This window comes from Podarcis liolepis, assembly GCF_965112155.1.
Source record: "Podarcis liolepis genome assembly, chromosome: 13".
Classification (NCBI taxonomy): Eukaryota; Metazoa; Chordata; class Lepidosauria; order Squamata; family Lacertidae; genus Podarcis; species Podarcis liolepis.
The window spans coordinates 45,770,804-46,059,161 of record NC_139573.1 but is presented as its reverse complement, the minus strand read 5'-3'; positions in this window follow the sequence as shown (position 1 = coordinate 46,059,161).

Sequence of the window (288,358 nt, the reverse complement as noted above, 5' to 3'; positions counted from 1 at the left end):
TCATCTTGGTTTTGGAAGTTATACTAAACAGGATAAGAGAAACATCGGAAATAAGAGGGATTAGAATAGGCACAAAAGAGTATAAAGTTAAGGCTTATGCCGACGACCTAGTAGTCTCAATAGAAGATCCCGCAAAAGGGATTAATACAGTGATTGAGCTAATGGAAGTGTTTGGTAGACTATCTGGTTTTAAATTGAACAGAACTAAAACGAAGATGCTGATAAAAAACGTAGACGAACAATTAAAAAATAAAATCGAGTTGGAATCCGGGATAATGGTATTGAAAAAGGTTAAATACCTGGGTATTTGGATCACCCCAAAAAATATAAACCTGGTGGAAGACAATTATAATAGAACTTGGAGAGAGCGTAAAAGAGACCTGGATAGCTGGAGTAGATTACAACTTTCTTGGGAGGGGAGAATGGCTGCCATCAAAATGAGTATCCTTCCAAAAATGATATTCCTATTCCAAAATATCCCAGTAGTCAGGGGCACGACAATGTTTAAAGACTGGCAGAGGACCCTTTCCAGATTTATCTGGCAGGGTAAAAGGGCCAGAATTAAGTATAAGCTGCTCACTGACAGAAGGGAAAGAGGAGGGTTTGCAGTCCCAAACCTACAACTATATTACGAGGCCTCGTGCCTCTGCTGGACCAAGGAATGGATAGTTTTGGACAATACTGACCTACTGGATTTGGAGGGTTTTGATGCTAGACATGGGTGGCATGCGTACCTGTGGCAGGATAAGGGGAAAGTACACAAAGGATTTTCCAACCACATTATAAGAGGAGCGCTGTTGGAGGTGTGGAATAGGTGCAAAAAATTAGTAGAAAAAGATACCCCTTGGTGGCTGTCACCCGTTGACATTCTAGTAATTAAGAAACTAAACATGGAAGGTAAAAGGTGGACATATGCTGACCTCCTAAGAAGATCAGACAAAGGATGGGAAATTAGACCATACGAAGAATTAAAAGATAAATTAACGGGGTGGATACAATACCACCAAATTAATGCTGTCTGGAGGGAACATAAAAAAGCCGGAATGAGTAATAACAAATCTAAATTCCAATTAGAAATAATAGAAGGTAAGTCAAAACTCCTAACTAAAATGTACAATCAACTTTTAGATTGGGATACAATGGATGAGGAAATCAAAGACGTTATGATTAAGTGGGCCATAGATTTAGGACACCCCCTAGAATATGAAAGATGGACAAAACTATGGATTAAAGACATGAAATTTTCAGCCTGCGTCAGACTCCGAGAAAATATGGGAAAGATGATGTACAGGTGGTACATCACCCCAATAAAATTAGCTAAAATGTATAAAACCGGGGAAAAGACGTGCTGGAAGTGTAAGAAGAAAGAGGGAGACTTCTTTCATATGTGGTGGTCCTGTGAAGAAGTAAAAAGGTTTTGGGGGTTGGTTTATGATGAGTTAAAAAAGGTCCTAAAGTATACATTCCCTAAAAAGCCCGAGGCATTCCTCTTAGGAATGGTGGGAGAAGAAATTAAAAAAGACGACCAAACCTTTTTTCAGTACGCAACAGTATCCGCAAGGATACTGTTAGCACAAAGTTGGAGAACATCTAATATCCCAACGATCAGCGATTGGCAGAACAAATTAATTGAATACATGGATATAGCAATGATGACTCAGAAGATCAGGCAGCAGAGAAATAATAAATTTATTAATGATTGGAATAAATTTCTCTCATACATGGAGTCGATTTTAGGAAATGCTAAAATCACAGTTGGTATAATATAAAAACCGCGAGGTAGGAACAGCGATCAGACGAAGACACTGCTGAATATATTGTTAAGTTATGGCTCTAGACGTGGTGGTGGGAAGTCAAATAATGTAATGGATCTGTATAAGGTTTGAGTGTTTAAGCAGTAAGGAACTCAAATTTGGTTTTGTATATTTTCATTTTTTCTTTATATTTTTTCTGTTTTTGTTTTTATGGATGATGTATATATGTTTTTAACTGTTGGAATATAATAAAGGTTTTTTTTTAAATTTTTTTTAAAAAATCTGACTTTTGGCAATTCACTCAAAAATGGTGCCAAAAGCTTGAAAATGCTCTACTGAAAGGTTTGGCACTCGAAACAGAAGGCTTTTTATCCCAGGACAAGAAATCCGCCCTCAAAAACTTAACCGGCAGAAAATATTTTTTTGAAAAAATCCCTAAGCCCCGGGGTCACAATTTCCGCAAAAATCTGACTTTTGGCAATTCACTCAAAAATAGTGCCAAAAGCTTGAAAATGCTCTCCTGAAAGGTTTGGCACTCGAAACAGAAGGCTTTTTATCCCAGGACAAGAAATCAGCCCTCAAAAACTTAACCGGCAGAAAATATTTTTTTGAAAAAATCCCTAAGCCCCGGGGTCACAATTTCCGCAAAAATCTGACTTTTGGCAATTCACTCAAAAATGGTGCCAAAAGCTTGAAAATGCTCCCCTGAAAGCTTTGGCGATGGAAACAGAAGGCTTTTTATCCCAGGACAAGAAATCAGCCCTCAAAAACTTAACCGGCAGAAAATATTTTTTTGAAAAAATCCCTAAGCCCCGGGGTCACAATTTCCGCAAAAATCTGACTTTTGGCAATTCACTCAAAAATAGTGCCAAAAGCTTGAAAATGCTCTCCTGAAAGGTTTGGCACTCGAAACAGAAGGCTTTTTATCCCAGGACAAGAAATCAGCCCTCAAAAACTTAACCGGCAGAAAATATTTTTTTGAAAAATTCCCTAAGCCCCGGGGTCACAATTTCCGCAAAAATCTGACTTTTGGCAATTCACTCAAAAATAGTGCCAAAAGCTTGAAAATGCTCTCCTGAAAGGTTTGGCACTCGAAACAGAAGGCTTTTTATCCCAGGACAAGAAATCAGCCCTCAAAAACTTAACCGGCAGAAAATATTTTTTTGAAAAAATCCCTAAGCCCCGGGGTCACAATTTCCGCAAAAATCTGACTTTTGGCAATACACTCAAAAATAGTGCCAAAAGCTTGAAAATGCTCTCCTGAAAGGTTTGGCACTCGAAACAGAAGGCTTTTTATCCCAGGACAAGAAATCAGCCCTCAAAAACTTAACCGGCAGAAAATATTTTTTTCAAAAAATCCCTAAGCCCCGGGGTCACAATTTCCGCAAAAATCTGACTTTTGGCAATTCACTCAAAAATGGTGTCAAAAGCTTGAAAATGCTCTCCTGAAAGGTTTGGCACTCGAAACAGAAGGCTTTTTATCCCAGGACAAGAAAATAGCCCTCAAAAACTTCCAGGACAAGAAATCAGCCCTCAAAAACTTAACCGGCAGAAAATATTTTTTTGAAAAATTCCCTAAGCCCCGGGGTCACAATTTCCGCAAAAATCTGACTTTTGGCAATTCACTCAAAAATGGTGCCAAAAGCTTGAAAATGCTCTACTGAAAGGTTTGGCACTCGAAACAGAAGGCTTTTTATCCCGGGACAAGAAATCAGCCCTCAAAAACTTAACCGGCAGAAAATATTTTTTTGAAAAAATCCCTAAGCCCCGGGGTCACAATTTCCGCAAAAATCTGACTTTTGGCAATTCACTCAAAAATGGTGCCAAAAGCTTGAAAATGCTCCCCTGAAAGCTTTGGCGATGGGAACAGAAGGCTTTTTATCCCAGGACAAGAAATCAGCCCTCAAAAAACTTAACCGGCAGAAAATATTTTTTTGAAAAAATCCCTAAGCCCCGGGGTCACAATTTCAGCAAAAATCTGACTTTTGGCAATTCACTCAAAAATGGTGCCAAAAGCTTGAAAATGCTCCCCTGAAAGCTTTGGCGATGGAAACAGAAGGCTTTTTATCACAGGAGAAGAAATCAGCCCTCAAAAACTTAACCGGCAGAAAATATTTTTTTGAAAAAATCCCTAAGCCCCGGGGTCACAATTTCCGCAAAAATCTGACTTTTGGCAATTCACTCAAAAATGGTGCCAAAAGCTTGAAAATGCTCTACTGAAAGGTTTGCCACTCGAAACAGAAGGCTTTTTATCCCAGGACAAGAAATCAGCCCTCAAAAACTTAACCGGCAGAAAATATTTTTTTGAAAAAATCCCTAAGCCCCGGGGTCACAATTTCCGCAAAAATCTGACTTTTGGCAATTCACTCAAAAATGGTGCCAAAAGCTTGAAAATGCTCCCCTGAAAGCTTTGGCGATGGAAACAGAAGGCTTTTTATCCCAGGACAAGAAATCAGCCCTCAAAAACTTAACCGGCAGAAAATATTTTTTTGAAAAAATCCCTAAGCCCCGGGGTCACAATTTCCGCAAAAATCTGACTTTTGGCAATTCACTCAAAAATAGTGCCAAAAGCTTGAAAATGCTCTCCTGAAAGGTTTGGCACTCGAAACAGAAGGCTTTTTATCCCAGGACAAGAAATCAGCCCTCAAAAACTTAACCGGCAGAAAATATTTTTTTGAAAAATTCCCTAAGCCCCGGGGTCACAATTTCCGCAAAAATCTGACTTTTGGCAATTCACTCAAAAATAGTGCCAAAAGCTTGAAAATGCTCTCCTGAAAGGTTTGGCACTCGAAACAGAAGGCTTTTTATCCCAGGACAAGAAATCAGCCCTCAAAAACTTAACCGGCAGAAAATATTTTTTTGAAAAAATCCCTAAGCCCCGGGGTCACAATTTCCGCAAAAATCTGACTTTTGGCAATTCACTCAAAAATAGTGCCAAAAGCTTGAAAATGCTCTCCTGAAAGGTTTGGCACTCGAAACAGAAGGCTTTTTATCCCAGGACAAGAAATCAGCCCTCAAAAACTTAAACGGCAGAAAATATTTTTTTCAAAAAATCCCTAAGCCACGGGGTCACAATTTCCGCAAAAATCTGACTTTTGGCAATTCACTCAAAAATGGTGCCAAAAGCTTGAAAATGCTCTACTGAAAGGTTTGGCACTCGAAACAGAAGGCTTTTTATCCCGGGACAAGAAATCAGCCCTCAAAAACTTAACCGGCAGAAAATATTTTTTTGAAAAATTCCCTAAGCCCCGGGGTCACAATTTCCGCAAAAATCTGACTTTTGGCAATTCACTCAAAAATGGTGCCAAAAGCTTGAAAATGCTCTACTGAAAGGTTTGGCACTCGAAACAGAAGGCTTTTTATCCCGGGACAAGAAATCAGCCCTCAAAAACTTAACCGGCAGAAAATATTTTTTTGAAAAAATCCCTAAGCCCCGGGGTCACAATTTCCGCAAAAATCTGACTTTTGGCAATTCACTCAAAAATGGTGCCAAAAGCTTGAAAATGCTCCCCTGAAAGCTTTGGCGATGGAAACAGAAGGCTTTTTATCACAGGAGAAGAAATCAGCCCTCAAAAACTTAACCGGCAGAAAATATTTTTTTGAAAAATTCCCTAAGCCCCGGGGTCACAATTTCAGCAAAAATCTGACTTTTGGCAATTCACTCAAAAATGGTGCCAAAAGCTTGAAAATGCTCCCCTGAAAGCTTTGGCGATGGAAACAGAAGGCTTTTTATCACAGGAGAAGAAATCAGCCCTCAAAAACTTAACCGGCAGAAAAAATTTTTTTGAAAAATTCCCTAAGCCCCGGGGTCACAATTTCCGCAAAAATCTGACTTTTGGCAATTCACTCAAAAATAGTGCCAAAAGCTTGAAAATGCTCTCCTGAAAGGTTTGGCACTCGAAACAGAAGGCTTTTTATCCCAGGATAAGAAAACAGCCCTCAAAAACGTAACCGGCAGAAAATATTTTTTTGAAAAAATCCCTAAGCCCCGGGGTCACAATTTCAGCAAAAATCTGACTTTTGGCAATTCACTCAAAAATAGTGCCAAAAGCTTGAAAATGCTCTCCTGAAAGGTTTGGCACTCGAAACAGAAGGCTTTTTATCCCGGGACAAGAAATCAGCCCTCAAAAACTTAACCGGCAGAAAATATTTTTTTCAAAAAATCCCTAAGCCCCGGGGTCACAATTTCCGCAAAAATCTGACTTTTGGCAATTCACTCAAAAATAGTGCCAAAAGCTTGAAAATGCTCTCCTGAAAGGTTTGGCCCTCGAAACAGAAGGCTTTTTATCCCAGGACAAGAAATCAGCCCTCAAAAACGTAACCGGCAGAAAATATTTTTTTGAAAAAATCCCTAAGCCCCGGGGTCACAATTTCCGCAAAAATCTGACTTTTGGCAATTCACTCAAAAATGGTGCCAAAAGCTTGAAAATGCTCCCCTGAAAGCTTTGGCGATGGAAACAGAAGGCTTTTTATCCCAGGACAAGAAATCAGCCCTCAAAAACGTAACCGGCAGAAAATATTTTTTTGAAAAAATCCCTAAGCCCCGGGGTCACAATTTCAGCAAAAATCTGACTTTTGGCAATTCACTCAAAAATGGTGCCAAAAGCTTGAAAATGCTCTCCTGAAAGGTTTGGCACTCGAAACAGAAGGCTTTTTATCCCAGGACAAGAAATCAGCCCTCAAAAACTTAACCGGCAGAAAATATTTTTTTGAAAAAATCCCTAAGCCCCGGGGTCACAATTTCCGCAAAAATCTGACTTTTGGCAATTCACTCAAAAATGGTGCCAAAAGATTGAAAATGCTCTCCTGAAAGGTTTGGCACTCGAAACAGAAGGCTTTTTATCCCAGGACAAGAAATCAGCCCTCAAAAACTTAACCGGCAGAAAATATTTTTTTCAAAAAATCCCTAAGCCCCGGGGTCACAATTTCCGCAAAAATCTGACTTTTGGCAATTCACTCAAAAATAGTGCCAAAAGCTTGAAAATGCTCTCCTGAAAGGTTTGGAACTCGAAACAGAAGGCTTTTTATCCCAGGACAAGAAATCAGCCCTCAAAAACGTAACCGGCAGAAAATATTTTTTTGAAAAAATCCCAAAGCCCCGGGGTCACAATTTCCGCAAAAATCTGACTTTTGGCAATTCACTCAAAAATAGTGCCAAAAGCTTGAAAATGCTCTCCTGAAAGGTTTGGCACTCGAAACAGAAGGCTTTTTATCCCAGGAGAAGAAAATAGCCCTCAAAAACTTCCAGGACAAGAAATCAGCCCTCAAAAACTTAACCGGCAGAAAATATTTTTTTGAAAAAATCCCTAAGCCCCGGGGTCACAATTTCCGCAAAAATCTGACTTTTGGCAATTCACTTAAAAATGGTGCCAAAAGCTTGAAAATGCTCCCCTGAAAGCTTTGGCGATGGAAACAGAAGGCTTTTTATCCCAGGACAAGAAATCAGCCCTCAAAAACTTAACCGGCAGAAAATATTTTTTTGAAAAAATCCCTAAGCCCCGGGGTCACAATTTCCGCAAAAATCTGACTTTTGGCAATTCACTCAAAAATAGTGCCAAAAGCTTGAAAATGCTCTCCTGAAAGGTTTGGCACTCGAAACAGAAGGCTTTTTATCCCAGGATAAGAAATCAGCCCTCAAAAACGTAACCGGCAGAAAATATTTTTTTGAAAAAATCCCTAAGCCCTGGGGTCACAATTTCAGCAAAAATCTGACTTTTGGCAATTCACTCAAAAATAGTGCCAAAAGCTTGAAAATGCTCTCCTGAAAGGTTTGGCACTCAAAACAGAAGGCTTTTTATCCCGGGACAAGAAATCAGCCCTCAAAAACTTAACCGGCAGAAAATATTTTTTTCAAAAAATCCCTAAGCCCCGGGGTCACAATTTCCGCAAAAATCTGACTTTTGGCAATTCACTCAAAAATAGTGCCAAAAGCTTGAAAATGCTCTCCTGAAAGGTTTGGCACTCGAAACAGAAGGCTTTTTATCCCAGGACAAGAAATCAGCCCTCAAAAACGTAACCGGCAGAAAATATTTTTTTGAAAAAATCCCTAAGCCCCGGGGTCACAATTTCCGCAAAAATCTGACTTTTGGCAATTCACTCAAAAATGGTGCCAAAAGCTTGAAAATGCTCCCCTGAAAGCTTTGGCGATGGAAACAGAAGGCTTTTTATCCCAGGACAAGAAATCAGCCCTCAAAAACGTAACCGGCAGAAAATATTTTTTTGAAAAAATCCCTAAGCCCCGGGGTCACAATTTCAGCAAAAATCTGACTTTTGGCAATTCACTCAAAAATGGTGCCAAAAGCTTGAAAATGCTCTCCTGAAAGGTTTGGCACTCGAAACAGAAGGCTTTTTATCCCAGGACAAGAAATCAGCCCTCAAAAACTTAACCGGCAGAAAATATTTTTTTGAAAAAATCCCTAAGCCCCGGGGTCACAATTTCCGCAAAAATCTGACTTTTGGCAATTCACTCAAAAATGGTGCCAAAAGATTGAAAATGCTCTCCTGAAAGGTTTGGCACTCGAAACAGAAGGCTTTTTATCCCAGGACAAGAAATCAGCCCTCAAAAACTTAACCGGCAGAAAATATTTTTTTCAAAAAATCCCTAAGCCCCGGGGTCACAATTTCCGCAAAAATCTGACTTTTGGCAATTCACTCAAAAATAGTGCCAAAAGCTTGAAAATGCTCTACTGAAAGGTTTGCCACTCGAAACAGAAGGCTTTTTATCCCAGGACAAGAAATCAGCCCTCAAAAACTTAACCGGCAAAAAATATTTTTTTGAAAATATCCCTAAGCCCCGGGGTCACAATTTCCGCAAAAATCTGACTTTTGGCAATTCACTCAAAAATGGTGCCAAAAGCTTGAAAATGCTCCCCTGAAAGCTTTGGCGATGGAAACAGAAGGCTTTTTATCCCAGGACAAGAAATCAGCCCTCAAAAACGTAACCGGCAGAAAATATTTTTTTGAAAAAATCCCAAAGCCCCGGGGTCACAATTTCCGCAAAAATCTGACTTTTGGCAATTCACTCAAAAATAGTGCCAAAAGCTTGAAAATGCTCTCCTGAAAGGTTTGGCACTCGAAACAGAAGGCTTTTTATCCCAGGAGAAGAAAATAGCCCTCAAAAACTTCCAGGACAAGAAATCAGCCCTCAAAAACTTAACCGGCAGAAAATATTTTTTTGAAAAAATCCCTAAGCCCCGGGGTCACAATTTCCGCAAAAATCTGACTTTTGGCAATTCACTCAAAAATGGTGCCAAAAGCTTGAAAATGCTCCCCTGAAAGCTTTGGCGATGGGAACAGAAGGCTTTTTATCCCAGGACAAGAAATCAGCCCTCAAAAAACATAACCGGCAGAAAATATTTTTTTGAAAAAATCCTTAAGCCCCGGGGTCACAATTTCAGCAAAAATCTGACTTTTGGCAATTCACTCAAAAATGGTGCCAAAAGCTTGAAAATGCTCCCCTGAAAGCTTTGGCGATGGAAACAGAAGGCTTTTTATCACAGGAGAAGAAATCAGCCCTCAAAAACTTAACCGGCAGAAAATATTTTTTTGAAAAATTCCCTAAGCCCCGGGGTCACAATTTCCGCAAAAATCTGACTTTTGGCAATTCACTCAAAAATAGTGCCAAAAGCTTGAAAATGCTCTCCTGAAAGGTTTGGCACTCGAAACAGAAGGCTTTTTATCCCAGGATAAGAAAACAGCCCTCAAAAACGTAACCGGCAGAAAATATTTTTTTGAAAAAATCCCTAAGCCCCGGGGTCACAATTTCAGCAAAAATCTGACTTTTGGCAATTCACTCAAAAATAGTGCCAAAAGCTTGAAAATGCTCTCCTGAAAGGTTTGGCACTCGAAACAGAAGGCTTTTTATCCCGGGACAAGAAATCAGCCCTCAAAAACTTAACCGGCAGAAAATATTTTTTTCAAAAAATCCCTAAGCCCCGGGGTCACAATTTCCGCAAAAATCTGACTTTTGGCAATTCACTCAAAAATAGTGCCAAAAGCTTGAAAATGCTCTCCTGAAAGGTTTGGCCCTCGAAACAGAAGGCTTTTTATCCCAGGACAAGAAATCAGCCCTCAAAAACGTAACCGGCAGAAAATATTTTTTTGAAAAAATCCCTAAGCCCCGGGGTCACAATTTCCGCAAAAATCTGACTTTTGGCAATTCACTCAAAAATGGTGCCAAAAGCTTGAAAATGCTCCCCTGAAAGCTTTGGCGATGGAAACAGAAGGCTTTTTATCCCAGGACAAGAAATCAGCCCTCAAAAACGTAACCGGCAGAAAATATTTTTTTGAAAAAATCCCTAAGCCCCGGGGTCACAATTTCAGCAAAAATCTGACTTTTGGCAATTCACTCAAAAATGGTGCCAAAAGCTTGAAAATGCTCCCCTGAAAGCTTTGGCGATGGAAACAGAAGGCTTTTTATCACAGGAGAAGAAATCAGCCCTCAAAAACTTAACCGGCAGAAAATATTTTTTTGAAAAAATCCCTAAGCCCCGGGGTCACAATTTCCGCAAAAATCTGACTTTTGGCAATTCACTCAAAAATGGTGCCAAAAGCTTGAAAATGCTCTACTGAAAGGTTTGCCACTCGAAACAGAAGGCTTTTTATCCCAGGACAAGAAATCAGCCCTCAAAAACTTAACCGGCAGAAAATATTTTTTTGAAAAAATCCCTAAGCCCCGGGGTCACAATTTCCGCAAAAATCTGACTTTTGGCAATTCACTCAAAAATGGTGCCAAAAGCTTGAAAATGCTCCCCTGAAAGCTTTGGCGATGGAAACAGAAGGCTTTTTATCCCAGGACAAGAAATCAGCCCTCAAAAACTTAACCGGCAGAAAATATTTTTTTGAAAAAATCCCTAAGCCCCGGGGTCACAATTTCCGCAAAAATCTGACTTTTGGCAATTCACTCAAAAATAGTGCCAAAAGCTTGAAAATGCTCTCCTGAAAGGTTTGGCACTCGAAACAGAAGGCTTTTTATCCCAGGAGAAGAAAATAGCCCTCAAAAACTTCCAGGACAAGAAATCAGCCCTCAAAAACTTAACCGGCAGAAAATATTTTTTTGAAAAAATCCCTAAGCCCCGGGGTCACAATTTCCGCAAAAATCTGACTTTTGGCAATTCACTTAAAAATGGTGCCAAAAGCTTGAAAATGCTCCCCTGAAAGCTTTGGCGATGGAAACAGAAGGCTTTTTATCCCAGGACAAGAAATCAGCCCTCAAAAACTTAACCGGCAGAAAATATTTTTTTGAAAAAATCCCTAAGCCCCGGGGTCACAATTTCCGCAAAAATCTGACTTTTGGCAATTCACTCAAAAATAGTGCCAAAAGCTTGAAAATGCTCTCCTGAAAGGTTTGGCACTCGAAACAGAAGGCTTTTTATCCCAGGATAAGAAATCAGCCCTCAAAAACGTAACCGGCAGAAAATATTTTTTTGAAAAAATCCCTAAGCCCTGGGGTCACAATTTCAGCAAAAATCTGACTTTTGGCAATTCACTCAAAAATAGTGCCAAAAGCTTGAAAATGCTCTCCTGAAAGGTTTGGCACTCGAAACAGAAGGCTTTTTATCCCGGGACAAGAAATCAGCCCTCAAAAACTTAACCGGCAGAAAATATTTTTTTCAAAAAATCCCTAAGCCCCGGGGTCACAATTTCCGCAAAAATCTGACTTTTGGCAATTCACTCAAAAATAGTGCCAAAAGCTTGAAAATGCTCTCCTGAAAGGTTTGGCACTCGAAACAGAAGGCTTTTTATCCCAGGACAAGAAATCAGCCCTCAAAAACGTAACCGGCAGAAAATATTTTTTTGAAAAAATCCCTAAGCCCCGGGGTCACAATTTCCGCAAAAATCTGACTTTTGGCAATTCACTCAAAAATGGTGCCAAAAGCTTGAAAATGCTCCCCTGAAAGCTTTGGCGATGGAAACAGAAGGCTTTTTATCCCAGGACAAGAAATCAGCCCTCAAAAACGTAACCGGCAGACAATATTTTTTTGAAAAAATCCCTAAGCCCCGGGGTCACAATTTCAGCAAAAATCTGACTTTTGGCAATTCACTCAAAAATGGTGCCAAAAGCTTGAAAATGCTCTCCTGAAAGGTTTGGCACTCGAAACAGAAGGCTTTTTATCCCAGGACAAGAAATCAGCCCTCAAAAACTTAACCGGCAGAAAATATTTTTTTGAAAAAATCCCTAAGCCCCGGGGTCACAATTTCCGCAAAAATCTGACTTTTGGCAATTCACTCAAAAATGGTGCCAAAAGATTGAAAATGCTCTCCTGAAAGGTTTGGCACTCGAAACAGAAGGCTTTTTATCCCAGGACAAGAAATCAGCCCTCAAAAACTTAACCGGCAGAAAATATTTTTTTCAAAAAATCCCTAAGCCCCGGGGTCACAATTTCCGCAAAAATCTGACTTTTGGCAATTTACTCAAAAATAGTGCCAAAAGCTTGAAAATGCTCTACTGAAAGGTTTGCCACTCGAAACAGAAGGCTTTTTATCCCAGGACAAGAAATCAGCCCTCAAAAACTTAACCGGCAAAAAATATTTTTTTGAAAATATCCCTAAGCCCCGGGGTCACAATTTCCGCAAAAATCTGACTTTTGGCAATTCACTCAAAAATGGTGCCAAAAGCTTGAAAATGCTCCCCTGAAAGCTTTGGCGATGGAAACAGAAGGCTTTTTATCCCAGGACAAGAAATCAGCCCTCAAAAACTTAACCGGCAGAAAATATTTTTTTGAAAAAATCCCTAAGCCCCGGGGTCACAATTTCCGCAAAAATCTGACTTTTGGCAATTCACTCAAAAATAGTGCCAAAAGCTTGAAAATGCTCTCCTGAAAGGTTTGGCACTCGAAACAGAAGGCTTTTTATCCCAGGACAAGAAATCAGCCCTCAAAAACGTAACCGGCAGAAAATATTTTTTTGAAAAAATCCCAAAGCCCCGGGGTCACAATTTCCGCAAAAATCTGACTTTTGGCAATTCACTCAAAAATAGTGCCAAAAGCTTGAAAATGCTCTCCTGAAAGGTTTGGCACTCGAAACAGAAGGCTTTTTATCCCAGGAGAAGAAAATAGCCCTCAAAAACTTCCAGGACAAGAAATCAGCCCTCAAAAACTTAACCGGCAGAAAATATTTTTTTGAAAAAATCCCTAAGCCCCGGGGTCACAATTTCCGCAAAAATCTGACTTTTGGCAATTCACTCAAAAATGGTGCCAAAAGCTTGAAAATGCTCCCCTGAAAGCTTTGGCGATGGAAACAGAAGGCTTTTTATCCCAGGACAAGAAATCAGCCCTCAAAAACTTAACCGGCAGAAAATATTTTTTTGAAAAAATCCCTAAGCCCCGGGGTCACAATTTCAGCAAAAATCTGACTTTTGGCAATTCACTCAAAAATTGTGCCAAAAGCTTGAAAATGCTCCCCTGAAAGCTTTGGCGATGGAAACAGAAGGCTTTTTATCCCAGGACAAGAAATCAGCCCTCAAAAACTTAACCGGCAGAAAATATTTTTTTGAAAAAATCCCTAAGCCCCGGGGTCACAATTTCCGCAAAAATCTGACTTTTGGCAATTCACTCAAAAATGGTGCCAAAAGCTTGAAAATGCTCTACTGAAAGGTTTGCCACTCGAAACAGAAGGCTTTTTATCCCAGGACAAGAAATCAGCCCTCAAAAACGTAACAGGCAGAAAATATTTTTTTGAAAAAATCCCTAAGCCCCGGGGTCACAATTTCAGCAAAAATCTGACTTTTGGCAATTCACTCAAAAATGGTGCCAAAAGCTTGAAAATACTCCCCTGAAAGCTTTGGCGATGGAAACAGAAGGCTTTTTATCACAGGAGAAGAAATCAGCCCTCAAAAACTTAACCGGCAGAAAATATTTTTTTGAAAAATTCCCTAAGCCCCGGGGTCACAATTTCCGCAAAAATCTGACTTTTGGCAATTCACTCAAAAATGGTGCCAAAAGCTTGAAAATGCTCTACTGAAAGGTTTGGCACTCGAAACAGAAGGCTTTTTATCCCAGGACAAGAAATCAGCCCTCAAAAACTTAACCGGCAGAAAATATTTTTTTGAAAAAATCCCTAAGCCCCGGGGTCACAATTTCCGCAAAAATCAGACTTTTGGCAATTCACTCAAAAATAGTGCCAAAAGCTTGAAAATGCTCTCCTGAAAGGTTTGGCACTCAAAACAGAAGGCTTTTTATCCCAGGACAAGAAATCAGCCCTCAAAAACTTAACCGGCAGAAAATATTTTTTTGAAAAAATCCCTAAGCCCCGGGGTCACAATTTCCGCAAAAATCTGACTTTTGGCAATTCACTCAAAAATAGTGCCAAAAGCTTGAAAATGCTCTCCTGAAAGGTTTGGCACTCGAAACAGAAGGCTTTTTATCCCAGGACAAGAAATCAGCCCTCAAAAACTTAACCGGCAGAAAATATTTTTTTGAAAAAATCCCTAAGCCCCGGGGTCACAATTTCCGCAAAAATCTGACTTTTGGCAATTCACTCAAAAATGGTGCCAAAAGCTTGAAAATGCTCCCCTGAAAGGTTTGGCACTCGAAACAGAAGGCTTTTTATCCCAGGACAAGAAATCAGCCCTCAAAAACTTAACCGGCAGAAAATATTTTTTTGAAAAAATCCCTAAGCCCCGGGGTCACAATTTCCGCAAAAATCTGACTTTTGGCAATTCACTCAAAAATAGTGCCAAAAGCTTGAAAATGCTCTCCTGAAAGGTTTGGCACTCGAAACAGAAGGCTTTTTATCCCAGGACAAGAAATCAGCCCTCAAAAACTTAACCGGCAGAAAATATTTTTTTGAAAAAATCCCCAAGCCCCGGGGTCACAATTTCCGCAAAAATCTGACTTTTGGCAATTCACTCAAAAATAGTGCCAAAAGCTTGAAAATGCTCTCCTGAAAGGTTTGGCACTCGAAACAGAAGGCTTTTTCTCCCAGGACAAGAAAATAGCCCTCAAAAACTTCCAGGACAAGAAATCAGCCCTCAAAAACTTAACCGGCAGAAAATATTTTTTTGAAAAATTCCCTAAGCCCCGGGGTCACAATTTCCGCAAAAATCTGACTTTTGGCAATTCACTCAAAAATGGTGCCAAAAGCTTGAAAATGCTCTACTGAAAGGTTTGGCACTCGAAACAGAAGGCTTTTTATCCCGGGACAAGAAATCAGCCCTCAAAAACTTAACCGGCAGAAAATATTTTTTTGAAAAAATCCCTAAGCCCCGGGGTCACAATTTCCGCAAAAATCTGACTTTTCGCAATTCACTCAAAAATGGTACCAAAAGCTTGAAAATGCTCCCCTGAAAGGTTTGGCACTCGAAACAGAAGGCTTTTTATCCCAGGACAAGAAATCAGCCCTCAAAAACTTAACCGGCAGAAAATATTTTTTTCAAAAAATCCCTAAGCCCCGGGGTCACAATTTCCGCAAAAATCTGACTTTTGGCAATTCACTCAAAAATAGTGCCAAAAGCTTGAAAATGCTCTCCTGAAAGGTTTGGCACTCGAAACAGAAGGCTTTTTATCCCAGGACAAGAAATCAGCCCTCAAAAACTTAACCGGCAGAAAATATTTTTTTGAAAAATTCCCTAAGCCCCGGGGTCACAATTTCCGCAAAAATCTGACTTTTGGCAATTCACTCAAAAATGGTGCTAAAAGCTTGAAAATGCTCCCCTGAAAGGTTTGGCACTCGAAACAGAAGGCTTTTTATCCCAGGACAAAAAATCAGCCCTCAAAAACTTAACCGGCAGAAAATATTTTTTTCAAAAAATCCCTAAGCCCCGGGGTCACAATTTCCGCAAAAATCTGACTTTTGGCAATTCACTCAAAAATAGTGCCAAAAGCTTGAAAATGATCTCCTGAAAGGTTTGGCACTCGAAACAGAAGGCTTTTTATCCCAGGACAAGAAATCAGCCCGCAAAAACTTAACCGGCAGAAAATATTTTTTTGAAAAAATCCCTAAGCCCCGGGGTCACAATTTCCGCAAAAATCTGACTTTTGGCAATTCACTCAAAAATGGTGCCAAAAGCTTGAAAATGCTCCCCTGAAAGGTTTGGCACTCGAAACAGAAGGCTTTTTATCCCAGGACAAGAAATCAGCCCTCAAAAACTTAACCGGCAGAAAATATTTTTTTGAAAAAATCCACAAGCCCCGGGGTCACAATTTCCGCAAAAATCTGACTTTTGGCAATTCACTCAAAAATAGTGCCAAAAGCTTGAAAATGCTCTCCTGAAAGGTTTGGCACTCGAAACAGAAGGCTTTTTATCCCAGGACAAGAAAATAGCCCTCAAAAACTTCCAGGACAATAAATCAGCCCTCAAAAACTTAACCGGCAGAAAATATTTTTTTGAAAAATTCCCTAAGCCCCGGGGTCACAATTTCCGCAAAAATCTGACTTTTGGCAATTCACTCAAAAATGGTGCCAAAAGCTTGAAAATGCTCTACTGAAAGGTTTGGCACTCGAAACAGAAGGCTTTTTATCCCAGGACAAGAAATCAGCCCTCAAAAACGTAACCGGCAGAAAATATTTTTTTGAAAAAATCCCAAAGCCCCGGGGTCACAATTTCCGCAAAAATCTGACTTTTGGCAATTCACTCAAAAATAGTGCCAAAAGCTTGAAAATGCTCTCCTGAAAGGTTTGGCACTCGAAACAGAAGGCTTTTTATCCCAGGACAAGAAAATAGCCCTCAAAAACTTCCAGGACAAGAAATCAGCCCTCAAAAACTTAACCGGCAGAAAATATTTTTTTGAAAAATTCCCTAAGCCCCGGGGTCACAATTTCCGCAAAAATCTGACTTTTGGCAATTCACTCAAAAATGGTGCCAAAAGCTTGAAAATGCTCTACTGAAAGGTTTGGCACTCGAAACAGAAGGCTTTTTATCCCGGGACAAGAAATCAGCCCTCAAAAACTTAACCGGCAGAAAATATTTTTTTGAAAAAATCCCTAAGCCCCGGGGTCACAATTTCCGCAAAAATCTGACTTTTGGCAATTCACTCAAAAATGGTGCCAAAAGCTTGAAAATGCTCCCCTGAAAGCTTTGGCGATGGAAACAGAAGGCTTTTTATCCCAGGACAAGAAATCAGCCCTCAAAAACTTAACCGGCAGAAAATATTTTTTTGAAAAAATCCCTAAGCCCCGGGGTCACAATTTCAGCAAAAATCTGACTTTTGGCAATTCACTCAAAAATGGTGCCAAAAGCTTGAAAATGCTCCCCTGAAAGCTTTGGCAATGGAAACAGAAGGCTTTTTATCCCAGGACAAGAAATCAGCCCTCAAAAACTTAACCGGCAGAAAATATTTTTTTGAAAAAATCCCTAAGCCCCGGGGTCACAATTTCAGCAAAAATCTGACTTTTGGCAATTCACTCAAAAATGGTGCCAAAAGCTTGAAAATGCTCCCCTGAAAGGTTTGGCACTCGAAACAGAAGGCTTTTTATCCCAGGACAAGAAATCAGCCCTCAAAAACGTAACCGGCAGAAAATATTTTTTTTAAAAAAACCCTAAGCCCCGGGATCACAATTTCAGCAAAAATCTGACTTTTGGCAATTCACTCAAAAATGGTGCCAAAAGCTTGAAAATACTCCCCTGAAAGCTTTGGCGATGGAAACAGAAGGCTTTTTATCACAGGAGAAGAAATCAGCCCTCAAAAACTTAACCGGCAGAAAATATTTTTTTGAAAAATTCCCTAAGCCCCGGGGTCACAATTTCCGCAAAAATCAGACTTTTGGCAATTCACTCAAAAATAGTGCCAAAAGCTTGAAAATGCTCTCCTGAAAGGTTTGGCACTCGAAACAGAAGGCTTTTTATCCCAGGACAAGAAATCAGCCCTCAAAAACTTAACCGGCAGAAAATATTTTTTTGAAAAAATCCCTAAGCCCCGGCGCAAAAATCTGACTTTTGGCAATTCACTCAAAAATGGTGCCAAAAGCTTGAAAATGCTCTCCTGAAAGGTTTGGCACTCGAAACAGAAGGCTTTTTATCCCAGGACAAGAAATCAGCCCTCAAAAACTTAACCGGCAGAAAATATTTTTTTGAAAAAATCCCTAAGCCCCGGGGTCACAATTTCCGCAAAAATCTGACTTTTCGCAATTCACTCAAAAATGGTGCCAAAAGCTTGAAAATGCTCTCCTGAAAGGTTTGGCACTCGAAACAGAAGGCTTTTTATCCCAGGACAAGAAATCAGCCCTCAAAAACGTAACCGGCAGAAAATATTTTTTTGAAAAAATCCCTAAGCCCCGGGGTCACAATTTCAGCAAAAATCTGACTTTTGGCAATTCACTCAAAAATAGTGCCAAAAGCTTGAAAATGCTCTCCTGAAAGGTTTGGCACTCGAAACAGAAGGCTTTTTATCCCGGGACAAGAAATCAGCCCTCAAAAACTTAACCGGCAGAAAATATTTTTTTCAAAAAATCCCTAAGCCCCGGGGTCACAATTTCCGCAAAAATCTGACTTTTGGCAATTCACTCAAAAATAGTGCCAAAAGCTTGAAAATGCTCTCCTGAAAGGTTTGGCACTCGAAACAGAAGGCTTTTTATCCCAGGACAAGAAATCAGCCCTCAAAAACGTAACCGGCAGAAAATATTTTTTTGAAAAAATCCCTAAGCCCCGGGGTCACAATTTCCGCAAAAATCTGACTTTTGGCAATTCACTCAAAAATGGTGCCAAAAGCTTGAAAATGCTCTACTGAAAGGTTTGCCACTCGAAACAGAAGGCTTTTTATCCCAGGACAAGAAATCAGCCCTCAAAAACTTAACCGGCAGAAAATATTTTTTTGAAAAAATCCCTAAGCCCCGGGGTCACAATTTCCGCAAAAATCTGACTTTTGGCAATTCACTCAAAAATGGTGCCAAAAGCTTGAAAATGCTCCCCTGAAAGCTTTGGCGATGGAAACAGAAGGCTTTTTATCCCAGGACAAGAAATCAGCCCTCAAAAACGTAACCGGCAGAAAATATTTTTTTGAAAAAATCCCTAAGCCCCGGGGTCACAATTTCAGCAAAAATCTGACTTTTGGCAATTCACTCAAAAATAGTGCCAAAAGCTTGAAAATGCTCTCCTGAAAGGTTTGGCACTCGAAACAGAAGCCTTTTATCCCAGGACAAGAAATCAGCCCTCAAAAACTTAACCGGCAGAAAATATTTTTTTGCAAAAATCCCTAAGCCCCGGGGTCCCAATTTCCGCAAAAATCTGACTTTTGGCAATTCAATCAAAAATAGTGCCAAAAGCTTGAAAATGCTCTCCTGAAAGGTTTGGCACTCGAAACAGAAGGCTTTTTATCCCAGGACAAGAAATCAGCCCTCAAAAACTTAACCGGCAGAAAATATTTTTTTGAAAAAATCCCTAAGCCCCGGGGTCACAATTTCCGCAAAAATCTGACTTTTGGCAATTCACTCAAAAATGGTGCCAAAAGCTTGAAAATGCTCTCCTGAAAGGTTTGGCACTCGAAACAGAAGGCTTTTTATCCCAGGACAAGAAATCAGCCCTCAAAAACTTAACCGGCAGAAAATATTTTTTTCAAAAAATCCCTAAGCCCCGGGGTCACAATTTCCGCAAAAATCTGACTTTTGGCAATTCACTCAAAAATAGTGCCAAAAGCTTGAAAATGCTCTACTGAAAGGTTTGCCACTCGAAACAGAAGGCTTTTTATCCCAGGACAAGAAATCAGCCCTCAAAAACTTAACCGGCAAAAAATATTTTTTTGAAAAAATCCCTAAGCCCCGGGGTCACAATTTCCGCAAAAATCTGACTTTTGGCAATTCACTCAAAAATGGTGCCAAAAGCTTGAAAATGCTCCCCTGAAAGCTTTGGCGATGGAAACAGAAGGCTTTTTATCCCAGGACAAGAAATCAGCCCTCAAAAACTTAACCGGCAGAAAATATTTTTTTGAAAAAATCCCTAAGCCCCGGGGTCACAATTTCCGCAAAAATCTGACTTTTGGCAATTTACTCAAAAATGGTGCCAAAAGCTTGAAAATGCTCCCCTGAAAGGTTTGGCACTCGAAACAGAAGGCTTTTTATCCCAGGACAAGAAATCAGCCCTCAAAAACTTAACCGGCAGAAAATATTTTTTTGAAAAAATCCCTAAGCCCCGGGGTCACAATTTCCGCAAAAATCTGACTTTTGGCAATTCACTCAAAAATAGTGCCAAAAGCTTGAAAATGCTCTCCTGAAAGGTTTGGCACTCGAAACAGAAGGCTTTTTATCCCAGGACAAGAAATCAGCCCTCAAAAACTTAACCGGCAGAAAATATTTTTTTGAAAAAATCCCTAAGCCCCGGGGTCACAATTTCCGCAAAAATCTGACTTTTGGCAATTTACTCAAAAATGGTGCCAAAAGCTTGAAAATGCTCCCCTGAAAGCTTTGGCGATGGAAACAGAAGGCTTTTTATCCCAGGACAAGAAATCAGCCCTAAAAACTTAAACGGCAGAAAATATTTTTTTGAAAAAATCCCTAAGCCCCGGGGTCACAATTTCCGCAAAAATCTGACTTTTGGCAATTCACTCAAAAATGGTGCCAAAAGCTTGAAAATGCTCCCCTGAAAGGTTTGGCACTCGAAACAGAAGGCTTTTTATCCCAGGACAAGAAATCAGCCCTCAAAAACTTAACATGCAGAAAATATTTTTTTGAAAAAATCCCTAAGCCCCGGGGTCACAATTTCCGCAAAAATCTGACTTTTGGCAATTCACTCAAAAATAGTGCCAAAAGCTTGAAAATGCTCTCCTGAAAGGTTTGGCACTCGAAACAGAAGGCTTTTTATCCCAGGACAAGAAATCAGCCCTCAAAAACTTAACCGGCAGAAAATATTTTTTTGAAAAAATCCCTAAGCCCCGGGGTCACAATTTCCGCAAAAATCTGACTTTTGGCAATTCACTCAAAAATGGTGCCAAAAGCTTGAAAATGCTCTACTGAAAGGTTTGCCACTCGAAACAGAAGGCTTTTTATCCCAGGACAAGAAATCAGCCCTCAAAAACTTAACCGGCAAAAAATATTTTTTTGAAAAAATCCCTAAGCCCCGGGGTCACAATTTCCGCAAAAATCTGACTTTTGGCAATTCACTCAAAAATGGTGCCAAAAGCTTGAAAATGCTCCCCTGAAAGCTTTGGCGGTGGAAACAGAAGGCTTTTTATCCCAGGACAAGAAATCAGCCCTCAAAAACTTAACCGGCAGAAAATATTTTTTTGAAAAAATCCCTAAGCCCCGGGGTCACAATTTCCGCAAAAATCTGACTTTTGGCAATTTACTCAAAAATAGTGCCAAAAGCTTGAAAATGCTCCCCTGAAAGCTTTGGCGATGGAAACAGAAGGCTTTTTATCCCAGGACAAGAAATCAGCCCTAAAAACTTAAACGGCAGAAAATATTTTTTTGAAAAAATCCCTAAGCCCCGGGGTCCCAATTTCCGCAAAAATCTGACTTTTGGCAATTTACTCAAAAATGGTGCCAAAAGCTTGAAAATGCTCCCCTGAAAGGTTTGGCACTCGAAACAGAAGGCTTTTTATCCCAGGACAAGAAATCAGCCCTCAAAAACTTAACCGGCGGAAAATATTTTTTTGAAAAAATCCCTGAGCCCCGGGGTCACAATTTCCGCAAAAATCTGACTTTTGGCAATTCACTCAAAAATGGTGCCAAAAGCTTGAAAATGCTCTACTGAAAGGTTTGCCACTCGAAACAGAAGGCTTTTTATCCCAGGACAAGAAATCAGCCCTCAAAAACTTAACCGGCAGAAAATATTTTTTTGAAAAAATCCCTAAGCCCCGGGGTCACAATTTCCGCAAAAATCTGACTTTTGGCAATTTACTCAAAAATGGTGCCAAAAGCTTGAAAATGCTCCCCTGAAAGCTTTGGCGATGGAAACAGAAGGCTTTTTATCCCAGGACAAGAAATCAGCCCTAAAAACTTAAACGGCAGAAAATATTTTTTTGAAAAAATCCCTAAGCCCCGGGGTCACAATTTCCGCAAAAATCTGACTTTTGGCAATTCACTCAAAAATGGTGCCAAAAGCTTGAAAATGCTCTCATGAAAGGTTTGGCACTCGAAACAGAAGGCTTTTTATCCCAGGACAATAAATCAGCCCTCAAAAACTTAACCGGCAGAAAATATTTTTTTCAAAAAATCCCTAAGCCCCGGGGTCACAATTTCCGCAAAAATCTGACTTTTGGCAATTTACTCAAAAATGGTGCCAAAAGCTTGAAAATGCTCCCCTGAAAGCTTTGGCGATGGAAACAGAAGGCTTTTTATCCCAGGACAAGAAATCAGCCCTCAAAAACTTAACCGGCAGAAAATATTTTTTTCAAAAAATCCCTAAGCCCCGGGGTCACAATTTCCGCAAAAATCTGACTTTTGGCAATTTACTCAAAAATGGTGCCAAAAGCTTGAAAATGCTCCCCTGAAAGCTTTGGCGATGGAAACAGAAGGCTTTTTATCCCAGGACAAGAAATCAGCCCTAAAAACTTAAACGGCAGAAAATATTTTTTTGAAAAAATCCCTAAGCCCCGGGGTCCACAATTTCCGCAAAAATCTGACTTTTGGCAATTCACTCAAAAATAGTGCCAAAAGCTTGAAAATGCTCTCCTGAAAGGTTTGGCACTCGAAACAGAAGGCTTTTTATCCCAGGACAAGAAATCAGCCCTCAAAAACTTAACCGGCAGAAAATATTTTTTTGAAAAAATCCCTAAGCCCCGGGGTCACAATTTCCGCAAAAATCTGACTTTTGGCAATTCACTCAAAAATGGTGCCAAAAGCTTGAAAATGCTCTCATGAAAGGTTTGGCACTCGAAACAGAAGGCTTTTTATCCCAGGACAAGAAATCAGCCCTCAAAAACTTAACAGGCAGAAAATATTTTTTTGAAAAAATCCCTAAGCCCCGAGGTCACAATTTCCGCAAAAATCTGACTTTTGGCAATTCACTCAAAAATAGTGCCAAAAGCTTGAAAATGCTCTCCTGAAAGGTTTGGCACTCGAAACAGAAGGCTTTTTATCCCAGGACAAGAAATCAGCCCTCAAAAACTTAACCGGCAGAAAATATTTTTTTGAAAAAATCCCTAAGCCCCGGGGTCACAATTTCCGCAAAAATCTGACTTTTGGCAATTCACTCAAAAATGGTGCCAAAAGCTTGAAAATGCTCCCCTGAAAGCTTTGACGATGGAAACAGAAGGCTTTTTATCCCAGGACAAGAAATCAGCCCTCAAAAACTTAACCGGCAGAAAATATTTTTTTGAAAAAATCCCTAAGCCCCGGGGTCACAATTTCCGCAAAAATCTGACTTTTGGCAATTCACTCAAAAATGGTGCCAAAAGCTTGAAAATGCTCTCCTGAAAGGTTTGGCACTCGAAACAGAAGGCTTTTTATCCCAGGACAAGAAATCAGCCCTCAAAAACTTAACCGGCAGAAAATATTTTTTTGAAAAAATCCCTAAGCCCCGGGGTCACAATTTCCGCAAAAATCTGACTTTTGGCAATTCACTCAAAAATGGTGCCAAAAGCTTGAAAATGCTCTCATGAAAGGTTTGGCACTCGAAACAGAAGGCTTTTTATCCCAGGACAAGAAATCAGCCCTCAAAAACTTAACCGGCAGAAAATATTTTTTTGAAAAAATCCCTAAGCCCCGGGGTCACAATTTCCGCAAAAATCTGACTTTTGGCAATTCACTCAAAAATGGTGCCAAAAGCTTGAAAATGCTCTCATGAAAGGTTTGGCACTCGAAACAGAAGGCTTTTTATCCCAGGACAAGAAATCAGCCCTCAAAAACTTAACAGGCAGAAAATATTTTTTTGAAAAAATCCCTAAGCCCCGAGGTCACAATTTCCGCAAAAATCTGACTTTTGGCAATTCACTCAAAAATAGTGCCAAAAGCTTGAAAATGCTCTCCTGAAAGGTTTGGCACTCGAAACAGAAGGCTTTTTATCCCAGGACAAGAAATCAGCCCTCAAAAACTTAACCGGCAGAAAATATTTTTTTGAAAAAATCCCTAAGCCCCGGGGTCACAATTTCCGCAAAAATCTGACTTTTGGCAATTCACTCAAAAATGGTGCCAAAAGCTTGAAAATGCTCCCCTGAAAGCTTTGACGATGGAAACAGAAGGCTTTTTATCCCAGGACAAGAAATCAGCCCTCAAAAACTTAACCGGCAGAAAATATTTTTTTGAAAAAATCCCTAAGCCCCGGGGTCACAATTTCCGCAAAAATCTGACTTTTGGCAATTCACTCAAAAATGGTGCCAAAAGCTTGAAAATGCTCTCATGAAAGGTTTGGCACTCGAAACAGAAGGCTTTTTATCCCAGGACAATAAATCAGCCCTCAAAAACTTAACCGGCAGAAAATATTTTTTTCAAAAAATCCCTAAGCCCCGGGGTCACAATTTCCGCAAAAATCTGACTTTTGGCAATTTACTCAAAAATGGTGCCAAAAGCTTGAAAATGCTCCCCTGAAAGCTTTGGCGATGGAAACAGAAGGCTTTTTATCCCAGGACAAGAAATCAGCCCTCAAAAACTTAACCGGCAGAAAATATTTTTTTCAAAAAATCCCTAAGCCCCGGGGTCACAATTTCCGCAAAAATCTGACTTTTGGCAATTTACTCAAAAATGGTGCCAAAAGCTTGAAAATGCTCCCCTGAAAGCTTTGGCGATGGAAACAGAAGGCTTTTTATCCCAGGACAAGAAATCAGCCCTAAAAACTTAAACGGCAGAAAATATTTTTTTGAAAAAATCCCTAAGCCCCGGGGTCCACAATTTCCGCAAAAATCTGACTTTTGGCAATTCACTCAAAAATAGTGCCAAAAGCTTGAAAATGCTCTCCTGAAAGGTTTGGCACTCGAAACAGAAGGCTTTTTATCCCAGGACAAGAAATCAGCCCTCAAAAACTTAACCGGCAGAAAATATTTTTTTGAAAAAATCCCTAAGCCCCGGGGTCACAATTTCCGCAAAAATCTGACTTTTGGCAATTCACTCAAAAATGGTGCCAAAAGCTTGAAAATGCTCTCATGAAAGGTTTGGCACTCGAAACAGAAGGCTTTTTATCCCAGGACAAGAAATCAGCCCTCAAAAACTTAACAGGCAGAAAATATTTTTTTGAAAAAATCCCTAAGCCCCGAGGTCACAATTTCCGCAAAAATCTGACTTTTGGCAATTCACTCAAAAATAGTGCCAAAAGCTTGAAAATGCTCTCCTGAAAGGTTTGGCACTCGAAACAGAAGGCTTTTTATCCCAGGACAAGAAATCAGCCCTCAAAAACTTAACCGGCAGAAAATATTTTTTTGAAAAAATCCCTAAGCCCCGGGGTCACAATTTCCGCAAAAATCTGACTTTTGGCAATTCACTCAAAAATGGTGCCAAAAGCTTGAAAATGCTCCCCTGAAAGCTTTGACGATGGAAACAGAAGGCTTTTTTTCCCAGGACAAGAAATCAGCCCTCAAAAACTTAACCGGCAGAAAATATTTTTTTGAAAAAATCCCTAAGCCCCGGGGTCACAATTTCCGCAAAAATCTGACTTTTGGCAATTCACTCAAAAATAGTGCCAAAAGCTTGAAAATGCTCTACTGAAAGGTTTGGCACTCGAAACAGAAGGCTTTTTATCCCAGGACAAGAAATCAGCCCTCAAAAACGTAACCGGCAGAAAATATTATTTTGAAAAAATCCCTAAGCCCCGGGGTCACAATTTCCGCAAAAATCTGACTTTTGGCAATTCACTCAAAAATAGTGCCAAAAGCTTGAAAATGCTCTCCTGAAAGGTTTGGCACTCGAAACAGAAGGCTTTTTATCCCAGGAAAAGAAATCAGCCCTCAAAAACTTAACCGGCAGAAAATATTTTTTTGAAAAAATCCCTAAGCCCCGGGGTCACAATTTCCGCAAAAATCTGACTTTTGGCAATTCACTCAAAAATGGTGCCAAAAGCTTGAAAATGCTCCCCTGAAAGCTTTGGCGATGGAAACAGAAGGCTTTTTATCCCAGGACAAGAAATCAGCCCTCAAAAACTTAACCGGCAGAAAATATTTTTTTGAAAAAATCCCTAAGCCCCGGGGTCACAATTTCCGCAAAAATCTGACTTTTGGCAATTCACTCAAAAATGGTGCCAAAAGCTTGAAAATGCTCCCCTGAAAGGTTTGGCACTCGAAACAGAAGGCTTTTTATCCCTGGACAAGAAATCAGCCCTCAAAAACGTAACCGGCAGAAAATATTTTTTTGAAAAAATCCCTAAGCCCCGGGGTCACAATTTCAGCAAAAATCTGACTTTTGGCAATTCACTCAAAAATGGTGCCAAAAGCTTGAAAATGCTCTCCTGAAAGGTTTGGCACTCGAAACAGAAGGCTTTTTATCCCAGGACAAGAAATCAGCCCTCAAAAACGTAACCAGCAGAAAATATTTTTTTGAAAAAATCCCTAAGCCCCGGGGTCACAATTTCCGCAAAAATCTGACTTTTGGCAATTCACTCAAAAATGGTGCCAAAAGCTTGAAAATGCTCCCCTGAAAGCTTTGGCGATGGAAACAGAAGGCTTTTTATCCCAGGATAAGAAATCAGCCCTCAAAAACGTAACCGGCAGAAAATATTTTTTTCAAAAAATCCCTAAGCCCCGGGGTCACAATTTCCGCAAAAATCTGACTTTTGGCAATTCACTCAAAAATAGTGCCAAAAGCTTGAAAATGCTCTCCTGAAAGGTTTGGCACTCGAAACAGAAGGCTTTTTATCCCAGGACAAGAAATCAGCCCTCAAAAACGTAACCGGCAGAAAATATTTTTTTGAAAAAATCCCTAAGCCCCGGGGTCACAATTTCCGCAAAAATCTGACTTTTGGCAATTCACTCAAAAATGGTGCCAAAAGCTTGAAAATGCTCCCCTGAAAGCTTTGGCGATGGAAACAGAAGGCTTTTTCTCCCAGGACAAGAAATCAGCCCTCAAAAACGTAACCGGCAGAAAATATTTTTTTGAAAAAATCCCTAAGCCCCGGGGTCACAATTTCAGCAAAAATCTGACTTTTGGCAATTCACTCAAAAATAGTGCCAAAAGCTTGAAAATGCTCTCCTGAAAGGTTTGGCACTCGAAACAGAAGGCTTTTTAACCCAGGACAAGAAATCAGCCCTCAAAAACTTAACCGGCAGAAAATATTTTTTTGAAAAAATCCCTAAGCCCCGGGGTCACAATTTCCGCAAAAATCTGACTTTTGGCAATTCACTCAAAAATGGTGCCAAAAGCTTGAAAATGCTCCCCTGAAAGCTTTGGCGATGGAAACAGAAGGCTTTTTATCCCAGGATAAGAAATCAGCCCTCAAAAACGTAACCGGCAGAAAATATTTTTTTCAAAAAATCCCTAAGCCCCGGGGTCACAATTTCCGCAAAAATCTGACTTTTGGCAATTCACTCAAAAATAGTGCCAAAAGCTTGAAAATGCTCTCCTGAAAGGTTTGGCACTCGAAACAGAAGGCTTTTTATCCCAGGACAAGAAATCAGCCCTCAAAAACGTAACCGGCAGAAAATATTTTTTTGAAAAAATCCCTAAGCCCCGGGGTCACAATTTCCGCAAAAATCTGACTTTTGGCAATTCACTCAAAAATGGTGCCAAAAGCTTGAAAATGCTCCCCTGAAAGCTTTGGCGATGGAAACAGAAGGCTTTTTATCCCAGGACAAGAAATCAGCCCTCAAAAACGTAACCGGCAGAAAATATTTTTTTGAAAAAATCCCTAAGCTCCGGGGTCACAATTTCCGCAAAAATCTGACTTTTGGCAATTCACTCAAAAATAGTGCCAAAAGCTTGAAAATGCTCTCCTGAAAGGTTTGGCACTCGAAACAGAAGGCTTTTTATCCCAGGACAAGAAATCAGCCCTCAAAAACTTAACCGTCAGAAAATGTTTTTTTCTAAAAATCCCTAAGCCCCGGGGTCACAATTTCCGCAAAAATCTGACTTTTGGCAATTTACTCAAAAATGGTGCCAAAAGCTTGAAAATGCTCCCCTGAAAGGTTTGGCACTCGAAACAGAAGGCTTTTTATCCCAGGACAAGAAATCAGCCCTCAAAAACTTAACCGGCGGAAAATATTTTTTTGAAAAAATCCCTGAGCCCCGGGGTCACAATTTCCGCAAAAATCTGACTTTTGGCAATTCACTCAAAAATGGTGCCAAAAGATTGAAAATGCTCCCCTGAAAGCTTTGGCGATGGAAACAGAAGGCTTTTTATCCCAGGATAAGAAATCAGCCCTCAAAAACGTAACCGGCAGAAAATATTTTTTTCAAAAAATCCCTAAGCCCCGGGGTCACAATTTCCGCAAAAATCTGACTTTTGGCAATTCACTCAAAAATAGTGCCAAAAGCTTGAAAATGCTCTCCTGAAAGGTTTGGCACTCGAAACAGAAGGCTTTTTATCCCAGGACAAGAAATCAGCCCTCAAAAACGTAACCGGCAGAAAATATTTTTTTGAAAAAATCCCTAAGCCCCGGGGTCACAATTTCCGCAAAAATCTGACTTTTGGCAATTCACTCAAAAATGGTGCCAAAAGCTTGAAAATGCTCCCCTGAAAGCTTTGGCGATGGAAACAGAAGGCTTTTTATCCCAGGACAAGAAATCAGCCCTCAAAAACGTAACCGGCAGAAAATATTTTTTTGAAAAAATCCCTAAGCCCCGGGGTCACAATTTCAGCAAAAATCTGACTTTTGGCAATTCACTCAAAAATAGTGCCAAAAGCTTGAAAATGCTCTCCTGAAAGGTTTGGCACTCGAAACAGAAGGCTTTTTAACCCAGGACAAGAAATCAGCCCTCAAAAACTTAACCGGCAGAAAATATTTTTTTGAAAAAATCCCTAAGCCCCGGGGTCACAATTTCCGCAAAAATCTGACTTTTGGCAATTCACTCAAAAATGGTGCCAAAAGCTTGAAAATGCTCCCCTGAAAGCTTTGGCGATGGAAACAGAAGGCTTTTTATCCCAGGATAAGAAATCAGCCCTCAAAAACGTAACCGGCAGAAAATATTTTTTTCAAAAAATCCCTAAGCCCCGGGGTCACAATTTCCGCAAAAATCTGACTTTTGGCAATTCACTCAAAAATAGTGCCAAAAGCTTGAAAATGCTCTCCTGAAAGGTTTGGCACTCGAAACAGAAGGCTTTTTATCCCAGGACAAGAAATCAGCCCTCAAAAACGTAACCGGCAGAAAATATTTTTTTGAAAAAATCCCTAAGCCCCGGGGTCACAATTTCCGCAAAAATCTGACTTTTGGCAATTCACTCAAAAATGGTGCCAAAAGCTTGAAAATGCTCCCCTGAAAGCTTTGGCGATGGAAACAGAAGGCTTTTTATCCCAGGACAAGAAATCAGCCCTCAAAAACGTAACCGGCAGAAAATATTTTTTTGAAAAAATCCCTAAGCCCCGGGGTCACAATTTCCGCAAAAATCTGACTTTTGGCAATTCACTCAAAAATAGTGCCAAAAGCTTGAAAATGCTCTCCTGAAAGGTTTGGCACTCGAAACAGAAGGCTTTTTATCCCAGGACAAGAAATCAGCCCTCAAAAACTTAACCGGCAGAAAATGTTTTTTTCTAAAAATCCCTAAGCCCCGGGGTCACAATTTCCGCAAAAATCTGACTTTTGGCAATTTACTCAAAAATGGTGCCAAAAGCTTGAAAATGCTCCCCTGAAAGGTTTGGCACTCGAAACAGAAGGCTTTTTATCCCAGGACAAGAAATCAGCCCTCAAAAACTTAACCGGCGGAAAATATTTTTTTGAAAAAATCCCTGAGCCCCGGGGTCACAATTTCCGCAAAAATCTGACTTTTGGCAATTCACTCAAAAATGGTGCCAAAAGATTGAAAATGCTCTACTGAAAGGTTTGCCACTCGAAACAGAAGGCTTTTTATCCCAGGACAAGAAATCAGCCCTCAAAAACTTAACCGGGAGAAAATATTTTTTTGAAAAAATCCCTAAGCCCCGGGGTCACAATTTCCGCAAAAATCTGACTTTTGGCAATTCACTCAAAAATGGTGCCAAAAGGTTGAAAATGCTCCCCTGAAAGCTTTGGCGATGGAAACAGAAGGCTTTTTATCCCAGGACAAGAAATCAGCCCTCAAAAACTTAACCGGCAGAAAATATTTTTTTCAAAAAATCCCTAAGCCCCGGGGTCACAATTTCCGCAAAAATCTGACTTTTGGCAATTCACTCAAAAATAGTGCCAAAAGCTTGAAAATGCTCTCCTGAAAGGTTTGGCACTCGAAACAGAAGGCTTTTTATCCCAGGACAAGAAATCAGCCCTCAAAAACTTAACCGGCAGAAAATATTTTTTTGAAAAAATCCCTAAGCCCCGGGGTCACAATTTCCGCAAAAATCTGACTTTTGGCAATTCACTCAAAAATAGTGCCAAAAGCTTGAAAATGCTCTCCTGAAAGGTTTGGCACTCGAAACAGAAGGCTTTTTATCCCAGGACAAGAAATCAGCCCTCAAAAACTTAACCGGCAGAAAATATTTTTTTGAAAAAATCCCTAAGCCCCGGGGTCACAATTTCCGCAAAAATCTGACTTTTGGCAATTCACTCAAAAATGGTGCCAAAAGCTTGAAAATGCTCTACTGAAAGGTTTGCCACTCGAAACAGAAGGCTTTTTATCCCAGGACAAGAAATCAGCCCTCAAAAACTTAACCGGCAAAAAATATTTTTTTGAAAAAATCCCTAAGCCCCGGGGTCACAATTTCCGCAAAAATCTGACTTTTGGCAATTCACTCAAAAATGGTGCCAAAAGCTTGAAAATGCTCCCCTGAAAGCTTTGGCGATGGAAACAGAAGGCTTTTTATCCCAGGACAAGAAATCAGCCCTCAAAAACTTAACCGGCAGAAAATATTTTTTTGAAAAAATCCCTAAGCCCCGGGGTCACAATTTCCGCAAAAATCTGACTTTTGGCAATTCACTCAAAAATAGTGCCAAAAGCTTGAAAATGCTCTCCTGAAAGGTTTGGCACTCGAAACAGAAGGCTTTTTATCCCAGGACAAGAAATTAGCCCTCAAAAACTTAACCGGCAGAAAATATTTTTTTGAAAAAATCCCTAAGCCCCGGGGTCACAATTTCCGCAAAAATCTGACTTTTGGCAATTCACTCAAAAATGGTGCCAAAAGCTTGAAAATGCTCCCCTGAAAGCTTTGGCGATGGAAACAGAAGGCTTTTTATCCCAGGACAAGAAATCAGCCCTCAAAAACTTAACCGGCAGAAAATATTTTTTTGAAAAAATCCCTAAGCCCCGGGGTCACAATTTCCGCAAAAATCTGACTTTTGGCAATTCACTCAAAAATGGTGCCAAAAGCTTGAAAATGCTCCCCTGAAAGGTTTGGCACTCGAAACAGAAGGCTTTTTATCCCTGGACAAGAAATCAGCCCTCAAAAACGTAACCGGCAGAAAATATTTTTTTGAAAAAATCCCTAAGCCCCGGGGTCACAATTTCAGCAAAAATCTGACTTTTGGCAATTCACTCAAAATGGTGCCAAAAGCTTGAAAATGCTCCCCTGAAAGCTTTGGCGATGGAAACAGAAGGCTTTTTATCCCAGGATAAGAAATCAGCCCTCAAAAACGTAACCGGCAGAAAATATTTTTTTGAAAAAATCCCTAAGCCCCGGGGTCACAATTTCAGCAAAAATCTGACTTTTGGCAATTCACTCAAAAATAGTGCCAAAAGCTTGAAAATGCTCTCCTGAAAGATTTGGCACTCGAAACAGAAGGCTTTTTATCCCAGGACAAGAAATCAGCCCTCAAAAACTTAACCGGCAGAAAATATTTTTTTCAAAAAATCCCTAAGCCCCGGGGTCACAATTTCCGCAAAAATCTGACTTTTGGCAATTCACTCAAAAATAGTGCCAAAAGCTTGAAAATCCTCTCCTGAAAGGTTTGGCACTCGAAACAGAAGGCTTTTTATCCCAGGACAAGAAATCAGCCCTCAAAAACGTAACCGGCAGAAAATATTTTTTTGAAAAAATCCCTAAGCCCCGGGGTCACAATTTCCGCAAAAATCTGACTTTTGGCAATTCACTCAAAAATGGTGCCAAAAGCTTGCAAATGCTCCCCTGAAAGCTTTGGCGATGGAAACAGAAGGCTTTTTATCCCAGGACAAGAAATCAGCCCTCAAAAACTTAACCGGCAGAAAATATTTTTTTGCAAAAATCCCTAAGCCCCGGGGTCGCAATTTCCGCAAAAATCTGACTTTTGGCAATTCACTCAAAAATAGTGCCAAAAGCTTGAAAATGCTCTCCTGAAAGGTTTGGCACTCGAAACAGAAGGCTTTTTAACCCAGGACAAGAAATCAGCCCTCAAAAACTTAACCGGCAGAAAATATTTTTTTGAAAAAATCCCTAAGCCCCGGGGTCACAATTTCCGCAAAAATCTGACTTTTGGCAATTCACTCAAAAATGGTGCCAAAAGCTTGAAAATGCTCCCCTGAAAGCTTTGGCGATGGAAACAGAAGGCTTTTTATCCCAGGATAAGAAATCAGCCCTCAAAAACTTAACCGGCAGAAAATATTTTTTTGGAAAAATCCCTAAGCCCCGGGGTCACAATTTCAGCAAAAATCTGACTTTTGGCAATTCACTCAAAAATAGTGTCAAAAGCTTGAAAATGCTCTCCTGAAAGGTTTGGCACTCGAAACAGAAGGCTTTTTATCCCAGGACAAGAAATCAGCCCTCAAAAACTTAACCGGCAGAAAATATTTTTTTGCAAAAATCCCTAAGCCCCGGGGTCACAATTTCCGCAAAAATCTGACTTTTGGCAATTCACTCAAAAATAGTGCCAAAAGCTTGAAAATGCTCTCCTGAAAGGTTTGGCACTCGAAACAGAAGGCTTTTTAACCCAGGACAAGAAATCAGCCCTCAAAAACTTAACCGGCAGAAAATATTTTTTTGAAAAAATCCCTAAGCCCCGGGGTCACAATTTCCGCAAAAATCTGACTTTTGGCAATTCACTCAAAAATGGTGCCAAAAGCTTGAAAATGCTCTCCTGAAAGGTTTGGCACTCAAAACAGAAGGCTTTTTATCCCAGGACAAGAAATCAGCCCTCAAAAACTTAACCGGCAGCAAATATTTTTTTGAAAAAATCCCTAAGCCCCGGGGTCACAATTTCCGCAAAAATCTGACTTTTGGCAATTCACTCAAAAATAGTGCCAAAAGCTTGAAAATGCTCTCCTGAAAGGTTTGGCACTCGAAACAGAAGGCTTTTTATCCCAGGACAAGAAATCAGCCCTCAAAAACTTAACCGGCAGAAAATATTTTTTTGAAAAAATCCCTAAGCCCCGGGGTCACAATTTCCGCAAAAATCTGACTTTTGGCAATTCACTCAAAAATAGTGCCAAAAGCTTGAAAATGCTCTCCTGAAAGGTTTGGCACTCGAAACAGAAGGCTTTTTATCCCAGGACAAGAAATCAGTCCTCAAAAACTTAACCGGCAGAAAATATTTTTTTGAAAAAATCCCTAAGCCCCGGGGTCACAATTTCCGCAAAAATCTGACTTTTGGCAATTCACTCAAAAATGGTGCCAAAAGCTTGAAAATGCTCTCCTGAAAGGTTTGGCACTCGAAACAGAAGACTTTTTATCCCAGGACAAGAAATCAACCCTCAAAAACTTAACCGGCAGAAAATATTTTTTTCAAAAAATCCCTAAGCCCCGGGGTCACAATTTCCGCAAAAATCTGACTTTTGGCAATTCACTCAAAAATAGTGCCAAAAGCTTGAAAATGCTCTCCTGAAAGGTTTGGCACTCGAAACAGAAGGCTTTTTATCCCAGGACAAGAAATCAGCCCTCAAAAACTTAACCGGCAGAAAATATTTTTTTGAAAAAATCCCTAAGCCCCGGGGTCACAATTTCCGCAAAAATCTGACTTTTGGCAATTCACTCAAAAATGGTGCCAAAAGCTTGAAAATGCTCTCCTGAAAGGTTTGGCACTCGAAACAGAAGGCTTTTTATCCCAGGACAAGAAATCAGCCCTCAAAAACTTAACCAGCAGAAAATATTTTTTTCAAAAAATCCCTAAGCCCCGGGGTCACAATTTCCGCAAAAATCTGACTTTTGGCAATTCACTCAAAAATAGTGCCAAAAGCTTGAAAATGCTCTCCTGAAAGGTTTGTCACTCGAAACAGAAGGCTTTTTATCCCAGGACAAGAAATCAGCCCTCAAAAACTTAACCGGCAGAAAATATTTTTTTGAAAAAATCCCTAATCCCCGGGGTCACAATTTCCGCAAAAATCTGACTTTTGGCAATTCACTCAAAAATGGTGCCAAAAGCTTGAAAATGCTCTCCTGAAAGGTTTGGCACTCGAAACAGAAGGCTTTTTATCCCAGGACAAGAAATCAGCCCTCAAAAACTTAACCGGCAGAAAATATTTTTTTGAAAAAATCCCTAAGCCCCGGGGTCACAATTTCCGCAAAAATCTGACTTTTGGCAATTCACTCAAAAATGGTGCCAAAAGCTTTAAAATGCTCCCCTGAAAGCTTTGGCACTCGAAACAGAAGGCTTTTTATCCCAGGACAAGAAATCAGCCCTCAAAAACTTAACCGGCAGAAAATATTTTTTTGAAAAAATCCCTAAGCCCCGGGGTCACAATTTCCGCAAAAATCTGACTTTTGGCAATTCACTCAAAAATAGTGCCAAAAGCTTGAAAATGCTCTCCTGAAAGGTTTGGCACTCGAAACAGAAGGCTTTTTATCCCAGGACAAGAAATCAGCCCTCAAAAACTTAACCGGCAGAAAATATTTTTTTGAAAAAATCCCTAAGCCCCGGGGTCACAATTTCCGCAAAAATCTGACTTTTGGCAATTCACTCAAAAATGGTGCCAAAAGCTTGAAAATGCTCCCCTGAAAGCTTTGGCGATGGAAACAGAAGGCTTTTTATCCCAGGACAAGAAATCAGCCCTCAAAAACTTAACCGGCAGAAAATATTTTTTTGAAAAAATTCCTAAGCCCCGGGGTCACAATTTCCGCAAAAATCTGACTTTTGGCAATTCACTCAAAAATGGTGCCAAAAGCTTGAAAATGCTCTGCTGAAAGGTTTGCCACTCGAAACAGAAGGCTTTTTATCCCAGGACAAGAAATCAGCCCTCAAAAACGTAACCGGCAGAAAATATTTTTTTGAAAAAATCCCTAAGCCCCGGGGTCACAATTTCCGCAAAAATCTGACTTTTGGCAATTCACTCAAAAATAGTGCCAAAAGCTTGAAAATGCTCTCCTGAAAGGTTTGGCACTCGAAACAGAAGGCTTTTTATCCCAGGACAAGAAATCAACCCTCAAAAACTTAACCGGCAGAAAATATTTTTTTCAAAAAATCCCTAAGCCCCGGGGTCACAATTTCCGCAAAAATCTGACTTTTGGCAATTCACTCAAAAATAGTGCCAAAAGCTTGAAAATGCTCTCCTGAAAGGTTTGGCACTCGAAACAGAAGGCTTTTTATCCCAGGACAAGAAATCAGCCCTCAAAAACTTAACCGGCAGAAAATATTTTTTTGAAAAAATCCCTAAGCCCCGGGGTCACAATTTCCGCAAAAATCTGACTTTTGGCAATTCACTCAAAAATGGTGCCAAAAGCTTGAAAATGCTCTACTGAAAGGTTTGCCACTCGAAACAGAAGGCTTTTTATCCCAGGACAAGAAATCAGCCCTCAAAAACTTAACCGGCAAAAAATATTTTTTTGAAAAAATCCCTAAGCCCCGGGGTCACAATTTCCGCAAAAATCTGACTTTTGGCAATTCACTCAAAAATAGTGCCAAAAGCTTGAAAATGCTCTCCTGAAAGGTTTGTCACTCGAAACAGAAGGCTTTTTATCCCAGGACAAGAAATCAGCCCTCAAAAACTTAACCGGCAGAAAATATTTTTTTGAAAAAATCCCTAATCCCCGGGGTCACAATTTCCGCAAAAATCTGACTTTTGGCAATTCACTCAAAAATGGTGCCAAAAGCTTGAAAATGCTCTCCTGAAAGGTTTGGCACTCGAAACAGAAGGCTTTTTATCCCAGGACAAGAAATCAGCCCTCAAAAACTTAACCGGCAGAAAATATTTTTTTGAAAAAATCCCTAAGCCCCGGGGTCACAATTTCCGCAAAAATCTGACTTTTGGCAATTCACTCAAAAATGGTGCCAAAAGCTTTAAAATGCTCCCCTGAAAGCTTTGGCACTCGAAACAGAAGGCTTTTTATCCCAGGACAAGAAATCAGCCCTCAAAAACTTAACCGGCAGAAAATATTTTTTTGAAAAAATCCCTAAGCCCCGGGGTCACAATTTCCGCAAAAATCTGACTTTTGGCAATTCACTCAAAAATAGTGCCAAAAGCTTGAAAATGCTCTCCTGAAAGGTTTGGCACTCGAAACAGAAGGCTTTTTATCCCAGGACAAGAAATCAGCCCTCAAAAACTTAACCGGCAGAAAATATTTTTTTGAAAAAATCCCTAAGCCCCGGGGTCACAATTTCCGCAAAAATCTGACTTTTGGCAATTCACTCAAAAATGGTGCCAAAAGCTTGAAAATGCTCCCCTGAAAGGTTTGGCACTCGAAACAGAAGGCTTTTTATCCCAGGACAAGAAATCAGCCCTCAAAAACTTAACCGGCAGAAAATATTTTTTTGAAAAAATTCCTAAGCCCCGGGGTCACAATTTCCGCAAAAATCTGACTTTTGGCAATTCACTCAAAAATGGTGCCAAAAGCTTGAAAATGCTCTGCTGAAAGGTTTGCCACTCGAAACAGAAGGCTTTTTATCCCAGGACAAGAAATCAGCCCTCAAAAACGTAACCGGCAGAAAATATTTTTTTGAAAAAATCCCTAAGCCCCGGGGTCACAATTTCCGCAAAAATCTGACTTTTGGCAATTCACTCAAAAATAGTGCCAAAAGCTTGAAAATGCTCTCCTGAAAGGTTTGGCACTCGAAACAGAAGGCTTTTTATCCCAGGACAAGAAATCAGCCCTCAAAAACTTAACCGGCAGAAAATATTTTTTTGAAAAAATCCCTAAGCCCCGGGGTCACAATTTCCGCAAAAATCTGACTTTTGGCAATTCACTCAAAAATGGTGCCAAAAGCTTGAAAATGCTCTACTGAAAGGTTTGCCACTCGAAACAGAAGGCTTTTTATCCCAGGACAAGAAATCAGCCCTCAAAAACGTAACCGGCAGAAAATATTTTTTTGAAAAAATCCCTAAGCCCCGGGGTCACAATTTCGGCAAAAATCTGACTTTTGGCAATTCACTCAAAAATGGTGCCAAAAGCTTGAAAATGCTCTACTGAAAGGTTTGCCACTCGAAACAGAAGGCTTTTTATCCCAGGACAAGAAATCAGCCCTCAAAAACTTAACCGGCAAAAAATATTTTTTTGAAAAAATCCCTAAGCCCCGGGGTCACAATTTCCGCAAAAATCTGACTTTTGGCAATTCACTCAAAAATGGTGCCAAAAGCTTGAAAATGCTCCCCTGAAAGCTTTGGCGATGGAAACAGAAGGCTTTTTATCCCAGGACAAGAAATCAGCCCTCAAAAACTTAACCGGCAGAAAATATTTTTTTGAAAAAATCCCTAAGCCCCGGGGTCACAATTTCCGCAAAAATCTGACTTTTGGCAATTCACTCAAAAATGGTGCCAAAAGCTTGAAAATGCTCTACTGAAAGGTTTGCCACTCGAAACAGAAGGCTTTTTATCCCAGGACAAGAAATCAGCCCTCAAAAACGTAACCGGCAGAAAATATTTTTTTGAAAAAATCCCTAAGCCCCGGGGTCACAATTTCGGCAAAAATCTGACTTTCGGCAATTCACTCAAAAATGGTGCCAAAAGCTTGAAAATGCTTTGGCGATGGAAACAGAAGGCTTTTTATCCCAGGACAAGAAATCAGCCCTCAAAAGCTTAACCGGCAGAAAATATTTTTTTGAAAAAATCCCTAAGCCCCGGGGTCACAATTTCCGCAAAAATCTGACTTTTGGCAATTCACTCAAAAATGGTGCCAAAAGCTTGAAAATGCTTTGGCGATGGGAACAGAAGGCTTTTTATCCCAGGACAAGAAATCAGCCCTCAAAAGCTTAACCGGCAGAAAATATTTTTTTGAAAAAATCCCTAAGCCCCGGGGTCACAATTTCCGCAAAAATCTGACTTTTGGCAATTCACTCAAAAATAGTGCCAAAAGCTTGAAAATGCTCCCCTGAAAGGTTTGGCACTCGAAACAGAAGGCTTTTTATCCCAGGACAAGAAATCAGCCCTCAAAAACTTAACCGGCAGAAAATATTTTTTTGAAAAAATCCCTAAGCCCCGGGGTCACAATTTCCGCAAAAATCTGACTTTTGGCAATTCACTCAAAAATAGTGCCAAAAGCTTGAAAATGCTCTCCTGAAAGGTTTGGCACTCGAAACAGAAGGCTTTTTATCCCAGGACAAGAAATCAGCCCTCAAAAACTTAACCGGCAGAAAATATTTTTTTTGAAAAAATCCCTAAGCCCCGGGGTCACAATTTCCGCAAAAATCTGACTTTTGGAAATTCACTCAAAAATAGTGCCAAAAACTTGAAAATGCTCTCCTGAAAGGTTTGGCACTCGAAACAGAAGGCTTTTTATCCCAGGACAAGAAATCAGCCCTCAAAAACTTAACCGGCAGAAAATATTTTTTTGAAAAAATCCCTAAGGCCCAGGGTCACAATTTCCGCAAAAATCTGACTTTTGGCAATTCACTCAAAAATGGTGCCAAAAGCTTGAAAATGCTCCCCTGAAAGGTTTGGCACTCGAAACAGAAGGCTTTTTATCCCAGGACAAGAAATCAGCCCTCAAAAACTTAACCGGCAGAAAATATTTTTTTGAAAAAATCCCTAAGCCCCGGGGTCACAATTTCAGCAAAAATCTGACTTTTGGCAATTCACTCAAAAATGGTGCCAAAAGCTTTAAAATGCTCCCCTGAAAGGTTTGGCGATGGAAACAGAAGGCTTTTTATCCCAGGACAAGAAATCAGCCCTCAAAAACTTAACCGGCAGAAAATATTTTTTTGAAAAAATCCCTAAGCCCCGGGGTCACAATTTCCGCAAAAATCTGACTTTTGGCAATTCACTCAAAAATAGTGCCAAAAGCTTGAAAATGCTCTCCTGAAAGGTTTGGCACTCGAAACAGAAGGCTTTTTATCCCAGGACAAGAAATCAGCCCTCAAAAACTTAACCGGCAGAAAATATTTTTTTGAAAAAATCCCTAAGCCCCGGGGTCACAATTTCCGCAAAAATCTGACTTTTGGCAATTCACTCAAAAATGGTGCCAAAAGCTTGAAAATGCTCCCCTGAAAGCTTTGGCGATGGAAACAGAAGGCTTTTTATCCCAGGACAAGAAATCAGCCCTCAAAAACTTAACCGGCAGAAAATATTTTTTTGAAAAAATCCCTAAGCCCCGGGGTCACAATTTCCGCAAAAATCTGACTTTTGGCAATTCACTCAAAAATGGTGCCAAAAGCTTGAAAATGCTCTACTGAAAGGTTTGCCACTCGAAACAGAAGGCTTTTTATCCCAGGACAAGAAATCAGCCCTCAAAAACGTAACCGGCAGAAAATATTTTTTTGAAAAAATCCCTAAGCCCCGGGGTCACAATTTCCGCAAAAATCTGACTTTTGGCAATTCACTCAAAAATAGTGCCAAAAGCTTGAAAATGCTCTCCTGAAAGGTTTGGCACTCGAAACAGAAGGCTTTTTATCCCAGGACAAGAAATCAGCCCTCAAAAACTTAACCGGCAGAAAATATTTTTTTGAAAAAATCCCTAAGCCCCGGGGTCACAATTTCCGCAAAAATCTGACTTTTGGCAATTCACTCAAAAATGGTGCCAAAAGCTTGAAAATGCTCTACTGAAAGGTTTGCCACTCGAAACAGAAGGCTTTTTATCCCAGGACAAGAAATCAGCCCTCAAAAACGTAACCGGCAGAAAATATTTTTTTGAAAAAATCCCTAAGCCCCGGGGTCACAATTTCGGCAAAAATCTGACTTTTGGCAATTCACTCAAAAATGGTGCCAAAAGCTTGAAAATGCTTTGGCGATGGAAACAGAAGGCTTTTTATCCCAGGACAAGAAATCAGCCCTCAAAAGCTTAACCGGCAGAAAATATTTTTTTGAAAAAATCCCTAAGCCCCGGGGTCACAATTTCCGCAAAAATCTGACTTTTGGCAATTCACTCAAAAATCGTGCCAAAAGCTTAAAAATGCTCTCCTGAAAGGTTTGGCACTCGAAACAGAAGGCTTTTTATCCCAGGACAAGAAATCAGCCCTCAAAAACTTAACCGGCAGAAAATATTTTTTTTGAAAAAATCCCTAAGCCCCGGGGTCACAATTTCCGCAAAAATCTGACTTTTGGCAATTCACTCAAAAATAGTGCCAAAAGCTTGAAAATGCTCTCCTGAAAGGTTTGTCACTCGAAACAGAAGGCTTTTTATCCCAGGACAAGAAATCAGCCCTCAAAAACTTAACCGGCAGAAAATATTTTTTTGAAAAAATCCCTAATCCCCGGGGTCACAATTTCCGCAAAAATCTGACTTTTGGCAATTCACTCAAAAATGGTGCCAAAAGCTTGAAAATGCTCTCCTGAAAGGTTTGGCACTCGAAACAGAAGGCTTTTTATCCCAGGACAAGAAATCAGCCCTCAAAAACTTAACCGGCAGAAAATATTTTTTTGAAAAAATCCCTAAGCCCCGGGGTCACAATTTCCGCAAAAATCTGACTTTTGGCAATTCACTCAAAAATGGTGCCAAAAGCTTTAAAATGCTCCCCTGAAAGCTTTGGCACTCGAAACAGAAGGCTTTTTATCCCAGGACAAGAAATCAGCCCTCAAAAACTTAACCGGCAGAAAATATTTTTTTGAAAAAATCCCTAAGCCCCGGGGTCACAATTTCCGCAAAAATCTGACTTTTGGCAATTCACTCAAAAATAGTGCCAAAAGCTTGAAAATGCTCTCCTGAAAGGTTTGGCACTCGAAACAGAAGGCTTTTTATCCCAGGACAAGAAATCAGCCCTCAAAAACTTAACCGGCAGAAAATATTTTTTTGAAAAAATCCCTAAGCCCCGGGGTCACAATTTCCGCAAAAATCTGACTTTTGGCAATTCACTCAAAAATGGTGCCAAAAGCTTGAAAATGCTCCCCTGAAAGGTTTGGCACTCGAAACAGAAGGCTTTTTATCCCAGGACAAGAAATCAGCCCTCAAAAACTTAACCGGCAGAAAATATTTTTTTGAAAAAATTCCTAAGCCCCGGGGTCACAATTTCCGCAAAAATCTGACTTTTGGCAATTCACTCAAAAATGGTGCCAAAAGCTTGAAAATGCTCTGCTGAAAGGTTTGCCACTCGAAACAGAAGGCTTTTTATCCCAGGACAAGAAATCAGCCCTCAAAAACGTAACCGGCAGAAAATATTTTTTTGAAAAAATCCCTAAGCCCCGGGGTCACAATTTCCGCAAAAATCTGACTTTTGGCAATTCACTCAAAAATAGTGCCAAAAGCTTGAAAATGCTCTCCTGAAAGGTTTGGCACTCGAAACAGAAGGCTTTTTATCCCAGGACAAGAAATCAGCCCTCAAAAACTTAACCGGCAGAAAATATTTTTTTGAAAAAATCCCTAAGCCCCGGGGTCACAATTTCCGCAAAAATCTGACTTTTGGCAATTCACTCAAAAATGGTGCCAAAAGCTTGAAAATGCTCTACTGAAAGGTTTGCCACTCGAAACAGAAGGCTTTTTATCCCAGGACAAGAAATCAGCCCTCAAAAACGTAACCGGCAGAAAATATTTTTTTGAAAAAATCCCTAAGCCCCGGGGTCACAATTTCGGCAAAAATCTGACTTTTGGCAATTCACTCAAAAATGGTGCCAAAAGCTTGAAAATGCTCTACTGAAAGGTTTGCCACTCGAAACAGAAGGCTTTTTATCCCAGGACAAGAAATCAGCCCTCAAAAACTTAACCGGCAAAAAATATTTTTTTGAAAAAATCCCTAAGCCCCGGGGTCACAATTTCCGCAAAAATCTGACTTTTGGCAATTCACTCAAAAATGGTGCCAAAAGCTTGAAAATGCTCCCCTGAAAGCTTTGGCGATGGAAACAGAAGGCTTTTTATCCCAGGACAAGAAATCAGCCCTCAAAAACTTAACCGGCAGAAAATATTTTTTTGAAAAAATCCCTAAGCCCCGGGGTCACAATTTCCGCAAAAATCTGACTTTTGGCAATTCACTCAAAAATGGTGCCAAAAGCTTGAAAATGCTCTACTGAAAGGTTTGCCACTCGAAACAGAAGGCTTTTTATCCCAGGACAAGAAATCAGCCCTCAAAAACGTAACCGGCAGAAAATATTTTTTTGAAAAAATCCCTAAGCCCCGGGGTCACAATTTCGGCAAAAATCTGACTTTCGGCAATTCACTCAAAAATGGTGCCAAAAGCTTGAAAATGCTTTGGCGATGGAAACAGAAGGCTTTTTATCCCAGGACAAGAAATCAGCCCTCAAAAGCTTAACCGGCAGAAAATATTTTTTTGAAAAAATCCCTAAGCCCCGGGGTCACAATTTCCGCAAAAATCTGACTTTTGGCAATTCACTCAAAAATGGTGCCAAAAGCTTGAAAATGCTTTGGCGATGGGAACAGAAGGCTTTTTATCCCAGGACAAGAAATCAGCCCTCAAAAGCTTAACCGGCAGAAAATATTTTTTTGAAAAAATCCCTAAGCCCCGGGGTCACAATTTCCGCAAAAATCTGACTTTTGGCAATTCACTCAAAAATAGTGCCAAAAGCTTGAAAATGCTCCCCTGAAAGGTTTGGCACTCGAAACAGAAGGCTTTTTATCCCAGGACAAGAAATCAGCCCTCAAAAACTTAACCGGCAGAAAATATTTTTTTGAAAAAATCCCTAAGCCCCGGGGTCACAATTTCCGCAAAAATCTGACTTTTGGCAATTCACTCAAAAATAGTGCCAAAAGCTTGAAAATGCTCTCCTGAAAGGTTTGGCACTCGAAACAGAAGGCTTTTTATCCCAGGACAAGAAATCAGCCCTCAAAAACTTAACCGGCAGAAAATATTTTTTTTGAAAAAATCCCTAAGCCCCGGGGTCACAATTTCCGCAAAAATCTGACTTTTGGCAATTCACTCAAAAATAGTGCCAAAAACTTGAAAATGCTCTCCTGAAAGGTTTGGCACTCGAAACAGAAGGCTTTTTATCCCAGGACAAGAAATCAGCCCTCAAAAACTTAACCGGCAGAAAATATTTTTTTGAAAAAATCCCTAAGGCCCAGGGTCACAATTTCCGCAAAAATCTGACTTTTGGCAATTCACTCAAAAATGGTGCCAAAAGCTTGAAAATGCTCCCCTGAAAGGTTTGGCACTCGAAACAGAAGGCTTTTTATCCCAGGACAAGAAATCAGCCCTCAAAAACTTAACCGGCAGAAAATATTTTTTTGAAAAAATCCCTAAGCCCCGGGGTCACAATTTCAGCAAAAATCTGACTTTTGGCAATTCACTCAAAAATGGTGCCAAAAGCTTTAAAATGCTCCCCTGAAAGGTTTGGCGATGGAAACAGAAGGCTTTTTATCCCAGGACAAGAAATCAGCCCTCAAAAACTTAACCGGCAGAAAATATTTTTTTGAAAAAATCCCTAAGCCCCGGGGTCACAATTTCCGCAAAAATCTGACTTTTGGCAATTCACTCAAAAATAGTGCCAAAAGCTTGAAAATGCTCTCCTGAAAGGTTTGGCACTCGAAACAGAAGGCTTTTTATCCCAGGACAAGAAATCAGCCCTCAAAAACTTAACCGGCAGAAAATATTTTTTTGAAAAAATCCCTAAGCCCCGGGGTCACAATTTCCGCAAAAATCTGACTTTTGGCAATTCACTCAAAAATGGTGCCAAAAGCTTGAAAATGCTCCCCTGAAAGCTTTGGCGATGGAAACAGAAGGCTTTTTATCCCAGGACAAGAAATCAGCCCTCAAAAACTTAACCGGCAGAAAATATTTTTTTGAAAAAATCCCTAAGCCCCGGGGTCACAATTTCCGCAAAAATCTGACTTTTGGCAATTCACTCAAAAATGGTGCCAAAAGCTTGAAAATGCTCTACTGAAAGGTTTGCCACTCGAAACAGAAGGCTTTTTATCCCAGGACAAGAAATCAGCCCTCAAAAACGTAACCGGCAGAAAATATTTTTTTGAAAAAATCCCTAAGCCCCGGGGTCACAATTTCCGCAAAAATCTGACTTTTGGCAATTCACTCAAAAATAGTGCCAAAAGCTTGAAAATGCTCTCCTGAAAGGTTTGGCACTCGAAACAGAAGGCTTTTTATCCCAGGACAAGAAATCAGCCCTCAAAAACTTAACCGGCAGAAAATATTTTTTTGAAAAAATCCCTAAGCCCCGGGGTCACAATTTCCGCAAAAATCTGACTTTTGGCAATTCACTCAAAAATGGTGCCAAAAGCTTGAAAATGCTCTACTGAAAGGTTTGCCACTCGAAACAGAAGGCTTTTTATCCCAGGACAAGAAATCAGCCCTCAAAAACGTAACCGGCAGAAAATATTTTTTTGAAAAAATCCCTAAGCCCCGGGGTCACAATTTCGGCAAAAATCTGACTTTTGGCAATTCACTCAAAAATGGTGCCAAAAGCTTGAAAATGCTTTGGCGATGGAAACAGAAGGCTTTTTATCCCAGGACAAGAAATCAGCCCTCAAAAGCTTAACCGGCAGAAAATATTTTTTTGAAAAAATCCCTAAGCCCCGGGGTCACAATTTCCGCAAAAATCTGACTTTTGGCAATTCACTCAAAAATAGTGCCAAAAGCTTAAAAATGCTCTCCTGAAAGGTTTGGCACTCGAAACAGAAGGCTTTTTATCCCAGGACAAGAAATCAGCCCTCAAAAACTTAACCGGCAGAAAATATTTTTTTGAAAAAATCCCTAAGCCTCGGGGTCACAATTTCCGCAAAAATCTGACTTTTGGCAATTCACTCAAAAATAGTGCCAAAAACTTGAAAATGCTCTCCTGAAAGGTTTGGCATTCGAAACAGAAGGCTTTTTATCCCAGGACAAGAAATCAGCCCTCAAAAACGTAACCGGCAGAAAATATTTTTTTGAAAAAATCCCTAAGCCCCGGGGTCACAATTTCCGCAAAAATCTGACTTTTGGCAATTCACTCAAAAATGGTGCCAAAAGCTTGAAAATGCTCCCCTGAAAGGTTTGGCACTCGAAACAGAAGGCTTTTTATCCCAGGACAAGAAATCAGCCCTCAAAAACTTAACCGGCAGAAAATATTTTTTTGAAAAAATCCCTAAGCCCCGGGGTCACAATTTCCGCAAAAATCTGACTTTTGGCAATTCACTCAAAAATGGTGCCAAAAGCTTTAAAATGCTCCCCTGAAAGGTTTGCCACTCGAAACAGAAGGCTTTTTATCCCAGGACAAGAAATCAGCCCTCAAAAACGTAACCGGCAGAAAATATTTTTTTGAAAAAATCTCTAAGCCCCGGGGTCACAATTTCGGCAAAAATCTGACTTTTGGCAATTCACTCAAAAATGGTGCCAAAAGCTTGAAAATGCTTTGGCGATGGAAACAGAAGGCTTTTTATCCCAGGACAAGAAATCAGCCCTCAAAAGCTTAACCGGCAGAAAATATTTTTTTGAAAAAATCCCTAAGCCCCGGGGTCACAATTTCCGCAAAAATCTGACTTTTGGCAATTCACTCAAAAATGGTGCCAAAAGCTTGAAAATGCTTTGGCGATGGAAACAGAAGGCTTTTTATCCCAGGACAAGAAATCAGCCCTCAAAAGCTTAACCGGCAGAAAATATTTTTTTGAAAAAATCCCTAAGCCCCGGGGTCACAATTTCCGCAAAAATCTGACTTTTGGCAATTCACTCAAAAATAGTGCCAAAAGCTTGAAAATGCTCCCCTGAAAGGTTTGGCACTCGAAACAGAAGGCTTTTTATCCCAGGACAAGAAATCAGCCCTCAAAAACTTAACCGGCAGAAAATATTTTTTTGAAAAAATCCCTAAGCCCCGGGGTCACAATTTCCGCAAAAATCTGACTTTTGGCAATTCACTCAAAAATAGTGCCAAAAGCTTGAAAATGCTCTCCTGAAAGGTTTGGCACTCGAAACAGAAGGCTTTTTATCCCAGGACAAGAAATCAGCCCTCAAAAACTTAACCGGCAGAAAATATTTTTTTTGAAAAAATCCCTAAGCCCCGGGGTCACAATTTCCGCAAAAATCTGACTTTTGGCAATTCACTCAAAAATAGTGCCAAAAACTTGAAAATGCTCTCCTGAAAGGTTTGGCACTCGAAACAGAAGGCTTTTTATCCCAGGACAAGAAATCAGCCCTCAAAAACTTAACCGGCAGAAAATATTTTTTTGAAAAAATCCCTAAGCCCCGGGGTCACAATTTCCGCAAAAATCTGACTTTTGGCAATTCACTCAAAAATAGTGCCAAAAGCTTGAAAATGCTCTCCTGAAAGGTTTGGCACTCGAAACAGAAGGCTTTTTATCCCAGGACAAGAAATCAGCCCTCAAAAACTTAACCGGCAGAAAATATTTTTTTTAAAAAAATCCCTAAGCCCCGGGGTCACAATTTCCACAAAAATCTGACTTTTGGCAATTCACTCAAAAATAGTGCCAAAAACTTGAAAATGCTCTCCTGAAAGGTTTGGCACTCGAAACAGAAGGCTTTTTATCCCTGGACAAGCAATCAGCCCTCAAAAACGTAACCGGCAGAAAATATTTTTTTGAAAAAATCCCTAAGCCCCGGGGTCACAATTTCCGCAAAAATCTGACTTTTGGCAATTCACTCAAAAATGGTGCCAAAAGCTTGAAAATGCTCCCCTGAAAGGTTTGGCACTCGAAACAGAAGGCTTTTTATCCCAGGACAAGAAATCAGCCCTCAAAAACTTAACCGGCAGAAAATATTTTTTTGAAAAAATCCCTAAGCCCCGGGGTCACAATTTCCGCAAAAATCTGACTTTTGGCAATTCACTCAAAAATGGTGCCAAAAGCTTTAAAATGCTCCCCTGAAAGCTTTGGCGATGGAAACAGAAGGCTTTTTATCCCAGGACAAGAAATCAGCCCTCAAAAACTTAACCGGCAGAAAATATTTTTTTGAAAAAATCCCTAAGCCCCGGGGTCACAATTTCCGCAAAAATCTGACTTTTGGCAATTCACTCAAAAATGGTGCCAAAAGCTTGAAAATGCTCTACTGAAAGGTTTGCCACTCGAAACAGAAGGCTTTTTATCCCAGGACAAGAAATCAGCCCTCAAAAACGTAACCGGCAGAAAATATTTTTTTGAAAAAATCCCTAAGCCCCGGGGTCACAATTTCGGCAAAAATCTGACTTTTGGCAATTCACTCAAAAATGGTGCCAAAAGCTTGAAAATGCTTTGGCGATGGAAACAGAAGGCTTTTTATCCCAGGACAAGAAATCAGCCCTCAAAAGCTTAACCGGCAGAAAATATTTTTTTGAAAAAATCCCTAAGCCCCGGGGTCACAATTTCGGCAAAAATCTGACTTTTGGCAATTCACTCAAAAATGGTGCCAAAAGCTTGAAAATGTTTTGGCGATGGAAACAGAAGGCTTTTTATCCCAGGACAAGAAATCAGCCCTCAAAAGCTTAACCGGCAGAAAATATTTTTTTGAAAAAATCCCTAAGCCCCGGGGTCACAATTTCCGCAAAAATCTGACTTTTGGCAATTCACTCAAAAATAGTGCCAAAAGCTTGAAAATGCTCCCCTGAAAGGTTTGGCACTCGAAACAGAAGGCTTTTTATCCCAGGACAAGAAATCAGCCCTCAAAAACTTAACCGGCAGAAAATATTTTTTTGAAAAAATCCCTAAGCCCCGGGGTCACAATTTCCGCAAAAATCTGACTTTTGGCAATTCACTCAAAAATAGTGCCAAAAGCTTGAAAATGCTCTCCTGAAAGGTTTGGCACTCGAAACAGAAGGCTTTTTATCCCAGGACAAGAAATCAGCCCTCAAAAACTTAACCGGCAGAAAATATTTTTTTTGAAAAAATCCCTAAGCCCCGGGGTCACAATTTCCGCAAAAATCTGACTTTTGGCAATTCACTCAAAAATGGTGCCAAAAGCTTGAAAATGCTCCCCTGAAAGGTTTGGCACTCGAAACAGAAGGCTTTTTATCCCAGGACAAGAAATCAGCCCTCAAAAACTTAACCGGCAGAAAATATTTTTTTGAAAAAATCCCTAAGCCCCGGGGTCACAATTTCCGCAAAAATCTGACTTTTGGCAATTCACTCAAAAATGGTGCCAAAAGCTTTAAAATGCTCCCCTGAAAGCTTTGGCGATGGAAACAGAAGGCTTTTTATCCCAGGACAAGAAATCAGCCCTCAAAAACTTAACCGGCAGAAAATATTTTTTTGAAAAAATCCCTAAGCCCCGGGGTCACAATTTCCGCAAAAATCTGACTTTTGGCAATTCACTCAAAAATAGTGCCAAAAACTTGAAAATGCTCTCCTGAAAGGTTTGGCACTCGAAACAGAAGGCTTTTTATCCCTGGACAAGCAATCAGCCCTCAAAAACGTAACCGGCAGAAAATATTTTTTTGAAAAAATCCCTAAGCCCCGGGGTCACAATTTCCGCAAAAATCTGACTTTTGGCAATTCACTCAAAAATGGTGCCAAAAGCTTGAAAATGCTCCCCTGAAAGGTTTGGCACTCGAAACAGAAGGCTTTTTATCCCAGGACAAGAAATCAGCCCTCAAAAACTTAACCGGCAGAAAATATTTTTTTGAAAAAATCCCTAAGCCCCGGGGTCACAATTTCCGCAAAAATCTGACTTTTGGCAATTCACTCAAAAATGGTGCCAAAAGCTTTAAAATGCTCCCCTGAAAGCTTTGGCGATGGAAACAGAAGGCTTTTTATCCCAGGACAAGAAATCAGCCCTCAAAAACTTAACCGGCAGAAAATATTTTTTTGAAAAAATCCCTAAGCCCCGGGGTCACAATTTCGGCAAAAATCTGACTTTTGGCAATTCACTCAAAAATGGTGCCAAAAGCTTGAAAATGCTCTACTGAAAGGTTTGCCACTCGAAACAGAAGGCTTTTTATCCCAGGACAAGAAATCAGCCCTCAAAAACGTAACCGGCAGAAAATATTTTTTTGAAAAAATCCCTAAGCCCCGGGGTCACAATTTCGGCAAAAATCTGACTTTTGGCAATTCACTCAAAAATGGTGCCAAAAGCTTGAAAATGCTTTGGCGATGGAAACAGAAGGCTTTTTATCCCAGGACAAGAAATCAGCCCTCAAAAGCTTAACCGGCAGAAAATATTTTTTTGAAAAAATCCCTAAGCCCCGGGGTCACAATTTCGGCAAAAATCTGACTTTTGGCAATTCACTCAAAAATGGTGCCAAAAGCTTGAAAATGTTTTGGCGATGGAAACAGAAGGCTTTTTATCCCAGGACAAGAAATCAGCCCTCAAAAGCTTAACCGGCAGAAAATATTTTTTTGAAAAAATCCCTAAGCCCCGGGGTCACAATTTCCGCAAAAATCTGACTTTTGGCAATTCACTCAAAAATAGTGCCAAAAGCTTGAAAATGCTCCCCTGAAAGGTTTGGCACTCGAAACAGAAGGCTTTTTATCCCAGGACAAGAAATCAGCCCTCAAAAACTTAACCGGCAGAAAATATTTTTTTGAAAAAATCCCTAAGCCCCGGGGTCACAATTTCCGCAAAAATCTGACTTTTGGCAATTCACTCAAAAATAGTGCCAAAAGCTTGAAAATGCTCTCCTGAAAGGTTTGGCACTCGAAACAGAAGGCTTTTTATCCCAGGACAAGAAATCAGCCCTCAAAAACTTAACCGGCAGAAAATATTTTTTTTGAAAAAATCCCTAAGCCCCGGGGTCACAATTTCCGCAAAAATCTGACTTTTGGCAATTCACTCAAAAATAGTGCCAAAAACTTGAAAATGCTCTCCTGAAAGGTTTGGCACTCGAAACAGAAGGCTTTTTATCCCAGGACAAGAAATCAGCCCTCAAAAGCTTAACCGGCAGAAAATATTTTTTTGAAAAAATCCCTAAGCCCCGGGGTCACAATTTCCGCAAAAATCTGACTTTTGGCAATTCACTCAAAAATAGTGCCAAAAGCTTGAAAATGCTCCCCTGAAAGGTTTGGCACTCGAAACAGAAGGCTTTTTATCCCAGGACAAGAAATCAGCCCTCAAAAACTTAACCGGCAGAAAATATTTTTTTGAAAAAATCCCTAAGCCCCGGGGTCACAATTTCCGCAAAAATCTGACTTTTGGCAATTCACTCAAAAATAGTGCCAAAAGCTTGAAAATGCTCTCCTGAAAGGTTTGGCACTCGAAACAGAAGGCTTTTTATCCCAGGACAAGAAATCAGCCCTCAAAAACTTAACCGGCAGAAAATATTTTTTTTGAAAAAATCCCTAAGCCCCGGGGTCACAATTTCCGCAAAAATCTGACTTTTGGCAATTCACTCAAAAATAGTGCCAAAAACTTGAAAATGCTCTCCTGAAAGGTTTGGCACTCGAAACAGAAGGCTTTTTATCCCAGGACAAGAAATCAGCCCTCAAAAACTTAACCGGCAGAAAATATTTTTTTGAAAAAATCCCTAAGCCCCGGGGTCACAATTTCCGCAAAAATCTGACTTTTGGCAATTCACTCAAAAATGGTGCCAAAAGCTTGAAAATGCTCCCCTGAAAGGTTTGGCACTCGAAACAGAAGGCTTTTTATCCCAGGACAAGAAATCAGCCCTCAAAAACTTAACCGGCAGAAAATATTTTTTTAAAAAAAATCCCTAAGCCCCGGGGTCACAATTTCCGCAAAAATCTGACTTTTGGCAATTCACTCAAAAATGGTGTCAAAAGCTTGAAAATGCTCCCCTGAAAGGTTTGGCACTCGAAACAGAAGGCTTTTTATCCCAGGACAAGAAATCAGCCCTCAAAAACTTAACCGGCAGAAAATATTTTTTTGAAAAAATCCCTAAGCCCCGGGGTCACAATTTCCGCAAAAATCTGACTTTTGGCAATTCACTCAAAAATGGTGCCAAAAGCTTGAAAATGCTCCCCTGAAAGGTTTGGCGATGGAAACAGAAGGCTTTTTATCCCAGGACAAGAAATCAGCCCTCAAAAACTTAACCGGCAGAAAATATTTTTTTGAAAAAATCCCTAAGCCCCGGGGTCACAATTTCCGCAAAAATCTGACTTTTGGCAATTCATTCAAAAATGGTGCCAAAAGCTTGAAAATGCTCTACTGAAAGGTTTGCCACTCGAAACAGAAGGCTTTTTATCCCAGGACAAGAAATCAGCCCTCAAAAACGTAACCGGCAGAAAATATTTTTTTGAAAAAATCCCTAAGCCCCGGGGTCACAATTTCGGCAAAAATCTGACTTTTGGCAATTCACTCAAAAATGGTGCCAAAAGCTTGAAAATGCTTTGGCGATGGAAACAGAAGGCTTTTTATCCCAGGACAAGAAATCAGCCCTCAAAAGCTTAACCGGCAGAAAATATTTTTTTGAAAAAATCCCTAAGCCCCGGGGTCACAATTTCCGCAAAAATCTGACTTTTGGCAATTCACTCAAAAATAGTGCCAAAAGCTTAAAAATGCTCTCCTGAAAGGTTTGGCACTCGAAACAGAAGGCTTTTTATCCCAGGACAAGAAATCAGCCCTCAAAAACTTAACCGGCAGAAAATATTTTTTTGAAAAAATCCCTAAGCCCCGGGGTCACAATTTCCGCAAAAATCTGACTTTTGGCAATTCACTCAAAAATGGTGCCAAAAGCTTTAAAATGCTCCCCTGAAAGGTTTGCCACTCGAAACAGAAGGCTTTTTATCCCAGGACAAGAAATCAGCCCTCAAAAACGTAACCGGCAGAAAATATTTTTTTGAAAAAATCTCTAAGCCCCGGGGTCACAATTTCGGCAAAAATCTGACTTTTGGCAATTCACTCAAAAATGGTGCCAAAAGCTTGAAAATGCTTTGGCGATGGAAACAGAAGGCTTTTTATCCCAGGACAAGAAATCAGCCCTCAAAAGCTTAACCGGCAGAAAATATTTTTTTGAAAAAATCCCTAAGCCCCGGGGTCACAATTTCCGCAAAAATCTGACTTTTGGCAATTCACTCAAAAATGGTGCCAAAAGCTTGAAAATGCTTTGGCGATGGAAACAGAAGGCTTTTTATCCCAGGACAAGAAATCAGCCCTCAAAAGCTTAACCGGCAGAAAATATTTTTTTGAAAAAATCCCTAAGCCCCGGGGTCACAATTTCCGCAAAAATCTGACTTTTGGCAATTCACTCAAAAATAGTGCCAAAAGCTTGAAAATGCTCCCCTGAAAGGTTTGGCACTCGAAACAGAAGGCTTTTTATCCCAGGACAAGAAATCAGCCCTCAAAAACTTAACCGGCAGAAAATATTTTTTTGAAAAAATCCCTAAGCCCCGGGGTCACAATTTCCGCAAAAATCTGACTTTTGGCAATTCACTCAAAAATAGTGCCAAAAGCTTGAAAATGCTCTCCTGAAAGGTTTGGCACTCGAAACAGAAGGCTTTTTATCCCAGGACAAGAAATCAGCCCTCAAAAACTTAACCGGCAGAAAATATTTTTTTTGAAAAAATCCCTAAGCCCCGGGGTCACAATTTCCGCAAAAATCTGACTTTTGGCAATTCACTCAAAAATAGTGCCAAAAACTTGAAAATGCTCTCCTGAAAGGTTTGGCACTCGAAACAGAAGGCTTTTTATCCCAGGACAAGAAATCAGCCCTCAAAAACTTAACCGGCAGAAAATATTTTTTTGAAAAAATCCCTAAGCCCCGGGGTCACAATTTCCGCAAAAATCTGACTTTTGGCAATTCACTCAAAAATAGTGCCAAAAGCTTGAAAATGCTCTCCTGAAAGGTTTGGCACTCGAAACAGAAGGCTTTTTATCCCAGGACAAGAAATCAGCCCTCAAAAACTTAACCGGCAGAAAATATTTTTTTTAAAAAAATCCCTAAGCCCCGGGGTCACAATTTCCACAAAAATCTGACTTTTGGCAATTCACTCAAAAATAGTGCCAAAAACTTGAAAATGCTCTCCTGAAAGGTTTGGCACTCGAAACAGAAGGCTTTTTATCCCTGGACAAGCAATCAGCCCTCAAAAACGTAACCGGCAGAAAATATTTTTTTGAAAAAATCCCTAAGCCCCGGGGTCACAATTTCCGCAAAAATCTGACTTTTGGCAATTCACTCAAAAATGGTGCCAAAAGCTTGAAAATGCTCCCCTGAAAGGTTTGGCACTCGAAACAGAAGGCTTTTTATCCCAGGACAAGAAATCAGCCCTCAAAAACTTAACCGGCAGAAAATATTTTTTTGAAAAAATCCCTAAGCCCCGGGGTCACAATTTCCGCAAAAATCTGACTTTTGGCAATTCACTCAAAAATGGTGCCAAAAGCTTTAAAATGCTCCCCTGAAAGCTTTGGCGATGGAAACAGAAGGCATTTTATCCCAGGACAAGAAATCAGCCCTCAAAAACTTAACCGGCAGAAAATATTTTTTTGAAAAAATCCCTAAGCCCCGGGGTCACAATTTCCGCAAAAATCTGACTTTTGGCAATTCACTCAAAAATAGTGCCAAAAGCTTGAAAATGCTCTCCTGAAAGGTTTGGCACTCGAAACAGAAGGCTTTTTATCCCAGGACAAGAAATCAGCCCTCAAAAACTTAACCGGCAGAAAATATTTTTTTTAAAAAAATCCCTAAGCCCCGGGGTCACAATTTCCGCAAAAATCTGACTTTTGGCAATTCACTCAAAAATGGTGCCAAAAGCTTGAAAATGCTCCCCTGAAAGGTTTGGCACTCGAAACAGAAGGCTTTTTATCCCAGGACAAGAAATCAGCCCTCAAAAACTTAACCGGCAGAAAATATTTTTTTGAAAAAATCCCTAAGCCCCGGGGTCACAATTTCCGCAAAAATCTGACTTTTGGCAATTCACTCAAAAATGGTGCCAAAAGCTTGAAAATGCTCCCCTGAAAGCTTTGGCGATGGAAACAGAAGGCTTTTTATCCCAGGACAAGAAATCAGCCCTCAAAAACTTCCAGGACAAGAAATCAGCCCTCAAAAACTTAACCGGCAGAAAATATTTTTTTGAAAAATTCCCTAAGCCCCGGGGTCACAATTTCCGCAAAAATCTGACTTTTGGCAATTCACTCAAAAATGGTGCCAAAAGCTTGAAAATGCTCTACTGAAAGGTTTGGCACTCGAAACAGAAGGCTTTTTATCCCAGGACAAGAAATCAGCCCTCAAAAACTTAACCGGCAGAAAATATTTTTTTGAAAAAATCCCTAAGCCCCGGGGTCACAATTTCCGCAAAAATCTGACTTTTGGCAATTCACTCAAAAATGGTGCCAAAAGCTTGAAAATGCTCTCCTGAAAGGTTTGGCACTCGAAACAGAAGGCTTTTTATCCCAGGACAAGAAATCAGCCCTCAAAAACTTAACCGGCAGAAAATATTTTTTTGAAAAAATCCCTAAGCCCCGGGGTCACAATTTCCGCAAAAATCTGACTTTTGGCAATTCACTCAAAAATGGTGCCAAAAGCTTGAAAATGCTCTACTGAAAGGTTTGCCACTCGAAACAGAAGGCTTTTTATCCCAGGACAAGAAATCAGCCCTCAAAAACGTAACCGGCAGAAAATATTTTTTTGAAAAAATCCCTAAGCCCCGGGGTCACAATTTCGGCAAAAATCTGACTTTTGGCAATTCACTCAAAAATGGTGCCAAAAGCTTGAAAATGCTTTGGCGATGGAAACAGAAGGCTTTTTATCCCAGGACAAGAAATCAGCCCTCAAAAGCTTAACCGGCAGAAAATATTTTTTTGAAAAAATCCCTAAGCCCCGGGGTCACAATTTCCGCAAAAATCTGACTTTTGGCAATTCACTCAAAAATAGTGCCAAAAGCTTGAAAATGCTCTCCTGAAAGGTTTGGCACTCGAAACAGAAGGCTTTTTATCCCAGGACAAGAAATCAGCCCTCAAAAACTTAACCGGCAGAAAATATTTTTTTGAAAAAATCCCTAAGCCCCGGGGTCACAATTTCCGCAAAAATCTGACTTTTGGCAATTCACTCAAAAATAGTGCCAAAAACTTGAAAATGCTCTCCTGAAAGGTTTGGCACTCGAAACAGAAGGCTTTTTATCCCAGGACAAGAAATCAGCCCTCAAAAACGTAACCGGCAGAAAATATTTTTTTGAAAAAATCCCTAAGCCCCGGGGTCACAATTTCCGCAAAAATCTGACTTTTGGCAATTCACTCAAAAATGGTGCCAAAAGCTTGAAAATGCTCCCCTGAAAGGTTTGGCACTCGAAACAGAAGGCTTTTTATCCCAGGACAAGAAATCAGCCCTCAAAAACTTAACCGGCAGAAAATATTTTTTTGAAAAAATCCCTAAGCCCCGGGGTCACAATTTCCGCAAAAATCTGACTTTTGGCAATTCACTCAAAAATGGTGCCAAAAGCTTTAAAATGCTCCCCTGAAAGCTTTGGCGATGGAAACAGAAGGCTTTTTATCCCAGGACAAGAAATCAGCCCTCAAAAACTTAACCGGCAGAAAATATTTTTTTGAAAAAATCCCTAAGCCCCGGGGTCACAATTTCCGCAAAAATCTGACTTTTGGCAATTCACTCAAAAATGGTGCCAAAAGCTTGAAAATGCTCTCCTGAAAGGTTTGGCACTCGAAACAGAAGGCTTTTTATCCCAGGACAAGAAATCAGCCCTCAAAAACTTAACCGGCAGAAAATATTTTTTTGAAAAAATCCCTAAGCCCCGGGGTCACAATTTCCGCAAAAATCTGACTTTTGGCAATTCACTCAAAAATGGTGCCAAAAGCTTGAAAATGCTCCCCTGAAAGCTTTGGCGATGGAAACAGAAGGCTTTTTATCCCAGGACAAGAAATCAGCCCTCAAAAACTTAACCGGCAGAAAATATTTTTTTGAAAAAAATCCCTAAGCCCCGGGGTCACAATTTCCGCAAAAATCTGACTTTTGGCAATTCACTCAAAAATGGTGCCAAAAGCTTGAAAATGCTCCCCTGAAAGGTTGGCACTCGAAACAGAAGGCTTTTTATCCCAGGACAAGAAATCAGCCCTCAAAAACTTAACCGGCAGAAAATATTTTTTTGAAAAAATCCCTAAGCCCTGGGGTCACAATTTCCGCAAAAATCTGACTTTTGGCAATTCACTCAAAAATGGTGCCAAAAGCTTGAAAATGCTCTACTGAAAGGTTTGCCACTCGAAACAGAAGGCTTTTTATCCCAGGACAAGAAATCAGCCCTCAAAAACGTAACCGGCAGAAAATATTTTTTTGAAAAAATCCCTAAGCCCCGGGGTCACAATTTCGGCAAAAATCTGACTTTTGGCAATTCACTCAAAAATGGTGCCAAAAGCTTGAAAATGCTTTGGCGATGGAAACAGAAGGCTTTTTATCCGAGGACAAGAAATCAGCCATCAAAAACTTAACCGGCAGAAAATATTTTTTTGAAAATATCCCTAAGCCCCGGGGTCACAATTTCCGCAAAAATCTGACTTTTGGCAATTCACTCAAAAATAGTGCCAAAAGCTTGAAAATGCTCTCCTGAAAGGTTTGGCACTCGAAACAGAAGGCTTTTTATCCCAGGACAAAAAATCAGCCCTCAAAAACTTAACCGGCAGAAAATATTTTTTTGAAAAAATCCCTAAGCCCCGGGGTCACAATTTCCGCAAAAATCTGAATTTTGGCAATTCACTCAAAAATAGTGCCAAAAACTTGAAAATGCTCCCCTGAAAGGTTTGGCACTCGAAACAGAAGGCTTTTTATCCCAGGACAAGAAATCAGCCCTCAAAAACTTAACCGGCAGAAAATATTTTTTTGAAAAAATCCCTAAGCCCCGGGGTCACAATTTCCGCAAAAATCTGACTTTTGGCAATTCACTCAAAAATAGTGCCAAAAGCTTGAAAATGCTCTCCTGAAAGGTTTGGCACTCGAAACAGAAGGCTTTTTATCCCAGGACAAGAAATCAGCCCTCAAAAACTTAACCGGCAGAAAATATTTTTTTGAAAAAATCCCTAAGCCCCGGGGTCACAATTTCCGCAAAAATCTGACTTTTGGCAATTCACTCAAAAATGGTGCCAAAAGCTTGAAAATGCTCTCCTGAAAGGTTTGCCACTCGAAACAGAAGGCTTTTTATCCCAGGACAAGAAAACAGCCCTCAAAAACGTAACCGGCAGAAAATATTTTTTTGAAAACATCCCTAAGCCCCGGGGTCACAATTTCTGCAAAAATCTGACTTTTGGCAATTCACTCAAAAATGGTGCCAAAAGCTTGAAAATGCTCTCCTGAAAGGTTTGCCACTCGAAACAGAAGGCTTTTTATCCCAGGACAAGAAAACAGCCCTCAAAAACGTAACCGGCAGAAAATATTTTTTTGAAAACATCCCTAAGCCCCGGGGTCACAATTTCTGCAAAAATCTGACTTTTGGCAATTCACTCAAAAATAGTGCCAAAAGCTTGAAAATGCTCTCCTGAAAGGTTTGGCACTCGAAACAGAAGGCTTTTTATCCCAGGACAAGAAATCAGCCCTCAAAAACGTAACCGGCAGAAAATATTTTTTTGAAAAAATCCCTAAGCCCCGGGGTCACAATTTCCGCAAAAATCTGACTTTTGGCAATTCACTCAAAAATGGTGCCAAAAGCTTGAAAATGCTCTACTGAAAGGTTTGCCACTCGAAACAGAAGGCTTTTTATCCCAGGACAAGAAATCAGCCCTCAAAAACTTAACCGGCAGAAAATATTTTTTTGAAAAAATCCCTAAGCCCCGGGGTCACAATTTCCGCAAAAATCTGACTTTTGGCAATTCACTCAAAAATAGTGCCAAAAGCTTGAAAATGCTCTCCTGAAAGGTTTGGCACTCGAAACAGAAGGCTTTTTATCCCAGGACAAGAAATCAGCCCTCAAAAACTTAACCGGCAGAAAATATTTTTTTGAAAAAAATCCCTAAGCCCCGGGGTCACAATTTCCGCAAAAATCTGACTTTTGGCAATTCACTCAAAAATGGTGCCAAAAGCTTGAAAATGCTCTACTGAAAGGTTTTCCACTCGAAACAGAAGGCTTTTTATCCCAGGAGAAGAAATCAGCCCTCAAAAACGTAACCGGCAGAAATTTTTTTTTGAAAAAATCCCTAAGCCCCGGGGTCACAATTTCCGCAAAAATCTGACTTTTGGCAATTCACTCAAAAATGGTGCCAAAAGCTTGAAAATGCTCCCCTGAAAGGTTGGGCACTCGAAACAGAAGGCTTTTTATCCCAGGACAAGAAATCAGCCCTCAAAAACTTAACCGGCAGAATTTTTTTTTTGAAAAAAATCCCTAAGCCCCGGGGTCACAATTTCCGCAAAAATCTGACTTTTGGCAATTCACTCAAAAATAGTGCCAAAAGCTTGAAAATGCTCTCCTGAAAGGTTTGGCACTCGAAACAGAAGGCTTTTTATCCCAGGACAAGAAAATAGCCCTCAAAAACTTCCAGGACAAGAAATCAGCCCTCAAAAACTTAACCGGTAGAAAATAATTTTTTGAAAAATTCCCTAAGCCCCGGGGTCACAATTTCCGCAAAAATCTGAGTTTTGGCAATTCACTCAAAAATGGTGCCAAAAGCTTGAAAATGCTCTCCTGAAAAGTTTGGCACTCGAAACAGAAGGCTTTTTATCCCAGGACAAGAAATCAGCCCTCAAAAACGTAACCGGCAGAAAATATTTTTTTGAAAAAATCCCTAAGCCCCGGGGTCACAATTTCCGCAAAAATCTGACTTTTGGCAATTCACTCAAAAATAGTGCCAAAAGCTTGAAAATGCTCTCCTGAAAGGTTTGGCACTCGAAACAGAAGGCTTTTTATCCCAGGACAAGAAATCAGCCCTCAAAAACTTAACCGGCCGAAAATATTTTTTTGAAAAAATCCCTAAGCCCCGGGGTCACAATTTCCGCAAAAATCTGACTTTTGGCAATTCACTCAAAAATGGTGCCAAAAGCTTGAAAATGCTCCCCTGAAAGGTTTGGCACTCGAAACAGAAGGCTTTTTATCCCAGGACAAGAAATCAGCCCTCAAAAACTTAACCGGCAGAAATTTTTTTTTGAAAAAATCCCTAAGCCCCGGGGTCACAATTTCCGCAAAAATCTGACTTTTGGCAATTCACTCAAAAATGGTGCCAAAAGCTTGAAAATGCTCCCCTGAAAGGTTTGGCACTCGAAACAGAAGGCTTTTTATCCCAGGACAAGAAATCAGCCCTCAAAAACGTAACCGGCAGAAAATATTTTTTTGAAAAAATCCCTAAGCCCCGGGGTCACAATTTCCGCAAAAATCTGACTTTTGGCAATTCACTCAAAAATAGTGCCAAAAGCTTGAAAATGCTCTCCTGAAAGGTTTGGCACTCGAAACAGAAGGCTTTTTATCCCAGGACAAGAAATCAGCCCTCAAAAACTTAACCGGCAGAAAATATTCTTTTGAAAAAATCCCTAAGCCCCGGGGTCACAATTTAAGCAAAAATCTGACTTTTGGCAATTCACTCAAAAATAGTTCCAAAAGCTTGAAAATGCTCTCCTGAAAGGTTTGGCACTCGAAACAGAAGGCTTTTTATCCCAGGACAAGAAATCAGCCCTCAAAAACTTAACCGGCAGAAAATATTTTTTTCAAAAAATCCCTAAGCCCCGGGGTCACAATTTCCGCAAAAATCTGACTTTTGGCAATTCACTCAAAAATAGTGCCAAAAGCTTGAAAATGCTCTCCTGAAAGGTTTGGCACTCGAAACAGAAGGCTTTTTATCCCAGGACAGGAAAATAGCCCTCAAAAACTTCCAGGACAAGAAATCAGCCCTCAAAAACTTAACCGGCAGAAAATATTTTTTTGAAAAAATCCCTAAGCCCCGGGGTCACAATTTCCGCAAAAATCTGACTTTTGGCAATTCACTCAAAAATGGTGCCAACCGGTTGCAAATGCTCTACTGAAAGGTTTGGCACTCGAAAAAGAAGGCTTTTTATCCCAGGACAAGAAATCAGCCCTCAAAAACTTAACCGGCAGAATTTTTTTTTTGAAAAAATCCCTAAGCCCCGGGGTCACAATTTCCGCAAAAATCTGACTTTTGGCAATTCACTCAAAAATGGTGCCAAAAGCTGGAAAATGCTCCCCTGAAAGGTTTGGCACTCGAAAAAGAAGGCTTTTTATCCCAGGACAAGAAATCAGCCCTCAAAAACTTAACCGGCAGAAAATATTTTTTTCAAAAAATCCCTAAGCCCCGGGGTCACAATTTCCGCAAAAATCTGACTTTTGGCAATTCACTCAAAAATGGTGCCAAAAGCTTGAAAATGCTCAGCCCTCAAAAACTTAACCGGCAGAAAATATTTTTTTGAAAAAATCCCTAAGCCCCGGGGTCACAGTTTCCGCAAAAATCTGACTTTTGGCAATTCACTCAAAAATGGTGCCAAAAGCTTGAAAATGCTCTACTGAAAGGTTTGCCACTCGAAACAGAAGGCTTTTTATCCCAGGACAAGAAATCAGCCCTCAAAAACATAACCAGCAGAAAATATTTTTTTGAAAACATCCCTAAGCCGCCGGGGTCACAATTTCCGCAAAAATCTGACTTTTGGCAATTCACTCAAAAATAGTGCCAAAAGCTTGAAAATGCTCTCCTGAAAGGTTTGGCACTCGAAACAGAAGGCTTTTTATCCCAGGACAAGAAATCAGCCCTCAAAAACTTAACCGGCAGAATTTTTTTTTTGAAAAAATCCCTAAGCCCCGGGGTCACAATTTCCGCAAAAATCTGACTTTTGGCAATTCACTCAAAAATGGTGCCAAAAGCTTGAAAATGCTCCCCTGAAAGGTTTGGCACTCGAAAAAGAAGGCTTTTTATCCCAGGACAAGAAATCAGCCCTCAAAAACTTAACCGGCAGAAAATATTTTTTTCAAAAAATCCCTAAGCCCCGGGGTCACAATTTCCGCAAAAATCTGACTTTTGGCAATTCACTCAAAAATAGTGCCAAAAGCTTGAAAATGCTCTCCTGAAAGGTTTGGCACTCGAAACAGAAGGCTTTTTATCCCAGGACAAGAAATCAGCCCTCAAAAACTTAACCGGCAGAAAATATTTTTTTGAAAAAATCCCTAAGCCCCGGGGTCACAATTTCCGCAAAAATCTGACTTTTGGCAATTCACTCAAAAATAGTTCCAAAAGCTTGAAAATGCTCTCCTGAAAGGTTTGACACTCGAAACAGAAGGCTTTTTATCCCAGGACAAGAAATCAGCCCTCAAAAACTTAACCGGCAGAATTTTTTTTTTGAAAAAATCCCTAAGCCGCGGGGTCACAATTTCCGCAAAAATCTGACTTTTGGCAATTCACTCAAAAATGGTGCCAAAACCTTTAAATGCTCTACTGAAAGGTTTGCCACTCGAAACAGAAGGCTTTTTATCCCAGGACAAGAAATCAGCCCTTAAAAACGTAACCGGCAGAATTTTTTTTTTTGAAAAAATCCCTAAGCCCCGGGGTCACAATTTCCGCAAAAATCTGACTTTTGGCAATTCACTCAAAAATAGTTCCAAAAGCTTGAAAATGCTCTCCTGAAAGGTTTGGCACTCGAAACAGAAGGCTTTTTATCCCAGGACAAGAAATCAGCCCTCAAAAACTTAACCGGCAGAAAATATTTTTTTCAAAAAATCCCTAAGCCCCGGGGTCACAATTTCCGCAAAAATCTGACTTTTGGCAATTCACTCAAAAATAGTGCCAAAAGCTTGAAAATGCTCTCCTGAAAGGTTTGGCACTCGAAACAGAAGGCTTTTTATCCCAGGACAAGAAAATAGCCCTCAAAAACTTCCAGGACAAGAAATCAGCCCTCAAAAACTTAACCGGCAGAAAATATTTTTTTGAAAAAATCCCTAAGCCCCGGGGTCACAATTTCCGCAAAAATCTGACTTTTGGCAATTCACTCAAAAACGGTGCCAAAAGCTTGAAAATGCTCTACTGAAAGGTTTGGCACGCGAAACAGTAGGCTTTTTATCCCAGGACAAGAAATCAGCCCTCAAAAACTTAACCGGCAGAAAATATTTTTTTGAAAAAATCCCTAAGCCCCGGGGTCACAATTTCCGCAAAAATCTGACTTTTGGCAATTCACTCAAAAATGGTGCCAAAAGCTTGAAAATGCTCCCCTGAAAGGTTTGGCACTCGAAACAGAAGGCTTTTTATCCCAGGACAAGAAATCAGCCCTCAAAAATGTAACCGGCAGAAAATATTTTTTTCAAAAAATCCCTAAGCCCCGGGGTCACAATTTCCGCAAAAATCTGACTTTTGGCAATTCACTCAAAAATGGTGCCAAAAGCTTTAAAATGCTCCCCTGAAAGGTTTGGCACTCGAAACAGAAGGCTTTCTATCCCAGGACAAGAAATCAGCCCTCAAAAACTTAACCGGCAGAAAATATTTTTTTGAAAAAATCCTTAAGCCCCGGGGTCACAATTTCCGCAAAAATCTGACTTTTGGCAATTCACTCAAAAATAGTGCCAAAAGCTTGAAAATGCTCTCCTGAAAGGTTTGGCACTCGAAACAGAAGGCTTTTTATCCCAGGACAAGAAATCAGCCCTCAAAAACTTAACCGGCAGAAAATATTTTTTTGAAAAAATCCCTAAGCCCCGGGGTCACAATTTCCGCAAAAATCTGACTTTTGGCAATTCACTCAAAAATGGTGCCAAAAGCTTGAAAATGCTCCACTGAAAGGTTTGCCACTCGAAACAGAAGGCTTTTTATCCCAGGACAAGAAATCAGCCCTCACAAACTTAACCGGCAGAATTTTTTTTTTGAAAAAATCCCTAAGCCCCGGGGTCACAATTTCCGCAAAAATCTGACTTTTGGCAATTCACTCAAAAATGGTGCCAAAAGCTTGAAAATGCTCCCCTGAAAGGTTTGGCACTCGAAAAAGAAGGCTTTTTATCCCAGGACAAGAAATCAGCCCTCAAAAACTTAACCGGCAGAAAATATTTTTTTCAAAAAATCCCTAAGCCCCGGGGTCACAATTTCCGCAAAAATCTGACTTTTGGCAATTCACTCAAAAATGGTGCCAAAAGCTTGAAAATGCTCAGCCCTCAAAAACTTAACCGGCAGAAAATATTTTTTTGAAAAAATCCCTAAGCCCCGGGGTCACAGTTTCCGCAAAAATCTGACTTTTGGCAATTCACTCAAAAATGGTGCCAAAAGCTTGAAAATGCTCTACTGAAAGGTTTGCCACTCGAAACAGAAGGCTTTTTATCCCAGGACAAGAAATCAGCCCTCAAAAACATAACCAGCAGAAAATATTTTTTTGAAAACATCCCTAAGCCCCGGGGTCACAATTTCCGCAAAAATCTGACTTTTGGCAATTCACTCAAAAATGGTGCCAAAAGCTTGAAAATGCTCCCCTGAAAGGTTTGGCACTCGAAAAAGAAGGCTTTTTATCCCAGGACAAGAAATCAGCCCTCAAAAACTTAACCGGCAGAAATTTTTTTTTGAAAAAGTCCCTAAGCCCCGGGGTCACAATTTCCGCAAAAATCTGACTTTTGGCAATTTACTCAAAAATTGTGCCAAAACCTTTAAATGCTCTACTGAAAGGTTTGCCACTCGAAACAGAAGGCTTTTTATCCCAGGACAAGAAATCAGCCCTTAAAAACGTAACCGGCAGAAAATATTTTTTTGAAAAAATCCCTAAGCCCCGGGGTTACAATTTCCGCAAAAATCTGACTTTTGGCAATTCACTCAAAAATGGTGCCAAAAGCTTGAAAATGCTCCCCTGATAGCTTTGGCGATGGAAACAGAAGGCTTTTTATCCCAGGACAAGAAATCAGCCCTCAAAAACTTAACCGGCAGAAAATACTTTTTTTGAAAAAATCCCAAAGCCCCGGGGTCACAATATCCGCAAAAATCAGACTTTTGGCAATTCACTCAAAAATAGTGCCAAAAGCTTGAAAATACTCTCCTGAAAGGTTTGGTACTCGAAACAGAAGGCTTTTTATCCCAGGACAAGAAAATAGCCCTCAAAAACTTCCAGGACAAGAAATCAGCCCTCAAAAACTTAACCGGCAGAAAATATTTTTTTGAAAAATTCCCTAAGCCCCGGGGTCACAATTTCCGCAAAAATCTGACTTTTGGCAATTCACTCAAAAATGGTGCCAAAAGCTTGAAAATGCTCTACTGAAAGGTTTGGCACTCGAAACAGAAGGCTTTTTATCCCAGGACAAGAAATCCGCCCTCAAAAACTTAACCGACAGAAAATATTTTTATGAAAAAATCCCTAAGACCCGGGGTCACAATTTCTGCAAAAATCTGACTTTTGGCAATTCACTCAAAAATAGTGCCAAAAGCTTGAAAATGCTCTCCTGAAAGGTTTGGCACTCGAAACAGAAGACTTTTTATCCCAGGACAAGAAATCAGCCCTCAAAAACTTAACCGGCCGAAAATATTTTTTTGAAAATATCCCTAAGCCCCGGGGTCACAATTTCCGCAAAAATCTGACTTTTGGCAATTCACTCAAAAATGGTGCCAAAAGCTTGAAAATGCTCCCCTGAAAGGTTTGGCACTCGAAACAGAAGGCTTTTTATCCCAGGACAAGAAATCAGCCCTCAAAAACTTAACCGGCAGAAAATATTTTTTTGAAAAAATCCCTAAGCCCCGGGGTCACAATTTCAGCAAAAAACTGACTTTTGGCAATTCACTCAAAAATAGTGCCAAAAGCTTGAAAATGTTCTCCTGAAAGGTTTGGCACTCGAAACAGAAGGCTTTTTATCCCAGGGCAAGAAATCAGCCCTCAAAAACTTAACCGGCAGAAAATATTTTTTTGAAAAAATCCCTAAGCCCCGGGGTCACAATTTCCGCAAAAATCTGACTTTTGGCAATTTACTCAAAAATGGTGCCAAAAGCTTGAAAATGCTCTCCTGAAAGGTTTGGCACTCGAAACAGAAGGCTTTTTATCCCAGGACAAGAAATCAGCCCTCAAAAACGTAACCGGGAGAAAATATTTTTTTGAAAAAATCCCTAAGCCCCGGGGTCACAATTTCCGCAAAAATCTGACTTTTGGCAATTCACTCAAAAATGGTGCCAAAAGCTTGAAAATGCTCCCCTGAAAGGTTTGGCACTCGAAACAGAAGGCTTTTTATCCCAGGACAAGAAATCAGCCCTCAAAAACTTAACCGGCAGAAAATATTTTTTTGAAAAAATCCCTAAGCCCCGGGGTCACAATTTCCGCAAAAATCTGACTTTTGGCAATTCACTCATAAATGGTGCCAAAAGCTTGAAAATGCTCTCCTGAAAGGTTTGGCACTCGAAACAGAAGGCTTTTTATCCCAGGGCAAGAAATCAGCCCTCAAAGACTTAACCGGCAGAAAATATTTTTTTGAAAAAATCCCTAAGCCCCGGGGTCACAATTTCCGCAAAAATCTGACTTTTGGCAATTTACTCAAAAATGGTGCCAAAAGCTTGAAAATGCTCTCCTGAAAGGTTTGGCACTCGAAACAGAAGGCTTTTTATCCCAGGACAAGAAATCAGCCCTCAAAAACTTAACCGGCAGAAAATATTTTTTTGAAAAAATCCCTAAGCCCCGGGGTCACAATTTCCGCAAAAATCTGACTTTTGGCAATTCACTCAAAAATAGTGCCAAAACCTTTAAATGCTCCCCTGAAAGGTTTGCCACTCGAAACAGAAGGCTTTTTATCCCAGGACAAGAAATCAGCCCTCAAAAACTTAACCGGCAGAAAATATTTTTTTGCAAAAATCCCTAAACCCCGGGGTCACAATTTCCGCAAAAATCTGACTTTTGGCAATTCACTCAAAAATGGTGCCAAAAGCTTGAAAATGCTCCCCTTAAAGGTTTGGCACTCGAAACAGAAGGCTTTTTATCCCAGGACAAGAAATCAGCCCTCAAAAACTTAACCGGCAGAAAATATTTTTTTGAAAAAATCCCTAAGCCCCGGGGTCACAATTTCCGCAAAAATCTGACTTTTGGCAATTTACTCAAAAATGGTGCCAAAAACTTGAAAATGCTCTCCTGAAAGGTTTGGCACTCGAAACAGAAGGCTTTTTATCCCAGGACAAGAAATCAGCCCTCAAAAACTTAACCGGCAGAAAATATTTTTTTCAAAAAATCCCTAAGCCCCGGGGTCACAATTTCCGCAAAAATCTGACTTTTGGCAATTTACTCAAAAATGGTGCCAAAAGCTTGAAAATGCTCTCCTGAAAGGTTTGGCACTCGAAACAGAAGGCTTTTTATCCCAGGACAAGAAATCAGCCCTCAAAAACTTAACCGGCAGAAAATATTTTTTTGAAAAAATCCCTAAGCCCCGGGGTCACAATTTCCGCAAAAATCTGACATTTGGCAATTCACTCAAAAATGGTGCCAAAACCTTTAAATGCTCCCCTGAAAGGTTTGCCACTCGAAACAGAAGGCTTTTTATCCCAGGACAAGAAATCAGCCCTCAAAAACGTAACCGGCAGAAAATATTTTTTTGAAAAAATCCCTAAGGCCCGGGGTCACAATTTCCGCAAAAATCTGACTTTTGGCAATTCACTCAAAAATGGTGCCAAAAGCTTGAAAATGCTCCCCTGAAAGGTTTGGCACTCGAAACAGAAGGCTTTTTATCCCAGGACAAGAAATCAGCCCTCAAAAACTTAACCGGCAGAAAATATTTTTTTGAAAAAATCCCTAAGCCCCGGGGTCACAATTTCCGCAAAAATCTGACTTTTGGCAATTCACTCATAAATGGTGCCAAAAGCTTGAAAATGCTCTCCTGAAAGGTTTGGCACTCGAAACAGAAGGCTTTTTATCCCAGGGCAAGAAATCAGCCCTCAAAAACTTAACCGGCAGAAAATATTTTTTTGAAAAAATCCCTAAGCCCCGGGGTCACAATTTCCGCAAAAATCTGACTTTTGGCAATTCACTCAAAAATAGTGCCAAAACCTTTAAATGCTCCCCTGAAAGGTTTGCCACTCGAAACAGAAGGCTTTTTATCCCAGGACAAGAAATCAGCCCTCAAAAACGTAACCGGCAGAAAATATTTTTTTGAAAAAATCCCTAAGCCCCGGGGTCACAATTTCAGCAAAAAACTGACTTTTGGCAATTCACTCAAAAATAGTGCCAAAAGCTTGAAAATGTTCTCCTGAAAGGTTTGGCACTCGAAACAGAAGGCTTTTTATCCCAGGACAAGAAATCAGCCCTCAAAAACTTAACCGGCAGAAAATATTTTTTTCAAAAAATCCCTAAGCCCCGGGGTCACAATTTCCGCAAAAATCTGACTTTTGGCAATTCACTCAAAAATGGTGCCAAAAGCTTGAAAATGCTCCCCTGAAAGCTTTGGCGATGGAAACAGAAGGCTTTTTATCCCAGGACAAGAAATCAGCCCTCAAAAACTTAACCGGCAGAAAATATTTTTTTGAAAAAATCCCTAAGCCCCGGGGTCACAATTTCCGCAAAAATCTGACTTTTGGCAATTCACTCAAAAATAGTGCCAAAAGCTTGAAAATGCTCTCCTGAAAGGTTTGGCACTCGAAACAGAAGGCTTTTTATCCCAGGACAAGAAATCAGCCCTCAAAAACTTAACCGGCAGAAAATATTTTTTTGCAAAAATCCCTAAGCCCCGGGGTCACAATTTCCGCAAAAATCTGACTTTTGGCAATTCACTCAAAAATGGTGCCAAAAGCTTGAAAATGCTCCCCTGAAAGCTTTGGCGATGGAAACAGAAGGCTTTTTATCCCAGGACAAGAAATCAGCCCTCAAAAACTTAACCGGCAGAAAATATTTTTTTGCAAAAATCCCTAAGCCCCGGGGTCACAATTTCCGCAAAAATCTGACTTTTGGCAATTCACTCAAAAATAGTGCCAAAACCTTTAAATGCTCCCCTGAAAGGTTTGCCACTCGAAACAGAAGGCTTTTTATCCCAGGACAAGAAATCAGCCCTCAAAAACGTAACCGGCAGAAAATATTTTTTTGAAAAAATCCCTAAGCCCCGGGGTCACAATTTCCGCAAAAATCTGACTTTTGGCAATTCACACAAAAATAGTGCCAAAAGCTTGAAAATGCTATCCTGAAAGGTTTGGCACTCGAAACAGAAGGCTTTTTATCCCAGGACAAGAAATCAGCCCTCAAAAACTTAACCGGCAGAAAATATTTTTTTGAAAAAATCCCTAAGCCACGGGGTCACAATTTCCGCAAAAATCTGACTTTTGGCAATTCACTCAAAAATGGTGCCAAAATGTTGAAAATGCTCCCCTGAAAGGTTTGGCACTCGAAACAGAAGGCTTTTTATCCCAGGACAAGAAATCAGCCCTCAAAAACTTAACCGGCAGAAAATATTTTTTTGAAAAAATCCCTAAGCCCCGGGGTCACAATTTCCGCAAAAATCTGACTTTTGGCAATTCACTCAAAAATCCTGCCAAAAGCTTGAAAATGCTCTCCTGAAAGGTTTGGCACTCGAAACAGAAGGCTTTTTATCCCAGGACAAGAAATCAGCCCTCAAAAACTTAACCGGCAGAAAATATTTTTTTGCAAAAATCCCTAAGCCCCGGGGTCACAATTTCCGCAAAAATCTGACTTTTGGCAATTCACTCAAAAATAGTGCCAAAACCTTTAAATGCTCCCCTGAAAGGTTTGCCACTCGAAACAGAAGGCTTTTTATCCCAGGACAAGAAATCAGCCCTCAAAAACGTAACCGGCAGAAAATATTTTTTTGAAAAAATCCCTAAGCCCCGGGGTCACAATTTCCGCAAAAATCTGACTTTTGGCAATTCACTCAAAAATAGTGCCAAAAGCTTGAAAATGCTCTCCTGAAAGGTTTGGCACTCGAAACAGAAGGCTTTTTATCCCAGGACAAGAAATCAGCCCTCAAAAACTTAACCGGCAGAAAATATTTTTTTGCAAAAATCCCTAAGCCCCGGGGTCACAATTTCCGCAAAAATCTGACTTTTGGCAATTCACTCAAAAATGGTGCCAAAAGCTTGAAAATGCTCCCCTGAAAGGTTTGGCACTCGAAACAGAAGGCTTTTTATCCCAGGACAAGAAATCAGCCCTCAAAAACTTAACCGGCAGAAAATATTTTTTTGAAAAAATCCCTAAGCCCCGGGGTCACAATTTCCGCAAAAATCTGACTTTTGGCAATTTAGTCAAAAATGGTGCCAAAAGCTTGAAAATGCTCTCCTGAAAGGTTTGGCACTCGAAACAGAAGGCTTTTTATCCCAGGACAAGAAATCAGCCCTCAAAAACTTAACCGGCAGAAAATATTTTTTTGAAAAAATCCCTAAGCCCCGGGGTCACAATTTCCGCAAAAATCTGACTTTTGGCAATTCACTCAAAAATGGTGCCAAAACCTTTAAATGCTCCCCTGAAAGGTTTGCCACTCGAAACAGAAGGCTTTTTATCCCAGGACAAGAAATCAGCCCTCAAAAACGTAACCGGCAGAAAATATTTTTTTGAAAAAATCCCTAAGCCCCGGGGTCACAATTTCCGCAAAAATCTGACTTTTGGCAATTCACTCAAAAATAGTGCCAAAAGCTTGAAAATGCTCTCCTGAAAGGTTTGGCACTCGAAACAGAAGGCTTTTTATCCCAGGACAAGAAATCAGCCCTCAAAAACTTAACCGGCAGAAAATATTTTTTTGAAAAAATCCCTAAGCCCCGGGGTCACAATTTCCGCAAAAATCTGACTTTTGGCAATTCACTCAAAAATAGTGCCAAAAGCTTGAAAATGCTCTCCTGAAAGGTTTGGCACTCGAAACAGAAGGCTTTTTATCCCAGGACAAGAAATCAGCCCTCAAAAACTTAACCGGCAGAAAATATTTTTTTGAAAAAATCCCTAAGCCCCGGGGTCACAATTTCCGCAAAAATCTGACTTTTGGCAATTCACTCAAAAATGGTGCCAAAAGCTTGAAAATGCTCCCCTGAAAGGTTTGGCACTCGAAACAGAAGGCTTTTTATCCCAGGACAAGAAATCAGCCCTCAAAAACTTAACCGGCAGAAAATATTTTTTTGAAAAAATCCCTAAGGCCCAGGGTCACAATTTCCGCAAAAATCTGACTTTTGGCAATTCACTCAAAAATGATGCCAAAAGCTTGAAAATGCTCTACTGAAAGGTTTACCACTCGAAACAGAAGGCTTTTTATCCCAGGACAGGAAATCAGCCCTCAAAAACTTAACCGGCAGAAAATATTTTTTTGAAAAAATCCCTAAGCCCCGGGGTCACAATTTCCGCAAAAATCTGACTTTTGGCAATTCACTCAAAAATGGTGCCAAAAGCTTGAAAATGCTCCCCTGAAAGCTTTGGCGATGGAAACAGAAGGCTTTTTATCCCAGGACAAGAAATCAGCCCTCAAAAACTTAACCGGCAGAAAATATTTTTTTGAAAAAATCCCTAAGCCCCGGGGTCACAATTTCCGCAAAAATCTGACTTTTGGCAATTCACTCAAAAATAGTGCCAAAAGCTTGAAAATGCTCTCCTGAAAGGTTTGGCACTCGAAACAGAAGGCTTTTTATCCCAGGACAAGAAATCAGCCCTCAAAAACTTAACCGGCAGAAAATATTTTTTTGCAAAAATCCCTAAGCCCCGGGGTCACAATTTCCGCAAAAATCTGACTTTTGGCAATTCACTCAAAAATGGTGCCAAAAGCTTGAAAATGCTCCCCTGAAAGCTTTGGCGATGGAAACAGAAGGCTTTTTATCCCAGGACAAGAAATCAGCCCTCAAAAACTTAACCGGCAGAAAATATTTTTTTCAAAAAATCCCTAAGCCCCGGGGTCACAATTTCCGCAAAAATCTGACTTTTGGCAATTCACTCAAAAATGGTGCCAAAAGCTTGAAAATGCTCTACTGAAAGGTTTGCCACTCGAAACAGAAGGCTTTTTATCCCAGGACAAGAAATCAGACCTCAAAAACTTAACCGGCAGAAAATATTTTTTTGAAAAAATCCCTAAGCCCCGGGGTCACAATTTCCGCAAAAATCTGACTTTTGGCAATTCACTCAAAAATAGTGCCAAAAGCTTGAAAATGCTCTCCTGAAAGGTTTGGCACTCGAAACAGAAGGCTTTTTATCCCAGGACAAGAAATCAGCCCTCAAAAACTTAACCGGCAGAAAATATTTTTTTGAAAAAATCCCTAAGCCCCGGGGTCACAATTTCCGCAAAAATCTGACTTTTGGCAATTCACTCAAAAATGGTGCCAAAATGTTGAAAATGCTCCCCTGAAAGGTTTGGCACTCGAAACAGAAGGCTTTTTATCCCAGGACAAGAAATCAGCCCTCAAAAACTTAACCGGCAGAAAATATTTTTTTGAAAAAATCCCTAAGCCCCGGGGTCACAATTTCCGCAAAAATCTGACTTTTGGCAATTCACTCAAAAATAGTGCCAAAAGCTTGAAAATGCTCTCCTGAAAGGTTTGGCACTCGAAACAGAAGGCTTTTTATCCCAGGACAAGAAATCAGCCCTCAAAAACTTAACCGGCAGAAAATATTTTTTTGAAAAAATCCCTAAGCCCCGGGGTCACAATTTCCGCAAAAATCTGACTTTTGGCAATTCACTCAAAAATAGTGCCAAAAGCTTGAAAATGCTCTCCTGAAAGGTTTGGCACTCGAAACAGAAGGCTTTTTATCCCAGGACAAGAAATCAGCCCTCAAAAACGTAACCGGCAGAAAATATTTTTTTGAAAAAATCCCTAAGCCCCGGGGTCACAATTTCCGCAAAAATCTGACTTTTGGCAATTTACTCAAAAATAGTGCCAAAAGCTTGAAAATGCTCTCCTGAAAGGTTTGGCAATCGAAACAGAAGGCTTTTTATCCCAGGACAAGAAATCAGCCCTCAAAAACTTAACCGGCAGAAAATATTTTTTTGAAAAAATCCCTAAGCCCCGGGGTCACAATTTCCGCAAAAATCTGACTTTTGGCAATTCACTCAAAAATGGTGCCAAAAGGTTGAAAATGCTCCCCTGAAAGCTTTGGCGATGGAAACAGAAGGCTTTTTATCCCAGGACAAGAAATCAGCCCTCAAAAACTTAACCGGCAGAAAATATTTTTTTGAAAAAATCCCTAAGCCCCGGGGTCACAATTTCCGCAAAAATCTGACTTTTGGCAATTCACTCAAAAATGGTGCCAAAAGGTTGAAAATGCTCCCCTGAAAGCTTTGGCGATGGAAACAGAAGGCTTTTTATCCCAGGACAAGAAATCAGCCCTCAAAAACTTAACCGGCAGAAAATATTTTTTTGAAAAAATCCCTAAGCCCCGGGGTCACAATTTCCGCAAAAATCTGACTTTTGGCAATTCACTCAAAAATGGTGCCAAAACCTTTAAATGCTCCCCTGAAAGGTTTGCCACTCGAAACAGAAGGCTTTTTATCCCAGGACAAGAAATCAGCCCTCAAAAACGTAACCGGCAGAAAATATTTTTTTGAAAAAATCCCTAAGCCCCGGGGTCACAATTTCCGCAAAAATCTGACTTTTGGCAATTCACTCAAAAATAGTGCCAAAAGCTTGAAAATGCTCTCCTGAAAGGTTTGGCACTCGAAACAGAAGGCTTTTTATCCCAGGACAAGAAATCAGCCCTCAAAAACTTAACCGGCAGAAAATATTTTTTTGAAAAAATCCCTAAGCCCCGGGGTCACAATTTCCGCAAAAATCTGACTTTTGGCAATTCACTCAAAAATCCTGCCAAAAGCTTGAAAATGCTCTTCTGAAAGGTTTGGCACTCGAAACAGAAGGCTTTTTATCCCAGGACAAGAAATCAGCCCTCAAAAACGTAACCGGCAGAAAATATTTTTTTGAAAAAATCCCTAAGCCCCGGGGTCACAATTTCCGCAAAAATCTGACTTTTGGCAATTTACTCAAAAATAGTGCCAAAAGCTTGAAAATGCTCTCCTGAAAGGTTTGGCACTCGAAACAGAGGGCTTTTTATCCCAGGACAAGAAATCAGCCCTCAAAAACTTAACCGGCAGAAAATAATTTTTTGAAAAAATCCCTAAGCCCCGGGATCACAATTTCCGCAAAAATCTGACTTTTGGCAATTCACTCAAAAATGGTGCCAAAAGGTTGAAAATGCTCCCCTGAAAGCTTTGGCGATGGAAACAGAAGGCTTTTTATCCCAGGACAAGAAATCAGCCCTCAAAAACTTAACCGGCAGAAAATATTTTTTTGAAAAAATCCCTAAGCCCCGGGGTCACAATTTCCGCAAAAATCTGACTTTTGGCAATTCACTCAAAAATGGTGCCAAAACCTTTAAATGCTCCCCTGAAAGGTTTGCCACTCGAAACAGAAGGCTTTTTATCCCAGGACAAGAAATCAGCCCTCAAAAACGTAACCGGCAGAAAATATTTTTTTGAAAAAATCCCTAAGCCCCGGGGTCACAATTTCCGCAAAAATCTGACTTTTGGCAATTCACTCAAAAATAGTGCCAAAAGCTTGAAAATGCTCTCCTGAAAGGTTTGGCACTCGAAACAGAAGGCTTTTTATCCCAGGACAAGAAATCAGCCCTCAAAAACTTAACCGGCAGAAAATATTTTTTTGCAAAAATCCCTAAGCCCCGGGGTCACAATTTCCGCAAAAATCTGACTTTTGGCAATTCACTCAAAAATAGTGCCAAAAGCTTGAAAATGCTCTCCTGAAAGGTTTGGCACTCGAAACAGAAGGCTTTTTATCCCAGGACAAGAAATCAGCCCTCAAAAACTTAACTGGCAGAAAATATTTTTTTGCAAAAATCCCTAAGCCCCGGGGTCACAATTTCCGCAAAAATCTGACTTTTGGCAATTCACTCAAAAATGGTGCCAAAAGCTTGAAAATGCTCTCCTGAAAGGTTTGGCACTCGAAACAGAAGGCTTTTTATCCCAGGACAAGAAATCAGCCCTCAAAAACTTAACCGGCAGAAAATATTTTTTTGAAAAAATCCCTAAGCCCCAGGGTCACAATTTCCGCAAAAATCTGACTTTTGGCAATTCACTCAAAAATAGTGCCAAAAGCTTGAAAATGCTCCCCTGAAAGGTTTGGCACTCGAAACAGAAGGCTTTTTATCCCAGGACAAGAAATCAGCCCTCAAAAACTTAACCGGCAGAAAATATTTTTTTGAAAAAATCCCTAAGCTCCGGGGTCACAATTTCCGCAAAAATCTGACTTTTGGCAATTCACTCAAAAATGGTGCCAAAAGCTTGAAAATGCTCACATGAAAGGTTTGGCACTCGAAACAGAAGGCTTTTTATCCCAGGACAAGAAATCAGCCCTCAAAAACTTAACCGGCAGAAAATATTTTTTTGAAAAAATCCCTAAGCCCCGGGGTCACAATTTCCGCAAAAATCTGACTTTTGGCAATTTACTCAAAAATGGTGCCAAAAGCTTGAAAATGCTCTCCTGAAAGGTTTGGCACTCGAAACAGAAGGCTTTTTATCCCAGGACAAGAAATCAGCCCTCAAAAACTTAACCGGCAGAAAATAATTTTTTGAAAAAATCCCTAAGCCCCGGGGTCACAATTTCCGCAAAAATCTGACTTTTGGCAATTCACTCAAAAATGGTGCCAAAACCTTTAAATGCTCCCCTGAAAGGTTTGCCACTCGAAACAGAAGGCTTTTTATCCCAGGACAAGAAATCAGCCCTCAAAAACGTAACCGGCAGAAAATATTTTTTTGAAAAAATCCCTAAGCCCCGGGGTCACAATTTCCGCAAAAATCTGACTTTTGGCAATTCACTCAAAAATGGTGCCAAAAGCTTGAAAATGCTCTCCTGAAAGGTTTGGCACTCGAAACAGAAGGCTTTTTATCCCAGGACAAGAAATCAGCCCTCAAAAACTTAACCGGCAGAAAATATTTTTTTGAAAAAATCCCTAAGCCCCAGGGTCACAATTTCCGCAAAAATCTGACTTTTGGCAATTCACTCAAAAATAGTGCCAAAAGCTTGAAAATGCTCTCCTGAAAGGTTTGGCACTCGAAACAGAAGGCTTTTTATCCCAGGACAAGAAATCAGCCCTCAAAAACTTAACCGGCAGAAAATATTTTTTTGCAAAAATCCCTAAGCCCCGGGGTCACAATTTCCGCAAAAATCTGACTTTTGGCAATTTACTCAAAAATGGTGCCAAAAGCTTGAAAATGCTCTCCTGAAAGGTTTGGCACTCGAAACAGAAGGCTTTTTATCCCAGGACAAGAAATCAGCCCTCAAAAACTTAACCGGCAGAAAATAATTTTTTGAAAAAATCCCTAAGCCCCGGGGTCACAATTTCCGCAAAAATCTGACTTTTGGCAATTCACTCAAAAATGGTGCCAAAAGGTTGAAAATGCTCCCCTGAAAGCTTTGGCGATGGAAACAGAAGGCTTTTTATCCCAGGACAAGAAATCAGCCCTCAAAAACTTAACCGGCAGAAAATATTTTTTTGAAAAAATCCCTAAGCCCCGGGGTCACAATTTCCGCAAAAATCTGACTTTTGGCAATTCACTCAAAAATGGTGCCAAAACCTTTAAATGCTCCCCTGAAAGGTTTGCCACTCGAAACAGAAGGCTTTTTATCCCAGGACAAGAAATCAGCCCTCAAAAACGTAACCGGCAGAAAATATTTTTTTGAAAAAATCCCTAAGCCCCGGGGTCACAATTTCCGCAAAAATCTGACTTTTGGCAATTCACTCAAAAATAGTGCCAAAAGCTTGAAAATGCTCTCCTGAAAGGTTTGGCACTCGAAACAGAAGGCTTTTTATCCCAGGACAAGAAATCAGCCCTCAAAAACTTAACCGGCAGAAAATATTTTTTTGCAAAAATCCCTAAGCCCCGGGGTCACAATTTCCGCAAAAATCTGACTTTTGGCAATTCACTCAAAAATAGTGCCAAAAGCTTGAAAATGCTCTCCTGAAAGGTTTGGCACTCGAAACAGAAGGCTTTTTATCCCAGGACAAGAAATCAGCCCTCAAAAACTTAACTGGCAGAAAATATTTTTTTGCAAAAATCCCTAAGCCCCGGGGTCACAATTTCCGCAAAAATCTGACTTTTGGCAATTCACTCAAAAATGGTGCCAAAAGCTTGAAAATGCTCTCCTGAAAGGTTTGGCACTCGAAACAGAAGGCTTTTTATCCCAGGACAAGAAATCAGCCCTCAAAAACTTAACCGGCAGAAAATATTTTTTTGAAAAAATCCCTAAGCCCCAGGGTCACAATTTCCGCAAAAATCTGACTTTTGGCAATTCACTCAAAAATAGTGCCAAAAGCTTGAAAATGCTCCCCTGAAAGGTTTGGCACTCGAAACAGAAGGCTTTTTATCCCAGGACAAGAAATCAGCCCTCAAAAACTTAACCGGCAGAAAATATTTTTTTGAAAAAATCCCTAAGCTCCGGGGTCACAATTTCCGCAAAAATCTGACTTTTGGCAATTCACTCAAAAATGGTGCCAAAAGCTTGAAAATGCTCTCCTGAAAGGTTTGGCACTCGAAACAGAAGGCTTTTTATCCCAGGACAAGAAATCAGCCCTCAAAAACTTAACCGGCAGAAAATATTTTTTTGAAAAAATCCCTAAGCCCCGGGGTCACAATTTCCGCAAAAATCTGACTTTTGGCAATTCACTCAAAAATGGTGCCAAAACCTTTAAATGCTCCCCTGAAAGGTTTGCCACTCGAAACAGAAGGCTTTTTATCCCAGGACAAGAAATCAGCCCTCAAAAACGTAACCGGCAGAAAATATTTTTTTGAAAAAATCCCTAAGCCCCGGGGTCACAATTTCCGCAAAAATCTGACTTTTGGCAATTCACTCAAAAATAGTGCCAAAAGCTTGAAAATGCTCTCCTGAAAGGTTTGGCACTCGAAACAGAAGGCTTTTTATCCCAGGACAAGAAATCAGCCCTCAAAAACTTAACCGGCAGAAAATATTTTTTTGAAAAAATCCCTAAGCCCCGGGGTCACAATTTCCGCAAAAATCTGACTTTTGGCAATTCACTCAAAAATGGTGCCAAAAGCTTGAAAATGCTCTCCTGAAAGGTTTGGCACTCGAAACAGAAGGCTTTTTATCCCAGGACAAGAAATCAGCCCTCAAAAACTTAACCGGCAGAAAATATTTTTTTGAAAAAATCCCTAAGGCCCAGGGTCACAATTTCCGCAAAAATCTGACTTTTGGCAATTCACTCAAAAATGATGCCAAAAGCTTGAAAATGCTCTACTGAAAGGTTTGCCACTCGAAACAGAAGGTTTTTTATCCCAGGACAGGAAATCAGCCCTCAAAAACTTAACCGGCAGAAAATATTTTTTTGAAAAAATCCCTAAGCCCCGGGGTCACAATTTCCGCAAAAATCTGACTTTTGGCAATTCACTCAAAAATGGTGCCAAAAGCTTGAAAATGCTCCCCTGAAAGCTTTGGCGATGGAAACAGAAGGCTTTTTATCCCAGGACAAGAAATCAGCCCTCAAAAACTTAACCGGCAGAAAATATTTTTTTGAAAAAATCCCTAAGCCCCGGGGTCACAATTTCCGCAAAAATCTGACTTTTGGCAATTCACTCAAAAATGGTGCCAAAAGCTTTAAAATGCTCCCCTGAAAGGTTTGGCACTCGAAACAGAAGGCTTTTTATCCCAGGACAAGAAATCAGCCCTCAAAAACTTAACCGGCAGAAAATATTTTTTTGAAAAAATCCCTAAGCCCCGGGGTCACAATTTCCGCAAAAATCTGACTTTTGGCAATTCACTCAAAAATAGTGCCAAAAGCTTGAAAATGCTCTCCTGAAAGGTTTGGCACTCGAAACAGAAGGCTTTTTATCCCAGGACAAGAAATCAGCCCTCAAAAACTTAACCGGCAGAAAATATTTTTTTGAAAAAATCCCTAAGCCCCGGGGTCACAATTTCCGCAAAAATCTGACTTTTGGCAATTCACTCAAAAATCCTGCCAAAAGCTTGAAAATGCTCCCCTGAAAGGTTTGGCACTCGAAACAGAAGGCTTTTTATCCCAGGACAAGAAATCAGCCCTCAAAAACGTAACCGGCAGAAAATATTTTTTTGAAAAAATCCCTAAGCCCCGGGGTCACAATTTCCGCAAAAATCTGACTTTTGGCAATTTACTCAAAAATAGTGCCAAAAGCTTGAAAATGCTCTCCTGAAAGGTTTGGCACTCGAAACAGAAGGCTTTTTATCCCAGGACAAGAAATCAGCCCTCAAAAACTTAACCGGCAGAAAATATTTTTTTGAAAAAATCCCTAAGCCCCGGGGTCACAATTTCCGCAAAAATCTGACTTTTGGCAATTCACTCAAAAATGGTGCCAAAAGGTTGAAAATGCTCCCCTGAAAGCTTTGGCGATGGAAACAGAAGGCTTTTTATCCCAGGACAAGAAATCAGCCCTCAAAAACTTAACCGGCAGAAAATATTTTTTTGAAAAAATCCCTAAGCCCCGGGGTCACAATTTCCGCAAAAATCTGACTTTTGGCAATTCACTCAAAAATGGTGCCAAAAGGTTGAAAATGCTCCCCTGAAAGCTTTGGCGATGGAAACAGAAGGCTTTTTATCCCAGGACAAGAAATCAGCCCTCAAAAACTTAACCGGCAGAAAATATTTTTTTGAAAAAATCCCTAAACCCCGGGGTCACAATTTCCGCAAAAATCTGACTTTTGGCAATTCACTCAAAAATGGTGCCAAAACCTTTAAATGCTCCCCTGAAAGGTTTGCCACTCGAAACAGAAGGCTTTTTATCCCAGGACAAGAAATCAGCCCTCAAAAACGTAACCGCAGAAAATATTTTTTTGAAAAAATCCCTAAGCCTCGGGGTCACAATTTCCGCAAAAATCTGACTTTTGGCAATTCACTCAAAAATAGTGCCAAAAGCTTGAAAATGCTCTCCTGAAAGGTTTGGCACTCGAAACAGAAGGCTTTTTATCCCAGGACAAGAAATCAGCCCTCAAAAACTTAACCGGCAGAAAATATTTTTTTGAAAAAATCCCTAAGCCCCGGGGTCACAATTTCCGCAAAAATCTGACTTTTGGCAATTCACTCAAAAATCCTGCCAAAAGCTTGAAAATGCTCACCTGAAAGGTTTGGCACTCGAAACAGAAGGCTTTTTATCCCAGGACAAGAAATCAGCCCTCAAAAACTTAACCGGCAGAAAATATTTTTTTGAAAAAATCCCTAAGCCCCGGGGTCACAATTTCCGCAAAAATCTGACTTTTGGCAATTTACTCAAAAATGGTGCCAAAAGCTTGAAAATGCTCTCCTGAAAGGTTTGGCACTCGAAACAGAAGGCTTTTTATCCCAGGACAAGAAATCAGCCCTCAAAAACTTAACCGGCAGAAAATATTTTTTTGAAAAAATCCCTAAGCCCCGGGGTCACAATTTCCGCAAAAATCTGACTTTTGGCAATTCACTCAAAAATGGTGCCAAAAGCTTGAAAATGCTCCCCTGAAAGCTTTGGCGATGGAAACAGAAGGCTTTTTATTCCAGGACAAGAAATCAGCCCTCAAAAACTTAACCGGCAGAAAATATTTTTTTGAAAAAATCCCTAAGCCCCGGGGTCACAATTTCCGCAAAAATCTGACTTTTGGCAATTCACTCAAAAATAGTGCCAAAAGCTTGAAAATGCTCTCCTGAAAGGTTTGGCACTCGAAACAGAAGGCTTTTTATCCCAGGACAAGAAATCAGCCCTCAAAAACTTAACCGGCAGAAAATATTTTTTTGCAAAAATCCCTAACCCCGGGGTCACAATTTCCGCAAAAATCTGACTTTTGGCAATTCACTCAAAAATGGTGCCAAAAGCTTGAAAATGCTCTACTGAAAGGTTTGCCACTCGAAACAGAAGGCTTTTTATCCCAGGACAAGAAATCAGCCCTCAAAAACTTAACCGGCAGAAAATATTTTTTTGAAAAAATCCCTAAGCCCCGGGGTCACAATTTCCGCAAAAATCTGACTTTTGGCAATTCACTCAAAAATGGTGCCAAAAGCTTGAAAATGCTCCCCTGAAAGCTTTGGCGATGGAAACAGAAGGCTTTTTATCCCAGGACAAGAAATCAGCCCTCAAAAACTTAACCGGCAGAAAATATTTTTTTGAAAAAATCCCTAAGCCCCGGGGTCACAATTTCCGCAAAAATCTGACTTTTGGCAATTCACTCAAAAATGGTGCCAAAAGCTTGAAAATGCTCTACTGAAAGGTTTGCCACTCGAAACAGAAGGCTTTTTATCCCAGGACAAGAAATCAGCCCTCAAAAACTTAACCGGCAGAAAATATTTTTTTGAAAAAATCCCTAAGCCCCGGGGTCACAATTTCCGCAAAAATCTGACTTTTGGCAATTCACTCAAAAATGGTGCCAAAAGCTTGAAAATGCTCCCCTGAAAGGTTTGGCACTCGAAACAGAAGGCTTTTTATCCCAGGACAAGAAATCAGCCCTCAAAAACTTAACCGGCAGAAAATATTTTTTTGAAAAAATCCCTAAGCCCCGGGGTCACAATTTCCGCAAAAATCTGACTTTTGGCAATTCACTCAAAAATAGTGCCAAAAGCTTGAAAATGCTCTCCTGAAAGGTTTGGCACTCGAAACAGAAGGCTTTTTATCCCAGGACAAGAAATCAGCCCTCAAAAACTTAACCGGCAGAAAATATTTTTTTGAAAAAATCCCTAAGCCCCGGGGTCACAATTTCCGCAAAAATCTGACTTTTGGCAATTCACTCAAAAATGGTGCCAAAAGGTTGAAAATGCTCCCCTGAAAGGTTTGGCACTCGAAACAGAAGGCTTTTTATCCCAGGACAAGAAATCAGCCCTCAAAAACTTAACCGGCAGAAAATATTTTTTTGAAAAAATCCCTAAGCCCCGGGGTCACAATTTCCGCAAAAATCTGACTTTTGGCAATTCACTCAAAAATAGTGCCAAAAGCTTGAAAATGCTCTCCTGAAAGGTTTGCCACTCGAAACAGAAGGCTTTTTATCCCAGGACAAGAAATCAGCCCTCAAAAACTTAACCGGCAGAAAATATTTTTTTGAAAAAATCCCTAAGCCCCGGTGTCATAATTTCCGCAAAAATCTGACTTTTGGCAATTCACTCAAAAATCCTGCCAAAAGCTTGAAAATGCTCCCCTGAAAGCTTTGGCGATGGAAACAGAAGGCTTTTTATCCCAGGACAAGAAATCAGCCCTCAAAAACTTAACCGGCAGAAAATATTTTTTTGAAAAAATCCCTAAGCCCCGGGGTCACAATTTCCGCAAAAAACTGACTTTTGGCAATTCACTCAAAAATAGTGCCAAAAGCTTGAAATTGCTCTCCTGAAAGGTTTGGCACTCGAAACAGAAGGCTTTTTATCCCAGGACAAGAAATCAGCCCTCAAAAACTTAACCGGCAGAAAATATTTTTTTGAAAAAATCCCTAAGCGCCGGGGTCACAATTTCCGCAAAAATCTGACTTTTGGCAATTCACTCAAAAATGGTGCCAAAAGCTTGAAAATGCTCCCCTGAAAGGTTTGGCACTCGAAACAGAAGGCTTTTTATCCCAGGACAAGAAATCAGCCCTCAAAAACTTAACCGGCAGAAAATATTTTTTTGAAAAAATCCCTAAGCCCCGGGGTCACAATTTCCGCAAAAATCTGACTTTTGGCAATTCACTCAAAAATGGTGCCAAAAGCTTGAAAATGCTCCCCTGAAAGCTTTGGCGATGGAAACAGAAGGCTTTTTATCCCAGGACAAGAAATCAGCCCTTAAAAACTTAACCGGCAGAAAATATTTTTTTCAAAAAATCCCTAAGCCCCGGGGTCACAATTTCCGCAAAAATCTGACTTTTGGCAATTCACTCAAAAATAGTGCCAAAAGCTTGAAATTGCTCTCCTGAAAGGTTTGGCACTCGAAACAGAAGGCTTTTAATCCCAGGACAAGAAATCAGCCCTCAAAAACTTAACCGGCAGAAAATATTTTTTTGAAAAAATCCCCAAGCCCCGGGGTCACAATTTCCGCAAAAATCTGACTTTTGGCAATTCACTCAAAAATGGTGCCAAAAGCTTGAAAATGCTCTACTGAAAGGTTTGCCCCTCGAAACAGAAGGCTTTTTATCCCAGGACAAGAAATCAGCCCTCAAAAACTTAACCGGCAGAAAATATTTTTTTGAAAAAATCCCTAAGCCTCGGGGTCACAATTTCCGCAAAAATCTGACTTTTGGCAATTCACTCAAAAATGGTGCCAAAAGCTTGAAAATGCTCCCCTGAAAGCTTTGGCGATGGAAACAGAAGGCTTTTTATCCCAGGACAAGAAATCAGCCCTCTAAAACTTAACCGGCAGAAAATATTTTTTTGAAAAAATCCCTAAGCCCCGGGGTCACAATTTCCGCAAAAATCTGACTTTTGGCAATTCACTCAAAAATGGTGCCAAAAGCTTGAAAATGCTCCCCTGAAAGGTTTGGCACTCGAAACAGAAGGCTTTTTATCCCAGGACAAGAAATCAGCCCTCAAAAACTTAACCGGCAGAAAATATTTTTTTGAAAAAATCCCTAAGCCCCGGGGTCACAATTTCCGCAAAAATCTGACTTTTGGCAATTCACTCAAAAATGGTGCCAAAAGCTTGAAAATGCTGTACTGAAAGGTTTGCCACTCGAAACAGAAGGCTTTTTATCCCAGGACAAGAAATCAGCCCTCAAAAACTTAACCGGCAGAAAATATTTTTTTGAAAAAATCCCTAAGCCCCGGGGTCACAATTTCCGCAAAAATCTGACTTTTGGCAATTCACTCAAAAATAGTGCCAAAAGCTTGAAAATGCTCTCCTGAAAGGTTTGGCACTCGAAACAGAAGGCTTTTTATCCCAGGACAAGAAATCAGCCCTCAAAAACTTAACCGGCAGAAAATATTTTTTTGAAAAAATCCCTAAGCCCCGGGGTCACAATTTCCGCAAAAATCTGACTTTTGGCAATTCACTCAAAAATGGTGCCAAAAGCTTGAAAATGCTCTACTGAAAGGTTTGCCACTCGAAACAGAAGGCTTTTTATCCCAGGACAAGAAATCAGCCCTCAAAAACTTAACCGGCAGAAAATATTTTTTTGAAAAAATCCCTAAGCCCCGGGGTCACAATTTCCGCAAAAATCTGACTTTTGGCAATTCACTCAAAAATGGTGCCAAAAGCTTGAAAATGCTCCCCTGAAAGGTTTGGCACTCGAAACAGAAGGCTTTTTATCCCAGGACAAGAAATCAGCCCTCAAAAACTTAACCGGCAGAAAATATTTTTTTGAAAAAATCCCTAAGCCCCGGGGTCACAATTTCCGCAAACATCTGACTTTTGGCAATTCACTCAAAAATGGTGCCAAAAGCTTGAAAATGCTCCCCTGAAAGGTTTGGCACTCGAAACAGAAGGCTTTTTATCCCAGGACAAGAAATCAGCCCTCAAAAACTTAACCGGCAGAAAATATTTTTTTGAAAAAATCCCTAAGCCCCGGGGTCACAATTTCCGCAAAAATCTGACTTTTGGCAATTCACTCAAAAATAGTGCCAAAAGCTTGAAAATGCTCTCCTGAAAGGTTTGGCACTCGAAACAGAAGGCTTTTTATCCCAGGACAAGAAATCAGCCCTCAAAAACTTAACCGGCAGAAAATATTTTTTTGAAAAAATCCCTAAGCCCCGGGGTCACAATTTCCGCAAAAATCTGACTTTTGGCAATTCACTCAAAAATGGTGCCAAAAGCTTGAAAATGCTCCCCTGAAAGGTTTGGCACTCGAAACAGAAGGCTTTTTATCCCAGGACAAGAAATCAGCCCTCAAAAACTTAACCGGCAGAAAATATTTTTTTGAAAAAATCCCTAAGCCCCGGGGTCACAATTTCCGCAAACATCTGACTTTTGGCAATTCACTCAAAAATGGTGCCAAAAGCTTGAAAATGCTCCCCTGAAAGGTTTGGCACTCGAAACAGAAGGCTTTTTATCCCAGGACAAGAAATCAGCCCTCAAAAACTTAACCGGCAGAAAATATTTTTTTGAAAAAATCCCTAAGCCCCGGGGTCACAATTTCCGCAAAAATCTGACTTTTGGCAATTCACTCAAAAATGGTGCCAAAAGCTTGAAAATGCTCCCCTGAAAGCTTTGGCGATGGAAACAGAAGGCTTTTTATCCCAGGACAAGAAATCAGCCCTCAAAAACTTAACCGGCAGAAAATATTTTTTTGAAAAAATCCCTAAGCCCCGGGGTCACAATTTCCGCAAAAATCTGACTTTTGGCAATTCACTCAAAAATAGTGCCAAAAGCTTGAAATTGCTCTTCTGAAAGGTTTGGCACTCGAAACAGAAGGCTTTTTATCCCAGGACAAGAAATCAGCCCTCAAAAACTTAACCGGCAGAAAATATTTTTTTGAAAAAATCCCCAAGCCCCGGGGTCACAATTTCCGCAAAAATCTGACTTTTGGCAATTCACTCCAAATGGTGCCAAAAGCTTGAAAATGCTCCCCTGAAAGGTTTGGCACTCGAAACAGAAGGCTTTTTATCCCAGGACAAGAAATCAGCCCTCAAAAACTTAACCGGCAGAAAATATTTTTTTGAAAAAATCCCTAAGCCCCGGGGTCACAATTTCAGCAAAAATCTGACTTTTGGCAATTCACTCAAAAATAGTGCCAAAAGCTTGAAAATGCTCTCCTGAAAGGTTTGGCACTCGAAACAGAAGGCTTTTTATCCCAGGACAAGAAATCAGCCCTCAAAAACTTAACCGGCAGAAAATATTTTTTTGAAAAAATCCCTAAGCCCCGGGGTCACAATTTCCGCAAAAATCTGACTTTTGGCAATTCACTCAAAAATAGTGCCAAAAGCTTGAAAATGCTCTCCTGAAAGGTTTGGCACTCGAAACAGAAGGCTTTTTATCCCAGGACAAGAAATCAGCCCTCAAAAACTTAACCGGCAGAAAATATTTTTTTGCAAAAATCCCTAACCCCGGGGTCACAATTTCCGCAAAAATCTGACTTTTGGCAATTCACTCAAAAATGGTGCCAAAAGCTTGAAAATGCTCTACTGAAAGGTTTGCCACTCGAAACAGAAGGCTTTTTATCCCAGGACAAGAAATCAGCCCTCAAAAACTTAACCGGCAGAAAATATTTTTTTGAAAAAATCCCTAAGCCCCGGGGTCACAATTTCCGCAAAAATCTGACTTTTGGCAATTCACTCAAAAATGGTGCCAAAAGCTTGAAAATGCTCCCCTGAAAGCTTTGGCGATGGAAACAGAAGGCTTTTTATCCCAGGACAAGAAATCAGCCCTCAAAAACTTAACCGGCAGAAAATATTTTTTTGAAAAAATCCCTAAGCCCCGGGGTCACAATTTCCGCAAAAATCTGACTTTTGGCAATTCACTCAAAAATGGTGCCAAAAGCTTGAAAATGCTCTACTGAAAGGTTTGCCACTCGAAACAGAAGGCTTTTTATCCCAGGACAAGAAATCAGCCCTCAAAAACTTAACCGGCAGAAAATATTTTTTTGAAAAAATCCCTAAGCCCCGGGGTCACAATTTCCGCAAAAATCTGACTTTTGGCAATTCACTCAAAAATGGTGCCAAAAGCTTGAAAATGCTCCCCTGAAAGCTTTGGCGATGGAAACAGAAGGCTTTTTATCCCAGGACAAGAAATCAGCCCTCAAAAACTTAACCGGCAGAAAATATTTTTTTGAAAAAATCCCTAAGCCCCGGGGTCACAATTTCCGCAAAAATCTGACTTTTGGCAATTCACTCAAAAATAGTGCCAAAAGCTTGAAAATGCTCTCCTGAAAGGTTTGCCACTCGAAACAGAAGGCTTTTTATCCCAGGACAAGAAATCAGCCCTCAAAAACCTAACCGGCAGAAAATATTTTTTTGAAAAAATCCCTAAGCCCCGGGGTCACAATTTCCGCAAAAATCTGACTTTTGGCAATTCACTCAAAAATGGTGCCAAAAGCTTGAAAATGCTCCCCTGAAAGGTTTGGCACTCGAAACAGAAGGCTTTTTATCCCAGGACAAGAAATCAGCCCTCAAAAACTTAACCGGCAGAAAATATTTTTTTGAAAAAATCCCTAAGCCCCGGGGTCACAATTTCCGCAAAAATCTGACTTTTGGCAATTCACTCAAAAATAGTGCCAAAAGCTTGAAAATGCTCTCCTGAAAGGTTTGGCACTCGAAACAGAAGGCTTTTTATCCCAGGACAAGAAATCAGCCCTCAAAAACTTAACCGGCAGAAAATATTTTTTTGAAAAAATCCCTAAGCCCCGGGGTCACAATTTCCGCAAAAATCTGACTTTTGGCAATTCACTCAAAAATGGTGCCAAAAGCTTGAAAATGCTCCCCTGAAAGCTTTGGCGATGGAAACAGAAGGCTTTTTATCCCAGGACAAGAAATCAGCCCTCAAAAACTTAACCGGCAGAAAATATTTTTTTGAAAAAATCCCTAAGCCCCGGGGTCACAATTTCCGCAAAAATCTGACTTTTGGCAATTCACTCAAAAATGGTGCCAAAAGCTTGAAAATGCTCTACTGAAAGGTTTGCCACTCGAAACAGAAGGCTTTTTATCCCAGGACAAGAAATCAGCCCTCAAAAACTTAACCGGCAGAAAATATTTTTTTGAAAAAATCCCTAAGCCCCGGGGTCACAATTTCCGCAAAAATCTGACTTTTGGCAATTCACTCAAAAATGGTGCCAAAAGCTTGAAAATGCTCCCCTGAAAGCTTTGGCGATGGAAACAGAAGGCTTTTTATCCCAGGACAAGAAATCAGCCCTCAAAAACTTAACCGGCAGAAAATATTTTTTTGAAAAAATCCCTAAGCCCCGGGGTCACAATTTCCGCAAAAATCTGACTTTTGGCAATTCACTCAAAAATAGTGCCAAAAGCTTGAAATTGCTCTCCTGAAAGGTTTGGCACTCGAAACAGAAGGCTTTTTATCCCAGGACAAGAAATCAGCCCTCAAAAACTTAACCGGCAGAAAATATTTTTTTGAAAAAATCCCTAAGCGCCGGGGTCACAATTTCCGCAAAAATCTGACTTTTGGCAATTCACTCAAAAATGGTGCCAAAAGCTTGAAAATGCTCCCCTGAAAGGTTTGGCACTCGAAACAGAAGGCTTTTTATCCCAGGACAAGAAATCAGCCCTCAAAAACTTAACCGGCAGAAAATATTTTTTTGAAAAAATCCCTAAGCCCCGGGGTCACAATTTCCGCAAAAATCTGACTTTTGGCAATTCACTCAAAAATAGTGCCAAAAGCTTGAAAATGCTCTCCTGAAAGGTTTGGCACTCGAAACAGAAGGCTTTTTATCCCAGGACAAGAAATCAGCCCTCAAAAACTTAACCGGCAGAAAATATTTTTTTGAAAAAATCCCTAAGCCCCGGGGTCACAATTTCCGCAAAAATCTGACTTTTGGCAATTCACTCAAAAATGGTGCCAAAAGCTTGAAAATGCTCCCCTGAAAGCTTTGGCGATGGAAACAGAAGGCTTTTTATCCCAGGACAAGAAATCAGCCCTTAAAAACTTAACCGGCAGAAAATATTTTTTTGAAAAAATCCCTAAGCCCCGGGGTCACAATTTCCGCAAAAATCTGACTTTTGGCAATTCACTCAAAAATAGTGCCAAAAGCTTGAAATTGCTCTCCTGAAAGGTTTGGCACTCGAAACAGAAGGCTTTTTATCCCAGGACAAGAAATCAGCCCTCAAAAACTTAACCGGCAGAAAATATTTTTTTGAAAAAATCCCCAAGCCCCGGGGTCACAATTTCCGCACAAATCTGACTTTTGGCAATTCACTCAAAAATGGTGCCAAAAGCTTGAAAATGCTCTACTGAAAGGTTTGCCCCTCGAAACAGAAGGCTTTTTATCCCAGGACAAGAAATCAGCCCTCAAAAACTTAACCGGCAGAAAATATTTTTTTGAAAAAATCCCTAAGCCTCGGGGTCACAATTTCCGCAAAAATCTGACTTTTGGCAATTCACTCAAAAATGGTGCCAAAAGCTTGAAAATGCTCCCCTGAAAGCTTTGGCGATGGAAACAGAAGGCTTTTTATCCCAGGACAAGAAATCAGCCCTCTAAAACTTAACCGGCAGAAAATATTTTTTTGAAAAAATCCCTAAGCCCCGGGGTCACAATTTCCGCAAAAATCTGACTTTTGGCAATTCACTCAAAAATAGTGCCAAAAGCTTGAAAATGCTCTCCTGAAAGGTTTGGCACTCGAAACAGAAGGCTTTTTATCCCAGGACAAGAAATCAGCCCTCAAAAACTTAACCGGCAGAAAATATTTTTTTGAAAAAATCCCTAAGCCCCGGGGTCACAATTTCCGCAAAAATCTGACTTTTGGCAATTCACTCAAAAATGGTGCCAAAAGCTTGAAAATGCTCCCCTGAAAGGTTTGGCACTCGAAACAGAAGGCTTTTTATCCCAGGACAAGAAATCAGCCCTCAAAAAGTTAACCGGCAGAAAATATTTTTTTGAAAAAATCCCTAAGCCCCGGGGTCACAATTTCCGCAAAAATCTGACTTTTGGCAATTCACTCAAAAATGGTGCCAAAAGCTTGAAAATGCTCCCCTGAAAGCTTTGGCACTCGAAACAGAAGGCTTTTTATCCCAGGACAAGAAATCAGCCCTCAAAAACTTAACCGGCAGAAAATATTTTTTTGAAAAAATCCCTAAGCCCCGGGGTCACAATTTCCGCAAAAATCTGACTTTTGGCAATTCACTCAAAAATAGTGCCAAAAGCTTGAAAATGCTCTCCTGAAAGGTTTGGCACTCGAAACAGAAGGCTTTTTATCCCAGGACAAGAAATCAGCCCTCAAAAACTTAACCGGCAGAAAATATTTTTTTGAAAAAATCCCTAAGCCCCGGGGTCACAATTTCCGCAAAAATCTGACTTTTGGCAATTCACTCAAAAATGGTGCCAAAAGCTTGAAAATGCTCCCCTGAAAGCTTTGGCGATGGAAACAGAAGGCTTTTTATCCCAGGACAAGAAATCAGCCCTTAAAAACTTAACCGGCAGAAAATATTTTTTTGAAAAAATCCCTAAGCCCCGGGGTCACAATTTCCGCAAAAATCTGACTTTTGGCAATTCACTCAAAAATAGTGCCAAAAGCTTGAAATTGCTCTCCTGAAAGGTTTGGCACTCGAAACAGAAGGCTTTTTATCCCAGGACAAGAAATCAGCCCTCAAAAACTTAACCGGCAGAAAATATTTTTTTGAAAAAATCCCCAAGCCCCGGGGTCACAATTTCCGCAAAAATCTGACTTTTGGCAATTCACTCAAAAATGGTGCCAAAAGCTTGAAAATGCTCTACTGAAAGGTTTGCCCCTCGAAACAGAAGGCTTTTTATCCCAGGACAAGAAATCAGCCCTCAAAAACTTAACCGGCAGAAAATATTTTTTTGAAAAAATCCCTAAGCCTCGGGGTCACAATTTCCGCAAAAATCTGACTTTTGGCAATTCACTCAAAAATGGTGCCAAAAGCTTGAAAATGCTCCCCTGAAAGCTTTGGCGATGGAAACAGAAGGCTTTTTATCCCAGGACAAGAAATCAGCCCTCTAAAACTTAACCGGCAGAAAATATTTTTTTGAAAAAATCCCTAAGCCCCGGGGTCACAATTTCCGCAAAAATCTGACTTTTGGCAATTCACTCAAAAATAGTGCCAAAAGCTTGAAAATGCTCTCCTGAAAGGTTTGGCACTCGAAACAGAAGGCTTTTTATCCCAGGACAAGAAATCAGCCCTCAAAAACTTAACCGGCAGAAAATATTTTTTTGAAAAAATCCCTAAGCCCCGGGGTCACAATTTCCGCAAAAATCTGACTTTTGGCAATTCACTCAAAAATGGTGCCAAAAGCTTGAAAATGCTCCCCTGAAAGGTTTGGCACTCGAAACAGAAGGCTTTTTATCCCAGGACAAGAAATCAGCCCTCAAAAACTTAACCGGCAGAAAATATTTTTTTCAAAAAATCCCTAAGCCCCGGGGTCACAATTTCCGCAAAAATCTGACTTTTGGCAATTCACTCAAAAATGGTGCCAAAAGCTTGAAAATGCTCCCCTGAAAGGTTTGGCACTCGAAACAGAAGGCTTTTTATCCCAGGACAAGAAATCAGCCCTCAAAAACTTAACCGGCAGAAAATATTTTTTTGAAAAAATCCCTAAGCCCCGGGGTCACAATTTCCGCAAAAATCTGACTTTTGGCAATTCACTCAAAAATAGTGCCAAAAGCTTGAAAATGCTCTCCTGAAAGGTTTGGCACTCGAAACAGAAGGCTTTTTATCCCAGGACAAGAAATCAGCCCTCAAAAACTTAACCGGCAGAAAATATTTTTTTGAAAAAATCCCTAAGCCCCGGGGTCACAATTTCGGCAAAAATCTGACTTTTGGCAATTCACTCAAAAATGGTGCCAAAAGCTTGAAAATGCTCTACTGAAAGGTTTGCCACTCGAAACAGAAGGCTTTTTATCCCAGGACAAGAAATCAGCCCTCAAAAACTTAACCGGCAGAAAATATTTTTTTGAAAAAATCCCTAAGCCCCGGGGTCACAATTTCCGCAAAAATCTGACTTTTGGCAATTCACTCAAAAATGGTGCCAAAAGCTTGAAAATGCTCCCCTGAAAGGTTTGGCACTCGAAACAGAAGGCTTTTTATCCCAGGACAAGAAATCAGCCCTCAAAAACTTAACCGGCAGAAAATATTTTTTTGAAAAAATCCCTAAGCCCCGGGGTCACAATTTCCGCAAACATCTGACTTTTGGCAATTCACTCAAAAATGGTGCCAAAAGCTTGAAAATGCTCCCCTGAAAGGTTTGGCACTCGAAACAGAAGGCTTTTTATCCCAGGACAAGAAATCAGCCCTCAAAAACATAACCGGCAGAAAATATTTTTTTGAAAAAATCCCTAAGCCCCGGGGTCACAATTTCCGCAAAAATCTGACTTTTGGCAATTCACTCAAAAATAGTGCCAAAAGCTTGAAAATGCTCTCCTGAAAGGTTTGGCACTCGAAACAGAAGGCTTTTTATCCCAGGACAAGAAATCAGCCCTCAAAAACTTAACCGGCAGAAAATATTTTTTTAAAAAAATCCCTAAGCCCCGGGGTCACAATTTCCGCAAAAATCTGACTTTTGGCAATTCACTCAAAAATGGTGCCAAAAGCTTGAAAATGCTCCCCTGAAAGGTTTGGCACTCGAAACAGAAGGCTTTTTATCCCAGGACAAGAAATCAGCCCTCAAAAACTTAACCGGCAGAAAATATTTTTTTCAAAAAAATCCCTAAGCCCCGGGGTCACAATTTCCGCAAAAATCTGACCTTTGGCAATTTACTCAAAAATGGTGCCAAAAGCTTGAAAATGCTCTCCTGAAAGGTTTGGCACTCGAAACAGAAGGCTTTTTATGCCAGGACAAGAAATCGGCCCTCAAAAACTTAACCGGCAGAAAATATTTTTTTGCAAAAATCCCTAAGCCCCGGGGTCACAATTTCCGCAAAAATCTGACTTTTGGCAATTCACTCAAAAATAGTGCCAAAAGCTTGAAAATGCTCTCCTGAAAGGTTTGGCACTCGAAACAGAAGGCTTTTTATCCCAGGACAAGAAATCAGCCCTCAAAAACTTAACCGGCAGAAAATATTTTTTTGAAAAAATCCCTAAGCCCCGGGGTCACAATTTCCGCAAAAATCTGACTTTTGGCAATTCACTCAAAAATGGTGCCAAAAGCTTGAAAATGCTCCCCTGAAAGCTTTGGCGATGGAAACAGAAGGCTTTTTATCCCAGGACAAGAAATCAGCCCTCAGAAACGTAACCGGCAGAAAATATTTTTTTGAAAAAATCCCTAAGCCCCGGGGTCACAATTTCCGCAAAAATCTGACTTTTGGCAATTCACTCAAAAATGGTGCCAAAAGCTTGAAAATGCTCCCCTGAAAGCTTTGGCGATGGAAACAGAAGGCTTTTTATCCCAGGACAAGAAATCAGCCCTCAAAAACGTAACCGGCAGAAAATATTTTTTTGAAAAAATCCCTAAGCCCCGGGGTCACAATTTCCGCAAAAATCTGACTTTTGGCAATTCACTCAAAAATAGTGCCAAAAACTTGAAAATGCTCTCCTGAAAGGTTTGGCACTCGAAACAGAAGGCTTTTTATCCCAGGACAAGAAATCAGCCCTCAAAAACTTAACCGGCAGAAAATATTTTTTTCAAAAAATCCCTAAGCCCCGGGGTCACAATTTCCGCAAAAATCTGACTTTTGGCAATTTACTCAAAAATGGTGCCAAAAGCTTGAAAATGCTCTCCTGAAAGGTTTGGCACTCGAAGCAGAAGGCTTTTTATCCCAGGACAAGAAATCAGCCCTCAAAAACTTAACCGGCAGAAAATATTTTTTTGAAAAAATCCCTAAGCCCCGGGGTCACAATTTCCGCAAAAATCTGACTTTTGGCAATTCACTCAAAAATGGTGCCAAAACCTTTAAATGCTCCCCTGAAAGGTTTGCCACTCGAAACAGAAGGCTTTTTATCCCAGGACAAGAAATCAGCCCTCAAAAACTTAACCGGCAGAAAATATTTTTTTGAAAAAATCCCTAAGCCCCGGGGTCACAATTTCCGCAAAAATCTGACTTTTGGCAATTCACTCAAAAATAGTGCCAAAAGCTTGAAAATGCTCTCCTGAAAGGTTTGGCACTCGAAACAGAAGGCTTTTTATCCCAGGACAAGAAATCAGCCCTCAAAAACTTAACCGGCAGAAAATATTTTTTTGCAAAAATCCCTAAGCCCCGGGGTCACAATTTCCGCAAAAATCTGACTTTTGGCAATTCACTCAAAAATGGTGCCAAAAGCTTGAAAATGCTCTCCTGAAAGGTTTGGCACTCGGAACAGAAGGCTTTTTATCCCAGGACAAGAAATCAGCCCTCAAAAACTTAACCGGCAGAAAATATTTTTTTGAAAAAATCCCTAAGGCCCAGGGTCACAATTTCCGCAAAAATCTGACTTTTGGCAATTCACTCAAAAATGGTGCCAAAAGCTTGAAAATGCTCTACTGAAAGGTTTGCCACTCGAAACAGAAGGCTTTTTATCCCAGGACAAGAAATCAGCCCTCAAAAACTTAACCGGCAGAAAATATTTTTTTGAAAAAATCCCTAAGCCCCGGGGTGACAATTTCCGCAAAAATCTGACTTTTGGCAATTCACTCAAAAATGGTGCCAAAAGCTTGAAAATGCTCCCCTGAAAGCTTTGGCGATGGAAACAGAAGGCTTTTTATCCCAGGACAAGAAATCAGCCCTCAAAAACTTAACCGGCAGAAAATTTTTTTTTGAAAAAATCCCTAAGCCCCGGGGTCACAATTTCCGCAAAAATCTGACTTTTGGCAATTCACTCAAAAATGGTGCCAAAAGCTTGAAAATGCTCTACTGAAAGGTTTGCCACTCGAAACAGAAGGCTTTTTATCCCAGGACAAGAAATCAGCCCTCAAAAACTTAACCGGCAGAAAATATTTTTTTGAAAAAATCCCTAAGCCCCGGGGTCACAATTTCCGCAAAAATCTGACTTTTGGCAATTCACTCAAAAATGGTGCCAAAAGCTTGAAAATGCTCCCCTGAAAGCTTTGGCGATGGAAACAGAAGGCTTTTTATCCCAGGACAAGAAATCAGCCCTCAAAAACTTAACCGGCAGAAAATATTTTTTTGAAAAAATCCCTAAGCCCCGGGGTCACAATTTCAGCAAAAATCTGACTTTTGGCAATTCACTCAAAAATAGTGCCAAAAGCTTGAAAATGCTCTCCTGAAAGGTTTGGCACTCGAAACAGAAGGCTTTTTATCCCAGGACAAGAAATCAGCCCTCAAAAACTTAACCGGCAGAAAATATTTTTTTGAAAAAATCCCTAAGCCCCGGGGTCACAATTTCCGCAAAAATCTGACTTTTGGCAATTCACTCAAAAATGGTGCCAAAAGCTTGAAAATGCTCCCCTGAAAGCTTTGGCGATGGAAACAGAAGGCTTTTTATCCCAGGACAAGAAATCAGCCCTCAAAAACTTAACCGGCAGAAAATATTTTTTTGAAAAAATCCCTAAGCCCCGGGGTCACAATTTCCGCAAAAATCTGACTTTTGGCAATTCACTCAAAAATGGTGCCAAAAGCTTGAAATTGCTCTCCTGAAAGGTTTGGCACTCGAAACAGAAGGCTTTTTATCCCAGGACAAGAAATCAGCCCTCAAAAACTTAACCGGCAGAAAATATTTTTTTGAAAAAATCCCTAAGCGCCGGGGTCACAATTTCCGCAAAAATCTGACTTTTGGCAATTCACTCAAAAATGGTGCCAAAAGCTTGAAAATGCTCCCCTGAAAGGTTTGGCACTCGAAACAGAAGGCTTTTTATCCCAGGACAAGAAATCAGCCCTCAAAAACTTAACCGGCAGAAAATATTTTTTTGAAAAAATCCCTAAGCCCCGGGGTCACAATTTCCACAAAAATCTGACTTTTGGCAATTCACTCAAAAATGGTGCCAAAAGCTTGAAAATGCTCCCCTGAAAGCTTTGGCGATGGAAACAGAAGGCTTTTTATCCCAGGACAAGAAATCAGCCCTCAAAAACTTAACCGGCAGAAAATATTTTTTTGAAAAAATCCCTAAGCCCCGGGGTCACAATTTCCGCAAAAATCTGACTTTTGGCAATTCACTCAAAAATAGTGCCAAAAGCTTGAAATTGCTCTCCTGAAAGGTTTGGCACTCGAAACAGAAGGCTTTTTATCCCAGGACAAGAAATCAGCCCTCAAAAACTTAACCGGCAGAAAATATTTTTTTGAAAAAATCCCTAAGCCCCGGGGTCACAATTTCAGCAAAAATCTGACTTTTGGCAATTCACTCAAAAATAGTGCCAAAAGCTTGAAAATGCTCTCCTGAAAGGTTTGGCACTCGAAACAGAAGGCTTTTTATCCCAGGACAAGAAATCAGCCCTCAAAAACTTAACCGGCAGAAAATATTTTTTTGAAAAAATCCCTAAGCCCCGGGGTCACAATTTCCGCAAAAATCTGACTTTTGGCAATTCACTCAAAAATGGTGCCAAAAGCTTGAAAATGCTCTACTGAAAGGTTTGGCACTCGAAACAGAAGGCTTTTTATCCCAGGACAAGAAATCAGCCCTCAAAAACTTAACCGGCAGAAAATATTTTTTTAAAAAAATCCCTAAGCCCCGGGGTCACAATTTCCGCAAAAATCTGACTTTTGGCAATTCACTCAAAAATAGTGCCAAAAGCTTGAAATTGCTCTCCTGAAAGGTTTGGCACTCGAAACAGAAGGCTTTTTATCCCAGGACAAGAAATCAGCCCTCAAAAACTTAACCGGCAGAAAATATTTTTTTGAAAAAATCCCTAAGCCCCGGGGTCACAATTTCAGCAAAAATCTGACTTTTGGCAATTCACTCAAAAATAGTGCCAAAAGCTTGAAAATGCTCTCCTGAAAGGTTTGGCACTCGAAACAGAAGGCTTTTTATCCCAGGACAAGAAATCAGCCCTCAAAAACTTAACCGGCAGAAAATATTTTTTTAAAAAAATCCCTAAGCCCCGGGGTCACAATTTCCGCAAAAATCTGACTTTTGGCAATTCACTCAAAAATGGTGCCAAAAGCTTGAAAATGCTCCCCTGAAAGGTTTGGCACTCGAAACAGAAGGCTTTTTATCCCAGGACAAGAAATCAGCCCTCAAAAACTTAACCGGCAGAAAATATTTTTTTGAAAAAATCCCTAAGCCCCGGGGTCACAATTTCCGCAAAAATCTGACTTTTGGCAATTCACTCAAAAATGGTGCCAAAAGCTTGAAAATGCTCCCCTGAAAGCTTTGGCGATGGAAACAGAAGGCTTTTTATCCCAGGACAAGAAATCAGCCCTCAAAAACTTAACCGGCAGAAAATATTTTTTTGAAAAAATCCCTAAGCCCCGGGGTCACAATTTCCGCAAAAATCTGACTTTTGGCAATTCACTCAAAAATGGTGCCAAAAGCTTGAAAATGCTCTACTGAAAGGTTTGCCACTCGAAACAGAAGGCTTTTTATCCCAGGACAAGAAATCAGCCCTCAAAAACTTAACCGGCAGAAAATATTTTTTTGAAAAAATCCCTAAGCCCCGGGGTCACAATTTCCGCAAAAATCTGACTTTTGGCAATTCACTCAAAAATGGTGCCAAAAGCTTGAAAATGCTCCCCTGAAAGCTTTGGCGATGGAAACAGAAGGCTTTTTATCCCAGGACAAGAAATCAGCCCTCAAAAACTTAACCGGCAGAAAATATTTTTTTGAAAAAATCCCTAAGCCCCGGGGTCACAATTTCCGCAAAAATCTGACTTTTGGCAATTCACTCAAAAATGGTGCCAAAAGCTTGAAATTGCTCTCCTGAAAGGTTTGGCACTCGAAACAGAAGGCTTTTTATCCCAGGACAAGAAATCAGCCCTCAAAAACTTAACCGGCAGAAAATATTTTTTTGAAAAAATCCCTAAGCGCCGGGGTCACAATTTCCGCAAAAATCTGACTTTTGGCAATTCACTCAAAAATGGTGCCAAAAGCTTGAAAATGCTCCCCTGAAAGGTTTGGCACTCGAAACAGAAGGCTTTTTATCCCAGGACAAGAAATCAGCCCTCAAAAACTTAACCGGCAGAAAACATTTTTTTGAAAAAATCCCTAAGCCCCGGGGTCACAATTTCCACAAAAATCTGACTTTTGGCAATTCACTCAAAAATGGTGCCAAAAGCTTGAAAATGCTCCCCTGAAAGCTTTGGCGATGGAAACAGAAGGCTTTTTATCCCAGGACAAGAAATCAGCCCTCAAAAACTTAACCGGCAGAAAATATTTTTTTGAAAAAATCCCTAAGCCCCGGGGTCACAATTTCCGCAAAAATCTGACTTTTGGCAATTCACTCAAAAATAGTGCCAAAAGCTTGAAATTGCTCTCCTGAAAGGTTTGGCACTCGAAACAGAAGGCTTTTTATCCCAGGACAAGAAATCAGCCCTCAAAAACTTAACCGGCAGAAAATATTTTTTTGAAAAAATCCCTAAGCCCCGGGGTCACAATTTCAGCAAAAATCTGACTTTTGGCAATTCACTCAAAAATAGTGCCAAAAGCTTGAAAATGCTCTCCTGAAAGGTTTGGCACTCGAAACAGAAGGCTTTTTATCCCAGGACAAGAAATCAGCCCTCAAAAACTTAACCGGCAGAAAATATTTTTTTAAAAAAATCCCTAAGCCCCGGGGTCACAATTTCCGCAAAAATCTGACTTTTGGCAATTCACTCAAAAATGGTGCCAAAAGCTTGAAAATGCTCCCCTGAAAGGTTTGGCACTCGAAACAGAAGGCTTTTTATCCCAGGACAAGAAATCAGCCCTCAAAAACTTAACCGGCAGAAAATATTTTTTTGAAAAAATCCCTAAGCGCCGGGGTCACAATTTCCGCAAAAATCTGACCTTTGGCAATTCACTCAAAAATGGTGCAAAAAGCTTGAAAATGCTCTCCTGAAAGGTTTGGCACTCGAAACAGAAGGCTTTTTATCCCAGGACAAGAAATCAGCCCTCAAAAACTTAACCGGCAGAAAATATTTTTTTGAAAAAATCCCTAAGCCCCGGGGTCACAATTTCCGCAAAAATCTGACTTTTGGCAATTCACTCAAAAATAGTGCCAAAAGCTTGAAAATGCTCTCCTGAAAGGTTTGGCACTCGAAACAGAAGGCTTTTTATCCCAGGACAAGAAATCAGCCCTCAAAAACTTAACCGGCAGAAAATATTTTTTTGCAAAAATCCCTAACCCCGGGGTCACAATTTCCGCAAAAATCTGACTTTTGGCAATTCACTCAAAAATGGTGCCAAAAGCTTGAAAATGCTCTACTGAAAGGTTTGCCACTCGAAACAGAAGGCTTTTTATCCCAGGACAAGAAATCAGCCCTCAAAAACTTAACCGGCAGAAAATATTTTTTTGAAAAAATCCCTAAGCCCCGGGGTCACAATTTCCGCAAAAATCTGACTTTTGGCAATTCACTCAAAAATGGTGCCAAAAGCTTGAAAATGCTCCCCTGAAAGCTTTGGCGATGGAAACAGAAGGCTTTTTATCCCAGGACAAGAAATCAGCCCTCAAAAACTTAACCGGCAGAAAATATTTTTTTGAAAAAATCCCTAAGCCCCGGGGTCACAATTTCCGCAAAAATCTGACTTTTGGCAATTCACTCAAAAATGGTGCCAAAAGCTTGAAAATGCTCTACTGAAAGGTTTGCCACTCGAAACAGAAGGCTTTTTATCCCAGGACAAGAAATCAGCCCTCAAAAACTTAACCGGCAGAAAATATTTTTTTGAAAAAATCCCTAAGCCCCGGGGTCACAATTTCCGCAAAAATCTGACTTTTGGCAATTCACTCAAAAATGGTGCCAAAAGCTTGAAAATGCTCCCCTGAAAGCTTTGGCGATGGAAACAGAAGGCTTTTTATCCCAGGACAAGAAATCAGCCCTCAAAAACTTAACCGGCAGAAAATATTTTTTTGAAAAAATCCCTAAGCCCCGGGGTCACAATTTCAGCAAAAATCTGACTTTTGGCAATTCACTCAAAAATAGTGCCAAAAGCTTGAAAATGCTCTCCTGAAAGGTTTGCCACTCGAAACAGAAGGCTTTTTATCCCAGGACAAGAAATCAGCCCTCAAAAACTTAACCGGCAGAAAATATTTTTTTGAAAAAATCCCTAAGCCCCGGGGTCACAATTTCCGCAAAAATCTGACTTTTGGCAATTCACTCAAAAATGGTGCCAAAAGCTTGAAAATGCTCCCCTGAAAGCTTTGGCGATGGAAACAGAAGGCTTTTTATCCCAGGACAAGAAATCAGCCCTCAAAAACTTAACCGGCAGAAAATATTTTTTTGAAAAAATCCCTAAGCCCCGGGGTCACAATTTCCGCAAAAATCTGACTTTTGGCAATTCACTCCAAATGGTGCCAAAAGCTTGAAAATGCTCCCCTGAAAGGTTTGGCACTCGAAACAGAAGGCTTTTTATCCCAGGACAAGAAATCAGCCCTCAAAAACTTAACCGGCAGAAAATAATTTTTTGAAAAAATCCCTAAGCCCCGGGGTCACATTTTCAGCAAAAATCTGACTTTTGGCAATTCACTCAAAAATAGTGCCAAAAGCTTGAAAATGCTCTCCTGAAAGGTTTGGCACTCGAAACAGAAGGCTTTTTATCCCAGGACAAGAAATCAGCCCTCAAAAACTTAACCGGCAGAAAATATTTTTTTTAAAAAATCCCTAAGCCCCGGGGTCACAATTTCCGCAAAAATCTGACTTTTGGCAATTCACTCAAAAATGGTGCCAAAAGCTTGAAAATGCTCCCCTGAAAGGTTTGGCACTCGAAACAGAAGGCTTTTTATCCCAGGACAAGAAATCAGCCCTCAAAAACTTAACCGGCAGAAAATATTTTTTTCAAAAAAATCCCTAAGCCCCGGGGTCACAATTTCCGCAAAAATCTGACCTTTGGCAATTTACTCAAAAATGGTGCCAAAAGCTTGAAAATGCTCTCCTGAAAGGTTTGGCACTCGAAACAGAAGGCTTTTTATGCCAGGACAAGAAATCAGCCCTCAAAAACTTAACCGGCAGAAAATATTTTTTTGAAAAAATCCCTAAGCCCCGGGGTCACAATTTCCGCAAAAATCTGACTTTTGGCAATTCACTCAAAAATAGTGCCAAAAGCTTGAAAATGCTCTCCTGAAAGGTTTGGCACTCGAAACAGAAGGCTTTTTATCCCAGGACAAGAAATCAGCCCTCAAAAACTTAACCGGCAGAAAATATTTTTTTGAAAAAATCCCTAAGCCCCGGGGTCACAATTTCCGCAAAAATCTGACTTTTGGCAATTCACTCAAAAATGGTGCCAAAAGCTTGAAAATGCTCCCCTGAAAGCTTTGGCGATGGAAACAGAAGGCTTTTTATCCCAGGACAAGAAATCAGCCCTTAAAAACTTAACCGGCAGAAAATATTTTTTTGAAAAAATCCCTAAGCATCGGGGTCACAATTTCCGCAAAAATCTGACTTTTGGCAATTCACTCAAAAATGCTGCCAAAAGCTTGAAAATGCTCCCCTGAAAGCTTTGGCGATGGAAACAGAAGGCTTTTTATCCCAGGACAAGAAATCAGCCCTCAAAAACTTAACCGGCAGAAAATATTTTTTTGAAAAAATCCCTAAGCCCCGGGGTCACAATTTCCGCAAAAATCTGACTTTTGGCAATTCACTCAAAAATAGTGCCAAAAGCTTGAAAATGCTCTCCTGAAAGGTTTGGCACTCGAAACAGAAGGCTTTGTATCCCAGGACAAGAAATCAGCCCTCAAAAACTTAACCGGCAGAAAATATTTTTTTGAAAAAATCCCTAAGCCCCGGGGTCACAATTTCCGCAAAAATCTGACTTTTGGCAATTCACTCAAAAATGGTGCCAAAAGCTTGAAAATGCTCCCCTGAAAGGTTTGGCACTCGAAACAGAAGGCTTTTTATCCCAGGACAAGAAATCAGCCCTCAAAAACTTAACCGGCAGAAAATATTTTTTTGAAAAAATCCCTAAGCCCCGGGGTCACAATTTCCGCAAAAATCTGACTTTTGGCAATTCACTCAAAAATGGTGCCAAAAGCTTGAAAATGCTCTACTGAAAGGTTTGCCACTCGAAACAGAAGGCTTTTTATCCCAGGACAAGAAATCAGCCCTCAAAAACTTAAACGGCAGAAAATATTTTTTTGAAAAAATCCCTAAGCCCCGGGGTCACAATTTCCGCAAAAATCTGACTTTTGGCAATTCACTCAAAAATAGTGCCAAAAGCTTGAAAATGCTCTCCTGAAAGGTTTGGCACTCGAAACAGAAGGCTTTTTATCCCAGGACAAGAAATCAGCCCTCAAAAACTTAACCGGCAGAAAATATTTTTTTGAAAAAATCCCTAAGCCCCGGGGTCACAATTTCCACAAAAATCTGACTTTTGGCAATTCACTCAAAAATGGTGCCAAAAGCTTGAAAATGCTCCCCTGAAAGGTTTGGCACTCGAAACAGAAGGCTTTTTATCCCAGGACAAGAAATCATCCCTCAAAAACTTAACCGGCAGAAAATATTTTTTTGAAAAAATCCCTAAGCCCCGGGGTCACAATTTCCGCAAAAATCTGACTTTTGGCAATTCACTCAAAAATAGTGCCAAAAGCTTGAAAATGCTCTCCTGAAAGGTTTGGCACTCCAAACAGAAGGCTTTTTATCCCAGGACAAGAAATCAGCCCTCAAAAACTTAACCGGCAGAAAATATTTTTTTGAAAATAGCCCTAAGCCCCGGGGTCACAATTTCCGCAAAAATCTGACTTTTGGCAATTCACTCAAAAATAATGCCAAAAGCTTGAAAATGCTCTCCTGAAAGGTTTGCCACTCGAAACAGAAGGCTTTTTATCCCAGGACAAGAAATCAGCCCTCAAAAACTTAACCGGCAGAAAATATTTTTTTGAAAATAGCCCTAAGCCCCGGGGTCACAATTTCCGCAAAAATCTGACTTTTGGCAATTCACTCAAAAATGGTGCCAAAAGCTTGAAAATGCTCTACTGAAAGGTTTGCCACTCGAAACAGAAGGCTTTTTATCCCAGGACAAGAAATCAGCCCTCAAAAACTTAACCGGCAGAAAATATTTTTTTGAAAAAATCCCTAAGCCCCGGGGTCACAATTTCCGCAAAAATCTGACTTTTGGCAATTCACTCAAAAATGGTGCCAAAAGCTTGAAAATGCTCCCCTGAAAGCTTTGGCGATGGAAACAGAAGGCTTTTTATCCCAGGACAAGAAATCAGCCCTCAAAAACTTAACCGGCAGAAAATATTTTTTTGAAAAAATCCCTAAGCCCCGGGGTCACAATTTCCGCAAAAATCTGACTTTTGGCAATTCACTCAAAAATGGTGCCAAAAGCTTGAAATTGCTCTCCTGAAAGGTTTGGCACTCGAAACAGAAGGCTTTTTATCCCAGGACAAGAAATCAGCCCTCAAAAACTTAACCGGCAGAAAATATTTTTTTGAAAAAATCCCTAAGCGCCGGGGTCACAATTTCCGCAAAAATCTGACTTTTGGCAATTCACTCAAAAATGGTGCCAAAAGCTTGAAAATGCTCCCCTGAAAGGTTTGGCACTCGAAACAGAAGGCTTTTTATCCCAGGACAAGAAATCAGCCCTCAAAAACTTAACCGGCAGAAAATATTTTTTTGAAAAAATCCCTAAGCCCCGGGGTCACAATTTCCACAAAAATCTGACTTTTGGCAATTCACTCAAAAATGGTGCCAAAAGCTTGAAAATGCTCCCCTGAAAGCTTTGGCGATGGAAACAGAAGGCTTTTTATCCCAGGACAAGAAATCAGCCCTCAAAAACTTAACCGGCAGAAAATATTTTTTTGAAAAAATCCCTAAGCCCCGGGGTCACAATTTCCGCAAAAATCTGACTTTTGGCAATTCACTCAAAAATAGTGCCAAAAGCTTGAAATTGCTCTCCTGAAAGGTTTGGCACTCGAAACAGAAGGCTTTTTATCCCAGGACAAGAAATCAGCCCTCAAAAACTTAACCGGCAGAAAATATTTTTTTGAAAAAATCCCCAAGCCCCGGGGTCACAATTTCCGCAAAAATCTGACTTTTGGCAATTCACTCCAAATGGTGCCAAAAGCTTGAAAATGCTCCCCTGAAAGGTTTGGCACTCGAAACAGAAGGCTTTTTATCCCAGGACAAGAAATCAGCCCTCAAAAACTTAACCGGCAGAAAATATTTTTTTGAAAAAATCCCTAAGCCCCGGGGTCACAATTTCAGCAAAAATCTGACTTTTGGCAATTCACTCAAAAATAGTGCCAAAAGCTTGAAAATGCTCTCCTGAAAGGTTTGGCACTCGAAACAGAAGGCTTTTTATCCCAGGACAAGAAATCAGCCCTCAAAAACTTAACCGGCAGAAAATATTTTTTTGAAAAAATCCCTAAGCCCCGGGGTCACAATTTCCGCAAAAATCTGACTTTTGGCAATTCACTCAAAAATGGTGCCATAACCTTTAAATGCTCCCCTGAAAGGTTTGCCACTCGAAACAGAAGGCTTTTTATCCCAGGACAAGAAATCAGCCCTCAAAAACTTAACCGGCAGAAAATATTTTTTTGAAAAAATCCCTAAGCCCCGGGGTCACAATTTCCGCAAAAATCTGACTTTTGGCAATTCACTCAAAAATAGTGCCAAAAGCTTGAAAATGCTCTCCTGAAAGGTTTGGCACTCGAAACAGAAGGCTTTTTATCCCAGGACAAGAAATCAGCCCTCAAAAACTTAACCGGCAGAAAATATTTTTTTGCAAAAATCCCTAAGCCCCGGGGTCACAATTTCCGCAAAAATCTGACTTTTGGCAATTCACTCAAAAATGGTGCCAAAAGCTTGAAAATGCTCTCCTGAAAGGTTTGGCACTCGAAACAGAAGGCTTTTTATCCCAGGACAAGAAATCAGCCCTCAAAAACTTAACCGGCAGAAAATATTTTTTTGAAAAAATCCCTAAGGCCCAGGGTCACAATTTCCGCAAAAATCTGACTTTTGGCAATTCACTCAAAAATAGTGCCAAAAGCTTGAAAATGCTCTCCTGAAAGGTTTGGCACTCGAAACAGAAGGCTTTTTATCCCAGGACAAGAAATCAGCCCTCAAAAACTTAACCGGCAGAAAATATTTTTTTGAAAAAATCCCTAAGCCCCGGGGTCACAATTTCCACAAAAATCTGACTTTTGGCAATTCACTCAAAAATGGTGCCAAAAGCTTGAAAATGCTCCCCTGAAAGGTTTGGCACTCGAAACAGAAGGCTTTTTATCCCAGGACAAGAAATCAGCCCTCAAAAACTTAACCGGCAGAAAATATTTTTTTGAAAAAATCCCTAAGCCCCGGGGTCACAATTTCCGCAAAAATCTGACTTTTGGCAATTCACTCAAAAATAGTGCCAAAAGCTTGAAAATGCTCTCCTGAAAGGTTTGGCACTCCAAACAGAAGGCTTTTTATCCCAGGACAAGAAATCAGCCCTCAAAAACTTACCCGGCAGAAAATATTTTTTTGAAAATAGCCCTAAGCCCCGGGGTCACAATTTCCGCAAAAATCTGACTTTTGGCAATTCACTCAAAAATAGTGCCAAAAGCTTGAAAATGCTCTCCTGAAAGGTTTGGCACTCGAAACAGAAGGCTTTTTATCCCAGGACAAGAAATCAGCCCTCAAAAACTTAACCGGCAGAAAATATTTTTTTGCAAAAATCCCTAACCCCGGGGTAACAATTTCCGCAAAAATCTGACTTTTGGCAATTCACTCAAAAATGGTGCCAAAAGCTTGAAAATGCTCTACTGAAAGGTTTGCCACTCGAAACAGAAGGCTTTTTATCCCAGGACAAGAAATCAGCCCTCAAAAACTTAACCGGCAGAAAATATTTTTTTGAAAAAATCCCTAAGCCCCGGGGTCACAATTTCCGCAAAAATCTGACTTTTGGCAATTCACTCAAAAATGGTGCCAAAAGCTTGAAAATGCTCCCCTGAAAGCTTTGGCGATGGAAACAGAAGGCTTTTTATCCCAGGACAAGAAATCAGCCCTCAAAAACTTAACCGGCAGAAAATATTTTTTTGAAAAAATCCCTAAGCCCCGGGGTCACAATTTCCGCAAAAATCTGACTTTTGGCAATTCACTCAAAAATGGTGCCAAAAGCTTGAAAATGCTCTACTGAAAGGTTTGCCACTCGAAACAGAAGGCTTTTTATCCCAGGACAAGAAATCAGCCCTCAAAAACTTAACCGGCAGAAAATATTTTTTTGAAAAAATCCCTAAGCCCCGGGGTCACAATTTCCGCAAAAATCTGACTTTTGGCAATTCACTCAAAAATGGTGCCAAAAGCTTGAAAATGCTCCCCTGAAAGCTTTGGCGATGGAAACAGAAGGCTTTTTATCCCAGGACAAGAAATCAGCCCTCAAAAACTTAACCGGCAGAAAATATTTTTTTGAAAAAATCCCTAAGCCCCGGGGTCACAATTTCAGCAAAAATCTGACTTTTGGCAATTCACTCAAAAATAGTGCCAAAAGCTTGAAAATGCTCTCCTGAAAGGTTTGCCACTCGAAACAGAAGGCTTTTTATCCCAGGACAAGAAATCAGCCCTCAAAAACTTAACCGGCAGAAAATATTTTTTTGAAAAAATCCCTAAGCCCCGGGGTCACAATTTCCGCAAAAATCTGACTTTTGGCAATTCACTCAAAAATGGTGCCAAAAGCTTGAAAATGCTCCCCTGAAAGCTTTGGCGATGGAAACAGAAGGCTTTTTATCCCAGGACAAGAAATCAGCCCTCAAAAACTTAACCGGCAGAAAATATTTTTTTGAAAAAATCCCTAAGCCCCGGGGTCACAATTTCCGCAAAAATCTGACTTTTGGCAATTCACTCCAAATGGTGCCAAAAGCTTGAAAATGCTCCCCTGAAAGGTTTGGCACTCGAAACAGAAGGCTTTTTATCCCAGGACAAGAAATCAGCCCTCAAAAACTTAACCGGCAGAAAATATTTTTTTGAAAAAATCCCTAAGCCCCGGGGTCACATTTTCAGCAAAAATCTGACTTTTGGCAATTCACTCAAAAATAGTGCCAAAAGCTTGAAAATGCTCTCCTGAAAGGTTTGGCACTCCAAACAGAAGGCTTTTTATCCCAGGACAAGAAATCAGCCCTCAAAAACTTACCCGGCAGAAAATATTTTTTTGAAAATAGCCCTAAGCCCCGGGGTCACAATTTCCGCAAAAATCTGACTTTTGGCAATTCACTCAAAAATAGTGCCAAAAGCTTGAAAATGCTCTCCTGAAAGGTTTGGCACTCGAAACAGAAGGCTTTTTATCCCAGGACAAGAAATCAGCCCTCAAAAACTTAACCGGCAGAAAATATTTTTTTGCAAAAATCCCTAAGCCCCGGGGTCACAATTTCCGCAAAAATCTGACTTTTGGCAATTCACTCAAAAATGGTGCCAAAAGCTTGAAAATGCTCTCCTGAAAGGTTTGGCACTCGAAACAGAAGGCTTTTTATCCCAGGACAAGAAATCAGCCCTCAAAAACTTAACCGGCAGAAAATATTTTTTTGAAAAAATCCCTAAGGCCCAGGGTCACAATTTCCGCAAAAATCTGACTTTTGGCAATTCACTCAAAAATAGTGCCAAAAGCTTGAAAATGCTCTCCTGAAAGGTTTGGCACTCGAAACAGAAGGCTTTTTATCCCGGGACAAGAAATCAGCCCTCAAAAACTTAACCGGCAGAAAATATTTTTTTGAAAAAATCCCTAAGCCCCGGGGTCACAATTTCCACAAAAATCTGACTTTTGGCAATTCACTCAAAAATGGTGCCAAAAGCTTGAAAATGCTCCCCTGAAAGGTTTGGCACTCGAAACAGAAGGCTTTTTATCCCAGGACAAGAAATCAGCCCTCAAAAACTTAACCGGCAGAAAATATTTTTTTGAAAAAATCCCTAAGCCCCGGGGTCACAATTTCCGCAAAAATCTGACTTTTGGCAATTCACTCAAAAATAGTGCCAAAAGCTTGAAAATGCTCTCCTGAAAGGTTTGGCACTCCAAACAGAAGGCTTTTTATCCCAGGACAAGAAATCAGCCCTCAAAAACTTACCCGGCAGAAAATATTTTTTTGAAAATAGCCCTAAGCCCCGGGGTCACAATTTCCGCAAAAATCTGACTTTTGGCAATTCACTCAAAAATAGTGCCAAAAGCTTGAAAATGCTCTCCTGAAAGGTTTGGCACTCGAAACAGAAGGCTTTTTATCCCAGGACAAGAAATCAGCCCTCAAAAACTTAACCGGCAGAAAATATTTTTTTGCAAAAATCCCTAACCCCGGGGTCACAATTTCCGCAAAAATCTGACTTTTGGCAATTCACTCAAAAATGGTGCCAAAAGCTTGAAAATGCTCTACTGAAAGGTTTGCCACTCGAAACAGAAGGCTTTTTATCCCAGGACAAGAAATCAGCCCTCAAAAACTTAACCGGCAGAAAATATTTTTTTGAAAAAATCCCTAAGCCCCGGGGTCACAATTTCCGCAAAAATCTGACTTTTGGCAATTCACTCAAAAATGGTGCCAAAAGCTTGAAAATGCTCCCCTGAAAGCTTTGGCGATGGAAACAGAAGGCTTTTTATCCCAGGACAAGAAATCAGCCCTCAAAAACTTAACCGGCAGAAAATATTTTTTTGAAAAAATCCCTAAGCCCCGGGGTCACAATTTCCGCAAAAATCTGACTTTTGGCAATTCACTCAAAAATGGTGCCAAAAGCTTGAAAATGCTCTACTGAAAGGTTTGCCACTCGAAACAGAAGGCTTTTTATCCCAGGACAAGAAATCAGCCCTCAAAAACTTAACCGGCAGAAAATATTTTTTTGAAAAAATCCCTAAGCCCCGGGGTCACAATTTCCGCAAAAATCTGACTTTTGGCAATTCACTCAAAAATGGTGCCAAAAGCTTGAAAATGCTCCCCTGAAAGCTTTGGCGATGGAAACAGAAGGCTTTTTATCCCAGGACAAGAAATCAGCCCTCAAAAACTTAACCGGCAGAAAATATTTTTTTGAAAAAATCCCTAAGCCCCGGGGTCACAATTTCAGCAAAAATCTGACTTTTGGCAATTCACTCAAAAATAGTGCCAAAAGCTTGAAAATGCTCTCCTGAAAGGTTTGCCACTCGAAACAGAAGGCTTTTTATCCCAGGACAAGAAATCAGCCCTCAAAAACTTAACCGGCAGAAAATATTTTTTTGAAAAAATCCCTAAGCCCCGGGGTCACAATTTCCGCAAAAATCTGACTTTTGGCAATTCACTCAAAAATGGTGCCAAAAGCTTGAAAATGCTCCCCTGAAAGCTTTGGCGATGGAAACAGAAGGCTTTTTATCCCAGGACAAGAAATCAGCCCTCAAAAACTTAACCGGCAGAAAATATTTTTTTGAAAAAATCCCTAAGCCCCGGGGTCACAATTTCCGCAAAAATCTGACTTTTGGCAATTCACTCCAAATGGTGCCAAAAGCTTGAAAATGCTCCCCTGAAAGGTTTGGCACTCGAAACAGAAGGCTTTTTATCCCAGGACAAGAAATCAGCCCTCAAAAACTTAACCGGCAGAAAATATTTTTTTGAAAAAATCCCTAAGCCCCGGGGTCACATTTTCAGCAAAAATCTGACTTTTGGCAATTCACTCAAAAATAGTGCCAAAAGCTTGAAAATGCTCTCCTGAAAGGTTTGGCACTCCAAACAGAAGGCTTTTTATCCCAGGACAAGAAATCAGCCCTCAAAAACTTACCCGGCAGAAAATATTTTTTTGAAAATAGCCCTAAGCCCCGGGGTCACAATTTCCGCAAAAATCTGACTTTTGGCAATTCACTCAAAAATAGTGCCAAAAGCTTGAAAATGCTCTCCTGAAAGGTTTGGCACTCGAAACAGAAGGCTTTTTATCCCAGGACAAGAAATCAGCCCTCAAAAACTTAACCGGCAGAAAATATTTTTTTGAAAAAATCCCTAAGGCCCAGGGTCACAATTTCCGCAAAAATCTGACTTTTGGCAATTCACTCAAAAATAGTGCCAAAAGCTTGAAAATGCTCTCCTGAAAGGTTTGGCACTCGAAACAGAAGGCTTTTTATCCCAGGACAAGAAATCAGCCCTCAAAAACTTAACCGGCAGAAAATATTTTTTTGAAAAAATCCCTAAGCCCCGGGGTCACAATTTCCACAAAAATCTGACTTTTGGCAATTCACTCAAAAATGGTGCCAAAAGCTTGAAAATGCTCCCCTGAAAGGTTTGGCACTCGAAACAGAAGGCTTTTTATCCCAGGACAAGAAATCAGCCCTCAAAAACTTAACCGGCAGAAAATATTTTTTTGAAAAAATCCCTAAGCCCCGGGGTCACAATTTCCGCAAAAATCTGACTTTTGGCAATTCACTCAAAAATAGTGCCAAAAGCTTGAAAATGCTCTCCTGAAAGGTTTGGCACTCCAAACAGAAGGCTTTTTATCCCAGGACAAGAAATCAGCCCTCAAAAACTTACCCGGCAGAAAATATTTTTTTGAAAATAGCCCTAAGCCCCGGGGTCACAATTTCCGCAAAAATCTGACTTTTGGCAATTCACTCAAAAATAGTGCCAAAAGCTTGAAAATGCTCTCCTGAAAGGTTTGGCACTCGAAACAGAAGGCTTTTTATCCCAGGACAAGAAATCAGCCCTCAAAAACTTAACCGGCAGAAAATATTTTTTTGCAAAAATCCCTAACCCCGGGGTCACAATTTCCGCAAAAATCTGACTTTTGGCAATTCACTCAAAAATGGTGCCAAAAGCTTGAAAATGCTCTCCTGAAAGGTTTGCCACTCGAAACAGAAGGCTTTTTATCCCAGGACAAGAAATCAGCCCTCAAAAACTTAACCGGCAGAAAATATTTTTTTGAAAAAATCCCTAAGCCCCGGGGTCACAATTTCCGCAAAAATCTGACTTTTGGCAATTCACTCAAAAATGGTGCCAAAAGCTTGAAAATGCTCCCCTGAAAGCTTTGGCGATGGAAACAGAAGGCTTTTTATCCCAGGACAAGAAATCAGCCCTCAAAAACTTAACCGGCAGAAAATATTTTTTTGAAAAAATCCCTAAGCCCCGGGGTCACAATTTCCGCAAAAATCTGACTTTTGGCAATTCACTCCAAATGGTGCCAAAAGCTTGAAAATGCTCCCCTGAAAGGTTTGGCACTCGAAACAGAAGGCTTTTTATCCCAGGACAAGAAATCAGCCCTCAAAAACTTAACCGGCAGAAAATATTTTTTTGAAAAAATCCCTAAGCCCCGGGGTCACATTTTCAGCAAAAATCTGACTTTTGGCAATTCACTCAAAAATAGTGCCAAAAGCTTGAAAATGCTCTCCTGAAAGGTTTGGCACTCCAAACAGAAGGCTTTTTATCCCAGGACAAGAAATCAGCCCTCAAAAACTTACCCGGCAGAAAATATTTTTTTGAAAATAGCCCTAAGCCCCGGGGTCACAATTTCCGCAAAAATCTGACTTTTGGCAATTCACTCAAAAATAGTGCCAAAAGCTTGAAAATGCTCTCCTGAAAGGTTTGGCACTCGAAACAGAAGGCTTTTTATCCCAGGACAAGAAATCAGCCCTCAAAAACTTAACCGGCAGAAAATATTTTTTTGAAAAAATCCCTAAGGCCCAGGGTCACAATTTCCGCAAAAATCTGACTTTTGGCAATTCACTCAAAAATAGTGCCAAAAGCTTGAAAATGCTCTCCTGAAAGGTTTGGCACTCGAAACAGAAGGCTTTTTATCCCAGGACAAGAAATCAGCCCTCAAAAACTTAACCGGCAGAAAATATTTTTTTGAAAAAATCCCTAAGCCCCGGGGTCACAATTTCCGCAAAAATCTGACTTTTGGCAATTCACTCAAAAATGGTGCCAAAAGCTTGAAAATGCTCCCCTGAAAGGTTTGGCACTCGAAACAGAAGGCTTTTTATCCCAGGACAAGAAATCAGCCCTCAAAAACTTAACCGGCAGAAAATATTTTTTTGAAAAAATCCCTAAGCCCCGGGGTCACAATTTCCGCAAAAATCTGACTTTTGGCAATTCACTCAAAAATAGTGCCAAAAGCTTGAAAATGCTCTCCTGAAAGGTTTGGCACTCCAAACAGAAGGCTTTTTATCCCAGGACAAGAAATCAGCCCTCAAAAACTTACCCGGCAGAAAATATTTTTTTGAAAATAGCCCTAAGCCCCGGGGTCACAATTTCCGCAAAAATCTGACTTTTGGCAATTCACTCAAAAATAGTGCCAAAAGCTTGAAAATGCTCTCCTGAAAGGTTTGGCACTCGAAACAGAAGGCTTTTTATCCCAGGACAAGAAATCAGCCCTCAAAAACTTAACCGGCAGAAAATATTTTTTTGCAAAAATCCCTAACCCCGGGGTCACAATTTCCGCAAAAATCTGACTTTTGGCAATTCACTCAAAAATGGTGCCAAAAGCTTGAAAATGCTCTACTGAAAGGTTTGCCACTCGAAACAGAAGGCTTTTTATCCCAGGACAAGAAATCAGCCCTCAAAAACTTAACCGGCAGAAAATATTTTTTTGAAAAAATCCCTAAGCCCCGGGGTCACAATTTCCGCAAAAATCTGACTTTTGGCAATTCACTCAAAAATGGTGCCAAAAGCTTGAAAATGCTCCCCTGAAAGCTTTGGCGATGGAAACAGAAGTCTTTTTATCCCAGGACAAGAAATCAGCCCTCAAAAACTTAACCGGCAGAAAATATTTTTTTGAAAAAATCCCTAACCCCGGGGTCACAATTTCCGCAAAAATCTGACTTTTGGCAATTCACTCAAAAATGGTGCCAAAAGCTTGAAAATGCTCTCCTGAAAGGTTTGCCAGTCGAAACAGAAGGCTTTTTATCCCAGGACAAGAAATCAGCCCTCAAAAACTTAACCGGCAGAAAATATTTTTTTGAAAAAATCCCTAAGCCCCGGGGTCACAATTTCCGCAAAAATCTGACTTTTGGCAATTCACTCAAAAATGGTGCCAAAAGCTTGAAAATGCTCCCCTGAAAGCTTTGGCGATGGAAACAGAAGGCTTTTTATCCCAGGACAAGAAATCAGCCCTCAAAAACTTAACCGGCAGAAAATATTTTTTTGAAAAAATCCCTAAGCCCCGGGGTCACAATTTCAGCAAAAATCTGACTTTTGGCAATTCACTCAAAAATAGTGCCAAAAGCTTGAAAATGCTCTCCTGAAAGGTTTGCCACTCGAAACAGAAGGCTTTTTATCCCAGGACAAGAAATCAGCCCTCAAAAACTTAACCGGCAGAAAATATTTTTTTGAAAAAATCCCTAAGCCCCGGGGTCACAATTTCCGCAAAAATCTGACTTTTGGCAATTCACTCAAAAATGGTGCCAAAAGCTTGAAAATGCTCCCCTGAAAGCTTTGGCGATGGAAACAGAAGGCTTTTTATCCCAGGACAAGAAATCAGCCCTCAAAAACTTAACCGGCAGAAAATATTTTTTTGAAAAAATCCCTAAGCCCCGGGGTCACAATTTCCGCAAAAATCTGACTTTTGGCAATTCACTCCAAATGGTGCCAAAAGCTTGAAAATGCTCCCCTGAAAGGTTTGGCACTCGAAACAGAAGGCTTTTTATCCCAGGACAAGAAATCAGCCCTCAAAAACTTAACCGGCAGAAAATATTTTTTTGAAAAAATCCCTAAGCCCCGGGGTCACATTTTCAGCAAAAATCTGACTTTTGGCAATTCACTCAAAAATAGTGCCAAAAGCTTGAAAATGCTCTCCTGAAAGGTTTGGCACTCGAAACAGAAGGCTTTTTATCCCAGGACAAGAAATCAGCCCTCAAAAACTTAACCGGCAGAAAATATTTTTTTAAAAAAATCCCTAAGCCCCGGGGTCACAATTTCCGCAAAAATCTGACTTTTGGCAATTCACTCAAAAATGGTGCCAAAAGCTTGAAAATGCTCCCCTGAAAGGTTTGGCACTCGAAACAGAAGGCTTTTTATCCCAGGACAAGAAATCAGCCCTCAAAAACTTAACCGGCAGAAAATATTTTTTTCAAAAAAATCCCTAAGCCCCGGGGTCACAATTTCCGCAAAAATCTGACCTTTGGCAATTTACTCAAAAATGGTGCCAAAAGCTTGAAAATGCTCCCCTGAAAGGTTTGGCACTCGAAACAGAAGGCTTTTTATCCCAGGACAAGAAATCAGCCCTCAAAAACTTAACCGGCAGAAAATATTTTTTTGAAAAAATCCCTAAGCCCCGGGGTCACAATTTCCGCAAAAATCTGACTTTTGGCAATTCACTCAAAAATAGTGCCAAAAGCTTGAAAATGCTCTCCTGAAAGGTTTGGCACTCCAAACAGAAGGCTTTTTATCCCAGGACAAGAAATCAGCCCTCAAAAACTTACCCGGCAGAAAATATTTTTTTGAAAATAGCCCTAAGCCCCGGGGTCACAATTTCCGCAAAAATCTGACTTTTGGCAATTCACTCAAAAATAGTGCCAAAAGCTTGAAAATGCTCTCCTGAAAGGTTTGGCACTCGAAACAGAAGGCTTTTTATCCCAGGACAAGAAATCAGCCCTCAAAAACTTAACCGGCAGAAAATATTTTTTTGCAAAAATCCCTAACCCCGGGGTCACAATTTCCGCAAAAATCTGACTTTTGGCAATTCACTCAAAAATGGTGCCAAAAGCTTGAAAATGCTCTACTGAAAGGTTTGCCACTCGAAACAGAAGGCTTTTTATCCCAGGACAAGAAATCAGCCCTCAAAAACTTAACCGGCAGAAAATATTTTTTTGAAAAAATCCCTAAGCCCCGGGGTCACAATTTCCGCAAAAATCTGACTTTTGGCAATTCACTCAAAAATGGTGCCAAAAGCTTGAAAATGCTCCCCTGAAAGCTTTGGCGATGGAAACAGAAGGCTTTTTATCCCAGGACAAGAAATCAGCCCTCAAAAACTTAACCGGCAGAAAATATTTTTTTGAAAAAATCCCTAAGCCCCGGGGTCACAATTTCCGCAAAAATCTGACTTTTGGCAATTCACTCAAAAATGGTGCCAAAAGCTTGAAAATGCTCTACTGAAAGGTTTGCCACTCGAAACAGAAGGCTTTTTATCCCAGGACAAGAAATCAGCCCTCAAAAACTTAACCGGCAGAAAATATTTTTTTGAAAAAATCCCTAAGCCCCGGGGTCACAATTTCCGCAAAAATCTGACTTTTGGCAATTCACTCAAAAATGGTGCCAAAAGCTTGAAAATGCTCCCCTGAAAGCTTTGGCGATGGAAACAGAAGGCTTTTTATCCCAGGACAAGAAATCAGCCCTCAAAAACTTAACCGGCAGAAAATATTTTTTTGAAAAAATCCCTAAGCCCCGGGGTCACAATTTCAGCAAAAATCTGACTTTTGGCAATTCACTCAAAAATAGTGCCAAAAGCTTGAAAATGCTCTCCTGAAAGGTTTGCCACTCGAAACAGAAGGCTTTTTATCCCAGGACAAGAAATCAGCCCTCAAAAACTTAACCGGCAGAAAATATTTTTTTGAAAAAATCCCTAAGCCCCGGGGTCACAATTTCCGCAAAAATCTGACTTTTGGCAATTCACTCAAAAATGGTGCCAAAAGCTTGAAAATGCTCCCCTGAAAGCTTTGGCGATGGAAACAGAAGGCTTTTTATCCCAGGACAAGAAATCAGCCCTCAAAAACTTAACCGGCAGAAAATATTTTTTTGAAAAAATCCCTAAGCCCCGGGGTCACAATTTCCGCAAAAATCTGACTTTTGGCAATTCACTCCAAATGGTGCCAAAAGCTTGAAAATGCTCCCCTGAAAGGTTTGGCACTCGAAACAGAAGGCTTTTTATCCCAGGACAAGAAATCAGCCCTCAAAAACTTAACCGGCAGAAAATATTTTTTTGAAAAAATCCCTAAGCCCCGGGGTCACATTTTCAGCAAAAATCTGACTTTTGGCAATTCACTCAAAAATAGTGCCAAAAGCTTGAAAATGCTCTCCTGAAAGGTTTGGCACTCGAAACAGAAGGCTTTTTATCCCAGGACAAGAAATCAGCCCTCAAAAACTTAACCGGCAGAAAATATTTTTTTAAAAAAATCCCTAAGCCCCGGGGTCACAATTTCCGCAAAAATCTGACTTTTGGCAATTCACTCAAAAATGGTGCCAAAAGCTTGAAAATGCTCCCCTGAAAGGTTTGGCACTCGAAACAGAAGGCTTTTTATCCCAGGACAAGAAATCAGCCCTCAAAAACTTAACCGGCAGAAAATATTTTTTTCAAAAAAATCCCTAAGCCCCGGGGTCACAATTTCCGCAAAAATCTGACCTTTGGCAATTTACTCAAAAATGGTGCCAAAAGCTTGAAAATGCTCTCCTGAAAGGTTTGGCACTCGAAACAGAAGGCTTTTTATGCCAGGACAAGAAATCAGCCCTCAAAAACTTAACCGGCAGAAAATATTTTTTTGAAAAAATCCCTAAGCCCCGGGGTCACAATTTCCGCAAAAATCTGACTTTTGGCAATTCACTCAAAAATAGTGCCAAAAGCTTGAAAATGCTCTCCTGAAAGGTTTGGCACTCGAAACAGAAGGCTTTTTATCCCAGGACAAGAAATCAGCCCTCAAAAACTTAACCGGCAGAAAATATTTTTTTGAAAAAATCCCTAAGCCCCGGGGTCACAATTTCCGCAAAAATCTGACTTTTGGCAATTCACTCAAAAATGGTGCCAAAAGCTTGAAAATGCTCCCCTGAAAGCTTTGGCGATGGAAACAGAAGGCTTTTTATCCCAGGACAAGAAATCAGCCCTTAAAAACTTAACCGGCAGAAAATATTTTTTTGAAAAAATCCCTAAGCATCGGGGTCACAATTTCCGCAAAAATCTGACTTTTGGCAATTCACTCAAAAATGCTGCCAAAAGCTTGAAAATGCTCCCCTGAAAGCTTTGGCGATGGAAACAGAAGGCTTTTTATCCCAGGACAAGAAATCAGCCCTCAAAAACTTAACCGGCAGAAAATATTTTTTTGAAAAAATCCCTAAGCCCCGGGGTCACAATTTCCGCAAAAATCTGACTTTTGGCAATTCACTCAAAAATAGTGCCAAAAGCTTGAAAATGCTCTCCTGAAAGGTTTGGCACTCGAAACAGAAGGCTTTGTATCCCAGGACAAGAAATCAGCCCTCAAAAACTTAACCGGCAGAAAATATTTTTTTGAAAAAATCCCTAAGCCCCGGGGTCACAATTTCCGCAAAAATCTGACTTTTGGCAATTCACTCAAAAATGGTGCCAAAAGCTTGAAAATGCTCCCCTGAAAGGTTTGGCACTCGAAACAGAAGGCTTTTTATCCCAGGACAAGAAATCAGCCCTCAAAAACTTAACCGGCAGAAAATATTTTTTTGAAAAAATCCCTAAGCCCCGGGGTCACAATTTCCGCAAAAATCTGACTTTTGGCAATTCACTCAAAAATGGTGCCAAAAGCTTGAAAATGCTCTACTGAAAGGTTTGCCACTCGAAACAGAAGGCTTTTTATCCCAGGACAAGAAATCAGCCCTCAAAAACTTAAACGGCAGAAAATATTTTTTTGAAAAAATCCCTAAGCCCCGGGGTCACAATTTCCGCAAAAATCTGACTTTTGGCAATTCACTCAAAAATAGTGCCAAAAGCTTGAAAATGCTCTCCTGAAAGGTTTGGCACTCGAAACAGAAGGCTTTTTATCCCAGGACAAGAAATCAGCCCTCAAAAACTTAACCGGCAGAAAATATTTTTTTGAAAAAATCCCTAAGCCCCGGGGTCACAATTTCCACAAAAATCTGACTTTTGGCAATTCACTCAAAAATGGTGCCAAAAGCTTGAAAATGCTCCCCTGAAAGGTTTGGCACTCGAAACAGAAGGCTTTTTATCCCAGGACAAGAAATCATCCCTCAAAAACTTAACCGGCAGAAAATATTTTTTTGAAAAAATCCCTAAGCCCCGGGGTCACAATTTCCGCAAAAATCTGACTTTTGGCAATTCACTCAAAAATAGTGCCAAAAGCTTGAAAATGCTCTCCTGAAAGGTTTGGCACTCCAAACAGAAGGCTTTTTATCCCAGGACAAGAAATCAGCCCTCAAAAACTTAACCGGCAGAAAATATTTTTTTGAAAATAGCCCTAAGCCCCGGGGTCACAATTTCCGCAAAAATCTGACTTTTGGCAATTCACTCAAAAATAATGCCAAAAGCTTGAAAATGCTCTCCTGAAAGGTTTGCCACTCGAAACAGAAGGCTTTTTATCCCAGGACAAGAAATCAGCCCTCAAAAACTTAACCGGCAGAAAATATTTTTTTGAAAATAGCCCTAAGCCCCGGGGTCACAATTTCCGCAAAAATCTGACTTTTGGCAATTCACTCAAAAATGGTGCCAAAAGCTTGAAAATGCTCTACTGAAAGGTTTGCCACTCGAAACAGAAGGCTTTTTATCCCAGGACAAGAAATCAGCCCTCAAAAACTTAACCGGCAGAAAATATTTTTTTGAAAAAATCCCTAAGCCCCGGGGTCACAATTTCCGCAAAAATCTGACTTTTGGCAATTCACTCAAAAATGGTGCCAAAAGCTTGAAAATGCTCCCCTGAAAGCTTTGGCGATGGAAACAGAAGGCTTTTTATCCCAGGACAAGAAATCAGCCCTCAAAAACTTAACCGGCAGAAAATATTTTTTTGAAAAAATCCCTAAGCCCCGGGGTCACAATTTCCGCAAAAATCTGACTTTTGGCAATTCACTCAAAAATGGTGCCAAAAGCTTGAAATTGCTCTCCTGAAAGGTTTGGCACTCGAAACAGAAGGCTTTTTATCCCAGGACAAGAAATCAGCCCTCAAAAACTTAACCGGCAGAAAATATTTTTTTGAAAAAATCCCTAAGCGCCGGGGTCACAATTTCCGCAAAAATCTGACTTTTGGCAATTCACTCAAAAATGGTGCCAAAAGCTTGAAAATGCTCCCCTGAAAGGTTTGGCACTCGAAACAGAAGGCTTTTTATCCCAGGACAAGAAATCAGCCCTCAAAAACTTAACCGGCAGAAAATATTTTTTTGAAAAAATCCCTAAGCCCCGGGGTCACAATTTCCACAAAAATCTGACTTTTGGCAATTCACTCAAAAATGGTGCCAAAAGCTTGAAAATGCTCCCCTGAAAGCTTTGGCGATGGAAACAGAAGGCTTTTTATCCCAGGACAAGAAATCAGCCCTCAAAAACTTAACCGGCAGAAAATATTTTTTTGAAAAAATCCCTAAGCCCCGGGGTCACAATTTCCGCAAAAATCTGACTTTTGGCAATTCACTCAAAAATAGTGCCAAAAGCTTGAAATTGCTCTCCTGAAAGGTTTGGCACTCGAAACAGAAGGCTTTTTATCCCAGGACAAGAAATCAGCCCTCAAAAACTTAACCGGCAGAAAATATTTTTTTGAAAAAATCCCCAAGCCCCGGGGTCACAATTTCCGCAAAAATCTGACTTTTGGCAATTCACTCCAAATGGTGCCAAAAGCTTGAAAATGCTCCCCTGAAAGGTTTGGCACTCGAAACAGAAGGCTTTTTATCCCAGGACAAGAAATCAGCCCTCAAAAACTTAACCGGCAGAAAATATTTTTTTGAAAAAATCCCTAAGCCCCGGGGTCACAATTTCAGCAAAAATCTGACTTTTGGCAATTCACTCAAAAATAGTGCCAAAAGCTTGAAAATGCTCTCCTGAAAGGTTTGGCACTCGAAACAGAAGGCTTTTTATCCCAGGACAAGAAATCAGCCCTCAAAAACTTAACCGGCAGAAAATATTTTTTTGAAAAAATCCCTAAGCCCCGGGGTCACAATTTCCGCAAAAATCTGACTTTTGGCAATTCACTCAAAAATGGTGCCAAAACCTTTAAATGCTCCCCTGAAAGGTTTGCCACTCGAAACAGAAGGCTTTTTATCCCAGGACAAGAAATCAGCCCTCAAAAACTTAACCGGCAGAAAATATTTTTTTGAAAAAATCCCTAAGCCCCGGGGTCACAATTTCCGCAAAAATCTGACTTTTGGCAATTCACTCAAAAATAGTGCCAAAAGCTTGAAAATGCTCTCCTGAAAGGTTTGGCACTCGAAACAGAAGGCTTTTTATCCCAGGACAAGAAATCAGCCCTCAAAAACTTAACCGGCAGAAAATATTTTTTTGCAAAAATCCCTAAGCCCCGGGGTCACAATTTCCGCAAAAATCTGACTTTTGGCAATTCACTCAAAAATGGTGCCAAAAGCTTGAAAATGCTCTCCTGAAAGGTTTGGCACTCGAAACAGAAGGCTTTTTATCCCAGGACAAGAAATCAGCCCTCAAAAACTTAACCGGCAGAAAATATTTTTTTGAAAAAATCCCTAAGGCCCAGGGTCACAATTTCCGCAAAAATCTGACTTTTGGCAATTCACTCAAAAATAGTGCCAAAAGCTTGAAAATGCTCTCCTGAAAGGTTTGGCACTCCAAACAGAAGGCTTTTTATCCCAGGACAAGAAATCAGCCCTCAAAAACTTAACCGGCAGAAAATATTTTTTTGAAAAAATCCCTAAGCCCCGGGGTCACAATTTCCACAAAAATCTGACTTTTGGCAATTCACTCAAAAATGGTGCCAAAAGCTTGAAAATGCTCCCCTGAAAGGTTTGGCACTCGAAACAGAAGGCTTTTTATCCCAGGACAAGAAATCAGCCCTCAAAAACTTAACCGGCAGAAAATATTTTTTTGAAAAAATCCCTAAGCCCCGGGGTCACAATTTCCGCAAAAATCTGACTTTTGGCAATTCACTCAAAAATAGTGCCAAAAGCTTGAAAATGCTCTCCTGAAAGGTTTGGCACTCCAAACAGAAGGCTTTTTATCCCAGGACAAGAAATCAGCCCTCAAAAACTTACCCGGCAGAAAATATTTTTTTGAAAATAGCCCTAAGCCCCGGGGTCACAATTTCCGCAAAAATCTGACTTTTGGCAATTCACTCAAAAATAATGCCAAAAGCTTGAAAATGCTCTCCTGAAAAGTTTGGCACTCGAAACAGAAGGCTTTTTATCCCAGGACAAGAAATCAGCCCTCAAAAACGTAACCGGCAGAAAATATTTTTTTGAAAAAATCCCTAAGCCCCGGGGTCACAATTTCCGCAAAAATCTGACTTTTGGCAATTCACTCAAAAATAGTGCCAAAAGCTTGAAAATGCTCTCCTGAAAGGTTTTGCACTCGAAACAGAAGGCTTTTTATCCCAGGACAAGAAATCAGCCCTCAAAAACTTAACCGGCAGAAAATATTTTTTTGAAAAAATCCCTAAGCCCCGGGGGCACAATTTCCGCAAAAATCTGACTTTTGGCAATTCACTCAAAAATGGTGCCAAAAGCTTGAAAATGCTCCCCTGAAAGGTTTGGCACTCGAAACAGAAGGCTTTTTATCCCAGGACAAGAAATCAGCCCTCAAAAACTTAACCGGCAGAAAATATTTTTTTGAAAAAATCCCTAAGCCCCGGGGTCACAATTTCCGCAAAAATCTGACTTTTGGCAATTCACTCAAAAATGGTGCCAAAAGCTTGAAAATGCTCCCCTGAAAGCTTTGGCGATGGAAACAGAAGGCTTTTTATCCCAGGACAAGAAATCAGCCCTCAAAAACTTAACCGGCAGAAAATATTTTTTTGAAAAAATCCCTAAGCCCCGGGGTCACAATTTCCGCAAAAATCTGACTTTTGGCAATTCACTCAAAAATGGTGCCAAAAGCTTGAAAATGCTCCCCTGAAAGCTTTGGCGATGGAAACAGAAGGCTTTTTATCCCAGGACAAGAAATCAGCCCTCAAAAACGTAACCGGCAGAAAATATTTTTTTGAAAAAATCCCTAAGCCCCGGGGTCACAATTTCCGCAAAAATCTGACTTTTGGCAATTCACTCAAAAATAGTGCCAAAAACTTGAAAATGCTCTCCTGAAAGGTTTGGCACTCGAAACAGAAGGCTTTTTATCCCAGGACAAGAAATCAGCCCTCAAAAACTTAACCGGCAGAAAATATTTTTTTGCAAAAATCCCTAAGCCCCGGGGTCACAATTTCCGCAAAAATCTGACTTTTGGCAATTCACTCAAAAATGGTGCCAAAAGCTTGAAAATGCTCCGCTGAAAGGTTTGGCACTCGAAACAGAAGGCTTTTTATCCCAGGACAAGAAATCAGCCCTCAAAAACTTAACCGGCAGAAAATATTTTTTTGAAAAAATCCCTAAGCCCCGGGGTCACAATTTCCGCAAAAATCTGACTTTTGGCAATTTACTCAAAAATGGTGCCAAAAGCTTGAAAATGCTCTCCTGAAAGGTTTGGCACTCGAAACAGAAGGCTTTTTATCCCAGGACAAGAAATCAGCCCTCAAAAACTTAACCGGCAGAAAATATTTTTTTCAAAAAATCCCTAAGCCCCGGGGTTACAATTTCCGCAAAAATCTGACTTTTGGCAATTTACTCAAAAATGGTGCCAAAAGCTTGAAAATGCTCTCCTGAAAGGTTTGGCACTCGAAACAGAAGGCTTTTTATCCCAGGACAAGAAATCCGCCCTCAAAAACTTAACCGGCAGAAAATATTTTTTTGAAAAAATCCCTAAGCCCCGGGGTCACAATTTCCGCAAAAATCTGACTTTTGGCAATTTACTCAAAAATGGTGCCAAAAGCTTGAAAATGCTCTCCTGAAAGGTTTGGCACTCGAAACAGAAGGCTTTTTATCCCAGGACAAGAAATCAGCCCTCAAAAACTTAACCGGCAGAAAATATTTTTTTGAAAAAATCCCTAAGCCCCGGGGTCACAATTTCCGCAAAAATCTGACTTTTGGCAATTCACTCAAAAATAGTGCCAAAAGCTTGAAAATGCTCTCCTGAAAGGTTTGGCACTCGAAACAGAAGGCTTTTTATCCCAGGACAAGAAATCAGCCCTCAAAAACTTAACCGGCAGAAAATATTTTTTTGCAAAAATCCCTAAGCCCCGGGGTCACAATTTCCGCAAAAATCTGACTTTTGGCAATTCACTCAAAAATGGTGCCAAAAGCTTGAAAATGCTCTCCTGAAAGGTTTGGCACTCGAAACAGAAGGCTTTTTATCCCAGGACAAGAAATCAGCCCTCAAAAACTTAACCGGCAGAAAATATTTTTTTGAAAAAATCCCTAAGGCCCAGGGTCACAATTTCCGCAAAAATCTGACTTTTGGCAATTCACTCAAAAATAGTGCCAAAAGCTTGAAAATGCTCTCCTGAAAGGTTTTGCACTCGAAACAGAAGGCTTTTTATCCCAGGACAAGAAATCAGCCCTCAAAAACTTAACCGGCAGAAAATATTTTTTTGAAAATAGCCCTAAGCCCCGGGGTCACAATTTCCGCAAAAATCTGACTTTTGGCAATTCACTCAAAAATGGTGCCAAAAGCTTGAAAATGCTCCCCTGAAAGGTTTGGCACTCGAAACAGAAGGCTTTTTATCCCAGGACAAGAAATCAGCCCTCAAAAACGTAATCGGCAGAAAATATTTTTTTGAAAAAATCCCTAAGCCCCGGGGTCACAATTTCCGCAAAAATCTGACTTTTGGCAATTCACTCAAAAATGGTGCCAAAAGCTTGAAAATGCTCTCCTGAAAGCTTTGGCGATGGAAACAGAAGGCTTTTTATCCCAGGACAAGAAATCAGCCCTCAGAAACGTAACCGGCAGAAAATATTTTTTTGAAAAAATCCCTAAGCCCCGGGGTCACAATTTCCGCAAAAATCTGACTTTTGGCAATTCACTCAAAAATAGTGCCAAAAGCTTGAAAATGCTCTCCTGAAAGGTTTGGCACTCGAAACAGAAGGCTTTTTATCCCAGGACAAGAAATCAGCCCTCAAAAACTTAACCGGCAGAAAATATTTTTTTGAAAAAATCCCTAAGCCCCGGGGGCACAATTTCCGCAAAAATCTGACTTTTGGCAATTCACTCAAAAATGGTGCCAAAAGCTTGAAAATGCTCCCCTGAAAGCTTTGGCGATGGAAACAGAAGGCTTTTTATCCCAGGACAAGAAATCAGCCCTCAAAAACTTAACCGGCAGAAAATATTTTTTTGAAAAAATCCCTAAGCCCCGGGGTCACAATTTCCGCAAAAATCTGACTTTTGGCAATTCACTCAAAAATGGTGCCAAAAGCTTGAAAATGCTCCCCTGAAAGCTTTGGCGATGGAAACAGAAGGCTTTTTATCCCAGGACAAGAAATCAGCCCTCAGAAACGTAACCGGCAGAAAATATTTTTTTGAAAAAATCCCTAAGCCCCGGGGTCACAATTTCCGCAAAAATCTGACTTTTGGCAATTCACTCAAAAATAGTGCCAAAAGCTTGAAAATGCTCTCCTGAAAGGTTTGGCACTCGAAACAGAAGGCTTTTTATCCCAGGACAAGAAATCAGCCCTCAAAAACTTAACCGGCAGAAAATATTTTTTTGCAAAAATCCCTAAGCCCCGGGGTCACAATTTCCGCAAAAATCTGACTTTTGGCAATTCACTCAAAAATGGTGCCAAAAGCTTGAAAATGCTCTCCTGAAAGGTTTGGCACTCGAAACAGAAGGCTTTTTATCCCAGGACAAGAAATCAGCCCTCAAAAACTTAACCGGCAGAAAATATTTTTTTGAAAAAATCCCTAAGGCCCAGGGTCACAATTTCCGCAAAAATCTGACTTTTGGCAATTCACTCAAAAATAGTGCCAAAAGCTTGAAAATGCTCTCCTGAAAGGTTTGGCACTCGAAACAGAAGGCTTTTTATCCCAGGACAAGAAATCAGCCCTCAAAAACTTAACCGGCAGAAAATATTTTTTTGAAAATAGCCCTAAGCCCCGGGGTCACAATTTCCGCAAAAATCTGACTTTTGGCAATTCACTCAAAAATAATGCCAAAAGCTTGAAAATGCTCTCCTGAAAGGTTTGGCACTCGAAACAGAAGGCTTTTTATCCCAGGACAAGAAATCAGCCCTCAAAAACGTAACCGGCAGAAAATATTTTTTTGAAAAAATCCCTAAGCCCCGGGGTCACAATTTCCGCAAAAATCTGACTTTTGGCAATTCACTCAAAAATAGTGCCAAAAGCTTGAAAATGCTCTCCTGAAAGGTTTTGCACTCGAAACAGAAGGCTTTTTATCCCAGGACAAGAAATCAGCCCTCAAAAACTTAACCGGCAGAAAATATTTTTTTGAAAAAATCCCTAAGCCCCGGGGGCACAATTTCCGCAAAAATCTGACTTTTGGCAATTCACTCAAAAATGGTGCCAAAAGCTTGAAAATGCTCCCCTGAAAGGTTTGGCACTCGAAACAGAAGGCTTTTTATCCCAGGACAAGAAATCAGCCCTCAAAAACTTAACCGGCAGAAAATATTTTTTTGAAAAAATCCCTAAGCCCCGGGGTCACAATTTCCGCAAAAATCTGACTTTTGGCAATTCACTCAAAAATGGTGCCAAAAGCTTGAAAATGCTCCCCTGAAAGCTTTGGCGATGGAAACAGAAGGCTTTTTATCCCAGGACAAGAAATCAGCCCTCAGAAACGTAACCGGCAGAAAATATTTTTTTGAAAAAATCCCTAAGCCCCGGGGTCACAATTTCCGCAAAAATCTGACTTTTGGCAATTCACTCAAAAATAGTGCCAAAAGCTTGAAAATGCTCTCCTGAAAGGTTTGGCACTCGAAACAGAAGGCTTTTTATCCCAGGACAAGAAATCAGCCCTCAAAAACTTAACCGGCAGAAAATATTTTTTTGCAAAAATCCCTAAGCCCCGGGGTCACAATTTCCGCAAAAATCTGACTTTTGGCAATTCACTCAAAAATGGTGCCAAAAGCTTGAAAATGCTCTCCTGAAAGGTTTGGCACTCGAAACAGAAGGCTTTTTATCCCAGGACAAGAAATCAGCCCTCAAAAACTTAACCGGCAGAAAATATTTTTTTGAAAAAATCCCTAAGGCCCAGGGTCACAATTTCCGCAAAAATCTGACTTTTGGCAATTCACTCAAAAATAGTGCCAAAAGCTTGAAAATGCTCCCCTGAAAGGTTTGGCACTCGAAACAGAAGGCTTTTTATCCCAGGACAAGAAATCAGCCCTCAAAAACTTAACCGGCAGAAAATATTTTTTTGAAAAAATCCCTAAGCCCCGGGGTCACAATTTCCGCAAAAATCTGACTTTTGGCAATTCACTCAAAAATAGTGCCAAAAGCTTGAAAATGCTCTCCTGAAAGGTTTGGCACTCGAAACAGAAGGCTTTTTATCCCAGGACAAGAAATCAGCCCTCAAAAACTTAACCGGCAGAAAATATTTTTTTGCAAAAATCCCTAAGCCCCGGGGTCACAATTTCCGCAAAAATCTGACTTTTGGCAATTCACTCAAAAATGGTGCCAAAAGCTTGAAAATGCTCTCCTGAAAGGTTTGGCACTCGAAACAGAAGGCTTTTTATCCCAGGACAAGAAATCAGCCCTCAAAAACTTAACCGGCAGAAAATATTTTTTTGAAAAAATCCCTAAGGCCCAGGGTCACAATTTCCGCAAAAATCTGACTTTTGGCAATTCACTCAAAAATAGTGCCAAAAGCTTGAAAATGCTCTCCTGAAAGGTTTGGCACTCGAAACAGAAGGCTTTTTATCCCAGGACAAGAAATCAGCCCTCAAAAACTTAACCGGCAGAAAATATTTTTTTGAAAAAATCCCTAAGCCCCGGGGTCACAATTTCCACAAAAATCTGACTTTTGGCAATTCACTCAAAAATGGTGCCAAAATCTTGAAAATGCTCCCCTGAAAGGTTTGGCACTCGAAACAGAAGGCTTTTTATCCCAGGACAAGAAATCAGCCCTCAAAAACTTAACCGGCAGAAAATATTTTTTTGAAAAAATCCCTAAGCCCCGGGGTCACAATTTCCGCAAAAATCTGACTTTTGGCAATTCACTCAAAAATAGTGCCAAAAGCTTGAAAATGCTCTCCTGTAAGGTTTGGCAATCCAAACAGAAGGCTTTTTATCCCAGGACAAGAAATCAGCCCTCAAAAACTTAACCGGCAGAAAATATTTTTTTGAAAATAGCCCTAAGCCCCGGGGTCACAATTTCCACAAAAATCTGACTTTTGGCAATTCACTCAAAAATGGTGCCAAAATCTTGAAAATGCTCCCCTGAAAGGTTTGGCACTCGAAACAGAAGGCTTTTTATCCCAGGACAAGAAATCAGCCCTCAAAAACTTAACCGGCAGAAAATATTTTTTTGAAAAAATCCCTAAGCCCCGGGGTCACAATTTCCGCAAAAATCTGACTTTTGGCAATTCACTCAAAAATAGTGCCAAAAGCTTGAAAATGCTCTCCTGTAAGGTTTGGCAATCCAAACAGAAGGCTTTTTATCCCAGGACAAGAAATCAGCCCTCAAAAACTTAACCGGCAGAAAATATTTTTTTGAAAATAGCCCTAAGCCCCGGGGTCACAATTTCCGCAAAAATCTGACTTTTGGCAATTCACTCAAAAATAATGCCAAAAGCTTGAAAATGCTCTCCTGAAAGGTTTGGCACTCGAAACAGAAGGCTTTTTATCCCAGGACAAGAAATCAGCCCTCAAAAACGTAACCGGCAGAAAATATTTTTTTGAAAAAATCCCTAAGCCCCGGGGTCACAATTTCCGCAAAAATCTGACTTTTGGCAATTCACTCAAAAATAGTGCCAAAAGCTTGAAAATGCTCTCCTGAAAGGTTTTGCACTCGAAACAGAAGGCTTTTTATCCCAGGACAAGAAATCAGCCCTCAAAAACTTAACCGGCAGAAAATATTTTTTTGAAAAAATCCCTAAGCCCCGGGGGCACAATTTCCGCAAAAATCTGACTTTTGGCAATTCACTCAAAAATGGTGCCAAAAGCTTGAAAATGCTCCCCTGAAAGGTTTGGCACTCGAAACAGAAGGCTTTTTATCCCAGGACAAGAAATCAGCCCTCAAAAACTTAACCGGCAGAAAATATTTTTTTGAAAAAATCCCTAAGCCCCGGGGTCACAATTTCCGCAAAAATCTGACTTTTGGCAATTCACTCAAAAATGGTGCCAAAAGCTTGAAAATGCTCCCCTGAAAGCTTTGGCGATGGAAACAGAAGGCTTTTTATCCCAGGACAAGAAATCAGCCCTCAGAAACGTAACCGGCAGAAAATATTTTTTTGAAAAAATCCCTAAGCCCCGGGGTCACAATTTCCGCAAAAATCTGACTTTTGGCAATTCACTCAAAAATGGTGCCAAAAGCTTGAAAATGCTCCCCTGAAAGCTTTGGCGATGGAAACAGAAGGCTTTTTATCCCAGGATAAGAAATCAGCCCTCAAAAACGTAACCGGCAGAAAATATTTTTTTGAAAAAATCCCTAAGCCCCGGGGTCACAATTTCCGCAAAAATCTGACTTTTGGCAATTCACTCAAAAATAGTGCCAAAAACTTGAAAATGCTCTCCTGAAAGGTTTGGCACTCGAAACAGAAGGCTTTTTATCCCAGGACAAGAAATCAGCCCTCAAAAACTTAACCGGCAGAAAATATTTTTTTAAAAAAATCCCTAAGCCCCGGGGTCACAATTTCCGCAAAAATCTGACTTTTGGCAATTCACTCAAAAATGGTGCCAAAAGCTTGAAAATGCTCCCCTGAAAGGTTTGGCACTCGAAACAGAAGGCTTTTTATCCCAGGACAAGAAATCAGCCCTCAAAAACTTAACCGGCAGAAAATATTTTTTTGAAAAAATCCCTAAGCCCCGGGGTCACAATTTCCGCAAAAATCTGACTTTTGGCAATTTACTCAAAAATGGTGCCAAAAGCTTGAAAATGCTCTCCTGAAAGGTTTGGCACTCGAAACAGAAGGCTTTTTATCCCAGGACAAGAAATCAGCCCTCAAAAACTTAACCGGCAGAAAATATTTTTTTCAAAAAATCCCTAAGCCCCGGGGTCACAATTTCCGCAAAAATCTGACTTTTGGCAATTTACTCAAAAATGGTGCCAAAAGCTTGAAAATGCTCTCCTGAAAGGTTTGGCACTCGAAACAGAAGGCTTTTTATCCCAGGACAAGAAATCAGCCCTCAAAAACTTAACCGGCAGAAAATATTTTTTTGAAAAAATCCCTAAGCCCCGGGGTCACAATTTCCGCAAAAATCTGACTTTTGGCAATTCACTCAAAAATGGTGCCAAAACCTTTAAATGCTCCCCTGAAAGGTTTGCCACTCGAAACAGAAGGCTTTTTATCCCAGGACAAGAAATCAGCCCTCAAAAACTTAACCGGCAGAAAATATTTTTTTGAAAAAATCCCTAAGCCCCGGGGTCACAATTTCCGCAAAAATCTGACTTTTGGCAATTCACTCAAAAATAGTGCCAAAAGCTTGAAAATGCTCTCCTGAAAGGTTTGGCACTCGAAACAGAAGGCTTTTTATCCCAGGACAAGAAATCAGCCCTCAAAAACTTAACCGGCAGAAAATATTTTTTTGCAAAAATCCCTAAGCCCCGGGGTCACAATTTCCGCAAAAATCTGACTTTTGGCAATTCACTCAAAAATGGTGCCAAAAGCTTGAAAATGCTCTCCTGAAAGGTTTGGCACTCGAAACAGAAGGCTTTTTATCCCAGGACAAGAAATCAGCCCTCAAAAACTTAACCGGCAGAAAATATTTTTTTGAAAAAATCCCTAAGGCCCAGGGTCACAATTTCCGCAAAAATCTGACTTTTGGCAATTCACTCAAAAATGATGCCAAAAGCTTGAAAATGCTCTACTGAAAGGTTTGCCACTCGAAACAGAAGGCTTTTTATCCCAGGACAGGAAATCAGCCCTCAAAAACTTAACCGGCAGAAAATATTTTTTTGAAAAAATCCCTAAGCCCCGGGGTCACAATTTCCGCAAAAATCTGACTTTTGGCAATTCACTTTAAAATGGTGCCAAAAGCTTGAAAATGCTCCCCTGAAAGCTTTGGCGATGGAAACAGAAGGCTTTTTATCCCAGGACAAGAAATCAGCCCTCAAAAACTTAACCGGCAGAAAATATTTTTTTGAAAAAATCCCTAAGCCCCGGGGTCACAATTTCCGCAAAAATCTGACTTTTGGCAATTCACTCAAAAATAGTGCCAAAAGCTTGAAAATGCTCTCCTGAAAGGTTTGGCACTCGAAACAGAAGGCTTTTTATCCCAGGACAAGAAATCAGCCCTCAAAAACTTAACCGGCAGAAAATATTTTTTTGAAAAAATCCATAAGCCCCGGGGTCACAATTTCCGCAAAAATCTGACTTTTGGCAATTTACTCAAAAATGGTGCCAAAAGCTTGAAAATGCTCCCCTGAAAGCTTTGGCGATGGAAACAGAAGGCTTTTTATCCCAGGACAAGAAATCAGCCCTCAAAAACTTAACCGGCAGAAAATATTTTTTTCAAAAAATCCCTAAGCCCCGGGGTCACAATTTCCGCAAAAATCTGACTTTTGGCAATTCACTCAAAAATGGTGCCAAAAGCTTGAAAATGCTCTACTGAAAGGTTTGCCACTCGAAACAGAAGGCTTTTTATCCCAGGACAAGAAATCAGACCTCAAAAACTTAACCGGCAGAAAATAATTTTTTGAAAAAATCCCTAAGCCCCGGGGTCACAATTTCCGCAAAAATCTGACTTTTGGCAATTCACTCAAAAATGGTGCCAAAAGCTTGAAAATGCTCCCCTGAAAGCTTTGGCGATGGAAACAGAAGGCTTTTTATCCCAGGACAAGAAATCAGCCCTCAAAAACGTAACCGGCAGAAAATATTTTTTTGAAAAAATCCCTAAGCCCCGGGGTCACAATTTCCGCAAAAATCTGACTTTTGGCAATTCACTCAAAAATAGTGCCAAAAACTTGAAAATGCTCTCCTGAAAGGTTTGGCACTCGAAACAGAAGGCTTTTTATCCCAGGACAAGAAATCAGCCCTCAAAAACTTAACCGGCAGAAAATATTTTTTTAAAAAAATCCCTAAGCCCCGGGGTCACAATTTCCGCAAAAATCTGACTTTTGGCAATTCACTCAAAAATGGTGCCAAAAGCTTGAAAATGCTCCCCTGAAAGGTTTGGCACTCGAAACAGAAGGCTTTTTATCCCAGGACAAGAAATCAGCCCTCAAAAACTTAACCGGCAGAAAATATTTTTTTGAAAAAATCCCTAAGCCCCGGGGTCACAATTTCCGCAGAAATCTGACTTTTGGCAATTTACTCAAAAATGGTGCCAAAAGCTTGAAAATGCTCTCCTGAAAGGTTTGGCACTCGAAACAGAAGGCTTTTTATCCCAGGACAAGAAATCAGCCCTCAAAAACTTAACCGGCAGAAAATATTTTTTTCAAAAAATCCCTAAGCCCCGGGGTCACAATTTCCGCAAAAATCTGACTTTTGGCAATTTACTCAAAAATGGTGCCAAAAGCTTGAAAATGCTCTCCTGAAAGGTTTGGCACTCGAAACAGAAGGCTTTTTATCCCAGGACAAGAAATCAGCCCTCAAAAACTTAACCGGCAGAAAATATTTTTTTGAAAAAATCCCTAAGCCCCGGGGTCACAATTTCCGCAAAAATCTGACTTTTGGCAATTCACTCAAAAATGGTGCCAAAACCTTTAAATGCTCCCCTGAAAGGTTTGCCACTCGAAACAGAAGGCTTTTTATCCCAGGACAAGAAATCAGCCCTCAAAAACTTAACCGGCAGAAAATATTTTTTTGAAAAAATCCCTAAGCCCCGGGGTCACAATTTCCGCAAAAATCTGACTTTTGGCAATTCACTCAAAAATAGTGCCAAAAGCTTGAAAATGCTCTCCTGAAAGGTTTGGCACTCGAAACAGAAGGCTTTTTATCCCAGGACAAGAAATCAGCCCTCAAAAACTTAACCGGCAGAAAATATTTTTTTGCAAAAATCCCTAAGCCCCGGGGTCACAATTTCCGCAAAAATCTGACTTTTGGCAATTCACTCAAAAATGGTGCCAAAAGCTTGAAAATGCTCTCCTGAAAGGTTTGGCACTCGAAACAGAAGGCTTTTTATCCCAGGACAAGAAATCAGCCCTCAAAAACTTAACCGGCAGAAAATATTTTTTTGAAAAAATCCCTAAGCCCCGGGGTCACAATTTCCGCAGAAATCTGACTTTTGGCAATTTACTCAAAAATGGTGCCAAAAGCTTGAAAATGCTCTCCTGAAAGGTTTGGCACTCGAAACAGAAGGCTTTTTATCCCAGGACAAGAAATCAGCCCTCAAAAACTTAACCGGCAGAAAATATTTTTTTCAAAAAATCCCTAAGCCCCGGGGTCACAATTTCCGCAAAAATCTGACTTTTGGCAATTTACTCAAAAATGGTGCCAAAAGCTTGAAAATGCTCTCCTGAAAGGTTTGGCACTCGAAACAGAAGGCTTTTTATCCCAGGACAAGAAATCAGCCCTCAAAAACTTAACCGGCAGAAAATATTTTTTTGAAAAAATCCCTAAGCCCCGGGGTCACAATTTCCGCAAAAATCTGACTTTTGGCAATTCACTCAAAAATGGTGCCAAAACCTTTAAATGCTCCCCTGAAAGGTTTGCCACTCGAAACAGAAGGCTTTTTATCCCAGGACAAGAAATCAGCCCTCAAAAACTTAACCGGCAGAAAATATTTTTTTGAAAAAATCCCTAAGCCCCGGGGTCACAATTTCCGCAAAAATCTGACTTTTGGCAATTCACTCAAAAATAGTGCCAAAAGCTTGAAAATGCTCTCCTGAAAGGTTTGGCACTCGAAACAGAAGGCTTTTTATCCCAGGACAAGAAATCAGCCCTCAAAAACTTAACCGGCAGAAAATATTTTTTTGCAAAAATCCCTAAGCCCCGGGGTCACAATTTCCGCAAAAATCTGACTTTTGGCAATTCACTCAAAAATGGTGCCAAAAGCTTGAAAATGCTCTCCTGAAAGGTTTGGCACTCGAAACAGAAGGCTTTTTATCCCAGGACAAGAAATCAGCCCTCAAAAACTTAACCGGCAGAAAATATTTTTTTGAAAAAATCCCTAAGGCCCAGGGTCACAATTTCCGCAAAAATCTGACTTTTGGCAATTCACTCAAAAATGATGCCAAAAGCTTGAAAATGCTCTACTGAAAGGTTTGCCACTCGAAACAGAAGGCTTTTTATCCCAGGACAGGAAATCAGCCCTCAAAAACTTAACCGGCAGAAAATATTTTTTTGAAAAAATCCCTAAGCCCCGGGGTCACAATTTCCGCAAAAATCTGACTTTTGGCAATTCACTCAAAAATGGTGCCAAAAGCTTGAAAATGCTCCCCTGAAAGCTTTGGCGATGGAAACAGAAGGCTTTTTATCCCAGGACAAGAAATCAGCCCTCAAAAACTTAACCGGCAGAAAATATTTTTTTGAAAAAATCCCTAAGCCCCGGGGTCACAATTTCCGCAAAAATCTGACTTTTGGCAATTCACTCAAAAATAGTGCCAAAAGCTTGAAAATGCTCTCCTGAAAGGTTTGGCACTCGAAACAGAAGGCTTTTTATCCCAGGACAAGAAATCAGCCCTCAAAAACTTAACCGGCAGAAAATATTTTTTTGAAAAAATCCATAAGCCCCGGGGTCACAATTTCCGCAAAAATCTGACTTTTGGCAATTCACTCAAAAATGGTGCCAAAAGCTTGAAAATGCTCCCCTGAAAGCTTTGGCGATGGAAACAGAAGGCTTTTTATCCCAGGACAAGAAATCAGCCCTCAAAAACTTAACCGGCAGAAAATATTTTTTTCAAAAAATCCCTAAGCCCCGGGGTCACAATTTCCGCAAAAATCTGACTTTTGGCAATTCACTCAAAAATGGTGCCAAAAGCTTGAAAATGCTCTACTGAAAGGTTTGCCACTCGAAACAGAAGGCTTTTTATCCCAGGACAAGAAATCAGACCTCAAAAACTTAACCGGCAGAAAATAATTTTTTGAAAAAATCCCTAAGCCCCGGGGTCACAATTTCCGCAAAAATCTGACTTTTGGCAATTCACTCAAAAATGGTGCCAAAAGCTTGAAAATGCTCCCCTGAAAGCTTTGGCGATGGAAACAGAAGGCTTTTTATCCCAGGACAAGAAATCAGCCCTCAAAAACGTAACCGGCAGAAAATATTTTTTTGAAAAAATCCCTAAGCCCCGGGGTCACAATTTCCGCAAAAATCTGACTTTTGGCAATTCACTCAAAAATAGTGCCAAAAACTTGAAAATGCTCTCCTGAAAGGTTTGGCACTCGAAACAGAAGGCTTTTTATCCCAGGACAAGAAATCAGCCCTCAAAAACTTAACCGGCAGAAAATATTTTTTTAAAAAAATCCCTAAGCCCCGGGGTCACAATTTCCGCAAAAATCTGACTTTTGGCAATTCACTCAAAAATGGTGCCAAAAGCTTGAAAATGCTCCCCTGAAAGGTTTGGCACTCGAAACAGAAGGCTTTTTATCCCAGGACAAGAAATCAGCCCTCAAAAACTTAACCGGCAGAAAATATTTTTTTGAAAAAATCCCTAAGCCCCGGGGTCACAATTTCCGCAGAAATCTGACTTTTGGCAATTTACTCAAAAATGGTGCCAAAAGCTTGAAAATGCTCTCCTGAAAGGTTTGGCACTCGAAACAGAAGGCTTTTTATCCCAGGACAAGAAATCAGCCCTCAAAAACTTAACCGGCAGAAAATATTTTTTTCAAAAAATCCCTAAGCCCCGGGGTCACAATTTCCGCAAAAATCTGACTTTTGGCAATTTACTCAAAAATGGTGCCAAAAGCTTGAAAATGCTCTCCTGAAAGGTTTGGCACTCGAAACAGAAGGCTTTTTATCCCAGGACAAGAAATCAGCCCTCAAAAACTTAACCGGCAGAAAATATTTTTTTGAAAAAATCCCTAAGCCCCGGGGTCACAATTTCCGCAAAAATCTGACTTTTGGCAATTCACTCAAAAATGGTGCCAAAACCTTTAAATGCTCCCCTGAAAGGTTTGCCACTCGAAACAGAAGGCTTTTTATCCCAGGACAAGAAATCAGCCCTCAAAAACTTAACCGGCAGAAAATATTTTTTTGAAAAAATCCCTAAGCCCCGGGGTCACAATTTCCGCAAAAATCTGACTTTTGGCAATTCACTCAAAAATAGTGCCAAAAGCTTGAAAATGCTCTCCTGAAAGGTTTGGCACTCGAAACAGAAGGCTTTTTATCCCAGGACAAGAAATCAGCCCTCAAAAACTTAACCGGCAGAAAATATTTTTTTGCAAAAATCCCTAAGCCCCGGGGTCACAATTTCCGCAAAAATCTGACTTTTGGCAATTCACTCAAAAATGGTGCCAAAAGCTTGAAAATGCTCTCCTGAAAGGTTTGGCACTCGAAACAGAAGGCTTTTTATCCCAGGACAAGAAATCAGCCCTCAAAAACTTAACCGGCAGAAAATATTTTTTTGAAAAAATCCCTAAGGCCCAGGGTCACAATTTCCGCAAAAATCTGACTTTTGGCAATTCACTCAAAAATGATGCCAAAAGCTTGAAAATGCTCTACTGAAAGGTTTGCCACTCGAAACAGAAGGCTTTTTATCCCAGGACAGGAAATCAGCCCTCAAAAACTTAACCGGCAGAAAATATTTTTTTGAAAAAATCCCTAAGCCCCGGGGTCACAATTTCCGCAAAAATCTGACTTTTGGCAATTCACTCAAAAATGGTGCCAAAAGCTTGAAAATGCTCCCCTGAAAGCTTTGGCGATGGAAACAGAAGGCTTTTTATCCCAGGACAAGAAATCAGCCCTCAAAAACTTAACCGGCAGAAAATATTTTTTTGAAAAAATCCCTAAGCCCCGGGGTCACAATTTCCGCAAAAATCTGACTTTTGGCAATTCACTCAAAAATAGTGCCAAAAGCTTGAAAATGCTCTCCTGAAAGGTTTGGCACTCGAAACAGAAGCCTTTTTATCCCAGGACAAGAAATCAGCCCTCAAAAACTTAACCGGCAGAAAATATTTTTTTGAAAAAATCCATAAGCCCCGGGGTCACAATTTCCGCAAAAATCTGACTTTTGGCAATTCACTCAAAAATGGTGCCAAAAGCTTGAAAATGCTCCCCTGAAAGCTTTGGCGATGGAAACAGAAGGCTTTTTATCCCAGGACAAGAAATCAGCCCTCAAAAACTTAACCGGCAGAAAATATTTTTTTCAAAAAATCCCTAAGCCCCGGGGTCACAATTTCCGCAAAAATCTGACTTTTGGCAATTCACTCAAAAATGGTGCCAAAAGCTTGAAAATGCTCTACTGAAAGGTTTGCCACTCGAAACAGAAGGCTTTTTATCCCAGGACAAGAAATCAGACCTCAAAAACTTAACCGGCAGAAAATAATTTTTTGAAAAAATCCCTAAGCCCCGGGGTCACAATTTCCGCAAAAATCTGACTTTTGGCAATTCACTCAAAAATAGTGCCAAAAGCTTGAAAATGCTCTCCTGAAAGGTTTGGCACTCCAAACAGAAGGCTTTTTATCCCAGGACAAGAAATCAGCCCTCAAAAACTTAACCGGCAGAAAATATTTTTTTGAAAATAGCCCTAAGCCCCGGGGTCACAATTTCCGCAAAAATCTGACTTTTGGCAATTCACTCAAAAATAATGCCAAAAGGTTGAAAATGCTCTCCTGAAAGGTTTGGCACTCGAAACAGAAGGCTTTTTATCCCAGGACAAGAAATCAGCCCTCAAAAACGTAACCGGCAGAAAATATTTTTTTGAAAAAATCCCTAAGCCCCGGGGTCACAATTTCCGCAAAAATCTGACTTTTGGCAATTCACTCAAAAATAGTGCCAAAAGCTTGAAAATGCTCTCCTGAAAGGTTTGGCACTCGAAACAGAAGGCTTTTTATCCCAGGACAAGAAATCAGCCCTCAAAAACTTAACCGGCAGAAAATATTTTTTTGAAAAAATCCCTAAGCCCCGGGGGCACAATTTCCGCAAAAATCTGACTTTTGGCAATTCACTCAAAAATGGTGCCAAAAGCTTGAAAATGCTCCCCTGAAAGGTTTGGCACTCGAAACAGATGGCTTTTTATCCCAGGACAAGAAATCAGCCCTCAAAAACTTAACCGGCAGAAAATATTTTTTTGAAAAAATCCCTAAGCCCCGGGGTCAAAATTTCCGCAAAAATCTGACTTTTGGCAATTCACTCAAAAATGGTGCCAAAAGCTTGAAAATGCTCCCCTGAAAGCTTTGGCGATGGAAACAGAAGGCTTTTTATCCCAGGACAAGAAATCAGCCCTCAGAAACGTAACCGGCAGAAAATATTTTTTTGAAAAAATCCCTAAGCCCCGGGGTCACAATTTCCGCAAAAATCTGACTTTTGGCAATTCACTCAAAAATGGTGCCAAAAGCTTGAAAATGCTCCCCTGAAAGCTTTGGCGATGGAAACAGAAGGCTTTTTATCCCAGGACAAGAAATCAGCCCTCAAAAACGTAACCGGCAGAAAATATTTTTTTGAAAAAATCCCTAAGCCCCGGGGTCACAATTTCCGCAAAAATCTGACTTTTGGCAATTCACTCAAAAATAGTGCCAAAAACTTGAAAATGCTCTCCTGAAAGGTTTGGCACTCGAAACAGAAGGCTTTTTATCCCAGGACAAGAAATCAGCCCTCAAAAACTTAACCGGCAGAAAATATTTTTTTGCAAAAATCCCTAAGCCCCGGGGTCACAATTTCCGCAAAAATCTGACTTTTGGCAATTCACTCAAAAATGGTGCCAAAAGCTTGAAAATGCTCCCCTGAAAGGTTTGGCACTCGAAACAGAAGGCTTTTTATCCCAGGACAAGAAATCAGCCCTCAAAAACTTAACCGGCAGAAAATATTTTTTTGAAAAAATCCCTAAGCCCCGGGGTCACAATTTCCGCAAAAATCTGACTTTTGGCAATTTACTCAAAAATGGTGCCAAAAGCTTGAAAATGCTCTCCTGAAAGGTTTGGCACTCGAAACAGAAGGCTTTTTATCCCAGGACAAGAAATCAGCCCTCAAAAACTTAACCGGCAGAAAATATTTTTTTGAAAAAATCCCTAAGCCCCGGGGTCACAATTTCCGCAAAAATCTGACTTTTGGCAATTTACTCAAAAATGGTGCCAAAAGCTTGAAAATGCTCTCCTGAAAGGTTTGGCACTCGAAACAGAAGGCTTTTTATCCCAGGACAAGAAATCAGCCCTCAAAAACTTAACCGGCAGAAAATATTTTTTTGAAAAAATCCCTAAGCCCCGGGGTCACAATTTCCGCAAAAATCTGACTTTTGGCAATTCACTCAAAAATGGTGCCAAAACCTTTAAATGCTCCCCTGAAAGGTTTGCCACTCGAAACAGAAGGCTTTTTATCCCAGGACAAGAAATCAGCCCTCAAAAACTTAACCGGCAGAAAATATTTTTTTGAAAAAATCCCTAAGCCCCGGGGTCACAATTTCCGCAAAAATCTGACTTTTGGCAATTCACTCAAAAATAGTGCCAAAAGCTTGAAAATGCTCTCCTGAAAGGTTTGGCACTCGAAACAGAAGGCTTTTTATCCCAGGACAAGAAATCAGCCCTCAAAAACTTAACCGGCAGAAAATATTTTTTTGCAAAAATCCCTAAGCCCCGGGGTCACAATTTCCGCAAAAATCTGACTTTTGGCAATTCACTCAAAAATGGTGCCAAAAGCTTGAAAATGCTCTCCTGAAAGGTTTGGCACTCGAAATAGAAGGCTTTTTATCCCAGGACAAGAAATCAGCCCTCAAAAACTTACCCGGCAGAAAATATTTTTTTGAAAAAATCCCTAAGGCCCAGGGTCACAATTTCCGCAAAAATCTGACTTTTGGCAATTCACTCAAAAATAGTGCCAAAAGCTTGAAAATGCTCTCCTGAAAGGTTTGGCACTCGAAACAGAAGGCTTTTTATCCCAGGACAAGAAATCAGCCCTCAAAAACTTAACCGGCAGAAAATATTTTTTTGAAAAAATCCCTAAGCCCCGGGGTCACAATTTCCACAAAAATCTGACTTTTGGCAATTCACTCAAAAATGGTGCCAAAAGCTTGAAAATGCTCCCCTGAAAGGTTTGGCACTCGAAACAGAAGGCTTTTTATCCCAGGACAAGAAATCAGCCCTCAAAAACTTAACCGGCAGAAAATATTTTTTTGAAAAAATCCCTAAGCCCCGGGGTCACAATTTCCGCAAAAATCTGACTTTTGGCAATTCACTCAAAAATAGTGCCAAAAACTTGAAAATGCTCTCCTGAAAGGTTTGGCACTCCAAACAGAAGGCTTTTTATCCCAGGACAAGAAATCAGCCCTCAAAAACTTAACCGGCAGAAAATATTTTTTTGAAAATAGCCCTAAGCCCCGGGGTCACAATTTCCGCAAAAATCTGACTTTTGGCAATTCACTCAAAAATAATGCCAAAAGCTTGAAAATGCTCTCCTGAAAGGTTTGGCACTCGAAACAGAAGGCTTTTTATCCCAGGACAAGAAATCAGCCCTCAAAAACATAACCGGCAGAAAATATTTTTTTGAAAAAATCCCTAAGCCCCGGGGTCACAATTTCCGCAAAAATCTGACTTTTGGCAATTCACTCAAAAATAGTGCCAAAAGCTTGAAAATGCTCTCCTGAAAGGTTTTGCACTCGAAACAGAAGGCTTTTTATCCCAGGACAAGAAATCAGCCCTCAAAAACTTAACCGGCAGAAAATATTTTTTTGAAAAAATCCCTAAGCCCCGGGGGCACAATTTCCGCAAAAATCTGACTTTTGGCAATTCACTCAAAAATGGTGCCAAAAGCTTGAAAATGCTCCCCTGAAAGGTTTGGCACTCGAAACAGAAGGCTTTTTATCCCAGGACAAGAAATCAGCCCTCAAAAACTTAACCGGCAGAAAATATTTTTTTGAAAAAATCCCTAAGCCCCGGGGTCACAATTTCCGCAAAAATCTGACTTTTGGCAATTCACTCAAAAATGGTGCCAAAAGCTTGAAAATGCTCCCCTGAAAGCTTTGGCGATGGAAACAGAAGGCTTTTTATCCCAGGACAAGAAAGCAGCCCTCAGAAACGTAACCGGCAGAGAATATTTTTTTGAAAAAATCCCTAAGCCCCGGGGTCACAATTTCCGCAAAAATCTGACTTTTGGCAATTCACTCAAAAATGGTGCCAAAAGCTTGAAAATGCTCCCCTGAAAGCTTTGGCGATGGAAACAGAAGGCTTTTTATCCCAGGACAAGAAATCAGCCCTCAAAAACGTAACCGGCAGAAAATATTTTTTTGAAAAAATCCCTAAGCCCCGGGGTCACAATTTCCGCAAAAATCTGACTTTTGGCAATTCACTCAAAAATAGTGCCAAAAACTTGAAAATGCTCTCCTGAAAGGTTTGGCACTCGAAACAGAAGGCTTTTTATCCCAGGACAAGAAATCAGCCCTCAAAAACTTAACCGGCAGAAAATATTTTTTTAAAAAAATCCCTAAGCCCCGGGGTCACAATTTCCGCAAAAATCTGACTTTTGGCAATTCACTCAAAAATGGTGCCAAAAGCTTGAAAATGCTCCCCTGAAAGGTTTGGCACTCGAAACAGAAGGCTTTTTATCCCAGGACAAGAAATCAGCCCTCAAAAACTTAACCGGCAGAAAATATTTTTTTGAAAAAATCCCTAAGCCCCGGGGTCACAATTTCCGCAAAAATCTGACTTTTGGCAATTTACTCAAAAATGGTGCCAAAAGCTTGAAAATGCTCTCCTGAAAGGTTTGGCACTCGAAACAGAAGGCTTTTTATCCCAGGACAAGAAATCAGCCCTCAAAAACTTAACCGGCAGAAAATATTTTTTTCAAAAAATCCCTAAGCCCCGGGGTCACAATTTCCGCAAAAATCTGACTTTTGGCAATTTACTCAAAAATGGTGCCAAAAGCTTGAAAATGCTCTCCTGAAAGGTTTGCCACTCGAAACAGAAGGCTTTTTATCCCAGGACAAGAAATCAGCCCTCAAAAACTTAACCGGCAGAAAATATTTTTTTGAAAAAATCCCTAAGCCCCGGGGTCACAATTTCCGCAAAAATCTGACTTTTGGCAATTCACTCAAAAATAGTGCCAAAAGCTTGAAAATGCTCTCCTTAAAGGTTTGGCACTCGAAACAGAAGGCTTTTTATCCCAGGACAAGAAATCAGCCCTCAAAAACTTAACCGGCAGAAAATATTTTTTTGCAAAAATCCCTAAGCCCCGGGGTCACAATTTCCGCAAAAATCTGACTTTTGGCAATTCACTCAAAAATGGTGCCAAAAGCTTGAAAATGCTCTCCTGAAAGGTTTGGCACTCGAAACAGAAGGCTTTTTATCCCAGGACAAGAAATCAGCCCTCAAAAACTTAACCGGCAGAAAATATTTTTTTGAAAAAATCCCTAAGGCCCAGGGTCACAATTTCCGCAAAAATCTGACTTTTGGCAATTCACTCAAAAATGATGCCAAAAGCTTGAAAATGCTCTACTGAAAGGTTTGCCACTCGAAACAGAAGGCTTTTTATCCCAGGACAGGAAATCAGCCCTCAAAAACTTAACCGGCAGAAAATATTTTTTTGAAAAAATCCCTAAGCCCCGGGGTCACAATTTCCGCAAAAATCTGACTTTTTTTCAATTCACTCAAAAATGGTGCCAAAAGCTTGAAAATGCTCCCCTGAAAGCTTTGGCGATGGAAACAGAAGGCTTTTTATCCCAGGACAAGAAATCAGCCCTCAAAAACTTAACCGGCAGAAAATATTTTTTTGTAAAAATCCCTAAGCCCCGGGGTCACAATTTCCGCAAAAATCTGACTTTTGGCAATTCACTCAAAAATAGTGCCAAAAGCTTGAAAATGCTCTCCTGAAAGGTTTGGCACTCGAAACAGAAGGCTTTTTATCCCAGGACAAGAAATCAGCCCTCAAAAACTTAACCGGCAGAAAATATTTTTTTGAAAAAATCCATAAGCCCCGGGGTCACAATTTCCGCAAAAATCTGACTTTTGGCAATTCACTCAAAAATGGTGCCAAAAGCTTGAAAATGCTCCCCTGAAAGCTTTGGCGATGGAAACAGAAGGCTTTTTATCCCAGGACAAGAAATCAGCCCTCAAAAACTTAACCGGCAGAAAATATTTTTTTCAAAAAATCCCTAAGCCCCGGGGTCACAATTTCCGCAAAAATCTGACTTTTGGCAATTCACTCAAAAATGGTGCCAAAAGCTTGAAAATGCTCTACTGAAAGGTTTGCCACTCGAAACAGAAGGCTTTTTATCCCAGGACAAGAAATCAGACCTCAAAAACTTAACCGGCAGAAAATAATTTTTTGAAAAAATCCCTAAGCCCCGGGGTCACAATTTCCGCAAAAATCTGACTTTTGGCAATTCACTCAAAAATAGTGCCAAAAGCTTGAAAATGCTCTCCTGAAAGGTTTGGCACTCGAAACAGAAGGCTTTTTATCCCAGGACAAGAAATCTGCCCTCAAAAACTTAACCGGCAGAAAATATTTTTTTGAAAAAATCCCTAAGCCCCGGGGTCACAATTTCCGCAAAAATCTGACTTTTGGCAATTCACTCAAAAATGGTGCCAAAAGGTTGAAAATGCTCCCCTGAAAGGTTTGGCACTCGAAACAGAAGGCTTTTTATCCCAGGACAAGAAATCAGCCCTCAAAAACTTAACCGGCAGAAAATATTTTTTTGAAAAAATCCCTAAGCCCCGGGGTCACAATTTCCGCAAAAATCTGACTTTTGGCAATTCACTCAAAAATAGTGCCAAAAGCTTGAAAATGCTCTCCTGAAAGGTTTGGCACTCGAAACAGAAGGCTTTTTATCCCAGGACAAGAAATCAGCCCTCAAAAACTTAACCGGCAGAAAATATTTTTTTGAAAAAATCCCTAAGCCCCGGGGTCACAATTTCCGCAAAAATCTGACTTTTGGCAATTCACTCAAAAATCCTGCCAAAAGCTTGAAAATGCTCTTCTGAAAGGTTTGGCACTCGAAACAGAAGGCTTTTTATCCCAGGACAAGAAATCAGCCCTCAAAAACGTAACCGGCAGAAAATATTTTTTTGAAAAAATCCCTAAGCCCCGGGGTCACAATTTCCGCAAAAATCTGACTTTTGGCAATTTACTCAAAAATAGTGCCAAAAGCTTGAAAATGCTCTCCTGAAAGGTTTGGCACTCGAAACAGAAGGCTTTTTATCCCAGGACAAGAAATCAGCCCTCAAAAACTTAACCGGCAGAAAATATTTTTTTGAAAAAATCCCTAAGCCCCGGGGTCACAATTTCCGCAAAAATCTGACTTTTGGCAATTCACTCAAAAATGGTGCCAAAAGGTTGAAAATGCTCCCCTGAAAGCTTTGGCGATGGAAACAGAAGGCTTTTTATCCCAGGACAAGAAATCAGCCCTCAAAAACTTAACCGGCAGAAAATATTTTTTTGAAAAAATCCCTAAGCCCCGGGGTCACAATTTCCGCAAAAATCTGACTTTTGGCAATTCACTCAAAAATGGTGCCAAAAGCTTGAAAATGCTCCCCTGAAAGGTTTGGCACTCGAAACAGAAGGCTTTTTATCCCAGGACAAGAAATCAGCCCTCAAAAACTTAACCGGCAGAAAATATTTTTTTGAAAAAATCCCTAAGCCCCGGGGTCACAATTTCCGCAAAAATCTGACTTTTGGCAATTCACTCAAAAATAGTGCCAAAAGCTTGAAATTGCTCTCCTGAAAGGTTTGGCACTCGAAACAGAAGGCTTTTTATCCCAGGACAAGAAATCAGCCCTCAAAAACTTAACCGGCAGAAAATATTTTTTTGAAAAAATCCCCAAGCCCCGGGGTCACAATTTCCGCAAAAATCTGACTTTTGGCAATTCACTCCAAATGGTGCCAAAAGCTTGAAAATGCTCCCCTGAAAGGTTTGGCACTCGAAACAGAAGGCTTTTTATCCCAGGACAAGAAATCAGCCCTCAAAAACTTAACCGGCAGAAAATATTTTTTTGAAAAAATCCCTAAGCCCCGGGGTCACAATTTCCGCAAAAATCTGACTTTTGGCAATTCACTCAAAAATAGTGCCAAAAGCTTGAAAATGCTCTCCTGAAAGGTTTGGCACTCGAAACAGAAGGCTTTTTATCCCAGGACAAGAAATCAGCCCTCAAAAACTTAACCGGCAGAAAATATTTTTTTAAAAAAATCCCTAAGCCCCGGGGTCACAATTTCCGCAAAAATCTGACTTTTGGCAATTCACTCAAAAATGGTGCCAAAAGCTTGAAAATGCTCCCCTGAAAGGTTTGGCACTCGAAACAGAAGGCTTTTTATCCAAGGACAAGAAATCAGCCCTCAAAAACTTAACCGGCAGAAAATATTTTTTTGAAAAAATCCCTAAGCCCCGGGGTCACAATTTCCGCAAAAATCTGACCTTTGGCAATTTACTCAAAAATGGTGCCAAAAGCTTGAAAATGCTCTCCTGAAAGGTTTGGCACTCGAAACAGAAGGCTTTTTATCCCAGGACAAGAAATCAGCCCTCAAAAACTTAACCGGCAGAAAATATTTTTTTGCAAAAATCCCTAAGCCCCGGGGTCACAATTTCCGCAAAAATCTGACTTTTGGCAATTCACTCAAAAATAGTGCCAAAAGCTTGAAAATGCTCTCCTGAAAGGTTTGGCACTCGAAACAGAAGGCTTTTTATCCCAGGACAAGAAATCAGCCCTCAAAAACTTAACCGGCAGAAAATATTTTTTTGAAAAAATCCCTAAGCCCCGGGGTCACAATTTCCGCAAAAATCTGACTTTTGGCAATTCACTCAAAAATGGTGCCAAAAGCTTGAAAATGTTCTACTGAAAGTTTTGCCACTCGAAACAGAAGGCTTTTTATCCCAGGACAAGAAATCAGCCCTCAAAAACTTAACCGGCAGAAAATATTTTTTTGAAAAAATCCCTAAGCATCGGGGTCACAATTTCCGCAAAAATCTGACTTTTGGCAATTCACTCAAAAATGGTGCCAAAAGCTTGAAAATGCTCCCATGAAAGGTTTGGCAGTCGAAACAGAAGGCTTTTTCTCCCAGGACAAGAAATCAGCCCTCAAAAACTTAACCGGCAGAAAATATTTTTTTGAAAAAATCCCTAAGCCCCGGGGTCACAATTTCCGCAAAAATCTGACCTTTGGCAATTTACTCAAAAATGGTGCCAAAAGCTTGAAAATGCTCTCCTGAAAGGTTTGGCACTCGAAACAGAAGGCTTTTTATCCCAGGACAAGAAATCAGCCCTCAAAAACTTAACCGGCAGAAAATATTTTTTTGAAAAAATCCCTAAGCCCCGGGGTCACAATTTCCGCAAAAATCTGACTTTTGGCAATTCACTCAAAAATAGTGCCAAAAGCTTGAAATTGCTCTCCTGAAAGGTTTGGCACTCGAAACAGAAGGCTTTTTATCCCAGGACAAGAAATCAGCCCTCAAAAACTTAACCGGCAGAAAATATTTTTTTGAAAAAATCCCCAAGCCCCGGGGTCACAATTTCCGCAAAAATCTGACTTTTGGCAATTCACTCCAAATGGTGCCAAAAGCTTGAAAATGCTCCCCTGAAAGGTTTGGCACTCGAAACAGAAGGCTTTTTATCCCAGGACAAGAAATCAGCCCTCAAAAACTTAACCGGCAGAAAATATTTTTTTGAAAAAATCCCTAAGCCCCGGGGTCACAATTTCAGCAAAAATCTGACTTTTGGCAATTCACTCAAAAATAGTGCCAAAAGCTTGAAAATGCTCTCCTGAAAGGTTTGGCACTCGAAACAGAAGGCTTTTTATCCCAGGACAAGAAATCAGCCCTCAAAAACTTAACCGGCAGAAAATATTTTTTTAAAAAAATCCCTAAGCCCCGGGGTCACAATTTCCGCAAAAATCTGACTTTTGGCAATTCACTCAAAAATGGTGCCAAAAGCTTGAAAATGCTCCCCTGAAAGGTTTGGCACTCGAAACAGAAGGCTTTTTATCCAAGGACAAGAAATCAGCCCTCAAAAACTTAACCGGCAGAAAATATTTTTTTGAAAAAATCCCTAAGCCCCGGGGTCACAATTTCCGCAAAAATCTGACCTTTGGCAATTTACTCAAAAATGGTGCCAAAAGCTTGAAAATGCTCTCCTGAAAGGTTTGGCACTCGAAACAGAAGGCTTTTTATCCCAGGACAAGAAATCAGCCCTCAAAAACTTAACCGGCAGAAAATATTTTTTTGCAAAAATCCCTAAGCCCCGGGGTCACAATTTCCGCAAAAATCTGACTTTTGGCAATTCACTCAAAAATAGTGCCAAAAGCTTGAAAATGCTCTCCTGAAAGGTTTGGCACTCGAAACAGAAGGCTTTTTATCCCAGGACAAGAAATCAGCCCTCAAAAACTTAACCGGCAGAAAATATTTTTTTGAAAAAATCCCTAAGCCCCGGGGTCACAATTTCCGCAAAAATCTGACTTTTGGCAATTCACTCAAAAATGGTGCCAAAAGCTTGAAAATGTTCTACTGAAAGTTTTGCCACTCGAAACAGAAGGCTTTTTATCCCAGGACAAGAAATCAGCCCTCAAAAACTTAACCGGCAGAAAATATTTTTTTGAAAAAATCCCTAAGCATCGGGGTCACAATTTCCGCAAAAATCTGACTTTTGGCAATTCACTCAAAAATGGTGCCAAAAGCTTGAAAATGCTCCCCTGAAAGGTTTGGCACTGGAAACAGAAGGCTTTTTATCCCAGGACAAGAAATCAGCCCTCAAAAACTTAACCGGCAGAAAATATTTTTTTGAAAAAATCCCTAAGCCCCGGGGTCACAATTTCCGCAAAAATCTGACCTTTGGCAATTTACTCAAAAATGGTGCCAAAAGCTTGAAAATGCTCTCCTGAAAGGTTTGGCACTCGAAACAGAAGGCTTTTTATCCCAGGACAAGAAATCAGCCCTCAAAAACTTAACCGGCAGAAAATATTTTTTTGCAAAAATCCCTAAGCCCCGGGGTCACAATTTCCGCAAAAATCTGACTTTTGGCAATTCACTCAAAAATAGTGCCAAAAGCTTGAAAATGCTCTCCTGAAAGGTTTGGCACTCGAAACAGAAGGCTTTTTATCCCAGGACAAGAAATCAGCCCTCAAAAACTTAACCGGCAGAAAATATTTTTTTGAAAAAATCCCTAAGCCCCGGGGTCACAATTTCCGCAAAAATCTGACTTTTGGCAATTCACTCAAAAATGGTGCCAAAAGCTTGAAAATGCTCCCCTGAAAGGTTTGGCACTCGAAACAGAAGGCTTTTTATCCCAGGACAAGAAATCAGCCCTCAAAAACTTAACCGGCAGAAAATATTTTTTTGAAAAAATCCCTAAGCCCCGGGGTCACAATTTCCGCAAAAATCTGACTTTTGGCAATTCACTCAAAAATGGTGCCAAAAGCTTGAAAATGCTCTACTGAAAGGTTTGGCACTCGAAACAGAAGGCTTTTTATCCCAGGACAAGAAATCAGCCCTCAAAAACTTAACCGGCAGAAAATATTTTTTTGAAAAAATCCCTAAGCCCCGGGGTCACAATTTCCGCAAAAATCTGACTTTTGGCAATTCACTCAAAAATAGTGCCAAAAGCTTGAAAATGCTCTCCTGAAAGGTTTGGCACTCGAAACAGAAGGCTTTTTATCCCAGGACAAGAAATCAGCCCTCAAAAACTTAACCGGCAGAAAATATTTTTTTGAAAAAATCCCTAAGCCCCGGGGTCACAATTTCCACAAAAATCTGACTTTTGGCAATTCACTCAAAAATGGTGCCAAAAGCTTGAAAATGCTCCCCTGAAAGGTTTGGCACTCGAAACAGAAGGCTTTTTATCCCAGGACAAGAAATCAGCCCTCAAAAACTTAACCGGCAGAAAATATTTTTTTGAAAAAATCCCTAAGCCCCGGGGTCACAATTTCCGCAAAAATCTGACTTTTGGCAATTCACTCAAAAATAGTGCCAAAAGCTTGAAAATGCTCTCCTGAAAGGTTTGGCACTCGAAACAGAAGGCTTTTTATCCCAGGACAAGAAATCAGCCCTCAAAAACGTAACAGGCAGAAAATATTTTTTTGAAAATAGCCCTAAGCCCCGGGGTCACAATTTCCGCAAAAATCTGACTTTTGGCAATTCACTCAAAAATAATGCCAAAAGCTTGAAAATGCTCTCCTGAAAGGTTTGGCACTCGAAACAGAAGGCTTTTTATCCCAGGACAAGAAATCAGCCCTCAAAAACGTAACCGGCAGAAAATATTTTTTTGAAAAAATCCCTAAGCCCCGGGGTCACAAGTTCCGCAAAAATCTGACTTTTGGCAATTCACTCAAAAATAGTGCCAAAAACTTGAAAATGCTCTCCTGAAAGGTTTTGCACTCGAAACAGAAGGCTTTTTATCCCAGGACAAGAAATCAGCCCTCAAAAACTTAACCGGCAGAAAATATTTTTTTGAAAAAATCCCTAAGCCCCGGGGTCACAATTTCCGCAAAAATCTGACATTTGGCAATTCACTCAAAAATGGTGCCAAAAGCTTGAAAATGCTCCCCTGAAAGGTTTGGCACTCGAAACAGAAGGCTTTTTATCCCAGGACAAGAAATCAGCCCTCAAAAACTTAACCGGCAGAAAATATTTTTTTGAAAAAATCCCTAAGCCCCGGGGTCACAATTTCCGCAAAAATCTGACTTTTGGCAATTCACTCAAAAATGGTGCCAAAAGCTTGAAAATGCTCCCCTGAAAGCTTTGGCGATGGAAACAGAAGGCTTTTTATCCCAGGACAAGAAATCAGCCCTCAGAAACGTAACCGGCAGAAAATATTTTTTTGAAAAAATCCCTAAGCCCCGGGGTCACAATTTCCGCAAAAATCTGACTTTTGGCAATTCACTCAAAAATGGTGCCAAAAGCTTGAAAATGCTCCCCTGAAAGCTTTGGCGATGGAAACAGAAGGCTTTTTATCCCAGGACAAGAAATCAGCCCTCAAAAACTTAACCGGCAGAAAATATTTTTTTGAAAAAAGCCCTAAGCCCCGGGGTCACAATTTCCGCAAAAATCTGACTTTTGGCAATTCACTCAAAAATAATGCCAAAAGCTTGTAAATGCTCTCCTGAAAGGTTTGGCACTCGAAACAGAAGGCTTTTTATCCCAGGACAAGAAATCAGCCCTCAAAAACTTAACCGGCAGAAAATATTTTTTTGAAAAAATCCCTAAGCCCCGGTGTCACAATTTCCGCAAAAATCTGACTTTTGGCAATTCACTCAAAAATGGTGCCAAAACCTTGAAAATGCTCCCCTGAAAGGTTTGGCACTCGAAACAGAAGGCTTTTTATCCCAGGACAAGAAATCAGCCCTCAAAAACTTAACCGGCAGAAAATATTTTTTTGAAAAAATCCCTAAGCCCCGGGGTCACAATTTCCGCAAAAATCTGACTTTTGGCAATTCACTCAAAAATAGTGCCAAAAGCTTGAAAATGCTCTCCTGAAAGGTTTGGCACTCGAAACAGAAGGCTTTTTATCCCAGGACAAGAAATCAGCCCTCAAAAACTTAACCGGCAGAAAATATTTTTTTGAAAAAATCCCTAAGCCCCGGGGTCACAATTTCCGCAAAAATCTGACTTTTGGCAATTCACTCAAAAATGGTGCCAAAAGCCTGAAAATGCTCTTCTGAAAGGTTTGGCACTCGAAACAGAAGGCTTTTTATCCCAGGACAAGAAATCAGCCCTCAAAAACTTAACCGGCAGAAAATATTTTTTTGAAAAAATCCCTAAGCCCCGGGGTCACAATTTCCGCAAAAATCTGACTTTTGGCAATTCACTCAAAAATGGTGCCAAAAGCTTGAAAATGCTCCCCTGAAAGCTTTGGCGATGGAAACAGAAGGCTTTTTATCCCAGGACAAGAAATCAGCCCTCAAAAACTTAACCGGCAGAAAATATTTTTTTGAAAAAATCCCTAAGCCCCGGGGTCACAATTTCCGCAAAAATCTGACTCAATTCACTCAAAAATGGTGCCAAAAGCTTGAAAATGCTCCCCTGAAAGGTTTGGCGATGGAAACAGAAGGCTTTTTATCCCAGGACAAGAAATCAGCCCTCAAAAACGTAACCGGCAGAAAATATTTTTTTGAAAAAATCCCTAAGCCCCGGGGTCACAATTTCCGCAAAAATCTGACTTTTGGCAATTCACTCAAAAATAGTGCCAAAAGCTTGAAAATGCTCTCCTGAAAGGTTTGGCACTCGAAACAGAAGGCTTTTTATCCCAGGAGAAGAAATCAGCCCTCAAAAACTTAACCGGCAGAAAATATTTTTTTGAAAAAATCCCTAAGCCCCGGGGTCACAATTTCCGCAAAAATCTGACTTTTGGCAATTCACTCAAAAATGGTGCCAAAAGCTTGAAAATGCTCTCCTGAAAGGTTTGTCACTCGAAACAGAAGGCTTTTTATCCCAGGACAAGAAATCAGCCCTCAAAAACTTAACCGGCAGAAAATATTTTTTTGAAAAAATCCCTAACCCCCGGGGTCACAATTTCCGCAAAAATCTGACTTTTGGCAATTCACTCAAAAATAGTGCCAAAAGCTTGAAAATGCTCTCCTGAAAGGTTTGGCACTCGAAACAGAAGGCTTTTTATCCCAGGACAAGAAATCAGCCCTCAAAAACTTAACCGGCAGAAAATATTTTTTTGAAAAAAGCCCTAAGCCCCGGGGTCACAATTTCCGCAAAAATCTGACTTTTGGCAATTCACTCAAAAATAATGCCAAAAGCTTGAAAATGCTCTCCTGAAAGGTTTGGCACTCGAAACAGAAGGCTTTTTATCCCAGGACAAGAAATCAGCCCTCAAAAACTTAACCGGCAGAAAATATTTTTTTGAAAAAATCCCTAAGCCCCGGGGTCACAATTTCCGCAAAAATCTGACTTTTGGCAATTCACTCAAAAATAGTGCCAAAAACTTGAAAATGCTCTTCTAAAAGGTTTTGCACTCGAAACAGAAGGCTTTTTATCCCAGGACAAGAAATCAGCCCTCAAAAACTTAACCGGCAGAAAATATTTTTTTGAAAAAATCCCTAAGCCCCGGGGTCACAATTTCCGCAAAAATCTGACTTTTGGCAATTCACTCAAAAATGGTGCCAAAAGCTTGAAAATGCTCTCCTGAAAGGTTTGGCACTCGAAACAGAAGGCTTTTTATCCCAGGACAAGAAATCAGCCCTCAAAAACTTAACCGGCAGAAAATATTTTTTTGAAAACAGCCCTAAGCCCCGGGGTCAAAATTTCCGCAAAAATCTGACTTTTGGCAATTCACTCAAAAATGGTGCCAAAAGCTTGAAAATGCTCTTCTGAAAGGTTTGGCACTCGAAACAGAAGGCTTTTTATCCCAGGACAAGAAATCAGCCCTCAAAAACGTAACCGGCAGAAAATATTTTTTTGAAAAAATACCTAAGCCCCGGGGTCACAATTTCCGCAAAAATCTGACTTTTGGCAATTTACTCAAAAATAGTGCCAAAAGCTTGAAAATGCTCTCCTGAAAGGTTTGGCACTCGAAACAGAAGGCTTTTTATCCCAGGACAAGAAATCAGCCCTCAAAAACTTAACCGGCAGAAAATATTTTTTTGAAAATATCCCTAAGCCCCGGGGTCACAATTTCCGCAAAAATCTGACTTTTGGCATTTCACTCAAAAATGGTGCCAAAAGGTTGAAAATGCTCCCCTGAAAGCTTTGGCGATGGAAACAGAAGGCTTTTTATCCCAGGACAAGAAATCAGCCCTCAAAAACGTAACCGGCAGAAAATATTTTTTTGAAAAAATCCCTAAGCCCCGGGGTCACAATTTCCGCAAAAATCTGACTTTTGGCAATTCACTCAAAAATGGTGCCAAAAGCTTGAAAATGCTCTCCTGAAAGGTTTGGCACTCGAAACAGAAGGCTTTTTATCCCAGGACAAGAAATCAGCCCTCAAAAACTTAACCGGCAGAAAATATTTTTTTGAAAAAATCCCTAACCCCCGGGGTCACAATTTCCGCAAAAATCTGACTTTTGGCACTTCACTCAAAAATAGTGCCAAAAGCTTGAAAATGCTCCCCTGAAAGCTTTGGCGATGGAAACAGAAGGCTTTTTATCCCAGGACAAGAAATCAGCCCTCAAAAACTTAACCGGCAGAAAATATTTTTTTGAAAAAAGCCCTAAGCCCCGGGGTCACAATTTCTGCAAAAATCTGACTTTTGGCAATTCACTCAAAAATAATGCCAAAAGCTTGTAAATGCTCTCCTGAAAGGTTTGGCACTCGAAACAGAAGGCTTTTTATCCCAGGACAAGAAATCAGCCCTCAAAAACTTAACCGGCAGAAAATATTTTTTTGAAAAAATCCCTAAGCCCCGGTGTCACAATTTCCGCAAAAATCTGACTTTTGGCAATTCAAACAAAAATGGTGCCAAAACCTTGAAAATGCTCCCCTGAAAGGTTTGGCACTCGAAACAGAAGGCTTTTTATCCCAGGACAAGAAATCAGCCCTCAAAAACTTAACCGGCAGAAAATATTTTTTTGAAAAAATCCCTAAGCCCCGGGGTCACAATTTCCGCAAAAATCTGACTTTTGGCAATTCACTCAAAAATGGTGCCAAAAGCTTGAAAATGCTCTTCTGAAAGGTTTGGCACTCGAAACAGAAGGCTTTTTATCCCAGGACAAGAAATCAGCCCTCAAAAACTTAACCGGCAGAAAATATTTTTTTGAAAAAATCCCTAAGCCCCGGGGTCACAATTTCCGCAAAAATCTGACTTTTGGCAATTCACTCAAAAATGGTGCCAAAAGGTTGAAAATGCTCCCCTGAAAGCTTTGGCGATGGAAACAGAAGGCTTTTTATCCCAGGACAAGAAATCAGCCCTCAAAAACTTAACCGGCAGAAAATATTTTTTTGAAAAAATCCCTAAGCCCCGGGGTCACAATTTCCGCAAAAATCTGACTCAATTCACTCAAAAATGGTGCCAAAAGCTTGAAAATGCTCCCCTGAAAGGTTTGGCGATGGAAACAGAAGGCTTTTTATCCCAGGACAAGAAATCAGCCCTCAAAAACGTAACCGGCAGAAAATATTTTTTTGAAAAAATCCCTAAGCCCCGGGGTCACAATTTCCGCAAAAATCTGACTTTTGGCAATTCACTCAAAAATAGTGCCAAAAGCTTGAAAATGCTCTCCTGAAAGGTTTGGCACTCGAAACAGAAGGCTTTTTATCCCAGGAGAAGAAATCAGCCCTCAAAAACTTAACCGGCAGAAAATATTTTTTTGAAAAAATCCCTAAGCCCCGGGGTCACAATTTCCGCAAAAATCTGACTTTTGGCAATTCACTCAAAAATAGTGCCAAAAACTTGAAAATGCTCTCCTGAAAGGTTTGGCACTCGAAACAGAAGGCTTTTTATCCCAGGACAAGAAATCAGCCCTCAAAAACTTAACCGGCAGAAAATATTTTTTTGAAAAAATCCCTAAGCCCCGGGGTCACAATTTCCGCAAAAATCTGACTTTTGGCAATTCACTCAAAAATAGTGCCAAAAGCTTGAAAATGCTCTCCTGAAAGGTTTGGCACTCGAAACAGAAGGCTTTTTATCCCAGGACAAGAAATCAGCCCTCAAAAACTTAACCGGCAGAAAATATTTTTTTGAAAAAATCCCTAAGCCCCGGGGTCACAATTTCCGCAAAAATCTGACTTTTGGCAATTCACTCAAAAATGGTGCCAAAAGCCTGAAAATGCTCTTCTGAAAGGTTTGGCACTCGAAACAGAAGGCTTTTTATCCCAGGACAAGAAATCAGCCCTCAAAAACTTAACCGGCAGAAAATATTTTTTTGAAAAAATCCCTAAGCCCCGGGGTCACAATTTCCGCAAAAATCTGACTTTTGGCAATTCACTCAAAAATGGTGCCAAAAGCTTGAAAATGCTCCCCTGAAAGCTTTGGCGATGGAAACAGAAGGCTTTTTATCCCAGGACAAGAAATCAGCCCTCAAAAACTTAACCGGCAGAAAATATTTTTTTGAAAAAATCCCTAAGCCCCGGGGTCACAATTTCCGCAAAAATCTGACTCAATTCACTCAAAAATGGTGCCAAAAGCTTGAAAATGCTCCCCTGAAAGGTTTGGCGATGGAAACAGAAGGCTTTTTATCCCAGGACAAGAAATCAGCCCTCAAAAACGTAACCGGCAGAAAATATTTTTTTGAAAAAATCCCTAAGCCCCGGGGTCACAATTTCCGCAAAAATCTGACTTTTGGCAATTCACTCAAAAATAGTGCCAAAAGCTTGAAAATGCTCTCCTGAAAGGTTTGGCACTCGAAACAGAAGGCTTTTTATCCCAGGACAAGAAATCAGCCCTCAAAAACTTAACCGGCAGAAAATATTTTTTTGAAAAAATCCCTAAGCCCCGGGGTCACAATTTCCGCAAAAATCTGACTTTTGGCAATTCACTCAAAAATGGTGCCAAAAGCTTGAAAATGCTCTCCTGAAAGGTTTGTCACTCGAAACAGAAGGCTTTTTATCCCAGGACAAGAAATCAGCCCTCAAAAACTTAACCGGCAGAAAATATTTTTTTGAAAAAATCCCTAACCCCCGGGGTCACAATTTCCGCAAAAATCTGACTTTTGGCACTTCACTCAAAAATAGTGCCAAAAGCTTGAAAATGCTCTCCTGAAAGGTTTGGCACTCGAAACAGAAGGCTTTTTATCCCAGGACAAGAAATCAGCCCTCAAAAACTTAACCGGCAGAAAATATTTTTTTGAAAAAAGCCCTAAGCCCCGGGGTCACAATTTCCGCAAAAATCTGACTTTTGGCAATTCACTCAAAAATAATGCCAAAAGCTTGAAAATGCTCTCCTGAAAGGTTTGGCACTCGAAACAGAAGGCTTTTTATCCCAGGACAAGAAATCAGCCCTCAAAAACTTAACCGGCAGAAAATATTTTTTTGAAAAAATCCCTAAGCCCCGGGGTCACAATTTCCGCAAAAATCTGACTTTTGGCAATTCACTCAAAAATAGTGCCAAAAACTTGAAAATGCTCTTCTAAAAGGTTTTGCACTCGAAACAGAAGGCTTTTTATCCCAGGACAAGAAATCAGCCCTCAAAAACTTAACCGGCAGAAAATATTTTTTTGAAAAAATCCCTAAGCCCCGGGGTCACAATTTCCGCAAAAATCTGACTTTTGGCAATTCACTCAAAAATGGTGCCAAAAGCTTGAAAATGCTCTCCTGAAAGGTTTGGCACTCGAAACAGAAGGCTTTTTATCCCAGGACAAGAAATCAGCCCTCAAAAACTTAACCGGCAGAAAATATTTTTTTGAAAACAGCCCTAAGCCCCGGGGTCAAAATTTCCGCAAAAATCTGACTTTTGGCAATTCACTCAAAAATGGTGCCAAAAGCTTGAAAATGCTCTTCTGAAAGGTTTGGCACTCGAAACAGAAGGCTTTTTATCCCAGGACAAGAAATCAGCCCTCAAAAACGTAACCGGCAGAAAATATTTTTTTGAAAAAATACCTAAGCCCCGGGGTCACAATTTCCGCAAAAATCTGACTTTTGGCAATTTACTCAAAAATAGTGCCAAAAGCTTGAAAATGCTCTCCTGAAAGGTTTGGCACTCGAAACAGAAGGCTTTTTATCCCAGGACAAGAAATCAGCCCTCAAAAACTTAACCGGCAGAAAATATTTTTTTGAAAATATCCCTAAGCCCCGGGGTCACAATTTCCGCAAAAATCTGACTTTTGGCATTTCACTCAAAAATGGTGCCAAAAGGTTGAAAATGCTCCCCTGAAAGCTTTGGCGATGGAAACAGAAGGCTTTTTATCCCAGGACAAGAAATCAGCCCTCAAAAACGTAACCGGCAGAAAATATTTTTTTGAAAAAATCCCTAAGCCCCGGGGTCACAATTTCCGCAAAAATCTGACTTTTGGCAATTCACTCAAAAATGGTGCCAAAAGCTTGAAAATGCTCTCCTGAAAGGTTTGGCACTCGAAACAGAAGGCTTTTTATCCCAGGACAAGAAATCAGCCCTCAAAAACTTAACCGGCAGAAAATATTTTTTTGAAAAAATCCCTAACCCCCGGGGTCACAATTTCCGCAAAAATCTGACTTTTGGCACTTCACTCAAAAATAGTGCCAAAAGCTTGAAAATGCTCCCCTGAAAGCTTTGGCGATGGAAACAGAAGGCTTTTTATCCCAGGACAAGAAATCAGCCCTCAAAAACTTAACCGGCAGAAAATATTTTTTTGAAAAAATCCCTAAGCCCCGGGGTCACAATTTCCGCAAAAATCTGACTTTTGGCAATTCACTCAAAAATGGTGCCAAAAGCCTGAAAATGCTCTTCTGAAAGGTTTGGCACTCGAAACAGAAGGCTTTTTATCCCAGGACAAGAAATCAGCCCTCAAAAACTTAACCGGCAGAAAATATTTTTTTGAAAAAATCCCTAAGCCCCGGGGTCACAATTTCCGCAAAAATCTGACTTTTGGCAATTCACTCAAAAATGGTGCCAAAAGCTTGAAAATGCTCCCCTGAAAGCTTTGGCGATGGAAACAGAAGGCTTTTTATCCCAGGACAAGAAATCAGCCCTCAAAAACTTAACCGGCAGAAAATATTTTTTTGAAAAAATCCCTAAGCCCCGGGGTCACAATTTCCGCAAAAATCTGACTCAATTCACTCAAAAATGGTGCCAAAAGCTTGAAAATGCTCCCCTGAAAGGTTTGGCGATGGAAACAGAAGGCTTTTTATCCCAGGACAAGAAATCAGCCCTCAAAAACGTAACCGGCAGAAAATATTTTTTTGAAAAAATCCCTAAGCCCCGGGGTCACAATTTCCGCAAAAATCTGACTTTTGGCAATTCACTCAAAAATAGTGCCAAAAGCTTGAAAATGCTCTCCTGAAAGGTTTGGCACTCGAAACAGAAGGCTTTTTATCCCAGGAGAAGAAATCAGCCCTCAAAAACTTAACCGGCAGAAAATATTTTTTTGAAAAAATCCCTAAGCCCCGGGGTCACAATTTCCGCAAAAATCTGACTTTTGGCAATTCACTCAAAAATGGTGCCAAAAGCTTGAAAATGCTCTCCTGAAAGGTTTGTCACTCGAAACAGAAGGCTTTTTATCCCAGGACAAGAAATCAGCCCTCAAAAACTTAACCGGCAGAAAATATTTTTTTGAAAAAATCCCTAACCCCCGGGGTCACAATTTCCGCAAAAATCTGACTTTTGGCACTTCACTCAAAAATAGTGCCAAAAGCTTGAAAATGCTCTCCTGAAAGGTTTGGCACTCGAAACAGAAGGCTTTTTATCCCAGGACAAGAAATCAGCCCTCAAAAACTTAACCGGCAGAAAATATTTTTTTGAAAAAAGCCCTAAGCCCCGGGGTCACAATTTCCGCAAAAATCTGACTTTTGGCAATTCACTCAAAAATAATGCCAAAAGCTTGAAAATGCTCTCCTGAAAGGTTTGGCACTCGAAACAGAAGGCTTTTTATCCCAGGACAAGAAATCAGCCCTCAAAAACTTAACCGGCAGAAAATATTTTTTTGAAAAAATCCCTAAGCCCCGGGGTCACAATTTCCGCAAAAATCTGACTTTTGGCAATTCACTCAAAAATAGTGCCAAAAACTTGAAAATGCTCTTCTAAAAGGTTTTGCACTCGAAACAGAAGGCTTTTTATCCCAGGACAAGAAATCAGCCCTCAAAAACTTAACCGGCAGAAAATATTTTTTTGAAAAAATCCCTAAGCCCCGGGGTCACAATTTCCGCAAAAATCTGACTTTTGGCAATTCACTCAAAAATGGTGCCAAAAGCTTGAAAATGCTCTCCTGAAAGGTTTGGCACTCGAAACAGAAGGCTTTTTATCCCAGGACAAGAAATCAGCCCTCAAAAACTTAACCGGCAGAAAATATTTTTTTGAAAACAGCCCTAAGCCCCGGGGTCAAAATTTCCGCAAAAATCTGACTTTTGGCAATTCACTCAAAAATGGTGCCAAAAGCTTGAAAATGCTCTTCTGAAAGGTTTGGCACTCGAAACAGAAGGCTTTTTATCCCAGGACAAGAAATCAGCCCTCAAAAACGTAACCGGCAGAAAATATTTTTTTGAAAAAATACCTAAGCCCCGGGGTCACAATTTCCGCAAAAATCTGACTTTTGGCAATTTACTCAAAAATAGTGCCAAAAGCTTGAAAATGCTCTCCTGAAAGGTTTGGCACTCGAAACAGAAGGCTTTTTATCCCAGGACAAGAAATCAGCCCTCAAAAACTTAACCGGCAGAAAATATTTTTTTGAAAATATCCCTAAGCCCCGGGGTCACAATTTCCGCAAAAATCTGACTTTTGGCATTTCACTCAAAAATGGTGCCAAAAGGTTGAAAATGCTCCCCTGAAAGCTTTGGCGATGGAAACAGAAGGCTTTTTATCCCAGGACAAGAAATCAGCCCTCAAAAACGTAACCGGCAGAAAATATTTTTTTGAAAAAATCCCTAAGCCCCGGGGTCACAATTTCCGCAAAAATCTGACTTTTGGCAATTCACTCAAAAATGGTGCCAAAAGCTTGAAAATGCTCTCCTGAAAGGTTTGGCACTCGAAACAGAAGGCTTTTTATCCCAGGACAAGAAATCAGCCCTCAAAAACTTAACCGGCAGAAAATATTTTTTTGAAAAAATCCCTAACCCCCGGGGTCACAATTTCCGCAAAAATCTGACTTTTGGCACTTCACTCAAAAATAGTGCCAAAAGCTTGAAAATGCTCCCCTGAAAGCTTTGGCGATGGAAACAGAAGGCTTTTTATCCCAGGACAAGAAATCAGCCCTCAAAAACTTAACCGGCAGAAAATATTTTTTTGAAAAAAGCCCTAAGCCCCGGGGTCACAATTTCTGCAAAAATCTGACTTTTGGCAATTCACTCAAAAATAATGCCAAAAGCTTGTAAATGCTCTCCTGAAAGGTTTGGCACTCGAAACAGAAGGCTTTTTATCCCAGGACAAGAAATCAGCCCTCAAAAACTTAACCGGCAGAAAATATTTTTTTGAAAAAATCCCTAAGCCCCGGTGTCACAATTTCCGCAAAAATCTGACTTTTGGCAATTCAAACAAAAATGGTGCCAAAACCTTGAAAATGCTCCCCTGAAAGGTTTGGCACTCGAAACAGAAGGCTTTTTATCCCAGGACAAGAAATCAGCCCTCAAAAACTTAACCGGCAGAAAATATTTTTTTGAAAAAATCCCTAAGCCCCGGGGTCACAATTTCCGCAAAAATCTGACTTTTGGCAATTCACTCAAAAATGGTGCCAAAAGCTTGAAAATGCTCTTCTGAAAGGTTTGGCACTCGAAACAGAAGGCTTTTTATCCCAGGACAAGAAATCAGCCCTCAAAAACTTAACCGGCAGAAAATATTTTTTTGAAAAAATCCCTAAGCCCCGGGGTCACAATTTCCGCAAAAATCTGACTTTTGGCAATTCACTCAAAAATGGTGCCAAAAGGTTGAAAATGCTCCCCTGAAAGCTTTGGCGATGGAAACAGAAGGCTTTTTATCCCAGGACAAGAAATCAGCCCTCAAAAACTTAACCGGCAGAAAATATTTTTTTGAAAAAATCCCTAAGCCCCGGGGTCACAATTTCCGCAAAAATCTGACTCAATTCACTCAAAAATGGTGCCAAAAGCTTGAAAATGCTCCCCTGAAAGGTTTGGCGATGGAAACAGAAGGCTTTTTATCCCAGGACAAGAAATCAGCCCTCAAAAACGTAACCGGCAGAAAATATTTTTTTGAAAAAATCCCTAAGCCCCGGGGTCACAATTTCCGCAAAAATCTGACTTTTGGCAATTCACTCAAAAATAGTGCCAAAAGCTTGAAAATGCTCTCCTGAAAGGTTTGGCACTCGAAACAGAAGGCTTTTTATCCCAGGAGAAGAAATCAGCCCTCAAAAACTTAACCGGCAGAAAATATTTTTTTGAAAAAATCCCTAAGCCCCGGGGTCACAATTTCCGCAAAAATCTGACTTTTGGCAATTCACTCAAAAATAGTGCCAAAAACTTGAAAATGCTCTCCTGAAAGGTTTGGCACTCGAAACAGAAGGCTTTTTATCCCAGGACAAGAAATCAGCCCTCAAAAACGTAACCGGCAGAAAATATTTTTTTGAAAAAAACCCTAAGCCCCGGGGTCACAATTTCCGCAAAAATCTGACTTTTGGCAATTCACTCAAAAATAGTGCCAAAAACTTGAAAATGCTCTCCTGAAAGGTTTGGCACTCGAAACAGAAGGCTTTTTATCCCAGGACAAGAAATCAGCCCTCAAAAACGTAACCGGCAGAAAATATTTTTTTGAAAAAATCCCTAAGCCCCGGGGTCACAATTTCCGCAAAAATCTGACTTTTGGCAATTCACTCAAAAATGGTGCCAAAAGCTTGAAAATGCTCCCCTGAAAGCTTTGGCGATGGAAACAGAAGGCTTTTTATCCCAGGACAAGAAATCAGCCCTCAAAAACGTAACCGGCAGAAAATATTTTTTTGAAAAAATCCCTAAGCCCCGGGGTCACAATTTCCGCAAAAATCTGACTTTTGGCAATTCACTCAAAAATAGTGCCAAAAACTTGAAAATGCTCTCCTGAAAGGTTTGGCACTCGAAACAGAAGGCTTTTTATCCCAGGACAAGAAATCAGCCCTCAAAAACTTAACTGGCAGAAAATATTTTTCGAAAAAATCCCTAAGCCCCGGGGTCACAATTTCCGCAAAAATCTGACTTTTGGCAATTCACTCAAAAATGGTGCCAAAAGCTTGAAAATGCTCCCCTGAAAGGTTTGGCACTCGAAACAGAAGGCTTTTTATCCCAGGACAAGAAATCAGCCCTCAAAAACTTAACCGGCAGAAAATATTTTTTTGAAAAAATCCCTAAGCCCCGGGGTCACAATTTCCGCAAAAATCTGACTTTTGGCAATTCACTCAAAAATAGTGCCAAAAGCTTGAAAATGCTCTCCTGAAAGGTTTGGCACTCGAAACAGAAGGCTTTTTATCCCAGGACAAGAAATCAGCCCTCAAAAACTTAACCGGCAGAAAATATTTTTTTGAAAAAATCCCTAAGCCCCGGGGTCACAATTTCCGCAAAAATCTGACTTTTGGCAATTCACTCAAAAATCGTGCCAAAAGCTTGAAAATGCTCTACTGAAAGGTTTGCCACTCGAAACAGAAGGCTTTTTATCCCAGGACAAGAAATCAGCCCTCAAAAACGTAACCGGCAGAAAATATTTTTTTGAAAAAATCCCAAAGCCCCGGGGTCACAATTTCCGCAAAAATCTGACTTTTGGCAATTCACTCAAAAATGGTGCCAAAAGCTTGAAAATGCTCTCCTGAAAGGTTTGGAACTCGAAACAGAAGGCTTTTTATCCCAGGACAAGAAATCAGCCCTCAAAAACTTCGAGGACAAGAAATCCGCCCTCAAAAACTTAACCGGCAGAAAATATTTTTTTGAAAAAATCCCTAAGCCCCGGGGTCACAATTTCCGCAAAAATCTGACTTTTGGCAATTCACTCAAAAATAGTGCCAAAAACTTGAAAATGCTCTCCTGAAAGGTTTGGCACTCGAAACAGAAGGCTTTTTATCCCAGGACAAGAAATCAGCCCTCAAAAACTTAACCGGCAGAAAATATTTTTTTGAAAAAATCCCTAAGCCCCGGGGTCACAATTTCCGCAAAAATCTGACTTTTGGCAATTCACTCAAAAATGGTGCCAAAAGCTTGAAAATGCTCCCCTGAAAGGTTTGGCACTCTAAAAAGAAGGCTTTTTATCCCAGGACAAAAAATCAGCCCTCAAAAACTTAACCGGCAGAAAATATTTTTTTGAAAAAATCCCTAAGCCCCGGGGTCACAATTTCCGCAAAAATCTGACTTTTGGCAATTCACTCAAAAATGGTGCCAAAAGCTTGAAAATGCTCCCCTGAAAGCTTTGGCGATGGAAACAGAAGGCTTTTTATCCCAGGACAAGAAATCAGCTCTCAAAAACGTAACCGGCAGAAAATATTTTTTTGAAAAAATCCCAAAGCCCCGGGGTCACAATTTCCGCAAAAATCTGACTTTTGGCAATTCACTCAAAAATAGTGCCAAAAGCTTGAAAATGCTCTCCTGAAAGGTTTGGCACTCGAAACAGAAGGCTTTTTATCCCAGGACAAGAAATCAGCCCTCAAAAACTTCCAGGACAAGAAATCAGCCCTCAAAAAGTTAACCGGCAGAAAGTATTTTTTTGAAAAAATTCCTAAGCCCAAGGGGTCACAATTTCCGCAAATATCTGACTTTTGGCAATTCACTCAAAAATGGTGCCAAAAGCTTGAAAATGCTCTACTGAAAGGTTTGGCACTCGAAACAGAAGGCTTTTTATCCCAGGACAAGAAATCAGCCCTCAAAAACTTAACCGGCAGAAAATATTTTTTTGAAAAAATCCCTAAGCCCCGGGGTCACAATTTCCGCAAAAATCTGACTTTTGGCAATTCACTCAAAAATAGTGCCAAAAGCTTGAAAATGTTCTCCTGAAAGCTTTGGCGATGGAAACAGAAGGCTTTTTATCCCAGGACAAGAAATCAGCCCTCAAAAACTTCCAGGACAAGAAATCAGCCCTCAAAAACTTAACTGGCAGAAAATATTTTTTTGAAAAAATCCCTAAGCCCCGGGGTCACAATTTCCGCAAAAATCTGACTTTTGGCAATTCACTCAAAAATAGTGCCAAAAGCTTGAAAATGCTCTCCTGAAAGGTTTGGCACTCGAAACAGAAGGCTTTTTATCCCAGGACAAGAAATCAGCCCTCAAAAACTTAACCGGCAGAAAATGTTTTTTTGAAAAAATCCCTAAGCCCCGGGGTCACAATTTCCGCAAAAATCTGACTTTTGGCAATTCACTCAAAAATGGTGCCAAAAGCTTGAAAATGCTCCCCTGAAAGCTTTGGCGATGGAAACAGAAGGCTTTTTATCCCAGGACAAGAAATCAGCCCTCAAAAACGTAACCGGCAGAAAATATTTTTTTGAAAAAATCCCTAAGCCCCGGGGTCACAATTTCCGCAAAAATCTGACTTTTGGCAATTCACTCAAAAATAGTGCCAAAAACTTGAAAATGTTCTCCTGAAAGGTTTGGCACTCGAAACAGAAGGCTTTTTATCACAGGAGAAGAAATCAGCCCTCAAAAACTTAACCGGCAGAAAATGTTTTTTTGAAAAAATCCCTAAGCCCCGGGGTCACAATTTCCGCAAAAATCTGACTTTTGGCAATTCACTCAAAAATGGTGCCAAAAGCTTGAAAATGCTCCCCTGAAAGCTTTGGTGATGGAAACAGAAGGCTTTTTATCCCAGGACAAGAAATCAGCCCTCAAAAACGTAACCGGCAGAAAATATTTTTTTGAAAAAAACCCTAAGCCCCGGGGTCACAATTTCCGCAAAAATCTGACTTTTGGCAATTCACTCAAAAATGGTGCCAAAAGCTTGAAAATGCTCCCCTGAAAGCTTTGGCGATGGAAACAGAAGGCTTTTTATCCCAGGACAAGAAATCAGCCCTCAAAAACGTAACCGGCAGAAAATATTTTTTTGAAAAAATCCCTAAGCCCCGGGGTCACAATTTCCGCAAAAATCTGACTTTTGGCAATTCACTCAAAAATAGTGCCAAAAACTTGAAAATGCTCTCCTGAAAGGTTTGGCACTCGAAACAGAAGGCTTTTTATCCCAGGACCAGAAATCAGCCCTCAAAAACTTAACTGGCAGAAAATATTTTTCGAAAAAATCCCTAAGCCCCGGGGTCACAATTTCCGCAAAAATCTGACTTTTGGCAATTCACTCAAAAATGGTGCCAAAAGCTTGAAAATGCTCCCCTGAAAGGTTTGGCACTCGAAACAGAAGGCTTTTTATCCCAGGACAAGAAATCAGCCCTCAAAAACTTAACCGGCAGAAAATATTTTTTTGAAAAAATCCCTAAGCCCCGGGGTCACAATTTCCGCAAAAATCTGACTTTTGGCAATTCACTCAAAAATAGTGCCAAAAGCTTGAAAATGCTCTCCTGAAAGGTTTGGCACTCGAAACAGAAGGCTTTTTATCCCAGAAATCAGCCCTCAAAAACTTAACCGGCAGAAAATATTTTTTTGAAAAAATCCCTAAGCCCCGGGGTCACAATTTCCGCAAAAATCTGACTTTTGGCAATTCACTCAAAAATCGTGCCAAAAGCTTGAAAATGCTCTACTGAAAGGTTTGCCACTCGAAACAGAAGGCTTTTTATCCCAGGACAAGAAATCAGCCCTCAAAAACGTAACCGGCAGAAAATATTTTTTTGAAAAAATCCCTAAGCCCCGGGGTCACAATTTCCGCAAAAATCTGACTTTTGGCAATTCACTCAAAAATGGTGCCAAAAGCTTGAAAATGCTCTCCTGAAAGGTTTGGAACTCGAAACAGAAGGCTTTTTATCCCAGGACAAGAAATCAGCCCTCAAAAACTTCGAGGACAAGAAATCCGCCCTCAAAAACTTAACCGGCAGAAAATATTTTTTTGAAAAAATCCCTAAGCCCCGGGGTCACAATTTCCGCAAAAATCTGACTTTTGGCAATTCACTCAAAAATAGTGCCAAAAACTTGAAAATGCTCTCCTGAAAGGTTTGGCACTCGAAACAGAAGGCTTTTTATCCCAGGACAAGAAATCAGCCCTCAAAAACTTAACCGGCAGAAAATATTTTTTTGAAAAAATCCCTAAGCCCCGGGGTCACAATTTCCGCAAAAATCTGACTTTTGGCAATTCACTCAAAAATGGTGCCAAAAGCTTGAAAATGCTCCCCTGAAAGGTTTGGCACTCGAAAAAGAAGGCTTTTTATCCCAGGACAAAAAATCAGCCCTCAAAAACTTAACCGGCAGAAAATATTTTTTTGAAAAAATCCCTAAGCCCCGGGGTCACAATTTCCGCAAAAATCTGACTTTTGGCAATTCACTCAAAAATGGTGCCAAAAGCTTGAAAATGCTCCCCTGAAAGCTTTGGCGATGGAAACAGAAGGCTTTTTATCCCAGGACAAGAAATCAGCTCTCAAAAACGTAACCGGCAGAAAATATTTTTTTGAAAAAATCCCAAAGCCCCGGGGTCACAATTTCCGCAAAAATCTGACTTTTGGCAATTCACTCAAAAATTGTGCCAAAAGCTTGAAAATGCTCTCCTGAAAGGTTTGGCACTCGAAACAGAAGGCTTTTTATCCCAGGACAAGAAATCAGCCCTCAAAAACTTCCAGGACAAGAAATCAGCCCTCAAAAACTTAACCGGCAGAAAATATTTTTTTGAAAAAATTCCTAAGCCCAAGGGGTCACAATTTCCGCAAAAATCTGACTTTTGGCAATTCACTCAAAAATGGTGCCAAAAGCTTGAAAATGCTCTACTGAAAGGTTTGGCACTCGAAACAGAAGGCTTTTTATCCCAGGACAAGAAATCAGCCCTCAAAAACTTAACCGGCAGAAAATATTTTTTTGAAAAAATCCCTAAGCCACGGGGTCACAATTTCCGCAAAAATCTGACTTTTGGCAATTCACTCAAAAATAGTGCCAAAAGCTTGAAAATGTTCTCCTGAAAGCTTTGGCGATGGAAACAGAAGGCTTTTTATCCCAGGACAAGAAATCAGCCCTCAAAAACTTCCAGGACAAGAAATCAGCCCTCAAAAACTTAACTGGCAGAAAATATTTTTTTGAAAAGATCCCTAAGCCCCGGGGTCACAATTTCCGCAAAAATCTGACTTTTGGCAATTCACTCAAAAATAGTGCCAAAAGCTTGAAAATGCTCTCCTGAAAGGTTTGGCACTCGAAACAGAAGGCTTTTTATCCCAGGACAAGAAATCAGCCCTCAAAAACTTAACCGGCAGAAAATGTTTTTTTGAAAAAATCCCTAAGCCCCGGGGTCACAATTTCCGCAAAAATCTGACTTTTGGCAATTCACTCAAAAATGGTGCCAAAAGCTTGAAAATGCTCCCCTGAAAGCTTTGGCGATGGAAACAGAAGGCTTTTTATCCCAGGACAAGAAATCAGCCCTCAAAAACGTAACCGGCAGAAAATATTTTTTTGAAAAAATCCCTAAGCCCCGGGGTCACAATTTCCGCAAAAATCTGATTTTTGGCAATTCACTCAAAAATGGTGCCAAAAGCTTGAAAATGCTCCCCTGAAAGCTTTGGCGATGGAAACAGAAGGCTTTTTATCCCAGGACAAGAAGTCAGCCCTCAAAAACGTAACCGGCAGAAAATATTTTTTTGAAAAAATCCCTAAGCCCCGGGGTCACAATTTCCGCAAAAATCTGACTTTTGGCAATTCACTCAAAAATAGTGCCAAAAACTTGAAAATGCTCTCCTGAAAGGTTTGGCACTCGAAATAGAAGGCTTTTTATCCCAGGACAAGAAATCAGCCCTCAAAAACTTAACCGGCAGAAAATATTTTTCGAAAAAATCCCTAAGCCCCGGGGTCACAATTTCCGCAAAAATCTGACTTTTGGCAATTCACTCAAAAATGGTGCCAAAAGCTTGAAAATGCTCCCCTGAAAGGTTTGGCACTCGAAACAGAAGGCTTTTTATCCCAGGACAAGAAATCAGCCCTCAAAAACTTAACCGGCAGAAAATATTTTTTTGAAAAAATCCCTAAGCCCCGGGGTCACATTTTCCGCAAAAATCTGACTTTTGGCAATTCACTCAAAAATAGTGCCAAAAGCTTGAAAATGCTCTCCTGAAAGGTTTGGCACTCGAAACAGAAGGCTTTTTATCCCAGGACAAGAAATCAGCCCTCAAAAACTTAACCGGCAGAAAATATTTTTTTGAAAAAATCCCTAAGCCCCGGGGTCACAATTTCCGCAAAAATCTGACTTTTGGCAATTCACTCAAAAATGGTGCCAAAAGCTTGAAAATGCTCCCCTGAAAGGTTTGGCGATGGAAACAGAAGGCTTTTTATCCCAGGACAAGAAATCAGCCCTCAAAAACTTAACCGGCAAAAAATATTTTTTTGAAAAAATCCTTAAGCCCCGGGGTCACATTTTCCGCAAAAATCTGACTTTTGGCAATTCACTGAAAAATAGTGCCAAAAGCTTGAAAATGCTCTCCTGAAAGGTTTGGCACTCGAAACAGAAGTCTTTTTATCCCAGGACAAGAAATCAGCCCTCAAAAACTTAACCGGCAGAAAATCTTTTTTTGAAAGAATCCCTAAGCCCCGGGGTCACAATTTCCGCAAAAATCTGACTTTTGGCAATTCACTCAAAAACGGTGCCAAAAGCTTGAAAATGCTCCCCTGAAAGGTTTGGTGATGGAAACAGAAGGCTTTTTATCCCAGGACAAGAAATCAGCCCTCAAAAACTTAACCGGCAAAAAATATTTTTTTGAAAAAATCCTTAAGCCCCGGGGTCACAATTTCCGCAAAAATCTGACTTTTGGCAATTCACTCAAAAATAGTGCCAAAAGCTTGAAAATGCTCTCCTGAAAGGTTTGGCACTCGAAACAGAAGGCTTTTTATCCCAGGACAAAAAATCAGCCCTCAAAAACTTAACCGGCAGAAAATATTTTTTTGAAAAAATCCCTAAGCCCCGGGGTCACAATTTCCGCAAAAATCTGACTTTTGGCAATTCACTCAAAAATGGTGCCAAAAGCTTGAAAATGCTCCCCTGAAAGGTTTGGCACTCGAAACAGAAGGCTTTTTATCCCAGGACAAGAAATCAGCCCTCAAAAACTTAACCGGCAGAAAATATTTTTTTGAAAAAATCCCTAAGCCCCGGGGTCACAATTTCCGCAAAAATCTGACTTTTGGCAATTCACTCAAAAATGGTGCCAAAAGCTTGAAAATGCTCCCCTGAAAGGTTTGGCACTCGAAACAGAAGGCTTTTTATCCCAGGACAAGAAATCAGCCCTCAAAAACTTAACCGGCAGAAAATATTTTTTTCAAAAAATCCCTAAGCCCCGGGGTCACAATTTCCGCAAAAATCTGACTTTTGGCAATTCACTCAAAAATGGTGCCAAAAGCTTGAAAATGCTCCCCTGAAAGGTTTGGCACTCGAAACAGAAGGCTTTTTATCCCAGGACAAGAAATCAGCCCTCAAAAACTTAACCGGCAGAAAATATTTTTTTCAAAAAATCCCTAAGCCCCGGGGTCACAATTTCCGCAAAAATCTGACTTTTGGCAATTCACTCAAAAACAGTGCCAAAAGCTTGAAAATGCTCTCCTGAAAGGTTTGGCACTCGAAACAGAAGGCTTTTTATCCCAGGACAAGAAATCAGCCCTCAAAAACTTAACCGGCAGAAAATATTTTTTTGAAAAAATCCCTAAGCCCCGGGGTCACAATTTCCGCAAAAATCTGACTTTTGGCAATTCACTCAAAAATCGTGCCAAAAGCTTGAAAATGCTCTACTGAAAGGTTTGGCACTCGAAACAGAAGGCTTTTTACTACTTATCAAACCTTTATTAGGCATTGTGCAAATAAAACCATAAAAGAGGAAATAACATATAAAAGCCTTGAAATATATATAAAAGGCAGCAGTTGGCTACATACATATATATATATATACATATAAAATCAGTGGTTTTCGTTGTTAACCTGCTCCTTGGAGGACTGCTACCAAAAACTCGGCTACCCCCGCCGTTACCCTTTGGTCGACGTCGGATAGGCAGAATCCCACACATTCACCTTGCTGGGGTTCCAGACCACCCAAAAGAGGGGACAGCACGCGTTGACGTGGGATACTGTACAATGGGCAATGAAAGAGAATATGCTCTACAGTGTCCGGGACATTCATAGAACATCTGCAGAATCTCTTGTTTCTAGGAATGTTTTGATATCTTCCCCTGACAAATGCTGAGGGAAAAACATTCAAACGGGCCAGCATAAAAGCCCTACGTTGGGCTGGGATTATTAATTTAGTGACGTAATTGGCTCTGCTATCTAAGATATTTAAATCATAGAATATGGGGGAGCAAATTTTGTTTACAGCTGCCATAATATTTTGTCTCTCGACATCCTTTAGTCTAGTTAGGATATTATGGAAAATGTATTGCTCATTAGAATTGTACAGGGGCTCCAGCTCGATGCCTAAAGATTCAATCTTTTTTTCGAGGTACTGATACCATCTTGATTTATAGGAGTCTTTGAGCAAATCAGCGAGCAGACTTGATGGAGGGCAGCGAAAATGGCAGCGTAACCAGTACTTTATTGAGGTGGACCATGCCCAATATTCCATTGTGTGTATGCCTATTTCTGCACACATTGTTTCATATTTGATCACAGCTGGGAGTCCAAGAATACGTCTCAGAAAGCTGGAGTGAATCTTTTTTAAATCACTGTTATATGCTTGGACCCATAGCATCCATTCCATAGAATATCTGGGATTGCACTTTTGTTTGAAATATCTGATTGGCCGCAGGAATAAATTGATTACCTTTCTGATAATAAAAACGGGCAACTGCTGATGAGGTACACTTTGCCTGTTTTATGGCATTTGTGCGATGATTTGCCCACCCTAAATTGCTCTGGAATAAGATTCCCAGATACCTATAGATTTTCACTTGTTGGATTTCTTGCCCTCTTATTTTCCATTTCTCTAATTTCCAACCATTCGAGAAGACCAAAATTTTTGTCTTCTCATAATTTATAGAGAGTTTGTTACATTCGCAGTAAAGGATCAGAGAAGATATAAGACGTTTCAGACCCAAGCTCGTTAATGATAGTAGGACAGCATCATCTGCGTATAATAAGAGAGGAACTGGTTTCTGATTAAGTTTAGGGGCATGTGATTCTACTTTTTGGAGGTGATCTGGCAAGTCTGATAAAAATAAATTAAATAGAAAGGGAGCGAGAATACACCCTTGTTTTACCCCTTTCGAGTTTGGGATGTCTGATGAAAGGTGACCTTTGGTGTTAAGTTTGATTTGACAGGTATTGGAAGAGTATAGATTTTGTATTAGAATCAATAAGCGCTGATCAATTTTTAATTCTGCGAGTTTCCTCCACAGCTTTGGGCGGTCAATTGAGTCGAATGCACCACGAAAGTCTACAAAAGCAGCATATATCTTAGATTGCCTTTGGGATCTATATTTTTCAACCAAATGCATAAGTATAAGGCAGTGATCTAATGTAGAGCAACCTTTGGAGAAACCTATTTGTTCTTTCCCTGGTAAATTTAGATTTTTCATCCAGGTAAGAAGTTTAGATAAAAGGTGCTTAGCGTAGATTTTCCCTATCACTGATAATAGGCTTATCGGTCTGTAATTCCTTGGTTCTTTTGGGTCGCCATTTTTAAAGATTGGGATAATTATTGATCTTAACCATATCTCAGGTATGATCCCATATTTATCTATGAGAGTAAACAATTGAGCTAAGGGTTCTGCCCACCAATCTATATAGGTCTTGAATAATTCTATTGGTAGACCGTCTGGCCCAGGAGATTTCCCCGATTTGAAATTTTTAACTATCTCTCTAATTTCCTCTTCTTCTACCCTTGGCCACTCCTGGAGTTTATTGATTTTATTTTTAGTGGTCTCATTTCCTTTGAGTTCACTGTGTAGATTGTTAAATACAGATGTGAAGTATTGGGACCATTTGGATTCTGCAATTGGTGGTAGAGTTAGTTGGTTTTCGGCTTTCAATCCTCCGTACACTAGGTTCCAGAACGCTTTGTTGTTTTTACTCTGAATTGAGTCGAGTAATTGTAGCCATTTTTGGGTTGCATATTTCTGTTTCTTTTCGGCCAGAATGTAATGGTATTGTCTTTTTTCATCAAGATAAGAGGGCTCTAGTTTAGCGCGATTATTTTTAAATGTTTGACGCAGCTTTCTTTTTAGCTGGAAACATTCATCATCAAACCAAGGGCTAGCGCTATGTTTAAGTACCCAAACTTTAGGTGGAGTACTAAGCTCTACGAACATTTGGAAGATTTCATTATAAATTTTCGGAATATCACTGTAGGGATTAGTGGTCTTTAAGTTGGATAATACTTGTTTTCTCAGGTTGGCTGTAAGTTTTTGCCCCACTGCTGCACTCATTTCCTGGGACCATTTTAATTGGGTCATTTGTTTGTATTGAGAAGGTTCTATGATATTGTACTTGGTTATTTTGGTTTCGTCCTTTAAGTTAATAGACAACAATAATGGCTGATGGTCGCTTTCAGTACGCGTTCCAATTTTGAGGTCCATGATTGAATTTATAATATTATAAGGGACAAGAATATAGTCGATGACACTGCATCCTCGGGGGGAGAAGTATGTAAACTCCCCGCTTCTATCGCCTTTTGTTGAACCGTTCACAATCTGCAAATTAAAGTTGTTACATAATTCAAGTAGGCGTAAGCCTTCGTTGTTTACAACCCTATCTCTGGAGAATCGTCCTATTTTCAGGGCATGTGCGATATCATTATCAGTATTCCAATTTAGTTTGCTACATAGTTGTTCATTGTTGGTTCCCACTCTGGCATTAAAATCACCTGCTATTATCAGTGAGGCATTTGGGTATTTATCGGTCAAATTTTCTATATAAAAGGTTAGTTGTGACCAATTTTCACTGCTGCTGTTGTTTTTGGTTGGGGGGATATAGACATTTACAAGTAGCAAAGTATCGTCTTTTTGGGTTAAAAGTAGAGCTTGTGCAAGTGGTAAGCATTTTTCTAGCTGCTTGATTTCAAACCCTAAGTTGTCTTTGATCATGCAACAGAACCCTGCTTTCGGCCGGCCCTTCGTGTTTGTTTTCACTGCGGGTTTCGTATAGGAGGTGAATCCATTGATTTTAATATCTCTAGTTGACCATGTTTCTTGTAGAAGTATTAATTCAAAATCTTTAAGGAAGTTCATTAGGTCTGGGTCTCCGTCTTTGTTTCCCCACCCTGCAATATTCCAGGACAGCAAGCGTAGGATCCGTTTTTGAGTTGATGGCTGGTTGACAGCATTTAGTCATTCTAGTTCTGTTATTGAGTCCAGCGAGGGATTTTGTCTTGTGCAGATACAGCCATTTGTCGCTGCTTTCGGCGGGGAACATAATGGTGGGTCTTTTAGATTCTTTTTTAAAGTGCGGGAAATTAAAATTTCCTCCCTTTCTTGGTTTTCTTCCTTAACTATTCCTTGTTCCTGAGAAATTTCTGTGGTTGGTAGACTGTTGTGGACAGTAGGACTGTTTTCAGTCTCTACTTCCATTTCTTTGGCCTCATTTGATGTTGGGCTCAGTGAATCAGGTCTGTTGGAGGTCATCTTTTGTTCGGCAATGTTAGAGTCCTTTGTAGTACTTAAATAAGGGGTACCTATTTCGTTTAGAGCTAGTATTTGATATCTCAGCCAGGAATTTGTGGTCTCATTGCTGGAGTTTTTCCTTGCCATTTCATATTCTAAAGGAGGCTGGATTTGAAGGTCTGCATCTATACATTTGAAAGTTCCATTGGTGGCTTTCTTTTTGACTATGCATTTAGGGGAGAGGGCTGGTAAGTGTAAAGTTTGATTGTGTATTGTTTCTACTGCATTTTGTTGCCCTTGTTGGTGAATTTCGGTCAATCTGGCCTGTAGTTTCGTCAATTTACTGAGTATGTTTATTTGTTCTTTGTCTGGTAGCTTGGTAAAGTTACTCAGCAGATCTACTTCTTCTGGGACTGTCCAGTCTATTGTATCAAGGGCGAGGCTGTTATTTGATGCTACAGTCGCTTGGTTTGAGAGCTTGGATTTTTCTTGTGTGATTTCCCGGGTAGCTGGCTGCGGTTTCTCCCATCTACTGGGTTCTTCCACGGGAGTAGGGCAGATGTCGGCTTCTGGTAGAATGGCTGTTAGGGATTGATTAGCTGCTTGTGCGTAAAACGTGCTCCCTCAGAGTTTGTGCGACCCCACAAACCTCCGTGTGTGACGGAGCTCCTCAGACATGTCTGCTCTAGTCACTAGTAGAGTCCGACAGTGGCTGTCTGCGGAAGCGTTTCCAGCAAAGGAGCTCCTTAACGGAAACGCGTCTCCTGGACTCACGGCGTGACAGTTTCCGGCGAGGTGTGGGTCTCCCTATGGGAGACTCAGATACCTCCCCACTGTTCTCGCTGGAAGCGTCCCTGAGCCCTCCCTCCTGCTCGCATTCCCTCAGAGATCCACTCCTCCCCCTGCTGGTCCCTGCTTCAGCTGTTGAGTCTCTTTCTTCCTCCCTGAGCCCCTCCACCACCTGATGCTCCGATGGCAGTTCCCTGACATCCACCTCCCCTCCAGGACCCCCCTCACCCCCTCCCATTTCCTCTCCCCTGGGAGGTGAAGGGCTAAAACCCCGAAAAGAATCTTCCTCATCTTCCGACGTCTCGAACAATTCCCTCCATCGATCGTCGTCCTGGCTCGCTGAATCCTCTTCCTCTTCAGAATCTGGGAACCCCTCCAACTCCTCTTCCTCGTCGGTGGTGGCAAAGTATTCCCTGTCGGACTGCTGTTAGGGATTGATTAGCTGCTTGTGCGTAAAACGTGCTCCCTCAGAGTTTGTGCGACCCCACAAACCTCCGTGTGTGACGGAGCTCCTCAGACATGTCTGCTCTAGTCACTAGTAGAGTCCGACAGTGGCTGTCTGCGGAAGCGTTTCCAGCAAAGGAGCTCCTTAACGGAAACGCGTCTCCTGGACTCACGGCGTGACAGTTTCCGGCGAGGTGTGGGTCTCCCTATGGGAGACTCAGATACCTCCCCACTGTTCTCGCTGGAAGCGTCCCTGAGCCCTCCCTCCTGCTCGCATTCCCTCAGAGATCCACTCCTCCCCCTGCTGGTCCCTGCTTCAGCTGTTGAGTCTCTTTCTTCCTCCCTGAGCCCCTCCACCACCTGATGCTCCGATGGCAGTTCCCTGACAATGGCCTTATTCATCTTTTCTGTCTTTTAGATGCAATCAATGGTCTGAGTGATATATCTTCAAAGTGTCGACGCGAAATAATTCCTTTCTGGGCTAAATAAGCCTTTACCCTTAGGATTCTGGTTGGAATTCTATGACTACCAAATTTTAGTAGTACTTTTTTGGAATGTCCATCGTTAGTGAGCCTCTTGACTGCTTTTAGGTCGATGCTTCCACCCTCAAGGCCTAGGAGCAGATTTAGATGGTGTCTGGCCCAGAAGGATGACTCCCAGTAAGGTAGGGGCCCTCTATATGGAAAAATGTGGAGAACAATCTCACATGGCCTCAGTATCAGGTTAACTGAGTGAGGGGGGCTTCCTCTGGTTTTTGGCTGGTTTAGAGGTATAAATTTGTATTTGTTCTGTTTGTCTCCAGGGCTTATTAAGGATGGCAAAAAGGGAGTGAGTTGCCTCCTTTCATCTGGGTTATCCAGCTTCTTGGAGATGTTTTGTAATTGTTCAAAGATTTTTTGAACTGTTTGAGCAGTCATTAGGCAGCATTCCTCCAGCAGCTCCACCTTTCTATCAATTAGCACTTGTGCCTCGATTATGGGAGTAGTAGCCTTGTCCTCATTTATTCCTAGGGATATCTCTTCAACTGTCTTTCCATGTAAAGAGTTGAGGAAGGTTTTAGGAGGAGATATGTGCTGTTTTTGAGGTAGCAGGTAATTATCTAGATTACTCTGTTTGAAGCCGGAGGGCTCTGCGTCAGTTTCTGTATCAGGGCATCTGAGTCTTTTGGCTCTTCTCATTGCTAGATTCTTCTTAAATCAATGAGATCAGACTTCTAAACGGAGTGATAGAGTGTTAAAGTTCTCAGGTCGCAATCTCATTCAATTCTCATTCAGTCCTGGCTGGGCTGCTGCGAGGAGTTTAAAACTGGGTCCAATTAGAGCACTCCTTTGAAGTATCCCCCCCCCCTTCTTCTCAGTTTGTTAAAACAACTGAGATGTTTGGGGGTCCACGAAGTTAGAGGTGGTGGGAGAAATTTGTGGTTTTATAAATTTATAGTTTTTAGGGTTAAAAGCCCATTAGAGGTCCTTAAAGATCCTTGGGATAAGTTTGTCACGAGGAGTCAACGAGAAACTGGGAGGGAGTGCCTTAATGCCCGGGAGGGAATGTCTGAGAGCCTTCGTTAAAACTTCATTAACTTCACTAAGTCCCGGCACCGAGGAGGATAAGATAAGATGTTCAAAAGCCCAGCGAAGTAGCGAAAGGAAATAAAATCCAAAAGAAAGGAGGAGAGCCGGCAACAAAGGCATTTAGTTAAAAAATTCTTTGAGCTCCGATAAGAGCGTCTTACCTCGGCGCCATCTTGGGGAAATTCAGAAGGCTTTTTATCCCAGGACAAGAAATCAGCCCTCAAAAACGTAACCGGCAGAAAATATTTTTTTGAAAAAATCCCTAAGCCCCGGGGTCACAATTTCAGCAAAAATCTGACTTTTGGCAATTCACTCAAAAATAGTGCCAAAAGCTTGAAAATGTTCTCCTGAAAGCTTTGGCGATGGAAACAGAAGGCTTTTTATCCCAGGACAAGAAATCAGCCCTCAAAAACTTCGAGGACAAGAAATCCGCCCTCAAAAACTTAACCGGCAGAAAATATTTTTTTGAAAAAATCCCTAAGCCCCGGGGTCACAATTTCCGCAAAAATCTGACTTTTGGCAATTCACTCAAAAATAGTGCCAGAAACTTGAAAATGCTCTCCTGAAAGGTTTGGCACTCGAAACAGAAGGCTTTTTATCCCAGGACAAGAAATCAGCCCTCAAAAACTTCCCGGACAAGAAATCAGCCCTCAAAAACTTAACTGGCAGAAAATATTTTTTTTGAAAAAATCCCTAAGCCCCGGGGTCACAATTTCCGCAAAAATCTGACTTTTGGCAATTCACTCAAAAATAGTGCCAAAAGCTTGAAAATGCTCTCCTAAAAGGTTTGGCACTCGAAACAGAAGGCTTTTTATCCCAGGACAAGAAATCAGCCCTCAAAAACTTAACCGGCAGAAAATATTTTTTTGAAAAAATCCCAAAGCCCCGGGGTCACAATTTCCGCAAAAATCTGACTTTTGGCAATTCACTCAAAAATAGTGCCAAAACCTTGAAAATGCTCTCCTGAAAGGTTTGGAACTCGAAACAGAAGGCTTTTTATCCCAGGACAAGAAATCAGCCCTCAAAAACTTCGAGGACAAGAAATCCGCCCTCAAAAACTTAACCGGCAGAAAATATTTTTTTGAAAAAATCCCTAAGCCCCGGGGTCACAATTTCCGCAAAAATCTGACTTTTGGCAATTCACTCAAAAATGGTGCCAAAAGCTTGAAAATGCTCCCCTGAAAGGTTTGGCACTCGAAACAGAAGGCTTTTTATCCCAGGACAAGAAATCAGCCCTCAAAAACGTAACCGGCAGAAAATATTTTTTTGAAAAAATCCCTAAGCCCCGGGGTCACAATTTCCGCAAAAATCTGACTTTTGGCAATTCACTCAAAAATGGTGCCAAAAGCTTGAAAATGCTCCCCTGAAAGCTTTGGCGATGGAAACAGAAGGCTTTTTATCCCAGGACAAGAAATCAGCCCTCAAAAACTTCCAGGACAAGAAATCAGCCCTCAAAAACTTAACTGGCAGAAAATATTTTTTTGAAAAAATCCCTAAGCCCTGGGGTCACAATTTCCGCAAAAATCTGACTTTTGGCAATTCACTCAAAAATAGTGCCAAAAGCTTGAAAATGCTCTCCTAAAACGTTTGGCACTCGAAACAGAAGGCTTTTTATCCCAGGACAAGAAATCAGCCCTCAAAAACTTAACCGGCAGAAAATATTTTTTTGAAAAAATCCCAAAGCCCCGGGGTCACAATTTCCGCAAAAATCTGACTTTTGGCAATTCACTCAAAAATAGTGCCAAAAGCTTGAAAATGCTCTCCTGAAAGGTTTGGAACTCGAAACAGGAGGCTTTTTATCCCAGGACAAGAAATCAGCCCTCAAAAACTTCCCGGACAAGAAATCCGCCCTCAAAAACTTAACTGGCAGAAAATATTTTTTTGAAAAAATCCCTAAGCCCCGGGGTCACAATTTCCGCAAAAATCTGACTTTTGGCAATTCACTCAAAAATAGTGCCAAAAGCTTGAAAATGCTCTCCTAAAACGTTTGGCACTCGAAACAGAAGGCTTTTTATCCCAGGACAAGAAATCAGCCCTCAAAAACTTAACCGGCAGAAAATATTTTTTTGAAAAAATCCCAAAGCCCCGGGGTCACAATTTCCGCAAAAATCTGACTTTTGGCAATTCACTCAAAAATAGTGCCAAAAGCTTGAAAATGCTCTCCTGAAAGGTTTGGAACTCGAAACAGGAGGCTTTTTATCCCAGGACAAGAAATCAGCCCTCAAAAACTTCCCGGACAAGAAATCCGCCCTCAAAAACTTAACTGGCAGAAAATATTTTTTTGAAAAAATCCCTAAGCCCCAGGGTCACAATTTCCGCAAAAATCTGACTTTTGGCAATTCACTCAAAAATAGTGCCAAAAGCTTGAAAATGCTCTCCTAAAAGGTTTGGCACTCGAAACAGAAGGCTTTTTATCCCAGGACAAGAAATCAGCCCTCAAAAACTTAACCGGCAGAAAATATTTTTTTGAAAAATTCCCTAAGCCCCGGGGTCACAATTTCCGCAAAAATCTGACTTTTGGCAATTCACTCAAAAATAGTGCCAAAAGCTTGAAAATGCTCTCCTAAAACGTTTGGCACTCGAAACAGAAGGCTTTTTATCCCAGGACAAGAAATCAGCCCTCAAAAACGTAACCGGCAGAAAATATTTTTTTGAAAAAATCCCTAAGCCCCGGGGTCACAATTTCCGCAAAAATCTGACTTTTGGCGATTCACTCAAAAATGGTGCCAAAAGCTTGAAAATACTCCCCTGAAAGGTTTAGCAATGCTTTTGGGTGGCATGCATATCTCTGGTATGACAAGGCAAAGTCTCATAAACTGTTTAAAAACCATATTGTCAGGAAAACTCTACTCATTGTCTGGACTAAATACAAGGACTTACTTGAAAGTAAGACCCCGAGGTGGTTATCACCGGTTGAGGCTAAGGCTATAAAATTACGTAATATGGAGAGTGGTTGGTTGAAATATTGTGAGATAATTGAAAGAGATGGTGACACCTGGAGGTTGCAGAGTTTTGAAAAATTGAGAGGAAAGGTGCGAGACTGGTTTCACTACGCCCAAATCTTAGAGACTTTTAAAAAAGATAAAAGAATTGGTTTCCAGGTGGAAAAATCAAAATTAGAAACAGAACTACTTGAACCTAAGACGAAAGTGCTTTCAAGAATGTATAACTTGCTGCTTAAGTGGAATACCCAAGATGAGATAGTCAAATCAGCAATGATAAAATGGGCACAGGACATAGGGTACAACATTATGTCTGAAGACTGGGAAAGGTTGTGGACCACCAGTATGAAATTCACGGCATGTAGTGCCTTAAAGGAAAACATTATGAAAATGGTATACAGGTGGTACACGACCCCAGTCAAACTTGCAAAGATATATCATTTGTCTGACAATAAATGTTGGAAATGCAAGGAGGTTGAAGGAACTTTCTTTCACCTCTGGTGGACATGCCCGAGGGTGAAGGTTTTTTGGGAAATGATTTATAACGAATTGAAAAAGGTGCTGAAATACACCTTTCACAAGAAACCAGAGGCCTTCCTCCTGGGCATTGTGGGCCAGAGAGTGCCAAAAAAAGATAGAACCTTCTTTTTATATGCAACTACAGCAGCAAGAATTCTAATAGCCAAATATTGGAAGACACAGGAGTTACCCACGCTGGAAGAATGGCATTCGCAGCTGATCGACTACATGGAACTAGCTGAAATGACAGGCAGAATCCGAGATCTGGGAGAAGAGGCAGTGGAAGAGGACTGGAAAAAATTTAAGGACTATTTACAAAAACACTATAAGTTATATGAATGTTGACAGTTTGCTAAGTACTTTGGAAAAATATGCCTCAGTATTGAAATTGGTAAATGAGAGACTTTAAGTTTAAGATTTAGAAATGTATAAATTATGGATAATATAACTAAATGAAAACACAAAAACAACTGAAATAAGGTATTAATTTGCTGTTTATTTTATTGTAAAGAAAGCGGGGGATGGGGGACGTGGGGAAGTCTGGTTGATTATGAAAACTGATTTGAAAAAGTGAATCTCTTTTTTTTTTCTTTTTTCTCTTTATAACTTTTTCTTTTTTCTGTAAAAACTGCTTTTGTAGTGTCAATGATGTTGTATTTTTACCCTGGAAAAAAGCAAATAAAAAATTATTACAAAAAAAAAAAGAAAATGCTCCCCTGAAAGCTTTGGCGATGGAAACAGAAGGCTTTTTATCCCAGGACAAGAAATCAGCTCTCAAAAACGTAACCGGCAGAAAATATTTTTTTGAAAAAATCCCAAAGCCCCGGGGTCACAATTTCCGCAAAAATCTGACTTTTGGCAATTCACTCAAAAATAGTGCCAAAAGCTTGAAAATGCTCTCCTGAAAGATTTGGCACTCGAAACAGAAGGCTTTTTAGACCAGGACAAGAAATCAGCCCTAAAAAACTTAACCGGCAGAAAATATTTTTTTGAAAAAATCCCTAAGCCCAAGGGGTCACAATTTCCGCAAAAATCTGACTTTTGGCAATTCACTCAAAAATGGTGCCAAAACCTTGAAAATGCTCTACTGAAAGGTTTGGCACTCGAAACAGAAGGCTTTTTATCCCAGGACAAGAAATCAGCCCTCAAAAACTTAACCGGCAGAAAATATTTTTTTGAAAAAATCCCTAAGCCCCGGGGTCACAATTTCAGCAAAAATCTGACTTTTGGCAATTCACTCAAAAATAGTGCCAAAAGCTTGAAAATGTTCTCCTGAAAGCTTTGGCGATGGAAACAGAAGGCTTTTTATCCCAGGACAAGAAATCAGCCCTCAAAAACTTCCAGGACAAGAAATCAGCCCTCAAAAACTTAACTGGCAGAAAATATTTTTTTGAAAAAATCCCTAAGCCCCGGGGTCACAATTTCCGCAAAAATCTGACTTTTGGCAATTCACTCAAAAATAGTGCCAAAAGCTTGAAAATGCTCTCCTAAAAGGTTTGGCACTCGAAACAGAAGGCTTTTTATCCCAGGACAAGATATCAGCCCTCAAAAACTTAACCGGCAGAAAATATTTTTTTGAAAAAATCCCAAAGCCCCGGGGTCACAATTTCCGCAAAAATCTGACTTTTGGCAATTCACTCAAAAATAGTGCCAGAAACTTGAAAATGCTCTCCTGAAAGGTTTGGCACTCGAAACAGAAGGCTTTTTATCCCAGGACAAGAAATCAGCCCTCAAAAACTTCCCGGACAAGAAATCAGCCCTCAAAAACTTAACTGGCAGAAAATATTTTTTTGAAAAAATCCCTAAGCCCCGGGGTCACAATTTCCGCAAAAATCTGACTTTTGGCAATTCACTCAAAAATAGTGCCAAAACCTTGAAAATGCTCTCCTGAAAGGTTTGGAACTCGAAACAGAAGGCTTTTTATCCCAGGACAAGAAATCAGCCCTCAAAAACTTCGAGGACAAGAAATCCGCCCTCAAAAACTTAACCGGCAGAAAATATTTTTTTGAAAAAATCCCTAAGCCCCGGGGTCACAATTTCCGCAAAAATCTGACTTTTGGCAATTCACTCAAAAACGGTGCCAAAAGCTTGAAAATGCTCTCCTGAAAGGTTTGGCACTCGAAACAGAAGGCTTTTTATCCCAGGACAAGAAATCAGCCCTCAAAAACTTAACCGGCAGAAAATATTTTTTTAAAAAAATCCCTAAGCCCCGGGGTCACAATTTCCGCAAAAATCTGACTTTTGGCAATTCACTCAAAAATGGTGCCAAAAGCTTGAAAATGCTCCCCTGAAAGCTTTGGCGGTGGAAACAGAAGGCTTTTTATCCCAGGACAAGAAATCAGCCCTCAAAAACGTAACCGGCAGAAAATATTTTTTTGAAAAAATCCCTAAGCCCCGGGGTCACAATTTCCGCAAAAATCTGACTTTTGTCAATTCACTCAAAAATGGGGCCAAAAGCTTGAAAATGCTCCCCTAAAAGCTTTGGCGATGGAAACAGAAGGCTTTTTATCCCAGGACAAGAAATCAGCACTCAAAAACGTAACAAGCAGAAAATATTTTTTTGAAAAAATCCCTAATCCCCGGGGTCACGATTTCCGCAAAAATCTGACTTTTGGCAATTCACTCAAAAATAGTGCCAAAAAATTGAAAATGCTCTCCTGAAAGGTTTGGCACTCGAAACAGAAGGCTTTTTATCCCAGGACAAGAAATCAGTCCTCAAAAACTTAACCGGCAGAAAATATTTTTTTGAAAAAATCCCTAAGCCCCGGGGTCACAATTTCCGCAAAAATCTGACTTTTGGCAATTCACTCAAAAATGGTGCCAAAAGCTTGAAAATGCTCCCCTGAAAGGTTTGGCACTCAAAACAGAAGGCTTTTTATCCCGGGACAAAAAATCAGCCCTCAAAAACGTAACCGGCAGAAAATATTTTTTTGAAAAAATCCCTAAGCCCCGGGGTAACAATTTCCGCAAAAATCTGACTTTTGGCAATTCACTCAAAAATGGTGCCAAAAGCTTGAAAATGCTCCCCTGAAAGCTTTGGCGATGGAAACAGAAGGCTTTTTATCCCAGGACAAGAAATCAGCCCTCAAAAACGTAACCGGCAGAAAATATTTTTTTGAAAAAATCCCTAAGCCCTGGGGTCACAATTTCCGCAAAAATCTGACTTTTGGCAATTCACTCAAAAATGGTGCCAAAAGCTTGAAAATGCTCCCCTGAAAGGTTTGGCACTCGAAACAGAAGGCTTTTTATCCCAGGACAAGAAATCAGCCCTCAAAAACTTAACCGGCAGAAAATATTTTTTTGAAAAAATCCCTAAGCCCCGGGGTCACAATTTCCGCAAAAATCTGACTTTTGGCAATTCACTCAAAAATGGTGCCAAAAGCTTGAAAATGCTCTCCTGAAAGGTTTGGCACTCGAAACAGAAGGCTTTTTATACCAGGACAAGAAATCAGCCCTCAAAAACTTAACCGGCAGAAAATATTTTTTTGAAAAAATCCCTAAGCCCCGGGGTCACAATTTCCGCAAAAATCTGACTTTTGGCAATTCACTCAAAAATAGTGCCAAAAGCTTGAAAATGCTCTCCTGAAAGGTTTGGCACTCGAAACAGAAGGCTTTTTATCCCAGGACAAAAGATCAGCCCTCAAAAACTTAACCGGCAGAAAATATTTTTTTGAAAAAATCCCTAAGCCCCGGGGTCACAATTTCCGCAAAAATCTGACTTTTGGCAATTTACTCAAAAATGGTGCCAAAAGCTTGAAAATGCTCTCCTGAAAGGTTTGGCACTCGAAACAGAAGGCTTTTTATCCCAGGACAAGAAATCAGCCCTCAAAAACGTAACCGGCAGAAAATATTTTTTTGAAAAAATCCCTAAGCCCCGGGGTCACAATTTCCGCAAAAATCTGACTTTTGGCAATTCACTCAAAAATAGTGCCAAAAGCTTGAAAATGCTCTCCTGAAAGGTTTGGCACTCGAAACAGAAGGCTTTTTATCCCGGGACAAGAAATCAGCCCTCAAAAACTTAACCGGCAGAAAATATTTTTTTGAAAAAATCCCTAAGCCCCGGGGTCACAATTTCCGCAAAAATCTGACTTTTGGCAATTCACTCAAAAATGGTGCCAAAAGCTTGAAAATGCTCCCCTGAAAGGTTTGGCACTCGAAACAGAAGGCTTTTTATCCCAGGACAAGAAATCAGCCCTCAAAAACTTAACCGGCAGAAAATATTTTTTTGAAAAAATCCCTAAGCCCAGGGGTCACAATTTCCGCAAAAATCTGACTTTTGGCAATTCACTCAAAAATAGTGCCAAAAGCTTGAAAATGCTCTCCTGAAAGGTTTGGCACTCGAAACAGAAGGCTTTTTATACCAGGACAAGAAATCAGCCCTCAAAAACTTCCAGGACAATAAATCAGCCCTCAAAAACTTAACCGGCAGAAAATATTTTTTTGAAAAAATCCCTAAGCCCCGGTGTCACAATTTCCGCAAAAATCTGACTTTTGGCAATTCACTGAAAAATGGTGCCAAAAGCTTGAAAATGCTCTACTGAAAGGTTTGGCACTCGAAACAGAAGGCTTTTTATCCCAGGACAAGAAATCAGCCCTCAAAAACTTAACCGGCAGAAAATACTTTTTTGAAAAAATCCCTAAGCCCTGGGGTCACAATTTCCGCAAAAATCTGACTTTTGGCAATTCACTCAAAAATGGTGCCAAAAGCTTGAAAATGCTCCCCTGAAAGCTTTGGCGATGGAAACAGAAGGCTTTTTATCCCAGGACAAGAAATCAGCCCTCAAAAACTTAACCGGCAGAAAATATTTTTTTGAAAAAATCCCTAAGCCCTGGGGTCACAATTTCCGCAAAAATCTGACTTTTTTTCAATTCACTCAAAAATGGTGCCAAAAGCTTGAAAATGCTCCCCTGAAAGCTTTGGCGATGGAAACAGAAGGCTCTTTATCCCAGGACAAGAAATCGGCCCTCAAAAACTTAACCGGCAGAAAATATTTTTTTGAAAAAATCCCTAAGCCCCGGGGTCACAATTTCCGCAAAAATCTGACTTTTGGCAATTCACTCAAAAATAGTGCCAAAAGCTTGAAAATGCTCTCCTGAAAGGTTTGGCACTCGAAACAGAAGGCTTTTTATCCCAGGACAAAAGATCAGCCCTCAAAAACTTAACCGGCAGAAAATATTTTTTTGAAAAAATCCCTAAGCCCCGGGGTCACAATTTCCGCAAAAATCTGACTTTTGGCAATTTACTCAAAAATGGTGCCAAAAGCTTGAAAATGCTCTCCTGAAAGGTTTGGCACTCGAAACAGAAGGCTTTTTATCCCAGGACAAGAAATCAGCCCTCAAAAACGTAACCGGCAGAAAATATTTTTTTGAAAAAATCCCTAAGCCCCGGGGTCACAATTTCCGCAAAAATCTGACTTTTGGCAATTCACTCAAAAATAGTGCCAAAAGCTTGAAAATGCTCTCCTGAAAGGTTTGGCACTCGAAACAGAAGGCTTTTTATCCCAGGACAAGAAATCAGCCCTCAAAAACTTAACCGGCAGAAAATATTTTTTTGAAAAAATCCCTAAGCCCCGGGGTCACAATTTCCGCAAAAATCTGACTTTTGGCAATTCACTCAAAAATAGTGCCAAAAACTTGAAAATGCTCTCCTGAAAGGTTTGGCACTCGAAACAGAAGGCTTTTTATTACAGGAGAAGAAATCAGCCCTCAAAAACTTAACCGGCAGAAAATATTTTTTTGAAAAAATCCCTAAGCCCCGGTGTCACAATTTCCGCAAAAATCTGACTTTTGGCAATTTTCTGAAAAATGGTGCCAAAAGCTTGAAAATGCTCTACTGAAAGGTTTGGCACTCGAAACAGAAGGCTTTTTATCCCAGGACAAAAGATCAGCCCTCAAAAACTTAACCGGCAGAAAATATTTTTTTGAAAAAATCCCTAAGCCCCGGGGTCACAATTTCCGCAAAAATCTGACTTTTGGCAATTCACTCAAAAATGGTGCCAAAAGCTTGAAAATGCTCCCCTGAAAGGTTTGGCACTTGAAACAGAAGGCTTTTTATCCCAGGACAAGAAATCAGCCCTCAAAAACTTAACCGGCAGAAAATATTTTTTTGAAAAAATCCCTAAGCCCCGGGGTCACAATTTCCGCAAAAATCTGACTTTTGGCAATTCACTCAAAAATGGTGCCAAAAGCTTGAAAATGCTCTACTGAAAGGTTTGCCACTCGAAACAGAAGGCTTTTTATCCCAGGACAAGAAATCAGCCCTCAAAAATGTAACCGGCAGAAAATATTTTTTTGAAAAAATCCCTAAGCCCCGGGGTCACAATTTCCGCAGAAATCTGACTTTTGGCAATTCACTCAAAAATGGTGCCAAAAGCTTGAAAATGCTCCCCTGAAAGCTTTGGCGATGGAAACAGAAGGCTTTTTATCCCAGGACAAGAAATCAGCCCTCAAAAACGTAACCGGCAGAAAATATTTTTTTGAAAAAATCCCTAAGCCCCGGGGTCACAATTTCCGCAAAAATCTGACTTTTGGCAATTCACTCAAAAATAGTGCCAAAAGCTTGAAAATGCTCTCCTGTAAGGTTTGGCACTCGAAACAGAAGGCTTTTTATCCCAGGACAAGAAATCAGCCCTCAAAAACTTAACCGGCAGAAAATATTTTTTTGAAAAAATCCCTAAGCCCCGGGGTCACAATTTCCGCAGAAATCTGACTTTTGGCAATTCACTCAAAAATGGTGCCAAAAGGTTGAAAATGCTCCCCTGAAAGCTTTGGCGATGGAAACAGAAGGCTTTTTATCCCAGGACAAGAAATCAGCCCTCAAAAACTTAACCGGCAGAAAATATTTTTTTGAAAAAATCCCTAAGCCCCGGGGTCACAATTTCCGCAAAAATCTGACTTTTGGCAATTCACTCAAAAATGGTGCCAAAAGCTTGAAAATGCTCTCCTGAAAGCTTTGGCGATGGAAACAGAAGGCTTTTTATCCCAGGACAAGAAATCAGCCCTCAAAAACTTAACCGGCAGAAAATATTTTTTTGAAAAAATCCCTAAGCCCCGGGGTCACAATTTCCGCAAAAATCTGACTTTTGGCAATTCACTCAAAAATAGTGCCAAAAGCTTGAAAATGCTCCCCTGAAAGGTTTGGCACTCGAAACAGAAGGCTTTTTATCCCAGGACAAAAAATCAGCCCTCAAAAACTTAACCGGCAGAAAATATTTTTTTGAAAAAATCCCTGAGCCCCGGGGTCACAATTTCCGCAAAAATCTGACTTTTGGCAATTCACTCAAAAATAGTGCCAAAAAGTTGAAAATGCTCTCCTGAAAGGTTTGACACTCGAAACAGAAGGCTTTTTATCCCAGGACAAGAAATCAGCCCTCAAAAACTTAACCGGCAGAAAATATTTTTTTGAAAAAATCCCTAAGCCCCGGGGTCACAATTTCAGCAAAAATCTGACTTTTGGCAATTCACTCAAAAATGGTGCCAAAAGCTTGAAAATGCTCCCCTGAAAGGTTTGGCACTCGAAACAGAAGGCTTTTTATCCCAGGACAAGAAATCAGCCCTCAAAAACTTAACCGGAAGAAAATATTTTTTTGAAAAAATCCCTAAGCCCCGGGGTCACAATTTCCGCAAAAATCTGACTTTTGGCAATTCACTCAAAAATGGTGCCAAAAGCTTGAAAATGCTCTCCTGAAAGGTTTGGCACTCGAAACAGAAGGCTTTTTATCCCAGGACAAGAAATCAGCCCTCAAAAACTTAACCGGCAGAAAATATTTTTTTGAAAAAATCCCTAAGCCCCGGGGTCACAATTTCCGCAAAAATCTGACTTTTGGCAATTCACTCAAAAATGGTGCCAAAAGCTTGAAAATGCTCTACTGAAAGGTTTGCCACTCGAAACAGAAGGCTTTTTATCCCAGGACAAGAAATCAGCCCTCAAAAACGTAACCGGCAGAAAATATTTTTTTGAAAAAATCCCTAAGCCCCGGGGTCACAATTTCCGCTAAAATCTGACTTTTGGCAATTCACTCAAAAATGGTGCCAAAAGCTTGAAAATGCTCCCCTGAAAGCTTTGGCGATGGAAACAGAAGGCTTTTTATCCCAGGACAAGAAATCAGCCCTCAAAAACGTAACCGGCAGAAAATATTTTTTTGAAAAAATCCCTAAGCCCCGGGGTCACAATTTCCGCAAAAATCTGACTTTTGGCAATTTTCTGAAAAATGGTGCCAAAAGCTTGAAAATGCTCTACTGAAAGGTTTGGCACTCGAAACAGAAGGCTTTTTATCCCAGGACAAGAAATCCGCCCTCAAAAACTTAACCGGCAGAAAATATTTTTTTGAAAAAATCCCTAAGCCCTGGGGTCACAATTTCAGCAAAAATCTGACTTTTGGCAATTCACTCAAAAATAGTGCCAAAAGCTTGAAAATGTTCTCCTGAAAGGTTTGGCACTCGAAACAGAAGGCTTTTTATCACAGGAGAAGAAACCAGCCCTCAAAAACTTAACCGGCAGAAAATATTTTTTTGAAAAAATCCCTAAGCCCCGGGGTCACAATTTCCGCAAAAATCTGACTTTTGGCAATTCACTCAAAAATGGTGCCAAAAGCTTGAAAATGCTCCCCTGAAAGCTTTGGCGATAGAAACAGAAGGCTTTTTATCCCAGGACAAGAAATCGGCCCTCAAAAACTTAACCGGCAGAAAATATTTTTTTGAAAAAATCCCTAAGCCCCGGGGTCACAATTTCCGCAAAAATCTGACTTTTGGCAATTCACTCAAAAATCGTGCCAAAAGCTTGAAAATGCTCTCCTGAAAGGTTTGGCACTCGAAACAGAAGGCTTTTTATCCCAGGACAAAAGATCAGCCCTCAAAAACTTAACCGGCAGAAAATATTTTTTTGAAAAAATCCCTAAGCCCCGGGGTCACAATTTCCGCAAAAATCTGACTTTTGGCAATTCACTCAAAAATGGTGTCAAAAGCTTGAAAATGCTCCCCTGAAAGGTTTGGCACTTGAAACAGAAGGCTTTTTATCCCAGGACAAGAAATCAGCCCTCAAAAACTTAACCGGCAGAAAATATTTTTTTGAAAAAATCCCTAAGCCCCGGGGTCACAATTTCCGCAAAAATCTGACTTTTGGCAATTCACTCAAAAATGGTGCCAAAAGCTTGAAAATGCTCTACTGAAAGGTTTGCCACTCGAAACAGAAGGCTTTTTATCCCAGGACAAGAAATCAGCCCTCAAAAATGTAACCGGCAGAAAATATTTTTTTGAAAAAATCCCTAAGCCCCGGGGTCACAATTTCCGCAAAAATCTGACTTTTGGCAATTCACTCAAAAATGGTGCCAAAAGCTTGAAAATGCTCCCCTGAAAGGTTTGGCACTCGAAACAGAAGGCTTTTTATCCCAGGACAAGAAATCAGCCCTCAAAAACTTAACCGGCAGAAAATATTTTTTTGAAAAAATCCCTAAGCCCCGGGGTCACAATTTCCGCAAAAATCTGACTTTTGGCAATTCACTCAAAAATGGTGCCAAAAGCTTGAAAATGCTCTACTGAAAGGTTTGGCACTCGAAACAGAAGGCTTTTTATCCCAGGACAAGAAATCAGCCCTCAAAAACTTAACCGGCAGAAAATATTTTTTTGAAAAAATCCCTAAGCCCCGGGGTCACAATTTCCGCAAAAATCTGACTTTTGGCAATTCACTCAAAAATGGTGCCAAAAGCTTGAAAATGCTCTACTGAAAGGTTTGCCACTCGAAACAGAAGGCTTTTTATCCCAGGACAAGAAATCAGCCCTCAAAAACGTAACCGGCAGAAAATATTTTTTTGAAAAAATCCCTAAGCCCCGGGGTCACAATTTCAGCTAAAATCTGACTTTTGGCAATTCACTCAAAAATGGTGCCAAAAGCTTGAAAATGCTCCCCTGAAAGCTTTGGCGATGGAAACAGAAGGCTTTTTATCCCAGGACAAGAAATCAGCCCTCAAAAACGTAACCGGCAGAAAATATTTTTTTGAAAAAATCCCTAAGCCCTGGGGTCACAATTTCAGCAAAAATCTGACTTTTGGCAATTCACTCAAAAATAGTGCCAAAAGCTTGAAAATGTTCTCCTGAAAGGTTTGGCACTCGAAACAGAAGGCTTTTTATCACAGGAGAAGAAACCAGCCCTCAAAAACTTAACCGGCAGAAAATATTTTTTTGAAAAAATCCCTAAGCCCTGGGGTCACAATTTCAGCAAAAATCTGACTTTTGGCAATTCACTCAAAAATAGTGCCAAAAGCTTGAAAATGTTCTCCTGAAAGGTTTGGCACTCGAAACAGAAGGCTTTTTATCACAGGAGAAGAAACCAGCCCTCAAAAACTTAACCGGCAGAAAATATTTTTTTGAAAAAATCCCTAAGCCCCGGGGTCACAATTTCCGCAAAAATCTGACTTTTGGCAATTCACTCAAAAATGGTGCCAAAAGCTTGAAAATGCTCCCCTGAAAGCTTTGGCGATAGAAACAGAAGGCTTTTTATCCCAGGACAAGAAATCGGCCCTCAAAAACTTAACCGGCAGAAAATATTTTTTTGAAAAAATCCCTAAGCCCCGGGGTCACAATTTCCGCAAAAATCTGACTTTTGGCAATTCACTCAAAAATCGTGCCAAAAGCTTGAAAATGCTCTCCTGAAAGGTTTGGCACTCGAAACAGAAGGCTTTTTATCCCAGGACAAAAGATCAGCCCTCAAAAACTTAACCGGCAGAAAATATTTTTTTGAAAAAATCCCTAAGCCCCGGGGTCACAATTTCCGCAAAAATCTGACTTTTGGCAATTCACTCAAAAATGGTGTCAAAAGCTTGAAAATGCTCCCCTGAAAGGTTTGGCACTTGAAACAGAAGGCTTTTTATCCCAGGACAAGAAATCAGCCCTCAAAAACTTAACCGGCAGAAAATATTTTTTTGAAAAAATCCCTAAGCCCCGGGGTCACAATTTCCGCAAAAATCTGACTTTTGGCAATTCACTCAAAAATGGTGCCAAAAGCTTGAAAATGCTCTACTGAAAGGTTTGCCACTCGAAACAGAAGGCTTTTTATCCCAGGACAAGAAATCAGCCCTCAAAAATGTAACCGGCAGAAAATATTTTTTTGAAAAAATCCCTAAGCCCCGGGGTCACAATTTCCGCAAAAATCTGACTTTTGGCAATTCACTCAAAAATGGTGCCAAAAGCTTGAAAATGCTCCCCTGAAAGCTTTGGCGATGGAAACAGAAGGCTTTTTATCCCAGGACAAGAAATCAGCCCTCAAAAACGTAACCGGCAGAAAATATTTTTTTGAAAAAATCCCTAAGCCCCGGGGTCACAATTTCCGCAAAAATCTGACTTTTGGCAATTCACTCAAAAATAGTGCCAAAAACTTGAAAATGCTCTCCTGAAAGGTTTGGCACTCGAAACAGAAGGCTTTTTATTACAGGAGAAGAAATCAGCCCTCAAAAACTTAACCGGCAGAAAATATTTTTTTGAAAAAATCCCTAAGCCCCGGGGTCACAATTTCCGCAAAAATCTGACTTTTGGCAATTCACTCAAAAATGGTGCCAAAAGCTTGAAAATGCTCTCCTGAAAGCTTTGGCGATGGAAACAGAAGGCTTTTTATCCCAGGACAAGAAATCAGCCCTCAAAAACTTAACCGGCAGAAAATATTTTTTTGAAAAAATCCCTAAGCCCCGGGGTCACAATTTCCGCAAAAATCTGACTTTTGGCAATTCACTCAAAAATAGTGCCAAAAGCTTGAAAATGCTCCCCTGAAAGGTTTGGCACTCGAAACAGAAGGCTTTTTATCCCAGGACAAAAAATCAGCCCTCAAAAACTTAACCGGCAGAAAATATTTTTTTGCAAAAATCCCTGAGCCCCGGGGTCACAATTTCCGCAAAAATCTGACTTTTGGCAATTCACTCAAAAATGGTGCCAAAAGCTTGAAAATGCTCCCCTGAAAGGTTTGGCACTCGAAACAGAAGGCTTTTTATCCCAGGACAAGAAATCAGCCCTCAAAAACTTAACCGGCAGAAAATATTTTTTTGAAAAAATCCCTAAGCCCCGGGGTCACAATTTCCGCAAAAATCTGACTTTTGGCAATTCACTCAAAAATGGTGCCAAAAGCTTGAAAATGCTCTACTGAAAGGTTTGGCACTCGAAACAGAAGGCTTTTTATCCCAGGACAAGAAATCAGCCCTCAAAAACTTAACCGGCAGAAAATATTTTTTTGAAAAAATCCCTAAGCCCCGGGGTCACAATTTCCGCAAAAATCTGACTTTTGGCAATTCACTCAAAAATGGTGCCAAAAGCTTGAAAATGCTCTACTGAAAGGTTTGCCACTCGAAACAGAAGGCTTTTTATCCCAGGACAAGAAATCAGCCCTCAAAAACGTAACCGGCAGAAAATATTTTTTTGAAAAAATCCCTAAGCCCCGGGGTCACAATTTCCGCTAAAATCTGACTTTTGGCAATTCACTCAAAAATGGTGCCAAAAGCTTGAAAATGCTCCCCTGAAAGCTTTGGCGATGGAAACAGAAGGCTTTTTATCCCAGGACAAGAAATCAGCCCTCAAAAACGTAACCGGCAGAAAATATTTTTTTGAAAAAATCCCTAAGCCCTGGGGTCACAATTTCAGCAAAAATCTGACTTTTGGCAATTCACTCAAAAATAGTGCCAAAAGCTTGAAAATGTTCTCCTGAAAGGTTTGGCACTCGAAACAGAAGGCTTTTTATCACAGGAGAAGAAACCAGCCCTCAAAAACTTAACCGGCAGAAAATATTTTTTTGAAAAAATCCCTAAGCCCCGGGGTCACAATTTCCGCAAAAATCTGACTTTTGGCAATTTTCTGAAAAATGGTGCCAAAAGCTTGAAAATGCTCTACTGAAAGGTTTGGCACTCGAAACAGAAGGCTTTTTATCCCAGGACAAGAAATCCGCCCTCAAAAACTTAACCGGCAGAAAATATTTTTTTGAAAAAATCCCTAAGCCCTGGGGTCACAATTTCAGCAAAAATCTGACTTTTGGCAATTCACTCAAAAATAGTGCCAAAAGCTTGAAAATGTTCTCCTGAAAGGTTTGGCACTCGAAACAGAAGGCTTTTTATCACAGGAGAAGAAACCAGCCCTCAAAAACTTAACCGGCAGAAAATATTTTTTTGAAAAAATCCCTAAGCCCCGGGGTCACAATTTCCGCAAAAATCTGACTTTTGGCAATTCACTCAAAAATGGTGCCAAAAGCTTGAAAATGCTCCCCTGAAAGCTTTGGCGATAGAAACAGAAGGCTTTTTATCCCAGGACAAGAAATCGGCCCTCAAAAACTTAACCGGCAGAAAATATTTTTTTGAAAAAATCCCTAAGCCCCGGGGTCACAATTTCCGCAAAAATCTGACTTTTGGCAATTCACTCAAAAATCGTGCCAAAAGCTTGAAAATGCTCTCCTGAAAGGTTTGGCACTCGAAACAGAAGGCTTTTTATCCCAGGACAAAAGATCAGCCCTCAAAAACTTAACCGGCAGAAAATATTTTTTTGAAAAAATCCCTAAGCCCCAGGGTCACAATTTCCGCAAAAATCTGACTTTTGGCAATTCACTCAAAAATGGTGTCAAAAGCTTGAAAATGCTCCCCTGAAAGGTTTGGCACTTGAAACAGAAGGCTTTTTATCCCAGGACAAGAAATCAGCCCTCAAAAACTTAACCGGCAGAAAATATTTTTTTGAAAAAATCCCTAAGCCCCGGGGTCACAATTTCCGCAAAAATCTGACTTTTGGCAATTCACTCAAAAATGGTGCCAAAAGCTTGAAAATGCTCTACTGAAAGGTTTGCCACTCGAAACAGAAGGCTTTTTATCCCAGGACAAGAAATCAGCCCTCAAAAATGTAACCGGCAGAAAATATTTTTTTGAAAAAATCCCTAAGCCCCGGGGTCACAATTTCCGCAAAAATCTGACTTTTGGCAATTCACTCAAAAATGGTGCCAAAAGCTTGAAAATGCTCCCCTGAAAGCTTTGGCGATGGAAACAGAAGGCTTTTTATCCCAGGACAAGAAATCAGCCCTCAAAAACGTAACCGGCAGAAAATATTTTTTTGAAAAAATCCCTAAGCCCCGGGGTCACAATTTCCGCAAAAATCTGACTTTTGGCAATTCACTCAAAAATAGTGCCAAAAGCTTGAAAATGCTCTCCTGTAAGGTTTGGCACTCGAAACAGAAGGCTTTTTATCCCAGGACAAGAAATCAGCCCTCAAAAACTTAACCGGCAGAAAATATTTTTTTGAAAAAATCCCTAAGCCCCGGGGTCACAATTTCCGCAAAAATCTGACTTTTGGCAATTCACTCAAAAATAGTGCCAAAAACTTGAAAATGCTCTCCTGAAAGGTTTGGCACTCGAAACAGAAGGCTTTTTATTACAGGAGAAGAAATCAGCCCTCAAAAACTTAACCGGCAGAAAATATTTTTTTGAAAAAATCCCTAAGCCCCGGGGTCACAATTTCCGCAAAAATCTGACTTTTGGCAATTCACTCAAAAATGGTGCCAAAAGCTTGAAAATGCTCTCCTGAAAGCTTTGGCGATGGAAACAGAAGGCTTTTTATCCCAGGACAAGAAATCAGCCCTCAAAAACTTAACCGGCAGAAAATATTTTTTTGAAAAAATCCCTAAGCCCCGGGGTCACAATTTCCGCAAAAATCTGACTTTTGGCAATTCACTCAAAAATAGTGCCAAAAGCTTGAAAATGCTCCCCTGAAAGGTTTGGCACTCGAAACAGAAGGCTTTTTATCCCAGGACAAAAAATCAGCCCTCAAAAACTTAACCGGCAGAAAATATTTTTTTGAAAAAATCCCTGAGCCCCGGGGTCACAATTTCCGCAAAAATCTGACTTTTGGCAATTCACTCAAAAATAGTGCCAAAAAGTTGAAAATGCTCTCCTGAAAGGTTTGGCACTCGAAACAGAAGGCTTTTTATCCCAGGACAAGAAATCAGCCCTCAAAAACTTAACCGGCAGAAAATATTTTTTTGAAAAAATCCCTAAGCCCCGGGGTCACAATTTCCGCAAAAATCTGACTTTTGGCAATTCACTCAAAAATGGTGCCAAAAGCTTGAAAATGCTCCCCTGAAAGGTTTGGCACTCGAAACAGAAGGCTTTTTATCCCAGGACAAGAAATCAGCCCTCAAAAACTTAACCGGCAGAAAATATTTTTTTGAAAAAATCCCTAAGCCCCGGGGTCACAATTTCCGCAAAAATCTGACTTTTGGCAATTCACTCAAAAATGGTGCCAAAAGCTTGAAAATGCTCCCCTGAAAGCTTTGGCGATGGAAACAGAAGGCTTTTTATCCCAGGACAAGAAATCAGCCCTCAAAAACTTAACCGGCAGAAAATATTTTTTTGAAAAAATCCCTAAGCCCCGGGGTCACAATTTCCGCAAAAATCTGACTTTTGGCAATTCACTCAAAAATAGTGCCAAAAGCTTGAAAATGCTCTCCTGAAAGGTTTGGCACTCGAAACAGAAGGCTTTTTATCCCAGGACAAAAGATCAGCCCTCAAAAACTTAACCGGCAGAAAATATTTTTTTGAAAAAATCCCTAAGCCCCGGGGTCACAATTTCCGCAAAAATCTGACTTTTGGCAATTCACTCAAAAATGGTGCCAAAAGCTTGAAAATGCTCCCCTGAAAGGTTTGGCACTCGAAACAGAAGGCTTTTTATCCCAGGACAAGAAATCAGCCCTCAAAAACTTAACCGGCAGAAAATATTTTTTTGAAAAAATCCCTAAGCCCCGGGGTCACAATTTCCGCAAAAATCTGACTTTTGGCAATTCACTCAAAAATGGTGCCAAAAGCTTGAAAATGCTCTACTGAAAGGTTTGCCACTCGAAACAGAAGGCTTTTTATCCCAGGACAAGAAATCAGCCCTCAAAAACGTAACCGGCAGAAAATATTTTTTTGAAAAAATCCCTAAGCCCCGGGGTCACAATTTCCGCAAAAATCTGACTTTTGGCAATTCACTCAAAAATGGTGCCAAAAGCTTGAAAATGCTCTACTGAAAGGTTTGCCACTCGAAACAGAAGGCTTTTTATCCCAGGACAAGAAATCAGCCCTCAAAAACGTAACCGGCAGAAAATATTTTTTTGAAAAAATCCCTAAGCCCCGGGGTCACAATTTCCGCTAAAATCTGACTTTTGGCAATTCACTCAAAAATGGTGCCAAAAGCTTGAAAATGCTCCCCTGAAAGCTTTGGCGATGGAAACAGAAGGCTTTTTATCCCAGGACAAGAAATCAGCCCTCAAAAACGTAACCGGCAGAAAATATTTTTTTGAAAAAATCCCTAAGCCCCGGGGTCACAATTTCCGCAAAAATCTGACTTTTGGCAATTTTCTGAAAAATGGTGCCAAAAGCTTGAAAATGCTCTACTGAAAGGTTTGGCACTCGAAACAGAAGGCTTTTTATCCCAGGACAAGAAATCCGCCCTCAAAAACTTAACCGGCAGAATATATTTTTTTGAAAAAATCCCTAAGCCCTGGGGTCACAATTTCAGCAAAAATCTGACTTTTGGCAATTCACTCAAAAATAGTGCCAAAAGCTTGAAAATGTTCTCCTGAAAGGTTTGGCACTCGAAACAGAAGGCTTTTTATCACAGGAGAAGAAACCAGCCCTCAAAAACTTAACCGGCAGAAAATATTTTTTTGAAAAAATCCCTAAGCCCCGGGGTCACAATTTCCGCAAAAATCTGACTTTTGGCAATTCACTCAAAAATGGTGCCAAAAGCTTGAAAATGCTCCACTGAAAGCTTTGGCGATAGAAACAGAAGGCTTTTTATCCCAGGACAAGAAATCGGCCCTCAAAAACTTAACCGGCAGAAAATATTTTTTTGAAAAAATCCCTAAGCCCCGGGGTCACAATTTCCGCAAAAATCTGACTTTTGGCAATTCACTCAAAAATCGTGCCAAAAGCTTGAAAATGCTCTCCTGAAAGGTTTGGCACTCGAAACAGAAGGCTTTTTATCCCAGGACAAAAGATCAGCCCTCAAAAACTTAACCGGCAGAAAATATTTTTTTGAAAAAATCCCTAAGCCCCGGGGTCACAATTTCCGCAAAAATCTGACTTTTGGCAATTCACTCAAAAATGGTGTCAAAAGCTTGAAAATGCTCCCCTGAAAGGTTTGGCACTTGAAACAGAAGGCTTTTTATCCCAGGACAAGAAATCAGCCCTCAAAAACTTAACCGGCAGAAAATATTTTTTTGAAAAAATCCCTAAGCCCCGGGGTCACAATTTCCGCAAAAATCTGACTTTTGGCAATTCACTCAAAAATGGTGCCAAAAGCTTGAAAATGCTCTACTGAAAGGTTTGCCACTCGAAACAGAAGGCTTTTTATCCCAGGACAAGAAATCAGCCCTCAAAAATGTAACCGGCAGAAAATATTTTTTTGAAAAAATCCCTAAGCCCCGGGGTCACAATTTCCGCAAAAATCTGACTTTTGGCAATTCACTCAAAAATGGTGCCAAAAGCTTGAAAATGCTCCCCTGAAAGCTTTGGCGATGGAAACAGAAGGCTTTTTATCCCAGGACAAGAAATCAGCCCTCAAAAACGTAACCGGCAGAAAATATTTTTTTGAAAAAATCCCTAAGCCCCGGGGTCACAATTTCCGCAAAAATCTGACTTTTGGCAATTCACTCAAAAATCGTGCCAAAAGCTTGAAAATGCTCTCCTGTAAGGTTTGGCACTCGAAACAGAAGGCTTTTTATCCCAGGACAAGAAATCAGCCCTCAAAAACTTAACCGGCAGAAAATATTTTTTTGAAAAAATCCCTAAGCCCCGGGGTCACAATTTCCGCAAAAATCTGACTTTTGGCAATTCACTCAAAAATAGTGCCAAAAACTTGAAAATGCTCTCCTGAAAGGTTTGGCATTCGAAACAGAAGGCTTTTTATTACAGGAGAAGAAATCAGCCCTCAAAAACTTAACCTGCAGAAAATATTTTTTTGAAAAAATCCCTAAGCCCCGGGGTCACAATTTCCGCAAAAATCTGACTTTTGGCAATTCACTCAAAAATAGTGCCAAAAGCTTGAAAATGCTCTCCTGTAAGGTTTGGCACTCGAAACAGAAGGCTTTTTATCCCAGGACAAGAAATCAGCCCTCAAAAACTTAACCGGCAGAAAATATTTTTTTGAAAAAATCCCTAAGCCCCGGGGTCACAATTTCCGCAAAAATCTGACTTTTGGCAATTCACTCAAAAATAGTGCCAAAAACTTGAAAATGCTCTCCTGAAAGGTTTGGCATTCGAAACAGAAGGCTTTTTATTACAGGAGAAGAAATCAGCCCTCAAAAACTTAACCGGCAGAAAATATTTTTTTGAAAAAATCCCTAAGCCCCGGGGTCACAATTTCCGCAAAAATCTGACTTTTGGCAATTCACTCAAAAATGGTGCCAAAAGCTTGAAAATGCTCTCCTGAAAGCTTTGGCGATGGAAACAGAAGGCTTTTTATCCCAGGACAAGAAATCAGCCCTCAAAAACTTAACCGGCAGAAAATATTTTTTTGAAAAAATCCCTAAGCCCCGGGGTCACAATTTCAGCAAAAATCTGACTTTTGGCAATTCACTCAAAAATAGTGCCAAAAGCTTGAAAATGCTCCCCTGAAAGGTTTGGCACTCGAAACAGAAGGCTTTTTATCCCAGGACAAAAAATCAGCCCTCAAAAACTTAACCGGCAGAAAATATTTTTTTGAAAAAATCCCTGAGCCCCGTGGTCACAATTTCCGCAAAAATCTGACTTTTGGCAATTCACTCAAAAATAGTGCCAAAAACTTGAAAATGCTCTCCTGAAAGGTTTGGCACTCGAAACAGAAGGCTTTTTATCCCAGGACAAGAAATCAGCCCTCAAAAACTTAACCGGCAGAAAATATTTTTTTGAAAAAATCCCTAAGCCCCGGGGTCACAATTTCCGCAAAAATCTGACTTTTGGCAACTCACTCAAAAATGGTGCCAAAAGCTTGAAAATGCTCTACTGAAAGGTTTACCACTCGAAACAGAAGGCTTTTTATCCCAGGACAAGAAATCAGCCCTCAAAAACGTAACCGGCAGAAAATATTTTTTTGAAAAAATCCCTAAGCCCCGGGGTCACAATTTCCGCAAAAATCTGACTTTTGGCAATTCACTCAAAAATGGTGCCAAAAGCTTGAAAATGCTCCCCTGAAAGCTTTGGCGATGGAAACAGAAGGCTTTTTATCCCAGGACAAGAAATCGGCCCTCAAAAACGTAACCGGCAGAAAATATTTTTTTGAAAAAATCCCTAAGCCCCGGGGTCACAATTTCCGCAAAAATCTGACTTTTGGCAATTCACTCAAAAATAGTGCCAAAAGCTTGAAAATGCTCTCCTGAAAGGTTTGGCACTCGAAACAGAAGGCTTTTTATCCCAGGACAAGAAATCAGCCCTCAAAAACTTAACCGGCAGAAAATATTTTTTTGAAAACATCCCTAAGCCCCGGGGTCACAATTTCCACAAAAATCTGACTTTTGGCAATTCACTCAAAATAGTGCCAAAAACTTGAAAATGCTGTCCTGAAAGGTTTGGCACTCGAAACAGAAGGCTTTTTATTACAGGAGAAGAAATCAGCCCTCAAAAACTTAACCGGCAGAAAATATTTTTTTGAAAAAATCCCTAAGCCCCGGGGTCACAATTTCCGCAAAAATCTGACTTTTGGCAATTCACTCAAAAATGGTGCCAAAAGCTTGAAAATGCTCTCCTCAAAGCTTTGGCGATGGAAAAAGAAGGCTTTTTATCCCAGGACAAGAAATCAGCCCTCAAAAACTTAACCGGCAGAAAATATTTTTTTGAAAAAATCCCTAAGCCCTGGGGTCACAATTTCAGCAAAAATCTGACTTTTGGCAATTCACTCAAAAATAGTGCCAAAAGCTTGAAAATGCTCCCCTGAAAGGTTTGGCACTCGAAACAGAAGGCTTTTTATCCCAGGACAAGAAATCAGCCCTCAAAAACTTAACCGGCAGAAAATATTTTTTTGAAAAAATCCCTGAGCCCCGGGGTCACAATTTCCGCAAAAATCTGACTTTTGGCAATTCACTCAAAAATAGTGCCAAAAAGTTGAAAATGCTCTCCTGAAAGGTTTGGCACTCGAAACAGAAGGCTTTTTATCCCAGGACAAGAAATCAGCCCTCAAAAACTTAACCGGCAGAAAATATTTTTTTGAAAAAATCCCTAAGCCCCGGGGTCACAATTTCCGCAAAAATCTGACTTTTGGCAATTCACTCAAAAATGGTGCCAAAAGCTTGAAAATGCTCTCCTGAAAGGTTTGGCACTCGAAACAGAAGGCTTTTTATCCCAGGACAAGAAATCAGCCCTCAAAAACTTAACCGGCAGAAAATATTTTTTTCAAAAAATCCCTAAGCCCCGGGGTCACAATTTCCGCAAAAATCTGACTTTTGGCAATTCACTCAAAAATGGTGCCAAAAGCTTGAAAATGCTCTACTGAAAGGTATGCCACTCGAAACAGAAGGCTTTTTATCCCAGGATAAGAAATCAGCCTTCAAAAACTTAACCGGCAGAAAATATTTTTTTGAAAAAATCCCTAAGCCCCGGGGTCACAATTTCCGCAAAAATCTGACTTTTGGCAATTCACTCAAAAATAGTGCCAAAAGCTTGAAAATGTTCTCCTGAAAGCTTTGGCGATGGAAACAGAAGGCTTTTTATCCCAGGACAAGAAATCAGCCCTCAAAAACTTAACCGGCAGAAAATATTTTTTTGAAAAAATCCCTAAGCCCCGGGGTCACAATTTCCGCAAAAATCTGACTTTTGGCAATTCACTCAAAAATAGTGCCAAAAGCTTGAAAATGTTCTCCTGAAAGCTTTGGCGATGGAAACAGAAGGCTTTTTATCCCAGGACAAGAAATCAGCCCTCAAAAACTTAACCGGCAGAAAATATTTTTTTGACAAAATCCCAAAGCCCCGGGGTCACAATTTCCGCAAAAATCTGACTTTTGGCAATTCACTCAGAAATAGTGCCAAAGGTTGAAAATGCTCTTCTGAAAGGTTTGGCACTCGAAACAGAAGGCTTTTTATCCCAGGACAAGAAATCAGCCCTCAAAAACTTAACCGGCAGAAAATATTTTTTTGAAAAAATCCCTAAGCCCCGGGGTCACAATTTCCGCAAAAATCTGACTTTTGGCAATTCACTCAAAAATGGTGCCAAAAGCTTGAAAATGCTCCCCTGAAAGCTTTGGCGATGGAAACAGAAGGCTTTTTATCCCAGGACAAGAAATCAGCCCTCAAAAACTTAACCGGCAGAAAATATTTTTTTGAAAAAATCCCTAAGCCCCGGGGTCACAATTTCCGCAAAAATCTGACTTTTGGCAATTCACTCAAAAATAGTGCCAAAAGCTTGAAAATGCTCTCCTGAAAGGTTTGGCACTCGAAACAGAAGGCTTTTTATCCCAGGACAAAAGATCAGCCCTCAAAAACTTAACCGGCAGAAAATATTTTTTTGAAAAAATCCCTAAGCCCCGGGGTCACAATTTCCGCAAAAATCTGACTTTTGGCAATTCACTCAAAAATGGTGCCAAAAGCTTGAAAATGCTCCCCTGAAAGGTTTGGCACTCGAAACAGAAGGCTTTTTATCCCAGGACAAGAAATCAGCCCTCAAAAACTTAACCGGCAGAAAATATTTTTTTGAAAAAATCCCTAAGCCCCGGGGTCACAATTTCCGCAAAAATCTGACTTTTGGCAATTCACTCAAAAATGGTGCCAAAAGCTTGAAAATGCTCTACTGAAAGGTTTGCCACTCGAAACAGAAGGCTTTTTATCCCAGGACAAGAAATCAGCCCTCAAAAACGTAACCGGCAGAAAATATTTTTTTGAAAAAATCCCTAAGCCCCGGGGTCACAATTTCCGCAAAAATCTGACTTTTGGCAATTCACTCAAAAATGGTGCCAAAAGCTTGAAAATGCTCTACTGAAAGGTTTGCCACTCGAAACAGAAGGCTTTTTATCCCAGGACAAGAAATCAGCCCTCAAAAACGTAACCGGCAGAAAATATTTTTTTGAAAAAATCCCTAAGCCCCGGGGTCACAATTTCCGCTAAAATCTGACTTTTGGCAATTCACTCAAAAATGGTGCCAAAAGCTTGAAAATGCTCCCCTGAAAGCTTTGGCGATGGAAACAGAAGGCTTTTTATCCCAGGACAAGAAATCAGCCCTCAAAAACGTAACCGGCAGAAAATATTTTTTTGAAAAAATCCCTAAGCCCCGGGGTCACAATTTCCGCAAAAATCTGACTTTTGGCAATTTTCTGAAAAATGGTGCCAAAAGCTTGAAAATGCTCTACTGAAAGGTTTGGCACTCGAAACAGAAGGCTTTTTATCCCAGGACAAGAAATCCGCCCTCAAAAACTTAACCGGCAGAAAATATTTTTTTGAAAAAATCCCTAAGCCCTGGGGTCACAATTTCAGCAAAAATCTGACTTTTGGCAATTCACTCAAAAATAGTGCCAAAAGCTTGAAAATGTTCTCCTGAAAGGTTTGGCACTCGAAACAGAAGGCTTTTTATCACAGGAGAAGAAACCAGCCCTCAAAAACTTAACCGGCAGAAAATATTTTTTTGAAAAAATCCCTAAGCCCCGGGGTCACAATTTCCGCAAAAATCTGACTTTTGGCAATTCACTCAAAAATGGTGCCAAAAGCTTGAAAATGCTCCCCTGAAAGCTTTGGCGATAGAAACAGAAGGCTTTTTATCCCAGGACAAGAAATCGGCCCTCAAAAACTTAACCGGCAGAAAATATTTTTTTGAAAAAATCCCTAAGCCCCGGGGTCACAATTTCCGCAAAAATCTGACTTTTGGCAATTCACTCAAAAATCGTGCCAAAAGCTTGAAAATGCTCTCCTGAAAGGTTTGGCACTCGAAACAGAAGGCTTTTTATCCCAGGACAAAAGATCAGCCCTCAAAAACTTAACCGGCAGAAAATATTTTTTTGAAAAAATCCCTAAGCCCCGGGGTCACAATTTCCGCAAAAATCTGACTTTTGGCAATTCACTCAAAAATGGTGTCAAAAGCTTGAAAATGCTCCCCTGAAAGGTTTGGCACTTGAAACAGAAGGCTTTTTATCCCAGGACAAGAAATCAGCCCTCAAAAACTTAACCGGCAGAAAATATTTTTTTGAAAAAATCCCTAAGCCCCGGGGTCACAATTTCCGCAAAAATCTGACTTTTGGCAATTCACTCAAAAATGGTGCCAAAAGCTTGAAAATGCTCTACTGAAAGGTTTGCCACTCGAAACAGAAGGCTTTTTATCCCAGGACAAGAAATCAGCCCTCAAAAATGTAACCGGCAGAAAATATTTTTTTGAAAAAATCCCTAAGCCCCGGGGTCACAATTTCCGCAAAAATCTGACTTTTGGCAATTCACTCAAAAATGGTGCCAAAAGCTTGAAAATGCTCCCCTGAAAGCTTTGGCGATGGAAACAGAAGGCTTTTTATCCCAGGACAAGAAATCAGCCCTCAAAAACGTAACCGGCAGAAAATATTTTTTTGAAAAAATCCCTAAGCCCCGGGGTCACAATTTCCGCAAAAATCTGACTTTTGGCAATTCACTCAAAAATAGTGCCAAAAGCTTGAAAATGCTCTCCTGTAAGGTTTGGCACTCGAAACAGAAGGCTTTTTATCCCAGGACAAGAAATCAGCCCTCAAAAACTTAACCGGCAGAAAATATTTTTTTGAAAAAATCCCTAAGCCCCGGGGTCACAATTTCCGCAAAAATCTGACTTTTGGCAATTCACTCAAAAATAGTGCCAAAAACTTGAAAATGCTCTCCTGAAAGGTTTGGCATTCGAAACAGAAGGCTTTTTATTACAGGAGAAGAAATCAGCCCTCAAAAACTTAACCTGCAGAAAATATTTTTTTGAAAAAATCCCTAAGCCCCGGGGTCACAATTTCCGCAAAAATCTGACTTTTGGCAATTCACTCAAAAATAGTGCCAAAAGCTTGAAAATGCTCTCCTGTAAGGTTTGGCACTCGAAACAGAAGGCTTTTTATCCCAGGACAAGAAATCAGCCCTCAAAAACTTAACCGGCAGAAAATATTTTTTTGAAAAAATCCCTAAGCCCCGGGGTCACAATTTCCGCAAAAATCTGACTTTTGGCAATTCACTCAAAAATAGTGCCAAAAACTTGAAAATGCTCTCCTGAAAGGTTTGGCATTCGAAACAGAAGGCTTTTTATTACAGGAGAAGAAATCAGCCCTCAAAAACTTAACCGGCAGAAAATATTTTTTTGAAAAAATCCCTAAGCCCCGGGGTCACAATTTCCGCAAAAATCTGACTTTTGGCAATTCACTCAAAAATGGTGCCAAAAGCTTGAAAATGCTCTCCTGAAAGCTTTGGCGATGGAAACAGAAGGCTTTTTATCCCAGGACAAGAAATCAGCCCTCAAAAACTTAACCGGCAGAAAATATTTTTTTGAAAAAATCCCTAAGCCCCGGGGTCACAATTTCAGCAAAAATCTGACTTTTGGCAATTCACTCAAAAATAGTGCCAAAAGCTTGAAAATGCTCCCCTGAAAGGTTTGGCACTCGAAACAGAAGGCTTTTTATCCCAGGACAAAAAATCAGCCCTCAAAAACTTAACCGGCAGAAAATATTTTTTTGAAAAAATCCCTGAGCCCCGGGGTCACAATTTCCGCAAAAATCTGACTTTTGGCAATTCACTCAAAAATAGTGCCAAAAACTTGAAAATGCTCTCCTGAAAGGTTTGGCACTCGAAACAGAAGGCTTTTTATCCCAGGACAAGAAATCAGCCCTCAAAAACTTAACCGGCAGAAAATATTTTTTTGAAAAAATCCCTAAGCCCCGGGGTCACAATTTCCGCAAAAATCTGACTTTTGGCAACTCACTCAAAAATGGTGCCAAAAGCTTGAAAATGCTCTACTGAAAGGTTTACCACTCGAAACAGAAGGCTTTTTATCCCAGGACAAGAAATCAGCCCTCAAAAACGTAACCGGCAGAAAATATTTTTTTGAAAAAATCCCTAAGCCCCGGGGTCACAATTTCCGCAAAAATCTGACTTTTGGCAATTCACTCAAAAATGGTGCCAAAAGCTTGAAAATGCTCCCCTGAAAGCTTTGGCGATGGAAACAGAAGGCTTTTTATCCCAGGAAAAGAAATCGGCCCTCAAAAACGTAACCGGCAGAAAATATTTTTTTGAAAAAATCCCTAAGCCCCGGGGTCACAATTTCCGCAAAAATCTGACTTTTGGCAATTCACTCAAAAATAGTGCCAAAAGCTTGAAAATGCTCTCCTGAAAGGTTTGGCACTCGAAACAGAAGGCTTTTTATCCCAGGACAAGAAATCAGCCCTCAAAAACTTAACCGGCAGAAAATATTTTTTTGAAAACATCCCTAAGCCCCGGGGTCACAATTTCCACAAAAATCTGACTTTTGGCAATTCACTCAAAATAGTGCCAAAAACTTGAAAATGCTGTCCTGAAAGGTTTGGCACTCGAAACAGAAGGCTTTTTATTACAGGAGAAGAAATCAGCCCTCAAAAACTTAACCGGCAGAAAATATTTTTTTGAAAAAATCCCTAAGCCCCGGGGTCACAATTTCCGCAAAAATCTGACTTTTGGCAATTCACTCAAAAATGGTGCCAAAAGCTTGAAAATGCTCTCCTCAAAGCTTTGGCGATGGAAAAAGAAGGCTTTTTATCCCAGGACAAGAAATCAGCCCTCAAAAACTTAACCGGCAGAAAATATTTTTTTGAAAAAATCCCTGAGCCCCGGGGTCACAATTTCCGCAAAAATCTGACTTTTGGCAACTCACTCAAAAATAGTGCCAAAAACTTGAAAATGCTCTACTGAAAGGTTTACCACTCGAAACAGAAGGCTTTTTATCCCAGGACAAGAAATCAGCCCTCAAAAACGTAACCGGCAGAAAATATTTTTTTGAAAAAATCCCTAAGCCCCGGGGTCACAATTTCCGCAAAAATCTGACTTTTGGCAATTCACTCAAAAATGGTGCCAAAAGCTTGAAAATGCTCCCCTGAAAGCTTTGGCGATGGAAACAGAAGGCTTTTTATCCCAGGAAAAGAAATCGGCCCTCAAAAACGTAACCGGCAGAAAATATTTTTTTGAAAAAATCCCTAAGCCCCGGGGTCACAATTTCCGCAAAAATCTGACTTTTGGCAATTCACTCAAAAATAGTGCCAAAAGCTTGAAAATGCTCTCCTGAAAGGTTTGGCACTCGAAACAGAAGGCTTTTTATCCCAGGACAAGAAATCAGCCCTCAAAAACTTAACCGGCAGAAAATATTTTTTTGAAAACATCCCTAAGCCCCGGGGTCACAATTTCCACAAAAATCTGACTTTTGGCAATTCACTCAAAATAGTGCCAAAAACTTGAAAATGCTGTCCTGAAAGGTTTGGCACTCGAAACAGAAGGCTTTTTATTACAGGAGAAGAAATCAGCCCTCAAAAACTTAACCGGCAGAAAATATTTTTTTGAAAAAATCCCTAAGCCCCGGGGTCACAATTTCCGCAAAAATCTGACTTTTGGCAATTCACTCAAAAATGGTGCCAAAAGCTTGAAAATGCTCTCTTCAAAGCTTTGGCGATGGAAAAAGAAGGCTTTTTATCCCAGGACAAGAAATCAGCCCTCAAAAACTTAACCGGCAGAAAATATTTTTTTGAAAAAATCCCTAAGCCCTGGGGTCACAATTTCAGCAAAAATCTGACTTTTGGCAATTCACTCAAAAATAGTGCCAAAAGCTTGAAAATGCTCCCCTGAAAGGTTTGGCACTCGAAACAGAAGGCTTTTTATCCCAGGACAAAAAATCAGCCCTCAAAAACTTAACCGGCAGAAAATATTTTTTTGAAAAAATCCCAAAGCCCCGGGGTCACAATTTCCGCAAAAATCTGACTTTTGGCAATTCACTCAAAAATGGTGCCAAAAGCTTGAAAATGCTCTCCTGAAAGGTTTGGCACTCGAAACAGAAGGCTTTTTATCCCAGGACAAGAAATCAGCCCTCAAAAACTTAACCGGCAGAAAATATTTTTTTCAAAAAATCCCTAAGCCCCGGGGTCACAATTTCCGCAAAAATCTGACTTTTGGCAATTCACTCAAAAATGGTGCCAAAAGCTTGAAAATGCTCTACTGAAAGGTATGTCACTCGAAACAGAAGGCTTTTTATCCCAGGATAAGAAATCAGCCTTCAAAAACTTAACCGGCAGAAAATATTTTTTTGAAAAAATCCCTAAGCCCCGGGGTCACAATTTCCGCAAAAATCTGACTTTTGGCAATTCACTCAAAAATAGTGCCAAAAGCTTGAAAATGTTCTCCTGAAAGCTTTGGCGATGGAAACAGAAGGCTTTTTATCCCAGGACAAGAAATCAGCCCTCAAAAACTTAACCGGCAGAAAATATTTTTTTGAAAAAATCCCTAAGCCCCGGGGTCACAATTTCCGCAAAAATCTGACTTTTGGCAATTCACTCAAAAATAGTGCCAAAAGCTTGAAAATGTTCTCCTGAAAGCTTTGGCGATGGAAACAGAAGGCTTTTTATCCCAGGACAAGAAATCAGCCCTCAAAAACTTAACCGGCAGAAAATATTTTTTTGACAAAATCCCAAAGCCCCGGGGTCACAATTTCCGCAAAAATCTGACTTTTGGCAATTCACTCAGAAATAGTGCCAAAGGTTGAAAATGCTCTCCTGAAAGGTTTGGCACTCGAAACAGAAGGCTTTTTATCCCAGGACAAAAAATCAGCCCTCAAAAACTTAACCGGCAGAAAATATTTTTTTGAAAAAATCCCTAAGCCCCGGGGTCACAATTTCCGCAAAAATCTGACTTTTGGCAATTCACTCAAAAATGGTGCCAAAAGCTTGAAAATGCTCTACTGAAAGGTTTGCCACTCGAAACAGAAGGCTTTTTATCCCAGGACAAGAAATCAGCCCTCAAAAACGTAACCAGCAGAAAATATTTTTTTGAAAAAATCCCTAAGCCCCGGGGTCACAATTTCCGCAAAAATCTGACTTTTGGCAATTCACTCAAAAATGGTGCCAAAAGCTTGAAAATGCTCCCCTGAAAGCTTTGGCGATGGAAACAGAAGGCTTTTTATCCCAGGACAAGAAATCAGCCCTCAAAAACGTAACCGGCAGAAAATATTTTTTTGAAAAAATCCCAAAGCCCCGGGGTCACAATTTCCGCAAAAATCTGAATTTTGGCAATTCACTCAAAAATAGTGCCAAAAGCTTGAAAATGCTCTCCTGAAAGGTTTGGCGATGGAAACAGAAGGCTTTTTATCCCAGGACAAGAAATCAGCCCTCAAAAACTTAACCGGCAGAAAATATTTTTTTGACAAAATCCCAAAGCCCCGGGGTCACAATTTCCGCAAAAATCTGACTTTTGGCAATTCACTCAGAAATAGTGCCAAAGGTTGAAAATGCTCTCCTGAAAGGTTTGGCACTCGAAACAGAAGGCTTTTTATCCCAGGACAAAAAATCAGCCCTCAAAAACTTAACCGGCAGAAAATATTTTTTTGAAAAAATCCCTAAGCCCCGGGGTCACAATTTCCGCAAAAATCTGACTTTTGGCAATTCACTCAAAAATGGTGCCAAAAGCTTGAAAATGCTCTACTGAAAGGTTTGCCACTCGAAACAGAAGGCTTTTTATCCCAGGACAAGAAATCAGCCCTCAAAAACGTAACCGGCAGAAAATATTTTTTTGAAAAAATCCCTAAGCCCCGGGGTCACAATTTCCGCAAAAATCTGACTTTTGGCAATTCACTCAAAAATGGTGCCAAAAGCTTGAAAATGCTCCCCTGAAAGCTTTGGCGATGGAAACAGAAGGCTTTTTATCCCAGGACAAGAAATCAGCCCTCAAAAACGTAACCGGCAGAAAATATTTTTTTGAAAAAATCCCAAAGCCCCGGGGTCACAATTTCCGCAAAAATCTGAATTTTGGCAATTCACTCAAAAATAGTGCCAAAAGCTTGAAAATGCTCTCCTGAAAGGTTTGGCACTCGAAACAGAAGGCTTTTTATACCAGGACAAGAAATCAGCCCTCAAAAACTTCCAGGACAAGAAATCAGCCCTCAAAAACTTAACCGGCAGAAAATATTTTTTTGAAAAAATCCCTAACCCCCGGGGTCACAATTTCCGCAAAAATCTGACTTTTGGCAATTCACTCAAAAATGGTGCCAAAAGCTTGAAAATGCTCCACTGAAAGGTTTGGCACTCGAAACAGAAGGCTTTTTATCCCAGGGCAAAAAATCAGCCCTCAAAAACGTAACCGGCAGAAAATATTTTTTTGAAAGAATCCCTAAGCCCCGGGGTCACAACTTCCGCAAAAATCTGACTTTTGGCAATTCACTCAAAAATAGTGCCAAAAGCTTGAAAATGCTCTCCTGAAAGGTTTGGCACTCGAAACAGAAGGCTTTTTATCCCAGGACAAAAAATCAGCCCTCAAAAACTTAACCGGCAGAAAATATTTTTTTGAAAAAATCCCTAAGCCCCGGGGTCACAATTTCCGCAAAAATCTGACTTTTGGCAATTCACTCAAAAATAGTGCCAAAAACTTGAAAATGCTCTCCTGAAAGGTTTGGCACTCGAAACAGAAGGCTTTTTATCCCAGGACAAGAAATCAGCCCTCAAAAACTTAACCGGCAGAAAATATTTTTTTGAAAAAATCCCTAAGCCCCGGGGTCACAATTTCCGCAAAAATCTGACTTTTGGCAATTCACTCAAAAATGGTGCCAAAAGCTTGAAAATGCTCCCCTGAAAGCTTTGGCACTCGAAACAGAAGGCTTTTTATCCCAGGACAAGAAATCAGCCCTCAAAAACTTAACCGGCAGAAAATATTTTTTTGAAAAAATCCCTAAGCCCCGGGGTCACAATTTCCGCAAAAATCTGACTTTTGGCAATTCACTCAAAAATGGTGCCAAAAGCTTGAAAATGCTCCCCTGAAAGCTTTGGCGATGGAAACAGAAGGCTTTTTATCCCAGGACAAGAAATCAGCCCTCAAAAACGTAACCGGCAGAAAATATTTTTTTGAAAAAATCCCAAAGCCCCGGGGTCACAATTTCCGCAAAAATCTGAATTTTGGCAATTCACTCAAAAATAGTGCCAAAAGCTTGAAAATGCTCTCCTGAAAGGTTTGGCACTCGAAACAGAAGGCTTTTTATACCAGGACAAGAAATCAGCCCTCAAAAACTTCCAGGACAAGAAATCAGCCCTCAAAAACTTAACCGGCAGAAAATATTTTTTTGAAAAAATCCCTAACCCCCGGGGTCACAATTTCCGCAAAAATCTGACTTTTGGCAATTCACTCAAAAATGGTGCCAAAAGCTTGAAAATGCTCCACTGAAAGGTTTGGCACTCGAAACAGAAGGCTTTTTATCCCAGGGCAAAAAATCAGCCCTCAAAAACGTAACCGGCAGAAAATATTTTTTTGAAAGAATCCCTAAGGCCCGGGGTCACAACTTCCGCAAAAATCTGACTTTTGGCAATTCACTCAAAAATAGTGCCAAAAGCTTGAAAATGCTCTCCTGAAAGGTTTGGCACTCGAAACAGAAGGCTTTTTATCCCAGGACAAAAAATCAGCCCTCAAAAACTTAACCGGCAGAAAATATTTTTTTGAAAAAATCCCTAAGCCCCGGGGTCACAATTTCCGCAAAAATCTGACTTTTGGCAATTCACTCAAAAATAGTGCCAAAAGCTTGAAAATGCTCTCCTGAAAGCTTTGGCACTCGAAACAGAAGGCTTTTTATCCCAGGACAAGAAATCAGCCCTCAAAAAGTTAACCGGCAGAAAATATTTTTTTGAAAAAATCCCTAAGCCCCGGGGTCACAATTTCCGCAAAAATCTGACTTTTGGCAATTCACTCAAAAATGGTGCCAAAAGCTTGAAAATGCTCCCCTGAAAGGTTTGCCACTCGAAACAGAAGGCTTTTTATCCCAGGACAAGAAATCAGCCCTCAAAAACGTAACCGGCAGAAAATATTTTTTTAAAAAAATTCCTAAGCCCCGGGGTCACAATTTCCGCAAAAATCTGACTTTTGGCAATTCACTCAAAAATGGTGCCAAAAGCTTGAAAATGCTCCCCTGAAAGCTTTGGCGATGGAAACAGAAGGCTTTTTATCCCAGGACAAGAAATCAGCCCTTAAAAACGTAACCGGCAGAAAATATTTTTTTGAAAAAATCCCAAAGCCCCGGGGTCACAATTTCCGCAAAAATCTGACTTTTGGCAATTCACTCAGAAATACTGCCAAAAGCTTGAAAATGCTCTCCTGAAAGGTTTGGCACTCGAAACAGAAGGCTTTTTATCCCAGGACAAAAAATCCGTCCTCAAAAACTTAACCGGCAGAAAATATTTTTTTGAAAAAATCCCTAAGCCCCGGGGTCACAATTTCCGCAAAAATCTGACTTTTGGCAATTCACTCAAAAATAGTGCCAAAAACTTGAAAATGCTCTCCTGAAAGGTTTGGCACTCGAAACAGAAGGCTTTTTATCCCAGGACAAGAAATCAGCCCTCAAAAACTTAACCGGCAGAAAATATTTTTTTGAAAAAATCCCTAAGCCCCGGGGTCACAATTTCCGCAAAAATCTGACTTTTGGCCATTCACTCAAAAATGGTGCCAAAAGCATGAAAATGCTCTACTGAAAGGTTTGCCACTCGAAACAGAAGGCTTTTTATCCCAGGACAAGAAATCAGCCCTCAAAAACGTAACCGGCAGAAAATATTTTTTTGAAAAAATCCCTAAGCCCCGGGGTCACAATTTCCGCAAAAATCTGACTTTTGGCAATTCACTCAAAAATGGTGCCAAAAGCTTGAAAATGCTCTCCTGAAAGGTTTGGCACTCGAAACAGAAGGCTTTTTATCCCAGGACAAAAAATCCGTCCTCAAAAACTTAACCGGCAGAAAATATTTTTTTGAAAAAATCCCTAAGCCCCGGGGTCACAATTTCCGCAAAAATCTGACTTTTGGCAATTCACTCAAAAATAGTGCCAAAAACTTGAAAATGCTCTCCTGAAAGGTTTGGCACTCGAAACAGAAGGCTTTTTATCCCAGGACAAGAAATCAGCCCTCAAAAACTTAACCGGCAGAAAATATTTTTTTGAAAAAATCCCAAAGCCCCGGGGTCACAATTTCCGCAAAAATCTGACTTTTGGCAATTCACTCAAAAATACTGCCAAAAGCTTGAAAATGCTCTCCTGAAAGGTTTGGCACTCGAAACAGAAGGCTTTTTATCCCAGGACAAGAAATCAGCCCTCAAAAACTTAACCGGCAGAAAATATTTTTTTGAAAAAATCCCTAAGTCCCGGGGTCACAATTTCCGCAAAAATCTGACTTTTGGCAATTCACTCAAAAATGGTGCCAAAAGCTTGAAAATGCTCCCCTGAAAGGTTTGGCACTCGAAACAGAAGGCTTTTTATCCCAGGACAAGAAATCAGACCTCAAAAACTTAACCGGCAGAAAATATTTTTTTCAAAAAATCCCTAAGCCCCGGGGTCACAATTTCCGCAAAAATCTGACTTTTGGCAATTCACTCAAAAATAGTGCCAAAAGCTTGAAAATGCTCTCCTGAAAGGTTTGGCACTCGAAACAGAAGGCTTTTTATCCCAGGACAAGAAATCAGCCCTCAAAAACTTAACCGGCAGAAAATATTTTTTTGAAAAAATCCCTAAGCCCCGGGGTCACAATTTCCGCAAAAATCTGACTTTTGGCCATTCACTCAAAAATGGTGCCAAAAGCATGAAAATGCTCTACTGAAAGGTTTGCCACTCGAAACAGAAGGCTTTTTATCCCAGGACAAGAAATCAGCCCTCAAAAACGTAACCGGCAGAAAATATTTTTTTGAAAAAATCCCTAAGCCCCGGGGTCACAATTTCCGCAAAAATCTGACTTTTGGCAATTCACTCAAAAATGGTGCCAAAAGCTTGAAAATGCTCCCCTGAAAGCTTTGGCGATGGAAACAGAAGGCTTTTTATCCCAGGACAAGAAATCAGCCCTTAAAAACGTAACCGGCAGAAAATATTTTTTTGAAAAAATCCCAAAGCCCCGGGGTCACAATTTCAGCAAAAATCTGTCTTTTGGCAATTCACTCAAAAATACTGCCAAAAGCTTGAAAATGCTCTCCTGAAAGGTTTGGCACTCGAAACAGAAGGCTTTTTATCCCAGGACAAGAAATCAGCCCTCAAAAACTTAACCGGCAGAAAATATTTTTTTCAAAAAATCCCTAAGCCCCGGGGTCACAATTTCCGCAAAAATCTGACTTTTGGGAATTCACTCAAAAAAAGTGCCAAAAGCTTGAAAATGCTTTCCTGAAACGTTTGGCACTCGAAACAGAAGGCTTTTTATCCCAGGACAAGAAATCAGCCCTCAAAAACTTAACCGGCAGAAAATATTTTTTTGAAAAAATCCCTAAGCCCCGGGGTCACAATTTCCGCAAAAATCTGACTTTTGGCAATTCACTCAAAAATGGTGCCAAAAGCTTGAAAATGCTCTCCTGAAAGGTTTGCCACTCGAAACAGAAGGCTTTTTATCCCAGGACAAGAAATCAGCCCTCAAAAGCTTAACCGGCAGAAAATATTTTTTTCAAAAAATCCCTAAGCCCCGGGGTCACAATTTCCGCAAAAATCTGACTTTTGGCAATTCACTCAAAAATGGTGCCAAAAGCTTGAAAATGCTCTACTGAAAGCTTTGCCACTCGAAACAGAAGGCTTTTTATCCCAGGACAAGAAATCAGCCCTCAAAAACGTAACCGGCAGAAAATATTTTTTTGAAAAAATCCCTAAGCCCCGGGGTCACAATTTCCGCAAAAATCTGACTTTTGGCAATTCACTCAAAAATGGTACCAAAAGCTTGAAAATGCTCCCCTGAAAGCTTTGGTGATGGAAACAGAAGGCTTTTTATCCCAGGACAAGAAATCAGCCCTCAAAAACGTAACCGGCAGAAAATATTTTTTTGAAAAAATCCCTAAGCCCCGGGGTCACAATTTCCGCAAAAATCTGACTTTTGGCAATTCACTCAAAAATACTGCCAAAAACTTGAAAATGCTCTCCTGAAAGGTTTGGCACTCGAAACAGAAGGCTTTTTATCCCAGGACAAAAAATCAGCCCTCAAAAACTTAACCGGCAGAAAATATTTTTTTGAAAAAATCCCTAAGCCCCGGGGTCACAATTTCCGCAAAAATCTGACTTTTGGCAATTCACTCAAAAATACTGCCAAAAACTTGAAAATGCTCTCCTGAAAGGTTTGGCACTCGAAACAGAAGGCTTTTTATCCCAGGACAAGAAATCAGCCCTCAAAAACTTAACCGGCAGAAAATATTTTTTTGAAAAAATCCCTAAGCCCCGGGGTCACAATTTCCGCAAAAATCTGACTTTTGGCAATTCACTCAAAAATGGTGCCAAAAGCTTGAAAATGCTCTCCTGAAAGCTTTGGCACTCGAAACAGAAGGCTTTTTATCCCAGGACAAGAAATCAGCCCTCAAAAAGTTAACCGGCAGAAAATATTTTTTTGAAAAAATCCCTAAGCCCCGGGGTCACAATTTCCGCAAAAATCTGACTTTTGGCAATTCACTCAAAAATGGTGCCGAAAGCTTGAAAATGCTCTACTGAAAGCTTTGCCACTCGAAACAGAAGGCTTTTTATCCCAGGACAAGAAATCAGCCCTCAAAAACGTAACCGGCAGAAAATATTTTTTTTAAAAAATCCCTAAGCCCCGGGGTCACAATTTCCGCAAAAATCTGACTTTTGGCAATTCACTCAAAAATGGTGCCAAAAGCTTGAAAATGCTCCCCTGAAAGCTTTGGCGATGGAAACAGAAGGCTTTTTATCCCAGGACAAGAAATCTGCCCTTAAAAACGTAACCGGCAGAAAATATTTTTTTGAAAAAATCCCAAAGCCCCGGGGTCACAATTTCCGCAAAAATCTGACTTTTGGCAATTCACTCAAAAATACTGCCAAAAGCTTGAAAATGCTCTCCTGAAAGGTTTGGCACTCGAAACAGAAGGCTTTTTATCCCAGGACAAAAAATCCGTCCTCAAAAACTTAACCGGCAGAAAATATTTTTTTGAAAAAATCCCTAAGCCCCGGGGTCACAATTTCCGCAAAAATCTGACTTTTGGCAATTCACTCAAAAATAGTGCCAAAAGCTTGAAAATGCTCTCCTGAAAGGTTTGGCACTCGAAACAGAAGGCTTTTTATCCCAGGACAAGAAATCAGCCCTCAAAAACTTAACCGGCAGAAAATATTTTTTTGAAAAAATCCCTAAGTCCCGGGGTCACAATTTCCGCAAAAATCTGACTTTTGGCAATTCACTCAAAAATGGTGCCAAAAGCTTGAAAATGCTCCCCTGAAAGGTTTGGCACTCGAAACAGAAGGCTTTTTATCCCAGGACAAGAAATCAGACCTCAAAAACTTAACCGGCAGAAAATATTTTTTTCAAAAAATCCCTAAGCCCCGGGGTCACAATTTCCGCAAAAATCTGACTTTTGGCAATTCACTCAAAAATAGTGCCAAAAGCTTGAAAATGCTTTCCTGAAACGTTTGGCACTCGAAACAGAAGGCTTTTTATCCCAGGACAAGAAATCAGCCCTCAAAAACTTAACCGGCAGAAAATATTTTTTTGAAAAAATCCCTAAGCCCCGGGGTCACAATTTCCGCAAAAATCTGACTTTTGGCCATTCACTCAAAAATGGTGCCAAAAGCTTGAAAATGCTCTACTGAAAGGTTTGCCACTCGAAACAGAAGGCTTTTTATCCCAGGACAAGAAATCAGCCCTCAAAAACGTAACCGGCAGAAAATATTTTTTTGAAAAAATCCCTAAGCCCCGGGGTCACAATTTCCGCAAAAATCTGACTTTTGGCAATTCACTCAAAAATGGTGCCAAAAGCTTGAAAATGCTCCCCTGAAAGCTTTGGCGATGGAAACAGAAGGCTTTTTATCCCAGGACAAGAAATCAGCCCTTAAAAACGTAACCGGCAGAAAATATTTTTTTGAAAAAATCCCAAAGCCCCGGGGTCACAATTTCAGCAAAAATCTGTCTTTTGGCAATTCACTCAAAAATACTGCCAAAAGCTTGAAAATTCTCTCCTGAAAGGTTTGGCACTCGAAACAGAAGGCTTTTTATCCCAGGACAAGAAATCAGCCCTCAAAAACTTAACCGGCAGAAAATATTTTTTTCAAAAAATCCCTAAGCCCCGGGGTCACAATTTCCGCAAAAATCTGACTTTTGGGAATTCACTCAAAAAAAGTGCCAAAAGCTTGAAAATGCTTTCCTGAAACGTTTGGCACTCGAAACAGAAGGCTTTTTATCCCAGGACAAGAAATCACCCCTCAAAAACTTAACCGGCAGAAAATATTTTTTTGAAAAAATCCCTAAGCCCCGGGGTCACAATTTCCGCAAAAATCTGACTTTTGGCAATTCACTCAAAAATGGTGCCAAAAGCTTGAAAATGCTCTCCTGAAAGGTTTGCCACTCGAAACAGAAGGCTTTTTATCCCAGGACAAGAAATCAGCCCTCAAAAGCTTAACCGGCAGAAAATATTTTTTTCAAAAAATCCCTAAGCCCCGGGGTCACAATTTCCGCAAAAATCTGACTTTTGGCAATTCACTCAAAAATGGTGCCAAAAGCTTGAAAATGCTCTACTGAAAGCTTTGCCACTCGAAACAGAAGGCTTTTTATCCCAGGACAAGAAATCAGCCCTCAAAAACGTAACCGGCAGAAAATATTTTTTTGAAAAAATCCCTAAGCCCCGGGGTCACAATTTCCGCAAAAATCTGACTTTTGGCAATTCACTCAAAAATGGTACCAAAAGCTTGAAAATGCTCCCCTGAAAGCTTTGGTGATGGAAACAGAAGGCTTTTTATCCCAGGACAAGAAATCAGCCCTCAAAAACGTAACCGGCAGAAAATATTTTTTTGAAAAAATCCCTAAGCCCCGGGGTCACAATTTCCGCAAAAATCTGACTTTTGGCAATTCACTCAAAAATACTGCCAAAAACTTGAAAATGCTCTCCTGAAAGGTTTGGCACTCGAAACAGAAGGCTTTTTATCCCAGGACAAAAAATCAGCCCTCAAAAACTTAACCGGCAGAAAATATTTTTTTGAAAAAATCCCTAAGCCCCGGGGTCACAATTTCCGCAAAAATCTGACTTTTGGCAATTCACTCAAAAATACTGCCAAAAACTTGAAAATGCTCTCCTGAAAGGTTTGGCACTCGAAACAGAAGGCTTTTTATCCCAGGACAAGAAATCAGCCCTCAAAAACTTAATCGGCAGAAAATATTTTTTTGAAAAAATCCCTAAGCCCCGGGGTCACAATTTCCGCAAAAATCTGACTTTTGGCAATTCACTCAAAAATAGTGCCAAAAGCTTGAAAATGCTCCCCTGAAAGCTTTGGCACTCGAAACAGAAGGCTTTTTATCCCAGGACAAGAAATCAGCCCTCAAAAACTTAACCGGCAGAAAATATTTTTTTGAAAAAATCCCTAAGCCCCGGGGTCACAATTTCCGCAAAAATCTGACTTTTGGCAATTCACTCAAAAATGGTACCAAAAGCTTGAAAATGCTCCCCTGAAAGCTTTGGCGATGGAAACAGAAGGCTTTTTATCCCAGGACAAGAAATCAGCCCTCAAAAACTTAACCGGCAGAAAATATTTTTTTGAAAAAATCCCTAAGCCCCGGGGTCACAATTTCCGCAAAAATCTGACTTTTGGCAATTCACTCAAAAATAGTGCCAAAAGCTTGAAAATGCTCTCCTGAAAGGTTTGGCACTCGAAACAGAAGGCTTTTTATCCCAGGACAAAAAATCAGCCCTCAAAAACTTAACCGGCAGAAAATATTTTTTTGAAAAAATCCCTAAGCCCCGGGGTCACAATTTCCGCAAAAATCTGACTTTTGGCAATTCACTCAAAAATACTGCCAAAAACTTGAAAATGCTCTCCTGAAAGGTTTGGCACTCGAAACAGAAGGCTTTTTATCCCAGGACAAGAAATCAGCCCTCAAAAACTTAACCGGCAGAAAATATTTTTTTGAAAAAATCCCTAAGCCCCGGGGTCACAATTTCCGCAAAAATCTGACTTTTGGCAATTCACTCAAAAATGGTGCCAAAAGCTTGAAAATGCTCCCCTGAAAGGTTTGGCACTCGAAACAGAAGGCTTTTTATCCCAGGACAAGAAATCAGCCCTCAAAAACTTAACCGGCAGAAAATATTTTTTTGAAAAAATCCCTAAGCCCCGGGGTCACAATTTCCGCAAAAATCTGACTTTTGGCAATTCACTCAAAAATGGTGCCAAAAGCTTGAAAATGCTCTACTGAAAGGTTTGCCACTCGAAACAGAAGGCTTTTTATCCCAGGACAAGAAATCAGCCCTCAAAAACGTAACCGGCAGAAAATATTTTTTTGAAAAAATCCCAAAGCCCCGGGGTCACAATTTCCGCAAAAATCTGACTTTTGGCAATTCACTCAAAAATGGTGCCAAAAGCTTGAAAATGCTCCCCTGAAAGCTTTGGCGATGGAAACAGAAGGCTTTTTATCCCAGGACAAGAAATCAGCCCTCAAAAACGTAACCGGCAGAAAATATTTTTTTGAAAAAATCCCAAAGCCCCGGGGTCACAATTTCCACAAAAATCTGACTTTTGGCAATTCACTCAAAAATGGTGCCAAAAGCTTGAAAATGCTCTCCTGAAAGGTTTGGCACTCGAAACAGAAGACTTTTTATCCCAGGGCAAAAAATCAGCCCTCAAAAACTTAACCGGCAGAAAATATTTTTTTGAAAAAATCCCTAAGCCCCGGGGTCACAATTTCCGCAAAAATCTGACTTTTGGCAATTCACTCAAAAATGGTACCAAAAGCTTGAAAATGCTCCCCTGAAAGCTTTGGCGATGGAAACAGAAGGCTTTTTATCCCAGGACAAGAAATCAGCCCTCAAAAACTTTACCGGCAGAAAATACTTTTTTGAAAAAATCCCTAAGCCCCGGGGTCACAATTTCAGCAAAAATCTGACTTTTGGCAATTCACTCAAAAATAGTGCCAAAACCTTGAAAATGCTCTCCTGAAAGGTTTGGCACTCGAAACAGAAGGCTTTTTATCCCAGGACAAAAAATCAGCCCTCAAAAACTTAACCGGCAGAAAATATTTTTTTGAAAAAATCCCTAAGCCCCGGGGTCACAATTTCCGCAAAAATCTGACTTTTGCCAATCACTCAAAAATACTGCCAAAAACTTGAAAATGCTCTCCTGAAAGGTTTGGCACTCGAAACAGAAGGCTTTTTATCCCAGGACAAGAAATCAGCCCTCAAAAACTTAACCGGCAGAAAATATTTTTTTGAAAAAATCCCTAAGGCCCGGGGTCACAATTTCCGCAAAAATCTGACTTTTGGCAATTCACTCAAAAATGGTGCCAAAAGCTTGAAAATGCTCCCCTGAAAGTTTTGGCGATGGAAACAGAAGGCTTTTTATCCCAGGACAAGAAATCAGCCCTCAAAAACGTAACCGGCAGAAAAAATTTTTTTGAAAAAATCCCAAAGCCCCGGGGTCACAATTTCCGCAAAAATCTGAATTTTGGCAATTCACTCAAAAATAGTGCCAAAAGCTTGAAAATGCTCTCCTGAAAGGTTTGGCACTCGAAACAGAAGGCTTTTTATACCAGGACAAGAAATCAGCCCTCAAAAACTTCCAGGACAAGAAATCAGCCCTCAAAAACTTAACCGGCAGAAAATATTTTTTTGAAAAAATCCCAAAGCCCCGGGGCCACAATTTCCGCAAAAATCTGACTTTTGGCAATTCACTCAAAAATAGTGCCAAAAACTTGAAAATGCTCTCCTGAAAGGTTTGGCACTCGAAACAGAAGGCTTTTTATCCCAGGACAAGAAATCAGCCCTCAAAAACTTAACCGGCAGAAAATATTTTTTTGAAAAAATCCCTAAGTCCCGGGGTCACAATTTCCGCAAAAATCTGACTTTTGGCAATTCACTCAAAAATGGTGCCAAAAGCTTGAAAATGCTCCCCTGAAAGGTTTGGCACTCGAAACAGAAGGCTTTTTATCCCAGGACAAGAAATCAGCCCTCAAAAACTTAACCGGCAGAAAATATTTTTTTGAAAAAATCCCTAAGCCCCGGGGTCACAATTTCCGCAAAAATCTGACTTTTGGCAATTCACTCAAAAATGGTACCAAAAGCTTGAAAATGCTCCCCTGAAAGCTTTGGCGATGGAAACAGAAGGCTTTTTATCCCAGGACAAGAAATCAGCCCTCAAAAACTTAACCGGCAGAAAATATTTTTTTGAAAAAATCCCTAAGCCCCGGGGTCACAATTTCCGCAAAAATCTGACTTTTGGCAATTCACTCAAAAATAGTGCCAAAAGCTTGAAAATGCTCTCCTGAAAGGTTTGGCACTCGAAACAGAAGGCTTTTTATCCCAGGACAAAAAATCAGCCCTCAAAAACTTAACCGGCAGAAAATATTTTTTTGAAAAAATCCCTAAGCCCCGGGGTCAGAATTTCCGCAAAAATCTGACTTTTGGCAATTCACTCAAAAATACTGCCAAAAACTTGAAAATGCTCTCCTGAAAGGTTTGGCACTCGAAACAGAAGGCTTTTTATCCCAGGACAAGAAATCAGCCCTCAAAAACTTAACCGGCAGAAAATATTTTTTTGAAAAAATCCCTAAGCCCCGGGGTCACAATTTCCGCAAAAATCTGACTTTTGGCAATTCACTCAAAAATGGTGCCAAAAGCTTGAAAATGCTCTACTGAAAGGTTTGCCACTCGAAACAGAAGGCTTTTTATCCCAGGACAAGAAATCAGCCCTCAAAAACGTAACCGGCAGAAAATATTTTTTTGAAAAAATCCCAAAGCCCCGGGGTCACAATTTCCGCAAAAATCTGACTTTTGGCAATTCACTCAAAAATGGTGCCAAAAGCTTGAAAATGCTCCCCTGAAAGCTTTGGCGATGGAAACAGAAGGCTTTTTATCCCAGGACAAGAAATCAGCCCTCAAAAACGTAACCGGCAGAAAATATTTTTTTGAAAAAATCCCAAAGCCCCGGGGTCACAATTTCCGCAAAAATCTGACTTTTGGCAATTCACTCAAAAATGGTGCCAAAAGCTTGAAAATGCTCTCCTGAAAGGTTTGGCACTCGAAACAGAAGACTTTTTATCCCAGGGCAAAAAATCAGCCCTCAAAAACTTAACCGGCAGAAAATATTTTTTTGAAAAAATCCCTAAGCCCCGGGGTCACAATTTCCGCAAAAATCTGACTTTTGGCAATTCACTCAAAAATGGTACCAAAAGCTTGAAAATGCTCCCCTGAAAGCTTTGGCGATGGAAACAGAAGGCTTTTTATCCCAGGACAAGAAATCAGCCCTCAAAAACTTTACCGGCAGAAAATATTTTTTTGAAAAAATCCCTAAGCCCCGGGGTCACAATTTCAGCAAAAATCTGACTTTTGGCAATTCACTCAAAAATAGTGCCAAAAGCTTGAAAATGCTCTCCTGAAAGGTTTGGCACTCGAAACAGAAGGCTTTTTATCCCAGGACAAAAAATCAGCCCTCAAAAACTTAACCGGCAGAAAATATTTTTTTGAAAAAATCCCTAAGCCCCGGGGTCACAATTTCCGCAAAAATCTGACTTTTGGCAATTCACTCAAAAATACTGCCAAAAACTTGAAAATGCTCTCCTGAAAGGTTTGGCACTCGAAACAGAAGGCTTTTTATCCCAGGACAAGAAATCAGCCCTCAAAAACTTAACCGGCAGAAAATATTTTTTTGAAAAAATCCCTAAGGCCCGGGGTCACAATTTCCGCAAAAATCTGACTTTTGGCAATTCACTCAAAAATGGTGCCAAAAGCTTGAAAATGCTCCCCTGAAAGTTTTGGCGATGGAAACAGAAGGCTTTTTATCCCAGGACAAGAAATCAGCCCTCAAAAACGTAACCGGCAGAAAATATTTTTTTAAAAAAATCCCAAAGCCCCGGGGTCACAATTTCCGCAAAAATCTGAATTTTGGCAATTCACTCAAAAATAGTGCCAAAAGCTTGAAAATGCTCTCCTGAAAGGTTTGGCACTCGAAACAGAAGGCTTTTTATACCAGGACAAGAAATCAGCCCTCAAAAACTTCCAGGACAAGAAATCAGCCCTCAAAAACTTAACCGGCAGAAAATATTTTTTTGAAAAAATCCCTAAGCCCCGGGGTCACAATTTCCGCAAAAATCTGACTTTTGGCAATTCACTCAAAAATAGTGCCAAAAACTTGAAAATGCTCTCCTGAAAGGTTTGGCACTCGAAACAGAAGGCTTTTTATCCCAGGACAAGAAATCAGCCCTCAAAAACTTAACCGGCAGAAAATATTTTTTTGAAAAAATCCCTAAGCCCCGGGGTCACAATTTCCGCAAAAATCTGACTTTTGGCAATTCACTCAAAAATGGTGCCAAAAGCTTGAAAATGCTCCCCTGAAAGGTTTGGCACTCGAAACAGAAGGCTTTTTATCCCAGGACAAGAAATCAGCCCTCAAAAACTTAACCGGCAGAAAATATTTTTTTGAAAAAATCCCTAAGCCCCGGGGTCACAATTTCCGCAAAAATCTGACTTTTGGCAATTCACTCAAAAATGGTGCCATAAGCTTGAAAATGCTCTACTGAAAGGTTTAGCACTCGAAACAGAAGGCTTTTTATCCCAGGACAAGAAATCCGTCCTCAAAAACTTAACCGGCAGAAAATATTTTTTTGAAAAAATCCCTAAGCCCTGGGGTCACCATTTCCGCAAAAATCTGACTTTTGGCAATTCACTCAAAAATGGTGCCAAAAGCTTGAAAATGCTCTCTTGAAAGGTTTGGCACTCGAAACAGAAGGCTTTTTATCCCAGGACAAGAAATCAGCCCTCAAAAACTTAACCGGCAGAAAATATTTTTTTGAAAAAATCCCTAAGTCCCGGGGTCACAATTTCCGCAAAAATCTGACTTTTGGCAATTCATTCAAAAATGGTGCCAAATGCTTGAAAATGCTCCCCTGAAAGGTTTGGCACTCGAAACAGAAGGCTTTTTATCACAGGAGAAGAAATCAGCCCTCAAAAACTTAACCGGCAGAAAATATTTTTTTGAAAAAATCCCTAAGCCCCGGGGTCACAATTTCCGCAAAAATCTGACTGTTGGCAATTCACTCAAAAATAGTGCCAAAAGCTTGAAAATGTTCTCCTGAAAGGTTTGGCACTCGAAACAGAAGGCTTTTTATCACAGGAGAAGAAATCAGCCCTCAAAAACTTAACCGGCAGAAAATATTTTTTTGAAAAAATCCCTAAGCCCCGGGGCCACAATTTCCGCAAAAATCTGACTTTTGGCAATTCACTCAAAAATAGTGCCAAAAACTTGAAAATGCTCTCCTGAAAGGTTTGGCACTCGAAACAGAAGGCTTTTTATCCCAGGACAAGAAATCAGCCCTCAAAAACTTAACCGGTAGAAAATATTTTTTTGAAAAAATCCCTAAGTCCCGGGGTCACAATTTCCGCAAAAAATCTGACTTTTGGCAATTCACTCAAAAATGGTGCCAAAAGCTTGAAAATGCTCCCCTGAAAGCTTTGGCGATGGAAACAGAAGGCTTTTTACCCCAGGATAAGAAATCAGCCCTCAAAAACGTAACCGGCAGAAAATATTTTTTTGAAAAAATCCCTAAGCCCCGGGGTCACAATTTCCGCAAAAATCTGACTTTTGGCAATTCACTCAAAAATAGTGTCAAAAGCTTGAACATGCTCTCCTGAAAGGTTTGGCACTCGAAACAAAAGGCTTTTTATCCCAGGACAAGAAATCAGCCCTCAAAAACTTAACCGGCAGAAAATATTTTTTAGCAAAAATCCCTAAGCCCCGGGGTCACAATTTCCGCAAAAATCTGACTTTTGGCAATTCACTCAAAAATAGTGCCAAAAGCTTGAAAATGCTCTCCTGAAAGGTTTGGCACTCGAAACAGAAGGCTTTTTAACCCAGGACAAGAAATCAGCCCTCAAAAACTTAACCGGCAGAAAATATTTTTTTGAAAAAATCCCTAAGCCCCGGGGTCACAATTTCCGCAAAAATCTGACTTTTGGCAATTCACTCAAAAGTAGTGCCAAAAACTTGAAAATGCTCTCCTGAAAGGTTTGGCACTCGAAACAGAAGGCTTTTTATCCCAGGACAAGAAATCAGCCCTCAAAAACTTAACCGGCAGAAAATATTTTTTTGAAAAAATCCCTAAGTCCCGGGGTCACAATTTCCGCAAAAATCTGACTTTTGGCAATTCACTCAAAAATGGTGCCAAAAGCTTGAAAATGCTCCCCTGAAAGGTTTGGCACTCGAAACAGAAGGCTTTTTATCCCAGGACAAGAAATCAGCCCTCAAAAACTTAACCGGCAGAAAATATTTTTTTGAAAAAATCCCAAAGCCCCGGGGTCACAATTTCCGCAAAAATCTGACTTTTGGCAATTCACTCAAAAATGGTGCCAAAAGCTTGAAAATGCTCTCCTGAAAGGTTTGGCACTCGAAACAGAAGACTTTTTATCCCAGGGCAAAAAATCAGCCCTCAAAAACTTAACCGGCAGAAAATATTTTTTTGAAAAAATCCCTAAGCCCCGGGGTCACAATTTCCGCAAAAATCTGACTTTTGGCAATTCACTCAAAAATGGTACCAAAAGCTTGAAAATGCTCCCCTGAAAGCTTTGGCGATGGAAACAGAAGGCTTTTTATCCCAGGACAAGAAATCAGCCCTCAAAAACTTTACCGGCAGAAAATATTTTTTTGAAAAAATCCCTAAGCCCCGGGGTCACAATTTCAGCAAAAATCTGACTTTTGGCAATTCACTCAAAAATAGTGCCAAAAGCTTGAAAATGCTCTCCTGAAAGGTTTGGCACTCGAAACAGAAGGCTTTTTATCCCAGGACAAAAAATCAGCCCTCAAAAACTTAACCGGCAGAAAATATTTTTTTGAAAAAATCCCTAAGCCCCGGGGTCACAATTTCCGCAAAAATCTGACTTTTGGCAATTCACTCAAAAATACTGCCAAAAACTTGAAAATGCTCTCCTGAAAGGTTTGGCACTCGAAACAGAAGGCTTTTTATCCCAGGACAAGAAATCAGCCCTCAAAAACTTAACCGGCAGAAAATATTTTTTTGAAAAAATCCCTAAGGCCCGGGGTCACAATTTCCGCAAAAATCTGACTTTTGGCAATTCACTCAAAAATGGTGCCAAAAGCTTGAAAATGCTCCCCTGAAAGTTTTGGCGATGGAAACAGAAGGCTTTTTATCCCAGGACAAGAAATCAGCCCTCAAAAACGTAACCGGCAGAAAATATTTTTTTAAAAAAATCCCAAAGCCCCGGGGTCACAATTTCCGCAAAAATCTGAATTTTGGCAATTCACTCAAAAATAGTGCCAAAAGCTTGAAAATGCTCTCCTGAAAGGTTTGGCACTCGAAACAGAAGGCTTTTTATACCAGGACAAGAAATCAGCCCTCAAAAACTTCCAGGACAAGAAATCAGCCCTCAAAAACTTAACCGGCAGAAAATATTTTTTTGAAAAAATCCCTAAGCCCCGGGGTCACAATTTCCGCAAAAATCTGACTTTTGGCAATTCACTCAAAAATAGTGCCAAAAACTTGAAAATGCTCTCCTGAAAGGTTTGGCACTCGAAACAGAAGGCTTTTTATCCCAGGACAAGAAATCAGCCCTCAAAAACTTAACCGGCAGAAAATATTTTTTTGAAAAAATCCCTAAGCCCCGGGGTCACAATTTCCGCAAAAATCTGACTTTTGGCAATTCACTCAAAAATGGTGCCAAAAGCTTGAAAATGCTCCCCTGAAAGGTTTGGCACTCGAAACAGAAGGCTTTTTATCCCAGGACAAGAAATCAGCCCTCAAAAACTTAACCGGCAGAAAATATTTTTTTGAAAAAATCCCTAAGCCCCGGGGTCACAATTTCCGCAAAAATCTGACTTTTGGCAATTCACTCAAAAATGGTGCCATAAGCTTGAAAATGCTCTACTGAAAGGTTTAGCACTCGAAACAGAAGGCTTTTTATCCCAGGACAAGAAATCCGTCCTCAAAAACTTAACCGGCAGAAAATATTTTTTTGAAAAAATCCCTAAGCCCTGGGGTCACCATTTCCGCAAAAATCTGACTTTTGGCAATTCACTCAAAAATGGTGCCAAAAGCTTGAAAATGCTCTCTTGAAAGGTTTGGCACTCGAAACAGAAGGCTTTTTATCCCAGGACAAGAAATCAGCCCTCAAAAACTTAACCGGCAGAAAATATTTTTTTGAAAAAATCCCTAAGTCCCGGGGTCACAATTTCCGCAAAAATCTGACTTTTGGCAATTCACTCAAAAATGGTGCCAAATGCTTGAAAATGCTCCCCTGAAAGGTTTGGCACTCGAAACAGAAGGCTTTTTATCACAGGAGAAGAAATCAGCCCTCAAAAACTTAACCGGCAGAAAATATTTTTTTGAAAAAATCCCTAAGCCCCGGGGTCACAATTTCCGCAAAAATCTGACTTTTGGCAATTCACTCAAAAATAGTGCCAAAAACTTGAAAATGCTCTCCTGAAAGGTTTGGCACTCGAAACAGAAGGCTTTTTATCCCAGGACAAGAAATCAGCCCTCAAAAACTTAACCGGCAGAAAATATTTTTTTGAAAAAATCCCTAAGTCCCGGGGTCACAATTTCCGCAAAAATCTGACTTTTGGCAATTCACTCAAAAATGGTGCCAAAAGCTTGAAAATGCTCCCCTGAAAGGTTTGGCACTGGAAACAGAAGGCTTTTTATCCCAGGACAAGAAATCAGCCCTCAAAAACTTAACCGGCAGAAAATATTTTTTTGAAAAAATCCCTAAGCCCTGGGGTCACAATTTCCGCAAAAATCTGACTTTTGGCAATTCAGTCAAAAATAGTGCCAAAAGCTTGAAAATGTTCCCCTGAAAGGTTTGGCACTCGAAACAGAAGGCTTTTTATCCCAGGACAAGAAATCCGTCCTCAAAAACTTAACCGGCAGAAAATATTTTTTTGAAAAAATCCCTAAGCCCCGGGGTCACAATTTCCGCAAAAATCTAACTTTTGGCAGTTCACTCAAAAATAGTGCCAAAAGCTTGAAAATGCTCTCCTGAAAGGTTTTGCACTCGAAACAGAAGGCTTTTTATCCCAGGACAAAAAATCAGCCCTCAAAAACTTAACCGGCAGAAAATATTTTTTTGAAAAAATCCCTAAGCCCCGGGGTCACAATTTCCGCAAAAATCTGACTTTTGGCAATTCACTCAAAAATAGTGCCAAAAGCTTGAAAATGCTCTCCTGAAAGGTTTGGCACTCGAAACAGAAGGCTTTTTATCCCAGGACAAGAAATCAGCCCTCAAAAACTTAACCGGCAGAAAATATTTTTTTGAAAAAATCCCTAAGTCCCGGGGTCACAATTTCCGCAAAAATCTGACTTTTGGCAATTCACTCAAAAATGGTGCCAAAAGCTTGAAAATGCTCCCCTGAAAGGTTTGGCACTTGAAACAGAAGGCTTTTTATCCCAGGACAAGAAATCAGCCCTCAAAAACTTAACCGGCAGAAAATATTTTTTTGAAAAAATCCCTAAGCCCTGGGGTCACAATTTCAGCAAAAATCTGACTTTTGGCAATTCACTCAAAAATAGTGCCAAAAGCTTGAAAATGTTCTCCTGAAAGGTTTGGCACTCGAAACAGAAGGCTTTTTATCACAGGAGAAGAAATCAGCCCTCAAAAACTTAACCGGCAGAAAATATTTTTTTGAAAAAATCCCTAAGCCCCGGGGTCACAATTTCCGCAAAAATCTGACTTTTGGCAATTCACTCAAAAATGGTGCCAAAAGCTTGAAAATGCTCCCCTGAAAGGTTTGGCACTCGAAACAGAAGGCTTTTTATCCCAGGACAAGAAATCAGCCCTCAAAAACTTAACCGGCAGAAAATATTTTTTTGAAAAAATCCCTAAGCCCCGGGGTCACAATTTCCGCAAAAATCTGACTTTTGGCAATTCACTCAAAAATGGTGCCATAAGCTTGAAAATGCTCTACTGAAAGGTTTAGCACTCGAAACAGAAGGCTTTTTATCCCAGGACAAGAAATCCGTCCTCAAAAACTTAACCGGCAGAAAATATTTTTTTGAAAAAATCCCTAAGCCCTGGGGTCACCATTTCCGCAAAAATCTGACTTTTGGCAATTCACTCAAAAATGGTGCCAAAAGCTTGAAAATGCTCTCTTGAAAGGTTTGGCACTCGAAACAGAAGGCTTTTTATCCCAGGACAAGAAATCAGCCCTCAAAAACTTAACCGGCAGAAAATATTTTTTTGAAAAAATCCCTAAGCCCCGGGGTCACAATTTCCGCAAAAATCTGACTTTTGGCAATTCACTCAAAAATAGTGCCAAAAACTTGAAAATGCTCTCCTGAAAGGTTTGGCACTCGAAACAGAAGGCTTTTTATCCCAGAACAAGAAATCAGCCCTCAAAAACTTAACCGGCAGAAAATATTTTTTTGAAAAAGTCCCTAAGTCCCGGGGTCACAATTTCCGCAAAAATCTGACTTTTGGCAATTCACTCAAAAATGGTGCCAAAAGCTTGAAAATGCTCCCCTGAAAGGTTTGGCACTCGAAACAGAAGGCTTTTTATCACAGGAGAAGAAATCAGCCCTCAAAAACTTAACCGGCAGAAAATATTTTTTTGAAAAAATCCCTAAGCCCCGGGGTCACAATTTCCGCAAAAATCTGACTTTTGGCAATTCACTCAAAAATAGTGCCAAAAGCTTGAAAATGTTCTCCTGAAAGGTTTGGCACTCGAAACAGAAGGCTTTTTATCACAGGAGAAGAAATCAGCCCTCAAAAACTTAACCGGCAGAAAATATTTTTTTGAAAAAATCCCTAAGCCCCGGGGCCACAATTTCCGCAAAAATCTGACTTTTGGCAATTCACTCAAAAATAGTGCCAAAAACTTGAAAATGCTCTCCTGAAAGGTTTGGCACTCGAAACAGAAGGCTTTTTATCCCAGGACAAGAAATCAGCCCTCAAAAACTTAACCGGTAGAAAATATTTTTTTGAAAAAATCCCTAAGTCCCGGGGTCACAATTTCCGCAAAAAATCTGACTTTTGGCAATTCACTCAAAAATGGTGCCAAAAGCTTGAAAATGCTCCCCTGAAAGCTTTGGCGATGGAAACAGAAGGCTTTTTACCCCAGGATAAGAAATCAGCCCTCAAAAACGTAACCGGCAGAAAATATTTTTTTGGAAAAAATCCCTAAGCCCCGGGGTCACAATTTCCGCAAAAATCTGACTTTTGGCAATTCACTCAAAAATAGTGTCAAAAGCTTGAAAATGCTCTCCTGAAAGGTTTGGCACTCGAAACAAAAGGCTTTTTATCCCAGGACAAGAAATCAGCCCTCAAAAACTTAACCGGCAGAAAATATTTTTTAGCAAAAATCCCTAAGCCCCGGGGTCACAATTTCCGCAAAAATCTGACTTTTGGCAATTCACTCAAAAATAGTGCCAAAAGCTTGAAAATGCTCTCCTGAAAGGTTTGGCACTCGAAACAGAAGGCTTTTTAACCCAGGACAAGAAATCAGCCCTCAAAAACTTAACCGGCAGAAAATATTTTTTTGAAAAAATCCCTAAGCCCCGGGGTCACAATTTCCGCAAAAATCTGACTTTTGGCAATTCACTCAAAAATAGTGCCAAAAGCTTGAAAATGCTCTCCTGAAAGGTTTGGCACTCGAAACAGAAGGCTTTTTATCCCAGGACAAGAAATCAGCCCTCAAAAACTTAACCGGCAGAAAATATTTTTTTGAAAAAATCCCTAAGTCCCGGGGTCACAATTTCCGCAAAAATCTGACTTTTGGCAATTCACTCAAAAATGGTGCCAAAAGCTTGAAAATGCTCCCCTGAAAGGTTTGGCACTGGAAACAGAAGGCTTTTTATCCCAGGACAAGAAATCAGCCCTCAAAAACTTAACCGGCAGAAAATATTTTTTTGAAAAAATCCCTAAGCCCTGGGGTCACAATTTCCGCAAAAATCTGACTTTTGGCAATTCAGTCAAAAATAGTGCCAAAAGCTTGAAAATGTTCCCCTGAAAGGTTTGGCACTCGAAACAGAAGGCTTTATATCCCAGGACAAGAAATCCGTCCTCAAAAACTTAACCGGCAGAAAATATTTTTTTGAAAAAATCCCTAAGCCCCGGGGTCACAATTTCCGCAAAAATCTAACTTTTGGCAGTTCACTCAAAAATAGTGCCAAAAGCTTGAAAATGCTCTCCTGAAAGGTTTTGCACTCGAAACAGAAGGCTTTTTATCCCAGGACAAAAAATCAGCCCTCAAAAACTTAACCGGCAGAAAATATTTTTTTGAAAAAATCCCTAAGCCCCGGGGTCACAATTTCCGCAAAAATCTGACTTTTGGCAATTCACTCAAAAATAGTGCCAAAAGCTTGAAAATGCTCTCCTGAAAGGTTTGGCACTCGAAACAGAAGGCTTTTTATCCCAGGACAAGAAATCAGCCCTCAAAAACTTAACCGGCAGAAAATATTTTTTTGAAAAAATCCCTAAGTCCCGGGGTCACAATTTCCGCAAAAATCTGACTTTTGGCAATTCACTCAAAAATGGTGCCAAAAGCTTGAAAATGCTCCCCTGAAAGGTTTGGCACTTGAAACAGAAGGCTTTTTATCCCAGGACAAGAAATCAGCCCTCAAAAACTTAACCGGCAGAAAATATTTTTTTGAAAAAATCCCTAAGCCCTGGGGTCACAATTTCAGCAAAAATCTGACTTTTGGCAATTCACTCAAAAATAGTGCCAAAAGCTTGAAAATGTTCTCCTGAAAGGTTTGGCACTCGAAATAGAAGGCTTTTTATCACAGGAGAAGAAATCAGCCCTCAAAAACTTAACCGGCAGAAAATATTTTTTTGAAAAAATCCCTAAGCCCCGGGGTCACAATTTCCGCAAAAATCTGACTTTTGGCAATTCACTCAAAAATGGTGCCAAAAGCTTGAAAATGCTCACTTGGAAAGTTTGGCACTCGGAACTGAAGGCTTTTTATCCCAGGACAAGAAATCAGCCCTCAAAAACTTAACCGGCAGAAAATATTTTTTTCAAAAAATCCCTAAGCCCCGGGGTCACAATTTCCGCAAAAATCTGACTTTTGGCAATTCACTCAAAAATGGTGCCAAAAGCTTGAAAATGCTCCCCTGAAAGCTTTGGCGATGGAAACAGAAGGCTTTTTATCGCAGGACAAGAAATCAGCCCTCAAAAACTTAACCGGCAGAAAATATTTTTTTTGAAAAAATCCCTAAGCCCCGGGGTCACAATTTCCGCAAAAATCTAACTTTTGGCAGTTCACTCAAAAATAGTGCCAAAAGCTTGAAAATGCTCTCCTGAAAGGTTTTGCACTCGAAACAGAAGGCTTTTTATCCCAGGACAAAAAATCAGCCCTCAAAAACTTAACCGGCAGAAAATATTTTTTTGAAAAAATCCCTAAGCCCCGGGGTCACAATTTCCGCAAAAATCTGACTTTTGGCAATTCACTCAAAAATAGTGCCAAAAGCTTGAAAATGCTCTCCTGAAAGGTTTGGCACTCGAAACAGAAGGCTTTTTATCCCAGGACAAGAAATCAGCCCTCAAAAACTTAACCGGCAGAAAATATTTTTTTGAAAAAATCCCTAAGTCCCGGGGTCACAATTTCCGCAAAAATCTGACTTTTGGCAATTCACTCAAAAATGGTGCCAAAAGCTTGAAAATGCTCCCCTGAAAGGTTTGGCACTTGAAACAGAAGGCTTTTTATCCCAGGACAAGAAATCAGCCCTCAAAAACTTAACCGGCAGAAAATATTTTTTTGAAAAAATCCCTAAGCCCTGGGGTCACAATTTCAGCAAAAATCTGACTTTTGGCAATTCACTCAAAAATAGTGCCAAAAGCTTGAAAATGTTCTCCTGAAAGGTTTGGCACTCGAAATAGAAGGCTTTTTATCACAGGAGAAGAAATCAGCCCTCAAAAACTTAACCGGCAGAAAATATTTTTTTGAAAAAATCCCTAAGCCCCGGGGTCACAATTTCCGCAAAAATCTGACTTTTGGCAATTCACTCAAAAATGGTGCCAAAAGCTTGAAAATGCTCACTTGGAAAGTTTGGCACTCGGAACTGAAGGCTTTTTATCCCAGGACAAGAAATCAGCCCTCAAAAACTTAACCGGCAGAAAATATTTTTTTCAAAAAATCCCTAAGCCCCGGGGTCACAATTTCCGCAAAAATCTGACTTTTGGCAATTCACTCAAAAATGGTGCCAAAAGCTTGAAAATGCTCCCCTGAAAGCTTTGGCGATGGAAACAGAAGGCTTTTTATCGCAGGACAAGAAATCAGCCCTCAAAAACTTAACCGGCAGAAAATATTTTTTTTGAAAAAATCCCTAAGCCCCGGGGTCACAATTTCCGCAAAAATCTGACTTTTGGCAATTCACTGAAAAATAGTGCCAAAACCTTGAAACTGCTCTCCTGAAAGGTTTGGCACTCGAAACAGAAGGCTTTTTATCCCAGGACAAGAAATCAGCCCTCAAAAACTTAACCGGCAGAAAATATTTTTTTGAAAAAATCCCTAAGCCCCGGGGTCACAATTTCAGCAAAAATCTGACTTTTGGCAATTCACTCAAAAATGGTGCCAAAAGCTTGAAAATGCTCTCCTGAAAGGTTTGGCACTCGAAACAGAAGGCTTTTTATCCCAGGACAAGAAATCAGCCCTCAAAAACTTAACCGGCAGAAAATATTTTTTTGAAAAAATCCCTAAGCCCCGGGGTCACAATTTCCGCAAAAATCTGACTTTTGGCAATTCACTCAAAAATGGTGCCAAAAGCTTGAAAATGCTCTCTTGAAAGGTTTGGCACTCGAAACAGAAGGCTTTTTATCCCAGGACAAGAAATCAGCCCTCAAAAACTTAACCGGCAGAAAATATTTTTTTGAAAAAATCCCTAAGCCCCGGGGTCACAATTTCCGCAAAAATCTGACTTTTGGCAATTCACTCAAAAATGGTGCCAAAAGCTTGAAAATGCTCCCCTAAAAGCTTTGGCGATGGAAACAGAAGGCTTTTTATCCCAGGACAAGAAATCAGCCCTCAAAAACTTAACCGGCAGAAAATATTTTTTTGAAAAAATCCCTAAGCCCCGGGGTCACAATTTCCGCAAAAATCTGACTTTTGGCAATTCACTCAAAAATAGTGCCAAAACCTTGAAAATGCTCTCCTGAAAGGTTTGGCACTCGAAACAGAAGGCTTTTTATCCCAGGACAAGAAATCAGCCCTCAAAAACTTAACCGGCAGAAAATATTTTTTTTGAAAAAATCCCTAAGCCCCGGGGTCACAATTTCAGTAAAAATCTGACTTTTGGCAATTCACTCAAAAATGGTGCCAAAAGCTTGAAAATGCTCTCCTGAAAGGTTTGGCACTCGAAACAGAAGGCTTTTTATCCCAGGACAAGAAATCAGCCCTCAAAAACTTAACCGGCAGAAAATATTTTTTTGAAAAAATCCCTAAGCCCCGGGGTCACAATTTCAGCAAAAATCTGACTTTTGGCAATTCACTCAAAAATGGTGCCAAAAGCTTGAAAATGCTCTCCTGAAAGGTTTGGCACTCGAAACAGAAGGCTTTTTATCCCAGGACAAGAAATCAGCCCTCAAAAACTTAACCGGCAGAAAATATTTTTTTGAAAAAATCCCTAAGCCCCGGGGTCACAATTTCAGCAAAAATCTGACTTTTGGCAATTCACTCAAAAATGGTGCCAAAAGCTTGAAAATGCTCCCCTGAAAGCTTTGGCGATGGAAACAGAAGGCTTTTTATCCCAGGACAAGAAATCAGCCCTCAAAAACTTAACCGGCAGAAAATATTTTTTTGAAAAAATCCCTAAGCCCCGGGGTCACAATTTCCGCAAAAATCTGACTTTTGGCAATTCACTCAAAAATAGTGCCAAAACCTTGAAACTGCTCTCCTGAAAGGTTTGTCACTCGAAACAGAAGGCTTTTTATCCCAGGACAAGAAATCAGCCCTCAAAAACTTAACCGGCAGAAAATATTTTTTTGAAAAAATCCCTAAGCCCCGGGGTCACAATTTCAGTAAAAATCTGACTTTTGGCAATTCACTCAAAAATGGTGCCAAAAGCTTGAAAATGCTCTCCTGAAAGGTTTGGCACTCGAAACAGAAGGCTTTTTATCCCAGGACAAGAAATCAGCCCTCAAAAACTTAACCGGCAGAAAATATTTTTTTGAAAAAATCCCTAAGCCCCGGGGTCACAATTTCCGCAAAAATCTGACTTTTGGCAATTCACTCAAAAATAGTGCCAAAAGCTTGAAAATGTTCTCCTGAAAGGTTTGGCACTCGAAACAGAAGGCTTTTTATCACAGGAGAAGAAATCAGCCCTCAAAAACTTAACCGGCAGAAAATATTTTTTTGAAAAAATCCCTAAGCCCCGGGGTCACAATTTCCGCAAAAATCTGACTTTTGGCAATTCACTCAAAAATGGTGCCAAAAGCTTGAAAATGCTCCCCTGAAAGCTTTGGCGATGGAAACAGAAGGCTTTTTATCCCAGGACAAGAAATCAGCCCTCAAAAACTTAACCGGCAGAAAATATTTTTTTGAAAAAATCCCTAAGCCCTGGGGTCACAATTTCAGCAAAAATCTGACTTTTGGCAATTCACTCAAAAATAGTGCCAAAAGCTTGAAAATGTTCTCCTGAAAGGTTTGGCACTCGAAATAGAAGGCTTTTTATCACAGGAGAAGAAATCAGCCCTCAAAAACTTAACCGGCAGAAAATATTTTTTTGAAAAAATCCCTAAGCCCCGGGGTCACAATTTCCGCAAAAATCTGACTTTTGGCAATTCACTCAAAAATGGTGCCAAAAGCTTGAAAATGCTCCCCTGAAAGCTTTGGCGATGGAAACAGAAGGCTTTTTATCCCAGGACAAGAAATCAGCCCTCAAAAACTTAACCGGCAGAAAATATTTTTTTGAAAAAATCCCTAAGCCCCGGGGTCACAATTTCCGCAAAAATCTGACTTTTGGCAATTCACTCAAAAATAGTGCCAAAACCTTGAAACTGCTCTCCTGAAAGGTTTGTCACTCGAAACAGAAGGCTTTTTATCCCAGGACAAGAAATCAGCCCTCAAAAACTTAACCGGCAGAAAATATTTTTTTGAAAAAATCCCTAAGCCCCGGGGTCACAATTTCAGTAAAAATCTGACTTTTGGCAATTCACTCAAAAATGGTGCCAAAAGCTTGAAAATGCTCTCCTGAAAGGTTTGGCACTCGAAACAGAAGGCTTTTTATCCCAGGACAAGAAATCAGCCCTCAAAAACTTAACCGGCAGAAAATATTTTTTTGAAAAAATCCCTAAGCCCCGGGGTCACAATTTCCGCAAAAATCTGACTTTTGGCAATTCACTCAAAAATAGTGCCAAAAGCTTGAAAATGTTCTCCTGAAAGGTTTGGCACTCGAAACAGAAGGCTTTTTATCACAGGAGAAGAAATCAGCCCTCAAAAACTTAACCGGCAGAAAATATTTTTTTGAAAAAATCCCTAAGCCCCGGGGTCACAATTTCCGCAAAAATCTGACTTTTGGCAATTCACTCAAAAATGGTGCCAAAAGCTTGAAAATGCTCCCCTGAAAGCTTTGGCGATGGAAACAGAAGGCTTTTTATCCCAGGACAAGAAATCAGCCCTCAAAAACTTAACCGGCAGAAAATATTTTTTTGAAAAAATCCCTAAGCCCTGGGGTCACAATTTCAGCAAAAATCTGACTTTTGGCAATTCACTCAAAAATAGTGCCAAAAGCTTGAAAATGTTCTCCTGAAAGGTTTGGCACTCGAAATAGAAGGCTTTTTATCACAGGAGAAGAAATCAGCCCTCAAAAACTTAACCGGCAGAAAATATTTTTTTGAAAAAATCCCTAAGCCCCGGGGTCACAATTTCCGCAAAAATCTGACTTTTGGCAATTCACTCAAAAATGGTGCCAAAAGCTTGAAAATGCTCCCCTGAAAGCTTTGGCGATGGAAACAGAAGGCTTTTTATCCCAGGACAAGAAATCAGCCCTCAAAAACTTAACCGGCAGAAAATATTTTTTTGAAAAAATCCCTAAGCCCCGGGGTCACAATTTCCGCAAAAATCTGACTTTTGGCAATTCACTCAAAAATAGTGCCAAAACCTTGAAACTGCTCTCCTGAAAGGTTTGGCACTCGAAACAGAAGGCTTTTTATCCCAGGACAAGAAATCAGCCCTCAAAAACTTAACCGGCAGAAAATATTTTTTTGAAAAAATCCCTAAGCCCCGGGGTCACAATTTCAGTAAAAATCTGACTTTTGGCAATTCACTCAAAAATGGTGCCAAAAGCTTGAAAATGCTCTCCTGAAAGGTTTGGCACTCGAAACAGAAGGCTTTTTATCCCAGGACAAGAAATCAGCCCTCAAAAACTTAACCGGCAGAAAATATTTTTTTGAAAAAATCCCTAAGCCCCGGGGTCACAATTTCCGCAAAAATCTGACTTTTGGCAATTCACTCAAAAATGGTGCCAAAAGCTTGAAAATGCTCTCCTGAAAGTTTTGGCACTCGAAACAGAAGGCTTTTTATCCCAGGACAAGAAATCAGCCCTCAAAAACTTAACAGGCAGAAAATATTTTTTTGAAAAAATCCCTAAGCCCCGGGGTCACAATTTCAGCAAAAACCTGACTTTTCGCAATTCACTCAAAAATGGTGTCAAAAGCTTGAAAATGCTCCCCTGAAAGCTTTGGCGATGGAAACAGAAGGCTTTTTATCCCAGGACAAGAAATCAGCCCTTAAAAACGTAACCGGCAGAAAATATTTTTTTGAAAAAATCCCTAAGCCCCGGGGTCACAATTTCCGCAAAAATCTGACTTTTTGCAATTCACTCAAAAATGGTGCCAAAAGCTTGAAAATGCTCTCCTGAAAGGTTTGGCACTCGAAACAGAAGGCTTTTTATCCCAGGACAAGAAATCAGCCCTCAAAAACTTAACCGGCAGAAAATATTTTTTTGAAAAAATCCCTAAGCCCCGGGGTCACAATTTCAGCAAAAATCTGACTTTTGGCAATTCACTCAAAAATAGTGCCAAAAGCTTGAAAATGCTCTCCTGAAAGGTTTGGCACTCGAAACAGAAGGCTTTTTATCCCAGGACAAGAAATCAGCCCTCAAAAACTTAACCGGCAGAAAATATTTTTTTGAAAAAATCCCTAAGCCCCGGGGTCACAATTTCCGCAAAAATCTGACTTTTGGCAATTCACTCAAAAATGGTGCCAAAAGCTTGAAAATGCTCTCCTGAAAGGTTTGGCACTCGAAACAGAAGGCTTTTTATCCCAGGACAAGAAATCAGCCCTCAAAAACTTAACCGGCAGAAAATATTTTTTTGAAAAAATCCCTAAGCCCCGGGGTCACAATTTCAGCAAAAATCTGACTTTTGGCAATTCACTCAAAAATGGTGCCAAAAGCTTGAAAATGCTCTCTTGAAAGGTTTGGCACTCGAAACAGAAGGCTTTTTATCCCAGGACAAGAAATCAGCCCTCAAAAACTTAACCGGCAGAAAATATTTTTTTGAAAAAATCCCTAAGCCCCGGGGTCACAATTTCAGCAAAAATCTGACTTTTGGCAATTCACTCAAAAATGGTGCCAAAAGCTTGAAAATGCTCTCCTGAAAGGTTTGGCACTCGAAACAGAAGGCTTTTTATCCCAGGACAAGAAATCAGCCCTCAAAAACTTAACCGGCAGAAAATATTTTTTTGAAAAAATCCCTAAGCCCCGGGGTCAGAATTTCAGCAAAAATCTGACTTTTGGCAATTCACTCAAAAATGGTGCCAAAAGCTTTAAAATGCTCCCCTGAAAGCTTTGGCGATGGAAACAGAAGGCTTTTTATCCCAGGACAAGAAATCAGCCCTCAAAAACTTAACCGGCAGAAAAAAATTTTTTTTATGAAAAAATCCCTAAGCCCCGGGGTCACAATTTCAGCAAAAATCTGACTTTTGGCAATTCACTCAAAAATGGTGCCAACAGCTTGAAAATGCTCTCTTGAAAAGTTTGGCACTCGAAACAGAAGGCTTTTTATCACAGGACAAGAAATCAGCCCTCAAAAACTTAACCGGCAGAAAATATTTTTTTTGAAAAAATCCCTAAGCCCCGGGGTCACAATTTCCGCAAAAATCTGACTTTTGGCAATTCACTCAAAAATAGTGCCAAAACCTTGAAACTGCTCTCCTGAAAGGTTTGGCACTCGAAACAGAAGGCTTTTTATCCCAGGACAAGAAATCAGCCCTCAAAAACTTAACCGGCAGAAAATATTTTTTTGAAAAAATCCCTAAGCCCTGGGGTCACAATTTCAGCAAAAATCTGACTTTTGGCAATTCACTCAAAAATGGTGCCAAAAGCTTTAAAATGCTCCCGTGAAAGCTTTGGCGATGGAAACAGAAGGCTTTTTATCCCAGGACAAGAAATCAGCCCTCAAAAACTTAACCGGCAGAAAATATTTTTTTGAAAAAATCCCTAAGCCCCGGGGTCACAATTTCCGCAAAAATCTGACTTTTGGCAATTCACTCAAAAATGGTGCCAAAAGCTTGAAAATGCTCCCCTGAAAGCTTTGGCGATGGAAACAGAAGGCTTTTTATCCCAGGACAAGAAATCAGCCCTCAAAAACTTAACCGGCAGAAAATATTTTTTTTGAAAAAATCCCTAAGCCCCGGGGTCACAATTTCCGCAAAAATCTGACTTTTGGCAATTCACTCAAAAATAGTGCCAAAACCTTGAAACTGCTCTCCTGAAAGGTTTGGCACTCGAAACAGAAGGCTTTTTATCCCAGGACAAGAAATCAGCCCTCAAAAACTTAACCGGCAGAAAATATTTTTTTGAAAAAATCCCTAAGCCCCGGGGTCACAATTTCAGCAAAAATCTGACTTTCGGCAATTCACTCAAAAATGGTGCCAAAAGCTTGAAAATGCTCTCCTGAAAGGTTTGGCACTCGAAACAGAAGGCTTTTTATCCCAGGACAAGAAATCAGCCCTCAAAAACTTAACCGGCAGAAAATATTTTTTTGAAAAAATCCCTAAGCCCCGGGGTCACAATTTCCGCAAAAATCTGACTTTTGGCAATCCACTCAAAAATAGTGCCAAAAGCTTGAAAATGCTCTCCTGAAAGGTTTGGCACTCGAAACAGAAGGCTTTTTATCCCAGGACAAGAAATCAGCCCTCAAAAACTTAACCGGCAGAAAATATTTTTTTGAAAAAATCCCTAAGCCCCGGGGTCACAATTTCCGCAAAAATCTGACTTTTGGCAATTCACTCAAAAATGGTGCCGAAAGCTTGAAAATGCTCCCCTGAAAGCTTTGGCGATGGAAACAGAAGGCTTTTTATCCCAGGACAAGAAATCAGCCCTCAAAAACGTAACCGGCAGAAAATATTTTTTTGAAAAAATCCCAAAGCCCCGGGGTCACAATTTCCGCAAAAATCTGACTTTTGGCAATTCACTCAAAAATAGTGCCAAAAGCTTGAAAATGCTCTCCTGAAAGGTTTGGCACTCGAAACAGAAGGCTTTTTATCCCAGGACAAGAAAATAGCCCTCAAAAACTTCCAGGACAAGAAATCAGCCCTCAAAAACTTAACCGGCTGAAAATATTTTTTTGAAAAAATCCCTAAGCCCCGGGGTCACAATTTCCGCAAAAATCTGACTTTTGGCAATTCACTCAAAAATGGTGCCAAAAGCTTGAAAATGCTCTACTGAAAGGTTTGCCACTCGAAACAGAAGGCTTTTTATCCCAGGACAAGAAATCAGCCCTCAAAAACGTAACAGGCAGAAAATATTTTTTTGAAAAAATCCCTAAGCCCCGGGGTCACAATTTCCGCAAAAATCTGACTTTTGGCAATTCACTCAAAAATGGTGCCAAAAGCTTGAAAATGCTCCCCTGAAAGCTTTGGCGATGGAAACAGAAGTCTTTTTATCAAAGGAAAATAAATCAGACCTGAAAAACATAAACGGCAGAAAATATTTTTTTGAAAAAATCCCTAAGCCCCGGTGTCAGGGGTTTAGGAGCAGAGGCACGGGCAAGGGAGGAAACAGAGAGCGAAGGGGAGGAGGCAGAAGAAAAGATGAGTGATGACGACGACCCGAGATCTCCTAGTCTTTCCAGTGAATCAGAGGATTCACAGAAAGGAGCACCAGTGGCCAGGGCAAGGGGGGAGTCTAGGGGGGCATCCCAGGAAGATAGAGCCAGAGGGGACTCAGGGGGGAGCAGCTGGAAATCGGGACCAGCGTCACCGCCAGGAAGCAGGGAAGAGGAAGGGAGCCAGGGGGGAAGCGCTGGCAGCTCACCACAGGAGGGAGGGCATGAGTCAGGAGTGGCCACACCTCCATCGGGGAGCGAAGAAACGGTTAAGAGGAAAGTGGAAGGTTGGGCGCGCGCGCCAAGTTCAAATGCAGAGGAAGGCGGCGCAGTAAGCAGCCCCGAAAGGGAACCAGGTCCTAAAGCCCGGCGCAAGGAGGCAGGAGGGTCCGGGTCAGCGTCAGAAGAATCCCGGAAGGAAGAAGCCCCGGGGGGTAGAGGGACCCAGAGGAGGACAGTCAGGCGGAAAAGGTGGAGCAAGGCTAGGATATTAAGTTGGTGCACACGGGGCGGAGACTCAGACGGAGCTTCGCCGACCTAGCTACTAGGCGTAGAGTTGCGCGCAGCAGCGTGAGAATGGAAACTGTAATTCAATAAAGACTTTTACTTAATGATCGCTGGCTAGCGTGATCCTCCGTGAGCTAGGATCTTCAAGCAGCTCTGACAGTAAGCTCCGTCTCCCTCTTGTGGGCATCTACAGCCTCGAGGAGGGGAGAGAAACAGGTGCCTACTAGCGAGCTCACGAACGGCAGACGACATGACGGCTGAGCAGCAGATTGAGGAACTCAGAAACGCAGTGGCACAACTGAACGCCGAGGTTCTCGCATCCAGGAAGAGAGAGGAGGAGGCAGCCGCCGCCTGCAGGGATCTCCAGGTCAGGTTAGACGTGCTGACAAAGCAGACACCCCGGCAGGAGGGAATTGGGTTGGCGAGACGGACAGGCGGGCTGGTCTCTCACTTCGATGGGAACCTGCAACAGTATCCCAACTTTAGAGCCGACGTACTGTGCGCACTGCAACTGCTGCATAAAGACTTTAGAGATGAACAAGAGAGAGTGGGGTTCATCATGTCCCATTTGCATGGGGATGCGAAAGCATGGCTACGCAATTTATGGAGAGATAAGGATCCGGCGCTCCAGAATGCAGATGCCTTTATTAAAGCGATGGATGGGTGTTTTTTATCAAGTATTGACGTGGATCTTGCACGGAAGGAGGTGCATGGGCTGAGACAAGGGAGGGCCAGCGTCAGGCAGTATCATGCCCGCTTTTTCGCCTTGGTCAGTGCCCTGGAATGGGACAGAGATTCGGCTCCTGTAAGAGACCTCTTTTGGGAGGGGCTGCACAACTCGATTAAAGATGAGATCGCGAGGGGGGAGAGACCCCGAACCACCCAGGAGGTCGTTCAGAGGGCACTGGCAGTGGGGGTGAGGCTGGAAGGACGTCCGTGGAGCAGGGACGAAGGGCGTGGAGGGCGCGAACCAGCCGGGGGCCCCTCCTTCCTTCCCAGAGAAGCAGCGCGGGCGCAATCCACGCCTCCGCCAGGAGGAGGAGCCGAACCTATGGAGGTTGGAGGTGCAAGGGCTCAGTCAGCAACCAGAGCCCTAGTACCGGCAGCAGTGAAAGCGAAGCCTCCTAGAGGGAACAGGAAGTGTTACGTCTGTGAGGAGCCAGGGCATATGGCAAAAGAGTGTCCCCAGAGGCCCCACAAGCTCACTGCAGCCTCAGCAATGGTGACTGCAGCAACGCAGCAAGGAGGACCACAGCAGGGAAACGACGCTGTCTGGCTGGAGGAAGAGGCACTGGGGCCCAGCCAGACGTGTTAGTGACGCAGTCCCCAGAGATTTTACAGCCCGTGAACCCCCTCCCGCCCAAACCAGTAGTGAGGCTCACAGCATCTCTCCAGCTGCCCAATGGAATCACCATGGACGTGCCAATCACCATTGACTCAGGCAGCAATGCGGACTTTATAGGGCAGGACTTTGTCGACAGGCACGCTGTGCAGTTGCTGCCGGCCACACTGCCCCTGCAGGTTGTCACGGTGGATGGCAGGGAGCTGCTCGGGGGGCAAGTGGTGAAGCAGACGCCACCAATGGTGATGCGACTTGGGAATCACAGAGAAATCATCAGCTTCAACGTCACTCAACTATCTGACACGCCCATTGTATTGGGCATGAGTTGGCTGGACAAGCACAGCCCAACGATGGCTTGGTACCAGAGGCAGCTGACCTTCGGCTCTTCCTTTTGTGCTGAACACTGCATCGTGCCCAGGCAGGAAGGAGAGGAAGAGGAGTCACAACTGCTGCTAGGCACGCTGCAAGCGATTCCCCACAAGTACGCTGAATTTTTGGAAGTTTTCTGCGAGAAGGAGGCAGACAGGCTACCCCCTCACAGACCATATGACTGCAAAATTGACCTGCTGCCGGGGGCGGCGCTGCCTAAAGGGAAACTGTATTCCATGTCAGAGGACGAACTGCAAGAACTCAAGGAGTTCATTGATCATAATTTGCAGCGCGGCTTCATCCGGGAGTCCAGGGCAGTGGGGGGCAGTCCCGTATTCTTTGTTAAGAAGCGGGACACGCCCCAAAAGAGACTCGTAGTGGATTACAGGATTTTGAACAGTGTGACTAGGCCATCGGACTTCCCCATGCCCCGAATTGACGACCTCCTCGCAAAGGTACGGAAGGGCAGAGTGTTCACCAAGTTGGACCTGCGGGGGGCGTACAACCTCATTCGCATGCGGGAGGGTGATGAGTGGAAGACAGCCATGTTCACGCCACTGGGGACCTACGAATATAGAGTTATGCCTTTTGGATTGCAAAATGGCTCCCACGTTTTTCAAGCATTTATGCATCACGTGTTGGCGGGACTTCTCTACAAGACGTGCGTCTGTTTCTTAGATGACATCCTGATCTTTTCGGAGTCGCAGCAGGAGCATGACAAACACGTCAAGGAAGTGCTGAGCAGGCTAAAGCAACATAGGCTCTACGCCAAGCTGGAGAAGTGCCAATTTGACGTGCCGGAGGTGGATTTTCTGGGCTACAAGCTGTCTGACAAGGGGCTCGCCATGGACAGCGCCAAGGTTCGAGCGGTGTTGGATTGGAAGAGCCCGCGCAACCGGAAGGAGGTCCAACGGTTTGTCGGCTTTGCGAACTTCTATCGCAAGTTTATCAAGGGCTTCGCGATGCAGACGGCGGCCATCACTGACACGCTTAGCTCCAAGAAAAAGAAGTTCATTTGGACAGAGCAGGCGGAGCAGTCCTTTCAGGCACTCAAGCGTCTCTTCGCGTCGGAAGAGCAGCTGCTTCATGTCAACCCCAGCAAGCCGATGAGGGTGGAGACAGACGCCTCGGACAGAGCCGTGGGGGCGGTCCTGCTGCAGAAAGACCCGCAGGGGGTGTGGCGACCGGGAGCGTTTTACTCCAGGAAGCTCAGCAAGTCCGAGCAGAACTACACCATATGGGACAGGGAGTTGCTGGCCATTCACGCAGCGTTCAAGGCGTGGAGGCACTTTCTGATCGGCGCCAAGCACACGGTGCAGGTTTGCACGGACCACAAGAATCTAGAGCACTGGCGCACGGCACAGTTCCTGAACCAGAGGCAGATACGTTGGGCTGAGTTCTTTGCGAACTTCGACTTCCGAATAGAGTATGTCCCGGGGGACACCAACATCATGGCAGACGCTCTCTCCCGTAAGCCACAGTATCTGGAGGACGCAACACCAGCGGCCGCCATGCACATCTTCGCACCAACAGTGTGGGCGTGCGCCGCGGCGACCGTGGACCTAGAGGCGGTGCGACGAGCGTTGCAGGGGGACTCCTTCGCACAAGCAAAGATGGCAGAGGTGCAAAGGGGCAAGGCAGCGGCCGACGGTTTCCAGCTAAGAGATGGATTGCTCATCCGTAAAGGGGCCATCTACGTGCCGGGAGACGAACTTCGAGCCAAGGTGCTGCAGCAGCTGCACGACGCGCCCACGGCCGGGCACTTTGGCAAGGAGAAGACGGTGGAATTAGTAGCCAGGGATTTCTGGTGGCCTGGAATGAGAGGGGAGGTCGCAGACTACGTGGCGAGGTGTGACACCTGCCAGAGGGCCAAACCAGTGCACAAACCGCCGGCCGGACTGTTGGAACCGCTGCAAACTCCGGTCGAACCTTGGGAAAGGGTGGCCCTGGACTTTGTCACGGATCTGCCCAGCTCAAGGGGCAAGACGGCAGTGCTGGTGGTGGTGGACCTGTTTTCCAAGATGGCGCATTTCATTCCGTGTGCTAAGGTGGCCACGGCGGAGCAAACCGCCAAACTGTTCATAGACCACGTGTTCAAGGTTCACGGTCTGCCACGGTCTATTCTGTCCGACCGGGGGCGGCAGTTCATCTCGAATTTCTGGCAGAAGCTGATGGGCTTCCTGAACGTCAAGATCAACCTGGCGTCGGCGAGACACCCGCAGACCAACGGGCAAGCGGAACGGGTCAATGCCATCATGCAGCAGTACCTGAGATGTTATGCAAATCAACAGCCTGCGACGTGGGTGGATTACCTGCCGCTTGCCGAGTTCGCCTACAACAACACGAAGCACGTGTCCACGGGGGTCACGCCGTTCTTCGCCAACAACGGGAGGCACCCCAGAACCTTCCCGGGACTGGAAAGAATGGGGGAGGGGGAGCCGCAGACAGCAGATGCGTTCGCGTCGGAGCTGCAGGAAGTCCACGATCAGCTGAGGCGCCACCTGGAGCTGGCCAAGCACGCATACAAGGTACAAGCAGACAAGCACAGAAGGGTTGGAGAAGAGCTCCACGTGGGAGACTGGGTTTGGTTAGCAGCCCACGCAGTGCCGGCCAGGTCGTTGGCCAAGAAGAAACTAGGGCATAAACAACTGGGGCCCTACCAAGTCGAAGAGCAGGTCAACCCGGTAGCTTTCAGACTGGCACTTCCGGAGGGTTCCAGAATGCATCCGGTATTCCACAGATCGGTGCTCACTCCCTACAAGGCACCGCACAGGTTCCAGGAACCCGGAACGGCGCCGAGTCCGGCCAGAGACAGAACAGGGCACGCGGGAGTGGCACAGAAGGAGCGCATCAACGAAGTCACGGAGATTTTGGACTCCAGATGGGGGGAAGAGGGGGTAGAATACTTTCTCGCCAAGGAGGGCACCCCGGCCAGTGCGAACAGCTGGGTGCCGGGCTACGCCTTAGACGAACCTCTGCTCAAAGACGAGTTTCATGCCCTCTTCCCACATAGACCTATGCCAGCAGACTTTTTCGACGACTGGCTTTTCACGCCCACGCTTTCGGCCAACACGTTCCGGGGGTTCGACTCGGACGAGGAACCGACACGAGACGTCCGTTCCCCGGAGGGGTCACCCTCGGGATCTGCCTCAGAACCCTCGTATTGGTGGGACGATAGGCCAGAGGAGCAGTTCCGCAGAAAGTGGCTGGAATGCTCAGGACGAGCAACGCCGCCAGGAGGAAGTGAGGGAGAGACGGACATGGACATTTTCGGGGACGACCCTGGTTTCGAGCACGGCGGCACAGAGATGGAAGCGGAGGTGACCGTCGTCGACGAGAGCAGGGAGGAAGACCCGGGAGAGTTCAGATGGAGGCCCGCCACGGGAAGCGACCGATATCCGACGTTCGTCCCTTTGCAACAGCAGCCCCCAGCTCCAGCACCGGAAGGAGGGGAGGGGGGAATGGGGGGCTTCGAGGGGGGGATGGATGTCAGGGGTTTAGGAGCAGAGGCACGGGCAAGGGAGGAAACAGAGAGCGAAGGGGAGGAGGCAGAAGAAAAGATGAGTGATGACGACGACCCGAGATCTCCTAGTCTTTCCAGTGAATCAGAGGATTCACAGAAAGGAGCACCAGTGGCCAGGGCAAGGGGGGAGTCTAGGGGGGCACCCCAGGAAGATAGAGCCAGAGGGGACTCAGGGGGGAGCAGCTGGAAATCGGGACCAGCGTCACCGCCAGGAAGCAGGGAAGAGGAAGGGAGCCAGGGGGGAAGCGCTGGCAGCTCACCACAGGAGGGAGGGCATGAGTCAGGAGTGGCCACACCTCCATCGGGGAGCGAAGAAACGGTTAAGAGGAAAGTGGAAGGTTGGGCGCGCGCGCCAAGTTCAAATGCAGAGGAAGGCGGCGCAGTAAGCAGCCCCGAAAGGGAACCAGGTCCTAAAGCCCGGCGCAAGGAGGCAGGAGGGTCCGGGTCAGCGTCAGAAGAATCCCGGAAGGAAGAAGCCCCGGGGGGTAGAGGGACCCAGAGGAGGACAGTCAGGCGGAAAAGGTGGAGCAAGGCTAGGATATTAAGTTGGTGCACACGGGGCGGAGACTCAGACGGAGCTTCGCCGACCTAGCTACTAGGCGTAGAGTTGCGCGCAGCAGCGTGAGAATGGAAACTGTAATTCAATAAAGACTTTTACTTAATGATCGCTGGCTAGCGTGATCCTCCGTGAGCTAGGATCTTCAAGCAGCTCTGACACCCGGGGTCACAATTTCCGCAAAAATCTGACTTTTGGCAATTCACTCAAAAATAGTGCCAAAAGCTTGAAAATGCTCTCTTGAAAGGTTTGGCACTCGAAACAGAAGGCTTTTTATCCCAGGACAAGAAATCAGCCCTCAAAAACTTAACCGGCAGAAAATATTTTTTTGAAAAAATCCCTAAGCCCCGGGGTCACAATTTCAGCAAAAATCTGACTTTTGGCAATTCACTCAAAAATGGTGCCAAAAGCTTGAAAATGCTCTCCTGAAAGGTTTGGCACTCGAAACAGAAGGCTTTTTATCCCAGGACAAGAAATCAGCCCTCAAAAACTTAACCGGCAGAAAATATTTTTTTGAAAAAATCCCTAAGCCCCGGGGTCAGAATTTCAGCAAAAATCTGACTTTTGGCAATTCACTCAAAAATGGTGCCAAAAGCTTTAAAATGCTCCCCTGAAAGCTTTGGCGATGGAAACAGAAGGCTTTTTATCCCAGGACAAGAAATCAGCCCTCAAAAACTTAACCGGCAGAAAATATTTTTTTTTATGAAAAAATCCCTAAGCCTCGGGGTCACAATTTCAGCAAAAATCTGACTTTTGGCAATTCACTCAAAAATGGTGCCAACAGCTTGAAAATGCTCTCTTGAAAAGTTTGGCACTCGAAACAGAAGGCTTTTTATCACAGGACAAGAAATCAGCCCTCAAAAACTTAACCGGCAGAAAATATTTTTTTGAAAAAATCCCAAAGCCCCGGGGTCACAATTTCCGCAAAAATCTGACTTTCGGCAATTCACTCAAAAATGGTGCCAAAAGCTTGAAAATGCTCTCCTGAAAGGTTTGGCACTCGAAACAGAAGGCTTTTTATCCCAGGACAAGAAATCAGCCCTCAAAAACTTAACCGGCAGAAAATATTTTTTTGAAAAAATCCCTAAGCCCCGGGGTCACAATTTCAGCAAAAATCTGACTTTTGGCAATTCACTCAAAAATGGTGCCAAAAGCTTGAAAATGTTCTCCTGAAAGCTTTGGGGATGGAAACAGAAGGCTTTTTATCCCAGGACAAGAAATCAGCCCTCAAAAACTTAACCGGCAGAAAATATTTTCTTGAAAAAATCCCTAAGCCCCGGGGTCACAATTTCCGCAAAAATCTGACTTTTGGCAATTCACTCAAAAATGGTGCCAAAAGCTTGAAAATGCTCCCCTGAAAGCTTTGGCGATGGAAACAGAAGGCTTTTTATCCCAGGACAAGAAATCAGCCCTCAAAAACTTAACCGGCAGAAAATATTTTTTTTGAAAAAATCCCTAAGCCCCGGGGTCACAATTTCCGCAAAAATCTGACTTTTGGCAATTCACTCAAAAATAGTGCCAAAACCTTGAAACTGCTCTCCTGAAAGGTTTGGCACTTGAAACAGAAGGCTTTTTATCCCAGGACAAGAAATCAGCCCTCAAAAACTTAACCGGCAGAAAATATTTTTTTGAAAAAATCCCTAAGCCCTGGGGTCACAATTTCAGCAAAAATCTGACTTTTGGCAATTCACTCAAAAATGGTGCCAAAAGCTTTAAAATGCTCCCCTGAAAGCTTTGGCGATGGAAACAGAAGGCTTTTTATCCCAGGACAAGAAATCAGCCCTCAAAAACTTAACCGGCAGAAAATATTTTTTTGAAAAAATCCCTAAGCCCCGGGGTCACAATTTCCGCAAAAATCTGACTTTTGGCAATTCACTCAAAAATGGTGCCAAAAGCTTGAAAATGCTCCCCTGAAAGCTTTGGCGATGGAAACAGAAGGCTTTTTATCCCAGGACAAGAAATCAGCCCTCAAAAACTTAACCGGCAGAAAATATTTTTTTTGAAAAAATCCCTAAGCCCCGGGGTCACAATTTCCGCAAAAATCTGACTTTTGGCAATTCACTCAAAAATAGTGCCAAAACCTTGAAACTGCTCTCCTGAAAGGTTTGGCACTCGAAACAGAAGGCTTTTTATCCCAGGACAAGAAATCAGCCCTCAAAAACTTAACCGGCAGAAAATATTTTTTTGAAAAAATCCCTAAGCCCCGGGGTCACAATTTCCGCAAAAATCTGACTTTTGGCAATCCACTCAAAAATAGTGCCAAAAGCTTGAAAATGCTCTCCTGAAAGGTTTGGCACTCGAAACAGAAGGCTTTTTATCCCAGGACAAGAAATCAGCCCTCAAAAACTTAACCGGCAGAAAATATTTTTTTGAAAAAATCCCTAAGCCCCGGGGTCACAATTTCAGCAAAAATCTGACTTTTGGCAATTCACTCAAAAATAGTGCCAAAAGCTTGAAAATGCTCTCCTGAAAGGTTTGGCACTCGAAACAGAAGGCTTTTTATCCCAGGACAAGAAATCAGCCCTCAAAAACTTAACCGGCAGAAAATATTTTTTTGAAAAAATCCCTAAGCCCCGGGGTCACAATTTCCGCAAAAATCTGACTTTTGGCAATTCACTCAAAAATGGTGCCAAAAGCTTGAAAATGCTCTCTTGAAAGGTTTGGCACTCGAAACAGAAGGCTTTTTATCCCAGGACAAGAAATCAGCCCTCAAAAACTTAACCGGCAGAAAATATTTTTTTAAAAAAATCCCTAAGCCCCGGGGTCACAATTTCCGCAAAAATCTGACTTTTGGCAATTCACTCAAAAATGGTGCCAAAAGCTTGAAAATGCTCCCCTGAAAGCTTTGGCGATGGAAACAGAAGGCTTTTTATCCCAGGACAAGAAATCAGCCCTCAAAAACTTAACCGGCAGAAAATATTTTTTTGAAAAAATCCCTAAGCCCCGGGGTCACAATTTCAGCAAAAATCTGACTTTTGGCAGTTCACTCAAAAATGGAGCCAACGGGTTGCAAATGCTCTCCTTAAAGTTTTGGCACTCGAAACAGAAGGCTTTTTATCCCAGGACAAGAAATCAGCCCTCAAAAACTTAACCGGCAGAAAATATTTTTTTGAAAAAATCCCTAAGCCCCGGGGTCACAATTTCCGCAAAAATCTGACTTTTGGCAATTCACTCAAAAATGGTGCCAAAAGCTTGAAAATGCTCCCCTGAAAGCTTTGGCGATGGAAACAGAAGTCTTTTTATCAAAGGAAAATAAATCAGACCTGAAAAACATAAACGGCAGAAAATATTTTTTTGAAAAAATCCCTAAGCCCCGGGGTCACAATTTCCGCAAAAATCTGACTTACCAAGGGGAAAGAATCAACGTAGTATCAGTCTATGCTCCTAACACAAACCAAACTGAATTCTTTAGAAAATTGGAACAAGTACTATTAGAATTGGAAAATCATAAATTAATTGTACTAGGTGATCTGAATGGAGTCCCGGAACCTGAGATAGATAGAAGTGAAAAAAAGAGGAAAAGGAACCAGGGGAAACTCCCCAAAACCTTTGATGACCTCCAAGAAAATCTAGATTTAATTGACATCTGGAGGTTCAAAAACCCTACAGAAAAACAGTTTACACATTTTTCAGGAGTTCATCAAAGCTGGGGTAGAATAGATCAGATCTGGGTTTCCAGAGAGCTCTCGACAAGATCGGTGAAATGTGAAATAGACCCCAGAACACTCTCGGACCACAATCCTATATTTCTGGAAATAAAGTGTAAGCTATCAGGACCTTATAGATGGAGAATGAACGACTACTTACTGGAACAGGATGATACTATCGGTAAGCCAAAGAACATTTTGAAAGAATACTTTGATCAAAACCTGAATAAAGGAACAAAAATTGATGTGGTCTGGGATGCAAGTAAAGCAGTACTCAGAGGCTTCCTGATCCAACAGAATAAATATAGAAAGAACTTGAGAGAGGCAAAAAAGGATGAAATTGTTAAACAACTAAAAGAAATAGAGAGAAAACTAATAAAAAATCCTGGAGACGAGAAGACCAAACAACTCGGTAAATTATTACAAACTCAATACTCAACATTGATAAACCAAGAAATAGAATGGGGAATAAAAATGATGAAACAGAAATATTTTGAGTCGGCAAATAAAACAGGTAAGCTACTAGCGTGGCAACTGAGGAAAAGGAAAAAACAAAGAGTGATCAATAAAATTAAATTGGAAGACCAAACAATAGAAGACCCTAATCAGATAAAGGAAAAGTTCCTCCAGTATTACAAAACCCTGTATAAAAAGAAGGAAGATGAGGACATAAATGAGATAGGAAGGTATTTGGAAAGGAGTGGAGGGGAACAACTATTAGAAGAAGAAAAGGCACTCTTAAATGAACCAATAACGGTGGAAGAGGTCAGGAATACAATTAAGAAAATGAAACCGGGGAGGGCTCCAGGCCCAGATGGCCTGTCTCAAAAATACTACAAAACTCTAGAGGAACACCTGGCCCCGGTTTTGTGCAACGTAATTAATAACATTCTACAAGGGGGGGGGGAATACCTGATTCATGGAGAGAGGCATATATTACGGTAATTCCGAAAGCAGACTCAGATGCGCTCGATATAAAAAATTATAGACCAATATCACTGCTCAATGAGGACTATAAGATCTTTGCAGGAATAATGGCGAGCAGATTAAAGAAATACCTGAACAGAGCGATCCATAAAGACCAAGCCGGATTTCTGCCCGGCAGGCAGATAAAGGATAATGTAAGGCATATAATTAATATAATTGAATACTTGGATCTCAGAATCGATATCCCCGCTGCCTTAGTCTTTATAGACGCCGAGAAGGCTTTCGATAATGTATCTTGGCACTTCCTCATAAAGTGCATGGAGAAGGTAGGAATAAGAGGGCCATTTCTAGAAGGTATAAGGTCGATTTACTCAGATCAAAGAGCGAAATTAATTATTAATAGTAACTTGACAAACTCATTTAGGATTACCAAAGGTACAAGACAGGGGTGCCCTTTATCACCCCTGTTATTCATCTTGGTTTTGGAAGTTATACTAAACAGGATAAGAGAAACATCGGAAATAACAGGGATTAGAATAGGCACAAAAGAGTATAAAGTTAAGGCTTATGCCGACGACCTAGTAGTCTCAATAGAAGATCCCGCAAAAGGGATTAATACAGTGATTGAGCTAATGGAAGTGTTTGGTAGACTATCTGGTTTTAAATTGAACAGAACTAAAACGAAGATGCTGATAAAAAACGTAGACGAACAATTAAAAAATAAAATCGAGTTGGAATCCGGGATAATGGTATCGAAAAAGGTTAAATACCTGGGTATTTGGATCACCCCAAAAAATATAAACCTGGTGGAAGACAATTATAATAGAACTTGGAGAGAGCGTAAAAGAGACCTGGATAGCTGGAGTAGATTACAACTTTCTTGGGAGGGGAGAATGGCTGCCATCAAAATGAGTATCCTTCCAAAAATGATATTCCTATTCCAAAATATCCCAGTAGTCAGGGGCACGACAATGTTTAAAGACTGGCAGAGGACCCTTTCCAGATTTATCTGGCAGGGTAAAAGGGCCAGAATTAAGTATAAGCTGCTCACTGACAGAAGGGAAAGAGGAGGGTTTGCAGTCCCAAACCTACAACTATATTACGAGGCCTCGTGCCTCTGCTGGACCAAGGAATGGATAGTTTTGGACAATACTGACCTACTGGATTTGGAGGGTTTTGATGCTAGACATGGGTGGCATGCGTACCTGTGGCAGGATAAGGGGAAAGTACACAAAGGATTTTCCAACCACATTATAAGAGGAGCGCTGTTGGAGGTGTGGAATAGGTGCAAAAAATTAGTAGAAAAAGATACCCCTTGGTGGCTGTCACCCGTTGACATTCTAGTAATTAAGAAACTAAACATGGAAGGTAAAAGGTGGACATATGCTGACCTCCTAAGAAGATCAGACAAAGGATGGGAAATTAGACCATACGAAGAATTAAAAGATAAATTAACGGGGTGGATACAATACCACCAAATTAATGCTGTCTGGAGGGAACATAAAAAAGCCGGAATGAGTAATAACAAATCTAAATTCCAATTAGAAATAATAGAAGGTAAGTCAAAACTCCTAACTAAAATGTACAATCAACTTTTAGATTGGGATACAATGGATGAGGAAATCAAAGACGTTATGATTAAGTGGGCCATAGATTTAGGACACCCCCTAGAATATGAAAGATGGACAAAACTATGGATTAAAGACATGAAATTTTCAGCCTGCGTCAGACTCCGAGAAAATATGGGAAAGATGATGTACAGGTGGTACATCACCCCAATAAAATTAGCTAAAATGTATAAAACCGGGGAAAAGACGTGCTGGAAGTGTAAGAAGAAAGAGGGAGACTTCTTTCATATGTGGTGGTCTTGTGAAGAAGTAAAAAGGTTTTGGGGGTTGGTTTATGATGAGTTAAAAAAGGTCCTAAAGTATACATTCCCTAAAAAGCCCGAGGCATTCCTCTTAGGAATGGTGGGAGAAGAAATTAAAAAAGACGACCAAACCTTTTTTCAGTACGCAACAGTATCCGCAAGGATACTGTTAGCACAAAGTTGGAGAACATCTAATATCCCAACGATCAGCGATTGGCAGAACAAATTAATTGAATACATGGATATAGCAATGATGACTCAGAAGATCAGGCAGCAGAGAAATAATAAATTTATTAATGATTGGAATAAATTTTTCTCATACATGGAGTCGATTTTAGGAAATGCTAAAATCACAGTTGGTATAATATAAAAACCGCGAGGTAGGAACAGCGATCAGACGAAGACACTGCTGAATATATTGTTAAGTTATGGCTCTAGACGTGGTGGTGGGAAGTCAAATAATGTAATGGATCTGTATAAGGTTTGAGTGTTTAAGCAGTAAGGAACTCAAATTTGGTTTTGTATATTTTCATTTTTTCTTTATATTTTTTCTGTTTTTGTTTTTATGGATGATGTATATATGTTTTTAACTGTTGGAATATAATAAAGGTTTTTTAAAAAAAATTTTTTAAAAAATCTGACTTTTGGCAATTCACTCAAAAATGGTGCCAAAAGCTTGAAAATGCTCTACTGAAAGGTTTGCCACTCGAAGCAGAAGGCTTTTTATCCCAGGACAAGAAATCAGCCCTCAAAAACGTAACAGGCAGAAAATATTTTTTTGAAAAAATCCCTAAGCCCCGGGGTCACAATTTCAGCAAAAATCTGACTTTTGGCAATTCACTCAAAAATGGTGCCAAAAGCTTGAAAATACTCCCCTGAAAGCTTTGGCGATGGAAACAGAAGGCTTTTTATCACAGGAGAAGAAATCAGCCCTCAAAAACTTAACCGGCAGAAAATATTTTTTTGAAAAATTCCCTAAGCCCCGGGGTCACAATTTCCGCAAAAATCTGACTTTTGGCAATCCACTCAAAAATAGTGCCAAAAGCTTGAAAATGCTCTCCTGAAAGGTTTGGCACTCGAAACAGAAGGCTTTTTATCCCAGGACAAGAAATCAGCCCTCAAAAACTTAACCGGCAGAAAATATTTTTTTGAAAAATTCCCTAAGCCCCGGGGTCACAATTTCCGCAAAAATCTGACTTTTGGCAATTCACTCAAAAATGGTGCCAAAAGCTTGAAACTGCTCTACTGAAAGGTTTGGCACTCGAAACAGAAGGCTTTTTATCCCAGGACAAGAAATCAGCCCTCAAAAACTTAACCGGCAGAAAATATTTTTTTGAAAAAATCCCTAAGCCCCGGGGTCACAATTTCCGCAAAAATCAGACTTTTGGCAATTCACTCAAAAATAGTGCCAAAAGCTTGAAAATGCTCTCCTGAAAGGTTTGGCACTCGAAACAGAAGGCTTTTTATCCCAGGACAAGAAATCAGCCCTCAAAAACTTAACCGGCAGAAAATATTTTTTTGAAAAAATCCCTAAGCCCCGGGGTCACAATTTCCGCAAAAATCTGACTTTTGGCAATTCACTCAAAAATAGTGCCAAAAGCTTGAAAATGCTCCCCTGAAAGCTTTGGCGATGGAAACAGAAGGCTTTTTATCCCAGGACAAGAAATCAGCCCTCAAAAACTTAACCGGCAGAAAATATTTTTTTGAAAAAATCCCTAAGCCCCGGGGTCACAATTTCCGCAAAAATCTGACTTTTGGCAATTCACTCAAAAATGGTGCCAAAAGCTTGAAAATGCTCTACTGAAAGGTTTGCCACTCGAAACAGAAGGCTTTTTATCCCAGGACAAGAAATCAGCCCTCAAAAACGTAACAGGCAGAAAATATTTTTTTGAAAAAATCCCTAAGCCCCGGGGTCACAATTTCAGCAAAAATCTGACTTTTGGCAATTCACTCAAAAATGGTGCCAAAAGCTTGAAAATACTCCCCTGAAAGCTTTGGCGATGGAAACAGAAGGCTTTTTATCACAGGAGAAGAAATCAGCCCTCAAAAACTTAACCGGCAGAAAATATTTTTTTGAAAAATTCCCTAAGCCCCGGGGTCACAATTTCCGCAAAAATCTGACTTTTGGCAATTCACTCAAAAATGGTGCCAAAAGCTTGAAAATGCTCTACTGAAAGGTTTGGCACTCGAAACAGAAGGCTTTTTATCCCAGGACAAGAAATCAGCCCTCAAAAACTTAACCGGCAGAAAATATTTTTTTGAAAAAATCCCTAAGCCCCGGGGTCACAATTTCCGCAAAAATCTGACTTTTGGCAATTCACTCAAAAATAGTGCCAAAAGCTTGAAAATGCTCTCCTGAAAGGTTTGGCACTCGAAACAGAAGGCTTTTTATCCCAGGACAAGAAATCAGCCCTCAAAAACTTAACCGGCAGAAAATATTTTTTTGAAAAAATCCCTAAGCCCCGGGGTCACAATTTCCGCAAAAATCTGACTTTTGGCAATTCACTCAAAAATAGTGCCAAAAGCTTGAAAATGCTCTCCTGAAAGGTTTGGCACTCGAAACAGAAGGCTTTTTATCCCAGGACAAGAAATCAGCCCTCAAAAACTTAACCGGCAGAAAATATTTTTTTGAAAAAATCCCTAAGCCCCGGGGTCACAATTTCCGCAAAAATCTGACTTTTGGCAATTCACTCAAAAATGGTGCCAAAAGCTTGAAAATGCTCCCCTGAAAGCTTTGGCGATGGAAACAGAAGGCTTTTTATCCCAGGACAAGAAATCAGCCCTCAAAAACTTAACCGGCAGAAAATATTTTTTTGAAAAATTCCCTAAGCCCCGGGGTCACAATTTCCGCAAAAATCTGACTTTTGGCAATTCACTCAAAAATGGTGCCAAAAGCTTGAAAATGCTCTACTGAAAGGTTTGGCACTCGAAACAGAAGGCTTTTTATCCCAGGACAAGAAATCAGCCCTCAAAAACTTAACCGGCAGAAAATATTTTTTTGAAAAAATCCCTAAGCCCCGGGGTCACAATTTCCGCAAAAATCAGACTTTTGGCAATTCACTCAAAAATAGTGCCAAAAGCTTGAAAATGCTCTCCTGAAAGGTTTGGCACTCGAAACAGAAGGCTTTTTATCCCAGGACAAGAAATCAGCCCTCAAAAACTTAACCGGCAGAAAATATTTTTTTGAAAAAATCCCTAAGCCCCGGGGTCACAATTTCCGCAAAAATCTGACTTTTGGCAATTCACTCAAAAATAGTGCCAAAAGCTTGAAAATGCTCCCCTGAAAGCTTTGGCGATGGAAACAGAAGGCTTTTTATCCCAGGACAAGAAATCAGCCCTCAAAAACTTAACCGGCAGAAAATATTTTTTTGAAAAAATCCCTAAGCCCCGGGGTCACAATTTCCGCAAAAATCTGACTTTTGGCAATTCACTCAAAAATGGTGCCAAAAGCTTGAAAATGCTCTACTGAAAGGTTTGCCACTCGAAACAGAAGGCTTTTTATCCCAGGACAAGAAATCAGCCCTCAAAAACGTAACAGGCAGAAAATATTTTTTTGAAAAAATCCCTAAGCCCCGGGGTCACAATTTCAGCAAAAATCTGACTTTTGGCAATTCACTCAAAAATGGTGCCAAAAGCTTGAAAATACTCCCCTGAAAGCTTTGGCGATGGAAACAGAAGGCTTTTTATTACAGGAGAAGAAATCAGCCCTCAAAAACTTAACCGGCAGAAAATATTTTTTTGAAAAATTCCCTAAGCCCCGGGGTCACAATTTCCGCAAAAATCTGACTTTTGGCAATTCACTCAAAAATGGTGCCAAAAGCTTGAAAATGCTCTACTGAAAGGTTTGGCACTCGAAACAGAAGGCTTTTTATCCCAGGACAAGAAATCAGCCCTCAAAAACTTAACCGGCAGAAAATATTTTTTTGAAAAAATCCCTAAGCCCCGGGGTCACAATTTCCGCAAAAATCTGACTTTTGGCAATTCACTCAAAAATAGTGCCAAAAGCTTGAAAATGCTCTCCTGAAAGGTTTGGCACTCGAAACAGAAGGCTTTTTATCCCAGGACAAGAAATCAGCCCTCAAAAACTTAACCGGCAGAAAATATTTTTTTGAAAAAATCCCTAAGCCCCGGGGTCACAATTTCCGCAAAAATCTGACTTTTGGCAATTCACTCAAAAATAGTGCCAAAAGCTTGAAAATGCTCTCCTGAAAGGTTTGGCACTCGAAACAGAAGGCTTTTTATCCCAGGACAAGAAATCAGCCCTCAAAAACTTAACCGGCAGAAAATATTTTTTTGAAAAAATCCCTAAGCCCCGGGGTCACAATTTCCGCAAAAATCTGACTTTTGGCAATTCACTCAAAAATGGTGCCAAAAGCTTGAAAATGCTCCCCTGAAAGCTTTGGCGATGGAAACAGAAGGCTTTTTATCCCAGGACAAGAAATCAGCCCTCAAAAACTTAACCGGCAGAAAATATTTTTTTGAAAAAATCCCTAAGCCCCGGGGTCACAATTTCCGCAAAAATCTGACTTTTGGCAATTCACTCAAAAATGGTGCCAAAAGCTTGAAAATGCTCTCCTGAAAGGTTTGGCACTCGAAACAGAAGGCTTTTTATCCCAGGACAAGAAATCAGCCCTCAAAAACTTAACCGGCAGAAAATATTTTTTTGAAAAATTCCCTAAGAACCGGGGGTCACAATTTCCGCAAAAATCTGACTTTTGGCAATTCACTCAAAAATGGTGCCAAAAGCTTGAAAATACTCCCCTGAAAGCTTTGGCGATGGAAACAGAAGGCTTTTTATCACAGGAGAAGAAATCAGCCCTCAAAAACTTAACCGGCAGAAAATATTTTTTTGAAAAATTCCCTAAGCCCCGGGGTCACAATTTCCGCAAAAATCTGACTTTTGGCAATTCACTCAAAAATGGTGCCAAAAGCTTGAAAATGCTCTACTGAAAGGTTTGGCACTCGAAACAGAAGGCTTTTTATCCCAGGACAAGAAATCAGCCCTCAAAAACTTAACCGGCAGAAAATATTTTTTTGAAAAAATCCCTAAGCCCCGGGGTCACAATTTCCGCAAAAATCTGACTTTTGGCAATTCACTCAAAAATAGTGCCAAAAGCTTGAAAATGCTCTCCTGAAAGGTTTGGCACTCGAAACAGAAGGCTTTTTATCCCAGGACAAGAAATCAGCCCTCAAAAACTTAACCGGCAGAAAATATTTTTTTGAAAAAATCCCTAAGCCCCGGGGTCACAATTTCCGCAAAAATCTGACTTTTGGCAATTCACTCAAAAATGGTGCCAAAAGCTTGAAAATGCTCCCCTGAAAGCTTTGGCGATGGAAACAGAAGGCTTTTTATCCCAGGACAAGAAATCAGCCCTCAAAAACTTAACCGGCAGAAAATATTTTTTTGAAAAAATCCCTAAGCCCCGGGGTCACAATTTCCGCAAAAATCTGACTTTTGGCAATTCACTCAAAAATGGTGCCAAAAGCTTGAAAATGCTCTCCTGAAAGGTTTGGCACTCGAAACAGAAGGCTTTTTATCCCAGGACAAGAAATCAGCCCTCAAAAACTTAACCGGCAGAAAATATTTTTTTGAAAAATTCCCTAAGAACCGGGGGTCACAATTTCCGCAAAAATCTGACTTTTGGCAATTCACTCAACAATAGTGCCAAAAGCTTGAAAATGCTCTCCTGAAAGGTTTGGCACTCGAAACAGAAGGCTTTTTATCCCAGGACAAGAAATCAGCCCTCAAAAACTTAACCGGCAGAAAATATTTTTTTGAAAAAATCCCTAAGCCCCTGGGTCACAATTTCCGCAAAAATCTGACTTTTGGCAATTCACTCAAAAATAGTGCCAAAAGCTTGAAAATGCTCTCCTGAAAGGTTTGGCACTCGAAACAGAAGGCTTTTTATCCCAGGACAAGAAATCAGCCCTCAAAAACTTAACCGGCAGAAAATATTTTTTTCAAAAAATCCCTAAGCCCCGGGGTCACAATTTCCACAAAAATCTGACTTTTGGCAATTCACTCAAAAATGGTGTCAAAAGCTTGAAAATGCTCTACTGAAAGGTTTGCCACTCGAAACAGAAGGCTTTTTATCCCAGGACAAGAAATCAGCCCTCAAAAACGTAACCGGCAGAAAATATTTTTTTGAAAAAATCCCAAAGCCCCGGGGTCACAATTTCCGCAAAAATCTGACTTTTGGCAATTCACTCAAAAATAGTGCCAAAAGCTTGAAAATGCTCTCCTGAAAGGTTTGGCACTCGAAACAGAAGGCTTTTTATCCCAGGACAAGAAAATAGCCCTCAAAAACTTCCAGGACAAGAAATCAGCCCTCAAAAACTTAACCGGCTGAAAATATTTTTTTGAAAAATTCCCTAAGCCCCGGGGTCACAATTTCCGCAAAAATCTGACTTTTGGCAATTCACTCAAAAATGGTGCCAAAAGCTTGAAAATGCTCTACTGAAAGGTTTGGCACTTGAAACAGAAGGCTTTTTATCCCGGGACAAGAAATCAGCCCTCAAAAACTTAACCGGCAGAAAATATTTTTTTGAAAAAATCCCTAAGCCCCGGGGTCACAATTTCCGCAAAAATCTGACTTTTGGCAATTCACTCAAAAATGGTGCCAAAAGCTTGAAAATGCTCCCCTGAAAGCTTTGGCGATGGAAACAGAAGGCTTTTTATCCCAGGACAAGAAATCAGCCCTCAAAAACTTAACCGGCAGAAAATATTTTTTTCAAAAAATCCCTAAGCCCCGGGGTCACAATTTCAGCAAAAATCTGACTTTTGGCAATTCACTCAAAAATGGTGCCAAAAGCTTGAAAATACTCCCCTGAAAGCTTTGGCGATGGAAACAGAAGGCTTTTTATCCCAGGACAAGAAATCAGCCCTCAAAAACTTAACCGGCAGAAAATATTTTTTTGAAAAAATCCCTAAGCCCCGGGGTCACAATTTCCGCAAAAATCAGACTTTTGGCAATTCACTCAAAAATAGTGCCAAAAGCTTGAAAATGCTCTCCTGAAAGGTTTGGCACTCGAAACAGAAGGCTTTTTATCCCAGGACAAGAAATCAGCCCTCAAAAACTTAACCGGCAGAAAATATTTTTTTGAAAAAATCCCTAAGCCCCGGGGTCACAATTTCCGCAAAAATCTGACTTTTGGCAATTCACTCAAAAATGGTGCCAAAAGCTTGAAAATGCTCTACTGAAAGGTTTGCCACTCGAAACAGAAGGCTTTTTATCCCAGGACAAGAAATCAGCCCTCAAAAACTTAACCGGCAGAAAATATTTTTTTGAAAAAATCCCTAAGCCCCGGGGTCACAATTTCCGCAAAAATCTGACTTTTGGCAATTCACTCAAAAATAGTGCCAAAAGCTTGAAAATGCTTTCCTGAAAGGTTTGGCACTCGAAACAGAAGGCTTTTTATCCCAGGACAAGAAATCAGCCCTCAAAAACTTAACCGGCAGAAAATATTTTTTTGAAAAAATCCCTAAGCCCCGGGGTCACAATTTCCGCAAAAATCTGACTTTTGGCAATTCACTCAAAAATAGTGCCAAAAGCTTGAAAATGCTCTCCTGAAAGGTTTGGCACTCGAAACAGAAGGCTTTTTATCCCAGGACAAGAAATCAGCCCTCAAAAACTTAACCGGCAGAAAATATTTTTTTGAAAAAATCCCTAAGCCCCCGGGTCACAATTTCCGCAAAAATCTGACTTTTGGCAATTCACTCAAAAATGGTGCCAAAAGCTTGAAAATGCTCCCCTGAAAGCTTTGGCGATGGAAACAGAAGGCTTTTTATCCCAGGACAAGAAATCAGCCCGCAAAAACGTAACCGGCAGAAAATATTTTTTTGAAAAAATCCCTAAGCCCCGGGGTCACAATTTCCGCAAAAATCTGACTTTTGGCAATTCACTCAAAAATGGTGCCAAAAGCTTGAAAATGCTCCCCTGAAAGGTTTGGCACTCGAAACAGAAGGCTTTTTATCCCAGGACAAGAAATCAGCCCTCAAAAACTTAACCGGCAGAAAATATTTTTTAAAAAAAATCCCTAAGCCCCGGGGTCACAATTTCCGCAAAAATCTGACTTTTGGCAATTCACTCAAAAATGGTGCCAAAAGCTTGAAAATGCTCCCCTGAAAGCTTTGGCGATGGAAACAGAAGGCTTTTTATCCCAGGACAAGAAATCAGCCCTCAAAAACTTAACCGGCAGAAAATATTTTTTTGAAAAAATCCCTAAGCCCCGGGGTCACAATTTCAGCAAAAATCTGACTTTTGGCAGTTCACTCAAAAATGGAGCCAACGGGTTGCAAATGCTCTCCTTAAAGTTTTGGCACTCGAAACAGAAGGCTTTTTATCCCAGGACAAGAAATCAGCCCTCAAAAACTTAACCGGCAGAAAATATTTTTTTGAAAAAATCCCTAAGCCCCGGGGTCACAATTTCCGCAAAAATCTGACTTTTGGCAATTCACTCAAAAATGGTGCCAAAAGCTTGAAAATGCTCCCCTGAAAGCTTTGGCGATGGAAACAGAAGTCTTTTTATCAAAGGAAAATAAATCAGACCTGAAAAACATAAACGGCAGAAAATATTTTTTTGAAAAAATCCCTAAGCCCCGGGGTCACAATTTCCGCAAAAATCTGACTTACCAAGGGGAAAGAATCAACGTAGTATCAGTCTATGCTCCTAACACAAACCAAACTGAATTCTTTAGAAAATTGGAACAAGTACTATTAGAATTGGAAAATCATAAATTAATTGTACTAGGTGATCTGAATGGAGTCCCGGAACCTGAGATAGATAGAAGTGAAAAAAAGAGGAAAAGGAACCAGGGGAAACTCCCCAAAACCTTTGATGACCTCCAAGAAAATCTAGATTTAATTGACATCTGGAGGTTCAAAAACCCTACAGAAAAACAGTTTACACATTTTTCAGGAGTTCATCAAAGCTGGGGTAGAATAGATCAGATCTGGGTTTCCAGAGAGCTCTCGACAAGATCGGTGAAATGTGAAATAGACCCCAGAACACTCTCGGACCACAATCCTATATTTCTGGAAATAAAGTGTAAGCTATCAGGACCTTATAGATGGAGAATGAACGACTACTTACTGGAACAGGATGATACTATCGGTAAGCCAAAGAACATTTTGAAAGAATACTTTGATCAAAACCTGAATAAAGGAACAAAAATTGATGTGGTCTGGGATGCAAGTAAAGCAGTACTCAGAGGCTTCCTGATCCAACAGAATAAATATAGAAAGAACTTGAGAGAGGCAAAAAAGGATGAAATTGTTAAACAACTAAAAGAAATAGAGAGAAAACTAATAAAAAATCCTGGAGACGAGAAGACCAAACAACTCGGTAAATTATTACAAACTCAATACTCAACATTGATAAACCAAGAAATAGAATGGGGAATAAAAATGATGAAACAGAAATATTTTGAGTCGGCAAATAAAACAGGTAAGCTACTAGCGTGGCAACTGAGGAAAAGGAAAAAACAAAGAGTGATCAATAAAATTAAATTGGAAGACCAAACAATAGAAGACCCTAATCAGATAAAGGAAAAGTTCCTCCAGTATTACAAAACCCTGTATAAAAAGAAGGAAGATGAGGACATAAATGAGATAGGAAGGTATTTGGAAAGGAGTGGAGGGGAACAACTATTAGAAGAAGAAAAGGCACTCTTAAATGAACCAATAACGGTGGAAGAGGTCAGGAATACAATTAAGAAAATGAAACCGGGGAGGGCTCCAGGCCCAGATGGCCTGTCTCAAAAATACTACAAAACTCTAGAGGAACACCTGGCCCCGGTTTTGTGCAACGTAATTAATAACATTCTACAAGGGGGGGGGGAATACCTGATTCATGGAGAGAGGCATATATTACGGTAATTCCGAAAGCAGACTCAGATGCGCTCGATATAAAAAATTATAGACCAATATCACTGCTCAATGAGGACTATAAGATCTTTGCAGGAATAATGGCGAGCAGATTAAAGAAATACCTGAACAGAGCGATCCATAAAGACCAAGCCGGATTTCTGCCCGGCAGGCAGATAAAGGATAATGTAAGGCATATAATTAATATAATTGAATACTTGGATCTCAGAATCGATATCCCCGCTGCCTTAGTCTTTATAGACGCCGAGAAGGCTTTCGATAATGTATCTTGGCACTTCCTCATAAAGTGCATGGAGAAGGTAGGAATAAGAGGGCCATTTCTAGAAGGTATAAGGTCGATTTACTCAGATCAAAGAGCGAAATTAATTATTAATAGTAACTTGACAAACTCATTTAGGATTACCAAAGGTACAAGACAGGGGTGCCCTTTATCACCCCTGTTATTCATCTTGGTTTTGGAAGTTATACTAAACAGGATAAGAGAAACATCGGAAATAACAGGGATTAGAATAGGCACAAAAGAGTATAAAGTTAAGGCTTATGCCGACGACCTAGTAGTCTCAATAGAAGATCCCGCAAAAGGGATTAATACAGTGATTGAGCTAATGGAAGTGTTTGGTAGACTATCTGGTTTTAAATTGAACAGAACTAAAACGAAGATGCTGATAAAAAACGTAGACGAACAATTAAAAAATAAAATCGAGTTGGAATCCGGGATAATGGTATCGAAAAAGGTTAAATACCTGGGTATTTGGATCACCCCAAAAAATATAAACCTGGTGGAAGACAATTATAATAGAACTTGGAGAGAGCGTAAAAGAGACCTGGATAGCTGGAGTAGATTACAACTTTCTTGGGAGGGGAGAATGGCTGCCATCAAAATGAGTATCCTTCCAAAAATGATATTCCTATTCCAAAATATCCCAGTAGTCAGGGGCACGACAATGTTTAAAGACTGGCAGAGGACCCTTTCCAGATTTATCTGGCAGGGTAAAAGGGCCAGAATTAAGTATAAGCTGCTCACTGACAGAAGGGAAAGAGGAGGGTTTGCAGTCCCAAACCTACAACTATATTACGAGGCCTCGTGCCTCTGCTGGACCAAGGAATGGATAGTTTTGGACAATACTGACCTACTGGATTTGGAGGGTTTTGATGCTAGACATGGGTGGCATGCGTACCTGTGGCAGGATAAGGGGAAAGTACACAAAGGATTTTCCAACCACATTATAAGAGGAGCGCTGTTGGAGGTGTGGAATAGGTGCAAAAAATTAGTAGAAAAAGATACCCCTTGGTGGCTGTCACCCGTTGACATTCTAGTAATTAAGAAACTAAACATGGAAGGTAAAAGGTGGACATATGCTGACCTCCTAAGAAGATCAGACAAAGGATGGGAAATTAGACCATACGAAGAATTAAAAGATAAATTAACGGGGTGGATACAATACCACCAAATTAATGCTGTCTGGAGGGAACATAAAAAAGCCGGAATGAGTAATAACAAATCTAAATTCCAATTAGAAATAATAGAAGGTAAGTCAAAACTCCTAACTAAAATGTACAATCAACTTTTAGATTGGGATACAATGGATGAGGAAATCAAAGACGTTATGATTAAGTGGGCCATAGATTTAGGACACCCCCTAGAATATGAAAGATGGACAAAACTATGGATTAAAGACATGAAATTTTCAGCCTGCGTCAGACTCCGAGAAAATATGGGAAAGATGATGTACAGGTGGTACATCACCCCAATAAAATTAGCTAAAATGTATAAAACCGGGGAAAAGACGTGCTGGAAGTGTAAGAAGAAAGAGGGAGACTTCTTTCATATGTGGTGGTCTTGTGAAGAAGTAAAAAGGTTTTGGGGGTTGGTTTATGATGAGTTAAAAAAGGTCCTAAAGTATACATTCCCTAAAAAGCCCGAGGCATTCCTCTTAGGAATGGTGGGAGAAGAAATTAAAAAAGACGACCAAACCTTTTTTCAGTACGCAACAGTATCCGCAAGGATACTGTTAGCACAAAGTTGGAGAACATCTAATATCCCAACGATCAGCGATTGGCAGAACAAATTAATTGAATACATGGATATAGCAATGATGACTCAGAAGATCAGGCAGCAGAGAAATAATAAATTTATTAATGATTGGAATAAATTTCTCTCATACATGGAGTCGATTTTAGGAAATGCTAAAATCACAGTTGGTATAATATAAAAACCGCGAGGTAGGAACAGCGATCAGACGAAGACACTGCTGAATATATTGTTAAGTTATGGCTCTAGACGTGGTGGTGGGAAGTCAAATAATGTAATGGATCTGTATAAGGTTTGAGTGTTTAAGCAGTAAGGAACTCAAATTTGGTTTTGTATATTTTCATTTTTTCTTTATATTTTTTCTGTTTTTGTTTTTATGGATGATGTATATATGTTTTTAACTGTTGGAATATAATAAAGGTTTTTTTAAAAATTTTTTTTAAAAAATCTGACTTTTGGCAATTCACTCAAAAATGGTGCCAAAAGCTTGAAAATGCTCTACTGAAAGGTTTGCCACTCGAAGCAGAAGGCTTTTTATCCCAGGACAAGAAATCAGCCCTCAAAAACGTAACAGGCAGAAAATATTTTTTTGAAAAAATCCCTAAGCCCCGGGGTCACAATTTCAGCAAAAATCTGACTTTTGGCAATTCACTCAAAAATGGTGCCAAAAGCTTGAAAATACTCCCCTGAAAGCTTTGGCGATGGAAACAGAAGGCTTTTTATCACAGGAGAAGAAATCAGCCCTCAAAAACTTAACCGGCAGAAAATATTTTTTTGAAAAATTCCCTAAGCCCCGGGGTCACAATTTCCGCAAAAATCTGACTTTTGGCAATCCACTCAAAAATAGTGCCAAAAGCTTGAAAATGCTCTCCTGAAAGGTTTGGCACTCGAAACAGAAGGCTTTTTATCCCAGGACAAGAAATCAGCCCTCAAAAACTTAACCGGCAGAAAATATTTTTTTGAAAAATTCCCTAAGCCCCGGGGTCACAATTTCCGCAAAAATCTGACTTTTGGCAATTCACTCAAAAATGGTGCCAAAAGCTTGAAACTGCTCTACTGAAAGGTTTGGCACTCGAAACAGAAGGCTTTTTATCCCAGGACAAGAAATCAGCCCTCAAAAACTTAACCGGCAGAAAATATTTTTTTGAAAAAATCCCTAAGCCCCGGGGTCACAATTTCCGCAAAAATCAGACTTTTGGCAATTCACTCAAAAATAGTGCCAAAAGCTTGAAAATGCTCTCCTGAAAGGTTTGGCACTCGAAACAGAAGGCTTTTTATCCCAGGACAAGAAATCAGCCCTCAAAAACTTAACCGGCAGAAAATATTTTTTTGAAAAAATCCCTAAGCCCCGGGGTCACAATTTCCGCAAAAATCTGACTTTTGGCAATTCACTCAAAAATAGTGCCAAAAGCTTGAAAATGCTCCCCTGAAAGCTTTGGCGATGGAAACAGAAGGCTTTTTATCCCAGGACAAGAAATCAGCCCTCAAAAACTTAACCGGCAGAAAATATTTTTTTGAAAAAATCCCTAAGCCCCGGGGTCACAATTTCCGCAAAAATCTGACTTTTGGCAATTCACTCAAAAATGGTGCCAAAAGCTTGAAAATGCTCTACTGAAAGGTTTGCCACTCGAAACAGAAGGCTTTTTATCCCAGGACAAGAAATCAGCCCTCAAAAACGTAACAGGCAGAAAATATTTTTTTCAAAAAATCCCTAAGCCCCGGGGTCACAATTTCCGCAAAAATCTGACTTTTGGCAATTCACTCAAAAATGGTGTCAAAAGCTTGAAAATGCTCTACTGAAAGGTTTGCCACTCGAAACAGAAGGCTTTTTATCCCAGGACAAGAAATCAGCCCTCAAAAACGTAACCGGCAGAAAATATTTTTTTGAAAAAATCCCAAAGCCCCGGGGTCACAATTTCCGCAAAAATCTGACTTTTGGCAATTCACTCAAAAATAGTGCCAAAAGCTTGAAAATGCTCTCCTGAAAGGTTTGGCACTCGAAACAGAAGGCTTTTTATCCCAGGACAAGAAAATAGCCCTCAAAAACTTCCAGGACAAGAAATCAGCCCTCAAAAACTTAACCGGCTGAAAATATTTTTTTGAAAAATTCCCTAAGCCCCGGGGTCACAATTTCCGCAAAAATCTGACTTTTGGCAATTCACTCAAAAATGGTGCCAAAAGCTTGAAAATGCTCTACTGAAAGGTTTGGCACTTGAAACAGAAGGCTTTTTATCCCGGGACAAGAAATCAGCCCTCAAAAACTTAACCGGCAGAAAATATTTTTTTGAAAAAATCCCTAAGCCCCGGGGTCACAATTTCCGCAAAAATCTGACTTTTGGCAATTCACTCAAAAATGGTGCCAAAAGCTTGAAAATGCTCCCCTGAAAGCTTTGGCGATGGAAACAGAAGGCTTTTTATCCCAGGACAAGAAATCAGCCCTCAAAAACTTAACCGGCAGAAAATATTTTTTTCAAAAAATCCCTAAGCCCCGGGGTCACAATTTCAGCAAAAATCTGACTTTTGGCAATTCACTCAAAAATGGTGCCAAAAGCTTGAAAATACTCCCCTGAAAGCTTTGGCGATGGAAACAGAAGGCTTTTTATCACAGGAGAAGAAATCAGCCCTCAAAAACTTAACCGGCAGAAAATATTTTTTTGAAAAAATCCCTAAGCCCCGGGGTCACAATTTCCGCAAAAATCAGACTTTTGGCAATTCACTCAAAAATAGTGCCAAAAGCTTGAAAATGCTCTCCTGAAAGGTTTGGCACTCGAAACAGAAGGCTTTTTATCCCAGGACAAGAAATCAGCCCTCAAAAACTTAACCGGCAGAAAATATTTTTTTGAAAAAATCCCTAAGCCCCGGGGTCACAATTTCCGCAAAAATCTGACTTTTGGCAATTCACTCAAAAATGGTGCCAAAAGCTTGAAAATGCTCTACTGAAAGGTTTGCCACTCGAAACAGAAGGCTTTTTATCCCAGGACAAGAAATCAGCCCTCAAAAACTTAACCGGCAGAAAATATTTTTTTGAAAAAATCCCTAAGCCCCGGGGTCACAATTTCCGCAAAAATCTGACTTTTGGCAATTCACTCAAAAATAGTGCCAAAAGCTTGAAAATGCTCTCCTGAAAGGTTTGGCACTCGAAACAGAAGGCTTTTTATCCCAGGACAAGAAATCAGCCCTCAAAAACTTAACCGGCAGAAAATATTTTTTTGAAAAAATCCCTAAGCCCCGGGGTCACAATTTCCGCAAAAATCTGACTTTTGGCAATTCACTCAAAAATAGTGCCAAAAGCTTGAAAATGCTCTCCTGAAAGGTTTGGCACTCGAAACAGAAGGCTTTTTATCCCAGGACAAGAAATCAGCCCTCAAAAACTTAACCGGCAGAAAATATTTTTTTGAAAAAATCCCTAAGCCCCGGGGTCACAATTTCCGCAAAAATCAGACTTTTGGCAATTCACTCAAAAATAGTGCCAAAAGCTTGAAAATGCTCTCCTGAAAGGTTTGGCACTCGAAACAGAAGGCTTTTTATCCCAGGACAAGAAATCAGCCCTCAAAAACTTAACCGGCAGAAAATATTTTTTTGAAAAAATCCCTAAGCCCCGGGGTCACAATTTCCGCAAAAATCTGACTTTTGGCAATTCACTCAAAAATGGTGCCAAAAGCTTGAAAATGCTCTACTGAAAGGTTTGCCACTCGAAACAGAAGGCTTTTTATCCCAGGACAAGAAATCAGCCCTCAAAAACTTAACCGGCAGAAAATATTTTTTTGAAAAAATCCCTAAGCCCCGGGGTCACAATTTCCGCAAAAATCTGACTTTTGGCAATTCACTCAAAAATAGTGCCAAAAGCTTGAAAATGCTCTCCTGAAAGGTTTGGCACTCGAAACAGAAGGCTTTTTATCCCAGGACAAGAAATCAGCCCTCAAAAACTTAACCGGCAGAAAATATTTTTTTGAAAAAATCCCTAAGCCCCCGGGTCACAATTTCCGCAAAAATCTGACTTTTGGCAATTCACTCAAAAATGGTGCCAAAAGCTTGAAAATGCTCCCCTGAAAGCTTTGGCGATGGAAACAGAAGGCTTTTTATCCCAGGACAAGAAATCAGCCCGCAAAAACGTAACCGGCAGAAAATATTTTTTTGAAAAAATCCCTAAGCCCCGGGGTCACAATTTCCGCAAAAATCTGACTTTTGGCAATTCACTCAAAAATGGTGCCAAAAGCTTGAAAATGCTCCCCTGAAAGGTTTGGCACTCGAAACAGAAGGCTTTTTATCCCAGGACAAGAAATCAGCCCTCAAAAACTTAACCGGCAGAAAATATTTTTTTAAAAAAATCCCTAAGCCCCGGGGTCACAATTTCCGCAAAAATCTGACTTTTGGCAATTCACTCAAAAATGGTGCCAAAAGCTTGAAAATGCTCCCCTGAAAGCTTTGGCGATGGAAACAGAAGGCTTTTTATCCCAGGACAAGAAATCAGCCCTCAAAAACTTAACCGGCAGAAAATATTTTTTTGAAAAAATCCCTAAGCCCCGGGGTCACAATTTCAGCAAAAATCTGACTTTTGGCAGTTCACTCAAAAATGGAGCCAACGGGTTGCAAATGCTCTCCTTAAAGTTTTGGCACTCGAAACAGAAGGCTTTTTATCCCAGGACAAGAAATCAGCCCTCAAAAACTTAACCGGCAGAAAATATTTTTTTGAAAAAATCCCTAAGCCCCGGGGTCACAATTTCCGCAAAAATCTGACTTTTGGCAATTCACTCAAAAATGGTGCCAAAAGCTTGAAAATGCTCCCCTGAAAGCTTTGGCGATGGAAACAGAAGTCTTTTTATCAAAGGAAAATAAATCAGACCTGAAAAACATAAACGGCAGAAAATATTTTTTTGAAAAAATCCCTAAGCCCCGGGGTCACAATTTCCGCAAAAATCTGACTTACCAAGGGGAAAGAATCAACGTAGTATCAGTCTATGCTCCTAACACAAACCAAACTGAATTCTTTAGAAAATTGGAACAAGTACTATTAGAATTGGAAAATCATAAATTAATTGTACTAGGTGATCTGAATGGAGTCCCGGAACCTGAGATAGATAGAAGTGAAAAAAAGAGGAAAAGGAACCAGGGGAAACTCCCCAAAACCTTTGATGACCTCCAAGAAAATCTAGATTTAATTGACATCTGGAGGTTCAAAAACCCTACAGAAAAACAGTTTACACATTTTTCAGGAGTTCATCAAAGCTGGGGTAGAATAGATCAGATCTGGGTTTCCAGAGAGCTCTCGACAAGATCGGTGAAATGTGAAATAGACCCCAGAACACTCTCGGACCACAATCCTATATTTCTGGAAATAAAGTGTAAGCTATCAGGACCTTATAGATGGAGAATGAACGACTACTTACTGGAACAGGATGATACTATCGGTAAGCCAAAGAACATTTTGAAAGAATACTTTGATCAAAACCTGAATAAAGGAACAAAAATTGATGTGGTCTGGGATGCAAGTAAAGCAGTACTCAGAGGCTTCCTGATCCAACAGAATAAATATAGAAAGAACTTGAGAGAGGCAAAAAAGGATGAAATTGTTAAACAACTAAAAGAAATAGAGAGAAAACTAATAAAAAATCCTGGAGACGAGAAGACCAAACAACTCGGTAAATTATTACAAACTCAATACTCAACATTGATAAACCAAGAAATAGAATGGGGAATAAAAATGATGAAACAGAAATATTTTGAGTCGGCAAATAAAACAGGTAAGCTACTAGCGTGGCAACTGAGGAAAAGGAAAAAACAAAGAGTGATCAATAAAATTAAATTGGAAGACCAAACAATAGAAGACCCTAATCAGATAAAGGAAAAGTTCCTCCAGTATTACAAAACCCTGTATAAAAAGAAGGAAGATGAGGACATAAATGAGATAGGAAGGTATTTGGAAAGGAGTGGAGGGGAACAACTATTAGAAGAAGAAAAGGCACTCTTAAATGAACCAATAACGGTGGAAGAGGTCAGGAATACAATTAAGAAAATGAAACCGGGGAGCGCTCCAGGCCCGGATGGCCTGTCTCAAAAATACTACAAAACTCTAGAGGAACACCTGGCCCCGGTTTTGTGCAACGTAATTAATAACATTCTACAAGGGGGGGGGGATACCTGATTCATGGAGAGAGGCATATATTACGGTAATTCCGAAAGCAGACTCAGATGCGCTCGATATAAAAAATTATAGACCAATATCACTGCTCAATGAGGACTATAAGATCTTTGCAGGAATAATGGCGAGCAGATTAAAGAAATACCTGAACAGAGCGATCCATAAAGACCAAGCCGGATTTCTGCCCGGCAGGCAGATAAAGGATAATGTAAGGCATATAATTAATATAATTGAATACTTGGATCTCAGAATCGATATCCCCGCTGCCTTAGTCTTTATAGACGCCGAGAAGGCTTTCGATAATGTATCTTGGCACTTCCTCATAAAGTGCATGGAGAAGGTAGGAATAAGAGGGCCATTTCTAGAAGGTATAAGGTCGATTTACTCAGATCAAAGAGCGAAATTAATTATTAATAGTAACTTGACAAACTCATTTAGGATTACCAAAGGTACAAGACAGGGGTGCCCTTTATCACCCCTGTTATTCATCTTGGTTTTGGAAGTTATACTAAACAGGATAAGAGAAACATCGGAAATAAGAGGGATTAGAATAGGCACAAAAGAGTATAAAGTTAAGGCTTATGCCGACGACCTAGTAGTCTCAATAGAAGATCCCGCAAAAGGGATTAATACAGTGATTGAGCTAATGGAAGTGTTTGGTAGACTATCTGGTTTTAAATTGAACAGAACTAAAACGAAGATGCTGATAAAAAACGTAGACGAACAATTAAAAAATAAAATCGAGTTGGAATCCGGGATAATGGTATCGAAAAAGGTTAAATACCTGGGTATTTGGATCACCCCAAAAAATATAAACCTGGTGGAAGACAATTATAATAGAACTTGGAGAGAGCGTAAAAGAGACCTGGATAGCTGGAGTAGATTACAACTTTCTTGGGAGGGGAGAATGGCTGCCATCAAAATGAGTATCCTTCCAAAAATGATATTCCTATTCCAAAATATCCCAGTAGTCAGGGGCACGACAATGTTTAAAGACTGGCAGAGGACCCTTTCCAGATTTATCTGGCAGGGTAAAAGGGCCAGAATTAAGTATAAGCTGCTCACTGACAGAAGGGAAAGAGGAGGGTTTGCAGTCCCAAACCTACAACTATATTACGAGGCCTCGTGCCTCTGCTGGACCAAGGAATGGATAGTTTTGGACAATACTGACCTACTGGATTTGGAGGGTTTTGATGCTAGACATGGGTGGCATGCGTACCTGTGGCAGGATAAGGGGAAAGTACACAAAGGATTTTCCAACCACATTATAAGAGGAGCGCTGTTGGAGGTGTGGAATAGGTGCAAAAAATTAGTAGAAAAAGATACCCCTTGGTGGCTGTCACCCGTTGACATTCTAGTAATTAAGAAACTAAACATGGAAGGTAAAAGGTGGACATATGCTGACCTCCTAAGAAGATCAGACAAAGGATGGGAAATTAGACCATACGAAGAATTAAAAGATAAATTAACGGGGTGGATACAATACCACCAAATTAATGCTGTCTGGAGGGAACATAAAAAAGCCGGAATGAGTAATAACAAATCTAAATTCCAATTAGAAATAATAGAAGGTAAGTCAAAACTCCTAACTAAAATGTACAATCAACTTTTAGATTGGGATACAATGGATGAGGAAATCAAAGACGTTATGATTAAGTGGGCCATAGATTTAGGACACCCCCTAGAATATGAAAGATGGACAAAACTATGGATTAAAGACATGAAATTTTCAGCCTGCGTCAGACTCCGAGAAAATATGGGAAAGATGATGTACAGGTGGTACATCACCCCAATAAAATTAGCTAAAATGTATAAAACCGGGGAAAAGACGTGCTGGAAGTGTAAGAAGAAAGAGGGAGACTTCTTTCATATGTGGTGGTCTTGTGAAGAAGTAAAAAGGTTTTGGGGGTTGGTTTATGATGAGTTAAAAAAGGTCCTAAAGTATACATTCCCTAAAAAGCCCGAGGCATTCCTCTTAGGAATGGTGGGAGAAGAAATTAAAAAAGACGACCAAACCTTTTTTCAGTACGCAACAGTATCCGCAAGGATACTGTTAGCACAAAGTTGGAGAACATCTAATATCCCAACGATCAGCGATTGGCAGAACAAATTAATTGAATACATGGATATAGCAATGATGACTCAGAAGATCAGGCAGCAGAGAAATAATAAATTTATTAATGATTGGAATAAATTTCTCTCATACATGGAGTCGATTTTAGGAAATGCTAAAATCACAGTTGGTATAATATAAAAACCGCGAGGTAGGAACAGCGATCAGACGAAGACACTGCTGAATATATTGTTAAGTTATGGCTCTAGACGTGGTGGTGGGAAGTCAAATAATGTAATGGATCTGTATAAGGTTTGAGTGTTTAAGCAGTAAGGAACTCAAATTTGGTTTTGTATATTTTCATTTTTTCTTTATATTTTTTCTGTTTTTGTTTTTATGGATGATGTATATATGTTTTTAACTGTTGGAATATAATAAAGGTTTTTTTAAAATTTTTTTTTAAAAAATCTGACTTTTGGCAATTCACTCAAAAATGGTGCCAAAAGCTTGAAAATGCTCTACTGAAAGGTTTGCCACTCGAAGCAGAAGGCTTTTTATCCCAGGACAAGAAATCAGCCCTCAAAAACGTAACAGGCAGAAAATATTTTTTTGAAAAAATCCCTAAGCCCCGGGGTCACAATTTCAGCAAAAATCTGACTTTTGGCAATTCACTCAAAAATGGTGCCAAAAGCTTGAAAATACTCCCCTGAAAGCTTTGGCGATGGAAACAGAAGGCTTTTTATCACAGGAGAAGAAATCAGCCCTCAAAAACTTAACCGGCAGAAAATATTTTTTTGAAAAATTCCCTAAGCCCCGGGGTCACAATTTCCGCAAAAATCTGACTTTTGGCAATCCACTCAAAAATAGTGCCAAAAGCTTGAAAATGCTCTCCTGAAAGGTTTGGCACTCGAAACAGAAGGCTTTTTATCCCAGGACAAGAAATCAGCCCTCAAAAACTTAACCGGCAGAAAATATTTTTTTGAAAAATTCCCTAAGCCCCGGGGTCACAATTTCCGCAAAAATCTGACTTTTGGCAATTCACTCAAAAATGGTGCCAAAAGCTTGAAACTGCTCTACTGAAAGGTTTGGCACTCGAAACAGAAGGCTTTTTATCCCAGGACAAGAAATCAGCCCTCAAAAACTTAACCGGCAGAAAATATTTTTTTGAAAAAATCCCTAAGCCCCGGGGTCACAATTTCCGCAAAAATCAGACTTTTGGCAATTCACTCAAAAATAGTGCCAAAAGCTTGAAAATGCTCTCCTGAAAGGTTTGGCACTCGAAACAGAAGGCTTTTTATCCCAGGACAAGAAATCAGCCCTCAAAAACTTAACCGGCAGAAAATATTTTTTTGAAAAAATCCCTAAGCCCCGGGGTCACAATTTCCGCAAAAATCTGACTTTTGGCAATTCACTCAAAAATAGTGCCAAAAGCTTGAAAATGCTCCCCTGAAAGCTTTGGCGATGGAAACAGAAGGCTTTTTATCCCAGGACAAGAAATCAGCCCTCAAAAACTTAACCGGCAGAAAATATTTTTTTGAAAAAATCCCTAAGCCCCGGGGTCACAATTTCCGCAAAAATCTGACTTTTGGCAATTCACTCAAAAATGGTGCCAAAAGCTTGAAAATGCTCTACTGAAAGGTTTGCCACTCGAAACAGAAGGCTTTTTATCCCAGGACAAGAAATCAGCCCTCAAAAACGTAACAGGCAGAAAATATTTTTTTGAAAAAATCCCTAAGCCCCGGGGTCACAATTTCAGCAAAAATCTGACTTTTGGCAATTCACTCAAAAATGGTGCCAAAAGCTTGAAAATACTCCCCTGAAAGCTTTGGCGATGGAAACAGAAGGCTTTTTATCACAGGAGAAGAAATCAGCCCTCAAAAACTTAACCGGCAGAAAATATTTTTTTGAAAAATTCCCTAAGCCCCGGGGTCACAATTTCCGCAAAAATCTGACTTTTGGCAATTCACTCAAAAATGGTGCCAAAAGCTTGAAAATGCTCTACTGAAAGGTTTGGCACTCGAAACAGAAGGCTTTTTATCCCAGGACAAGAAATCAGCCCTCAAAAACTTAACCGGCAGAAAATATTTTTTTGAAAAAATCCCTAAGCCCCGGGGTCACAATTTCCGCAAAAATCTGACTTTTGGCAATTCACTCAAAAATAGTGCCAAAAGCTTGAAAATGCTCTCCTGAAAGGTTTGGCACTCGAAACAGAAGGCTTTTTATCCCAGGACAAGAAATCAGCCCTCAAAAACTTAACCGGCAGAAAATATTTTTTTGAAAAAATCCCTAAGCCCCGGGGTCACAATTTCCGCAAAAATCTGACTTTTGGCAATTCACTCAAAAATAGTGCCAAAAGCTTGAAAATGCTCTCCTGAAAGGTTTGGCACTCGAAACAGAAGGCTTTTTATCCCAGGACAAGAAATCAGCCCTCAAAAACTTAACCGGCAGAAAATATTTTTTTGAAAAAATCCCTAAGCCCCGGGGTCACAATTTCCGCAAAAATCTGACTTTTGGCAATTCACTCAAAAATGGTGCCAAAAGCTTGAAAATGCTCCCCTGAAAGCTTTGGCGATGGAAACAGAAGGCTTTTTATCCCAGGACAAGAAATCAGCCCTCAAAAACTTAACCGGCAGAAAATATTTTTTTGAAAAATTCCCTAAGCCCCGGGGTCACAATTTCCGCAAAAATCTGACTTTTGGCAATTCACTCAAAAATGGTGCCAAAAGCTTGAAAATGCTCTACTGAAAGGTTTGGCACTCGAAACAGAAGGCTTTTTATCCCAGGACAAGAAATCAGCCCTCAAAAACTTAACCGGCAGAAAATATTTTTTTGAAAAAATCCCTAAGCCCCGGGGTCACAATTTCCGCAAAAATCAGACTTTTGGCAATTCACTCAAAAATAGTGCCAAAAGCTTGAAAATGCTCTCCTGAAAGGTTTGGCACTCGAAACAGAAGGCTTTTTATCCCAGGACAAGAAATCAGCCCTCAAAAACTTAACCGGCAGAAAATATTTTTTTGAAAAAATCCCTAAGCCCCGGGGTCACAATTTCCGCAAAAATCTGACTTTTGGCAATTCACTCAAAAATAGTGCCAAAAGCTTGAAAATGCTCCCCTGAAAGCTTTGGCGATGGAAACAGAAGGCTTTTTATCCCAGGACAAGAAATCAGCCCTCAAAAACTTAACCGGCAGAAAATATTTTTTTGAAAAAATCCCTAAGCCCCGGGGTCACAATTTCCGCAAAAATCTGACTTTTGGCAATTCACTCAAAAATGGTGCCAAAAGCTTGAAAATGCTCTACTGAAAGGTTTGCCACTCGAAACAGAAGGCTTTTTATCCCAGGACAAGAAATCAGCCCTCAAAAACGTAACAGGCAGAAAATATTTTTTTGAAAAAATCCCTAAGCCCCGGGGTCACAATTTCAGCAAAAATCTGACTTTTGGCAATTCACTCAAAAATGGTGCCAAAAGCTTGAAAATACTCCCCTGAAAGCTTTGGCGATGGAAACAGAAGGCTTTTTATCACAGGAGAAGAAATCAGCCCTCAAAAACTTAACCGGCAGAAAATATTTTTTTGAAAAATTCCCTAAGCCCCGGGGTCACAATTTCCGCAAAAATCTGACTTTTGGCAATTCACTCAAAAATGGTGCCAAAAGCTTGAAAATGCTCTACTGAAAGGTTTGGCACTCGAAACAGAAGGCTTTTTATCCCAGGACAAGAAATCAGCCCTCAAAAACTTAACCGGCAGAAAATATTTTTTTGAAAAAATCCCTAAGCCCCGGGGTCACAATTTCCGCAAAAATCTGACTTTTGGCAATTCACTCAAAAATAGTGCCAAAAGCTTGAAAATGCTCTCCTGAAAGGTTTGGCACTCGAAACAGAAGGCTTTTTATCCCAGGACAAGAAATCAGCCCTCAAAAACTTAACCGGCAGAAAATATTTTTTTGAAAAAATCCCTAAGCCCCGGGGTCACAATTTCCGCAAAAATCTGACTTTTGGCAATTCACTCAAAAATAGTGCCAAAAGCTTGAAAATGCTCTCCTGAAAGGTTTGGCACTCGAAACAGAAGGCTTTTTATCCCAGGACAAGAAATCAGCCCTCAAAAACTTAACCGGCAGAAAATATTTTTTTGAAAAAATCCCTAAGCCCCGGGGTCACAATTTCCGCAAAAATCTGACTTTTGGCAATTCACTCAAAAATGGTGCCAAAAGCTTGAAAATGCTCCCCTGAAAGCTTTGGCGATGGAAACAGAAGGCTTTTTATCCCAGGACAAGAAATCAGCCCTCAAAAACTTAACCGGCAGAAAATATTTTTTTGAAAAAATCCCTAAGCCCCGGGGTCACAATTTCCGCAAAAATCTGACTTTTGGCAATTCACTCAAAAATGGTGCCAAAAGCTTGAAAATGCTCTCCTGAAAGGTTTGGCACTCGAAACAGAAGGCTTTTTATCCCAGGACAAGAAATCAGCCCTCAAAAACTTAACCGGCAGAAAATATTTTTTTGAAAAATTCCCTAAGAACCGGGGGTCACAATTTCCGCAAAAATCTGACTTTTGGCAATTCACTCAAAAATAGTGCCAAAAGCTTGAAAATGCTCTCCTGAAAGGTTTGGCACTCGAAACAGAAGGCTTTTTATCCCAGGACAAGAAATCAGCCCTCAAAAACTTAACCGGCAGAAAATATTTTTTTGAAAAAATCCCTAAGCCCCTGGGTCACAATTTCCGCAAAAATCTGACTTTTGGCAATTCACTCAAAAATAGTGCCAAAAGCTTGAAAATGCTCTCCTGAAAGGTTTGGCACTCGAAACAGAAGGCTTTTTATCCCAGGACAAGAAATCAGCCCTCAAAAACTTAACCGGCAGAAAATATTTTTTTCAAAAAATCCCTAAGCCCCGGGGTCACAATTTCCGCAAAAATCTGACTTTTGGCAATTCACTCAAAAATGGTGTCAAAAGCTTGAAAATGCTCTACTGAAAGGTTTGCCACTCGAAACAGAAGGCTTTTTATCCCAGGACAAGAAATCAGCCCTCAAAAACGTAACCGGCAGAAAATATTTTTTTGAAAAAATCCCAAAGCCCCGGGGTCACAATTTCCGCAAAAATCTGACTTTTGGCAATTCACTCAAAAATAGTGCCAAAAGCTTGAAAATGCTCTCCTGAAAGGTTTGGCACTCGAAACAGAAGGCTTTTTATCCCAGGACAAGAAAATAGCCCTCAAAAACTTCCAGGACAAGAAATCAGCCCTCAAAAACTTAACCGGCTGAAAATATTTTTTTGAAAAAATCCCTAAGCCCCGGGGTCACAATTTCCGCAAAAATCTGACTTTTGGCAATTCACTCAAAAATGGTGCCAAAAGCTTGAAAATGCTCTACTGAAAGGTTTGCCACTCGAAACAGAAGGCTTTTTATCCCAGGACAAGAAATCAGCCCTCAAAAACGTAACAGGCAGAAAATATTTTTTTGAAAAAATCCCTAAGCCCCGGGGTCACAATTTCAGCAAAAATCTGACTTTTGGCAATTCACTCAAAAATGGTGCCAAAAGCTTGAAAATACTCCCCTGAAAGCTTTGGCGATGGAAACAGAAGGCTTTTTATCACAGGAGAAGAAATCAGCCCTCAAAAACTTAACCGGCAGAAAATATTTTTTTGAAAAATTCCCTAAGCCCCGGGGTCACAATTTCCGCAAAAATCTGACTTTTGGCAATTCACTCAAAAATGGTGCCAAAAGCTTGAAAATGCTCTACTGAAAGGTTTGGCACTCGAAACAGAAGGCTTTTTATCCCAGGACAAGAAATCAGCCCTCAAAAACTTAACCGGCAGAAAATATTTTTTTGAAAAAATCCCTAAGCCCCGGGGTCACAATTTCCGCAAAAATCTGACTTTTGGCAATTCACTCAAAAATAGTGCCAAAAGCTTGAAAATGCTCTCCTGAAAGGTTTGGCACTCGAAACAGAAGGCTTTTTATCCCAGGACAAGAAATCAGCCCTCAAAAACTTAACCGGCAGAAAATATTTTTTTGAAAAAATCCCTAAGCCCCGGGGTCACAATTTCCGCAAAAATCTGACTTTTGGCAATTCACTCAAAAATAGTGCCAAAAGCTTGAAAATGCTCTCCTGAAAGGTTTGGCACTCGAAACAGAAGGCTTTTTATCCCAGGACAAGAAATCAGCCCTCAAAAACTTAACCGGCAGAAAATATTTTTTTGAAAAAATCCCTAAGCCCCGGGGTCACAATTTCCGCAAAAATCTGACTTTTGGCAATTCACTCAAAAATGGTGCCAAAAGCTTGAAAATGCTCCCCTGAAAGCTTTGGCGATGGAAACAGAAGGCTTTTTATCCCAGGACAAGAAATCAGCCCTCAAAAACTTAACCGGCAGAAAATATTTTTTTGAAAAAATCCCTAAGCCCCGGGGTCACAATTTCCGCAAAAATCTGACTTTTGGCAATTCACTCAAAAATGGTGCCAAAAGCTTGAAAATGCTCTCCTGAAAGGTTTGGCACTCGAAACAGAAGGCTTTTTATCCCAGGACAAGAAATCAGCCCTCAAAAACTTAACCGGCAGAAAATATTTTTTTGAAAAATTCCCTAAGAACCGGGGGTCACAATTTCCGCAAAAATCTGACTTTTGGCAATTCACTCAAAAATGGTGCCAAAAGCTTGAAAATGCTCCCCTGAAAGCTTTGGCGATGGAAACAGAAGGCTTTTTATCCCAGGACAAGAAATCAGCCCTCAAAAACTTAACCGGCAGAAAATATTTTTTTGAAAAAATCCCTAAGCCCCGGGGTCACAATTTCCGCAAAAATCTGACTTTTGGCAATTCACTCAAAAATGGTGCCAAAAGCTTGAAAATGCTCTCCTGAAAGGTTTGGCACTCGAAACAGAAGGCTTTTTATCCCAGGACAAGAAATCAGCCCTCAAAAACTTAACCGGCAGAAAATATTTTTTTGAAAAATTCCCTAAGAACCGGGGGTCACAATTTCCGCAAAAATCTGACTTTTGGCAATTCACTCAAAAATAGTGCCAAAAGCTTGAAAATGCTCTCCTGAAAGGTTTGGCACTCGAAACAGAAGGCTTTTTATCCCAGGACAAGAAATCAGCCCTCAAAAACTTAACCGGCAGAAAATATTTTTTTGAAAAAATCCCTAAGCCCCGGGGTCACAATTTCCGCAAAAATCTGACTTTTGGCAATTCACTCAAAAATAGTGCCAAAAGCTTGAAAATGCTCTCCTGAAAGGTTTGGCACTCGAAACAGAAGGCTTTTTATCCCAGGACAAGAAATCAGCCCTCAAAAACTTAACCGGCAGAAAATATTTTTTTCAAAAAATCCCTAAGCCCCGGGGTCACAATTTCCGCAAAAATCTGACTTTTGGCAATTCACTCAAAAATGGTGTCAAAAGCTTGAAAATGCTCTACTGAAAGGTTTGCCACTCGAAACAGAAGGCTTTTTATCCCAGGACAAGAAATCAGCCCTCAAAAACGTAACCGGCAGAAAATATTTTTTTGAAAAAATCCCAAAGCCCCGGGGTCACAATTTCCGCAAAAATCTGACTTTTGGCAATTCACTCAAAAATAGTGCCAAAAGCTTGAAAATGCTCTCCTGAAAGGTTTGGCACTCGAAACAGAAGGCTTTTTATCCCAGGACAAGAAAATAGCCCTCAAAAACTTCCAGGACAAGAAATCAGCCCTCAAAAACTTAACCGGCTGAAAATATTTTTTTGAAAAATTCCCTAAGCCCCGGGGTCACAATTTCCGCAAAAATCTGACTTTTGGCAATTCACTCAAAAATGGTGCCAAAAGCTTGAAAATGCTCTACTGAAAGGTTTGGCACTTGAAACAGAAGGCTTTTTATCCCGGGACAAGAAATCAGCCCTCAAAAACTTAACCGGCAGAAAATATTTTTTTGAAAAAATCCCTAAGCCCCGGGGTCACAATTTCCGCAAAAATCTGACTTTTGGCAATTCACTCAAAAATGGTGCCAAAAGCTTGAAAATGCTCCCCTGAAAGCTTTGGCGATGGAAACAGAAGGCTTTTTATCCCAGGACAAGAAATCAGCCCTCAAAAACTTAACCGGCAGAAAATATTTTTTTCAAAAAATCCCTAAGCCCCGGGGTCACAATTTCAGCAAAAATCTGACTTTTGGCAATTCACTCAAAAATGGTGCCAAAAGCTTGAAAATACTCCCCTGAAAGCTTTGGCGATGGAAACAGAAGGCTTTTTATCACAGGAGAAGAAATCAGCCCTCAAAAACTTAACCGGCAGAAAATATTTTTTTGAAAAAATCCCTAAGCCCCGGGGTCACAATTTCCGCAAAAATCAGACTTTTGGCAATTCACTCAAAAATAGTGCCAAAAGCTTGAAAATGCTCTCCTGAAAGGTTTGGCACTCGAAACAGAAGGCTTTTTATCCCAGGACAAGAAATCAGCCCTCAAAAACTTAACCGGCAGAAAATATTTTTTTGAAAAAATCCCTAAGCCCCGGGGTCACAATTTCCGCAAAAATCTGACTTTTGGCAATTCACTCAAAAATGGTGCCAAAAGCTTGAAAATGCTCTACTGAAAGGTTTGCCACTCGAAACAGAAGGCTTTTTATCCCAGGACAAGAAATCAGCCCTCAAAAACTTAACCGGCAGAAAATATTTTTTTGAAAAAATCCCTAAGCCCCGGGGTCACAATTTCCGCAAAAATCTGACTTTTGGCAATTCACTCAAAAATAGTGCCAAAAGCTTGAAAATGCTCTCCTGAAAGGTTTGGCACTCGAAACAGAAGGCTTTTTATCCCAGGACAAGAAATCAGCCCTCAAAAACTTAACCGGCAGAAAATATTTTTTTGAAAAAATCCCTAAGCCCCGGGGTCACAATTTCCGCAAAAATCTGACTTTTGGCAATTCACTCAAAAATAGTGCCAAAAGCTTGAAAATGCTGTCCTGAAAGGTTTGGCACTCGAAACAGAAGGCTTTTTATCCCAGGACAAGAAATCAGCCCTCAAAAACTTAACCGGCAGAAAATATTTTTTTGAAAAAATCCCTAAGCCCCGGGGTCACAATTTCCGCAAAAATCAGACTTTTGGCAATTCACTCAAAAATAGTGCCAAAAGCTTGAAAATGCTCTCCTGAAAGGTTTGGCACTCGAAACAGAAGGCTTTTTATCCCAGGACAAGAAATCAGCCCTCAAAAACTTAACCGGCAGAAAATATTTTTTTGAAAAAATCCCTAAGCCCCGGGGTCACAATTTCCGCAAAAATCTGACTTTTGGCAATTCACTCAAAAATGGTGCCAAAAGCTTGAAAATGCTCTACTGAAAGGTTTGCCACTCGAAACAGAAGGCTTTTTATCCCAGGACAAGAAATCAGCCCTCAAAAACTTAACCGGCAGAAAATATTTTTTTGAAAAAATCCCTAAGCCCCGGGGTCACAATTTCCGCAAAAATCTGACTTTTGGCAATTCACTCAAAAATAGTGCCAAAAGCTTGAAAATGCTCTCCTGAAAGGTTTGGCACTCGAAACAGAAGGCTTTTTATCCCAGGACAAGAAATCAGCCCTCAAAAACTTAACCGGCAGAAAATATTTTTTTGAAAAAATCCCTAAGCCCCGGGGTCACAATTTCCGCAAAAATCTGACTTTTGGCAATTCACTCAAAAATAGTGCCAAAAGCTTGAAAATGCTCTCCTGAAAGGTTTGGCACTCGAAACAGAAGGCTTTTTATCCCAGGACAAGAAATCAGCCCTCAAAAACTTAACCGGCAGAAAATATTTTTTTGAAAAAATCCCTAAGCCCCGGGGTCACAATTTCCGCAAAAATCTGACTTTTGGCAATTCACTCAAAAATGGTGCCAAAAGCTTGAAAATGCTCCCCTGAAAGCTTTGGCGATGGAAACAGAAGGCTTTTTATCCCAGGACAAGAAATCAGCCCGCAAAAACGTAACCGGCAGAAAATATTTTTTTGAAAAAATCCCTAAGCCCCGGGGTCACAATTTCCGCAAAAATCTGACTTTTGGCAATTCACTCAAAAATGGTGCCAAAAGCTTGAAAATGCTCCCCTGAAAGGTTTGGCACTCGAAACAGAAGGCTTTTTATCCCAGGACAAGAAATCAGCCCTCAAAAACTTAACCGGCAGAAAATATTTTTTTAAAAAAATCCCTAAGCCCCGGGGTCACAATTTCCGCAAAAATCTGACTTTTGTCAATTCACTCAAAAATGGTGCCAAAAGCTTGAAAATGCTCCCCTGAAAGCTTTGGCGATGGAAACAGAAGGCTTTTTATCCCAGGACAAGAAATCAGCCCTCAAAAACTTAACCGGCAGAAAATATTTTTTTGAAAAAATCCCTAAGCCCCGGGGTCACAATTTCAGCAAAAATCTGACTTTTGGCAGTTCACTCAAAAATGGAGCCAACGGGTTGCAAATGCTCTCCTTAAAGTTTTGGCACTCGAAACAGAAGGCTTTTTATCCCAGGACAAGAAATCAGCCCTCAAAAACTTAACCGGCAGAAAATATTTTTTTGAAAAAATCCCTAAGCCCCGGGGTCACAATTTCCGCAAAAATCTGACTTTTGGCAATTCACTCAAAAATGGTGCCAAAAGCTTGAAAATGCTCCCCTGAAAGCTTTGGCGATGGAAACAGAAGTCTTTCTATCAAAGGAAAATAAATCAGACCTGAAAAACATAAACGGCAGAAAATATTTTTTTGAAAAAATCCCTAAGCCCCGGGGTCACAATTTCCGCAAAAATCTGACTTTTGGCAATTCACTCAAAAATGGTGCCAAAAGCTTGAAAATGCTCTCCTGAAAGGTTTGGCACTCGAAACAGAAGGCTTTTTATCCCAGGACAAGAAATCAGCCCTCAAAAACTTAACCGGCAGAAAATATTTTTTTGAAAAATTCCCTAAGAACCGGGGGTCACAATTTCCGCAAAAATCTGACTTTTGGCAATTCACTCAAAAATAGTGCCAAAAGCTTGAAAATGCTCTCCTGAAAGGTTTGGCACTCGAAACAGAAGGCTTTTTATCCCAGGACAAGAAATCAGCCCTCAAAAACTTAACCGGCAGAAAATATTTTTTTGAAAAAATCCCTAAGCCCCTGGGTCACAATTTCCGCAAAAATCTGACTTTTGGCAATTCACTCAAAAATAGTGCCAAAAGCTTGAAAATGCTCTCCTGAAAGGTTTGGCACTCGAAACAGAAGGCTTTTTATCCCAGGACAAGAAATCAGCCCTCAAAAACTTAACCGGCAGAAAATATTTTTTTCAAAAAATCCCTAAGCCCCGGGGTCACAATTTCCGCAAAAATCTGACTTTTGGCAATTCACTCAAAAATGGTGTCAAAAGCTTGAAAATGCTCTACTGAAAGGTTTGCCACTCGAAACAGAAGGCTTTTTATCCCAGGACAAGAAATCAGCCCTCAAAAACGTAACCGGCAGAAAATATTTTTTTGAAAATATCCCAAAGCCCCGGGGTCACAATTTCTGCAAAAATCTGACTTTTGGCAATTCACTCAAAAATAGTGCCAAAAGCTTGAAAATGCTCTCCTGAAAGGTTTGGCACTCGAAACAGAAGGCTTTTTATCCCAGGACAAGAAAATAGCCCTCAAAAACTTCCAGGACAAGAAATCAGCCCTCAAAAACTTAACCGGCTGAAAATATTTTTTTGAAAAATTCCCTAAGCCCCGGGGTCACAATTTCCGCAAAAATCTGACTTTTGGCAATTCACTCAAAAATGGTGCCAAAAGCTTGAAAATGCTCTACTGAAAGGTTTGGCACTTGAAACAGAAGGCTTTTTATCCCGGGACAAGAAATCAGCCCTCAAAAACTTAACCGGCAGAAAATATTTTTTTGAAAAAATCCCTAAGCCCCGGGGTCACAATTTCCGCAAAAATCTGACTTTTGGCAATTCACTCAAAAATGGTGCCAAAAGCTTGAAAATGCTCCCCTGAAAGCTTTGGCGATGGAAACAGAAGGCTTTTTATCCCAGGACAAGAAATCAGCCCTCAAAAACTTAACCGGCAGAAAATAATTTTTTTCAAAAAATCCCTAAGCCCCGGGGTCACAATTTCAGCAAAAATCTGACTTTTGGCAATTCACTCAAAAATGGTGCCAAAAGCTTGAAAATACTCCCCTGAAAGCTTTGGCGATGGAAACAGAAGGCTTTTTATCACAGGAGAAGAAATCAGCCCTCAAAAACTTAACCGGCAGAAAATATTTTTTTGAAAAAATCCCTAAGCCCCGGGGTCACAATTTCCGCAAAAATCAGACTTTTGGCAATTCACTCAAAAATAGTGCCAAAAGCTTGAAAATGCTCTCCTGAAAGGTTTGGCACTCGAAACAGAAGGCTTTTTATCCCAGGACAAGAAATCAGCCCTCAAAAACTTAACCGGCAGAAAATATTTTTTTAAAAAATCCCTAAGCCCCGGGGTCACAATTTCCGCAAAAATCTGACTTTTGGCAATTCACTCAAAAATGGTGCCAAAAGCTTGAAAATGCTCTACTGAAAGGTTTGCCACTTGAAACAGAAGGCTTTTTATCCCAGGACAAGAAATCAGCCCTCAAAAACTTAACCGGCAGAAAATATTTTTTTGAAAAAATCCCTAAGCCCCGGGGTCACAATTTCCGCAAAAATCTGACTTTTGGCAATTCACTCAAAAATAGTGCCAAAAGCTTGAAAATGCTCTCCTGAAAGGTTTGGCACTCGAAACAGAAGGCTTTTTATCCCAGGACAAGAAATCAGCCCTCAAAAACTTAACCGGCAGAAAATATTTTTTTGAAAAAATCCCTAAGCCCCGGGGTCACAATTTCCGCAAAAATCTGACTTTTGGCAATTCACTCAAAAATAGTGCCAAAAGCTTGAAAATGCTCTCCTGAAAGGTTTGGCACTCGAAACAGAAGGCTTTTTATCCCAGGACAAGAAATCAGCCCTCAAAAACTTAACCGGCAGAAAATATTTTTTTGAAAAAATCCCTAAGCCCCGGGGTCACAATTTCCGCAAAAATCTGACTTTTGGCAATTCACTCAAAAATGATGCCAAAAGCTTGAAAATGCTCCCCTGAAAGGTTTGGCACTCGAAACAGAAGGCTTTTTATCCCAGGACAAGAAATCAGCCCTCAAAAACTTAACCGGCATAAAATATTTTTTTCAAAAAATCCCTAAGCCCCGGGGTCACAATTTCCGCAAAAATCTGACTTTTGGCAATTCACTCAAAAATGGTGCCAAAAGCTTGAAAATGCTCCCCTGAAAGCTTTGGCGATGGAAACAGAAGGCTTTTTATCCCAGGACAAGAAATCAGCCCGCAAAAACGTAACCGGCAGAAAATATTTTTTTGAAAAAATCCCTAAGCCCCGGGGTCACAATTTCCGCAAAAATCTGACTTTTGGCAATTCACTCAAAAATGGTGCCAAAAGCTTGAAAATGCTCCCCTGAAAGGTTTGGCACTCGAAACAGAAGGCTTTTTATCCCAGGACAAGAAATCAGCCCTCAAAAACTTAACCGGCAGAAAATATTTTTTTCAAAAAATCCCTAAGCCCCGGGGTCACAATTTCCGCAAAAATCTGACTTTTGGCAATTCACTCAAAAATGGTGCCAAAAGCTTGAAAATGCTCCCCTGAAAGCTTTGGCGATGGAAACAGAAGGCTTTTTATCCCAGGACAAGAAATCAGCCCTCAAAAACGTAACCGGCAGAAAATATTTTTTTGAAAAAATCCCTAAGCCCCGGGGTCACAATTTCCGCAAAAATCTGACTTTTGGCAATTCACTCAAATATAGTGCCAAAAGCTTGAAAATGCTCTCCTGAAAGGTTTGGCACTCGAAACAGAAGGCTTTTTATCCCAGGACAAGAAATCAGCCCTCAAAAACTTAACCGGCAGAAAATATTTTTTTGAAAAAATCCCTAAGCCCCGGGGTCAGAATTTCCGCAAAAATCTGACTTTTGGCAATTCACTCAAAAATAGTGCCAAAAGCTTGAAAATGCTCTCCTGAAAGGTTTGGCACTCGAAACAGAAGGCTTTTTATCCCAGGACAAGAAATCAGACCTCAAAAACTTAACCGGCAGAAAATATTTTTTTGAAAAAATCCCTAAGCCCCGGGGTCACAATTTCCGCAAAAATCTGACTTTTGGCAATTCACTCAAAAATAGTGCCAAAAGCTTGAAAATGCTCTCCTGAAAGGTTTGGCACTCGAAACAGAAGGCTTTTTATCCCAGGACAAGAAATCAGCCCTCAAAAACTTAACCGGCAGAAAATATTTTTTTGAAAAAATCCCTAAGCCCCGGGGTCACAATTTCCGCAAAAATCTGACTTTTGGCAATTCACTCAAAAATGGTGCCAAAAGCTTGAAAATGCTCCCCTGAAAGGTTTGGCACTCGAAACAGAAGGCTTTTTATCCCAGGACAAGAAATCAGCCCTCAAAAACTTAACCGGCAGAAAATATTTTTTTGAAAAAATCCCCAAGCCCCGGGGTCACAATTTCCGCAAAAATCTGACTTTTGGCAATTCACTCAAAAATAGTGCCAAAAGCTTGAAAATGCTCTCCTGAAAGGTTTGGCACTCGAAACAGAAGGCTTTTTATCCCAGGACAAGAAAATAGCCCTCAAAAACTTCCAGGACAATAAATCAGCCCTCAAAAACTTAACCGGCAGAAAATATTTTTTTGAAAAATTCCCTAAGCCCCGGGGTCACAATTTCCGCAAAAATCTGACTTTTGGCAATTCACTCAAAAATGGTGCCAAAAGCTTGAAAATGCTCTACTGAAAGGTTTGGCACTCGAAACAGAAGGCTTTTTATCCCAGGACAAGAAATCAGCCCTCAAAAACGTAACCGGCAGAAAATATTTTTTTGAAAAAATCCCAAAGCCCCGGGGTCACAATTTCCGCAAAAATCTGACTTTTGGCAATTCACTCAAAAATAGTGCCAAAAGCTTGAAAATGCTCTCCTGAAAGGTTTGGCACTCGAAACAGAAGGCTTTTTATCCCAGGACAAGAAAATAGCCCTCAAAAACTTCCAGGACAAGAAATCAGCCCTCAAAAACTTAACCGGCAGAAAATATTTTTTTGAAAAATTCCCTAAGCCCCGGGGTCACAATTTCCGCAAAAATCTGACTTTTGGCAATTCACTCAAAAATGGTGCCAAAAGCTTGAAAATGCTCTACTGAAAGGTTTGGCACTCGAAACAGAAGGCTTTTTATCCCGGGACAAGAAATCAGCCCTCAAAAACTTAACCGGCAGAAAATATTTTTTTGAAAAAATCCCTAAGCCCCGGGGTCACAATTTCAGCAAAAATCTGACTTTTGGCAATTCACTCAAAAATGGTGCCAAAAGCTTGAAAATACTCCCCTGAAAGCTTTGGCGATGGAAACAGAAGGCTTTTTATCACAGGAGAAGAAATCAGCCCTCAAAAACTTAACCGGCAGAAAATATTTTTTTGAAAAATTCCCTAAACCCCGGGGTCACAATTTCCGCAAAAATCAGACTTTTGGCAATTCACTCAAAAATAGTGCCAAAAGCTTGAAAATGCTCTCCTGAAAGGTTTGGCACTCGAAACAGAAGGCTTTTTATCCCGGGACAAGAAATCAGCCCTCAAAAACTTAACCGGCAGAAAATATTTTTTTGAAAAAATCCCTAAGCCCCGGGGTCACAATTTCCGCAAAAATCTGACTTTTGGCAATTCACTCAAAAATGGTGCCAAAAGCTTGAAAATGCTCTCCTGAAAGGTTTGGCACTCGAAACAGAAGGCTTTTTATCCCAGGACAAGAAATCAGCCCTCAAAAACTTAACCGGCAGAAAATATTTTTTTGAAAAAATCCCTAAGCCCCGGGGTCACAATTTCCGCAAAAATCTGACTTTTCGCAATTCACTCAAAAATGGTGCCAAAAGCTTGAAAATGCTCTCCTGAAAGGTTTGGCACTCGAAACAGAAGGCTTTTTATCCCAGGACAAGAAATCAGCCCTCAAAAACGTAACCGGCAGAAAATATTTTTTTGAAAAAATCCCTAAGCCCCGGGGTCACAATTTCAGCAAAAATCTGACTTTTGGCAATTCACTCAAAAATAGTGCCAAAAGCTTGAAAATGCTCTCCTGAAAGGTTTGGCACTCGAAACAGAAGGCTTTTTATCCCGGGACAAGAAATCAGCCCTCAAAAACTTAACCGGCAGAAAATATTTTTTTCAAAAAATCCCTAAGCCCCGGGGTCACAATTTCCGCAAAAATCTGACTTTTGGCAATTCACTCAAAAATAGTGCCAAAAGCTTGAAAATGCTCTCCTGAAAGGTTTGCCACTCGAAACAGAAGGCTTTTTATCCCAGGACAAGAAATCAGCCCTCAAAAACTTAACCGGCAGAAAATATTTTTTTGAAAAAATCCCTAAGCCCCGGGGTCCCAATTTCCGCAAAAATCTGACTTTTGGCAATTCACTCAAAAATAGTGCCAAAAGCTTGAAAATGCTCTCCTGAAAGGTTTGGCACTCGAAACAGAAGGCTTTTTATCCCAGGACAAGAAATCAGCCCTCAAAAACTTAACCGGCAGAAAATATTTTTTTGAAAAAATCCCTAAACCCCGGGGTCACAATTTCCGCAAAAATCTGACTTTTGGCAATTCACTCAAAAATGGTGCCAAAAGCTTGAAAATGCTCTCCTGAAAGGTTTGGCACTCGAAACAGAAGGCTTTTTATCCCAGGACAAGAAATCAGCCCTCAAAAACTTAACCGGCAGAAAATATTTTTTTCAAAAAATCCCTAAGCCCCGGGGTCACAATTTCCGCAAAAATCTGACTTTTGGCAATTCACTCAAAAATAGTGCCAAAAGCTTGAAAATGCTCTACTGAAAGGTTTGCCACTCGAAACAGAAGGCTTTTTATCCCAGGACAAGAAATCAGCCCTCAAAAACTTAACCGGCAAAAAATATTTTTTTGAAAAAATCCCTAAGCCCCGGGGTCACAATTTCCGCAAAAATCTGACTTTTGGCAATTCACTCAAAAATGGTGCCAAAAGCTTGAAAATGCTCCCCTGAAAGCTTTGGCACTCGAAACAGAAGGCTTTTTATCCCAGGACAAGAAATCAGCCCTCAAAAACTTAACCGGCAGAAAATATTTTTTTGAAAAAATCCCTAAGCCCCGGGGTCACAATTTCCGCAAAAATCTGACTTTTGGCAATTCACTCAAAAATAGTGCCAAAAGCTTGAAAATGCTCTCCTGAAAGGTTTGGCACTCGAAACAGAAGGCTTTTTATCCCAGGACAAGAAATCAGCCCTCAAAAACTTAACCGGCAGAAAATATTTTTTTGAAAAAATCCCTAAGCCCCGGGGTCACAATTTCCGCAAAAATCTGACTTTTGGCAATTTACTCAAAAATGGTGCCAAAAGCTTGAAAATGCTCCCCTGAAAGCTTTGGCGATGGAAACAGAAGGCTTTTTATCCCAGGACAAGAAATCAGCCCTAAAAACTTAAACGGCAGAAAATATTTTTTTGAAAAAATCCCTAAGCCCCGGGGTCACAATTTCCGCAAAAATCTGACTTTTGGCAATTCACTCAAAAATGGTGCCAAAAGCTTGAAAATGCTCCCCTGAAAGGTTTGGCACTCGAAACAGAAGGCTTTTTATCCCAGGACAAGAAATCAGCCCTCAAAAACTTAACCGGCAGAAAATATTTTTTTGAAAAAATCCCTAAGCCCCGGGGTCACAATTTCCGCAAAAATCTGACTTTTGGCAATTCACTCAAAAACAGTGCCAAAAGCTTGAAAATGCTCTCCTGAAAGGTTTGGCACTCGAAACAGAAGGCTTTTTATCCCAGGACAAGAAATCAGCCCTCAAAAACTTAACCGGCAGAAAATATTTTTTTGAAAAAATCCCTAAGCCCCGGGGTCACAATTTCCGCAAAAATCTGACTTTTGGCAATTCACTCAAAAATGGTGCCAAAAGCTTGAAAATGCTCTACTGAAAGGTTTGCCACTCGAAACAGAAGGCTTTTTATCCCAGGACAAGAAATCAGCCCTCAAAAACTTAACCGGCAGAAAATATTTTTTTGAAAAAATCCCTAAGCCCCGGGGTCACAATTTCCGCAAAAATCTGACTTTTGGCAATTCACTCAAAAATGGTGCCAAAAGCTTGAAAATGCTCCCCTGAAAGGTTTGGCACTCGAAACAGAAGGCTTTTTATCCCAGGACAAGAAATCAGCCCTCAAAAACTTAACCGGCAGAAAATATTTTTTTGAAAAAATCCCTAAGCCCCGGGGTCACAATTTCCGCAAAAATCTGACTTTTGGCAATTCACTCAAAAACAGTGCCAAAAGCTTGAAAATGCTCTCCTGAAAGGTTTGGCACTCGAAACAGAAGGCTTTTTATCCCAGGACAAGAAATCAGCCCTCAAAAACTTAACCGGCAGAAAATATTTTTTTGAAAAAATCCCTAAGCCCCGGGGTCACAATTTCCGCAAAAATCTGACTTTTGGCAATTCACTCAAAAATGGTGCCAAAAGCTTGAAAATGCTCCCCTGAAAGCTTTGGCGGTGGAAACAGAAGGCTTTTTATCCCAGGACAAGAAATCAGCCCTCAAAAACTTAACCGGCAGAAAATATTTTTTTGAAAAAATCCCTAAGCCCCGGGGTCACAATTTCCGCAAAAATCTGACTTTTGGCAATTCACTCAAAAATAGTGCCAGAAGCTTGAAAATGCTCTCCTGAAAGGTTTGGCACTCGAAACAGAAGGCTTTTTATCCCAGGACAAGAAATCAGCCCTCAAAAACTTAACCGGCAGAAAATGTTTTTTTCTAAAAATCCCTAAGCCCCGGGGTCCCAATTTCCGCAAAAATCTGACTTTTGGCAATTTACTCAAAAATGGTGCCAAAAGATTGAAAATGCTCCCCTGAAAGGTTTGGCACTCGAAACAGAAGGCTTTTTATCCCAGGACAAGAAATCAGCCCTCAAAAACTTAACCGGCGGAAAATATTTTTTTGAAAAAATCCCTGAGCCCCGGGGTCACAATTTCCGCAAAAATCTGACTTTTGGCAATTCACTCAAAAATGGTGCCAAAACCTTGAAAATGCTCTACTGAAAGGTTTGCCACTCGAAACAGAAGGCTTTTTATCCCAGGACAAGAAATCAGCCCTCAAAAACTTAACCGGCAGAAAATATTTTTTTGAAAAAATCCCTAAGCCCCGGGGTCACAATTTCCGCAAAAATCTGACTTTTGGCAATTTACTCAAAAATGGTGCCAAAAGCTTGAAAATGCTCCCCTGAAAGCTTTGGCGATGGAAACAGAAGGCTTTTTATCCCAGGACAAGAAATCAGCCCTAAAAACTTAAACGGCAGAAAATATTTTTTTGAAAAAATCCCTAAGCCCCGGGGTCACAATTTCCGCAAAAATCTGACTTTTGGCAATTCACTCAAAAATGGTGCCAAAAGCTTGAAAATGCTCTCATGAAAGGTTTGGCACTCGAAACAGAAGGCTTTTTATCCCA